The sequence below is a fragment of the Rhinolophus sinicus genome, chromosome 2 (genome assembly GCF_057876585.1).
Source record: "Rhinolophus sinicus isolate RSI-liver-muscle chromosome 2, RSI-T2T, whole genome shotgun sequence".
Taxonomy (NCBI): domain Eukaryota; kingdom Metazoa; phylum Chordata; class Mammalia; order Chiroptera; family Rhinolophidae; genus Rhinolophus; species Rhinolophus sinicus.
This window is the reverse complement of record NC_142502.1, coordinates 140,128,248-140,416,605: the sequence shown is the minus strand read 5'-3', so window position 1 is coordinate 140,416,605 and position 288,358 is coordinate 140,128,248. Positions and strand designations below refer to the sequence as shown.

The following is a 288,358-nucleotide window of genomic DNA, read 5'->3' as shown; positions in this document are numbered from 1 at the left end:
CATTTTACTGTATTTGCTTTAATAAATATCTATTTATCCTTCTCCAGCCATCAGTCCCTCTTATACTTTGATGCATATTATTAACATACAAAGTTCAATATTTTTAAAGCTTTTTAAAAAAAGTAATCTGCTTGTGATTTTGAAATAGGTTGCTGGCATTACTTTCTCCCCTTGACTCCAAGGGATGGTCTTGATAAAATATTTTCCCTCCACATCTTCTATAGTCCAGTGATTAACAAACAGAAAAGTACAAAAGAAAAGTCTAACAATACCCACCTTTTCATTGGTGCTATGAACTAATCCTCCAACTGTAATATTTGCTGAGTATCTACTGAGTAAGTAAATCTTTGTGAAATATGATCTATAGCAGGGTTTCTCTATCTTGGCACTATTGATATTTAGGGCTGCGTAAATTCATGGTTGTATTTTAGAAGAGTCTGACCATTGTTTCTAGCTTTCTTAAAAATTTATTTGGGTACAGGATAAGATTTTATTGGGAGAAAAATGTACTACTTCTAAAAATGTCTGAAAAATACATCAGTGATTTTAAACGTGAACAAGGGGAGGGGATCCAAATAATTTTAATTGATACACTAATTTACTAATTTTTAAATTATACAATGTAAAAGGAAAGTTAAGGGCAAAAATGGTCATTAAAAATATTTTATTCATCCTATCTCATTTTCTATACTCAAATAAATTCCAGGCAGATAAGTACAAAAGGTGGAACTGTTAAGAGAGTAGAATTAAAAAGGGGGGAGGGGAGCAGCCGGATGGCTCACTTGGTTAGATCACAAGCTCTTAACAAGGTTGCCAGTTCAATTCCCCCATGGGATGGTGGGCTGCGCCCCCTGCAACTAAGATTGAAAACGACAACTGGACTTGGAACAGAGCTGCGCCCTCCACAACTGGATTGAAGGACAATGACTTGGAGCGGATGGGCCCTGGAGAAACACACTTCCCCAATATTCCCCAATTTTAAAAAAAAGGGTTGGGGAATTTAAAAACATATTTTTTAAGGATATCAGAATGAGGATGGCCTAAATGACACAAAACCCAGAATCCATAAAATACTGATTAATTTTTTTCCTGACTGTACCAGTGTTCAATAAAAATATCTCTGTATTGAGGTATATTTTTACACACCATAAAACTCACCCATTTTAAGTGTACAATTCAATGATATTTATTAAATGTACAGAGTTAGACACCCATCACTACAATTCAGTTTTAGAATACTTCCATCACCCCCCAAAAGAGCTCTCTTGCTGTTTGTAGTCAATCACCATCCTACCCCCAGGCAAGCACTAATCTGCTGTTTATCTCTATAGATTTACCTTTTCTGGACATTTCATTTAGATGGAATCATACTATAGGTGGTCCTTTGTGTCTGGCTTCTTTCACTCAACATAATGTTTTCAAGGTTCAACTACACTGTAGCATGTATCTGTACTTCATTCCTTTATATTGCTGACTAGTATTCCATCCTATGGATGTATCATTTTCTTTATCCATTCACGAGCTGACAGATGTTTGGATTGTTTCCAAGTTTGGGCTGGTACAACACTGCTGCTAATATTAACATGCAGGTCTTTGTGTAGACAATTGTCTTCCTTTCTCAGGGGCAGGTACCTAGAAGTGGAATCACTGGGTCATATGGCAAGTTTCTGTTTAATTCTTTAAAAAACTGGTTGTACCATCTTACATTCACACCAGCAACATAAAAGTGTTTCTGTCTCTCCACTTCCTGGTTAACACGTTATTGTCTTCTTGATTATAGCCATTTGATTAGAGTGGGTGTGAAGTGATATCTCATTATGGTTTTAACTCGCATTTCTCTAATGAATAATAATGTTGAACAATATTTCACATGCTTACTTAGTCATGTGTTTATCTCTTTGAGGAAATAGCTATTCAAATATTTTATCCATTTAAAAATTAAAACTGATGATATTTATTATATAAAAACAAAAATTTTCTGCACGGAGGGGCCAGCCCTGTGGCTCAGGCGGTTAGAGCTCTGTGCTCCTAATGCCGAAGGCTGCCGGTTTGATTCCCACATGGGCCAGTGGGCTCTCAACCACAAGGTTGTTGGTTCGCAAGGGATGGTGGGCTCCGCCCCCTGCAACTAACAATGGCAATTGGACCTGGAGCTGAGCTGCGCCCTCCCCCACTAAGATTGAAAGAACAATAACTTGACTTGGAAAAAGTCCTGGAAGTACACACTGTTCCCCAATAAAGTCCTGTTCTCCTTCCCCAATAAAATCTTTAAAAAACATATTTTTTTCTGCATGGAAATAAGTACCATAGCTAAGTCCAAAGACGAAAACAAACTGAGCAACACAAGCACTTCAAGATTTATACGTGAAAGCTACAAAACATCATTGAAAGAAATTAAAGACCTAAAAAACAAAAGACATCTCATGTTCACAGATCAGAAGACTTAATATTGTTAAGATGGCACTACTCTCCAAATTGATCTACAGATAAAATGTAATCCCTATCAAAATCCCAGGTGCCTTTTATTTTAAAAATAGAAATTAACAAGATGATCCTAAAATTCATATGGAAATGCAAGGGACCTGGAAAAGCCAGAATAATCTTGAGAAAGATGAACAAAGTAGGACTCACACTTTCTGATTTCAAAACTTACTATAAAGCAAATTAGGACAATGTGGACAGAGAAGGATAAATACTGTATGATATCACTTCTGTGTAGAATCGAAAAAAGCTGAACTCACAGAATCAGAGAACGGCATGGTGTTTGCCAACGGCTGAGGGTGGGTGGTTGGTGGTGGGAGAAATGGGGATATATTAGTAAAAAACTTCCAGTTATAAGATGAATAAGTTCTAGGGATCTAATGTACAGCATGGTGATTATAGTTGATAATACTGTATTATATACTTGAAAGTTGCTAAGAGTAGATCTTAAATATTCTCATGGCACAAAAAGAAATGGCAATTATGTGACATGATAGAGCTGTTAGCTAAGGCCATGGGAGTAATCATTTAGCAACATATAAGTGTATCAAATCAACACAATGTACACTTTAAACTTACACAGTGTTGTACATCAATTATATCTCAATAAAGCTGAGGAAAAAAGATAATGTGGTACTGGCATAAAGATAGACATACAGATCAGTGGAACAGAACTGAGAGTTCAGAAATAACCCCTCACATTTATGATAACTTGATTTTCCATAGGGATGCCAAGATCATTTAATGGGGAAAGAATTGTCCTATTAACAAATGATGCTGGGACAGTTGGGTATACACTGCAAAAGAATGAAGTTGGACCTTCACCTCACACTGTATACAAAAATTAACTCAAATAGATCATAGACATAAATGTTAAGAGACAAAACTATAAAACTCTTAGAAGAAAACAGGAGTAAATCTCATGACCTTAGATTAGGCAATGGTCTCTTAGATATGACACCAAAAGCACATGTGAGAAAAGAAAAAAATAGAAAAATTGGACTTCATAAAAATTAAAAAAGCATCTGTGTTCAAAGCACACCATTAAGAGAGTGAAAAGACAATCCACAGAATGGGAGAAAAATATTTGCAAGTCATGTATATGAGAAGGGACTTGTATCCAGAATATATAAAGAACTCTTACAATCAAGTCAACAATAAAAAGACAAATAACCCAATTTAAAAATGGGCAAAGGAAAACAAAAACAAAAAACAAAAACAAACAAATACATAAATAAAAATGGGCAAAGGATCTGAATGGATATTTCTCCGAAGATATACAAATAACTGATAAGCACATGAAAAAATGTTCAATATTATGTTAGGGAAATGCAAATCAAACCCACAATGAGATGCCACTTCACAAGCACTAAGATGACTAAAAAAGACAGATAATAACAAGTGTTGACATGAATACAGAAAAATTAGGATGCTCATCTGTTGTTGATGGTATTGTAAAATGGCACAGGCACTTTGGAAAACTGGTGGTTCCTCAAAATGTTAAAGAGAGTTACCATACAATTTCTAAGAGAATATATGCCCAAGGGAACTGAAACATACAAAAATTTGTACATGAATGTTCATAGTATTATTCATAATAGTCAGAAAGTAGAATTAATCCAAATGTCTATGAACTGATGAATGGATAAACAAAATATGGTATATCCATACAATGGAATATTATTTGGTGATAAAAGAGAATAAAGTTCTGATACATGGTACAACATGGATAAATGAACCTTGAAATACTATGCTAAGAGAAGCCAGACAAAAAAAGCCACACATTGTATGATTCCACTTAAATGTAATATCCAGAATAGGGAAATGCATAGAGACAGAAAGTAGATTAGTGGTTGTCAGGGGCTGGAGGTAAAGGGGGAGGGAGTTGGGAGTGACTGCTAATGAGTATGAGGTTACTTTTTGGGGTGATGAAAGGTTATACTACTCTGAATATACTAAAATCACTGAATTATAACACTTTCAAAGGGTGACTTTTATGTTATGTAAATTACATTTCAATAAAGCTGTCATTAAAAATAGAAGAGGGATGGCCAGATAGCTCAGTTGGTTAAGAATGTGAGCTCTGAAAACAGGGTTGCTGGTTGGAGTCCCACATGAGCCAGTGAGGCACCCTCCACAACAAGATTGAAGACCACAAGCTGTCGCTGAGCCCCTGGAGGGGCGGCCGGATGGCTCAGTTGGTTAGAGCTTGAGCTCTCAACAAGGTTGCCATCAACTCCCACATGGGATGGTGGGCTGCGCCCCCTGCAACTAAAGATTGGAAAAACAGTGCCTGGACTTGGAGCTGAGCTGTGCCCTCCACAACTAGATTGAAGGACAACGACTTGGAGCTGATGGACCCTGGGGAAACACACTGTTCCCCGATAAAAAAATAAAAATAAAAATAAAAATAAATAAATAAATAAATAAATAAATAAATAAATAAAAGAAAAGGGCCGGCACGGTGGCTCAGGCGGTTGGAGCTCCGTGCTCCTGCTCCTAACACTGAAAGCTGCCGGTTCAATTCCCACATGGGCCAGTGGGCTGTCAACCACAAAGTTGCCGTTTGGACTCCTGGATTCTCGCGGGGGATGGTGGGCGCCGCCCCTTGCAACTAAGGTTGAACAGGGCACCTTGAGCTGACCTGCTGCTGAGCTCCCAGATGGCTCAGTTGGTTGGATTACAGGCTCTCAACCACAAGATTGCCGGTTCGACTCCCACAAGGGCTGTGCCTTCTGCAACTAACAACAGGTACTGGAGTTGAGTTGTGCCCTCCACAACTAAGATTGAAAGGACAACTTGACTTGGAAACCCAATAAAGTCCTGTTCCCCTTCCCCAATAAAAATCTTAAAAATTTTTTTTAAATGCAAATGACAAAGAGCTGGTTTCCTAAGAGTTTTTATAAATCAGTAATAATAATAATAATAATAATAATAATAAAGCCCAGTAGAAAAATGAGCAAAGGGCATGAAAAGACAGCTTATGAAAAAGAAAAAAGAAAAATTATTTTAAACATCCAAAATTCAACCTTACAATAAGAGGTAAATTAAAACATGACCATACTTATGTGGAGAAATAGGCACTGTACATTGTAGGTGGGCATGTAAAGTGCAACATCCCTCTTTAAAGGGATGTAAATAAATGTAAAATACATATTTTGATTTAGCAATTCCACTTTTAAGATTTCATGAGTTATGTTCTCACATGTACACAAATTATGTAGAGGGATACTCCACCTAGGGTTACCCATACTTGCACAGGAATAGAAGCAGTCTAAGAGCTGACTAAATTATGGTGTAACCATACAACATGCCAATACAAAACCACTAAAAAGAATCAGACAGGTTTATATGTATTGATAAGGAACAAGTATCAAGATACCCTATGGAGTGAAAAAAGATGAAGTACTTCATGTAGGATACTCTTAATTTAAAAAAAGACGGGGAGATACATGCACACACATACACACAGAATAATCTCTATTGTCTCAGAAGAAGTGACTTGGGAAATAGAAAGTGGGAGACTTACATTTTATTGTTTTGTAATATTTGAATTTTAAACATGTACTAGTCACTAGATTCTATATTGAATGCATACACAAACAAGTAACACAACTTGTACAGAACCTGTATTTGAATCCTGCCTGTAAAAGGGAGTCCTGAGCACGATGGTGTAAAGGGACGGGTGCTGGAAGAGCTAACCTATGAATGCTCCCTGGATGTAGTGGGTTTTCGTGGAGCTACTTGGCTGAAGAGCTATAACGTTTGGCGGATGCTGTTTAATGTGAACAAGTGAAGCAGTCAGCAGAGAACATAATGTACTAACGTTTACTGAGTACAAGTATTTACTCATGCATTGCTCACCGTGATCAGACAGAGGTGCTATTTTATTTTACGCATCTTTAGAGATGAAGAAATGGCCTTAGTGAGAGTAATGATTTGGTGAATGTCTCACAGCCAGCTCCCGATAATCTAACGTGAGTTTGGAATCTGCAGGATTCCTTGCCAAACCACAAGGAAGGGGGAGGCCTAGAAGCCAGAAAGCTCGAATCCTGGTCCAGGATGCGTCCATTGGCTCTACGCGGTCGCACCCCGCAGAGTCCGCAGGGCCAAACCGGAAATATGTGTGGGGACCGGGACTGCGGCACGCGCATCTCCGGCCTGGCTTCCGGGACCCAGCCCGCCCCCAGACACACCACACGGGACCTGCTTCCCGGCATCCTCCCCGCGCGACGGCTCACTTCCGGTCCTAAGTAGGCCCAAGCAGAAGCATCACCTGGCAGACAGCCTGCTCCATGGATACGCTCTCCGTCGGGATTCCCGGCTCTACACCCTTGTCCCACCACCAACCCCGCCTTCTGTCAACACGTCCTCCTTACCTGCCCTGCGCCCCCCCCACTCCGCGGCCCCAGGGCCCCACGCTGATGACCGCCCTCACCTCCTCTCTCTTCGCCTGCTGCAGTCTTTTACAAACGCGGCCAAACTATTCGCTGTAACGACAGCCGTTATTGGTCAGGGCCGCCCACGCGCGGTGAGTGCCCGCCCACCTCAGCTCGCGTTGTCTGATGGGAGTTGTAGTTTCGTACTTCCAGAGGCTGCTGAGAATTGCCGGGGAATCTGGTTGTAGAAATCTGCGGTTACCTGGTAGCTGTAACGCTCAGGTTCTTCACTGGGGCTGAAGTGCTTCTGGCCAACCCTGCTGATACGGAGGGCACTGACACAGCTCTAGGGCTGGTCATGACTGTTTCAAGCCCGAGAGCCCTATTTTTGAGTAGAGTTCCGTTGGTAATTGATGCAAAAATCGCCTTATATTTTCTACACTATTAGCAAATATTGGCTGCGACTTAGCGTTTTGTCAAAGGAGGTGTTCTCCACCAAAGTATGCGCTGTTTCTATCACTTCTGTGTTTGTATCAAGTTATCTTTTTCTCCCTTAACTACACTCTGGCATATTATTTTAATGTTTTCCCTTATGATGAATTGAAATTGGCTTCCTGTATGTGCTAGTTCCGGTCCTTGGAATTACACAGAATAAATCTAAATGCTCATTGTTCATGACTGAAGATAACGCCTGAATGCAATGTGTTAAAGGTGAAGCCTGTGTGTGTTGTAGATTTCCTGCACCTTTGGCCCTGGTCATGCTACTTACTAGTGGTGGGGCTGTAGGTAGGTTGCTTGCGAAAATGGTCCTTTCCAGGACTAAAGTTTATATTGTTTCTTAAACTGGAGGTAGGAGGAAAAGGGCACACTTCTTCCAGATTTTTCAAATTTTGTCTTTACATTTCAATTACAAGTTTTTAAAATGATCATCAGCATATCCTGGATCGTCCGGGTGATGACACAGTACACCTTTTCCTATTCTCTGAACATCATTATTTCAACCTTGAGGTAGATTTTTGTTGTGATGCCTGTGTCAAGCTATTAATTCACAGTGAGCCTCCTGGCATCAAGATGTTTTGTAATAGTATGATTATTATCTACTTCAAGGAAATGTAAATGTTAGAGGAGTAATGTTTTAAAAGTTTCAACTATGTGGCAAACCAGGATATGAAAAATAATATCAGTGACTACTTATCAAGCACGTAGCAATATTGCATGCTGTGTGCTGAATGAAGGCTTTCCATCTTTATCCATTTTAGTTTCATAACCACCAGCATTTCTATGAACCCCCCCACAAAAAGATAGTATATGTTTTCTGACTATAAAGAAATTAAGTTAAAAAAATTAAGTTAGAAATCAATAACAAAAATGTGGAAATTCCAAAACACATACAAGTAATTTATGGTATGTTAATTTTCAGTACATTAATATTTTTTACCCAGCCACTTTTCTGAATTCTCTCATTGTTTTTATAGTTTTTTTCTAATTGTCATAGGTTCAGAATATTAATATTTGTAATAGTGGAAATCTTGTCTTCCTGACGTGAAGGAGGATGTTTCTAGGATTTTCCCATTTGCACAAGGCTTGCTTTTATGATAGTTATATTTAGAAGAAAGATGTCTATATTCAAAAAGATTGTTTTCAACCACCTTTTATCACTTTCAAAGATAAATGCTACATTTTTTTCTGCAACTTGCTTTTTTCACTTAATATACTGTGAGCATATTTTTTTTCTTTCTTTTTTCCGTGCTCATATTTGTTAGTACACATTATTGTACCTCATTCTGGTCAATGACTGCAAAGTATTCCATTGCACAGTTCTATTAATATAGGCTAGACCCCATTAGTGACAACCCTCAAATCTATGTGGATTAAAATGACATGTCTCATTGTTTAGAGTCAACAACTTAAATCAGCTGGACTCTGTCCTTCATTATCTTCCTCACTCCAGCACCCAGGCTGGCAGAATACTCACTACCTGGAAACACTCTTGGCAACCAGGGCAAAGATATACCAGCTCTTAGAGCTTCTATCCAGAAATATCCCAGATCACTTTCACTCATTTTTTTAAAAAGCAAATCAAATCATGTGGTCATGCCTAAGTTTCACAGTCTGGAGAAATAAAATCTTCCCACAATGGATAGTGTAACTTAATGGATGGATAACCTGTCCCGATTGTATGAGATACTCAGATTTCTATGAATCAGACTCCCAACAGATGCCATCATGTCATCATTAGTGAAGTTAGTTGGCTTGTGATTCTTCCACTCTCTTCCTTTTTTTGTGTTTTGGTTTCAATGCTTACAGTCTTTATAAAATAACTTTAATATTATTCTCTCCTGTTCTCAGGGAAGTTTGTCTGGTTTTACTGATAGAGTGATAAAGCTCACTTCTAAAGCTATTTGTGCCCATTTTTTGGGAAGTGTTGGTGGTGTGTTTTTTTTTTGGTGTGCAGATTTTTAACTACTTCTTCAAATTCTTTGATGGTTATGAGACTGTTGAGGTCTTCTGTTTCTTCTTGAGATTGTTTTTTAGTTATCCTTCCTTCCGCCAAAATCATTTATTTTGTTTTCAAGTATAAGCATATTGTTCTTGGTATTCTTATCTTTTTTAAAATTAATGAATTTTATTTTTTAGAACAGTTGTAGGTTCACATCACAATTGAGCAGAAAGTACAGACAATGACCATATACTTCCTGTTCCACATAAAACCTTTCCCATTAATGACATCGTGCATGGCTATGGTACATTTGTTGTGATCGATGCACCTGCATTGACACACATCATCACCTAAAATCTGTAGTTTACATAAGGGTTCCTTCTTGGTGTTGTACATCCAATGGGTTTTGACAAATGTGTAATGCTTCAATGGGTTTTGACAAATGTGTAATGCCATGTATGCACCATTTCAATATCATACAGAATAGTTTTACTGCCCTAAAAGTCTTCTGTTCTCCACCTACTCATTCCTGTCTCCCTTCTAACTCCGTTGAAACCACTGATCCTTTTACTGTGTCCATACTTTTACCTTTTCCAGGTTATATTGTTGGAGTCCTTTTAGTACAGAAGGTGCCAAAAAAATGTATACACATTTTGAGAAAGGAAAAAACTGTATTAAAATTGTAATACTCTATACTGATAACAAAAGATGAATATGTCACATTTTACTTCTGCAATTACAAGAAGTGTTCAAAGTGGTTACCATCAGCGTAATTTTTATACTGTTTTTTCCTTTCTTAAAATGTGTATACATTTTTTTGGCACCCTCTGTATATAGCCTTTTCAGATTGGCTTCTTTCATTTAGTAATATGCATTTTTCTCCTTATCTTTTTAAATCTTGGCTGAATCTATAGTGGAAGCTCTCTTTTTGCTCCTAATTTTATTTGTGCTTTCTTTTTCCAGATCTGTTTCACCGATGTTTTTCATTTTATTGATCTTTTCAAGAGAACAAACTTTTTGGCTTGTTTGAGCTTATATGTTTTTAATTGTATTAATTTTTGTTCCTATTTCATTATTTCCTTTATTCTTTTTCTAACTTCTTAAGCAGGAAACACAGCTCATTAATTTTTACATTAAGGTTATATTAATACATTATTTTCTAAGTACCATCTTACCTGTATTCCACAAATTTTGATATGTAGTATTTTCATTTATTAAAAATTTTAAATATTTAAAAAATTTCACTGTTATCTTCTTTGACTCATAAGTTATTTTACACGTTTTTGAATTTCTACAAATTTTTATTTCTAATTTATTTATAGTCAGAAAACATAAGCTTTTTTTCTTGTCTCATAGAAACTCTGCTTTTATGTTAATAGACAAATAATAGCTCCTGAAGGCATTTTCAGTAAGAAGAATTTATGTGCTATTTGCATTTTAGAGCAAATATTCACATTTTGATTTTTGCCAATTGGCAATAATTATCCTTCAACTTCCCTCACCCTTCTAGCCTCTTTTTTAAACCAATATTTTCTCAAGTATTCCACATGTAGAGGTGAGTATTTTTTCTTTTTTCCTACTATTAATTTGGCTACATCAGGATTAGGGTTTCCTGTTATGTATTTTTGTTTACTTTTGACATGTTATTTAGAACACCACATCTAGATTTTTAATATCCACAATCTTTTTTTTTTGAAGTGTTTTTCCAGGACCCATCAGCTCCAAGTCAAGTAGTTGTTTCACACGATGTGTTTTAACTTACCATGTTTCCTCGAAAATAAGAGCCAGACAGTCAGCTCTGTGTCTTTTGGAGCAAAAATTAATATAAGACCCAGTCTTACAAGACCCGGTATTATATTATATACTTTATTGTATCATATTATACCCAGTCTTATAGCAAAACAAGACCGGGTCTTATATTAATTTTTGCTCCAAAAGACGCATTAGAGCTGATTGTCTGGGTAGGTCTTATTTTCAGGGAAACATGGTATTAGCTTAGTCCATTTACATTTATTATGCTTATCTGTTTGGAATTATTTCTACCATCTAATTTTGTGATTTGTTTGTCTGGCTTCCTGTTTCTTTTTTCTGCCTTCTTTTGGATTTGTTAGCTCCTCTTCTCTTTTTGGAAGTTATATGCTCAATTTCTATTTTAGTAATGATCCTTTACATTTTAACTCAAGACTGAAGCTATTCAATATCTCTGCCATTCTCCTGAGACATAGTGATCTTAGAACATTTTAATCATTCTTCCTGTCATATTACTATCTAGTGGTTTATTTCTCTCTTAGAAAAAGGCACTACTTTTTTTTATACAATCAGTATTTATTTAAATTACATATGTACAAATTTCTATGCTTGTTTCTTTTTGTTGCTCCGATGTTTGTTCTGGGATTTCTTTTTTTCTTGAAATATGTACTTTAAAAGTTCATTTAGTATCTAAATTAATTGTCGGTAAATTCTCATGTTTTCTTTTTCTATTTCATCCTCATTCTTCTCTGATTGTTTTAGGTTGGTTGTTTCAGCACATTGAAGATATTAACCCTCTGACTTCTGGCCTATCAGCTTGCTGTGACACATTTGATGTCAATCTAATTGTTATATCACTGTAGTAGTCTTTTTTTCCCTCTGCTGCTTTTAAGATGTCGTGATAATATGCAATTTGACTGTGTTATGTAAGGATGGACTTCATTTTTTTTATCCTTCTTGGAATTTATTGTGGTTCTTGAATCTGAGAATCCCTACTTTCAATAATTCTGGGAAATTCTCAAGCCATTATCTCTTGGAATATTGCCCACCCCAAATTGTTTTCTCTCTTTGTGGAACTCCAGTTTAAATGCATTTTATTCTCCATACTCTCTTCATATTTTCTACCCCTTTGTCTCTGTACTGTCTTATAGATTAAGAAAACGTACAGATTTCTCCAGCTGTGTCTAATTTGGTTTAGTCAACCCATTGAATTTTAATTTTAGCTATTATATTTTTAATTTCTAGAGGTTCTGTCAGTTTCTTTTGAGATAGTGCCTAATCATTCCTTGCTCAGATTTTTATTGCATCTTTTATTTTTAAAGACATGAAATTTAGTTATTACATAATCAATGTATGATTATTATGTCTAAAGTCCTTGGAGGTCAAATTCTGCTGTTCTTTTTTTCTGCTGACTCCCTTGAAGGGTCTTGTTTCCTCATGCGTTTGATAGTTTTTGATTGTGAGCTCCCAGTTGATGATTTCAATCTGACGTCACCCTGGGGCGCCTAGGTGAAGGATACATTCTTCTAGAGAGGATTTGTGAGTATCCAAACTACACAGGGATTCCTACTGATGGGAAAAAAAAAAAATCAAACAATTTAATCAAGAATGGACAGAGGATATGCACAAACAATTCACAGAAAAGAAATACAAACAGCCAATTATGGGAAAAAATGAATAACTTTACTTGCAATCAGGGAAATACAATTAAAGAGATAATTTTACAGGCATCAGATTGGCAAAAATAAAAGCTCAATGACAATCAGCATTGGTAAAGGTGGGGAAAATGAGTGTTCTGACATTACGGGTTGGTGTGTAAATGGTACAGCTTTTTAAGAGGGTAATTTGACAACATGTCTTACAATTTTGACAATTCATATTTCTTCAACCCATTGTTCAGTTTCTAAGTATCCTAGAGAAACAGTATACACATGCATTCTTTACTGTAGTTCCATTTTTTTTCTATATATGGTGAAATGCTTTTTGTATTTCAGAATGGTTGAATTGTGGGGTTTTTTTTGGGTGGTCATTTACTTTGGTGATTTATTCATAGTTTGTTGTGTTGAGACTTAATGAACTGGGAAGGCGGTCCTCACTAGTTAACTGTCTTCACCGCCCACTCCTTAACCTGTTGCAGTCCACATTCTGCTCCCACTTCACTGAAAATGCTCACTTTAAAGCCACCAGTTACTTCTTTATTGCTCAATCCAGTGGACTTTTTTCTCCAGAACTTCTTGTAGTTTTTCCTCTCTGCAGTATTTGACACTCTTGACTACTTGTTTTGTTGAATTATTTCCTCCTTGATTTCTGCAACAGCACAGACCCTCTGTATTTCTCCTACCTGTCAAGCAGCTCTTATTCTCCTTTGCAAGCTTGTCTCTGCCCCCTTAAACACTGGTGCTCCCACTCCTCTCACTCTACTCTCTCTCTGAGTGATTTCCACTCCATGGGTTAACTGTCACCTAAATGCTGATGAGTCCCATCTCTATATCCAGCCTGGATCTCCCTTCTAAATTCCCAATCATTACCTACTGGCTATTTCTACCTGAATGTCATACATGTCCAAGCTCCACATTTTGAATGATGGAACTTACTATCAGTTCTCATCTCCTGCCCTCTGAACAGCGTCTATCCTTACTCATCCTTATAAACTGCTCCTCTTCCTTTTCCCACCCCAGTAATTAGCCCCCCCCCCCCAATCCATCCAATTGCTCAAACCAGGAACCCGGGAGACATCTTGGCTAAACACAAATTAGATCAATGGCTCCCTAGGACCTTTAGGATAAAAAAAGTTCAAGTTGCTTGACATGGTATAAAGAATTGGCCCTGTCCTGATTTGGTCCTTTAGTTTTAGCTCTTCACCTCACACCCAGTACTCTAGCCAGTAGTACGGTATTATCAGCACATGGTAGAAATCCATTTGGTCAAAACCACGTTGTTTGAGGTAACGATTCAACAAACATGAATTGAGCACCTATTATTTGCCACGTACTGGATATATACAGCATTGAAGAAAATAGTCACCAGCCTTTAGTTTAGTGGGGAACACAGGTTTTAAAGATATCACACATTAAGACAAATGCTATAAAGGAAAAGTAAGATAGTTTGAGAGGCTACTGATTTAGATTGCCGGTAGAGAAAGGAAGGCCTTTTGGAGGAAATGACATTTAAGCAGAGCATTGAAGACAAAGAGCAGGCAAAAGCGTTTATGTGGCAAGGCCCTGCGATAGCAGTCCCCTATCCACCTTTGCCCGTTGGCTCAATGTTAGGCATTGTCAATAGAGGGCACTAGGGGGAACAATGCAAGGTGACAGTGATGGGAAGGCACTGCCCTTATGGATTCTTACGCTTTTCTTCAAGGCAGGAGCTAGTGGGTCAGTGCATGGAAGGCCCAGGGGTGCTCTCCTCAGTGGTCCTCAAGACCTGCCCTCCCTGCCCCATAGGCCACTCTCCCCACCTACATCTGCCTGCAACTCTCTCTAGGACGTGACAGATAAAATACAGGACACCCAGTTAAACTGGAGTTTAAAAACTGAGTAATTTAGTGTATTCCATGCAGTATTTGGGATTGCTTTTAGTACTCTATCTGGGAACTGTTTCCCCAGGGGTTGGCCCTTTCCTAGAGAGCAGCTCCGGCCCACGCCCTCTGGCCTGCTTCTTCACCAGGCTGCAGTCCTCTGCTAATCGAGCCCTCTTTGAAGAGGTCATAATCTCAGGCAGCCCCCCCCCAAACCCACTCTAAAAAGTAGCTGCTTTTTGTGTACCTGCAACTTCTGGATCCCTTTGAGTCCTTGTTTTATCCCTTTTAGTAGTTAACCACCCTAATTACTATTTAACAACTTACATTAAAATTTCCCTTTTCAAATTTTAGTGTTGGTCTCTATCTCCCGACTGGACCCTGACATAAAGTGTTTCCTTATTCAGGAAACTGAAAGATGAATGTGGAGTAGAAGGCTTATTGGGAGAGTGGAGAAGTGCTTGCTGTGAAGTTGGTGAAGTACAGATTACACTTTAAAAGATTTTAGATTACCTCCTAAATCCAATTTGCAGCAAACAAAAACTTTCAAGCAGGGGGTCATAATCAGATTTTTATGTTTAAAAGATTCTGTTGTGCTTCTGATTCTGGTAGAAAATTGTTAGCACCTTAGTTCTGGATCTTTCCTTCTGTAAACCAGAGACCCCCATAAACAGTATCTTACATGAAACTAGGGAGGCAGAGAAAAACTTACAAATTCCACACTGAGGGGAACTGTGGTATTGAGGCCAATAGAGGGCGGTGGGTTAAGAACGGGTAGTGAGGAGGGGCTGGTGGTGGCAGATTTCAGAAACCACCAGTAAATATTCACTCTGAGAGTCAAACTTCGAATGGGTTCTACTGTGAGGACTGAACAAGTGTGAAAGATGGGAATGGAAGGGAAGTATATGAAGTGCCTGGGGGTGTGTGTGTGTCCTCCAGATGCATACAGAAAGCAAGTTTGGGGATCCCCTTGAAAGGTAGGAATTAGATCCCTTAATGTAGCAGATGAAGGAACCAGGGGAGCTCAGAGATAGCACAGGACCCTTCTAAATAAGATCACATCCCAAGACAGGACCCATGGCTACACTTTCAGAGATAGTTTGTTGTAGCCACAGGACAGAGATGAAAAACCTAGACAGGGTCATTTCACTCTACTGCTGGTACTTGGTCTAGCAAAGTTCAACTGTTTCAAATATGAATAGAAAGGAATAGCACAGCATTTATACAAAGATATTCTAATTAAAAGTAGGAAAGAGTAACAAAACTTACCTAGTTTCTCAGGAGAAAAATCGCAAGAAAAATGTTCCCACAAAGCAGCTGAAACTAATATATCGACATTCCGATGTGAATTTAAAAAAATCTAATGAAGCATATGCAGCTAAAAAATACAAGAATTCAGGGAAGAGATGTCCATCAAGTAAAATAGAAATTGGTAGCACTTAGGAAACAAAAAGACAAAAGCATTTCAGAATGAAGACTAAATTAAAAGGAACATAAACGAGTCTGGATACCACAAGAAGCACATTCAGGAACAGAGACTAGACATGAGAAAAGCAAAAAAGATAAAAAGAATTAAGAACAAATGGTAGGCAGACAAGATCCAACATACAATTGGAGTTGCCAAAGAAAGCCAAAGCAGTGGAATAGTACAAATATTTACAATTCAGGAAAGCTTCTGAAATATTATCTTAATATATGTACTTGGCTCAGGAAGGGAAGGTTTCCTTTGTGTTTTTCCTGACAATTTTCTTTTCTTTTGCTGGATGTTGTTCCAGTATTTAAGTCTTCTCACATCCTCCATACTATACAATTTATCTGCATAGCCCAACTTGTCAGATAAGAGTCTAGACTTCTGAACATCAGTTTGGACTGGGTACCAAGTCACTTCACAGGTGTTATCCTGGGACCTCCTTTTATTTTACTCCTGTTGGATCCTGTTTCTAGACACTACATCATATTTTTTCTTGATTTACATTCTTGTTTTGATGGAGTGAATCCAGTAGATGAGAATCAGTGAACGGGAAGAATAAGAACTTGTATGTCTAAAAATGCCAGTTTTGTTGTTGCCATGACAGTATAATTGGAGAGAGAATTCATTCAAACTTTTGAAGACAGTACCCCATTGGTCCCTGGTTTCCAATGTTTTTGTTGAGTATTATCCTTAACCCTTTGGCTACCTGGTAAATTTTACAATATTCTCTTTATGGCTGGTGTCCTAAAATTGCATGGTGGTATGCCTTCATATGGGTCTTTTATAGTTATTATGCTAATAATAGCCTTTTTTCAATCATAAGAACCATTAGGGAAAATTTATTACCTAATAAGTCCCACCCACTCCCGTTTTCTCAGTTCTTTTCTTGGAACTCCTATTGGTTATATATTAAACCTCCCAAATTGACCCATATTTATTTTCCCCTCCTTTACTTCTGATTTCTGTTCTAGAACATTTGTCTTTTAATATTTTCATTGAATTTATTCCTATTTTAGGACTAAAATTTTACTAGTATCCTGTTCTAATTTCTTGAATACAGTGTTTTATCTCAGTTCTTAGAAGTTTTCTAATTCTTGGGAATTGCTTTTTGTTTAGATCTACCTTTCACAATCAAAATTTTTCTCAATTTCTGGTGATCTTTGGCTGTCTTTATTTAAAAGTGAAGCACTAAAAACCTGTTTGGAAGATTTGTGTACATGGGAAGGGTGGCCAGTTGGCTTTTTGTTGGAGACCCTCAAATGTCAGCACCTGCCTTTTCTCCAGAGTTTAGTTTTTCACAGAAGGATCCTCCATGTCCTGCCTGGTGTGTTTAACTGTGGCTATTTGTATTGTAGAGCTGAACAAGGAGCTGGGAACTTCATTTATCCAGTATGTAAACTTGTGCTTAATCTCTATTTTCTGTACAGCATCTCACCCGAGGCCTAGTAACCTGAGTCAGACATTCACTTTTTCCTTTTTTAGTTGAACTACTATCAGAATAATTTCAGCCTTCAACTTTAGAGGCCATAAGGTAAAATCCTATTCAATTGAGACATTCATGTACGCTTTATTAAGGCTCTTAAATTAACATTTGTTGTTTTGGAGATATATTCTTCAAGTTTTAAACACAGCAATAAAATGCTGTGACTGGAGAAAATGTAATAACCTCCCCCCCCCAAAAAAAAATAATGATTTTGTTCTTAGAAACCATCACTCTTTCATTGAAAGGAAGGGCTTCCTTTTGATTTCCTATAAACACATTTTATTTTTCCCATTCAACTGTGACTTCAAGAGCACCCTATGGCACTTAGTAAACCTCTTTGTATATGCAATCCAGTCCTATCAACTACCTTCTTCAATGTAACAGAACTCTGACACACATACATAAAGGAAGATGAGCAAGCACAGGGACAAAACAGAAGAATGAAAACCATGATGTGACTCTCATTTTCAATAGGAAGATAATACCAACAAGGAAAATGAGATCCTGGTCATAAAGCGTTAAATCTAGAGAATTCTAATTCTTTGTGGTATCAAACAGTAACCCAATGCAAATCATGATTTCTGGGATAAGATTTTTAAAAATCTAACAAATATCTGAATGAATGGAACAAAATGGCTAGACCAAAAAACAAAACAAAACAAAAAATCTCTCACACAATAATCACTGCAAGAAGATCCCACAGGTTATAGAAAAGATAAAGGAACTTTAATATCCAAACAGTCAGGGCAAAGAATACTGGATTAATGACCCAGTAAGTGTGAATCACTTCAGGTTCTTTACAGTACCAGATGTATTTTAAAATAAAATCTGAATGCATATCGCAGATAATGAAACCATTTAAAAAACTTTTAATTTCCTTACCTGATACCAATGCCAGTATGTTTAGACCAAAAAATCTTTAAATGATCTGTTTTAATACTAAGAGTAAAATTTAAATCAAAGTTAGCAATGCTCCTGAAATATGAATTTGTTCAGTAGTAACCTTTTCATCATGAATAATAAATACCACTTTCTTTTCAAAAAGTAGTCAATGTACATTTTCGGATTTGTGCAAGAAAATATACTGGCTAATAAAAAGTGTTATTATTTGAGATAGTCAAAATGAAAAAAAAAACTATACTTTTGTTTAAATTATTTATGCCGAAATAACTTACCCTGCAATCCACAGATGTATAGTAAATAAAATATTTCTGAATCAGACGAAAATGAGGGTCCTAAAATAGAAACATAAGCTACTAGAATCTAAACATAGCTTCCTGGTATTTTATTCTTTTTTTGAGTATTTCATTGAAGCTGCTTTTGGTTGCATGCCCTGATCTGTAGAGGTTAACAAGGAAATAAAATTTCCAAGTAGTTAAAAAATTTACTCATCTTCCATAAAACAACTTTTAATGTAGCAACATTTAAAAATACACAGTGACTTAATGAAACATCAGTACAACTGCATAGAATAGAGCTCCAGAGAATTGTTTACTTATGTGTTGTCTTTCCTGGGCTCTGGTTTACAAGAGTATTGGCTTAGAGACCAGTTTAGAGTCATTTGCTCCTACTTGGAAGATACAGGCCAGGAAACTCCAAGATTTCACAGGCCTTTTCTCTTTCTAAATAAAATGGTAGGAGCTCTCTGAAGGTCTTAAAAACAACCGACCATCCAAATGTGTATACTAGGGACCCTTCCCATTTGTGAGTCAAGGAAGAAGGGAGTTTGTGACTTTCACTGAAAACAAAACAAAATCTCTCGTAACTCTTCTAAGAGACACTGAAATGTACTAGAAATTTCAAAACTAGAACAATGCCATCAAAGGTTAAGCCTCTTAATGCTTGGAGCCATCCCAAAATAATAAAATTGGGAACTCCAGGGAAATAGGTACCAAAAAAAAAACAAAAAAAAAAAAACCCCAAAATAATGATTGCACTGAGGATTCTCCTCTTTGAAGGCTGTTTAAGGAGGTAGGATTTTAAGGATTTTTTGTGTATTTATCTTTTGGCCTCTGAATATTTAAAAAATGCTTTGCCCGGCTGGTCCTTCAGGCTAATTTTGGAGTTCACAATGAACCCCAAGCCTGACATAAGGATATTCTACAGTTTCACAGCTATCCTTTGTACATATTAAAATTTAGTTGATTTACTCTTTTTGAGTAAATAAACTAGAAAATGGCAAATTAATATATTCCTTTACATACAACTTTGTCTCAAAATTCTTGAAAAACAAGAGCAGATGACTGTATTCAAAGACTACCAAAGTGTGTATTTGATATTCACATGCAAACTTAAAACCTTCTAAATCTCCTGTCAACTCTGCATGATACCTTTAAGAAGGAAATGACATACAAAGTTTGCTAACTGTGCAAAATATTAAATTGCTAAAACACTTTACATAATGAAATAATACATGTAAATGTAGAAGTTGACACATGAAATTAGCACGGGTTCATAAGAACTTATCACATTTCTGAGATTTTCTTTAGTAACAAGTTTTTGTTTTTGTATTTCCTGGCACACCGCAAAATTTATCACAGAAGATAAAAATCCTTTTAAACAAAGTCAACAGAGAATTCTTGAGGCACCTTCTCATATAAAACACAAGATGAATGCAATTATCAATCCATCTGAGAAAAGTTTTCAATCTGAGCATCATTTTTCCCATTTAAGTATATTTTACAGAACTTTAATAAGGCAAGACAAATTTGTGAAAAAATGTAGATACAAAAATGATGTAAACTAATAATTTATATTTAAAAACCCCCAATGGGAAAACAGTGGAGATGGGATAGTTCAAACAATACCTTTAAAAAAACCCCTAAAACAATTGTGCACAAGCTGAAGATTACAAAGAACTTCTAGACTCTGCACAGTTTTGGTTTTTTGTTTTTGTTACACCTTTATATTACATGTTTGAAATCATATTAGGAATGCAAACTAGACCTGCACACTACTTTAGTGAAAAAAAGTTCGACATTGTGCAATTTTCTGCCTCTTAATTTTAAAAAAGTGGCAGCAATCCCTGCATTTGTATTTGAAACAAGGATCTGAGAAACTTTATCAAAAAAGGTAATGAAGGCAAAAATTGGCAGACATCCAGCATCTTGTTTCTTTTTAGAACAACGTGGATAAGTAATTTCATGATTAAAAAAATGAATCTTTTAAATAAATACATTGTATCTGACATTTGCACTGACTGATTTGATAAATCTTTTAAGTAAACAACGGCTTTACTATACTCCCTGTAGCCTCAAGCCACTGGCTTTAGATTCTGGAGTCCTTTTTCACTGGGTTTCATACCCTGCCACTCGATACCCTGCAGGCTGATTAGGCAACATGCTGCCATTCTGTCCTGGAGGAGGCTGCACTCCATAATTTGGTCCCATCCACGGTGCAGAAGATTGTGTCTGACTGGTAGAAAATGTGAAAGAAGCAGAGGAGAGGTGAATTCCACTGATTAAAATAAAATGTACTGCCAAGAACAAACAACATGTACAGGGGAAATATACTTTTCATTAAGCCCAAATATAAGATCAATTGTTTTGCTGAGGAAAGGCAAACTTATTTCTCTTAAAAAAACAAGCATCCTCATAGGTTTAATTTGTGCAGTTTAATTTTGTTAGTTTAATTATAGCTAAGAAAATACCCTTAACCTATAAACATTTATACTCTTTGACCTCAGGAAAAAAACTCATCTTTCATCTCAGGAAAGAATACTGTCCATCTGTGTTGGACATATGTTGAATAAGCCACTGGAAATAAACTTGTCCATTTGGCATGATGAAGACTAGCAGTTATATTATTCAATGAAGAAATTAAACAATTATTAGTATATGTAAGCTCAAATTTTTTCAACATTATAAATACAAGTCTTTTTTTAAAGATTCTTTTAAAATAAAAACTGCAAAGTATTTTAATTTCATTTGTTTTTCAAAAATTTAAGTAAAACTGCATAATTCAGAGTATATAAAAAACTTCCACGTAACAATGTATGAATAAACCTTTTTGCACAGAAAAAAGCAGAATGAATATAACACTAACAACAAAATAACTATTCAAGAACGCCAATTGACCATTAGTCATATAAAAAGCTTAACAACTATTAAGCTCTTATTTTCTTACTTAAATATTAGTTGCTTCATTACCAAAATTATTATAATGCTGGTTATATACCTCAAGGCAATATATTTCTAGGCAAATTTTTGAAGAGATACACTTAAAATTATAAATTTAAAACTAAGTCTTTTTTTTTTTTAACGAAGTCTTTCAAAGGCTACAGCTGTGCTTTAGAAACAGGGCCACATTACCTACTAATTACTTAAAATCTCTTCCTAAGTTCTTGACATTTTCAAGGGCTAATAATAAAGAAAAAGAGCAAATATGCTTACTTAAATCCCTGTTGGTTCCATGCCTGGCCATACATTCCATATGCAGGTACTTGCCAACCGTTAGGCATATACTGGCCAATTTGTTGTGCATTTCCATACCACTGGCCCCACTGGCCATAAGCTTGTGGATATCCAATTTGATTCTGCTATTAAGTAAAATTGTAACAGGTAATTACTATTTGAAGTTATATGTCTTAATATACCACAAATACATAGCCATAACACATAGGGCATCATTACAATTAAAAAGGATAAGAATTTAGAAAGTGACTGCTAAAAAAAAAATTGGGTTATATTGCTGTAACTCTATGTGATGTCCTGAATGGCATATTCTTTGTAAGGCAGTAGGTAATGCCCTAGTATAAATACTACACTCAGCATAATAAGTGTTTTGTAAACTATCCACATGACTGTTTCCTTTAGATAAGGAAGATATAAAGATTATTTATTCCTATACTCAGTTTACTTATGAAACTTATTACAGTTTAGGATTTTCTTACTCCTATCTTGGTGCTCTATTTACAGGTTCCTCATAGAAATCTTTGTGGGATCCAGTTAACCACTAAAGCTGCCTGGAAAAACAAAAGCAGCAAAATCTGGAAGAAAATCCCAAGGCCCTAAACATAAATATAGCTTTATTTTTGTTTCAACTGAGTCAACCATACTTGTGAGTTCTCCAAATAGTATGTGAATAAATCTACCAAGTATTAAGAAAAAATTTAGTAAGGTTTGTGAGAGCATTTTAAAATCCATTGTGTGTCAGTCAACTGAGGCAGTCACATTCACCATGCCACCACTAAAATCCATGACCCACCAAGCTGGAACTATAATACATGTAGGAAGAGCCCTTCTATACTATCGCTTTAGTAGGAACTAGAAAGTTATTAACAAGGATTATAAGCAATTTCATTTTAAAATAACCTTATTATTAGTATTAGCCTAGCAATTACTTCGCAAAGTCAAGAACCCTCTCACCTGTTGCACGGGATTTATCATATCAAGAGTTTCTTTGCCCCAATAGCATTTCACAACATGACCTTCAATGGTAGTTCCATTAACAGAAACAATTGCATGTGCTGCACTTTCATGGGAATTGAACCTATGGAAAACAATATTAAGAACACCAATATAAATTGTTTGAAATACTTATGAATAAAACCTATTTATAAAACAGGCAGTTCATATAAAAGAATTAATAAAACGGCATATTTTCTTTTTTTGTTAGATCTTGGAATTCTGGAGAAACTTCTTTTAATAGAAGATGTTTTATTGGTTTTGTGTTGGAAGGAGGGAGCTATTCAAAAAACAGCAGCAAATTAAAAAAACCATCCCTACCGAACAAATGAATATCCTTTATCTGGAAAGACTCGAATTTCCATTATTTGTCCAAATGGCGAAAAAGTCTGACGCATTAGCTGTTCTGTTAGAAAAGAATAAAAACAAACCCCAATAAGTCATATTAAAATTCTACAAATATTAAGCTTTTCAGTTTAAAAAAATTAATCTCCAGATGCCACAGAGGTAAAGCTGCCATACCTGTTAGCCCAGAAGTGACCCCTCCACAGTAGACAGTACAGTTGCTTGGACTAGACTGATTTACAACCTCATCATATGATAGTTGTTTGGTGTTTGCTGGGGATGGAAAGTTTTATAATTTTAATTCATTAAATAAAATGTTCAGAAAGAGAAATGCAGCATTAACTACACTACTGTAACGGTAACATTGACCAAAATGCTTATATAACACATATTACATTTGACTGAAGATTAAACCTCTCCCAAGAATGTCTAAAAAATTACTTGGTATTTTCTATTTAATAGGAGACTTGACATTAGAGACAGTACCATTTATTATTTATAATTACAAAAATGAAAACTAAGTACATTTTTGAACAGTAGTCTTGATTTGCTTCTCATCTATTTCTGCAACAAGTCTCCGGGAACAGCTCTAACATTTAAAATCTAGTGTATTTTTCTCCAAAATTCCACATTTCCTTTTCTTCTCCAATACACCTACACTCATATGTACTCTTTGGAGCTGGAGGCTTTCGGGTTGCCCAGTTAGTTCTGATTTGTCTTCCACCAAGCCACTGGCCACCCATCTGTTGAATGGCGTTTTCTGCATCCTGTTCGGTACAACAGTAGAAATGACAAAGAAGCCATTATTAGTTGATGTTTAAACAACTGTTAGCAGTAGAGAAAACTCATCATTGCTTTTCACAAATATTTTTTGAATGAACATGCTTTATGAAATACACAATATATAATAGCTCACCTAAAATTCAATGGTGCTTTTAAATGATCTTTTATTTGGGTATCAGACAATGTTAATTGTCTGAGTCCAGAGCCCAAAAGCCCTTCTGAAGCAGCCAAAGTTCATGCAACAACTCAAGACTACTATGGATGAAAATCTCACTTTATACAATCCAACAAGCTTGTTAATGACAGTCTTTTGTTTCTCATTTCATCCAACAAGTAAATATTGAATAGCTATCATGTTCTAGGCAGCAGGTTAAGCGCTAGGCATATGTTGGTGAATGAGGCAGACATGGTCTCTGTTGCCAGAACTTACATTCTTTTGGGGGGACAAATAATTACAAATTGTAGTACATGCCCTGAGAGAAATAAAAGGCTGAGATAGAAATAGAAATTATGGATGTGGGGATTCACTTTAGATAGCATGATTAGGGAATGTCTTGCTGAAATGACATTTAAACTGAAATTGAGAGGAATAGAAACTAGCCAAGTCAAAACACAGGGAAGAAAGCTGCGGGAGAGTGAAAAGCATTGTAAAGTGTGTTAAGGCAGCAAAGAGATTAGTCTGCATCTGAAAGAAGAATGTGAAAGACAACTAAGTTTCAGTGGAATCTAGTGAGCAAAAAGGAAGGGTGTAAGAAGAAGAACCTGAAAGATTTTAAGTAAGAAATCATCATGATCAGATTTATGTTTTAAGAAGGCCATTCTTAGTGCTGGGAGGAGCACGGTTTAGGGAAATGGGTAGTAAAAAGAAAAAGACACTTTATGAGACTAATAGATTAATAATATCCAGATTTAAAAACTGTTAGTGGTCAGGACTAGTACAGTAGCAGTGAATGGAATCTAAAGGAAGTCGACAGAATTAGGGGTGGGGGGTGCATAGTAAGCAAAAGGAGAGGAATCAAAGATAACTCCTAGATTCCTGCTCGGGCAGTAGGGAGGACAGTACTAGCATTGACTGAAATACGAATCCTGGGAGGGAGGGGCAGAACAAGTTTGAGGAAGAAACGAAGAGCTCCATTTAAGGTATTAAGTTTGAGATTCTATAAGACATCTATCTAAATGACGACCATTTATTTATAAGTGTGGAGCACAAAGAAGTAAACTGTACTAGAAATATAAAATTAGAGTTATGAAGAAAGATTAGAGAGTGAAAAGAAAAACATCCTGGGACAGAGCCCTGAAAAAAAGGCAAAATCTGAAAATTGGGTAAAGGAAAAGGTGCCAGGTAAGGTAACTAAGAAGGAGCAGCCAGTGACGAAGGAAGAAATCCACAAAAGTGTACTGTCACAGAGCCAAGGAAGGAAAAGTCAAGAGGTGAACTTGAAAAGAGTAGTGTTGTAGACAGTGATAGACAGTTGGTAGAGCATAAAAGCAAACTTGGAATGAACTGAAAAGTAAATGGGGTGCTGGTTTGGTTTGCCTGTGTCAAATGTGGGCTTAACCTAGCACAAAGGAACAGGCAAATTCAAGGCTAAATAAAAGCCATTCTTGAGACATATAAAAAGGAAATGCATACAGCAGTTCCCCTTTATCCATGGGGAGTATGTTCCAGGACCTCCAGTTGATGCCTGAAAACACGGCTAGTACCAAACACTATGCATACTATGTTTTTTCCTATGCATACCTGTGATCAAGTTTAATTTATAAATTAGAAACAGTAAGAGATTATCAATAACTTATGAAATAGAACAATTATAACAATATACCATAATAAAAGTCATGTGAATGTGGTCTCTCTCTCAAAATATCTCTGTACTGTACTTAACCTTTTCACTTAAAGAAAGCACTTTATGGCTTTTCTTTGGCATATCCGAGTTGCCAGCATCACTACTCTTGTGCTTTGGGGCCATTAAGTAAAATAAGGGTGACTTAAATACAAGCACTGAGGTACCACTACAGTTGATCTGACAACCGAGACAGCTACTACCCTGTTTCCCCGAAAATAAGACCTAGCCGGACAATCAGCTCTAATGCGTCTTTAGGAGCAAAAATTAATATAAGACCCGGTTTTATTTTAATATAAGACCCAGTCTTATATAATATAAGAATGGGTATAATATAATACAATACAATACGGGGTCTTATATTAATTTTTGCTCCAAATGACGCATTAGAGCTGATTGTCCGGCTAGGTCTTATTTTTGGGGAAACAGGGTAAGTGACTAATGGGCAGGTAGTGTACACAGTGTGGATACACAGGACAAAGGGATGATTCACCTCCTAGGTGGGACAGAGTGAGATTTCATCACAGTACTAAGAATGGTGTGCAGTTTAAAATTTATGAATTGTTTATTTCTGGAATTTTCCATTTAATATTTTTGGACCACTGTTGACCATGGGTAACTGAAACCAAGGAAAGTGAAGCCATAGATAAGGGAGGGCTACTGTATTGTTTAAAAGAAACAAACATTGTTTGCCACACTAACCAGTTTGAACTCCATGAGAAGTTTAAACACTGTTGTGGGTTGAACTGTATCCCTTAAATTGATACAAAGTTCCAACTAACCCCCCACCCATATAACTGTGAATGTGACCTTACTTGGAAATAGGATCTTTGCAGATGTATTACTTAAGATTAGGTCATACTGGATTAGGGTGGGCCTCTTAGAAGAAGAGGAGAGGCCGACGTGGATACACACAGAGGGAAGAGGACCATGTGAAGACAAAGGCAAGAGACTGGAGTGATGCAGCCTTTTAAAAGGCAATAATACCAAAAATTGCTGGCAACCTAAGAAGAGGGAAGGAATAAGTCTTCCATACAGCCTTCAGAGGGAGCATGGCCATGATGACACTTTGATTTTGAAGTTCTATCTTCAAGAACTTTGAAGAGAGAATAAATTTTGTTGCTTTAAGCCAGGGGTGTCCAAACTGCAGCCCACGATCCATTGTTAATTGGCCCGCAGCAAATTCCAAAAATATATTTAGTTTACTTAAATAAACCAGGTGAGGCAATACGTACTTCACCTCGAGTGAGTGGCCCGGCTGTGTATTTTACTGCATATGGCCCTTGGTGAAAACCGTTGAAAAAAGTTTGGACATCCCTGCTTTAAGCCATTCAATTTATGGTACTCTGATATAGCAGCCCTAGGAAACAAATGCAACTACTGTATTTTGCCGTGTATAATGTGCACCTTTTTTGCCCAAATTTGTGAGGAAAAGATAGGATGTGAATTATACATGGGCAGTACTAATTCTCTATCTATATGAAAGTTTTTAATTCTTTTATTTATGCTTATGAGTTGAAGGTGTGACTCTAGAAATCAATAACGATATCCGTATGCAAAATAATACCCTGGAATACAATAATCGGTTTTATTGAATTTGTGACGAAGGAACTTTGCAACCAGGAACAGTTCTTGGCCTTCTGTAATGCGTAAATATCATAAATTTGTTACCGGTACATAAAACTTCTTGTATTTTGTATCTGTTCTTGTTTTTGTAATTATTTGTTACATAAAATTTCTTCTACCATAGTATGTTAAAAAGTAAATGCTAAAATTCCTTTATAATACAAACCTCAAGTACCTAAATGTAAACAAATAAAAATTTGAATCAAAAAATTAAAACGAAAGATTTTTTCCCCCTGAAAGTTTGGGCCAAAAACGAGGGTGCACATTATACATGACAAAATACAGTATTTGCTCACAACGAAAGAAAAAACTTTTTATGCTGTGTGTGTGTATGTGTGTGTACGGTTGTGAATGGGAGATGAAGTTGAAGCATAGGCAAACAACGCTTTTGAGAAGCTTGATTCTGAATTATAGCAGAGAAATGGAGATATAGGTAGGAAAGGGATATGGGTAGGAAAGTGTGATTTTGATTAAGAGATATGAGAATATACTTTTTCAGTTGATAGAAATGAGCCAGTGGAGAGGGAAAGATTGCTAACACAAGACAAAAGAACAAGTATTGCACATATTATACAAGTCCATTCATAGAAAAATGTTTGGAACAGGGAAACCTATATAGACAAAAGTAGATTAATAGTTGCTCAGGCCTGGGAGGGGAGAAGGTGTAGAAGGAAAGGATAGTAAGTGCTAAGGAGCACATGGCTTCCTTTTGGGGTGATGAAAATGTACTAAGATTGTGGTATGTGACAGTTAAATAAGTTTGTGAATATTCTTTAAAAAACCCCAGTATATACCTAAAGTGACTGGATTTTATGGTACATGAGCTATATCTCAATAAAGTTGTAATAGGAAAAAAAACAAGCACAAGGTCAAAGTCCTTGAAAAGGCAAGCGAGGTGGGATCCCAACTATAAGTGATTTGGCCTTTTACAGGATCTTTCCTCCACTATAACAGGACGAAGGGGAGGGTGGATGAATTTTAGGTAGGTTTGGTGGTTGAAGGCTGAGGGAATTCCTGTGTAAGTTTTCTCAGTGAAGCATAAGGTTGACAGCTCAGGTGAGGATGGAAAAAAGAGTGAGACTATTTGAGGAGATAGGAGGGGGCATGAAATAGTTATCAAAGAATGGGACATCAGACTTCCTAGAGAAACATAGGTTTGCAAAGATAACCACCATGTACTCATCTAACATGTGTTAAATTAGAAGTGACCCGGCTGACTCAGTTTTTCTCTAACAACATTCAGTTACTTCGGAGTAGATAGAAAAGCTGTATTCTACCAGTGTTGGGGTTTGCCTAGCACGCACAACACAGGTAGATAGGTAAACAGAGTGGCCGTAATTGCAATCAGGGCTGTGGCACTTCACAACAACCAGAGTGCCTACCAATCACATATCGCAAATTTTATAGAAGCTGAAATGTAAACTTGGGAAGATTAAATCACTCAAAGTCAAACCTATCAGCATTTGATTGTTGTCAGGATTCAAATTTATCTCCAGCTAACTCCAGAGGCCACAGATATTCTCTGCGATCTGACGTTATTCCATACTAAATATGGATTTGATAGTGATTTTTATACAGCAGAGACCTATAGTCCATAATCTCAAATGGAAAAAATAAATTCCTAGCCCACCCAAAGCCCCCAACCTATTTCCCCAAATAGCACAAAACACTAAAATCCTACTGTGTTTCCCCCAAAATATGACCTAGCCGGACAATCAGCTCTAATGCGTCTTTTGGAGCAAAAATTAATACAAGACCCGATCTTATATTACAGTAAAATAAGACCGGGTCTTATATTATTTTTTGTTCCAAAAGATGCATTAGAGCTGATTGTCCGGCTAGGTCTTATATTCGAGGAAACACAGTATATATCAACCCTCCAAGGAACTCACAATAGTTGTGGCTACCAGCCCATTGTATAGTTTCCTACCTTTCCTAAATATTATACTGTGGATAACAGTAAAGCTTTCATAACCAACTATACTCTCACAATTTTTTTTTTCTCATCTCACAGAAAAAAATGTAATTGGTAGATGGGACTCTTATGTGGCAGAGCTTTTATCTTTTCATTTCTCAATATTCTTTATTATTTCTAACTTTTCTTTTAATATGTAGGTTTTTCCTGACATTTTAGGCTTACCCCCTTTCTTCACAGGTTTTTCTATTTTCTTGGAAGACAATTTCACTTCTTGAGAGGAAGATGATGGCTATACTGCACAACATTTAAATAACCTGATCACAAGTCACAATGTTACTGTACAAACAGCTGAGATACAATTACATTCTACATTCTTTTGTCTGAACTTGTAAACCATGTAAATACTTTTAGGACAGATTTTTTTTATTTGGAAAGTCAATTTTGGGCCAAATGGTTGCAAGCTGTTATGGCACATATCTGGATAGTAAGAGTTCATGGTGAGGAATAACCAGACATTAGTTCTAATGTAGATACAGGAACTAGAAAAAACAAGACAGTTTGACACTACTTGGCCTAACTGCAAACAGACGTATTTTTTAAAAACCCAGAAGAAACTGGCACAGTAACAGATGCTCATGCATTTGACCTGAAGCCATCAAGAAATAATATCTATTTCAAATATTTCTTTTACTAAATTATGAAAAGCCTTTCTAAAATACATTTTATACCATCAAATACTTTTAACGGCTCATTCTAAGGCACTCTTATACAAAAAGTACAGTATTTCCATACTTATCATTGGCAAACCATAGTCATAACATAGAGGCAATACAATAAAATCCAAGGTTAATGAAACCTTAGTGTATACTCCAAGATTAGTGAATGTAAATTCTCCCACCATTCACCCTTATATTTTTGGAAATGTGATATCTCTGTATTTAACTGTTTTGAACCTTGAGTTATGACACTAAAAAAGTTAATTTTTGAATTTGTAATATATTTACAAGGTTCAAACTTCAAGTAATACAGTGAGAAGCTTCCGACTCTATCTTCCATCGGCTTAACTCTCGTTACCTACCCCCAAACAGGAAACCCTGCAACAAGTTTCTTTTTTATGAGCAAAAGAAAACATACATGCACGCACATGTCACCCAAATGTATGCTCCCTTCCCTTTCACACAACTGAACTTTTTCATCTAACAATATACCATGGAAATCTTTCCATAAACCGCACTCTGCACTTACAGAACTTCCTCATTCTCTTTTTAAAAACAACGGCACAGTATTACACAGTATGGGGGACACGTCAAAGATTTTATCCACCTGTCACATGAAATATGAGCCTTTTTCTTCTTTATATACCCTACTCTCACCTCTCTTTTGACAAACTGCAGTCATTCCTTTTTTCGGCAAAACCCAGAAATCTCAAGACCATGCAAATTGGTGTTCAAAAAATATTTGTTGAATAAAGAAATGATGAGACATTTTCAAATACATTAATAGACAATTTTTTAAAAAAGTCCCCACCCATTGGAGCATTTTATTAGCTACTTTAAATTATCATGGGAGTATAAAACAGGGAGATAATGAATTAAATATATAAACGAGATTTTCAATATCCATCTTTGGCTGATAATTTAAACATCTCTACTTTCCCTAGTCTGAAAACATTTTAACAGTACTTTGCATGCAGAGGTGCTAAATAAAAGTTGAATAAATAACCAAACAGGAGAAAGAACATATCCTTTAGCCAGAGTGTTAATTACCAGTTAAATGAACAAGTGGCAGATGAAAGAAAAGATTAACAAAACAAAATGAGTATTTTTATTCTTTATTCTTGAAGCACTGCACATGCACTATGTATTGAGCTCACCCATTTGTTGAAAAAGGAGACAAAGCCATATCCCTTAGACTTTCCTGTTGCCATGTCTTTTACCACTCGGGCATCTCTGAAATCAGAAACAATCAGAAGTTTAGGTTTGCAAACTCTCCTCTGGATATCAAATGAGAATTTTATACACAACTCATTTTCATGTTTCATCTTCATTAAAATAAACCTTTAACACAAATTCACCTTTTATTCTATAAAATTTATCATGTACTAGCAAATGAGGCTTAATTTTACAAAACATGCAAATCAGTAACTTCTTAAATATGTATGTATATATTGTATAGAAATTGCCTCCCAGTCCAAAGTTTTAAGCTTTTAAATATTAAGCATGGTGAAGGCAGCTATTCACATGAATTACTTAACCACTTATAGGGTTCACAGGCACATTAGATGAATGGCTTTCTTTAACCATGCGATTCATAATTTGCTATTTGATAACTATATACTACCTATCATTAAAAAATTAAAGTAGAAAACTGGAAACTAAGAGAATAAAAAACTTGTATATTTCCTATTAAATTATTTTATTTTCTCAGATCAATTCATACCCCCCTTTTTGACTATGGGTATATTTTGAAAACTTGACATTTTCAGAAATGCTAAATCACTGAAGAAAAATACTAAACACACACTTTAGTTTTAAACTATATACGAAAGGATTTTATATTGAATTTTAAAATAGCAATCATCTAAGATTGATTGGAAACTACAAGATATAAAAGCAAAATTTTAAAAAGTCAGAAAATAAAAAAGCACGCCAACATTTATCCACTGTGAACCGTAGCTTGTAGTTAGCCAGGGCAATTCTGTCCATTCTTCAGAGATACTCTGCAAAATAACCAGAGCCCTATTATTTGAGATTGAGTAAAAAACCCAGCCATGATAGCTAAAACTCCATACCTCAAAAAATTGGACTCAAATTGTGCTTCACAGGCAATCTGCTTTTAAGTTAGCCAGGTATGTCACAATGCTTGTTCTCTCAGGACACATGAACAAAACAGGCACTTTCACAACAAAAACCCAAGTCAGAAAGCCATGCAATATAATTTTATATTAAAGTATACAAAAGCATATTTTGATCAATTTAGGGGTGATTTATTGTTTAGGGTCAAAATGACAAAGAGGTAGTGGTGAAAAGGGAAAACTAATGCAAGTCACTTAATATGTAAAAGTACTTATCAAATTATCTGTATGGTACACATGCATTTAATTTGGTAGCTGATTCACTTCTATACCAAAATTTGTTAAGACTAAACTCAAGGAACAGGAAGAGTTTACTGTATTTAATTAGGGAAAGTACTATTTTTTTAATACTAAATATTTTAATAGGTGACTATTTACTGCACATCTTCTATAAATCAAACACTGTTGTAGGCTCTCTACTGAGAATATCTGATTATCATAAGAACATTTCTATATATAATTAGGTATCATCTTATCTCCTTTAACCAAAAAATCAGGAAATGACGCTAATCTACTGAAAATGGTTCTTTTAAATTTAGAAGCACTAACTCACTGGGTAGCCTAAAGCTTAGACATTATTACCTCAAATGAAAATCATAAAACTTAAGGCCTTACCTAAGAAATACTAATATATACATCAATAATCATGATTGACCATAATAAAATCTACAGACTATAATTATGATACCAACATATTTTACGAAAAAAGAAATTGATCTATGATTAAAGTCCTGAAATTGCTAAAATCTAAATGTCATTTAACTTAAATTCACCAATTATTAAATAATTTTTATCCAATCCTAAACTAAAATTACCATGTTTTCAGAACAGTTACTTCAATCAAAATTAAAGCATTTAATAAAATAGCTACTTAATCTGCTGAAGTGCTAGAAAATTTCTTTCTAAAGTTAAGTTTCAGGAAATATAAGCCTTGAAATATATTTCTAACTTATTTCTGAAAGGATTCTCTAAGAAAGAAGCCACAAATATCTAGATCAGGGTACTTTAATCCTTTTATGGTCCTGCAACTACTCTGAAAATAGGATCAACTTATAAAGATACTCCACATCAAAAGGAAAACAAACACAAAATTTTGTTAGGGAGATTTTATAGAGGCCAAAGGTTAAGACCTTCCAGTCTAGATATCTGAAAGCAAGCTAACCATCATCAAAAACCTAAGACAAATTAAAAGGTATTATCAAGAAATTAGAACTTTACTTATTTTCTTAATCAGTTCTCACAGAGAAAAATGCCACCTCATCGTAAGACACTATTTACAAAGCCTAATCTCCCAACTGCCTTTAAAGTTGGCCCCTTACTATGCATTTTCGTCCTCCTACCAACGAATCACAACGCTTCAAATGAAAACTCTCCCAAAACTCATCACCAATATTACTATTGGCATTTACTTTCCAGTCTCCTCACCTCATTTCTGCTGCTGGTCTGTTCATCAAAGCAAATTAAAGCTAATGCTTACTTTTTACTACTCTTCTAGCTGAAATAATAAAGCAACCGAAACCCTAAAGAAATCATTTTCTAAATTCAACAATAACTTTTAAGAAAGAACTATAATCAAATTATTATTCTTACTCTATTATGGCATATTTTTCAAACTATTAAAATTCTTTTATGATGAATCCTACCTTGAGTGAGCTATTTACAAAGGGCCTAAACTGTATGATTAATAACAAATGCAAGCACAACAGAGCTCCACAGAATACTAAAAGGCATTATTATTGTTGTTAGCATAATAAAAGGCTAGATACCTTGGAATTAACATTTAATAACTGCTTTTTAGGTTAAAGTGTTAAGGTTTCTTTTTGTTAAAATATCTCAACACAAAATGCATGGTATCATAGAAGTGCCCAAAAGGTCTAAATTCCTTAGTCACAGCACAAGTTTACTAAAGATTATAACCAAGCTAGCAAGATACTTATATAAGAAACTATGTACTATAACAGTAAATTTGTTGTAAGTTAAAGCTAATGCTAATTGAAAAGGATTTTGATATAATTGAAGACCAAAGATGTATTTATTAATGGGAAAACAATCTGGTTCTTAGCTGCTTGAATAGTCCCTAAACAATGTAATACATTATATTTAAGTGTTAAAATTAATGTCCAAAATTCACAACAGCTTTCCAAAGTACTTCTAAATAAGAATGTTTCTAATTAGTAGCACTTTACATTTATCTTCTATTACTTACGATATTCTTCCAAATGGTGCAAAAGCAGCTTTTATATCTTCAGTTGTAATTTCTGGACTGAGATCACCAACAAAGACATGGAAATGATCTTATAAGGGGAAGGAAGGGGAAGTGAAAAGAAAAATAAAATTTTAGAATTTAAAAAATACTAAAATCTATTCAATAAAGTATTCTTAAAATAATTTATGGATTATAGTAACAAGCAAAACACTATCCTATATCTATACAAATCCTATCAATTTTAAACATAATGAATCAAGATGACAATACAGGAAAGATTTTCCTAAAGACTGTGATGTAGCTAACTGGAAACTGACAGTTATATTTCTACTTATAGCCAATTATTATACTGGTCTAAGAAAATAAACTAATAAAACGTTTAAGCTTTGCAAAGAAATTAATGACTTAATTACCACTCTAACAGTAATTATTTACATTTATTTAGTCTACAACTTTATTAAAGCTTTACAAATTAAAATAAAATAGTGGTACTGTGAGTTATATAGACTAAATTTGCCTTAGTTAAGACATGATATACTTGGTTTAACCATATTTTGTGAAGAACAATCAAAGAAATACCTTGCATTGCAACAGTTTGATGTTAAAGTATTTGACAGTTTTCTCAAAAGCCAACAGTTTTGGTTGCCCAGACATTACACCATTCAGTTTATGTGAATCCATGTGCAAGTGAACTAAGACTGAAGGCAACAGAATGAAAACAGTAATCCCTTCACTTTATATTAGAGCCATAAAAAAGCAATGGAGAAAAATAACGACCCCATATGTGAAGTGTTTTTTTTTTTTTTAAAAAAAAGACAATGCTCAAGAAAAGAAACACTTAAAAAATACAAAATAGTTGGATCAACACTTTAAAATAGACATATATTTCAATTCTGACAAAGTAGATTTGGAAAGAAAAGTTACCCCTACTTGGCAGGCCTTAAGCAACACATTGGGTTGCCATTTGGGAAACACAGTTTCAGGAGCAACTCAAGCAATCAGAAGATCTGGATAAGGAGCAGATCGTGACCTCAAGGAAGCAGGCTATCTTGCCCTTTAGTTGGTGAAAGTATTTCTAAGGCATCAGCTGCTACCAAGAGGGTCAGAGAGCTTGAAATAGCACCAAAGTGGTGGACAAGCCACACTTGGTCAACACTGGGAAGAAGGGGAAAAAATATTGCCAGAAACAAATAGAAATATGACCTCCTCCCTCCCCACTCCCCCCAATATCAAACAAAAAAACTTCAGGTGGTTAGTGAATACCCTTTCAAGAGATTTCATTTTATGTTTAAGAAGATACAATTACCTTGTGAACGCTGTGTGCTGACAACGGTACTACCTGATGACAAAGATTAGATTTGTTCTTAAATTTATTAACACAAACACATTAAATCATATCTTAGGATAACGATCAAAACATTACTGCAAACACGTATGATGCTTATATGCTTTACAATAAAACTACTGTGTACAATAACAACAAATGTTCAAAGAGTATAAAATATACTTACTGCTTGTATCTTTCTTTTGACTGCTGGGGGTTGTTGCCCAATTCACTTTGACTTCCTAAAAAAATTTTTCTACATTTATACTCCATAAAAATAAAGCTCAAAATCAGATATTACAAGATTTGCATCTATAAATACATAGGAAGGTACATGTTTGGGATGAAACATTCAAGGGGTATCAGTTCAGGTCAAAATTTCAGTACTTATCTTTTAATCTATACTTATGCAAACATGTTGACAGGTCCTAATCTTATATAAGTTTCTCTTAACATTCAACAACCTTTCTTATCTAAAGTACCAAGGAATTTTTCTTTTTATTCTCCCCCATTAGTATCCAATGTTCCTAGGTATTCATCCAAGCTTGAGTAAGTCAATAAATATTTTAGTATTTCTCACGTGCAAGGCATCATGTAGGATACTAACATAAACATGCCCCCTAAAAGCTTTATCCCACCTTTTTAACATTAAACGTGATTTTTTGCTGTAAAGTGAACATGCTTCTAAAAAGGAAATACAACTATGCAACTTAAAATTTTCCAGTGCAAGTCACCTTCTTTAATGATGACAGCTTACCTTACCCATTATCTTCCGCCCATTCATAGCAGCTAGTGCTGCAGCTGCATGACGATGCTCATAAAATTCCACAAAACAATATGGATCATTTCCAGCTGTCTGTTGAAGGAAAAATACAACAGTCAATTTTAAATTTTATGCTCCCATTACCTTAAAATTACTAACATCTCAGTTACCAGGCCATGGACAATAGAGGGTCCATTCTATAAGTAAATCTTTAGAAACAGAAGTAAACACTTAAAAATGAATTATTTTTTCCTAACAGCTGTATACGATGTCAGAGGGGTAGTCAATGGCGGGGGGGTGGGGGTGGTGTTTATCACTGTGTGAGGGGCATCAATGTCTAACAGTTACGTTGTTTTGTACACCTGAAACTAATAAATGAACTATTTTTACAGAAATCTATCTTCTTCAACAAGTCATGCTATACTAGTATATACCTATATAATCTAATCTTTTATTAATGACTGAGCGTTCTAATTGTGGCTAAATGGATATACAGCTATATTCTCCCCATCATCATATAATCTTTAAGTTACAGAGGTTAAGTTTGACTAGACTCCCATGATCTCAAGTCTCGGTGCTGGCTTTTAATTTTTCTGTCCCTTCTCTGTGATATGTTACTTTTTATTGCTATTATATACATATATATATATATGTATATATATATATATATACATCATTGTTGTTTCTAACTTGCTGAGTAGCAGAAAATATCAGCCTTCTTAAACCTGTTTCTAAAATATAAGTAGGCTCTGAAAACTGAAGAGGTTCTCTAGTAAGTAAAGTTTTAGAATAAGGTTTTGGAATTTGGACTTTCTGACATCAATTTTTTAGCTGTTTACCAGTTTTAAAATTTTTCTCCTCTTTTCTGGTCTTCCAAGTAGTTGAGGTTTCAGGATAAGTGAAGGATGGATATTTTATTGCAAATTAAAGCAGAAGAAACACCCAATATTTTACACCTATCAGTCAAAATACCAAATAACTTCATAGTCCATTTTTAAATTCTTTCCACAATCTCCTAAGCAGCATTATTAAAATAAAACACTAAAAGGCTAGAATGATACTAAAATAAAGAAATATACCATTTTGTTTCAAGCATAATACTTTAAAAAAGTCACTGGCAATGATTTTTTAGAATTTTATAGCAAAGAGACAACCACAAATTGACAATATTGAGACTATCCATATTTAAAAAACAGCAACTACAAAAATGTTTTAAAAATTGTATAATTCAAACTAACACTGCACTTAACAATTCTACTACAAAGATCAATGGTGACAGGCATCAGAAGGTGGTTAGAAAAAGTAGCTTATATTTAAGAGTAGTGCAATCAAATGAAAAAGAATGTTCATTTTAGTTAATTTGTACCCAGAAAAAAACTATACCCTTTAGATAAAAAGAATCTAAGCATACACATTATCAGCCTTTATATGACAGGAAGTGTAAAATTCATAAATATAGACACAGCAGTCCAACAGTATGAATAGACTGGAATTTAGACTTTAATAATATGTTCATTTAGGCGTTTGAGTGATCAATATCCAAAATTTATACAAAGTGGCAAAGGCTAACCTAGCTAGTCTTTTCTGTGGGTCAGGCAATCAATAACATTTTGCCTAATGATCTTTACCAGGCAAAAATCTCGAATGACCCAGACAGGAAGAGGAGAATGGCAGCCTACAAACCAATGGAAAGGATTTACATTCAGATAGTTCCATGTGGGTTTGCATCTTTGCTTTGCCTAATTTCTGCATATAATGAATGGGAATAACATGTGCTTTACAATGTTTCTGTTGAACATTTGTGAAAAGGCATCAGAACTAAAATAACCAGTGAGCATTCCATAAATGCTATTTCTGGGATAAGGATGGAGACCCTTATAAAGAAAAGGTTGGTTTCAAATTCTCCATCATTTTCTCATCTCTCTTCTTTTTCTCTAAGGGTACAGGATCTTTTCTTCTTTATTCAAAGGCACACAGATATTAAATGTGATAAGAAAATACTAAAGAGTATAAAGGACAAAAAATTTGTTGAATCCATTTATATTTATATGATGACGACCCTGCCACATCAGAGGAAAGGTTTGATATTTTAAAACCTAAGACAAGATAAGGCGGCCGGTTAGCTCAGTTGGTGATGCTCTTAACAATAAGGTTGCTGTCTGGATTCCCACATGGGCTATTGTGAGCTGCGCCCTCCGCAAATAGATTGAAACAACTAATTGACTTGGAACTGATGGGTCCTGGAAAAACACACTTAAAGTAAATAAAAGTTAAAAAAAAAAAATCCACAAGGAACCAGAGCCAATTGGCCAAGTAAAAAAATTAAATTGGAATACAATAGAAAACCAAGAGTTTAGAGGAGAGATCCTAGGAAAAAGGATTGATCTTTAGCACTCGTTCCCATCAAAAAAAGTTTCAAATGTCTTTTTATATTTGTACATATTATTCAGGGTTAACACCAATCAGATGAATGAATTCAATGTTTTTTTCTAAAGGTCTGATAGTTGGGAATTGCCACAATGCAAGAAAAATCTTAATCATGACCTTTAAAAATAAATTTAAAAACATTTTCAAATGTCTATTTTTTTTTTTTTAAAGATTTTATTGGGGAAGGGGAATAGGACTTTATTGGGGAACAGTGTGTACTTCCAGGACTTTTTTCCAAGTCAACCTGTTGTCCTTTCAATCTCAGTTGTGGAGGGTGCCATTCAGCTTCAAGTTGTTGTCCTTTCAGTCTTAGTTTGTGGAGGGCGCAGCTCAGCTCAGGTCCAGTTGCCCTTGCTAGTTGCAGCCCACCATCCCTTGCGGGAATCAAACTAGCAAACTTGTGGTTGAGAGGACGCGTTCCAACCACTGGAGCCATCCGGGAGCTCAGCGGCAACTCAGCTCAAGGTGCTGTGTTCAATCTTAGTTGCAGGGCCCACCATCCCTTGCGGGACTCGAGGAATTGAACTGGCAACCTTGTGGTTGAGAGCCCACTGGCCCATGTGGGAATCGAACCGGGAGTTAGGAGCATGGAGCTCTAACTGCCTGAGCCACCGGGCCGGCCGTCTATTTTTTTTATAACTTTTATTTATTTAAGTGTTTTTTTCCAGGACCAAGTCAAATAGTTGTTTCAATCTAGTTGTGGAGGGTGCAGCTCACAGTGGCCCACGTGGGGATCGAACCGGCAACCTTGTTGTTAAGAGCACTGCGCTCTAACCGAGCTAACCAGCCGTCCCCTAAATGTCTATTTTTTTTTAACCCAATCTAATTGTAATAATTGAACTTCTAGATTAGCCAATTAACTGATACCACATATAAAATAAACAATTCTGATGCCTTAGTGCACCTTAAAACAAGAGCCTATATACAGTTATCTGCTCTAGAAACGATTCATTGTATTCACTTCTTCCTTTACTTAGTAAAACAAATTAAACTCAGTGGCCAAAACTGATTTGCTACAAATTCACTAAAATCCCTACGAATTCAGACTGTATCAACTAACTTGAGAGTTCCTGGAAGTAATGGGTTTGACTATATATGAAATAGAAAGTTAACTTAAGTAAAATACCCTTACATCCATAATCATTTTGCAGTTTTTACAAGGTCCAATCTGGCTAAAGAGCTGGAGAATTAGAGCTTCTGTCACATCTCTGGAAAGGTTACCAACATACCTGAAACACAAAGAAAAACAATTTACCATTTTAAATGAGCTTTTTTTGCATACGTTTCTAAAGTTGCTTATTGAAAAATGAATTTTGGGAACAGGTAGATCTTTGCCTTAAACTACACTATTTGGGAATAGCTTATAAAAGTTTGCCAAAACTTCGAAATCTCTTTCAAAACAGATGTAAGATATGTAACTTGCAAATTATTAAACACTGCTGGTAGAGGGGAAGCGCGCGCGCGCGTGTTTAGTCAAGGTGCTGCAAATTAAACGTGTTGTTTATTCCTAAGTTCCTAGGCTTACCTTAGGAAGATACGCTTAAAAATGTCTTAAACAAATCATTAGATATATTGAACATTTTATACAATCAATCCTGGGATGCTTTGCAATTATTTCTTCTTCTACAGTATTACTGAGAACATTAAAATTTCCTCAAGTTTTAATTCACAATTCCCCTAACATTGTCCAATTAGGGTATAGTGTGTTTTACACAATAAGTATATTTTTGAAAAATCACAGGTAAATCAGTTACCAAGTGTTGCACATGCTCACAAAGGGAGCTCACAAAGGGATGGAAAACCTTTCAATGAATATTAATAATGAGACCGTGGAGAGGGAGTAGAGAAGATTCCAGGAGCGACTTTAACAGATAATATGAATTGGTGACTAACAAACTTAATCAGTGTAGTGTATTATAAAACCACATGATTGGGATCATCTTTATTTAAAGGGTTTATACATAAATTTTCAAGGCAGGATTTTAAAACAAGATTATTTTTAGACATGTTAGAGGTTTATCACTTCTGCAATCAGCGAATATAGCCTCTCAACACCTATACTCGTAGTTTCTCATTCTTCTGCCAAGAATCCTTCAAAAAAACGAGAGGTATGCCCTCTTTCCCCCCAAAATAAACACCTATACATGCGAGAAAGCGTGGATTCAATTTCTTCCTTCCATTCATCCGTTCAACAAACATACAAGGAGTGATTACTATGAAGGCACTGGGATAGGTTAAAATGGCAAAGGGAGAAGTGCTGAGTCTTACGGAACAACGAACAACATTTAAAGATCAGGTAGAATAATGACACTAAAAAAAGCAACAGCAACATCTATCCAATAGCAATTTTCCCAATATTGGAGGTTATTACACCAAGTCCTTATTCTGAAAACTGGCAATTAAAGGGAAAGAATTAAGCATTTATTTTTGCCTTTTGACTAGAAACTCCAGTACAGTATAATCTAATAGCTATTGTTGATGAGGGAAAAGCGCACCTTTGCAGAAAAATGCTAGTCAGTAAATGTAGACAGACGGTATTAAATTCACTACATGTAAGCTCTCTGAGATTATACTTGTGGGTGTGTGCCAAAGTTATCACACAGATCACTTAACAACTACAAAGGGAAAACCCTATCTTAAAAATGAGAGCTTTGGCTTTTTTACTAGTTTGACCCAGTGATCAAACTTTAAATCATATTTCTAGATGGACAATGGCATACTGTGTGTACAATATGAATTACACAACATCACCTATGTAACAGTCAAATCAAAAAGGTCGAACTTGAATCTAGTCAAGCTTAAATTTAGCTAGAAGTTTACAGAACATTGGATACATAAAACAATTACACAAGACCAGATGTGGGATACTGTACAAGGCAACCTGTCTGATATCTTCAAAATATTACTGTACTAAAAAAAAAAAAAAAAAAAAGTGAAAAAGGGAGGACTGTTCTTGATTAAAAGGGACTTAAAAGACACTAACAATCAAATACATTAAATAATAAATAATCCTTGTCTGTATCCTGGATGGGGGGATAGCTTTTTCTTGCAGAACTCTAATTAATAAATGTAGAAGGAATGAGGGAAATCACCATTAAAATACCACAGTAATAACTGCTACTGGCAACATCCACCCATGGGTATTTTATAGTTGGTGAAACGTTAAGGAGAAATAGGATATGTATAGAGACTCAAAGTATCTCCTATAAAATTTTTATTAATTATTGGTTTTAACCAACACATTGATTTTTTACCATATGTCCACCAATTCTCCCTCTATTAAGTGGAGCTTAATTTCTCTCTCCTTGAGTGTGTGTTAGTCTTAGTGACTCAATTCTAATTAATAGAGTACGCTGGGAAAAAAGTAGTCATTTTACAGTGGAGAAACAGTACCCTTCAAAAGTGCCATGGTCATGAAAGACATCTCCTCATATTAAACAGGCATGACTAAATACAGTGGTATCTTGGGATAGATCTTGGAAGAGAAAAAGGACATTAGTGGGAAAACTGGGGAAACTGGAATAAAGCTTGTAGTAATAGTATTGTACCAGACTAAATTCTTAGTTTTGATAAGTATACCATGGTTATGTAAGATGTTGACACTAAGGGAAGCTGGGTGAAGGTTATGTGAGAACTCTGTACTATTTCTATAACTCTTCTGTGTCTATTCTCACCTGACTCGTGTACCTATAAGAAATTCTCAAGATTGCAATGTCTAAATGAAAAAAGTAGCTGTTCTGAAAATTTAGTTCTAACATCTACGTACTTTGCTAAAGCTAGACAACCTAGTGACAAGTGGACAGTATTTAGGGAACCTGAATTCTATCATTTACTCTTTGCAAAATTGTCTAGGATTTTCTGAGAAATATTTTCTGACTGATACTACCTAATTTGAAGACAGGTAATTAAAAAAAAAAAATAAGCCACTTAAAAAAGTACTATGGTTTGTGTTGCCTTTACATTTGTTTACTTGATGTGGCCTGTTGTACACTGCAAGCTCCAGGGTCCTCTATTAATTAGTCACACACAGCTGTTTAGAGAAATGCTCTTCAGTGGATGTTACACAAACAACTTGCTTTCAGCCTCAGATACCAGTACAAGTAACACACATAACATTTTCGGATCAAAAGAAATCAAAGGACAAAAAATTTCTTCTTCCTTGTGCAAATAAAAATAACCTATTATACATTAGTCTTTTCTGTTTACCAATAAATCACTAAAACCTACCTCAAATTTTTAGAAACAACTTAATGTTATTACTTTCCAAATCTATTTGCTAAATAAACACTAATTTGAGATAGAAAGCCCAGATTTGAAATCTACAGACCCTTTTTAAACTCGATACTTTCAATGGAAAAACAAGTTTGTAGAAGGCTTTATATTTACAAAGTTAATTCTCATTTATATATATATATATATATATATATATATATATATATATATATATATATATCTTTAGTTGTTTCATACTTTATCACATATTATTCTGTTTCTGAAGCCAAAGGATTTCCCATTAGTATGGACTTGTTACCTATGTAGAGGATTATTTTTTTTCTTTTTGGCTGCCAAACACCTTTCCTCCTATTTTTAGAGAAATCTGCATCATAAGGCAGAGACGGACTCCTCTACGGAAGCTGAAAAGCCTAGATATGGTTTTGTAGTCTACCTTGCAGGCGATCTAGGTTAAGTCAATTAGATACCAGTTCTGAACACAGAAGATAAAATTAGGGCTAAAAGCAGCAGAGACTGAAGAGAATCCATTTTGGTGGCAAATAGCAATGGAAACTCATGCGCAGTGAAAGTGGAAGCTTGTTGTATTTGGTCCTCAGTGGATATGGTAGTAGTAGCCTTTCTGAGATCAACTGAGTCTTGATTAGGACTGTGTGTGGCTTGACAGTCTTCTCTTTGCTAAACATTTTCTAAGCCAGGTTCCACAACCTTCCTGCAAATTCTGGGAGTGTCCAGTATCTTTTAAATAAATTCCTTTTATGGTTAAATTTTTTTTGCCGTTTGCATTCAAGGAAATCTTGACTGATACATGGAGCAGTTGCAAGTCAAGGTTCCCTGTCATGATGTCTATCGGACTACTAAAAAAAAAAAAAATGTTATTTTCTTACATTTTTATAGCTTTTATTTTTCAAAATAACTTTTTTGGGAAATAACACTAAACTATCCCTTTTTAGCTGTACCGTGGACTTCTTTTAAAAGCAAGGATTGAAGTATCCCATGTTATATCACCTCCGAGGTCGTACCAATCTTGCGCAGAACAGAAAGTAAAGAGAGGAGTAGAAGACATTCAAGTGTTAAGGCAAACGGACATCAATGAACTAAAAAATGTCTTCCTTGTGCAACTGGATAAGTGAATATGAACTATATATTAGTTAAAAATATTGTATCAATGTAGTCTCCTTAATATGAAAATTGTATCATGGTAATGTAAGAGAATGCCCTTGTTCTTAGGAAATAGATGGTAAAGTAGTTAGGCCTGAAGTGTCACAATATCTCTTCAAATGATTCAGAAAACAAACAGAATATACATAAATAAGGCAAATCTGACTAATGATTAGCAACTGGTAAATCCATGTGAAAGTTACCTAACTCTTCAATGTAATATTTTTGTTACTTTTCTGTAGGTTTTTGATTTTTCAAAATAAAAAGCTACCTGAGAAGATTCATGGAAAAAGCCACCAATATCACTAATGAAAACTTGACAGTTCTGCCAGGGATAGGATTTTATGTCAATTTAATACATATTTTTGAAGCTGACAACTAAATTCAAGTAGTTATAAAAGTGGAATCCAAAACACTTAAAATATTCATTTATATTAGTACAACGCTAGAAAATTTAGCCTAAAGAAAAAACTTACAAAGCAGAATGCTGTAATGGCTTGTTTTGAGCCACAATCATTGTATAAAAAATGCAGAATTTGATGAGGCCTTGGAAATTTGAATGAAAAAATATGAATAAATATGTTTTTATCTAATGATGAATTCAGTAAGAGATTTTTGTTTTTATTCATACTATATGTCTAACGTCTAGAACTCTGCCTGGAACACTGTAAGTGCTCTATAAATTATTCGTTAAAGAGATAACTGTATTCTCACAGAATTACTTTTGAATATCAGCAATTTGCTAGGAAATTATCCTATTTTGCCCGAGTTACTCTAGTTCAGGGGGAAAAGGTACGTATCCTTTGCTAATTATGAAATTATGTAGAACAGTAAATGCATACACACACTATACACCAGCATAGTAACCTTACTATTAAAACTGTCTATTCTTCACAAAGGATAGTCTGTTGCATGATAGCTGAACCCCTCTTGTTATTAGCTAGCAGCACCTTCATTTGGAGATCAGACCATATACAGAAACCAGCCTGAACAAATCTGCCCGAAGACATCCTAGACATTCATGCTCTCAAGATTGTTGTTTTTTTACTTACATTTTGCAATAAACAAATTTTAAATGATACTACACACTGTAAATAAACCTATTTATTGTTAACTTCATTCTCACATCCCATGTCCAATCCACTGGTCATTGCCATTGCTCTATTTTCAAAACACCTCCAGAATCAAACCACTTCTCACACTGTATTTCCAAAGTACTGCTGACAAGAAATTGAATATTGGCAATCTTTAACGTAAGGCAATGCTGAACACACTCATTTGTGGCCCATGAAGCCTTTTTCTCTGAGCCATTTAGGTACACAGGTGATAAATGAGATTCAGACTATTTTTACTCTCAAGAAAAAATAAAATCTTGATTCACTACTTGGAACTGTCCCATTTTTTCAAACAAAGTTATTGATCACTTACCACAAACCGGACACTGTGTAAAAACATGTTAAAAGCCCTGACTTCCAGGGTCATTCACACAAACATTTTATATTAAAAGTAAAAACACTACTGGGAAAACTTAGGGATTAGCACCTACCTACTCGATATTTAACCAAGATTGATCTGACTGGAAGAATGGGAGTTTTGGTTGAAGGAGGCGGAGGCAAAGGAGGAGATAATAAGACATGTTAGAGCTTGGACTACTTTGGGAAAAAGATTCTTGAATGGGGTATTCTGATGAAGGTCATAAGGCAAAATTAGTTGCAAGTGTAAGAGCTAAGGACAGTAGAGTTGTAGGAAGATGAACAAAAAGGTGTATGACTTTGAGTTAATTATTTAAGCTTAGCTTTTCCTCAGCTGCAAAATGGACCCATTTATCAGAGTTCTGATGAGGATTAAACAAGCATGTAAAGCACTTAACAGAACCTGGCAAATCATAAGCACTCAGTAAGTATTTGTTGAACAAAACCTCCTTCATTATTTCTCCTGCAATGGTTGGCCTCCAGTTCTCACGCTAGTACTATTTAACTATCAACTTTTGTAGACTGGCCTGAGAAAGCTGAAGTTGTCTTCATTATTTGATATTCCCAAATGAATGTACTAAAACAGGTTAAGTTCTCAGGTATTTCTGGCAGTTTCTGAAATTAAAAGTTTTGAAATAATGAAAGAATCTTAAATTTAAAGACATTATGAAAGATGAGCAGTGTTTAACCCAATATGCTGTTGGTTATCTTCTAGGGAAGAGACAAGGGGAAAAAAAGGTTCCCACAAACTTTATGAGGCCGTTTTTTAGGGAGTATTCACCTACAGATATAATCTTCCAAAAAACAAAGGTCATGCACTAATTGCTGCTTTCTATTAAAAAGACATACTTATGGTAACTATTAGGTAAACTAGCATAAAGTTTACTAATCTATAAGAAAACAAACGTCGACTATTTCTCATATAGATTACAAAATGGAAACTTTTTGGATGGTTAAAAATGGATTACATTGTACTTTCTAAAAACTGTTAAGATCTCCAGAGTTGCAAAAAGAAACCTGAAATTGTATTCTTAACAGGTAGACTTCTCAAACTGCAAGTATTTTAAGAGTGAAACCAAAAAGATATGTCAAGAACTCGTGCTGTTTTTTTCTTTTCCAGAAAAGCAACAAAGTCAGGATCAGCTGATCCCATGATACTTTTAAAAACAAAGGGAGGATGCTGTGGGGGAAGCTATAGGACAAAGAAAACATCCCAAGCTGAGATCATTTAACACTAACTAAAAATTCTCTGAAGTGACTATGTTACGGGATGTATCAACTGTTGCTTCACAAAAGCTGCCCGCTCCTTCAGCAACATGTCAATCACAAAAGTAACAAGCGATTATAAAAATGCATTATATCCACTTCCCTTCAGTTGATATATATACCTCCGGGTGAGATTTCCATTTTTCAAAAGCCCTTTCAAAATCCTTAGGGTGTCCGGTTTTAGGCTTTTTTGGTCGGGGGTCAGGGGAAGGGGTATTACAGAAGGAAAGCCAAAGAGAGGTTAAAGAAAAATATTTGGCTCTTTTCCAGTTGGCAACTGCGAGAATAAAGTTTACCTCACTGAAAATGAGTACAAGCAGCCTTAAGAAACTCCTATTAACGACAAGAAGACGAAAGGAAGAGTTTCAGGAAGAAATCAAAGTAAAATGAAAGGGAGTCGGGTGTAAAGATCAAAAGAGGTGAATCAAGAAGGGGGGGCGGGAAAAAGAGAAGGAAAGCATGCGACAAAAAGAAGGTTCGCCGAGTTCTAAAAAGAGGTTTGAATGAAAAAGTCTTCTCCAGGCATGGGACTGCAGAGGGGCCACGGCGAGGCCAAAGGCCACATTGTGGTGTAGTTAAGGTGAAGAGGTTACTTCAGAACGTTGAGGCCCCTCTCCCCAATCTCGTCTTCTCACAGCCCGGGTGTCGGTCCCTAAGCACCCAGATGTACGCTAAGGGCAGGGACTGTGATATAACGGCGTCCAGGGAGTACAATAAGCTGGGGAGCGGCGCAGGGCCGAGGCCTCCCTCCGGGACGACCACCATACCGCCCCCCTCTCATCGTTGCCCCAGACTCACAGAGTCTTGGGCATCTCATCCTCCATGGCTGCTGCTGTCGCGGCGGCGCCTCTGGGTCCAGCTCCCTACCCTTTACTGCCTCCCAAATCGTCTGAGAGGCTATGGCTGCGGAATAGTGGGGTTTCTCGGCTGACCGGAGGTTACTTCGCCTCCTTCTTCGGCGGCAACTACACTAACCCGCCCGGCCCAGCGCGAACAATGAAGCCCCAATACAAGATGGCGGCGAGCCGGGAGCCTAGGAGCATCCAGCGAAGTGACCCGATCGCGCAGGCGCAGAATAATCCTGCACTTTCAACCTCCGGGCTGCCAGGCTACACCTCAATTCATAGGTTCACTTGTTGCGCAGCCGCTCTTCCATCCGACGCTAGGGATGTCTCTGATTGCGCAGGCGTGGGGGATAAGTGTTTAAGGACTTGCTTTGTCTTTTAAAACTTTTGTCTAATCCTCTCCAGATTCATGTTTCAACAATGAAATATGAAATAGAAATCTTTATGGAAATTAAAAATTCTAAATGTATCCTGAGGAAGAGTAATTTATGAAACTCTTTAAATTACTTCATGTTAAATGTGGCGGGAGTAAAAGTGTGTGCGCCGCCCGGGAATCGAACCCGGGTCGCAAGAATGGGAATCTTGCATGATACCACTACACCAGCGGCGCTCCTGGTGTTTAGGGATGCCGAAACATTTAGAATGAACTACAAACAAACATTCGTTTTTTTTATATAAGGATGCTTTGTTTATTCATTTAAAAATAAAAGTTTGAGTCTATATAATCTACAATTTTTCACTGATATGAGAAACTTTCTTCTCTTCATCCAAATTTAATTGAATGACTATTCCTTTTTCTGTACAGAAAAATCTCAATTTTTTTTTACTTAAAAAAGTAAGAGCTTCAAGAAACATTTGTCTTGTTAACCGAATTTTTGAGAGCCAAAAAAATATTTCCAGATCTTTGCCGAATTTTCCCTTATATTTGCAATATTTGGTATACTCAATGTACATTGAAAAATATTTTTAAAATAGTTATTTAATGCAAATCAGTCACAAGAATCCTAAAACCCAATGAGTCAGAAGATACATAAATTTCAGTCCTCTTTGTGGGGTGCAGAATCTTTAGGGCTCTGAATTGTGGTTTACTGTACTCATTATTCATTTTGTATTGCATTTTATAAATTATGTGAAATATTTTTTAAACATAGGAGAATTTACACGTTCAAAAATGTGATGTCCTCTTGGAAGTAGTTTCTTTAGAGTATGATACTTTTGGATTTCCATTTTTGGAATTGTCTTTAGGATCTGTGGCACATTCTTTGGATTTTATTTGAAGATATAAAATATTAGTGTTTTGAGGATGAATAAGACAAAGGTTAATAGTGGATAGCATTTTTTAACAGGATTTTGAGATATAATTCGCATAACTTAACAATTCACCCATTTAAATGTACAGTTCAGTGGTTTTTAGTATATTCAAAGGGATGTACAACCATCACTATAATCAATTTTAAAACATTTTCATCACTCCAAAAAGGAAACTCTTACCAATTAGCAGTCACTTCCCATTCCCCATACAACCCCATTCTCCAGCCCACTAATCTCCTGTCTCTATAGATTTGCCTGTTTTAGACGTTTCACATAAATGGAATCATACAATTATGTATGTGGTCATTTGTTACTGGCTTCTTTCACTTAGCATTATGCTTTTATGGTTCACCCATGTAGTAGCATGTAGCAATATTTCATTCCTTTTTTTAGCTGAATAAAATTACATTGATGTATGTAGTACAAGTATATTTTAGGCTTTAAAAACTTTATTAAATATTATTTTGATTTGTTACATATTATATTTATTAATAAAGTTTTGTTTAAAACTTTATTAAAGTTACGAAAGTAATACATGCTCACTGTGACAAGTGAAACAATATAGGTAAATAAGGAAAAGATTAATAATTCCTTCATTCTTCTCATCTTGAGGTAATTAATGTTAACAGATTAGTCTGTAAGCTTTCACATGTTACTTTATATGCATACAGGTGCACGTGTATATAAGTACTTGGGATTTTTTGTTATTTTGGAAAATGTGGTTATGCCACGGATATTATTTTGCAAGTTTCTTTTCTACTTAAACTTACATCATAGACATTCTCCAGTTCAACTAATACAGATCTAATTATTTTTTTAATAGCTGCAAAATAGTCCATAGAATGAATATGCCACAGTTTATTCAGGGTACATTGAATAAATGATCATAAATGTTATTGATGGATATTCAGTTTACTCCTTTTTTTCTTTCCTGCTACAAACAATATTGTGTACTTCCTTATAAGTGATTCTTTTATTTCTGTAGACTAGATTCCCAAACATAGAATTTCTGAATTAAATAGTGTATCTATATATCTTAATAGATAATTGGTTTTAAAAGGTTGTAGTCATTCACATCCCCACAAACAATATTTGAAAGTGATTTCCCAAGATCTCTAACCACTTTACCCCATTTTCTCCTGCATTAAGATGTTATGAGTCTTATTAATTTTTGCCAGTATAATAGATGAAAAATAGTATCTCCTCGTTTTAATTTGCATTTGTCTAAACTACTACTGGAAGTTGAGCACCTCTTTATGTGTATTTTTTGGACCATTGGCACTTGCTTTCTCTTTTATGAATTGCCTATTCATATGCTTAGTCTGTATTTATGTTGAGATGTTTACCTCTTCTTATCAATTTATAGAGCTTTTAGTATTTTGTGATATATACCACGATCTAGTCTGTCACATTAATGGCAAATGTTTTTCTCATGCATTCTTTTAAAAAACTTTTTAAATTCTATCTTTAGCCATCTGAAAATGTTTGTTTTATGTAATCAAATATGTTTATCTTTTCTTATATTGCTTCTGAATTTCCTGTCTTGCCTAAGAGAATTAATATCATTTAGACTATTTAGAATAAGAAAGGAATGAGATATGAGGAATTAAGAAGCTATGAAAATGAATTTCTTCAAGGTGGTTTCAAAGAAAAAAAAAAAGACATGGAGCAGTGGCAGAATTATAGATTGAATTGTTGTCAAAGACAAACAAAGCCAGACACTAAAGTTTTAATTTGAATCAATAATATACTATTACAATGGGGAAAAAGAGTCCAGCATGAACTGAACTCAACTTTGATTTGTACAGAGGTGACCAGGCATTTTAAAGGGAGAACGAAGGAATAGGGAGGCAGATGAGCAGAGGCCCAGTAAAGTCAAAGAAGCGCAAGATTCCAAAAATTGAAAAGGGGCCATGCTGATGCTTATCAGTTTGACTCCTACATTCCCAGAGAGACTGGGATACAAGGTCTCTATCTTCATCTGTTGGCTGGAACAAACAGCCTTGGGAGCCTTGAGTTTTCTCAGGCAAGCACTTTAAGGGGATCTAGGATCATCCCCAAAATGTGGCTTTGAGCTGTTAGAAATTATGTTAGGGTTTTGTTCATGTCTTTATAGGCCAGGTAGAGAAGAATAAGAGAGCCCAATGAGGGTTTGGTCAAAGAGAGAATCTTAGGCTTTTGCTTCCTAAGGAGAGTGCTGCTTTGAACATGTTTGTTATATTACCTTCTTGTTACTCTTCATATATGTGGTAACATTTTCCCCTCAAGATTTTTTTTAATGATTTTTTAAAAAAAGTCTTGAGTTTCAGTGGCAGTATTATTTTAAAAGGGCAAGAGTGCAAAATAAGACAGACTTGGATCTACTTCCCACTTTGCAAGTCTTTTACACTGTCTCTTCTCTAAGTGTCCTTTCAGTAAACTTTCCCAAGGTTTCAATAGCAGAAATGAAAGTTTCCAAATGTGATACTGGTGTCAAGGTCACTGATATGGTCAATTCTAATCAATCAACAAATATTTATTGAGGGCCTAGTAAGCTTAATACACTGAGGCATTATGGGCATAATGTAATTTGGAAAAAGGAAAGTAAAAACACGGAGTTTCATTCTTTATTTGTAATTTCTAGATGTAGTGGAAAAAGGAACTTAATCTTCATATTTTTATGCTCTTAAGTAGACATGTTTATTTCTTGTATGACTTTCATCTTGTTCCATTAACACCTCCAACTCTGGCTTTCTTACTCTGCCCCACTGGCCTCTTTATTGTTCCTCAAACATGCCAGGCATTTGCCTTGCCTAGAAAGCTCTTTCTCCATGTATTTGCCTGATCCACTCCCTCACTTCCTCAAAGCTCTTGCTCAAATGCCATCCTGACTATCATATTTAAAATTGCAACCCATTCCCATTCCTCTTTTATCCTGCTGTCTATAGTACATCATTTACTTATTTATTCTAATTCTCATATGTCTCCCTTCACTAGAATGTCAGCTTCATTAGAATATTTTGGGTTTTGTGTGTGTGTGTGTGTGTGTGTGTGTGTGTGTGTATTTGAAAACTCTTAATTAGCAAATGTCCAGGTTTCGAATACACATGAAAACTGTTCTATGCAGATTCCCAATAGAGGATCCAATTATTGCTTCTGCAACGAAGATGGGATCCCAAATGACCACACTCTGAAGAACTAAGGAAAACAGGGCAATGGAAGACTTGCTTTAAACTGTACAGCGTGTTCCTGGGTACTCAGTCTCAGGTTACTTTTATAACCTTTACTCCTGACACGAGCGACTGCTAGGCTCACAGTCCGTACTGCAGTCTCTTCCTGTAAGTCAGGGGGACTCTCAGACCCCCAGAATCTACCTGGCACTGACTGAGGCCTCCGCGGTAGCCGTGACACGAGTGGAGAACAGAGCACGCAAGATCTTAAATGCCTTTCAATATGCTCTTTACTCAAACATTAAACATCGAGGCACCAAACAGTAAAGCATCAATCATCAATACACCGCACAGTAAAGCACACAGAGCAATACAATAATTGGGTCAAATGGAATAACGAACCTGTTCCAAAGTCAACAGAGTCCTCGTGGAGTGAGGAAGGGTGGCTGGTCCAGGAGGTCGGTCCGAGCGGAGCAGAGCAGAGTGGAGGGTTCTGGGAGCAGAGTGACAGCGTGGTCACCTCAGTCGAGACCAGCTCTCTGAGCGGCAAAAGTCCTCAGTTCTTATGCAGTTCTGAGTGCCTTTCTGACCTCACTTAGGGCAGCCAGCCGGGACCCTGACATCATCATATCTTCAGTAGCAGATCTTCCGAGTGTAGCTGGTTACACCCAATTACCAGGGCAATCCGGGGGCTCCCTGGGCGTTGTCTGCTAAGTTCTTTGCATTATGTCCAAAATGAAGTTACTCTTGCTCATTCAACATGGAGTCACTCTTGCTCACACAAAACTAATGCTAACAGCTTCCAGAGGCGCTTTACACAACTCCCTAACACTTAGTTTTCTTATAACCTCAGTGAAGGTACTACAACAGATCCCTATACTCCAGGCCGTGCGCGCGGGTGGGGTGGCCCGGGGCGGGGCTCCCCCCGAGCCCACCGCTCCTAAGCCCTCTCCTCTAGAAGGGGTCTGCCCTTCCTCCCGTCTCAAGTCCCGCTATCACCGCCCGACTCGGATTTCTCCTCTCCAGAGGCCCCTCCTCCTTTTTACAACCGGGATGGGATGAGGGGATTGTGGCCTCCTGTGTGGCCTGTTTGCATCTGGGGAGAGAGAAGCGATCCGCGAGGAGCACCCCCTTAACGCCCCATACCGAACCCCACATTTAGGATCCGGCTGCCTAAAAGCCCCGGGCGAAACCCAGCATTTTCAGTCCAAGCAGAGCTAACGTGACTCCGAGTCACGTCTCTCTGCTCATGTGGTTAGAATAAATATTTTTAAAAATCCGTTTTGTTCATTGATTTTTCTCAATTACCTAGAGCATTCTCTGTCACTTAGAAGGAACTCAGTAAATATTTGTCCAACGAATGAATGCTTTTTGCATTGAATTTTCTACTCCCTTTCTTCACGTTCAATCTTTCTATCCAATTTAGTATTTTCATCCTACCCATACTGTTCTTTATGTTCATATACTGATTTTTCTTTTCTTTTGGGGGGTTGGGGTATCTTAATTACAGAAATGGGATCATATAATATCCATTACTCAGCCACCCATTTTCTCACCTAACAATACTAGGGCAATAGTTATAGATCCTAAATTCTCTTGAATGCTTGCATGGTGTCCCACCGTGTGATATGGGTACGCTACTTTTGTTCATGTCTGTCACTACTTTCCCACTCCTTTCACCTTGGACCAGCCCATCCCAGGTCTCCGTCATTTTTCCTTTCACCTAGCACCATTTACCCATTCATCTCGTACCCAACAGTCCCCAGAACATAGCGATCACTCAAATAAGTTTATGGAGCTTCACTGATCTGTTTTAGACGGCGATTAGCTTTGTGCATTCTTTGAGAGGGAGCGATTGAAGGAACAGGAGATAGCACTAGTGAATAAGGTGTTTCACCCGAATAGATGGGAAGGAAGGAGGAGAGCTGGGTAACCCTTCTCCAGTGCCTTTGGTGTCTCTGAAGCAGAGCAGGCTTCGGAGGGGCGGGGTGGGTTTGGCGGATCGAGCCCACCAGGGTTCGGAGGTCCAGGAGGGACCCTGGGACCTGGGATGCCCAAGGAGCGTGCGGGCGGGGCTCGGAGGGGCGAGGCCGGCCAGGGGGCGGAGCGGGCCGAGCGCGCAGACGCGCAGCCGCTGGCGGACCGCCGGCGCTTCAGGCAGAGTGCTGAGCTTTCGGAGCCATGGGGCACGCCGCTCGGGAGCTCGTCTTGTCTCATTTGGGGCTGTGGCTGCTGCTGTGCAGCTGGGGGTGCCTCGGGAGTGCCGAGCTGCGGGCCCCGCCGGACAAGATCGGTAGGCGAGAGGGCGCGGGCGCGTAAGGGGATGCGGGAGTGCGCCCCGTGCCGGGCGGCCGGTGCGTGTTGCACCAGGCCCCGCAGCCGCGACGTCCGCCAGGCGGCGCGGGCCGAACCGGGAATAGCGGAGGTTGCTATCTTCCCTGTTCGCGTTTCAGTGTCGCTTTCGGTGCCCCAGAGACGGTGCCTTCCCGGGTGTGGAGATATGCCCACTTGAGGAATCGGCCATGGAAGGAGGACCCAGGAGGGCGGGCAGCCGTTAAGCGTGACTGCAGCCCCTGTCTCGGGGACCTGGGTCTTGGGGGAGACCGAGCCCGCTCTCGCCGCCTTTCCTTGCTGCACGTTTGGAAGGCCAGTCTTCTGATTTGTTCTGGAGTGACGGGCCACTTCCGCTCTGCAAATGACAGGCGCACGCGGGCTCACTACATCCAGTAGTGCAAACAAGCTGACCCGGTGTGTTTCCCATGATAGGGTGGAATCCCCTTCCCACCTCCGCTTTGCTGAGGTCTGCTTGCTCTCAGGGACCTCTGTCTTGCACAATTTCTTACTAGAACTACTTACTACACAGCCCAGATAATCCACTCTTTCTAGTTGCAGTCTTCTTGATTTCTTGCTCCTTGTTTGTTTTGTTTTGCTCTGTTTCTTATTCTCCTTAAAACTGTGTACTTTTGGATCATTGACCTGTTTGCATTAATGAGGCTGAACAAATCTAGGCAAAAAATGGCGGCCACTGTATTTAAAATGCGTGCTGGAAAGACTCACCTCTTCTGTTCCCAGGCGCTGGGCACAAAGAAGGGTGTGTGCAGGCCCATTGGTGCCTCCACAAAGAACTGAGAATCTTTGGGCATCTGGCAGCAACAGCAACAACAACAACAATCTAATTATGTCAATTTGTAAGTTAATCTACTGCCACTTTTATCTGGGGGCCGTGGCTGTCCAGAATCAGAGAGTTCTGTTTTCACTGCAACTGTCATTGGCCTACCCCTACCCAGGCTTCCCTAAATTGTTGATAATAGCCTTAAGTAACATCTGTTATTGTTTAATGGCTTTTTAAAAACAACAAAACTCACATAGCTGGTAAAAGGGATAGAAACTGTTCCTTTTTTCCCCCCCATAGCGATTATTGGAGCTGGAATTGGTGGCACTTCAGCAGCCTATTATCTGCGGCAGAAATTTGGGAAAGATGTGAAGATTGACCTGTTTGAAAGAGGAGAGGTGGGGGGCCGTCTGGCCACCATGACTCTGCAGGGAAAAGAATATGAGGCAGGAGGTTCTGTCATCCATCCTTTAAATCTGCACATGAAGCGTTTTGTCAAGGACCTGGGTATGTAATTTGGTCTTAGAACTAAGCAGCTTTCTGTGTAACCATCCATGAATATTTTTATCAGATAGGGAACTGAAACTTTTCCGCCTTGTTGTCTTTTACAGAGTAGTTGGTAAAACTTTTCCTCCGTTTCCTGCTAGCAGTTGGTACTGCCTTAGTTAGGAGCCACTCTCCTGTAATGGGACACTAGTTATCAGTTATCTTCAGTTATCTGGAATTACAGCCGTGGGGGTGTGTGGGGTGGGGATGGTTGCTGTAGTCAGTTCTTAAACCTGTCCGTTCCTGTTGAAGAATCAGAATAGCTTGAGTTAGCAGAAACCTAGTGTGCTCATTTTACAGCTGGGGAAATGAAGCCTAGAAGGCTTGAAGTGTCTGGCTTAATGTCTCTCACACAGCTGTGGGTGCAGACATGTGCTTAGAAGCTGGGACATCTGACTGACTTCTTCCCTACCAGCAGAGGAGTGGGGCAGGATATGAGGGAAATCTGGCAGGCCTCTGTAAGCCCTTTTCTCAGGGAATATTGGGTAATTTTGGCTTCCTTCCGGCTACCTGAAATATCCACTTATGCAAAATAGTATTTGCACAGAGATGGGATGCCTCCTTTCCCCTAGCTGCCTTCCATATCTCCTGGGGCTCTCTTTCCTCCATGAGGGCAAATGTATGCCAGGAGCAATTTATGTTGCAAAGATTCATGTCTGACATTTCCGTTTTTAAGTTGAATTCAGTTGGTACTCTGGCTTTTTTCCTTGACTTGTTAAGTCTTTTTAGACTAAAAATAGCCAGTCTAAATTTGATATTGCTGCATGATCATCTCTGACCCATCTTATAGAGAATCTGCTTTTAGTGAGTGTATAATGTATCCCTATTCTAAAGATAGAGCTTCTTTAATATGTCTCGGGAGAACGGGGGGAGCCCAGAATCACTCATTTCAGAATGTCCCCAATAGCTTCAGATTACCTTCATTTATTTGCTCAGCATAGAAACCATTGACTTAGCTACCCTTTCTCTGTTTTTGCAGGTCTCTCTACTGTTCAGAGTTCTGGTGGCCTAATGGGGGTGTATAATGGAGAGACTCTGGTGTTTGAGGAGAGCAGCTGGTTTATAATTAACATAATTAAACTAATTTGGCAATATGGATTTCAGTCCCTTCGAATGCACATGTGGGTAGAGGATATATTAGACAAGTTTATGAGGTAATTTTTTTTCCCCTTTCATTTAACCTAAGACCTTTTAGTTAGATGATCTTTAGGAATTATAGTTTCTTGGAACAGTTTTCTACCTAACTCCAAGGCCTATTTGTAAGATTGTTAGGCAAAATGTTTTGTGTAAAATATGCAGACCATTTATCCACTTGGAAATAGAAAGGGTAGTTTATTTTTGCTTCTGAAAATGTATTTTGCAAATGCTTATTTAGTGTTGCCAGACACTCTTAAATGCTCTACAAATATTAACTTCTTGAATTCTCATGACAACTCTCTAGGTAGGTACTATTATTAGCTTTTTTTAAACAAATGTGGAAGGTGGAGGCTTGGAGAGCTTTCAGGTGTGCAAGTATACCCACCTAGGAAGTGGCCAAGCCAGAGTTAGTTCCTACCCAAGCAGGCTGGCTCCAGAGTTGTCACTTTTTTTTTTTTTTTTTTTTACCAGTATTTAAATGTTTTTCAATTACAGTTGACATTCAGTATTATTTTATATTAGTTTCATGTATACAGCAAACTATTCAGACATTTATATAATTTGGGTAGTGATTCCTGATAAGTCTCATACCCACTTGGTACCATACATAGTTACTATAATATTATTGACTACATCCCCTCTGCTGTATCTTATATCCTCGTAACTATTTTGTGAATACCAGTTGTACTTCGTATTCCCCTTACCTTTTTCACCCAGCCCACCAAAACCCCTTCTATTTTGCAGAGTACTTATTCTTAATCTCTGCACTGTGCTGGTGTTGTGTAGATAAATGAGGTCATGTGTGCAAGAGCTTGTAGAAAGGATCAAAAAAATGAGTTTTAATTGTGACATGATGTGTCAGTGAGCTAACAGCCTGAGGTAGGGTATGTGTCCTAAGAATTTAAATTAGGATATTAAATTCCAACACTGTCGTGGGGAGTGACAATACAGGGACCTCTTTTTCTTATGTTTTTCTGTATTTTCAAAATTGTCTATGTGTATGAACACGCATTGCCTTGGTAATTAAGAAAAATAATACAAAATTACCAGTCTAACTTTGAAAGATGCAACATATTTTTTGTAAGCCTGTTGGCATGTGCTAATTTTTATGCTGGTTTATTATTTTCGATGTTGAAGAAATTCAACTTGTAAATGCTATTAGTGTTTCATTACTGTGACTGTTCCAAAGTAGTACAATAATTGTTTAAAAAGGTTAAGTTCCATGTCATATGACCCAGTATTGACCAAATATAAGAATTTGAATAGGATAAATACACTCTAGTTTCTGTAACTTATGGTAGTTAGGGATTTCTTTCTAAACATCATTCTTAGGTCAATTCTTTGAACACTTTTCCAGTGGGTACATTAGGTTCAGCTACAGTGTAGATATTTTAAAGTAGTCATTTATTCATTCACCAAATATTGAGTGCCTGTTATATGCCAGGCTCTATTCTAGGTCCTGAGCATGTACAACCTAGAACATGTCCCTGCACTCCAATAATACATATTTTGTGGAGAGACAAGCGATAAACCAATAATTAAGAAAATATGTAGAATTTGTGTAGAGATAGGCAGCCACTTTTTAACGAAGGTAGATGACACGTTGCTGCAAACTCAGTAAGAAAATCCAGTTCAGACGGCATCAGATGCAACCCCACCCGTGTGTATCATTTTCTTTATCTGTGGCTTGCTTAACATATAGAGATTTGCCCTTTGAGAAATTAAGACTTTACTTTTGAAGTGAATTTGGGGTATTGCAGAACTGTGAAAAAGACCCAGTGAGAGGATACATAGATTATACTATATTTTGTTTTAAAAACAGTTGCCAAACATTATGAAATTACTGCCTCCTCCAAGCTATTTTTTAAAATTATTTACTTATATTTTTCAGCTACAGTTGACATTCAGTATTATTTTGTATTCGTTTCAGGTGTCCAGCCTAGTGGTTAGACATTTATATAATTTATACAGTGATTCCCCCCCCCCCATTAGTCTAGTATCCACTTGGCGTTATATATAGTTGTTGCAACATTGTCGACTGTATTCTCTGTGCTGTACTTTATGACCCTGTGACTGTTTTGTAACCACCAATTTCACCCAGCTCCCCAACCCCCCTCCTCTCCAGTCTATTTTTGATATTTGACTATTCACCCTGACTTGTATGTTATTTAAAGGGCCATATATCATACATTTCTGTTTCTTTCAGTAAATTAAGACCATACAAATCTTATTTTGATAATTTTGCTGTACCCTATGAGATAGTACTTGCAGAGTAGGTTGGTATTGAGCCAGTATGTGCCCGTTGTTAAAGTAGGGAAATACTACTGGCCTGGTGAAATAGCTGCTTGCTTCCTCCCCAGGAACTGAGTCTTGACTCAGTTCTACTGCAGTAGTTAGTCTCCTTCCTGTTTAATGCTTTACCAGTTGCTAAATATTTGTAATGTTAGCCCATGTTAGAGATAACTGAAATGTCCAAAAACTATGATTGGGAACATAGAGGTTGCTAAAGAGGAATCTGGAGCAACGAGTTCCCCTGCATTTCAGTAAAGCAGTAGTTCTCGACCCTGGCTACACAGTAGAATCCCATAGGGATCTTTTAAAAATAAGCATGCTGTGTTCCACCCCTAGGGATTTTTTATTTCATTGTTCTGGAGTAGGGGCTTGGCCATTGGTATTTTTAAAAGCACCTCAAGTAAATCTTACCTATAGCCAGAGTTGACAAACACTAGTTTAAAATGCTCAGTTGGAGAATATTTTTGAGATTTTTCTTTCTTTGAATGGTATAGAAACCTAAGGTTCTTGCTCAAATTTTTTTCTCCTTTTTTTGGGTTATATGTAAGAGATATAGTTAAATGTGTCTTGTGTGATCTTCTGTAGAACTTTTGGGGAGTTTGCTGAACAGCTTTGGGGAGGTACATTGTCCTGTTTGTGCTTCCATTCGGAGTGTGTACAGTGTGAGTGAAGGCCCATGTGACAGTAGTAAACCCTGACACTGAGAGAGGCTTGTGGTAGGCAATACCCCACACCCCTGGGAGTATGCATCCATTCTTCTCTGCTGTTGAAAGTCTTGGGCAGAAATCCTGCGGCCCCTGATATCCAAACTTGCCAGGTTCATTTCCTGTTCTGAGCATTTATTTATGCAGTTCTTCTGGTTAGATGACATACATATACCTCCTAACTCATCTCCCTCTTTTTGCTCTTGTGGTACCACAGTCTGTTTTCAGCACAGCAGCCAGAGTTTTGTTTTGTTTTGTTTTATTTAACTCTTTGAGAGTCATCACATTACTTCTCTGCTCAAACTTTCAGTGGCTCTCTATCTTGTGCAGAGTAACAGCTAAAATCTGTAGTATGGCTTGGAAGACCTGACAGGACATAGATAATCCACTTCCTTATATTTTTATTCCCTGTTTGTGATGGGCAGAGTTTTGTCTGCCCCAAATTCATTTGTTGAAGCCCTAACCCCCTGTACCTCAGAATGTGACTGTATTTGGAGATAGGACTTTTTAATGAGGTAATTCATTTCAATGAGGCCGTTAGGGTGGGCCCTATCCAGTCTGACTAGTGACCTTATAAGAAGAGGACATTAGAACACACAGACCAGACGCCAGGGACGCGCACACAGAGTAAAGACCATATGAGGACACAGTGAGAAGGTGGCCACCTACAAGCCAAGGAGACAGGTCTCAGAAGAAACCACACCTGCCGATGGCCATTCATTATCTTGGACTTCTGGCCTCCAGAACTGTGAGAAATAAATTTCTGTTGTTTAAGCTACTCAGTCTTTGATAACTTTGTTATGGCGGCCCTAGTGAACTAATATACTGTTGATCTTCTGCCTACTTGTTCTGCCCATTATTGAAAATGAGATGTTGGGGTCTCCAACGATTATTTTTGAATTGTCTCTTTCTCCCTTCAATTCTGTCTTTTTTGTTTTATGTATTTTGGAGCTCTGTAGTTGATGAGTGTATGTTTGTTATTGTTATGTCTTCCTTTTATTATTATAAAATGTCCTCCTTTGTCTCTAGGAGCAATTTTTGTCTTAAAATCTGTTTTCTCTGCTATTAGTATCGCTATTCCAGCACTCTTGGTTACTGTTTGCACGGTATACGATTTTCCATCTTTTTTACATTCAGTCTGTTAGTGTCTTTGAATCTAATGTGTATTTCTTATAGACAGTATATAGTTGGATCATGTTTTTTTAATCCATTCTGCTAGTCTCTCCCTTATGATTGGAGTGTTCAGTCCATTTATGTTTAATATAATTACGGTTAAGGTAGGATTTATGTTCTGTTTTGCTGTTTGCTTTCTGTGTTTTTTGTCATTTTTATTCCGCTGTTCCTCCATTACTGTCTTCTTTTGTTTTATCCATTCATCTGTTGGATGGACATGTAGGTTGCTTCCACCTCTTGCCTATTGCTGCAGTAATAGGGCTTTTTAATGAGGTAATTAAAATTACTGTGAAAAAGGCTGCATAAACATGGATGTTCAAATATCTTTTCGATCCTGTTTTCAATTCTTTTGGATATATTACCCAGAAGAGGGATTGTTGGATCATTTGGTAATTCTACTTTTAATTTTTTGAGGAACCTTTGTACTGTTTTCCATACAGCTGCACCATTTTATATTTTCACCAACAATGCACAAGGGTTCCAATTTCTCCACATCCCCGTCAACACTTATTATTTTCTATTTTTAAGATAATGGACATCCTAACAGGTGTGAGGTGATAATTTCTTTGTGGTTTTGATTTGCATTTCCCTAGTGATTAGTGATGTTGAGCATCTTTTCATATGCTTGATGACCATTTATATATCTTCTTTGGAGAAATGTCTATTCAAGTTCTTTGCCCATTTTTTTAATTGGATTTTTTTGTTGTTGAGTTGTAGGAGTAGGTTTTCTTTATATATTTTTGTTATTAAACCCTTATCAGGTATATGGTTTGCAAATATTTTCTCCCATTCCATAGGTTACCTTTTTACTCTGTTGATTGTTTCCTTTGCTGCACAGAAGTTTTAGAGTTTGATGTAGTCTCGTTTATCTGTTGTTTTTGCTTTTGGCGCCTGCACTTTTGGTATCATATCCAGGTTATCATTGCCAAATCCAGGGTCATGAAGCTTTTTCTGTATGTTTTCTTCTAGGAGTGTTATAGTTTCAGGTCTTATGTTTATGTCTTTAATGCATTTTGAGTTGGTGTTTGTATTTTGTTTAAGGTAAGGGTCCACTTTTATTCTTTTGCATGTGGATATCCAGTTCCCTAGCACTGTCCTTTATCCCATTCAATAACCTGATATATTTTTCAAAGATTATTTAACCATATACGTGTGAGTTTATTTCTGTGTTCTCTGTTTTGTTCCATTGGTCTATATGTCTGTGTTCATACTTGTATCATACTGTTTTGATTACTGTAGCTTTGTAATATGCTTAGAAATCAGGTAGTGTGAGGTTTTCAGCTTTTTTTTTTTTCCAGATTGTTTCAGTTACTCAGGTTCTTTTGAGATTTCATATGAATTTTAGGGTTTTTTTGGGTTTCTGTAGAAAATGCCATTGAGATTTTGATAGGGATTACATTGAATTTGTAAAATACTTTAGGTGATATGGTCATTTTAACAATATCAAGTCTTCCAATCCATGAACACAGGATGTCTTTAATGTTTTTCAGCAGTATTAATATTTTGTGGTTTTCAGTGTGCAAGTGTTTTTGTCTCCTTGGTTAAGTTTACTCCTAAATGTTTTATTCTTTTTTGATGCTGTTGTAATGGGATTTTCTTATTTTCCTTTTCACATTGTTCATTGTTAACATATAATGCCTTTTTTAAAATAAATTGAGATATAATTGACGTAGAACATTGTTTTGGTATACAAATTTAAAGTGTACAACATGTTGATTTGGTACATTTATACATTGCAGTGTGATTACCACCACTAGTTAACACCTCTATCATGTCACATAATTATCATTTGTTTTATGCGGTGAGAACATTTAAAATCTAGTCTCTTAGCAGCTTTGAAGTATATAATACCACATTGTTGGCTATAATCCCGTGCTGTGCATTAGGCCTCCAGAACTTAATCATCTTCCCTAGACACTGCAAGGCTTGCATCCTCACCTCCTGCAGGTCTTTGCTTCGATGTCATCTTTGCAGTGAGGCTTTCCTCTACCACTCATTTTTTGGGGGGCCATCTTATTTACAGTTGCAACCCAGCCAAGTCCAAGCATTCCTAATCTTCCTTTTTGATTTAGTTTTTTTCCTTAATGCTGTCATCCTCTAACCTGTTATAATTTACTCGCATTTATTTGTTTATTTTTTTTTATTACCTGTTTCCCCAACTAGAACACAAGCTCCGTTAGCACAGGGATTTTTGTTCTCTATTGTGTTCACGTCTGCATCCTCAGCACCGAGAAAAGTGCCTGGCTCAAATTTGATGCTCCATAATTATTTGTTGAATGAATAAATTAATGAACAAATAGATAAGTGTTGAGTTATACAAATGTAGTTTAAAAAGAAGAAAAGCTGTATACGCAATCTAATTAGCAGAAACTACTAGATACTCACGTGTCTAACTTTTTAGTAAATGTATATTCTAATGCAATTAGTATTGTGAAACAGTGACAGTATTCATTGTTTATATGATGTGTGTTGTCTCATGTTGCCCTCTAGGAGATCTTTACTTAGGAGGCTTCCTTGAGTGGGGTTGGGGCTTAGGTAGTGGAGGGTGGAGAATAATTTTTTTATAACATATATATTATTTAATTGGCTACTATTTTGTCATGCTGACCATTAGGCAATGGTCACTCTTCATCAGCCATTCTTCATTTCATGAGATATTCGGTCTATTATTTTTCTAAAGAACTATGTGTTTTTATCCTACTTTTTCTAACTTCCTAGGAAATAGAAGCCAAATAATATGGTTGGAAGGAGTTATTTTAGTTTTTCAGTTTTGGCACTGGTATCCATTTCTTCCCTAAAGTGTATTCAACATCTTGTACACTATGCTGTTAGACAGTAGGTAATATTGAAATGGCTATGACATTGTCCCCTGCTCTCTAAAAATTTAGTTTGTTTTGGAGACGAAAGTTGATGTAAAACTCTCCTCCCTTGATCACTGATAGAGATCTTTCTTTGGCATTAATTTCTTCCATTTTTTCATATACATCCTGTGCGTGTACCTTCTTACCTGTCCCTAACTGTAAGTTTGAGGGAAAGGAACCATGTCTTTCTCATTTTTGTATCACTTGCAATCTGAAAAATTATGTATTGAATTATTGCATTAACTAATTTATGTGGACATCTCTTAAGTCCATAAAGTAAAATATCAGGTGATATTTTCTAAAAATTAAATAATACAAAGTAGTATCTAAGTGCTGATTGAGCAGCATGGGTGTGAACTTTTATGGGACTTTTGGAGATGATGACATCACTGTGGCCTGAGAAGTTGGGAAAGACTTGGCCGAGGGGGTAGGATGCCCGCTCTGAAGGAAGTGTAGCTGTTCTGTGGGTAGGAATGGGAAACATTGGACGGAAGAGCTAGTGCAGTGCTGAGGGGCAATATGGAGAGAGTATTTACAGACCAGTCAGTGGGTCAGTTGTGCTCGAGGGGATGAGTGTGTGTGTGTGTGTGTGTGTGGTGGGGGGGGCCGGGGTTGTTGAGGCCAGAGAGGGCAAATTGTGCTTGAGCCTTCTACTTGCCTTGTGACTTTTAGGCAAGTTCTTGTAGCACTTCTACATTGTTCCTTTATCTGCATGTAGAGTAAAGGTGTCAGATTGGTGTTTGGCTCTAAAATCCATGACATCTGTTTTTTAAAATGTCAGGACTTTATTTAGTAAACAGCAGTAAGTGAGATGTTTTTTGAATAAGTGGATAGATGACAAAGTAAAAGAGGTATTTTAGGGCTTCGGGAGATTCATTGAAAAAAATAAAAGAAGCAGGTAGATAAGTTAATTCATTTCAGTAGTTCGAATATAAGTCCCGACTCAAGATCAGGGAAATGAGAATGAAGTAACCAGAGAGATGTTAGAAAGATTGATAAGGTTTCCTTCTTGGATGCGAGAGGCAGAAAGGAGAAGGCAAAATGTTTAAGTTTGAAAGTGAACTGAGGATGACATGTAGGATGTTAGGAGTAAGCGGTTATTTTCGGTTGGGATAGCGGGTGGGTGGAGAGAGGAGCAAGCCTGGTGCAAAGATCAAGTTTCATTTTAGACATGTCTAAGTGTTGCTGGAAGATAAAAAGATGAATGAAAACAAGACATACCCACTTCTTTAAGGGCTTTCCCAGTGACCATTTTAATATGGAAGAGTGTATGCAAACACTTCCCGTGGACTTCCAGAGGAGGTGGAGGGAGAGAGCCAAGAGCTTCTGGGATACCTGGGCAGATGGTGACTGAGGTGTGTCTCTCACGATAGGAACTCATTAGAAGGAAACATGGAAGTCAGTTTGAGTGTTATGATATTTCCCTTCGTTATGCACCCCTTTTCCCCTCTCTCTTTTGGTATTTAATGGCCATTTCTCTTCTTTTCCAAAGGATTTACCGCTACCAGTCGCATGACTATGCCTTCAGTAGTGTAGAAAATTTACTACATTCTCTAGGCGGGGACGACTTCACTGGAATGCTTAACCGAACACTTCTTGAAACCTTGCAGAAAGCAGGCTTCTCTGAGAAATTCATTGATGAAATTGTTGCTCCCGTCATGAGGGTTAATTACGGCCAAAGCACAGACATCCATGGCTTTGTGGGTAAGCCAAGGCTTGGAACTGTTATGGTCGTTCGTTCACAGAGGGGCTCACCTGATGTTATGGCGGCCCCTGACTTTAGGCCATGAGTTGGAGAAAACTACCTTTCGCTGTAAAACCTTGACATTGTTTGACAAAATTCTGTAAATATAGATGTGCATTTTTATGGGTGTGGGGGGAGTCCTTAGCTTTCATCAGTTGAATGGTTGTCAGCTCGGGGAGATTTTGCCTCAGGGGCCAGTTGGCAATGTGTGGAGACATCTGGAGCAGAACTCACATAATTGGGAAGGGAGAGTGGATGGAGGGCCTCATATAGAGTCAGAATTAAAACAATTTTTTTTTTTCCTACCGCTAACAGGGGCAGTGTCACTATCTGGTACTGATTCTGGCCTTTGGGCAGTAGAAGGTGGCAATAAACTTGTTTGCTCAGGGCTCCTTAAGGCTTCCAAAAGCAATCTTATATCTGGCTCAGTCATGTCCATAGAGGAGAAAACAAGGACCAAGGAAATTGGTAAGCTTTAACTTATATTTTATTGTTCCTAATTTCCCCTGCAGAAAATAATTGCCCAGGGAAAAAAACCTGTCTTCCACCACCTCTCACTCAGTTCCAAATGATGGAATTTTAAATTGTATGTTGTGCCATGTAGAAGTACTCCCAGATGTGCTCACGTACACTGGCATGACTCCTTGGATTTAAAAAATAATCTCGTCCTCAAAAGTAAAAATTCCACATTTTGTACTTATTGACAAGGTATTATTTCCATTCCAGGTAGGAAATTGGCCTCAATTTTGGACAGTTATCTTAATGGATAAACTCCTTTTTTTCTGTAGAATTATAAACTATTAAGGTATAGAATTATTTTTAGAAGGTATAAAATATAGTATGTTAGAGACGCTAAAGAAATGTATGTTTCCTTATTTCCTCTAGGAAACCCCACAAAAATGTATGAAGTGGTCTACCAAACTGGATCTGAGACCCGTTCAGACTTTTATGACATCGTCTTGGTGGCCACTCCATTGAATCGAAAAATGTCCAATATAACTTTTCTCAACTTTGAGCCTCCAATTGAGGAATTCCATCAATACTACGAACACATAGTGACAACTTTAGTTAAGGGGAAGTTGAATTCCACTACTTTTAGCTCTAGAACCTTAGATAATTTTGGTCTCAGTGCAATCTTAACCACTGATAATTCAGATTTATTCATTAACAGCATTGCAATTGTATCCTCTGTAAGAGAAAAAAATAATCCTCAGTCATCAACAGATGGGACAAATGTTTGGAAGATCTTTTCCAAAGAAACTCTTACTCAAGAACAAATTTTAAAGCTCTTTTTGTCCTATGATTATACTGTGAAGCAGCAGTGGCTTGCATATCCTCACTATAAGCCTCCAGAGAAATGCCCCTCCATCATACTCCACGATCGACTTTATTATGTCAATGGCATAGAGTACGCGGCAAGTGCCATGGAGATGAGTGCCATTGCAGCCCACAATGCCGCCCTCCTTGCCTATCACCGCTGGAATGGGCACACACACATGATTGACCAAGGGGACTTGTATGAGAAACTCAAAACAGAGCTATGAAATAACTCACTTTTCCCCCCTCTGGCTTCCAAATGGAAATATCACTGGCAAAAAACCGTAATCTGAGCAGAGATGATTTTGAATCACATATTTTGCCATTATCATTGTTTATCAAGAGTATTCTCAGTGAGTCATGAGAAAATACAAGGGTCTAATGCGTGAAGGTGTAATTATTGCATTTATGCCATCTCCAAAGTTTCTTAATAAACTCTTAATATCCATCAACAGTGTTTCCCAACTTGTCTGATTGTAAGAATTATCTGGAGTTTGTTAAACATACAGAATTCCCTAGCTTCTCTGGAGATTCTGATTCAAGTTTTGCAGTTGAGGCCCTGGATTTTGAACAAAACCATAGAGCGTTTTTAAGCCTAACACTTGAAGAACTTAAAAGACATACCTTTTGGTTGGGTACTAGTTCATTTGCACTAAACTGCTGGATGTGCTCTTCAATTAGTTAAAACTACTACGGGAGTTGGTGTCTTACACCTGGCTTCAGTAATTTTTACCCTTTAAAAAAATTAATGCGCCCGACTTTCAGTATATTCTTTTGATTGCTCCCATCTCATTTTTTTAGCGGTGAAACGTAGAAGTCTTAGTAGTATAACTTCAAAACGTCATACAATAATCTCCAATAAAATGAAAAGCAAATCTAGCCTATTAATTGAAGAAATTGGCATTCTTTTATCAAATCCTCACCTATGGAGCTTTTAAAAATACTGATAGACCCTATAGAGATTCTGATTTAATGGATTGAAGATAGGACCTTAACATTATAGGTTAAGTTCCTAATGTGCAACCTGGATTGAGAATCACTGATTTGGGGGTCTAAATGTCTCCAAAGGATTTTTAGTGCCTTAAAAATCCAAAGAAATCTAACCCATTATCAAAGCAGATCCATTTTAAGAATTTCTCTCAATGAGAATTCTAGTAGTAACCTTGATAGTAAGAAGCACTGACAGTCTAACAGCAGAGGCAACTTAAGATTACTCCAGAGTTGACCTGAGCAGGATATTCAGAATGACACCATGTTTGATAAAATCAATTATGTTCAAACTGTTAAATGCTTCTAAAGCTACTGTCCCATTTTGGGGGAGAAACTGGTTGCTGAATCTCATTTTAAGGCAGTTCTCAACCTCGGCTGCATGTTGGAATCCCTGTAGGACTTTAAAGCTTCCCAAATGATTCCAATATGCAGCCCAACTTGAGAACCAGTTCTGCGTCTGCTGTACAAAGATAATGAATGACTGTCCTTATAGTCACTGGTAGGACAGAACAAGTAAAAGCTTGTGAATTCAGTAGTAACTGCAGCAAAGTTAACATGCACTGTTAAAAATTTGTCAAAGGGTCATTTTCTAATTTTTTATATAAGAATGTTGAGGCATTCATATTTTTTTCCATTTGTGGTTTTAATAAAGACATGTAGAGAATGTAATACTGTTATGTATATGCTAAACTGGTAAATACTAATGAATTAATTTAATTTCTATCACCTGTAAACTTGTTTTGCAATGGGATATATTTTCACTTGTAAGAACACCAGTTTAAAGTGTTGCTGTATGTCAAACCTACTCTCATTTTCACAGGGCATCTGAAATTGCTTCCTCAAAGAGCAAAATAGTTTATCAATTTGTCAAGCTTATTAGTTTTAATGCAATTAGTGTTAAAGCATGTATTTTTTTATTGGAAGAAAAATACTATTAGAGCTTGTAACTTCAGGGGAGTTACACACTCTACTCATCTGTTTACAGAAGAGAATGATAAAAACGATGCAGGGGCAGAAATGAAAGCAAGAGCCAGCTCCACTCCAGTGTTTCTTCAACTTGAGTATGCATTGGACTTACCCGGAATGCTTGTTAAAACATTTCTAGGCTTCACCTCCAGAATGTTTCAATAGGCTTGGAGCGCATACAAAAATTTGCATTTCTATTAAGTTCCTAGGTGATGCTCCTGATCTAGAAATCACACTTAACAGAACCAGTTCTACCATTCAGTTCTATGTGGTTGAAAAATTGCAAGCCTGTCAATTTCAGTGAAGATTTAAAAACAGCTGCTGAAGAATGTTAGAATAAAAATGTGTTGGACTTCACACCATCTCTTGTTGTGATTGTTTGTTTGATCCCTCTAGCTGTTGCTTTGCCATAAATTTTCTATAAATAGGAAATACTGTTTCAGAGCTGCATATACACCATCCATTGTGCTGTTTTGCACGTACCGTACATACTTGTGTACACCCCATTCTCTAGTTTTAAAGTGATTGAAGATTTGTAGGCTTTTTATCAGATCATAAAAAGAACAGGCCTAAGCATCTGCTTGGTAGGTTTCTTAAGATTAGGTTTATGACACAACTACCTGTAATGTATCTTTCATCAGTTTGCGTGCTCTAAAATTCAGGAACTAGAGGACTGTACTATGGGCAGCATCATCACTGCTCTATACTCCATAATGAACAATACACTGGAATGTTTTTCTCTGGAATTCCATGTCTACTCTTGTATTCAAAAAATTTTCCCCCCTTATGTTCAAAATAAGCAACCACATCATTACCTCCTGTTTTACTTCTGCTGTAGTACACTTGGAATGTAGATGTACTTGGAAAGTCAGAATATATCAAAGTTACTATGAATTTTGAAAATTCTAGTTAATATTTCAAAATCAGTGTTAACCAGGAACAGTTCAGGTAAGACAAAATTAGAGCTAGTATTCTATTTTCTAAGTTTAGAACATCCGAGAAAAGCATTTTTGATTATTACAAAAGTTTATTGAACCAAAATGTTCAACATAAAAACCTACTAGATCCAATTTCTATATTGTAGTAAAACAGCAGCTATGGCGATGGGACATGGGGAAACAATTTCTCTGGTGAACAAAGCCATTCTTTATACTCGTTCCAAGGCTTCTAACATGATGATACTATTTCCTCGAATTACCTAAAAAAAGTAAATTTGAAAAGAACAAATTTATTTAACAGACATAGTAATCATGATTGAAGAATTTTCACATCATTAATAGTTTTTCATTATTAAATGTCAGTTTGTGAGGCTTTTTTTTAAAGATGTCAAGTCCTTCTTGAATCCTTTGGCAAATCTGTTGCTGTATGAACTAAAAACCTAATCTACCCTCTATTAGAACAAAGACTTCATAATTTGTAAAAAGAAATCTAAGTGTATCTGAAAACTATTTTTTATAAGAAACAGGCTGCTAATGATTTCTCTATAGTTTTATTCATTTTCCACAGAAGCTCAAGGAGAATGTACTGAAAAAGGTCCCTTTACATGAAACTTGGGGGGGGAGGGTTGGGATGGGGAGTCATATATCTAAAGACTATAAGCTGTTTTTCTGACTCTGATCATGGATTTGCTTTTCAAAATGCAGTAATGGAAATACATTTGAAATAAGCAATAATACAAATCTTGAAATGAGTGATTAAAAAAAAAAGTTACACCTATCTACTGCTCAAACTTAAAAAAAAATTGGCAAGAAAATCAAGGCTAACAATTAGGAACTCTTACTACTTCTTAGAGGTCTTTATGCTCTGTTATTTGCTAAAGCTAAATTGTCCTTTTTTTCTTTTTCCCCCCTTTTCGGCCTCCCCCCAGCTCTGGTTCAAGCCATTGTTTCTCAGTCTAGTTGGCGACCTTGGTGTTAGGAGCATGGCGCTCCAACCATCTGAGCCACCAGGCCGGCCCCCTATGTTGTCCTTTTTGAGTCACCTTTCCCAAGAAACTTGGACTTGCCACTTACTGAGTATATTGTCCTGTGCTGGGTAAAGAGAGATTCAAAGTCTGGGTCTTGTTGACAAACATCAAAAACTTCTTTAGTAGTCATACTATTATGGCCTAATGAATGCAGAAATGTCTGCTCCTATAATTAAGAACTCAGTATTTGTTTTCTTCTAATGTGAATGGCTGTTATCATGACCATCCCTCTGCAACTTTTACCTTGACTACTGTTGTGTGGGAGACCCTACTTGCTGCGCCATTTGTCATGTGGGAGACCCGGCTCGCTGAGCCATTTGTCACGCAAGGCGGCCTGCGGGGTCTCAGCTCCCGCTCCCCACATAACGTAGGATATGGCTAGGCCAAAAAGGAACACCCAAAGAACCATAGGTAGGGGAGTCATACCACTATAGGCTCACTGGCGGCTGGAGCCACATGACCTGCAACCTGCCATCCACTTCTCTGCCTGCCAACCAATCGACTAATTCTCAACTTGACTCTCCAACCAGTGCAGCCGGGGCAGTTATATCAGTGGCTAATTGGCTAACTGGTTACAGCTGATGGTCAATTAGTCACAGCTGACCGCCATCTACTACCCGAGCCAGCACCTTTCCACGTGAGACCGAGAGCCTGGAAACTGCTCTCTGGGACTCTGTCCCCACACTACTAATCAGAAATCTAGGTTAATTATGTATACAATTAAAAATAAAAAGTGTGATCTGTGGACTGACAGATCTACATCAAATGGGCACTTGATAGAAATGCAAAATCTCAGGTTCTGCCCCACACCTATAGAATTAGGATCTGCATTTTTACAAGATCATCTGAGAATTCATAAGTATGTTCTTAATTTTCACTACCCATTAAAATCCCTCAAGATCTTTTAACAAGAAAAAGCACCACTAGAGATAATTTCAATTGCTTTGGGGTAGAATCTAGGAAGTTGTTTTTGCAAAACTCTTCAGGTGATTATAAATGCTCTAGGCTAGTAGTTGATCTTTGCCTTATATTAGAATCACCCGGGGAACTTAAAAACCTCTATGCTACATCCCAGACTAATTTGAGGATGCAACTAAGATGGAGAACTAGCGCTCTAACAAAGAGTGACTATGGGCCTGTATTACATAATAAAGCTCAAAAATGATTTCCAACAGCTATTTCAAGCCAAAGGACCTGAGAGAGTTCTATGTAAGATTCAGATCTAACCTATAGGTAACTGGGATATTACCACAGTTAAATGATTGCCAAAGGTTAAACTCAAAGGGAGATAGAATTCTAATCTTGCTTATAATTTGCCTAACTTCAGTTTAATCCAAGACTTTGATAGAAGGGAAGTTAATGCTTATTCCAAATGAAAAACTAACTCTCTAATTAAGAGAAATCTTACATCTTTACTTACCACCATTCCAATATTGTTCTGTTGCCCACTAGTTGCCATCTCCACACATTCATCTATGACAAGATTCATAAAGGGATCAAATCCCCGTAATATTCCTTGGACATGTCTGCCACCATTTAATTTCACTATAAAAAGGGAAAAAGAAGTTTTAATAAAACTGGCCATTAACTATCAAGCATTCATTAAAAATCAGGTGGGTAAAATCCAGGCATATGAGACGTATAATCTACTCTCCATATTATATGCCAAGCGCAGGCTAAACATTTTACACTTACTTCCACATTTAAACTTACAAGAATCCAATAAAGTAGAATTATCCTAGCTTTTTTATGAGGGAATTGAAGTACAGAGTTTTTAAGTAACTGATTCAAGGTTATACAGCCACTGTGTGGCAGAGCTGGGATTCAAACTGAAGGGTGCTTACCACTAAAGCCACAGTCTTAACCCCTATATACATAAAAGTAATATATGGGCTAGATTTTTAGTCCTTATAAGTCCTTTGCTTAAAGGAAAAAGGTTGATAAAATTTCAAGTATCACAAAATAGGAAAATCCTGTTAATTTTGTGACAGTGAGAGAGGGTTTATATGAAATGAAAAGTCTGAAGTACTGTGAAATTTATTAAACACCAGAAATTAGGTAAATAAGACTGTCTATACAGGGTTCTGATAAACCTGCTTAATGAATGAGAATTAGGGACTCTGTGTGAATTTTTGTAAAGTTGCTCCAAACAGTATACGCTGCCAAGACACACGTAAAAAGCAACTGAGTAATTAAAAAGAAACAAGAATAAAACTTACACGATAACTTCTTGTCCATAAATCTGAAAAAGCAAAAGGGATAAAGATTTTATAACCGATTTTAAAAATTTAAGCATAAATAAGCACAAAAGTAGGTATACAATCAATTATATAATAATTTGCTAGTCAATATAATCGGCTAAAATTTACACAATAGGAATAATGAAATCTAAAATAGTAAAAATCTTGTACTGCTATAAAGGATGAGGGAATAATGGCCCACCTCACAGTTAGTACTTATACAAAGCAATGTATTTTGGGGAGGGGCAAGATAACTAATAAAAAAGAATGGGTTTATATTAATGTACATTAAACTGAGTCATCATACTGATGTGAATTATAAAAACATTCTTGTTGTTCAATACTGACCTAATTTTCAATGGTTGGATTTTATAGCCATAACAGAAAAACAAAAATTTGATTATATTTTGGTTATTTCCAAAAACAAAGTTGTGAAGAAACCAAAACGGTTACAGTCAAACCATATTCAATCCAATTGCTATTTTATTTTATATTTGAGACAATAAGTAGTATTTTAATATTAAGCATTATTCTTCAACACATTAAGTTTATTTTAGCAAAATAAATGCATATTTGAAGCTTTAAACAATTTGAATTAAACAAGAAAATCTGATCTCAGCAGGGTAGTATGAAAATACTAGGCTGTGTAGTCAAACCAGTTTTCACCTCTTCCAGTTATAGGCTAGCAAATAGGAAATTTCATTCAATTTTAATGTATTGGGTAGTATGGGAGAATGCAAAGATAAGTAAGACACAGGGCCTGACAGAACGTGTGACAAAGTACATTAACAAATAAAAATATATAGTATGATGTATAAAATGATGTATTTTAATACAATATATTATATAAAGCATAGCAAATATAACAAACATGAGCTTATTTAATCCTTATGACAACTTTGTAAGATATATGAGTATTACCATAATTTTATAGATGGCAAAGTGAGACTCAGAAAAGTTAAGTAAATTATCCCAAGTCACACAGCAGGTGAGAAAGTTTGAGCAAACACAAATGGATCCATTGGCTGGAGAACAAGACATTCAAATATTAGTGTGTGTACAATTTGGTACATGGATTTCAGATGGAGAAGTTTGAATGCTGGATTAAGAAGTCTGGACTTTATTATGCAGACAGCAACAAGTTATTAAAGCACTCAGTCATTGGCCAGACTACCATGGAAGCAATTTTTAAGTGGTGGGAGGGAGAATTTGGTTAGGCCAGGGTATATCAACCTCAACATACTGACATTTGGGGCCAAATAATTTTTTGTTGTTGAGAGATGTCCCGTGCATTGTAGAAGGCTTTAGCAGCATCCCTGGCCTCTACCCACTAGATGCTGGTAGAACCAGACTCCCTCTCCCCCCTCCCCCCCAGTTAAGAACCACTGAGTGATGCTAAACCAGGAGGAGGGTATAAAAGTAAAAGAAGATGGTATTAATTTGAAAGTCATTTTGGTGGCAGATGTAACAGAATTTCTTAAAATCCATGAAATCTAGAGATGAGAAGAGAAAGGTGTTAAAATAAAATTAGTTTCATCTGCTGAAATTCTCAAATATGTTATGAATAAAAAATGAAATCTAAGATTACAAGTAGAGAATGGTCCTTTATTAGACAATAATTATCATTCCACCAGTTCCTGAGGAATCCAGAGAATACTTACAAGATTTTACGGGCTCACCAATAAAAAAATAAGCATTTTCTTTTAGATAAGCATTTTCATGACAATAATTTCTATTTTTCTTAATGTTAAGCTGATGATTTAATAATTAAGTCTTTAACAGATCAAACTAAAATATACATGGACTTTTTGCACAAGAGATGACTTTGATACAAATGTGTACTTAAATGCAAAATTATTAAATATGAACTTTTCCTTAAAATCTGACTTCTTTATAGGGCTGGTAAGAAATTATCTGTAGGCAAGGCTGACCAGATGGTTGCCTCACAAATTGATTCCCGGACATTTTGCATCTTTTGTGCTAGCCAACTACTGCACGCAAAATTCCAGCATTACATGGTATAAACAAGATAGAGAAGTCCGTACTGAGACATGGAACATATTGGGTCCTATCTAAAGTAGAAATATCCTACTTCGAGTTGATTTTACTGGGTGCAGGGAAAAAACAACAACCTAGCCTTCTTTGATTATAAAAAAATGAATATTGTCACATATCTGTGTTAACTGAGCAAGATACCACATGACATTCAAGTTTAACTTAAGTACAAGAAAGCAAGAAAAAGGAATGGGATTTCTAAGTTAAAGTTCAAAGAAACAGCTACAAACACACTCTTAAGGTTAAGGTGGCTTTCGATTCCTCATATACTATCAAATACTTCCATTTCACCCTTAGTACCTTATAGAATTACCCTCCAGTCACCGGATCTAGAACAAGACGCTATTTAAGATGGTCAACAAAGGATGGCATTCGAGATCTAGAAATGAGAGCGTGGGGGAGACGTGGGGCTGGGAGCTCCGGCCAAGGCAAGTCGGCAGAATTGGGGCGCCTTCGAGGCCTTCAGTAACCATGCCAACCAAGTAGCAAGGCAACGTCTGCGCCGGCTTCAAGCTCGGCAGCGCGGGACCCTGGCTAGGCTCTCCCGGGCCTCCGACCGGAATACGCACGCCTGGCACTGTCGGAAAATGGAGGGGAACCTAGGGGAGCTGAGAACTCGACGCACACAAAGAAGCTGCCAATTGCGTGCAGCCCTCGCACATACTTACTTTTTCAACTCGGGAGGATGAGCTTTGCTCATGGTGCCTACTCAGCGAGCTCAAAAGAAGCCTCCAAACGGAATTCGCGGCCTTCCTCGCGCTCCCGCGGCAAACCCAGGGTTTCGCGTCTGACGCCACTGACACCGTTAACCAATGGGTTGTCGGCCCCTTTCACATTTCAACTCGCGATACTTAGGGGAAGCCTGGAAGTGTCCATCAGCCCCAAGCTTCCGGTTGCGTCGCCAGCGATTGGCCTGGACGGAGGGTGGGCGCTCGAGGCGTCCTTCTTAATTCCGTTTCCTTGTCTGTAAAGTTGAGATAAATCCCTCGAGTCTATCTTCTGGGCGACGCCGGTCCATCCTTAATGTTAGTGGAGCGCATCGTTTACCTTCATATATACCAAATGAAAATAAGCTCTGGATGAGTGGGCCCCCGATATTTCTTTGGAATGTATTCCCACAGCATGTTATGCTAAGCCTAGGGTTCATTAACATCTCAATTAGTGACCTCTGCACCGGGCCTGTTTCCACGAATTTGAATCTAGAGCCCCGAAGTGTATTCCTGACGGATGGTCTTGCAATTCCTGTAACACTGCCTCGAGAACCCCACCTAATGTACTCTGACCCCATACACAAAACGTGAAGTACAGCACAAAAACGATCTCTAATACGAGGTATGGATTTTCAAGTCAAGAGCCTAAGTGTAAAAAGTGGTCCCTGACTTGTTCTCAGTTAATTTCCCCAAAATAGAAGCATCCACATTTATGAATCCATTACAATACAGATTATAGAAGACTTGGGCCAAAATAGAAAAGCTTTGATGATTCTAAGTAAGGGGTGGTTCTCCAAAATTTAGTTCATTGCTAATGTTCAGGAATGGCTCTATTTACATACCAATGATAGTAAAGACTTAGTTGAACTCATGTATTTTGTACTCTCTTGGTACTCAAAATTCCAGATATTGTGTATTCTCTCAAGGGGTCATAACTGATCTTTTCCACCTCTTGCTGCTAGTGTTTAGTTGAAGCTAGAAACCTGACCTAGATACTGAATTCTTTGCAGCCTTATGGACAGTTCTCTATCTTTTTACATGAACGGACTTCAATAATGCCCTAGCCAGCCCTTAAAGGTTTTCCCATTTATAATACAATGAACAGATCTTGCATCCAAACCATATAAATTTCACTCTTCTGAACCTCTTACGAAACTTATTTCACACATTACAAAGAAAAGCATCCTTAGAAATTTATATATACACTACCCAGATATAAGGAAAGAAACACAGTCATAGAGGAAAAAAATTAAAACTTATTTATTTTTAAAAACCAGACCACTAGGAAAATATATCCCAGTCCTGAAACAGCAGACAGGCTATATCATCATTTCAAGTAATAAGCTGGTAAAAAGACAAGGTCCTTATCAAAACAGTAAGGTGCCAGAGCTGGAGCAGGAACACTGCATGTTGCAAAGGCCCCAGGCAAAACCGGTATTTGGTAATGGGGGGCTGCCCCTCTTTTGCTCTAAAGGAGCCACAGCTCACCCGAGTTGCTTAGTTTTTCTTCTTTGACCTTCCTGTTGCCAAGGGATTGTCTCAGTAGGGCTATATTATTTCAGGGGGCTAAGTAAGCAACACTGGATATAGGTTTCATTCCTGAAAACCAAGTTTTTCCAAATCCCGTACTTCATAACTCTATTAAGCAGCCAACAGTTCCTTTCACTGTTCATTCCTGAGTACTGATATATAGCACAATCAAAATCCTTTCTCTTCAAGGGAGTGTCACTGCAAGATGGTCCTGTCACTCTGCTGCAGACAGCCTCAGGGCCCATCATGGCAGCCAGTGAGAGGGAAGGTCTGCTTCCCATACCCAGTGTGACATCACCGCTCATGTTTTAGGAGAGCTCCAGGCTGAAAGATGTAATGTGTGAGAATTTTAAGAAATGCACATTCACATCTGATGGCCAGAAATGGATATCGAAAGGAACCTTTCAAAGTTCTTATCTAAACTACCTCTCTCAGCTCCACATCTTAAATCAACTTCATGCTGTTGTAAGACAAAACCAAGCAAAACAAAAGACCCAGAAACCTTTTTTTCCCTAGTGACCTCACTGACTTTGCTTTACAGCTTATGGAAAATGGTGTGGTGATGCTTCTGGTTAAAAGGAGGTTGGCAACAGAAACACCTCTCCTCACACTCCAGCAGATCATTGGCAGATTAGAGAAACCTGTCACCCTGTTGGTACCTGGTACCTGAGGTTTGCCACAAAAAATTTAGACTCTCAAAAACTCTCTGACTCAAATTTTAGCACCAATTTTTCCATGTCATTATCTAGGATTAAAACATAAAGGAACCAGTCAGTGTCCAGAGGCAAGTGACATATGCCTTAAACTTGCTGTCATCCTTAATTTCTTCACTCATAAACTTTGCTTAAAAGACCAATTCTCATTCTTCTTTTTAAATAGATTCCTGCCCTCAGCCCTGATGGCCAATGACAAAGATTTCTATTTCTGAATGGATGAGAGAGACTCCTTCATCTTCCTGGTCATGGTTGGAATGAGGTTCATGTGGTCATCTACACACTTGGTCACACAACTCTCCAGCTGCTGCTTCACCTGAAGCTCTTTACTCCCAGCATCTATTGAATCTTTGGCTTTGTCGTTGCAATGCATGGTGCATCTGGCCAGGCGGTCCTGTGGCAAGAAGGAAGAGGGTAGAGAAGGCTGAGAGGCTGGCCTTCATTTACCAAGTGTTTATCATATTCCAGGCCCAGGGTTACATACAGTAAGTCCTCACTTAATGTCAACAGATTCTTGGAACTGTGGCGAAACAACATGTAAGGAAACCAAATTTACCATAGGCTAATTGATATAAAAAAGAACAGTTAAGTTCCTATGATAACTCACCAATGATATAACAAAATGATGTTATTCGAGAACCTGCTGTGTGTTGGCCTGACATGTATTATCTTATTAATTAAAGGGACATTATAGTGTAATTAACCAAGATTATCCTGATTGAAACAGAGGGTAGCACCAGGCCCAGGCAAAGCATTACTAGAAAGCAGGTGAATGACAATAGATTGTATAGGAGCCGCTTCCAGGAAGTAATTTGAAACCAGTTACTCAATTACAGAAAGACTTACAAACACCTTGATTCTTTAATGTCTGTCCTTACTACAGAAAAACACTCAATACACCACCTACTTACTGAGTATCTACTATGTGCCAGGTACTCTTCTTAATGTTGGGGAATACAGCAACGAGTAAAGCATAAAATTTTTGCCCTCATTGAACTTATATTCCAGTGAGGAGAGAGAGACCAACAAAATAAATAAATGAGATGTTGAGGAAACAGTTAGAAATATGAATTTGGAGACAGGTGTGAAGTTGGTCTAGAGATATGAATGTAGGAGTTGTCAGCATATAGATGATATTTATAGCTATGAGACTAGAGAACTAGATAGAAAAGAGAAAAGGTCCAAGGACAGCCCTGGGCACTCCAATGTTCAGAGGTTAGAGTGGGGAAAAGCCAGTAAGAGAGTCCATGAAAGGATGGCAGGGAGAAAAGGTGGAAAACCAGGAGAGTGTGGTGTCCTGGTGATCAACTGAATAAAGTGTTTCAAGGAGGAAGAGAGTGACCCACTGTGTCAGTGATGCAGACAGGTTAAGTAAGATGAAGAATGAGAAATGACCACTGGATTTAGCCCCATGGAGGGGAATGGCAATAACAGTTCTGGCACAGTGGAAGAGTAAGTCTGATTGGAGAGGACTGAAAAGTGAATGGAAAAAGAAAGGTTATACAATTCAAGAATCAAAATTCCAAAGACCCTATTTATAAAATTAGGTGTCAAAATAAACAAAAGAAACCCTTGGTAGTTCCATGATCTTGGAGATGTTGTTATTTTATAGTCAGTAATTTAAAAGAATTTTATATAGCAGAATGTAAAAATATTATCACATTAATTTTTCCATTGTGAACAGAATCCTATGCTCTGAAAATTTGGTTCAGAAGTGGGCCCTACTTCCCCAAGTTCCAGACAAGTATATTTAGAGGAAGGGAGTAGAATGAAGTTGTGGCTACCCTTTACTCCAGAGGGATTGGGGGAGGGGGGAGGTGCTGTTAGTGACCTTAGAGGGGCTTAGGAGGCAGGCATAATAATGTTTCATACAAATGACTGCTCTTTAGAGATATGCCCTCTGGGTGTAGTAAATAGGGGCAGTGCTGGATGGGGTAAGTCCACAAAATAATGGTAGGATCTTGCTCTAATCTGTACCTTTTTAAGATTAGCCAATCCCACCTTTCTGATGATTCTGCTATGAGTTACTATGTTTTAGAAAGCTTTGTACTATACAGTATATATATTTGGTGTCTATGACAAAAAAAAAAAAGCATAAGCTCTTGGTCATGAACTCCAGCACTCAGAACTGTGTCCAAAATTTCAAACCCTGTATAGGTTGGTTGATCATAGCATTGTCACAATGTTAAGAACCAAGGCACTAAAGCCAAGAGTTTTGTAATAAATGTTTGTCATCTTCTGCAAAAGGGCAACATCAAGGACTAGAGTCCTCTGTCTGGGATATTCCTCACCTGGAACTTCTCCAACTCGCTGGTCACCAGGGCCTGGGCTTGAGCCAGAGGTGCGTGGCAGCGCTCAATGCACTGGTGTACCTGCTGCATGGTGGCCTGGCTGTCCTCACAGCAGCCGGCGCTGCACCGGAACATGAGGCCCTGGGGCGGGAGGGCAGGGAGAGGTTAGGTAGGAAAGCCCCCGGGGACAGAGATGACCACGGAGTGCAACAGAGGTTAGGAGGAGCGTCTATATTTGCACCTCTCCTTAGAAGAGACATCAGGACCTTAAGACCACGAATGGGAAAATTATCCTCAGTGCCTCGCAGTGTTTCATGGCCTTCTTGCTGCTAGCTCAGTGGCACCTGTTGCCTCGAAGGCCGGGTGGACGGGGAAGCTGGCGGTGGGTCAGATGAAGCCAAATTCTGAAAACCAGGAGCCTATATCACAGGGTTTCAGAGGTCAGCAACCTAGTAATCTATATTCCACCAGGGGGCAACCCATTCATTAATCAATGACTTAAGGGACACTACAAGGGTAACCCACAATCTCGTTAGGGAGGCAGGACACAAAATATTTAGGGGATCAAAGCAGAACAGCATATAAACCAGCGCTGTGTGGAGCGAATAACCGGGCAAGACCTGGCCATTGAGGAGGCGGAGCGCTTTCGCCTTTCCGGTCTTTCACCTTGGCCATGCTCTTTCTGGGCCTCGGGCTGCTCACCTGCGGAAGGGGCCGCACAAGAAGGGGAAGTGGGGGAGGCCAATGCCTCACACCAGGGACTTCCTAACAGTGGTCCGGGGATCCCCCCTACGCCCCTCGGGCTGGCCTGGGTGGAAAACGGCCTTGCGCATGGCGAGGGCGCACAGATTTCATCCGCTCAGCCGAAGCTCCAGATTTTCTGTCTCGGGGCAAGGCCTGCTTCCGAGGTGGCCGCAGCAACCCCAGGGACGTCCGGTTCGGGGATCTGCGGGAAGGGGGACAGCGGCGCGGGACATAGCACGGTGGCTGTGGGAAGGGGCAGCGAATTCCCCCCGGATGGTCCCCGCACCGCTACCTGCATCTTCCGGATGTTCTCTCTCTCTAGACTCTTCACCATGGAGTCCACCGCCTCCTGCACCCGGAGCTGTTGCAGCTCCGCCATAGCGACCCCGGACGCGCGTGGGCCAACATGGACTCCGCGCACCGGCCCGCCCCCTCGTCGCAGCTTCCCGGGGCAACGCGGCGGCTCTTTCCCCGGCCCACGCCGCCGCCTGGCGTCCGAGAGAAGCAACTGCACGCCGGCGGCCGCCTCCCGCCTCCCGCCTCCCGCCTCCGGCTCGCTCCAGCCCCCACCCTCCCCGTCCCCGCCCCTCCCTTGGCCGCTGTGTGCACCTTGCCAGCGCCGCCTCGGGCCTCGGACGGCTGCTTCACCTGATCTCCGCACGGTTTCGGTGCGCGCACTGCGACTGCCTTCCTGCCTGCCTTCCGTTCTTCCCTCCCTTCCTTCAAATTCTTAACACATAGTATTTAATACGTGTAATTAACATACAGAAAAGTGCCCAGATCTTAGGTGTACAGCTTGATGAATTTTAACAAACCCTCCCTTCCCCAGTTTCTGCCCTTTCTCCCCCTATTCCGTCACTTCTGACCCCAGGCCATCACTGATCTGCTTTCTGTCATTACAGATTACATTTTCCCTTTCTCGATTTCTATCTATCTATCTATCTATCTATCTATCTATCTATCTGTCTGTCTGTCTGTCTGTCTGTCTGTCTGTCTGTCTGTCTATCTATCATCTATCTATAATATATAATTATATATATATATATATATATATATATATATATATATATATAATCATTCAGTATGTGTACTCTTTTTGTGTCTGACTTTTTCACCTAGCATAAGACTTTTTCATATCCAGCTGTATCTTTGATTCCTGTCTGTTGCAGAATGGTAGTCCATTGCGTGGATGTACCACAATTTGTTTTTCCATTTCCCTGTTGATAGTTGGGTCTTTTCCAGTTATTAGCTATTATGAATAAAACAGTGACTATGAACGTCCTTGAGTAAGTCATAGATTTCCATTACTCTTGGGTAAATATCTCAAAGTGGAATTGTTGGATTGTTGGTAGATGTATGCTTATACATTTATTTCTAATAAAAAATTATTAGCCCCAAAGGCAATGCAAAGGCTACAGATATTTAATGGAGGATGGAACATTTATGTGCCAGCAACAGTGAGCTGTTTCTGTGTTCCAGGAATAGTTATATCTGGAATGCCCCATCTTCCACCCCAATTTCACTATCCTGTGCATTGATTTATTAAAGACTTATTGGGTGTCTACGATACACGGAGCACTATGCTAAGGGTGATAGTTTTCTTCTGAATGTTTACATGGAGTTTCTAAGTTTTGTCTAATAATTATGTCTCCCTTGGTTATGTAAAAATTCTCTCCAGTCAGAACATTCTATCACAATTGATGAGCAAGAGAGTGAGGATGGATTAGCTCATGTAATAGTGCAGCTCACTCAACAACAACACTTTAAAATCATTATTATTTATACTATCAGGTGCTTTCACCACAAAGCCTTAAGGTCATGTCGCTGCCCAGATATACTAGTTGGAGTAGCATGGGCAGCACGAGAAAAGCTCAGACACAGGTCAGGGAGCCGGCTGTGTGGATTTCGGATTTCATTCTGACAGGTTGGTCCATCTGTAATCACAGCTCTGCCAGATTGCCTTAATGACAGCCCCGCCTCACCTGGCTTCCTGAGCAGACGCATTCCTTCCCACTTGGGTCACAGAATGCTATTCTGATTCTCCAGGGTGTGGGTCCATCCTAGCTTATTGCCTGCTTGCCAAGGACTTGCCCTGAGTCACTATCTTTGGGACCGATAATCTGATTGCTACAATGGGATTTTTTCCCCCCCTCCCCCGTCTTGCCTCTTTCAACTTGAAGAAAACACCCTCCTACTCCCTTCTCCTGCTGTCTTCCCCATGTAAATCACTCTAAGATTTAACAGAATTATCTTTCCTCTGTAACTTTGGGAAAGCAGATTGGGGCACCCTGGAGCTTTGACTTCTGTTCTGATGGGATTGCCGGAGTATGCCAAGTACTTCCGGTAGAAGAGACACCTGGTAACTTGTTTACAGTAGTTAATCATGAAAATCTGCTGTTAACCTCTCCATATACTGTATATGTGTGCACAAACACACGTGTGTGCCAACATGTTAAGAACTATAAGGTGCCCTATAATTTTTAGTTATTTTATTTCAGGGATGTTTTTGGCAGACTTTTCACTTTGATTCTTCTGAGCACATCAATGAAATGCAAATGGAAAAAATCAAGGACAGACATTGGAATAGCTTTTTCTCTTAAGGAGAGATTTGTGACCTGCGCTTAAGCCTTTCAACAGGGGCAGGTCTTGCATTGCATTGTATTCTTTGTTCCTTAGAGACTATTGAGGACAGAAGTGACATTTACTGAGTACCTGGTATGTGCCAGTTACCCTATTCACCACATTGGTTCTCAGCGAGCATATTCAAAGACATTGGGTTATTTTGTTTCATTTCCCCCATAACGGTGCCTTTCTGGGTTGTTCTGAGGAGTAAATGAAGTAACCATGTGATTGGGACTGGCACATATTCAGTGGTCAACAAATAGGTCATTTATTCTCCAAAGATTATGTGTTGATCATTGACAAAAATGTTGTGACCAGAGGCTCAGAGGCTCACAGCCCTGTATTTCCGCCTAGGAACAACAGTTCGTTATTCACTAATTCAGTGGCAGTGGCAAATTTATAGAACATAACTATGTGAATAACAAATTGATTGTACTTTGCCTTATCCAAGATAGTAGACCTCTGCCTATGAATATTCATAATTACCTAAGAAGCTCTGAGTGGTGGGCTGGGCAACTAGAGAACATCTCAAGTGAGGCATCAGTTTTCCAGGAGGCTGCAGCATGGGTCTTGGGGGCAGGCTCTGCCTTGGCCTCCAGTACTCAGTTTGTGAGGCTCAGAGTGGGGCCCTCACTCCTCTGCACCTTGAAATCCAGGCACCAGGGTTAAAGTTGCTGCCTGCTCCTCCAAGCAGCCCGGAGGTGCTTCTGGAAACTTATGTCTTATGCTTGATGTCATTGGACATGCCTGATTCTAGGGGCAGGGTGAACTCTTCAGGTACTTCTGGGAACACATAGAAGTAGCTGTTTTGGGGTCAGGCTGGGTGGGAGCAGAGAGGGCAGTCCCGTAAAACTCACAAGGCCTAGGCATCCAAAGGTGAGGCCTAACTACGCCTATGCTGTTTATCAACCCAAACCTGCTCTTACTTGGGGTGGGAGGACAAATTTTTTTAAACCAGAGTCGAAGTGCTCTCTTAACCTTGCAAACCCATTTTGATTCTCGGATCACAACCGTCCAAGTACAAACTCAGTACCCCCAGTGTTCTTCCAACTGGAGTTCATGAACTACTGGGGGCCTAAGGGTGTTCTTAGAGTTTGTACATTCTATACAAATTTTTAATATTGTATTTTCCCATGTGGTTTCAGGGTCCATGTTTACATCTGTGTTCACCATCACATTGGTACTAAGTGATGCCCGAAGTGATTTTTCAAACTTATAAATGTAAGTGTTTTCTCTATGGATACGCCAGTAGACAAGTCTGCAAAAACAGTCTCAGGCCTGGAACTTTCCTTTCCTCGAGAGCAGTTTACATATTCTTCAAGTTTGAACACAACTGTTCTCCACTGTGCTGTCAGAGACCACTCCCTCTGCCAGGGGTCTCCCTGTGAGTGCCTGTGCCCACCTCCATGCCTCGCTAGCCATCTGTCACTTCCCAAGCTTCTCTACAGTGTCGTTTCTTAATCCACATAAACACCTGACTCCAATCTGTGGGTTTGCTGTGGGTGAGTGAGGGTCTTAGGCAAGACCTTTGCTTGAGTAGAGAGAGAACAGAGGGGCCAGAGTGCCTCCCAAGCTTGGCACCATGGTTTTCATGTGCGTCTACAGATCCTGACAGCACGGGTCACTGCACAAAAGATTATAACCAAGTGGCAGCTTTTCACCAGCTTCTGGGTGTGAGCTCCAGGGAAATCAGGGAAACATGGAGCCAGTTTTTTATCCCAGGAGGTCTGTATAACTATGCAAATGTGCACAGCAGAGCTGAATGGATCTGACTTTATTGTGGCTTACGCCAGCATTGTCAACTCCCTGAGTCTCCTTGGGACCAAGGACAGACAAATTAGACCCTCCCAATTATGTAAGTTATTTATAAACTCTCTAGATGGTTATTCGTGTTAAGAAAATAATGAAATCTATAAATAAGGCCCAATAAACCAGATCTCTGTTTTAAACGTTTAACATCTTGAAAATTCCAGCAATAGCTCTAGTTCTTCTGATTCTCCCCATGATACCCAGCAGTCCACTGTGGGCCCGTGTGGGCCCCAGAGTCCCCTCAGGATTGAGACCAGGAAGTACTTAGCATGCCTGAGCATCTTCTCCACATAGTTTTTCCTCCTGACAGTCTGAAATGAAGAAGAACCTACCCTCTTGGGCAGGTCTTTCCTCCTCTTGGACTCAGTTTTCCCAGTTGAAAAGGAGGTTGAATCAGTTTCTAAATTTCTCTTTTGTGAGGTAATCCTAAAAATCCTAAAACCAACCAAAACAAACTCTCAAAATAATACAGATAATTATTTTCTTAAATGTATTTAAAAAGATCTACTAAAATAGAAACAGCTATATGGTGGGTATTATGTTATCAACTATCTTTAAGGGGTGGTGACGCAGGCCCAGGCTCATGAGGTGAAGGCCCCCTGCTGGTGGATAAGCAGTGATTACCAACCATGGTGGGGTCGAGGCTCATCATCTACTTGACGATCACTACACGTTAGGCCTCTTTCTTGTACTTATTATGCACGTTTGCCCTAGTTTGTGCTTTTTGTTCTTCATACAATAAAACTGATTTAATTTATTTAATATTTTTACTCCAGTTTGAGATAAAATACCATATGAATAAACTGTAGATCCTTTTGTGTAGCATTTAACTTCCTGGTGAGGACATTTTGGTTGCTTAGTTGAATCCAAGGGACCCTACTCACATTCCGTCAATGGACGATGATTTACAAGATTTTGTATTGTCAGATTTCTTAAGAAAGCTCTGGATTGTAGGATCTCTAAGTTTTCGTTTGGATCAATGAATCTGTATTAATATAGATGGAATTTGGGGAATAAAAGAAGAAACAAAGGTAGGAGGCCCCATCCAATAGGAACTTAGGGATCTACCAATCAAAGCAAAGTGTGTGTATATGTGTATAGGTGGGTATGCAGTGTGTGTGTGTGTGTAAAAACACTCAAGTACAAGGAAGCTTAAAGTGACCTGAGTAGACAGGGACTGCTCCTGGAGCTTATCAGGAAACACCTTACCTACAGCGCTTTCCCAGGACTCCTTCCATGGCCACACACACAGATACACACAGATACCCAGACACACACAAACACAGACACACTGAGACATAGACAGGCACAGAGACACACACAGACACTGTTTTGTATTCTTTTATGAGAAGGTCAGTCAGGTGCAGCCACAAAAGTAGACAAAGGAGAAGCGCAGGAAAACAAAGTTTATTATACTCATAGGTCCTAGAGACAGGAGGCATGGCATACCACACAGGGCTACATGGGAAAGACACACGGTGGTCAGGTGGCAGGGACAAGGGGAGCACTTAGCCCATGGCCTCTCTTGGGGTTTCTGTGGGAAAGGCAAGGCAGGGCAGGGTGAACAATTTAGGATTGGCTAGTTTGAATAATTTCAGTAGGCTCTCAGCCATGGGGCTGATCCCTAGTTGCTTGATAAGCCTGGGCAGTTTGGTACAACTCACAAGGCCCAGTCAGGGTTTTTTTTTGTTTTGTTTTTTTTGTACTTGGCCCTGAGATGATTAAGGCACAGGAATATTGCTTCTGGGCCAGACAAAGCAGGTATGGTCTGGCTCTGGATTGCTTAGTTTGCATACCACGGGCAGGCTCCTGGCTGGGCCCTTTGCTAACTCTAAAAATTGGCTGGCCCAGGGAGGGGCAATCTCTCCTCAGCCAGAAAGGGTTTTTAAGATATGAAACATCATAATATATAGAAAATAATACAATATTTATTGTAATAGTATAATATAGCTGAGTGTGTTCTGTTATATATTATACTACAGTCATATAATACATACGGATAAACTATATTAGGGCAATATATTGTAGTATAGTATATATTCTAGAATATACTCAGACACACCCAGACACACGCAGAGAGAGGCGTTCCAGCCTTGGCCCTCTCCCTTTAAAGGAGTACTTGATGAGGTTTCTTGATGATCAGTGCTGTTTCCAGTGGTATCCATGGTTCAGTGAGACCACTCAGTATTCTGACCAGCTTATAGGCCTTTGTACAATAGAGTTCCCTTTCATTATTTTAGAGGAATTTAAATTTCAAACACGCCGCCAACAGTCCTCCCTGTGACTCAGCAGATCTCAAACTTTAATATGTTGATGACCAGGGAGCTGGGTCTTGGGCCTCATGACCTTGATGGTGTAAATTCAAGGAGCAGCCCAGGAATTTGCATTTTAGTGATTCTGATGTAGGAGTTTCATGGAGAAACACACCACAGAATGTTCTCAGAAATCCCATTAATGCAAGTGTGTTTACCGAAAGACTCAGGGTACTAAGTATTATAGTAAAAATATACTAGAACCACCTAGAACATCCCCTTCCTAGGAATCACCTTCTCTCTTGCTCTCCCAAGCAGAAGGCATTTCTGCTCCTCTATCGAGTCTAGATGATAAAGTCGAATGGCCCACCTGTAATGTGCTTGCAAGATAGTAGAATTCCCAGCCTCCTTGACTCACTCTGATAATATTGGCCTCAGTGGGCTTTGATTTTTATAACTTCTGGGATTGCAACAATAATACAGCCTGTCAAAACTTTAAAATTTTTATATGATTCACAGGGACAAATATATTTTACTTCTTGATTTAGTATAACATAACAACACACTCATTTATCAAAAAAGTTTCTCAACAATACCTTTATTATTATGTTTTTCCATTCTATTGTTTTGTTCAACTTAGTTTTTAAAAACATACTGGTCATGACATACTAGATTGAATTCATGACCCATTAATCTCATTATCTATTGCTGCATACAAATCACCCCCAAAATTAGTGTCTTAAAACAGCACCAATCATTTTGTATTTCCCTGGTTTTTTTGTGGTGCAGGAATTTGGGAAGGATTCAGCAGGGCCGTTCTGACTTAAGATTCTACGTGGTTATAATCAGTTGGTGTCTGGGGCTGGAATAGTGTGGGGCTGAATCAGCTGCCTCTCCAGCAGTTTCTCCATGTGGTCTCTGCATGGGCTATTTTGGTCTTCCTCGAAGCATGGCAGCCTCAGGGCAGTTGAACTGATTACAGGTGGCTCAAGGCTGCAAACCTGAGCACCAGGCAGAAGGTAGCCTAACCTCAGAAGCCACATAGCCTCACGTCCTCCATAACCAAAAGCTCACCCCAATTGAAGGAAAGGGAACATAAGCTCCACCTCTTGATGGAAGAAGTGACAAAGTCACATTGTAAGAAGAGCAGGTGGGATGGGAGATACTGTTGCTGCTATCGTTGGAAAATGCGATCTGTCACACCCTCTTATAAGTCACCATTGCAATTTGAAAAGCACTCCTCTAGAGGGCACTGTTATCATGTGACATTGGATCCATTTCACTTTGGGGATGGGGTGGAGTGATGGGTAGGGTGCTGGGAAGAGAGAAAAAGGATTTGGGTGTTGGAAAAGGTGGAGCAGCTCATCCTTTTTGAATTATCAGTCTTTCTGTTGCATAGACCATATGACGGTAGGAATGGGTGGGTGTGATCATGTGGATATATGTGAACAAAGCTAACTCTAAATCTGTCCCGGATTTTGTTTCATTTTTTAAGTTTGATTCTGTGACCTTTGACCAACCTCACTGTCCTCAGTAAGCATATCAAAGCTTTCTAGTTGATGATTGTCTATGTTCCTTTAAATGTAGCCATATATATTTTTGCTAGTAATATCCAGAATCGCAACCAAGATAAATATCAATCTGGTAATAGCATCAATTATAAACAATAATCTAAGACAAGACCACCAGGAGGTATGGCTCCTGGTGCCACGGCATTCTTTGTCCCTTTGTCTTGTCAATCATTAGTACTCGAGTTATATTATAAAAAAGTACTGTAATAGGGGTCTGTTAGTGGAGAATAATTTGCACAAAACTTCTGGACCATCCGTCTGCTCCAGCCCAATCTTCCTGTAAGTAAATTACCATATAATAAATTCTGTTATTTTCTATGGAGTTGCCTGCTTCATCTTGTGGTCTGAAGATACCGTCTCATTACAGTGGCCGGTACACCTTTGACCCACCGTCCGGCACTAGGAGGAGGAGGACTGATGACCAACTTGTAGGGCTTTACGTCTATGTGTGTCCCCACCCCTCATGCTTTCCTCCCACCCCCTCAAGCAAAAGGCCTTGCACATGGACCCACCTTGACAGCTAAGCATAAAGTGTCACCAGGCAGAAGTCCAAGCTTTGGGTAGGATAGTGCTACACCCAGTGCCCTCATGGAACACACAGTTCCCAAAAAAGCATGTCTGGCTCCATGCCTCCAGTGCTCAGGGACCAGAAATGATGATTTGGAAGACTATTGAAGATGTGTTAGTGATGAGCTTTTCCAGGGACAGTGTATAAAGTGAGAAGAGAAAGAGGCCAAGGTGAGAAAACTGGGGGCCTTCAGCATGGTGGCCTTCTTCTAAAGGAAGAAGAAAAGGTGGCAAAGGAGACTAAGAAGGCGAGAGATGGTCAGAAATGCAGGAGGAGAACCTGGTGAGAATGGCGGCACAGGGTGGGACAGAATTTCCAGGAATAGGGGGTGGTCCTGAGGGTCAAGTGTAGCAGCAATATCAAGACTAAAAAGAGACCTTTGAGTTTGGCAACATGGAGGTTGTTGGTGACTTTTATGATGACATTTGCAGGAATCCAGGTGGGTAGGGTATTATAGGAATTCAGTAGTGATGGGATGGAGAAGTAAAGGGTGGAAACCTGAGAGAGGGACAGGGTCAAGAGGTTTGCTTTTTTAAAATCTTGGGCAAGACCAAGCATGTGCATAGGTGAAGGAAAGGAGATGGGGAAGGAGACTAAAGAGGAATAATTGATACAGCCCAGCCTAGAGGGGTGTGGGGTCCAAGGTCCAATGGAAGGGTTAACCTTGTAAAGTGTACACTGCTTCTGGGAGAGAGGGGAACCCATAAAATAAGGAAGAGGTCAAGGTCTAGCGAGAAGGGGGATTAGCTGAGCTGGTTCAAGTGGCCTGTTTCCAGAGTGAGCAGCCAGGAGAGGTAGAAGGCTTGAGAAGAATTTACCCGGCAGTTAGACATGAGTGAAAGCCTGTTTAATTTCAACTCACACACCCTCAGGATCAACTCTGTGTTAAGAGTTTTCACAGAAATTACTGTATACTTTGAAAATTATGTGAAACAGAAAGCATTCCTATTTGCAGGCTCTCACGTCTTCCTTGGTGAGTTCCTTGCTTTACTTAAGCATGAAAAGAATAGAGCTATGAGAAATAGAGGGGTGTGCTCATTCCAGGTCAGTCCTGAAGTTCAGAAACTAGTTATCATCTAATCCAGAGGCCTTTGCAAAGCAAATTGCCTACTTGAGACAAAGGAGAGTAACCACGATTCTGCTGAGTCTGGGAAGAGGGGCCAGTGTGGAGGAAAGGGTTCTTCTGACTTTAGCCCATGGTCTAGACAGAAGGAGGAGGAGGAGATGGTGAGGTCTGCCTCCGGGAATAAATGTGGAGGGCGAAGTGTACTGGGGTAGGATGGTGTGGTGCAGATAGCATGGCCTATGCACAGCTTTCACTAGCGTTGCACCCATAGACAAGGCACTTAATACTGAGCCTCTGTTTCTTTATCAGCAAAAGGGGGATAATTCTACTAAACCTGTGCATTTGTGGAATGCAAATTACCTAAAAATTCTAGACATCTAATAGCTGCTCTATATTTATTATCGTCACCGTCATTTCATTTACTATCTCAGAAAAATCAGGAACTCCTGACTCAATACCAGGACCGTAAGAATGTATTAAGATTTTGGAATATTTGTGACACGTGCGTTACTAATTTTATCATATTTTATATTCCCTATTATCCTATAATGATTAACAGTACTATCCTCAAAACCAAGATTCCTGGGTTCTTTATTTCTGGGGAGTAATGCAAAAGGGAGCTAGGGAGACTGTGTCTTATTCCACTGCTTGAACTGGGATGGGGAGAGCTGGGAAGGAGAATCAGAGGCCAGAGTGGCTGCCGTTGTGAAGAGAGGGACTTGCTGCTGGGAGGAAAGGGGACTGTAAGTGTCTGGGGGCCTTGGAGCTCAGCTGAAAGGAAGGCCTTCAAAGAGACGCAGGCGATGCCTGCAACAGCCATGTCATGTCCAAAGGGGTGGGGGGGCTACCTTACCACTTCCCTCTGGTGTGCCACCTGCACTGCCTAGAGGCTGGACAACCAACCAGGTAGGCTCCTGTATGTCATTGTTCCCCAGGTGCTTACCCTGATAAAAGTGTGGAGCCCTCTGCGCTCACCTTACCTCATGACTCATAAGTCGGGAGCTCCTTGAGGGTTGGGACAGGTAGCTCATTCACTGTTCACTGCTGAATCCCCAGCACTTATTGCGCAGTGCCTTCCATGTGGCCAATCCCCCAGAAATGTGATTTATTGATTGCCTGCATGCTTAAATGAATGAATGAATAATGACAAAATAGCATCATAAAATGAACACAAGAACCTTGCCTCAGCCTGTTTTGAGTCTATTGAAGTGTTGCCCAAGTGTCAGCCAGGGTCGTCTAATTCTTTAAGAACTAGATAAGATTTCTGTGAGCCCTCTTTTTCATAGCTAGGTAATCCAGAGGTCTCCCTAAAATTTCTGTGGATTGTTAGGACTGTGGGCTACAGTGGGGATGGAAGACAGAGGAAGAGGCTTTCCAGTCTCTTCCTTAATTTCCGCACAATCTATGCTCCCACCAAATAAGGACATTTGTGTGTAGCACATTTTATTGAGTACTTGGGGCAGGGAGCAGAGGAGGAGTTTATACCATGGTAACAAAAGCAACTTCAAATTGAACATTATTCTTAAAATCCTTTTGACACTCCACCACTGGAAATTTCTTGTTGGTTTCTTTATTCATAGTGGACCCTAGTCTTACGTCATCTTACAATTTCCTCTTTCCTTGATTTCCCTCCTCTTCTTTTCTCCTTACCCTTTATACTCCCGAGTGCTTTCAGGAATTTCAATGTTGTCTCTCTGTATTTTGAATACCAATTTATCCTGCCAAGAACATCTTTGGTAATAAAATAACTAACAATTGTAGAGTATTTTATAGCTCTTAATATGTGTGTGTGTGTGTGTGTGTGTGTGTGTGTGTGTGTGTATGTGTGTGTATGTGGGGGTAGGTTTTGGGGGCCTCCCTCATCTGAGCCAGGAACACCAAGGTCAGATCCACCCCAGCTCTTCCTTGTCTTCTTCAGGATGAACAGCTGAAACCGCTCTGTGGGCCAATGAACACAAGCCTGCAGATCACTCCTGGCTGGAAAAGGTACCCAAACGACCCTAAGTCCAAGGGATGGGGACAAGAAGCAGAGGTCCACTTAACAATGTTTGCTTTGCTTACCCCAATCATTGGGCCTCTGCTAAGGAGCAGGATGCTTAATGCTTCATGGGACCGGCTGGGCCATGTGTTGGCAATGGCTGCCTCTCTTTACTGAAGGCCATGGTCTCGGTGAACAGTTCTCTCCCATAGCTATGGGTCTCTCTGGGTTCCACTAATCATTCCCTCCTGTTCCCCACCAGATCCAGAGATAGTACTACTGTGTATCTCCGAAAATAAGACCAGGTCTTATGTTAAGTTTTGCTCCAAAAGATGCATTAGGGCTTATGTTTAGGGGATGTCATCCTGAAAAATCGTGCCAGGGCTTATTTTCTGGTTAGGTCTTATTTTCAGGGAAACATGGTAACTCCCTAAGACCACTAGTCCCAGGGTGCAGCACAAGATTGCTGCTTTCCCTTCATCTCATCCACATTGTTATAGCTAGTCTCTTTATCCTAGTCTCCTCAACTATGCTTCTGGGCAGGCCCTCTCTTTTCAGTTCAGATTCTTCCACTGCGTCCTTTGAGTCCCAGTCCTAGTTTTATAAAAGTCTTGCCCCTTTGGGAGTCCCAGAGGGCCCCTTAGGTATTGCTGGGTTCTCTAAGAATTCCTTCCTTGAGGACTTTCCCTGGGAGTGCTGGAGACATGAAAGTGGAAGAATAAGTTTTATAAGCAATTATGTAGTCCCCCCATCACTATTTCCCTCAGAGGCCCTAAAACCCTGCCATTAGAGGGTTTTCCTCAAGAAGCCCAGGGATGTGCTCTAGAGTAAAAAGGTGATGATAGGTTTTTCCAGTCTGTTCTGAGGACCCAAACCCATTTAGAACAATAATCAGAACAGGACATGTTGTTAAGAAAGATACAAAGAAACACACTTGATATGATTTATATAAAGTTCCGGACCAGGTAAAACTAATTATGGTGTTAGAAGGTACTAACAGGGGTTATTCTTGGGGGGGGGGGCTTGGCTATCTCCTGGAAGAGGGCATGAAGGGGCTTCTAGGTTGCTGATAAGGTTCTGTTTGCTAGTTTGATGTATGGATTAAGTTTGTGAAAATGCATCAAGTTGTACATTTATGTGCATTTTATCATACAAATGCTATACTTCAATATGAAATCTATGCTACTTCCAATAGTAACAAAAACTAAGTCCATGAATAAGTCTAACAAGAGGATATACAAAACTTTTATGGAGAGCATTAAAGAAGACCTAAGAATATGCAAAGAGCAATGGTTAACTTTATGTGTCAATTTGGCTAGACTGTGGCACCCAGTTGTTGGACTAGCAGTCTAGATGTTGTTTTGAAGGTATTTTTTAGATGAGATTAACATTTAAATCAGTAGACTCTAAATAAAGCAGATTGCTTTCCATAATATGGGTGGGTCACATTCAATCAGTTGAAGGCCTTAAGAGAAAAGACTGAGGTCCCCAGAAGAGGAAGGAATTCTGTCCCCAGGTTGCCTTTGGGCTCAAGACTACAACATCAACTTCTGCTGGAATTTACAGCCTGTTGGCACGCTGCAGATTTCGGACTGCTCACCCCCATGACTGTGTGAACCAATAGCTTAAAATAAATCTCTTTCTTTCTCTACACACATACACACACACACACACACACACACACACACACAATTGGTTCCATTTCTCTGGAGAAACTAGACTAATACAGAGACATACACTATATTCATGAATGAGAACAATTCTCTCCCAAATAATAATTCATACATTTAATGTAACGTAAGTCACATTTTGAGTATGATTTTCATGGAATTTGACAAAATTAATACTAAAGAGTTAAAGGATCAAAAAGAACTAAGAATCTTTGAAGAAGAGCATGGTGAGGGTATTTGCCTTTAAGTTATAAAGACATCATAAAACTGTAGAAATTAAAATTATGTAATTTTGCTGAAGGATCAATTTCTGAGGTCTTTATCTGTATATGGGAACTTGAATTTAATGGTGAGGCACTATGAATTATAGGGAACAATGGACTATTTAATAAATATGCTGGGACCAATGACTCTCTATGGAGAAAAATAAAATTAAATAATTCCTACCTCATTGCACACACAAAGTAAATCCCATATGCATTAAAGAACAAATGTGGAAGAAAAGGGTAAATCTTTAAAAAGAAACACAGAAGGATATTTTTATAGAGCATAGGTTTCTCACATAAAACAAAAAATAAATCCCATGAATCATAAAGGAAAATTTGACAATATTGAAATAAAAAAGACACGCTGTAGACTGAGTGAAGATGTCTGCAATGCATGTAACTGACTGTAACTGACAAAGGATTAGTATCTAGGATGTATGTAGATTTAAAAATCAATAAGTAAAAGACAAACAACCCAGTAGAAATTTGGTAATGGATGTGAATGGGTGATTCATAGAGAAATAACCTGAATATCCACACATTTATGGACATATGCTTAACTCCACTGGTAATCAGAGAAATGCCCATTAAAACAATAATATAACATTTTATAATTATCATGCCAAAAAAAATTTCATCTGATATACCAGGGGCTTGTAGGACATAGGTAAATGGGAACACTTACATGTTGCTGGTAGGAATGTAAGGTATTTCAACCATTTTGAAGAATAATTTATCAATGTCTAGGGGAGTTGAATATAGGCTTTATGACCCAATAATTCCACTCTAGACTACCTGCTAGAGAAACTCTCACACTGGTGCACAAGTAAACGTGAATGAGAGTGGCCACTGTAATTCCGTTGTGGAGGGGAAAAGTGGAAACAACATAAATGTCCTTCAATAGGTACTTGCTCAATTATTTTTTATACTTTCTCTTTGTCTAAACAGTCTCTCTTTGTTTAAATGGCCTCTCTCTCTCTCTCTCTCTCTCTCTCTCTCTCTCTCTCTCTCTCTCTCCCTCCCCCTCCGGCTCTCCCTGGATCTGGGATGGTAGTGCTTGTGGTGGACGGGCCTTAGGACAGATCCATGTAGGCAAAAAGCCCAAGAAGCTCAGTTAAGACAAAGCAGCTCTATGAGGAATGTGTATGGACCCTCTGAAGCTGGTCCTGAGAGTGGGAGGAAATGAGTTCACTGGCAGATCAGGACAGAAGTTTTTTAAAATAACAGCTTTACTGAAACATAATTCACATACCATATAATTCATCCATTTGAGGTAAACAATTTAATGTTTTTTTTAGCATGTTCCCAGAGTTGTGCAACCATCACCATAATCAATCACTGTTGACTTTATTTTTTGGCCTAAAACAACAGAAATTTATTCTCTCGCAGAGACAGAATTCAGAAATCAAGGTGATGACGGGGTTGCTACCTTTTGGAAGCCCTGAGGAAGAATCTGTTTCCATACTTCTCTCCTGCCTTCTGGTAGCTGCGGACAGTCCTCAGCATTCCTTGGCTTGTGGCTGCATCCTGCCTCCATATTCACATGGCCTTCTCCTCTGCGCGTGTAGAGATTTCCCATATACCCTCTGCCCTCATGCATAACCTCCCCCATTATCAATATCATTCACCAGAATGGTACTTTTTTTTTTTTAAACCAAGAATGAGTCTACATTGATACATCATAATTATCCAAAGTCCGTAGATTACCTTAGGGCTCATGCTTGGTGTTGTACATTCTTTGGGTTTGGACAAATGTATAATGACATATATCCATCATTATATTACATACAGGGTATTTTCACTGTCCTAAAGATGCTCTGTGTTTTGCCTATTCATCTCCTCTACACTCCACCTCTAGCAACCACTGATATTTTTATTGTCTCCATAGTTTTGCCTTTCCTTCCAGAAATTTTGAATCAATGGATGAGGCAATCCCAGAGAAAGGACCCAAAAGCTTTCTTTCCAATTCCTGTGACTCCTGACTATTCTAAAATTATTAAAGATTAGTGGCATTAGTACCATAAAAGAGGAGATCTAGCATTATGATTACCAGTGCATAAAAGGAATAAAGGATAACTTAGAGCTAGTGTGTTCCAATGCCATGCTTTACAACAACAGCTACTGTTTATTACAAGAGACTATTGCAAAGAGACTATTGCTCTCAGGGGCGCAAACTCCAAGCCTGTAGCAAACTCAGATCCTGAATCAGTGCATAATCTTTATGGCAAGCTCACAAAAGACTGGAGAGTAGAAAGATAAATCAAATGCCTTGTAGAGAGGGGAGGACCATGGCTGCTGGCCAAGGGAGAAAGAAGAGCCTGTAGACTCTGATGCCAAAGTCTTCAAAATTCCCACTGAGAAAAGCAAACAGAAAGTCAGAGATATGCTTGACAATAAATGTAAAGCAGTAATTTAGAAAGAGAACAGGGGAAGACTGGCCTCATAGTTAAAGAATTTGGAGGAAAGCTGGCGGGCAAGCTTGTTATGGTCAGTTGAGTTTGAAAGACCAGATGGCTAAGAACACCGAGTCTTCTCCATTCTGAGAAGCCTCTGTTGGGAGAACCAGGCCACTGTTCTGTAAGACAGGGGATGACAACTCAATGGCTTCACTCTAGAGTGAATATCGCCAAGGGGTCAAACTGAATCCCACGGTACCATTTATCTAGCAGTTCGTTGGGCAACCACTATTTTGAGACAGTGAGTAATGCGTATGGGGATTTTGCCCTAGGATCACAAAGTGAACCCTTTCAGCAATGCAAAAAGAGAGGAAAAAGTGTACCCAGTTGGCAGATTGAGAAACCAGATCCTCCGAGCTGGTGACTTGCGCATGGTTATACTGCCCCTAGTGTTGAAGTTGGGAAGGGCTCCCAGAAATCGTGACTTCAGCCACAGGTCTGGAAAAAAAATGTGACTTTGGAAGGTATACAGAAATCAAAGGATTCAGGTGGATGGCCTAAAAGGTTTGTTCACTAAAAAATGTATTTCTTTGTTTAATTAGTTATTTCATTCTAGGTAGGAGGACTTCGTCTAGTTCTCCTTTTTATAGAAAGGTCAGCTGGGAGGGCCACACAGCTGGGGAATGTGTGCTTTTTCATGAGTTCAGGCTTCCTAATTCATGGATTGAAATTCAGTTTTCTTATTGCCTCTCTGAGAAGGATGAGCTCATTGGTGGTGAGAAGGGCAGCTCTCTATCCTTCCTTCTCTTCTCCAAATACTGGAAGAAGTGGGATGTAAACTCTCAAAGGTCACAAAAGCCTATGAAATGCTGACTCCCGGATGCCAGGCATAACTGGGGTTGGCTTAGAACGTGGAGAGAGGGCAATGCCATCCTCTGCTAAGAATTCATTGTTCTGCAGCTTGCCTGGGACACAATGGTAAGACTGAAACAGGAGGGATAGACGTGGGGATTGGTGGGGGCAGGCAACCTGGGTGTGACTCAGCCTTCTTGGGAGTGGGGAGAGGAGCAGTGCAGGAGTAGTCAACAGGCAGACTGTGTGTGGGTTCAGGGCACCAAAAGCGGGGACACAAAAACCTCTGACAGAATAAAGCAAAACAAAACAAATATTCAAACAAAGAAAGGGAGGGGGAGCATTGGTTTGAAAAGATTTTGATGTTCACTGCTTAAAAAAGGCACTGGTGGAGTCATGGGAAAATTCAGAACTTTGTTGAGAGTTACGTATTTTGAATCGCAAAGGGTGGGTGGGCACCATGACCTTTGCGGAGTCTAGGGTGCTATTTGGATTAGGAGGTCTACTGGAGTGAATGTAGCCGAACTCCCTTGTGGGCAGAAGGGCAGCTGATAGCCTGACGGGTGTGCTTTGAGCAGCCCCGAGCCGATCCCTGGCCCTTTTCAAAAGGGCTTCAGAGGGTTAGTTTTTGCAGTGGGATTGGGGAGCATTTGATTTACTTCTTTGTTCTGTGTGTATTTTCCAAATTTTCTTTTGTATATATGTATATGCATATATATATATATATATATATATATATATATATGCATGCATATACATATATATATATATATATTTAAAACCTGTGGATGAAAAGGGGTTCTATGGAAAGTAATCTCACAGGGTGATCTGATCATAAATTCCTCATAGGGCAGGTCATGGTGGGTAGTCACACCCCACGTATATAGCTTCTTTAGTAAAAGGTTTATCTTTGCCTTAAGAAAGCCCTGTCTATTGTTTCTGTGCATCTAGGTTAACACCTTTGAAATAAGCCCTAACCACCCTCAAGAGAGCACACAATTTTGTTGAATATCCTGTAATCCAATCCCTGCTTTGCTTTTTCCCATCTCCAAGTAATCTTCAAATGCATAAAAGAAGTTGCAAAACTTTTATTCTCCAGAGCATTTGAGATCTTGCTCCCCAGCATACGTCATCAGTTGGCTCAAATAAACTCTTATAAAAATTCTCTACAGGTTTGGATGTTTCTTATGTAGACAAACTACATTAAAATTAAGAAATTCCTTCTTGAAAAGAAAAGTCTTGAAACTGGGAGAAGATATTTGTGATATATATATCACACGTATAATCACATATATACACATACACATATGAGGTCTGACAATTAAGTTCATGAACTCATCCTAGAAAAAGTGCTACATACTTCATTGCTGAATATCACTATGGTCACCTTTGAAATACTCCCCTTGAAAAGCTATGCACTGATGCCAGCGCCTAGTCCTCCCTTCAAAGCAATTCTGAAACTCTTTTTCTGGAATGGCCATCAGAGCTGTCGTCATATTACCCTTGATGTCCTGCATGTCATCAAAATGTCTTCCTTTCAATATTTCCTTTATCTTCAGGTAAAGAAAGAAGTCATTGGGGGCCAGATCAGGTGAGTAGGAAGGGTGTTCCAATACAGTTATTTGTTTACTGGCTAAAAACTCCCTCACAGACAGTGTCCTGTGAGCTGGTGCGTTGTCGTGATGCAAGAGCCATGAACTGTTGGTGAAAAGTTCAGGTCCTTTAACTTTTGCGTGAAGCCTTTTCAGCACTTCCAAATAGTAAACTTGGTTAACTGTCCAGTTGGTACAAATTCATAATGAATAATCCCTCTGATGTCAAAAAAGGTTAGGGACCTCATTGCAACAAGTTTGCGAATACACACACACACACACACACACACACACACACACACATATCTTGTGTAAATACATGCAATCTGATAAAGGAATGGTATCCAGAATCTATGACAATTTCACACAAACCAGTAAGAAAAAGACAGACAACGAGAAATGGAAAAAATACTTGAATAGGCACTTCACAAAAGCACATATCCAAATGGCCTATAAATATACATGAAAAGGGAATCTTGGCCAAAATACTGGTTTCTATACAATTCTAAAGAAAATCTCATAAGGGTTTTTCAGAATAGAAAAAGTTATATGATTGAGATCTTAAATTGTGAGAAAAAATTTGAAAACGAAAACTAACTTATTTTGTACAATGAGCATAAAGAAAGACTACTGCATAGTTTTCTTTTCTTTTTTTTTAAGTAAGTAAAGCTTTGCTTAAGGGTAGCATACTTTACTGAATTAAATCTGAATGATCCTACCCCTTGGAGTAAAACTAGTATTTACCAATTTAAAATTATATTTAGTTTCTGGTCAGAATTGAAAAAAATGAAAACCTAAATGAAATAGGCAAAGTTCCCTGACAGTTCAGGTGAACACACACACACACACACAATTTAGCCCTGACCATGTCTTATTAAGTAGGAGGCAGGGTCATCTGCTGAGCCCTAGGGAGGAGGTGGGAGGATCAAAAGTCTGAGGAAAGTGAAGAGTAATTGCTATAGTCAAAGGAGAGAGTACGCCAGAGAAAATAGTTATTTAAGGCCATGGTAAGTGCTTGCCTGAGGTTGATGATCGTGAATTCATTGTAGAAAGTTATACTCACTGAATAATTTTTCTAGCTGCTTTTAGCTGCCTGAGCCTAGGCACAAGGAAGGTATATGAATGGGTTTATACGTCGTTGGAGTTTTGCCAAATAGGTATGACAAAAGAATAGAGGAACTAACTAGGTTAAGGTATTGGCAAGAGCATGATAGAAATGATGGAATAGGAAATCAAAGCTATAAAGAGAGGGAAATGAACACATAAGGGAGTTAATGATTAAAAAGGTCAAAGGAATGGAGGTTTTGAGGAGGTTAAGGACAGTTGTAATTAAGTGTGAATAATTGAGCGAGCGAAGTGGAAAGTGAATGTTGTGGTTAGAGTGCGATGTTTGCGTTGGCCAGGTGGAGCAAGGTGCCAGTGCCAGGGGAGCGTGTGGGGCTGAGTGGCTGAGGTGGAGACGAGGCTGTCAAGGAACTGTGAAGCCTGGTTTCGGATGGGGGAGCTTTGTGGATAGACATCTAACTCACCCAAGAAGCACAGAAAGGTTGACCCAGGTGGTGAATTTTGTCATGAATAAGGCATTCAGGAAAGGGAAGTGACATGGAACGGAAAAGGGTTGTACAGTTGGGTGGGGTGAGTCTCAAAAGAGAGGGTCAATAAAAAGAGGAGTGGTCTAGAGAGTGGTGGTAGTGGGCAAGTGTACAGCTTTGGGATTTGACCAATGGGAACAGGATTGAGGTGCATGTGGAATTTAGTCCTGATTCTGTCTTGGAGGAGAGAGGGCGTCAGCCTAATGGATGAAGGTCTTTGTGAATGAAGAGGAAAGCACTATTGGCCTGTCTTAGCTCACACAGCAGGCGACAGTGTAAGGGTTCAGTAACAGTTCACCCAAAATACCCTTCTCTGTCAAAGACTTGTACAAGTAGTGTGCTGGCTGGTACTGTGCCCCAAACGAGGTCATTTGGGTGGCAGATGCTTTCTGACTCTTCTCTAGACAAAAGCGTACATGCTTCCCTACCCCTTGCTGAGAGTCAAGGGTCCTTTCCTAGTGTGGTTTGAATCCTGGCTCTGTGATCTATTAACCGGGTACCCCAAGGCAAAGTATTTCATCTCTCTGTGCCTCAGTCTCCTTTTTTGTAAAGGGGAGATTAATGATAGTAACTATCTCATATGGATGGTCTGAGGATTAAACGAGTTAACACACAAACAGTGCTTATAAAAGTGCCTGGCATCTAGTAAACACTAATAAATATAATATTATTACTTGCATCCTTACAAGGTTACAAATTTACCAACCTCATGGAATTTTCTATTTCATTTGTTTTGTTTCTCAGAGCCTTTGATAGGGGTTAGAGGAGTGGCTGTGGGATGGATACACATCTCTTTCCAAAAAGTTGCCAGACATTTTTAGGCCCTCCTGCCAGACCCAGATGGGGAAAGCACTAGATGGCTTAGCTGGGGGTGGCAACGGGGTCTTGGAGAAGGACGGGTTGGGACAGCAGTGTGTCCGAGCTGGCTCACATTGACTTGCAAGAGCCAATGGTTAAGTTTTCAGAAATTTTGTGAGCTGGTTGCTAAACATAGCCATTATTAAAAATTAATTTCTTTAAATTTACAATTAAATAAATTATATTACATAACGGTAATAAGTCCTAAAAACAAATTCTTAATTATTTTACTATAGTTTTATAATTACCCATGTTTTTGAGGTTATTTATGTCTATTCTATCTGTATGGTGATAATACTGTATAATTGTATACTACTGAAAAATTTTCTGACTCATTGTGTACAGCGACTTTATGTTGGCAACTTGAAAACTGGCCATGCTGGTAGTATTTACATTACAGAAATTAGCAAAGACTACAGATCAAAGCTTAGGTGAATTTTTGTTGACCATCTAGACTTGAAGTGATGGAGAAAATATTAATAATGAGTATTAAACTCATAAGTGTATTGTATCTGCAGCTGTTACATTGTGAATAGCACAAAAATGGGAAGATATTCTAGTATTATAATGGGCAAGTTACTTGCTACTGTAAATAAAATATCAACCAATATTCATGTCAGAACTACTCACTTGGCAATTGCAACCTTAGGTTGGCTATTCATAAAAGAGTTTGGCAAAAATCAATGAACGCCTTCTTTGGTTTATCAATTAATTGGCTATATGGAATTTACAATAATGAGTATGGTATATTTTATTACTATTTGTAAAGTGTGTGTTACACATCCTTTATATTAGCAAACTATATATACAAATAGGCCATTCCACCCAAGCTGGTTATTAAACATTTACCACCACAACACTGGGTTGGAGGAAGATGAGGAAGAGAGCCTGACCTTGGTGGTGCCATTATGGATTCCTGGCCACAGGTAACACGAGATCTCCAGTACCCAATGAAACAAAGCTGCAGCCTTCTTTTTGGGTTCTTGAATTCCTTTAATGTTTTTCTTCCGCTTTCCACTTGGAACCTTTTGAGTTCATCGGGTTCCCACGGTATCCCCCAGCTGCCACAAACTCAGAGTCTCCCTGTCTCTGCCCAATGCTTTTGGGTCCCTGAATCTCTTAGAGGGAATGCCTGGCAGTGGAGTCTTTGAGGGGAACCAAAGCTACAATTCGGGTCAGCACCCCAGACCCTGGCTTGTCTGGGAGAAAGGATTAGACATCTTATCCTCCTCAAGAGAGTTTAACTTCCTTGTATGTAATAAACTATAAGTAGTAATAGATAATATTTATTAGTTTTTATTATAAATGGTAGCTGATGTTTTTGAACAGTTACTCTGGGCCAGGTGCTCTGCTAGGAACTTTACATGCATTATCTCTGATGCTCACTACCACCTGTGAGGTCATTTTACAGATGAAGAAATTAAAGCTCATAGAAACTAAGTAGGTGAGGGTCACACGACTAATTAAGGGGAAGCCAGGACTTGAATCTAAGGTCTGTGTGACTTCAAAGACAGTTATTTAAAACTACTATACTGCACATAGACTCTAGTCTTGCCAATGATGTAAAAGAAAAATTAATTAGCTAATGTTTTTATAGAGCGTTACAATCTGACAAAACTATTTTCACATACAATATCTTCCCCAAGAGAGACGGCAAATATAATTAGATTATTTTCTATGAAATGGTTTCTTTTGACTGAGCAGCCCATTTGATGCAACAGGCTATTTGATGAAATACAGCCCACTTCACTGATATTTTCCTGTCAGACTGACTCTTAGGAGGAAACTGACTGGTGGGAGATGACAACTTTGAGGTCTCTCTCTGAATTTCCCTATCTCAGTTCTGCACCACACCCAACCTCACCTTGGGCACCCTTGGGGAAATAATACAAATATTCTTTAGCCAAGTTACTTTGCATGTATGTCCCAAGGCATTGTGAAACCAGAATTGGATAGAAGGATGCCTAACCCCTTCATCTATTGTAACTTAAAACTATTTAGAAAAGTGGACGGAGGTGAAGATACAATAGACACCCCTTATCCATGGTTTCACTTTCCATGGTTTCAGTTACCCATGGTCAACTGCAGTCTGAAAATATTAAATGGAAAATTCCAGGTATAAACAATTCATAAGTTTTAAATTTCGCGCCATTCTGGGTAATGTGATGAAATCTCGCACTGTCCTGCTCTGTCCCTCCTCGATGTGAATCATCCCTTTGTCCAGCGTCTCCGTGCTGCAGACACTCCCAGCCCCATTAGTCACTTAGCAGCCATCTTGGTTATCAGATTGACAGTCTCGGTATCGCAGTGCTTGTGTTCAAGTAACCCTTGTTTTACTTAATAATGGCCCCAAAGCACAAGAGTAGTGATGCTGGCAATTGGGATATGCCAAAGAGAAGCCAGAAGGTGTTTTCCCTAAGTGAAAAGTTATGGGTATATAGGCAATATCATAGTATATATAGGGTTTGGTACTATCCATGGTTTCAGGCATCCACTGGGCGTCTTAGATCCGTGGATAAGGGGGGGTTACACTAATGGAGGGTCATCGTCCTACTGACTCTTTCCTTCTTCCCTTCTTTTCTTCCTCTCTTTGATCCTTCCTTCCTTCCTGCCTGCCTTCCTCCTTCCAACCTTCATATATTCATTCTCCCAGGTCTTGGAGATTCCAAGATAAATAAGACCTGGTTCCTGCCCTTGAAAAATTCACAGCTTAGGAGACAATGTATAATTACAATTATTTTATCTTCAGGCTCCAGCCAATAGCCATCTAGACAGGTAGGAATGACACTGAAAGATGTTGCGGATGTGGCTTGAGAATGACCTGCTAGGATGGGACAGACACTGGAGGCCAATCCGTAAGGCTGACATGTTAAATATAGCTAGCAGGTGAGGCTTCTTGACTGAAGTGGGTGGTGGAGTCCAAGGCAGTTCAGGCAGAAGCTGGCTAGGTTGGTTTCCCCAGGGTAGGAAGCAGGCAGAGCCTACAGCACGGAGTCTGGGATAGGTGGTCTTGCCAATCCTGGTGATTAATGAATGGTGGTGGGCTTGTCAAGGGATGGGTTAGTTGGTATAGCCTCAGGCCCTGCATAGGGGTATGCCAGACCAAGGCAGGGTAACTAGAATGGGCAGAGCAGGCCAAGCCTGGGAAGTGGGGCACACTGGGGCAAGGTAGGAATCTAGGGATGGGCATATTTGCGCCTAGCATCTTGGCTCTAGGCAACAGCAAAAGTGATCGTTTCGATTATTTATTGGGGCATAATAAACCACCCCAAGACTGATTATCCTAAGACAACAACAGTTTCTGATGATTTTGTGAGTTGCCTGGCAGTACTTCTGTGATCCTGCAGGGGCTCACTAATGCTGTGAATAGTCAGAGGGCAGCTGGCACAGCTGAAAGTGCCAAGCTGTTCTCATTCATACATCTGGCAGAGGGTTATGGCTGTCGGCTGGGGCATTTCTCCGTGAGGTCTCTCATCCAGGAGTAAACTAGGTTGACTTTAGATTATCATTCTGTGAGAGCAAAGGTGGAAGCCGCAAGGTCCCTTAAGGCCCAGACTCTGGAACTCACATAGTGTCACTTCCTCAACACTCTATTGATCAAAGCTCATCACCGGACTGCCCAGATTCAAGGAGATGGAGACATAAACTCTGCCTCTTAATGGGAGTGGAGGTAACATCACATTGCAAAGAGGGCTTAGGCCTTTAGTGTAAAGATTTAACACAGAGATCCAAGCAGGTATATATATACACAAGCCCTGTGGTCAGAAAATGAAGTCTCTGGGCTGGGGAATGAAACCCCTATTTCATCCTATGGACTTGAACCTGCTAGTGGTCTCAGAATGCCTGTTTGAAATCCAAATTCTCTGCCTCCGCTTTGCCCCTAGGGAAAAGGTGAGAAGGCGAGAAGATCAGAATGAGAGGATTGATGGTTTCTGCAAGCCCTGTGGTGCTTCCTGCCTGCCTGTCCCCAGGGTGGCAGGTTTAACCTCACAGCAATCCAGCCTCCAGGGGCCCTTCCTGTAAAGAGCTGCTCTCTGGCTGAGCTTGGAACCCAGAGCAGTTCAGGTTCCATAGATGAGCTGTGTTCCCATAGCAGTAGGCAGGGAATTCAGGTCTGGTGGAGTTAGAGGAAGAGACAGTAGGATTGGGAACATGAGGGTCAAAGACAAGCCTGGAGTTTCATCGTGTGCCCTCGGCCTGCCCTCACACCACCTGGAAGACAAACTGGGAAGAACTTTCTTTCATCAGGGCTGTAGTTTTGGCAACTGCGCCGTGACTAGGGGTCAGTGAAGAGTCCCAACCAGCTGCTGCTGATCTGGATCTATAAATTCCCAGTGTCACCAAGACAAAGGAGAGAGCTGTCCCTCTTGCCCCTCCCCCTCAAACCTTACTCTTCTCATGCCAGTAGTAGTCACAATGAGCCCATGGCCACTTATTCAGTTGGCCTTTCAGAGGACATTTAATCTACTTTAGACTAAAAAAAGTGGTAGAGACCAAGATAGTGGTATTTCCCCAGCAAACATGATCCAGTTCTGCCAGTTGTAGCTACAGAGAAGCTTTAAGTAAGGGTTACTCCCAGGTCCCCACCCCCTGCTTCCTCTGGGGACAGCCTGATCCCACACTATAGACCCCTCAGCCCAGAGGGGGCAGAGGGAGGCGCCACAGCCAATCTTGGTGGTGCTCCTCCACGGGGCTAGAAGGACCACTCCTTTAAGGCTGGGCCAAATGGCACTTCCTGTTTCAAAGAAAAGAGGCTTGTTGTGAAAAGGGCTCCAGCAGCTTGGCGCCAGCCTGTGGAAGAGGTAAATGTAAAGTAAATCACGGAATGCAACTTAACTTTCCCTTGAAATGCAAACTAGGTTTAAAAATCCTAGGGAATGGGCTTCTGGGCACTGCTAGTTTCTTTGAGATGGGCTGAATGGAAGTTGCTGGGTGGATGAGAAGGGTGTGGATTTGGTGTGGGCAGGCCTGCACATGGGCAAGGGCACAGGGAGAATGGATGTGTAAGAAGCACAAAGGTTTTCTAAATCTGTGATGGCCACTGACTGCCCTCGCCTCTGCTCATGGGCTCTGTATCTCCCAAACATGGAAATGGAGGCTCACAAGGCTGTCCTTGTTACCAGCCTGAAAAGGGGTCCGGTCACTTGGCAGGTGTCAGCCAAAAGAATATCTAAGTTGATTTTTTTAAGTAGGAAGTTTATTGTAAGCCAGCGAGCAAGGAGTGCACTGGGGATCATTCCCTGAGTAGTGCCTCCCTGAGAATAAGAGACCCCCTGGTATTATAGGGCTAGTTGCTGACATCGTAGCACGTTGAGGTATGTTTGGGGTGAGCATGCTCAGTAAGTGGACATGGCTATATGTATGTCCCATATACCTAAAATGGTGGATAAGCCCCTACTTGGGTGGAGAGTTTTGCATTATAATGAGGTTATAATGAGAAAAGCTCTGGCCAGGTCATGGAAGTGTCCTCTGGTCAGTTTCAACTGGTCTGGGGTGATTTTCTAGTAGTTTTCTTATCTTTACTTTCTGGCCCTGAAGGAAAACATCTCAGGCAAGTATTATTAGTAATCAATCAATCAATCAACAAGCTTAGCAAATATTTAGGTAATTATGTAGGTTTTCTTCTAGTTTTTAACCCTTCTGTACCAGTTAGGTACGCTGACCTTTCTAGGAGCAGAATCGTCAGGAATTGAATTCCTAAACTTTTCTAAATCAATGCTCAGTTTGCTGAGCCCTTTCTTCCCAGACTTTGGTTGGGTCAGCCCAGGACCTAGTCCAGGTGTTTTAGCCCAGTTTGAGAAGACTGGTCTTCCCAGCCCTAGTTCAAGGCCTGTCCTGGCTCCTACTGGAGTACTTGTTCATGAAATTTCCCACTTGCAGCAATACAAATTTAAATCAGCCTCTTCAGCAGGGGTAGCTATAGTACCAACAGCTTGGGTTTTCCCTTGCTGTGGGATGAAGGGTGAATGGGTGAAAAAGAGAGGCTGAAAATAATGGTGAGGGCCAGAGTGGAGAGAAAATGATGTATTGAGGTGTGCTCAGGGTCAGAAGGACTTGGCATCCAGAAGCGTCCTTGAGGGTGAAAGGAGGGAATGGCAGTAGGACATGATAAAGAGCAGACAAAGGAGCCCAGGCCTGTCAGCTTCACCTCTGTCTGACTTGGGAATGAAGTTGTGCATGGGAGAGAAAGGCATGGGAGGTGAGGCATGAACGAAATGGGGATGATTGAGAAAAACCTCTGCTGAGATGCAAGGTAGTGCCAAATTTTTATGGGCACCAGTTGAAATGATTGTGTGACTTTTCCCCCCTCAGCAGTGCTTGGGAGCTCAGTCCAGGGCCACCAGCCCCCAGAGCAGAAGAGTGGGGGCAGTTGACTGAACACTAAGAGATTGCTGACCTGTGAGAACTGCAGTCTGCAGTTCTCAGGGTTTAAAAAAGTTTATGGCGTATATAGACCAATTTGTAATGCTAACTCGATATATTAGTCAGGGTTCTCCAGACAAACAGAATATATATTTATATATTTATATAAGGCCTGAGAACCAGGGGAGCCCATAGTGTAAATCCCAGTCTGAGGGCTAGAGAAGATGAGATGAGATGTCCCAGCTCAAGTAGGGAGGCAGGAAAAATGGGGTAAATTCCTCCTTCCTCTGAAGGAGGAATTATTCTATTCAAGCCCTCAATGGGTTGGATGATGCCCACCCACACTGGGGAGGGCTGTCTGCTTTACCAAGTCCACTGATTCAATTGCTAATCTTATCCAGAAACACCCTCTCAGACACACCTAGAAATAATGTTTAATTCTGACACCCTGTGGCAATCAGTTTGACACATACAATTAACCACTACACTGGAAATGCTGATAAACTATAAAAGTTTATACGTTAATATACCAAAATGATACTTGCCATAGTGGCTGAATAGTGCCCTTAAATGACTGTTCTTGGCAAGGTATAGTTAGCAATGCGCTAAAGGGCTTTCGTGGGCCAGCTGTGCTGAGTGTCTCCTGGTCTTCACCCTGGCAGTGACCAGGTGGTCTGACTCCTGCCTACCATTCTAGCCACACCTCTGGTCATTTGACTATTCACTGCTCACACTTCAGCCACACAGAGCTGCAGGGTGAACAACGCTGGTCTTTTTTTTTTTTTCTACGGCAGTGCTCAAGCTATATTCTTGTCCTATAACATCCTTTTCCTTTTCTTGCAGTGGAAAAACCCTTCCTCTTCATTCGATTAATTGTTTGCAACTATAGAAAGGCTTTTGCCAGGCAATGTCATGTGTTTCTTCCTCTGCATTCCCTAGTCCCTCCAATCTCGGGTTGCTAGGGCTGCCATAATGAACTACCATGGACTGTGTACTTAAACAACAGAACTTTATTTTCTCACAGTTCTGGAGGCTGGGAAGTCTAAGATCAAGGTCCATCAGTGTTAGTTTCTGGAGAGAGCTCTCTTTCTGGCTTTTAGTTGGCTGCTTTGTCCTTGCAAGCCTTTTCCTCTGAGCATGCACAAGGAGAGAGAAAGCAAGTTCTCTGGTGTGTCCTCTTATAAGGGCACTAATTCATGGCTCTTGCATCACGACAATGCACCAGCTCACAAGGGCACTGTCTGTGAGAGAGTTTTTAGCCAGTAAACAAATAACTGTATTGGAACACCCTCCCTACTCACCTGGCTCCCAATGTCTTCTTTCTTTACCCAAAGATAAAGGAAACATTGAAAGGAAAACATTTTGATGACATTCAGGACATCAAGGGTAATATGATGACAGCTCTGATGGCCATTTCAGAAAAAGAGTTCCAAAATTGCTTTGCAGAGTGGACTAGGCGCTGGAGTTGGTGCATAGCTTCCCAAGGGGAGTACTTTGAAGGTGACCGTAGTGATATTCAGCAATGATGTATGTAGCATTTTTTCTAGGATGAGTTTGTGAACTTAATTGTCAGACCTCGTAGACTCAGGGCTCTACCCTTATGACCTCATTCAACTTTAATTACCCCTGACAGCGCTATCTCCAGATACAGTCATATCAGGGGTTACGGCTTCAATATATGACTGTTTGGGGGATGCAATTTAGTTCATAGCAGGTGGTGCAAATAAGAAACACGAATATAATAAGTGTGGCCTCAAATGAGAAATGGTCAGTATGAGCCCTCTCAGCAGCCTGGGATCTTGCTCACTGTTGCCAATTCCCCCAAATATCTTCCTCCTCAAGCCTCTTTACTGCACTCCCCACACTGAGTCCTCTCCATCTCTCTGTGAATTAATTTTTATTTAGGCAAAAGTGAGGAAGTAGTCACTTTAATTGCTCACAAATGGATCACAATCGATTTCATTGCTAACCCTCCTCTCCCTGCCCAGGGACAGTAGAACTTGGGGCAAATGGAGGATTTAACTCCAGAGTCACCTTTACCACTGCCTTCTCTCCTTCTCTTTTGATGTTGTGACGACAACTGTGAGAGGACCAACCTCACATCAGACCCAGGGGAAGTGGGGAAGTAGGAGGGAGTTGTGCTTTGGCCTAAGAAAAGCATCTGACAATGACGCATATATACTTTTATTATAAAGGAAGATATAAAAATGGGCATAAACTAATGCATTTTATTACCTTATTTGAGCATTAAATTTCATCTTTATGTGGCATGTGTCTTTTTGTAACTGTGACTGATATCTGTGAAGCACAACATTTTGGAATGTTTTGGTTTGTGTAATTCTGGAAGGTTCTGGAATGTGGTTCTGGTAGGTTTCCTGATTAAAAAGGGGCCATGGTACTATCTCTGACAGGGACAGGTAATAAGCATTCACTAAAACGCCTAATGAGCATCTTGGTGGAGAATAAAGGCTGGGTAAGTGTTTTTCCAGGCTATATGTATAATTTAAATTTGAATCTTTATTTATTTTACACTGATTAGTCTAGAGGTTGTTTTCTCAGGAGCAAACACTGAGCCATGCTTATTTCCTTTGTAAAAAGGAAAAATCAAATATCCATGAAATACCCGAGGCCCTTCAGTTTCCTGGCAAAGTGCCAGTTCCATCTCCCCTGCAGAGGCATTCGGTCATTTATTGTCTTCAGGTGCGGTTTGTTTCCTAATCCCTGTTCTACCCGTTTCTCAGTGTCTTAGGTCTTGCTTTGAGTAAGAATATATTGTATTCTTTCCTCTTCAAAGATTTGTGTGTGTGTGTGACTATAAAAGCAATTCACGTTCACTAGAAAAATGTGCCAAGTGGAATAACAACAAAGGAGGAATAACGACAACAAAAAACACCATTCATACTCTTAGTACCTAAGTACGAAGTATTGACAATCCCTATTCATATTTTGTCTTATTTCTTGCCATTTGATTTTCTTTATATTTTTGACATAGTTAAATCACACTGTATTTTTCAATATTGTATCTTGTTTTCTTCACCTGATATTATGTCTTAACCAGTTTTACTATCATTCAAGCAAAGAACTCTTTAAATATAATTTTTAATGGCTGACTGACAGAATCTATCTTGCAGATAGTATATGGATAATTTTTCAAAGGTAAAATTATGACTCTCATATAACTATAAAATGAGCACATGTCAAAGATTTAATTTAAGTTATTAATGAATGAGGGAATCAGTAAGATACTGCAATTGGTTCAAAGGGGAATTGAAAGAACTACACATATATAGACAATAGGAATTCTGAAATGAATTTACAAATAGATACTAAACTGGACTATCCAGAGGGCAATAATCAATTGCATTTCACTGGACACAATTTATTTGTATTTCTATGGATACAAGGAATTTTTATTTTTATCAGTTTCTACAACTTAAAGATAATGAAAGACGCTTATAATCTAGTAATCTTTTTTGGCTATTTGAAAGCCTTTCACGTTTTTCCTGGCAAGATGTAACATGATTTCCCTTAGCTGTTAGGATTGTGTATATAGTGTGCCTACATGGACGCATGTGTCACAGGAGGACTGGCTTTCTTTTCGTTTAAAAATGATGCAGCAAGCCACTGAAACTCCCAGGGCTCACAGGTCCTCATCTGTGGAATGAGGATAGCTTGGATGGTTTCTACAAGTCTTTCCTGAAATTCTGATGTCCACAACTCCCCTAATTACCTCAAAGCAAAGATCCACATGGGACATATAGCTGTTTCTTTTTCTATATCTACTTTTATCATTCCTTTTAGCAAGATCATACAGGTAGGATATTTGATTCTAAGTCCCTATAGATTTAATATCACATGTCATTGATTCTAAGATTAAAACAATATTTTATCTGCCCTGAAATTGGGGGGTTATGTTACAAAAGATGATGCTTTATAAGGGCTGTTGATCAGGTGGTTATCATGATGGAGAGGTCATGGTGCATGCACGCACATGCACGTGTACTTGTCATTCCTGGCGGCGTGACTAGACAACTTCTACCCTTTGACTTTCACTCAGCAAATCATTTAAGGACGGAATATGAATTTTGGTTATTTGAAAACCTGTTAACTTCTGGAAAGGTCTGTTTTAAGCCTTGCAGGATGGGTGACAGGCTGGAAAATAATGAAGTCCTCTAACTTCTGTTGAGGCCACAGAAGAGAATATGTATGTAACGATATGGACATCGATGACTCTGAGTCAAAAAGTGATTCAGAAAGGTTGGACTCTGAATGTGAAGTTTAGGAAAATCCTCACCAATTTATTTCACTTAATTTTCTTTTTATTATTTATTTATTTATTTATTTATTTTTAATTTATTGGGGTGACAATTGTTAGTAAAATTACATAGATTTCAGGTGTACAATTCTGTATTATATCATCTATAAATCCCATTGTGTGTTCACCACTCAAAGTCAGTTCTCCTTCCATCACCATATATTTGATCCCCCTTACCCTCATCTCCCACCCCCCACCCTCCTTACCCTCTGGTTAATTTTCTTTTTAAATGTAAGCTCAAGATGATATGATAGGAGAGATCCAAGATGGTGGAGTAGATAAACACTGTGCTTGCTTCCTCCCATGAACACAACTAAATTATAGAGCAATCAACTTGGAGAACCATCTGAAGTCTAGCTGAATAGGACAAGTTCTTAGAAATATATAAATCTCCTAGACTGAATCATGAAGAACAGAAAATCTAAATAGACTGATCAATAGTAAGGAAATTGAAACAATCATCCAAAACCTGCCCAAAAGCAAAAGTCCAGGACCAGACAGCTTCACTAGTGAATTCTAACAAACATTCAAAGAAGATGTAAAACCCATTCTCCTCAAACTCTTCCAGAAAAATAGAAGAAGAGGCAGTATTTCCTAACTCATTCTATGAGGCCGACATTACCCTGATACTAAAATCTGGTAAGGACATAACACAAAAAAGAAAACTACAGATTAATATCTTTGATGAATATAAACACAAAAATCCTAAAAAAAAATACTAGCAAATTGAATACAACAATACAGTAAAAAGATTATACATCATGATCAAGTGGAGTTCATTCCAGGGACACAAGGATAGTTCAACATATGCAAATTGATCAATGTGATACACCACATAAAATAAAGGATAAAAATCACATGATCATATCAATAAATGCAGAAAAAGCATTTGACAAGATACAACATCTATTTATGATTAAAATACGTAATAAAATGGGTATAGAAGGAAAGTAATTCAACATAATAAAGGCCTTATATGACAAACCCTCAGCTAATATCAAACTTAATGGTGAAAAACTGAAAGCTTTTGCTCTATGATCAGGAACAAGACAGGGATGCCCCCTCTCACCCCTGTTATTCAACATAGTATTAGAAGTCCTAGCCAGAGCAATCAGAAAAGAGAAAGAAATAAAAGGCATCCAAACTGGTAATGAAGAAGTTAAATGGTCACTTTTTGCAGATGACATGATTCTTTATATAAAAAACACTAAAGACTCCACCAAAAACTATTAGAAACAACAAACAAATACAGTAAAGTTGCGGGATAAAATCAATGTACAAAAATCCATTGTATTTCTATATACTAACAATGAAATTTCAGGAAAAAAATTTAAAAACAATTTCTTTTGCAATTGCAACAAAAAGAATAAAATACCTAGGAATAAACTTAAAGGATGTGAATACCTATACACTGAAATGTATAAATTGGAAAGCCACATGCAAAAGAATGAAACTAGACTACTATCTGTCATCCTATACCAAAAGTAACTCAGAATGGATCAAAGACCTCAACATAAGACCTGAAAAAATAAATTGCACAGAAAAAAGCATAGGTAGTACACTTATCGACCTTGTGTTCAGAGAGGATTTTATGAATTTGACCTCAAAGGCAAGGGAAGAAAAGCAAAAATAAATGAATGGGACTATAACAAACTAAAAAGCTTCTGCACAGAAAAAGAAACCATCAACAAAACAAAGAGGCAACCAACCAAATGGGAGAAGATATTTGCAAACAACACCTTTGATAAGGGGCTAATATCCAGAATATATAAAGAATTCATACAACTCAACAACAAAAATACAAACAATCCAATTGAAAAATGGGCAGAAAACCTGAACACTTTTCCCAAGAAGACACACAAATGGCCAACAAATACATTAAAAAATGCTCAACTTCACTAGCTATTAGGGAAATGCAAATCAAAACCACAATGAGACACTACCTCACACCTGTTAGAATGGCTATTATCAACAAGACAAGTAATAAATAGCAAGTGTTGAAGAGGTTGTGTAGAAAAAGGAACCCTCATACACTGCTGGCGGGAATGTAAATTGGTACACCCACTATGGAAAACAGTGTGGAGGTTCCTCAAAAAATTAAGAAAGCATTACCATATGACCCAGCAATCCCTCCTCTGGTTATCTACCCCAAAAATCTGAAAACATTTATCTGTAAAGATGTATGTACCCCTATGTTCATTGCAGCATTCTTCATGGTGGCCAAGACATGGGAACAACCAAAGTGTTCTTCGATAGATGATTGGATAAAGAAGATGTGGTACATATATACAATGGAATATTACTTGGCCATAAGAAAAGATGAAATATTTCCATTTGTGACAACATGGATGGATCTTATCCATCCATGGAGATTATCATGCTAAGCGAAATAAGTCAGACAGAAAAAGTCGAGAACCATGACTTCACTCAAATGTGGGATATAAAACTGAAAGCAACAAACGAACAAGACAAACAAAAAATCATAGACACAGACAATAGTTTAGTAGTTACCAAAGGGTAAGGTGGGAGGGAGGTGGGTGGTAGAAGAGGGTAAAGGGGGTCAAATATATGGTGATGGAAAGAGATTTGACTTTGGGTGATGACACAGAATGCAATATACAGACGATATATTACAGAATTGTACATTTGCAACTTTTATGATTTTACTAACCAATGTCACCCTGATAAATTTACTAATATTTTTTTTTCAAAAGAAGCCCTATAACAAAGGACATAAAGAAGAAGCCACCTTGAGACTGGTAGGAGGGGTGGAGACGTGGAAAGGGCTAGCCCCAAACCTCCATGTGGTGGTTGAGAATTGGGAGGAATATCTCAGCCATAGATCTTCCCCCTGGAGGAGCGAGGGACCCCAGCTCCACACCTGGGAGGTGTCCCCGCCTGGAATACTGGTGCTGGGGAAAAGAGCTCCCACAACATCTGACTGTTAAAAACAATGGGGGGATTCTGACCATCAGGGTGGGATGGAAGGCTGTGGGAAACCCAAACATTCTCTTAAATGCCCCCCACACAGACACATTTACTCGCAGGTAATTTCTTTATCCGAAGAAACGCAAAATGCCACTTCCAGGGGACATGGGCATCCATATGTTCATTGAAACATTGTTTACAATGGCCAAGATGTGGAGGCAGCCTGGGCATCAGCTGACAGATGAATGAAGAATTGGTGATCTATATCTATATCTATATCTATATCTATATCTATATCTATATCTATATCTATATCTATATCTATATCTATATCTATATCATCTATATCTATATCTATATCTATCTATATCTATAATGATGGAATATTGCTTGGCAATGGAAGGGAATGGATTCCTGCCATCTGTGGCAGCAAGGATGGTTCTGGAGGGTATTGTGCTGAATGGAGTATGATAGACAGAGAAAGACAGATATAATGTGGTTTCACTTATATATAGAAGCTAAAGAACAAAGCAAAGAAACAAACAAAACAAATTTATAGATACAGAGGACATTTTGATGGTTGCCAGAGGGCAGGGTGTTGGGGAGGTGGGTGAAAAAGGGGAAAGGAATAAGAAGTACAAATTGGTAGATACAAAATAGTCAAGGGGATGTAAAGTAAAGCATAGGGAATATAATCAATAATATGGTAATAAGTATGCATAATGCCAGGTGGGTACTAGACCAGTCAGGGGGATCACTTCTTAAATTATATAAATGTCTAACCACTATTCTGTACACCAGAAATTAATATAAAATAATATTGAATGTTAACTATAATTGAGAAATTAAAAAAGGAGGGAAAAGGTGAAGGGGAATCAGAGGTCCAAATTTCCATGTATAAAACCAATAAGTCATGGTGATGTAATGTACAGCATGGGGAATATAGTCAATAATATTGTGATAGTGTGGTATGGTTGCGGGACTTATAATGGTGATCACATCTTTAGGCATATAAATGTTGAATAACTATGGTGTACCCCTGAAATTAATATAATATTGTATATTAGTTATATTTTTAAATAAAAATATTTTTAAAAAGAGTGATATATATCAATCTTTTAAAAAGGAGTGATAAAAATCTGTTTGAATTAGTCTTCAAGAAAAGCTCTTGCAATAAGTTTAATTAAAAATTATAAATAGAAAAGCATTCTATCATAGTTTAATTGCCATTGTTTTTCCTTTCTTAGTGGTACATAAGCAATGGTGCATCTTACCATTGATGATGTTTTCAAATTGAAGACATATTTCATATAGCATTAATCACTTTCCAGAAAGGAAAATGGAACACCTCCATAAAAGTAAACAGATTACAAGATGCATTTACATTTCAGAAACATTAAACAATTTCTAAACCAAGAAACAAATAAAAACCATGAGTCTTCAGATTGAGAAGATATGATATTAGTCTTTGGTTGGCGGATGAAGAAAGAACTAGAACATGAACCTCCTCCTGCCTCATGGATAGAAGAGCCTTGGTAACCCAAATAAAATAAACAACAATTCAAAACTTTGTATTTTTTTCTGATTGCAAAAGTAATACTTGTTTCAAGCAACCCAAAGCAAATATCCATCAGCTGATGAATGATGAATGGATAAACAAAATGAGGTCTATACATAAAATGGAATATTATTCAGCCATAAAGAGGAAGTGCTGACATACGCTACAACATGGATGAACCTAGAAAACATGCTAAGTGAAAGGCCACATATTGTACGATTCCATTTATACAATATTTAAATCCAGAATAGGCAAATTCATAGAAACAGAACACAGATTAATGATTGCCAGGGACTGGGAAGAGGAATGAATGAGAAGTGACTGCTTCCCAAAAGTGAGTGATTCTTTTTGAGATGATAAAAATGTTTTTGAACTAGATAGTGGTGATGGTTGCACAACACTGTGATTGTACTAAATGCCATTGAGTTGTACACTTGTAAATGGTTAAAATAGATTTTATCTTACATGTATTTTACCACAATGAAAATAAATAAATAGCCTCCCCCAAACTGATGGTTGTTGAAAAAAATTTTTAAATTCTGAATTGTGAAAAAGGAAAACATGAAAGCAATATTAGTCATGGAGCATTGAGTTCCTTAGTGATGGAAGCCTGCCGCTTACTGCCTGTTGCATTTTGTGTCACTGAATCCAACGGCTTCATAGTGAGGCCCACAGTCCATCAGACACCCAGAGATCCTTCCCCCTGCCTCTACAGGGCTACTCCCATCCTCAGATCCACTGGAACCAATGGGATGGGCAGTCGATCTCTCGAGGTCTTTACAAATGTTTCTAATGCAGCCCCCAGAAGTCTCTCAGGTGACTCACTCCACCTGCCCCAGCTGGAGCAGTCACTCCAAGCCCTTTCCCCATTTCCTTACATTACATCTCCTGATATGTACATACCTCGGGGGTATTGCAGGTTTGATTCCAGACCACCACAGTGAAGTTAATATTGCAATAAAGCGAGTCACATGAGTTTTTTAGTTTCCCAGAGCATGTAAAATTATGTTTACATTATACTGCAGTCTATTAAGTGTGCAATAGCATTATGACTAAAACAAAAAAATGTATATACCTTAAAAAAATACTTCGTTGCTAAAAATGCTAACCATTATCTGAGCTTGTTAGAAAAAGGGTGCTCATAGACTTGCTCTACAAAGGATTGTCAGAAAACTTCAATTTGTGAAAAATGCAGTACCTGCGAAGTGCAATAAAGCAAAGTGCAATAAAATGAAGCATACCTGTACATTTGAGTACATAAGTATTCATAATTCAGGGAGAAAAACAAGAGCCTATATGCTTTTCGCCATGAAGCTTCAGGTGCAGTAGGATGAGCTCCTTCTTGATGAGAAGTTGCTAGAAGGTACTCTGAGAGACGAGGGAGAGAAGACAGAGAAAGCTTCTCAGTGGCTGAGACCTGAAAGGTGTGTAGAAGTTGGTCATACCAAGTTGTATTTTGTAAGAAGCATCACTTCAATCTCTACATTCTACCACAGAAGCAGCAGTTCATCTTTGCTTCTGTACTGTTTTGAACAAGTAGTAGCTGCACGTGGAGAGACAGTTCCAGGGGCAGAGAACAGCTGATGAAGGCCAGAGGCAGGAGAGAGCTCGGAATGTGGGAGGCGCTGAAAGGATTTCAGCCTGTCTGGTGTTGGAGTCTGTGAGGGTCTCAAGGATGAGAGAGGGGGTTGAAGGGTCAGATCATGGAGGGGCTTTGAGGCTTTTTGTACTTTGGAAGTTTTACAGACTTTCCTTTCTTCAGAATTATATTTCTATCAAAGAGCACGTGCCCCCCATACCTTCAATACCCCAAGTGAGACACTTGGCCAGGCAAGCAGTCCCCTGCCTGGGGTTATAAGCCAGGCCTTCGGCACTGTGGTAGTTGGTTAAAGAAAAGGGGCCGAAGTTCTCACAGTGATTCAAGGTGTGGACTTCTATTGAGCCCCCTGATTTGGGGTCTGCATTTCATCCCCTTTTTCCTGAAGGGTGCCTGGCGTTTGAAGTCCATCTGGTTCATTTTCTCTGGAGACTAAACTTCCTGGTGGTAGGGAATTCTCAGGCTCTATTTATGGACTTTTCAACCAATCTCTCTGTTTTAGCCAGTGACTCCAGGTAATTCCCCTGCAGTACCTGAGAATTTTGGAGTTCTGCTTAGAAAATATTTTGTTCTCACTGGTCTTCTTTCTTCAGGTACTACTTTTTTTCTCTGCCCAATCAGTTGTCTTCTTCCACCCACTCTAATATGGGTTACAGATGGCTCTTAATTCCATCAAAAGTGGAGTTTGTATTTTTGATTTTCATTCTTATTGTTTTAAGGTGATTTCTGAGGAGAGAAGGAGGAAGGAATGTCTTTAGTCCAGTATCTTAAACCTGGAAGTTTTCTAAGCATTACAACTTATGTAATCAAATATGTTAATCTTTTTCCTTAAAGCAGTAGTTCTCAACCTGGTTGCTTATTAGAATCACTAGGAAGTTAAACAAACAAATAAAGAAACAAACAAACAACAGTGACTTAGCATTATTCCAGACTAATTCTGTCAGACTCTTAGGAATGGGGCAGGGCCCCATGATTCTGAGGCACGGATTAGGGCAGGGGTGTCAAAACTGTTTTCAGTGTTTTCCACCAAGGGCCGTGTCATGTGGGAGACCCTGTTCGCTGCGCCATGTGTCATGCAGGGTCTCTGGTCCCGCTCCACACGTAAGAACGCAGGACATGGTGAGGCCAAAAAGGAACACCCACGGAGCCACAGATGGGGGAGTCATGCCACTATAGTCTTGCTGGAGGCTGGGTTGGAGACACAGGAAGCAGGAGCCACACTATCTGCAACCTGCCGTCCGCTTCTTTGCAGTCTGCAACCCGCACTCTGCTGTGCTAACAGCAATCCGCTCCTGCTAGCTCAGCCACCATCTTTTTGCTAGCCCCCATTTTCCTGCTAGTGTAGCCACAGCAGTTATATTAGTGGCCAATGTCTCACTGGTTACAGCTGACGGCCAACTAGCCACAGCTGATGGCCATCCAATCACAGTTGATGGCCATTTACTACCTGAGCCAGCACCTTTCTATGTGAGGTCGAGAGTCTGGAAACTGCTTTCTGGGGGTCTATCCCCACAGGTCGTATGCGGTAAAATACACAAACACCCGGGCCACTCACTCGAGGTAAAGTACGTATTGCCTCACCTGGTTTATTTAAGTAAACTAAATATATTTTTGGAATTTGCTGCGGGCCAATTGAAAATGGATTGCGGGCTGCAGTTGGCCCGCGGGCCGCAGTTTGGACACCCCTGGGTTAGGGGAAGGTTTGAGGGTTATTGCCACAAGGTTTCTCCTACCATCATTTTTAATGCTAGACAGTTATTTCTAAATCCAAGGTTTATAATTCTCTTCTACCATTTCCCCAGGTACATTAGTCAGGGTTCTCTGAGAAACAAAAGATAAATATACACATGGCCAAAAAAATGTATACACATTTTAAGAAAGGAAAAACTGTATTAAAATTGTAGTACTCAATATATACCAATAACAAAAGATGAATACAAGTCACATTTGACTTCTGCAATTACAAGAGGTGCTCAAAGTGGTTACCATCAGAGTAATTTTAATATAGTTTTTTCCTTTTTAAAAATGTGTATACATTTTTTTTGATATACAGATATATATATATATATATATATATATATATATATATATATATATATATATATACATACACTGGGGGTGCCAAAAAAATGTATACACATGACTTGTATTCATCTTTGGTTATCAGTATATATTGAATATTACAAATTTAATACATTTTTTTCCTTTCTTAAAATGTGTATACATTTTTTGGGCCATATATATATATATATACACATATAAATATAATAAAAGTTTATTATAAGGAATTGGCTCACATGGTTATGGAAGCTGGTAAGTCCAAAATTTTCAGACCTGGTGTTCCAGTTTGAGTCTGAGGGCCAGCAGGCTGCTGGAGAACCTGCAAGAGCCAGCATTATAGTTTAAAGATCCATCAGGCAGGAGAATTCCCTCTTGCTTGGGGGAGGGTCCACCTTTTATTCTATTCAGGCCTTCAACTGATTGAATGAGGCTCATCTACATTGTAGAGGACAATCTGCTTTACTCAGTCTACTATAAATGTTAATCTCATCCAAAACACAGCCTCACAGAAACACCAATAATATCATTTGGCCAAATATCTGAGCATCCCATGGCCCAGACAAGTGGACTCATAAAATTAATTATCATGTTAGGTATAATTTGATTTTTTTCCACTGAGCTCTTTAATCACTTTGGAATCAATTTTGATATATGGTATAAGGTAGGGATCTAAATTGATTTATTTTTGCAAGTAACTAACCAATCATTACCAGCACTCTATATTAATTATTCCTTTCTATTTCCATTGACTTGGGTTTCAGTTCAGTTTAGTTTTAGCTCAACAGATATTCTTCTTTATCATGTCTTAAAAATCTTATATATTTCTTTTAATTTAAAATTTTTTTTTTAATTTATTTTTTAAATTTATTGGGGTGACAATTGTTAGTAAAATTACATAGATTTCAGGTGTACAATTCTGTATTACATCATCTATAAATCCCATTGTGTGTTCACCACCCAGAGTCAGTTCTCCTTCCATCACCATATATTTGATCCCCCTTACCCTCATCTCCCACCCCCCCACCCCCCTTACCCTCTGGTTCTTTCTTTTATATACACATTTTTTAGGCTGTTTTACCTCAGGTCATGGCCAGTGCCTTGAAGAAGCAGGTAATTGTCCCTCCACAGAAAAGAAAACAAACAAACAAACAAACACCCCTTTTCCCCCCATTTATTCTCTGGCAGGGCAACACTCTGCTAGGGCACTCTACCCACTTGGAAACAACTAGAGAATATGATAGAATATAATTAGTGATATGATTTTGTGCATTCCAGAAAAGCAAGGATCAGCATGGACTGGGTTTTAGCAGTCACGTCATGGAAGAAGAGGGTTTGAGTGGAAGTGGGGTTTGGCCTGGGAAAGCAGGTAGTGCGAGTCTAGGAGGAACATTTTGAAGAAACATGGGAGATAGATTTGATGGTGAAAGCTGTAGCTTAAGAACTTGTTTGGGGATCAGGAAAGTTATCAGGTTACTTGCTGCCTTCATTTCTGGATCTGTGAAATGGGTTTTACTTCTCCAAGTCCCTCCTTGAAGAGGTGGTAGCATAGGGAGGGCTGAAAGAACATTTGCAATGTATTCAGAGTTCTTTAAAGAAAAGCCAACGTGGACTACAAGGCATTTATTCATTAAATATGAAAATCTTTCATCCCCCACCCCCTCAGACTTTGGTTATAAAGAAATAATGCAATAACTGTGTTGCAACGTGTTTTTCCTCTGGTCTGTTTCTTATGCCTCTGCAGTCAGAGGCATGGACATTTAGATCTCAACTGAAGGCATTGATTGGAAGGGTTTCTCCCAGAGTTGGCCCACTTGGAAACCAGGTAATCTGAGCTGGAGGAAAAAGGCAAAAAAATCTCAGCTTGTTAACACACATAACACAAAGCTTTTAACTCAGATCAGAGAGTCCGTTGGCCTTAGTGTGAGCTGGGGGCTGGAGGCAGTGGAGTTTGGTTGGAAAGGGAATGGTGGGAATGTTCTTGCTTTTCCTCCGAGTCAAGAGTTTGTTGGGGAGAGGGGTGAAGGGAGGGAGGGAAATTTGCCAAAAGGGGAAAGGAGGAGCTAGCGAAGGGTGGAGTGTGCTGGAATGTACTTGAGAGTGATCAGAAGCTGAGGCTTCCTTTCATGGAAACCTGGTTGTTGGGTTGGTTGATGTGTTTTTCCAAACTCCAAACTCCTGTGATACAGAACTGCGGCTTTAGTAATTATCCAAGTACTACCCTGCCCTTGCGCGTAAATAGCCAATTACCTCAAACTGTCAAAAGGGCCCAGAAGTCTCAAAAATCAGTTCCCCAAGTCAGGGAATGAGCTGACCCAATTTTTAAAAGTTCCAGGCGTAGATCTGGAGACAGCATGGCTTTGTGTAGGTATATGGAAGTGTGGGGGAAGATTGGAGTCTTTTATTTTTTTAAACGGCTTTATTAAGATATAATTCATGTACCATACAATTACCCATTTAAAGTGTACAATTCACTGGTGTTTAGTATACACACTGAGTTGTGCAACCATTACCACAGTCAATTTTAGGACATTTTATCACCTCAAAAAGAAACCCTGTGCCCCTTAGCAATCATCCTCTTTTCTCACCCCACCCCAGCCCTAAATAACCAGTAGTGTACTTCCAGCCTCTATAGATTTCCTATTCTGGACTTTCATATGAATGGAATCATGTAATATGTGGTCTTTTATGATTGGCTTCTTTCATGTAACATAATGTTTCTAAGGCTCATCTGTGTTGTAGCATGTATCAGTACTTCATTCCTCTTTATGGGGGAATAGTATTCCAGTACATGTATCTGCTGCTTTTGCTTATCCATTAATCAATTTCTGGACATTTGGGTTATTCTACATTTTGGCTATTATGAATAATGCTTCTATAAACATTCGTGTATATGTTTCTACGTGGACATATGTTTCAATTCTCTTGTGTATATATTCAGGAGTAGAGTTGCTGGGCCATATAATAATTCTATGTTAATCTTTTTAAAAAAAACACATTTACTTATTTTAAGTGTGTTTTTCCAGGACCCATCAGCTTCCAATCAAGTAGTTGTTTCAATCTAGTTGTGGAGGGCGTAGCTCACAGTGGCCCATGTGGTGATCGAACTGGCAACCTTATTAAGAGCACCGTGCTCTAACCAACTGAGCTAACCAGCTGCCCTTCTATGTTTATCTTTTTGAAGAACCACTAAATTGTTTTCCACAGCAGCTGTATCATTTTACATTCACAACCAGCAAAGCATGAGAATTCTAATTTCTCTACCTTCTCACCAATACTTGTTATTTTCCATTAAAAAGTTTTTTTTATAGCCATCCATGTAGGTATTAAGTGGTATCTCATTGTGACTGATTTGCATTTCCTTAATGACCAATCAAGTTTTGTTTTTTTTGTATCTGGTATGGGGTAAGGGTCATACTTCATTTTTTTGCATGTGGTTATCCAGCACCATTTGTTCAAAAGACTGCTCTTGGCACCATGGTGGAAAGTCAGTTGACCATCCATGTGTGGGTTTATTTCTGGATTCTTAATTTTATTCCATTGATCTATGTGTCTGTCCTTGTGCCAATATCACCCTGTCTTGATTACTGTTATTTTGCAGTAAAATTTTAAATTGGGAAGTATGAATTTTCCTACTTTCCCCCCCCCCCCCCAAGATTGTTTTGGCTACTCTGGTCCCTGGAAACTCAATATAAAATTTACAATCATCTTGTCAATTTCTATAAAGAATCCTACCTGGGATTCTGGCTTTTTGTTGAATCTGCAGATCATTTTGGGGAGTTTTGCCATTTGCCAATGTTAAATCTACCAGTACATGAACATGGGATGTTTTCCATTTATTTAGATTTTCTTTACTTTCTTTCAACAGCATTTTGTAATTTTCAGAGTAAAGTTTTGTACTTTTGTTAAATTTATTCTTAAGTATTTTATTCTTTTTGATGCTATTATGGATGGAATCGTTATTCCTAATTTAATTTTCAGGTTATTCTTTGCAAGTGTGTAGAAATACAATCTATTTTTGTATATTGATCTTGTATCCTGCAACCTTGTTGAACTTGTTTATTAGTTCTAATAGTTTTTAAAGTGGATGTCTTAAAATTTTTTATACATAAGATCGTGTTATCGATGTATAGAGATAGTTTACTTCTGCCTTTCTAATCTGGATGCCTTTTATTTTTTTTTCTTACCCAATTGTCCTGAAGAATGATGTTTTAAAAGTCTGGAAACACCAAAATGTACTGGACCAACTTCTGGAGAGAAGCTCAAGAGTGCACCCAATGTGTGCTTAGCATTCTATGGGGTGATCACGCATCCATTCATTTATCAAAATAAAATAAAACACACATGGAGCAGTCACTGTCCTAAAAAGTCTAATAGGAGTACCCTTCTCCTCTTGAACTAACACATCTTTTTTGAATGGACACTTACTGAGGTTTTCCTTTTGACATATTTTCTAGGCTCCAGGGACACAGCACTGAACAGGAGTGGTTAGCACTGAGCTCAAGGCCTAGCCAGGGAGATAAACAAGCCAAACTGATAATTGTATACTCAGGAGAACAATGTAGTCTCTGGGAGGGATGTACAGAGTGATATGGGAGCATAGGAGAGAAGGAATTGGGGGAAGGAGCGGGGAAAAAATTCCCAGAGGAAGCAGACTGGATTGGAACATATTAAAAAGTATGTTTCAGGCACATGCCAAAGCCCCAACTGGCCCTTCACTATGACAATTTCCCAGTGAGTTCTCCTTCCACGTTTGGCTAGTATGCAGACAGGAGTGTGCAGGCACTCTAGCAGGAGTCCTCAGAAGACCCTGGAGGACCGAGGGAACTTAAGAGAGGAGAAACAGGGAGAAAGAATATCTTGGGCCAACCAGGAAATATAAAAACAACTTCCTCTTGGCCTCTTGAGAGAGATTACCCATTCTTATCATCTTTTTCTTCCCAGCAATCTCCCCTCTGGGTCTATCACGTGACTTTGTTCTGTGGAGCTCTGCTCTACTCAGGGCAAGTGGCCTCCATTCAAATCCTGCCTTGGGTAGTGACAGGTGCCCACTTTACTTTGTTCAGTTGAACAGACTCCAAATGTACCATCACGGTGTTTGTTTGTAGGGTGACCAAACATCCTGGTTTGCCAGAGCATGGAAAGTCCTGCATCCTGGGAAGCCCCTTAGTCCAGGCAAACTAAATGGTTGCTCACTTTCTCAGTATGTCCTGGACAGGAGCAGTCTTCAAAGAAGTTTCATTCAACATCTGAAACCAAAGGTTTTAATGCATCTGGAAAGTACTATGATCTATTGTTGATTAATTAAGACTCCAGAGTTGAACTTTTTTAAGACCTAGCACAGACTTCCAGCACTGCCCGTTACAGTTTACAGTTTCCAGATTTTGGGCCAGTGTCTGACATTCCGAGCCTCAGCCTTCACATCTGTGGAACTGTGGGAATACTATTACTCTCTTAGGATTGTTGAAACTTAAACGAGAGGATGCCTGCAAAGTGTTTGGCACAGGCTCTAGAATGTTGTAAAGGATCAATGATCAATAGTCAATACTCTGTTCAATGGTTAGCAAACTGTGAATAGAGGGTCAAAACCTGCTGGCCTCCTGTTATTATAAATAAAGTTTTATTGGAACAGGGCCACAACCATTCATTCACAAATTGTCTATGACTCCTTTCAAGCTCTAAAGGCAGAGTTGAGTACTTATAATAGCTGAAAAACTAACACATTTATTTTCTGGTCCATTATAGAAAAGTTTGCTGACTCCTGCTCCTATTAATATTACCAGGCACAGTGGAGGGAGTACTAACTCAGAGCCCGGAAGCCTGGGCTCCAGTCTGATAGGCATTAACTCTGTGACCTTGGGCAGATCACTCAACTTCTCAGGAGTTATCTTTGTCTTCACAGGATGTGTCCTTGTCTGTGAAAAAAGCAGGTGATGTATAAGGCCCATGGCCAACCTTCTGGGACTTACATTTTGAACCTATGAGGCACTTAGGGAAAGAAGTTCTGTGGAAGGTGTGTAAAGGGTGCAGTGAATTCTGGCTTTGATGCCTCATTCTCGAATTCCCCAGATTTGACAAGTCACTCCCTTTCTGAGCTGCGCCCTTTACAGTAAGTCCCAGCAGTCTTCAGGAGAAGGCGGGCTGAGCAAGCTCATTAAACCTGCCAGAAAATCTTGGTCAACGGCTCTGGAGAAGTCAGGGGCCATGTCCTACCCTATCAGGGAGCCTGGTTTCTAGTGTGAGGAAGAATGAATCACGACCCTCCCTACCTGATTTACCTGCCCATGAGGGGTTGAGGAGAGTCACCCTTATTTGCTAACGATAATTTTTAAATGACTCTGAGCCACCTCAGTTGTCTGTCTTTCCTCTCCCGAAAGTGCTGATTACAGAGTGATGCCCTCTGCTTTCATAACTGGACAAAATGCGCATCGACGAGAGAGAGAGAGAGAGAGAGAGAGAGAGAGAGAGAGAGAGAGAGAGCGAGCGAGAGAGAGAGAGGAGAGAACCAGGCCCTCATTAGGTTTCATAATTAATAACCCATCACAGAGAAAAACTCCCACTAATTCTTTAGATGTGACTCCATTTTATAAAGAAATCTCTTCCTTCCTTTTTCACCCTTCCCCTCATTCGGATGCTTTTCCTCATCTGTCTCCTAAGTGCCTAGCCCTTCAAGGACCTAATCCGGGTCACCCTATCCCTGCCTTTTCTGCATTTCTGGCCTGTATGGTTGGAGCCTTTACCCTAGCACTTTCTCACATGTGGTCCAGATTGTTTTCTGATAGTTCCACAGGCATTAGTCTCCTCTTCCCAGAAGGACTGTCCTTTTCACAAGGGCAGGGCGTCGCATGTCCTGTGGGCTTGGGCTGGGTGCATAGGAAGTATCGCCCTGGTAGAATGTTCTCCTCACCTGCCGCTGGCCAGTTCCTGTACAGGGCTGGGACTTCCTGTCCTCATCCAGGCCGTAGAGGTTACTGTTAAACCTCTCCAACACCCTGTTCTCTTCTTTGATTTTTTCCCCCTAGCACGTTGGGTTGATTCATCCCGCCTTGCTCATTCCTGAGGGCTATTGTGTGCCAGGGTTGGATCTTTTCTCTGATTACGATAATAACACCAGGATTTGGCAGGTGGGCAGCCTTTCCTTAATGAATGAAAAAAAAAAAAGAACTGTAACATTACCAAAAACTAGTGCTTATCTACCTTGTTCTCTTTCTGTGGAGCAATTAGCATTCTGTTGCTATGAAAGCCGCCAGTGTCATGGGGAGGTCTAATTGCATTTATATACTAGAGTACTTTTAATTTTCTTTATTCTGGCATCAAGGTTCATTTTGATTATATGGTGGGGGGGAAGGTAACCTTTTTCAGTAAACCAATGTGGATATTAATTATCATTGACATTCTGGAAGAAAGAACTCATTAAATACATAGCACATTCACCTCTTGCTCCTGGGCAACCTGTGGTGTGGCCTCTGGGAACCTAGCTGCAAGGGGATGAAGGCCCCATGGACAGTTCTCCTTCTCACCGAGGATGGGGACCAGTGTGGGACAAAAGAGTCAGGATCATTCATTCACTCACTTTTTATTGTGCGTCTACTAAGTACTGACGTATAAGAACACAACATTTCTGTCTGTAAATTCTCATTAATGCTTTCTATTTATATTCCATTTGTCTTCCACACATGGACTTTGGATTTCCTAATTTTTAAATTACTATATAGCACACATTGGGTTAACCAGCCTTCTTTGGAGTGTATGTGTAGTTGGACATTGAGAAGAAAATTTCACCTTCTACCCCTGAGGTGCCAGCCACGGGGAACCAGTTGTTATTCCCTGAACATACGCTTTACATGGGGGTAGTTACGCTTGGTGCCAGGCCCATAAAAAGCCCCGGGGACTGGCTGATGCTGAATCATCAACGGGAAGCTTAGGAGCCTTCAGGCTCTGAGGTGGGAAGTCACCTTAACTAATGTGAGGGTATCATGTGGCCTGCTCCACAGACTTTGTTAAGGAAAACTCTGTAACTGTAAAGGGGGTGTGAATACGAAAGGTGTAGGAGGGTTTTGGCGTTTTGCTTTGAGTTCAGTGTTATCTAGTCCTTCTGACAAGTGTGAGCCAAGGGGCTATTTGATCTTAGCTACTGCAAGTAACCAAAGGTTTATCTTATTCATAGAGACCTGCACTTTTATAGGTAGACAAGGCTTATTTGCAAATGGTCATTGAGTCCAGGTGAGGTTAGAGAAACATTTTTGATGTTACCTTGAATTTTGCTATCCCAGTGTGTGCTAGGCAAACCTGCCTGTTTCCCAGGTCCTCGTTAAAAGGGGATACATTCTTTTTTATTTATTTTGTTTTCTTTTTACTAAATTTGCCTTTTGTATTCCTATCAGTTCTTCCCCCATGTGGGGCAGAATTCATAACACAGCTCCCACTGCCTGCGTTTTTAAAATCAACATACACTTTGCCCTGAGTGATACAATTTCTGTGCCATCTTTATGGCCAATGTATTACAGAATTGGAAAACTGACCATTTTCAAGACTTAAAGCAGCATTTCCTACCAACTGGGATACTATTTTGCTCTTTGCTTTGGTGGTTTTCCAAACATAGGCAGGCACTGACAGATTTGCCTGCAGGAAGCTGCTGCAGATGTGGGAAGAATATGAAGAAAGTGTGAAACCAGAAGAGGGAGGTGCTGCCCCACCCCTGGCTCCCCGCTCAGTGTAGGCTGGCTGGCTTGGCAGCAGCCTGACCTACCTCAGGGCCTGAGGGTTCTGCTCATTAGGGCCCAGGCCAGGGCGACAGCAGAACCTTCTTCTTGTTCGTATGTGCCTCTCACTCTTTAACCCAGGAGTTCCGTGCCACATGAATGGATTGAAGGCAGAACCCCATTCCCTTTAGAACCCCCGCTTCTTGCCTGTGATCTGTGGAGATGAGTGAGGAGCTCCCGACAAGAGCACATGGAGTGATTCAGAGCAGTGGCTCCTGAAAGGTTGGCATGTGACTCTTCAGGGAGTCCTGTGGTCCTGCTCTGGTTGCTGGACTGAGAAACCCCAGCCACATGGTAGCTTCTAGGTCAGTGTCTCACCAGACTAGCCCAGATCGCCTTTGCTGGAGGAGGAGAATTTGGATAACTCCTCACTACTGTATTCAGAGGAATATATTACTGGGTGTTATGGGCTGAATTATGTACCCCTCAAATTCCTGTATTGAAATCCTAACTCCCAATACCTTAGAATATGATTGTATTTGGAGATAGGGTCTTTAAAGAGATAATTAAGTTTAAATGAGGTCATTAGTGTGGGTCTTAATCCAATCTGACTGGTGTCCTTTTAAGAGGAGATTAGGACACAGATGACACAGAGGGAAGACCACGTGAAGATCCAGGGAGAAGACAGCCATCTGTAAGCCAAGGAGAGAGGGCTCAGAAGAAACCAACCCTGTTGACACCTCGATCTCAGACTTTTAGCCTCCAGAACTGTGAGGAAATAAATGTCTGTTGTTTAAGCCACCAAGTCTGTGGTACTTTGTTATGGCAGCCCTAGCAAACTAATACACTGGGCCTGGTGCTCCTTAGTACTCTGGCAACTATGAGCTTCTCAACCAACTCTAGGTGTTCTGTGGAACTTTCTTTTGCAGGTCTTAGTGAGCTCTCAAAGGACATTGTCCTTCTGGCCCATCAAGTTTGACCACAGACTTTGTACCTCCCTTTTTTCATTCTTTGCATTTTTTTCTTCTTGGTGTACTGGGAAAACTTGGGACTGGGAGTTAGTTAGCGCCCTCTCTCCTTGGCAAGTTCCAGGAACCCCGTTATCAAGCTGTATGACCTTGGGGAGGTCATGCAATCTCCTGGGGCCCTGGGCTGCTGGCCTGTAAAACGCTCGCTCTCCAAAGTCACTCCTAGCCCTGACAGACACTACAGAGAGTCCGCCATTAACCTCACACTGAACACTCAGGTGAACTCTACCTTTTCTCAGATTGCTGATTTCTCCTATTCCTAAAATGGCTAGAAAATTCATTCTTGCTAATATCTGCAAGGGCGGCCCTCAGGAAAAATGTCCTCTTAGAGTTCACATGTGCTAGTGCGAGGACAAGGAGAGTTCCAATTTCAGGGAGACCTGAAGTTCTAGAGCTGGAAGTTAAATTCCCAGTGTTACCTCTGATGTATTTTTTTTGATTAGGTAAGTTGACGAATTACTTTTTGTTTCAACATAGGCAGGGGTTGAGGTAAAATCACATGTTCCTTGAAGATTGTATGTTCATAGAGATGTAAAATAGGGCAAAAATGGACTAGTGAGCAGCAAATGCTACCAACCTGGCACCTATCCTAGGGAAGTTTTAGTAGTCATTTTGGTAGTCTGGCTTGACCTGTGGTTTGGTGTTGAGTCTCTGTCTAAATGAAGTATGGATCTTTCTCCTCTTTCCCTCTCCACGTGCAATCTGCTCAAGCCAGCCTTGGAGGGCTTTGTCAGCTTACCTGTTGTAACAGGTACTGGTCCATGTGTTGCTCGGCATACACTTTACGCCCATCCTAGGCATTACTCACCTGAAATTGGAGGCCACTAACCATTGTCCTGGTGAGTGCCCAGGGGCTTCATGTTTTGCTGGGTGCCTGCCTTTAAATCTGTTTAGTTCATGCAGCTTCATGAATTTAAATAATTCCTCTGCATTCAAAACCATAAGGGTACACAGTGTCACCTACAAAAGGACTCTATGACCCAGTCCTAGACTCCAGAGAGTTTACAGTTTTCCTGGGAAGATAAGATATTTTCATGAAACAATCTGAGAACAGTCAAGATGAAAGGGCTGTAGTCTTTAGTAGGCTGAATAGAGGAACAAATGCTCAAATAAATGATCGAGTCAGAAAGTTCCAAGACTGGCGAGGAAAGAGAAATCAGAGATGGCTACAATTTTCAGGAAAGACTTCAGAGAGAAAATGTGGGCCTTAATCTGTTCTTGGCATTTTAAAGTGGTACATGTGATACTAAGTTTATGTGGGCATTTCAGGATCAGGATCAGGAAGAATTAGAAGAAACTAGAGGATCAGGAAAAATTACCTAGACTCTGATAGAAGTGAGACATTGGATGGAGGGAGAGAACTCTTAGGAGAGGTAAGAATTAGTAGAAAGAGGGGGCAGAGATGGAAAGTGGACTTGAAAAAACAGCCTGTTTAATTTGGACTGTGTGAGATGGTTTCCAAACAAACACCCCTCCCCTTTCTCCATCCCATGCCTTTTTCAGTTTCCAGACCTTGACGTCATGACTCAGTGCAGCTGCAGTTATGTATCTTTTCCTTTCCGCTTGACCCACCTCAGCTAAAGTACCACTTTCTTGGCACCCAAAATGGAGTGCACTGCCAATGGAGCAGATGAGAGATTGAGTTTGGACTGTCAGCCCTGACGGAAAGCTGAGGGCTATGGCATGCCCTTCCCTGAGATGGCCACTAGAAAATGGCTTGGGGTGGCTCTTCTGAAAGGGTGGAATTGGGATGCCTAGGAAACCCCTCTCTAGAAGATGGACATTGGTGGACCTCCATCCTTCCTGAATCAGTCAGAACCATAACTCCTTTAAGATAGAGTCACAGGGTTCATTCCCCTCCAGTAGGACAGAGATGGCATTGTTTTAGGAGTTAATGTGATGATTGACCTGATAAGCTCTGAGGCCTCGAGGGACAAGAGGGATGCTGGATGAGGCAATGGCTCCTGTCAAGTTATTACAAGATACCACAAATCAAACCGGAGAGAACAGATTTTTCTCTTTAACCCTGACAGGAAAATAATTCCTTGGAGGATACGAGGAGCCCATGGTATCATTTTTGTTTAAAATATCATGAGGAAGAATTCTGGGTAGGCCCTGGTCTTTCCTAGGTGAAGGAATGGACACATGACCTAATGAGGGTTTCATTAAGATGATTGCCTCAGGGGTCTTGGAAGTGACACCTTGTTTCCAGAGTTTTGGAGTACTCCTGTAAATTAATTCACCTATGCTCATCCCTTCCCAAGATGGGTTAGAGAATGGGAGGGCAGGCCCATAGAGGAAGATCACAGGTTGTTGGAAAACACAATTTCCTTTTATTATGTTGCTTCCATCTGCATTATTATTGGCCAGTTAAGGGTTGCCATAGCTGGTTACTACTTTAGCTGTTCTAATATGACTGTGATAGTCCACCAGAAAGAGATGACCTCACTGATCAAGTCAACTCAGACAGGCAGTTTGGCTGCTGACCAGCAAACAACTGCACAACTCATGACTGATAGGAGAATTTGACCTGGATGACTTTCTTTGTAGAATTTTGACAGAAGAGAGAAAAAGGCAATTCACTTATTTTATGACTTTGTGAGAGGCAGTACAGCATGGTGGCTAAAAGCAGGGACTTTATATTCACTACATTCATATCTTACTTAACATCTGTGTATCCTAGGCCAAGTTGTCAGTTTCACCAAGCCTCAGTTTCTTTATCAGTAAGATAGGAAATAATTTAAATAGATAATTAGATAACAATACAAATCTAAGAGTTGCTTTAAGAACTCGAGATAATATATGCATGCCACATGGTCAATCAGTAAATGTTGGCCAATAGTAAAAATTATTATTTATACCTAAGCTCTGAATTGGGAAGATACTTGGTGGGTTTAATGAGATGGGTCATTTGGCAAAGAAATTCATTATAATATGTGTTATTAAAAATAAATAAATATTGGAATGAATGGGCCAGGAAGGGATTGTGCTGAGTGGAGTATGTCAGACAGGGAAAGACAGATGCAATGTGATTTCACTTATATGTGTAATCTAAAGAACAAAATAAACAAATAAACACACAAAACAGAAACACACTCATAGATACAGAGAACATTTTGATGGTGCCAGATGGGAAGGGGGATTAAGGAGGTGCATGAAAAAGGGGAAAGGATTAAGAAGTACAAGTTGGTTGTTACAAAGTAGTTGCAGGGATGTAACATACAGCATGGGGAATATAGTCAATAATATTGGGATAGTGTGGTACGGTGTCATATGGTTGCTGGACTTGCCATGGTGATCACTTCTTTAAGTATATAAATGTTTAATAACTATGGTGTACATCTGAAACTGACATAATGTTGTATGTTAGTTATATTTAAAAATAAATATCTTAAAAAATAATAAATAAATATAAAAAATACTGGGTAGAGATATGAGTAGGGTAGATGCCCTTGACCTCCCCTATGCTAACCACACCTGGCAATAACCTCTGACCACTGGGTAGCTGACTGAAGCTGGCTGCCTGGCTTTCCCCACCCCATGACCAATGAAAGCACAGCATTCTTTGTCTTGCTGGTGGCTAATACAGAAGGTAAGAATTGGAAACTATAATATATGCATTCAAAGAATATTTACTGGTTACCTGCCATATGCTGGGCACTGTTGTAGGAGCTGGGGATCCAGCAGTGAGCAGTCAATGTCCTTGACCCTATGGACCATACATGGAAGTACCTACATGTAAGTAAATGAACAAGGTTATGTCCGATGGTAATGAGGGCTATGAGGACATCTTCATTTCCTCCAGACTCACGTATTGGAGACTTTGCCATAGCAATGATTCCTGATGATGTTGAAAACAGGCTTTCAAGGCCATGAGGGCTGATTCCATTGTGCCTACCTATATACACACAGGATGCCAGGGCAAAGCATCTGATTTGTGAGACCCAAAGCACCCCCTCTGTCCCTGTGCACCACCCCCAAACTCCTAATACAGAGTGTCACTAAGTGTGGGAGAGCCTTGGAAAATCCTTTTTCCCTCCTCCTGGGATCATGTTAACAGCACTTATATCCTAAAGGGCTCTTTTGCTATAAAATTCATATGTTTCCACCCAACTCAGTACTTTCCTGTCTCTCCCACTTGTGCAGGTCTCTGCTATTTGAAGGCATAAAAAAATGTTTCGAGTCCCTGGGATTACATGCTTATTAGTCAAACAGAAATACGTTCCCTCTTTTTTCCCTCCATACAGAAAAGTATCTCTGGAAACATACACCAACCAATGCCAAATGCCTGGGAGTCAGGAAGAACGATACCTGCCAAGCCTTTAAAGTTGGGTTTTCATCCAAAGTGAAAATTAGGGAGCTGGCTCTCTTGAGCTTTGGATCTATGACACAGGAAGCTGAGTGGGCCCTGAACTAGAGGTCAGGGGAGCCCAAGTTCTCTGGAAGTTAGTCACATGATATTGGGCAAATTGCTGAATACCTTTGGGGCTCAGTTTCCTCATCTGTGAAATGGAACAAACCAAGAGTTGTGGTGGGGGTAAAACGAGGTAATGATTAGCCTCCAGTGCCTCAGCTGTGAAGCAAGCAGGCTATCAGCAGAGAAGGGGTCAGTTGGAGGAGTGGGCTAGGGCTAAAGAGATTGAGAGCTGAGTGGCATTTGGGATCTCAGCATTTTAGAGGGCACAGTGACCTTCAGTATGAACCAGCCTGTGTCAGTATTCACCAGGGTAGCTGACATGCGGCAGTGGAATTCTGAGCAGGGCCCTAGTTGTAGTGTGTGGGAGGTGAAGGAGGGCTTTCGCCAGCAGGTGGATGCGCTAAGCTCCTGAGAGTGGGCTAGGGGGCTAGGGCATGCTGGGCAAGGAGTCAGGGCCCAAGCCAGGTGGGCTGGGGCCCAACTATAGCCTCAAGGGTATACTCAGAAACCCAAGGCTGAAGGTGTGTTTTTGGCCTGAGGGCTCCTGTTCAGAGTTAGAGGGAAGATTGCAGATTGCAGTTTGGGGCTATAATAATTTAAGGCAGAGAGAACAATTTGGGAGCCCAGCCTGTGTAGTGGAGAAGTGGGTAGACAGGTGGGGATTGGGCCCCTAATATATTGCCAGGTCTGGTTAAGGTCAGGTCAGGAGCTGGGGCTGAGCTTGCAGCCCCCCAGGAGCTGTGGCCAATGTGGGACCAAAACACATTGATAGGTGTGATGTGGAGTACATAATAATAATATTATAGTAACAGTTCACATTATTGAGTTCATCCAATGTGCCGAGCACTGCGCTAAGTACTTTACATGTACTATCTAATTTAATTTAATTGTAATCTTCCTAATAATCCTATGAGACTTCCCCCATTTTACAGATGGGGAAATGGAGGCACAGAGAGGTTAAATAACTTGCTCCAGGATTATAGTGGTGGAGCTGGGATTTGAAACCAACTTTTTCTGACTCCAGAGCCTGTGCTATTATTATGACTTAACTAAATAACAATAACAAATCACAATAAAACCATAAAATAATAATAGAAATGATTGTTGGAGGGGTCCTAGCTTAACATGTTCTGGTTCTGTGTAAGCAAATGATTCCATCTACTCCTCACACATCCTGTGACATAGACACAGTCTCTATTTTACCCATGAGAAAGGTGAGACCTAGGGAGATAAGTTGCCCAAAGTCACATGTTGGTAAGAGGTACAGCCAACACTAAAACCCAGTTCTATCCTACCAAAGGCTGCTTTGGTAGGATACCACGTCACACCTCTCAATGTGCTTTGGTCCCACATTGGCCAGAGCTCCTGGGAGGCTGCAAGCTCAGCCCCAGCTCCTGAGCTGACCTTAACCAGACCTGGCAGTATATTAGGGGCCCAGTCCCCACCCTTCCATCCCCTTCTCCCACTACACAGCTAGGCTCCCAAATTGTTCTCTCTGCCTTAAATTAACTGCTGAGACTGGGTTGTGATCTTTTCCTTTGTTGAGAAATAGGTTCTTGACTTGACAAGCTTGTTCATAGCAAACTAATGGCACTTGAAGGAAATTAAAAGCCTGTGTGTCTAGTACTTAGACAAGGGCTCTTTTCCTTTACCCTTCCCTCAAGTGCCACTGCCTTTGCAAACCTTCTTGCCCTCAAATCAATGTGGGCGTTGAAGAACGTTTTGAAAACACGTACTCATATTCTCTCTCTCTCCCTTTTTTCTCTCTCTCCCTTTCTCTGTCTCTCTCTTTCTTTCTCTCAGACTGAAAATTGAAATCAAAGCAGAAGAGGCTTCTGCTGGGAACAAGGAAACCTTATCTACAAGGAGCATAAAATTCTCTGAGTGAGAACTAAAGGTGTGGAGTGGCTTTCCTTTGAGGTATTTGTGAAGAAAACAGTTGCTGGGCTTGCTGGGTCCAGGGTGACTAAAATCCATCAGCGCTGTCAACCAAGACCTGAGGTAACTTTTTTCTTCTTAAACATAAAATTCCTTGATCAGCTATATTATTGAAAAGAAATGACAAATATTTGAAATGACAGATATCTATAGGTAGGCATCGATCTATTTATTCCTTTGTACACAGAACCTATTTTGTAATTACATGTGAGTAACAATGTCTTTTACATCATGGCTTTAATGGCAAGTTGATTAGTCTCTATCTGTGTTAACGTTTGCGTGCCCAGTCCTCAGGCTACAGGCACCAGGTTGGACAACCTCACCTTCCAAGTTCCTATCTAGTCCCTAGAACCTTCTCACGTGCCCTGCCAGAGGCACCTGTAGGTGCAGGATACCTGTGCATAGAAGGATATTCTGTCTTTAAAATGAATGTTGAGCAACAAAATTCAGTAAGTGTATTTTGGATTATAACTAAAAACATAAAATAAATATCTGTGAGTCCATACGAATACAAATAAATGATTAAATCAATAAATGGGAGCAAAGAGAAAAACATGAGTAGAATTCCAAATGATTTATGTAGATACTCCATCCCCAAGGAGGTAGAACATAACGCTCTGTCTTGGTTTCTTGTGGCTGTGGTAACAAATTACCACAAACTTGATGATTTAGAACAACAGAAATCTATTCTCTTACGGTTGGGAAGGCCAGAAATCCAAAATCAGTGTCACAGAACCGACATCAAGGTGTAGGCAGGTCTATGCTTCCTCCAGAGGCTCTGAGGGATACTCCATTCCTTACCTCTTCTGGCTGCTGGTAACTGCTGGCCTTATTACTTCAATCTCTGCTTCTGTAGTCACATTACTTTTTCCTCCTCTGTGTCTATCCCCTCTGCCTCCCTCTTACAAGGACACTTGTGACTACAATTAGGGTCCATTCAGATAATTCAGGATAACCTCTGCATGTCAAGATCCTTAATTTAATCACAATTTCAGAATCACTTTTGCCAAACACAGTAACAAGTTCTGGGGATTAGGACACAAGCATATTTGAGACCATTACTCAGTCGACCACACTCCTCACTCCTTAAGTATGGGCCATGCATAGTGACTTTCATCCAAAGAGTACAGCATTGAAAGGGGGACAAAAGAGTAACTTTATAGTGGAGAAACCTGAAAAACACCACTCAGCCAGGTGATCACTCATGTAGGATGCAGCCTTCGTATGATGCGGTGAGAACGTCACTTTACCTCTGTGATCTTCCTCCCCAATCCATGCAACACAAGTCTAATCATGAGAACAACATCAGACAAATCCCGACTGGGGCACATTCTACAAAATACCTGACCCGTTACCCAAAGCAAGAAAAGTCTAAGGAACTGTCACAGTCAAGGGTAGCTTAAGGAGACAGTGCTAACGAATATAATGTGGTATCCGGGATGGAGTCCTGGAGCAGAAAAAGGACATTTGGTAAACACTAAGCACATTTAAATCAAGTGTGGACTTTAGTTATTCATAATATATCAATATTGGCTCTTTAAATGTAACAAACAACCCATACTAATGTAAGAAGTTAATTATGTGGGAACTGGGTGCAGGGCACGTGGGAACTCCGTAATATCTTTGCAATTTTTCTGCAAACCTACAATAGTCTAAAAGTAAAGTTTACTTGAAGAAAGAAAAAAGAATGTAGAAGCACAATATCTGAAGACATGAGCAGCTACTTCACAGTAGAGGAAATACATGTAAGTAATAAATACATGAAGAGCTGCTCAAGCTCAACAGCACTCCAGGAATGCAAGTCCCCGGCACTGTGGATTTGTACATGCACTAGATGAACAAAAATTGGGAAGTCTGATGGTACCCAGAATTGGAAAATAATTATTTGGCATTCTCTTGTAAAGCTGAATATTTGCATGTCCCACCGATTTTGCTCCCAGACATACATCCAAGAGAAACTCCTGTACGTGGTCACCAGGAGGTGCAATAGCAAAAACTGGAAACAACCTGGGAATCCACCAAGGGGAGAGAGGACAGATAAATTGCTGTGTGTTCACATGATGGAATGTCACACAGCAGTGAAAACGGATGGACTACGTGTATCACCATGGATATTAGTGACATAATGTTGTGTGAAAAAAGCAAGCCCTAGGGGCTGGCCCGGTGGCTCAGGCGGTTAGAGCTCCGTGCTCCTAACTCCGAAGGCTGCCAGTTCGGTTCCCACATGGGCCAGTGGGCTCTCAACCACAAGGTTGCCACTTCAATTCCTCAAGTCCCGCAAGGGATGGTGGGCTCTGCCCCCTGCAACTAAGATTGAACACGGCACCTTGAGCTGAGCTGCCGCTGAGCTCCCAGATGGCTCAGTTGGTTGGAGCACATCCTCTCAACCACAAAATTGCTGGTTCGACTCCAGCAAGGGATGGTGGGCTGCACCCCTTGCAACTAGCAATGGCAACTGGACCTGGAGCTGAGCTGCACCTTCCACAACAAAGACTGAAAGGACAACTTGAAGCTGAATGGCAGCCTCCACAACTAAGATTTGAAAGGACAACAACTCGACTTGGAAAAAAGTCCTGGAAGTACACACTGTTCCCCAATAAAGTCCTGTTCCTCTTCCCCAATAAAATCTTAAAAAAAGAAAAAGCAACTCCTAGAAGACTTTCTATGATACCTTTACTAATATGAAACCTTTTTGTAAAGTAAGCAAAACTTAGACAATATGTTGTTTTGTAAATATATATGTAAATAAAGGGGTGATAAAAAAACAAATTGAGGCTAGAGCTCACCATTGGGAATAGGGTCGGGGAGGATGAAAGCTGGGAGGAGAAATACCATGTAGGTATATGTAAGTTATTCATAATGTTTTAGATCTTGGGGTTGGATGGTATACTCAGGGTCTTCATTACATAACTTAATGGATAAAAGCGGGCCATCCATGAACCAATGGTTAAAGTGAATTATCAACCAATGCTGTGAGCAACAGACAGCCCCACTCCAAAAAAACAACAACAAAGAGCAGAGGAGAAATTATTACAATTTTTGTTTATTAAAGTGGTAAACACAACTTAAGTGACAACAATGAGGCAATGTATTGGAAAGGTGGTGGAAAACCCAGTAAATCAGCAAATGGAGAAGGCCCCAAACCTTCGAATGTACATTCCCTTTTTATCTATAGCAGCTATGGTAAGTCAAGCCAGTGGGGATCATTTTAACACTGACAACCCTGGTGTGGCTCTCGTGTCCCATGTCGTGAGAGGGAAAGGGGCCCTGTCGCTCAGGGCTGTTCTCAGCTGTGAGTGCTCAGCACCTAAGGAGAACAGGGCTCCCAGGATTTCTGCTTTTTAGTGGCACAGCACCCCCAGACCATACACACATACGCATGCGCAAAGCTGTCTTCTCAGGGTACGCCCTCAGTGCCAGATTGGCTGGGGAAGGGTGCTGACCTGTGTTATTTTCACTACTAGCCCTTGTCTAGGATCTATAGGCTCTTATCCCGAACCCAGGTACCAGTGCACACACCCTCATGGGGTAGGAGACCATTTTGACCTTTCTTAGCATCAGGCCCCTACAATCAAACTTGTAATAATTTTGGTGTTTTTTTTGACACAATTGGTGAGTTTATTTATAATGAGTGCACAGAGACACACACTTAACAAATATCATAAAACCTTAGCCTTTCTACCAAACCTTAAAACAACTTAAATTGAGAGTAATAGGCAATGTTTTCCTGTCTTTAAATGGCAGAGCTGGGATATGTCTAAGGTAATTTTCAAAGCCAAGTGGTTTAGAAAGACTCAAGGGGGTTTAAATAACACAGAATGTTTCCTTATGGCTTCTTGTCCAGCCCTTACCGATTGTGGGAGGCCAGTCCAGGCACCCCCGCACCATGGAGATTTTGCTCCTAACACCGGGGAAGTCACTGTATCTCCTCTGCTAGGTTGACCAATATCCCAGTTTGCCCAGGACTGAGGGCTCTTCTGGGATGCAGAGCTTTCAGCCAAAAACTAGGACAGACAGGGACGAGTTGGTCACCGTACCTGAATCCTCAGGCTTCTCTCCGAGAAGGACCTCTCTTATATGGCTGCTCCCAAGGCCTGCGAGGACCTCTCATGAGTGGTTTTCTCGTTCAAGGTAAGTTGCTGAGCCTTAGAGAACTGTTTCCAAGCCCCTTCCCTCCACGTTCTTAGCAATATCCATGGTCTTGGCCCCTGAAGGTCCCAGCTGTCCCTTATCAGCTCAGAAAACCCAACAGAAGGTGGGTGGAGGCGGGACAGGTAAGGGGCCATAGGCCCAGGTGGGGGTAGTTCCAGTTAACTGGGAGGGTGGGGAGAAAACAGGAGTATAAAGAGGCAGCTTGTGCCTGCCCTTCTTCCTACTCAGATAGTCCTGGCTGGCGTGAGCTGCTCTGGGGGTTCTGCGTTGGGTGACTGGTGCCCACGTTCCCCAGGGTAATTAGGCTCTGGTCGTCCTGGACTGCCTGCCGGGGGCTCTTGGTGGGACAATGGGGTTGCTGTGGGATTTTCAAGCTCGTAAAGTTGGGGTTTTCTCTGGGTTCCTTCTTCCTAAAGATGCTCCTCTCTCCTTTTCTTTCTTTTATCCTACTGAAGCCTAAGGAGACTGCATCCAACAAAAGCCTGTTTTGGCATGTCTTCCCTGGGCCCATCTGACTTCTCCTCTTTGCTAAAGAACCCTCTGCTGCTTTGAGGCTTTACTCTCCTCCTCAGAAGAGGATACTAGGAGTAGCTCAGGGAGACAAGGCGAAACTTTGGTTATTTTATCAAAAACAACAACAGGAAGGAGCTTGCTGCACCCCATAACGACCCAACTTCAGAGGGAATAATAGAGCAGGGTCTCAAAAGCTGCTGAGTCACCCCAGTCACCATGACAATGTTGGGGGTGAGCTGCGAGCAGGACCTCCATAAGGCATGTGAGACAGGAGTTAGAAAATTGAGGGACTGTAGTCTGGGGTCCAGCTGTTTCTAAGCTTTCCCTGTCTGTCTTCTATGATAATTGGGCCAGCCTAACTATTAAAGCCATTAGGTCAAAGAAAAAGCAACACAGGGCCTTAAAGAGGTGACCTTTAGAACCAAACCATGTGCTGCAGCTGTTCCTTCCATTTAGGTTGTTCTCCTCCTGAACTGGGGGGCTAGCAGTTGCCATTCGAGGGACTCAGTGGGAGGCTGTGTTGTCTAGATACCATTTTGTTCACTCCTCTTGGCACTGTGGAGGCCTGAGGGATTGAGACAGAGTGGACGATGATTGAGGACTCCAACTCAGTGCTCTCAGCCAGCTGTTTAGGTGCTGGACCCACACAGCCTCAGAACAAGAAGGGGCTCAGCAGAACTGAGGTGGGCACAGATCTCACTATAAGCTTTGCCTGAAGTTCAGCGTGCTGGTGCCTTTTCTGGGCAGTAGATGCCGAAAATGGAGGCTCTTGTCCTTAGGTTTTTAATAATTAGATCAGAACGAGTGTTCCTGGAATGAAAGAGCTGGGAGCGAGCAATAGGCCATTATTGGCTGTAGCTGGCCACTAGAGAACCCTTAGGACCTAATTTATGAAGCCTGGGGAATGCTGCCTTCTGTCACTGAAGTGTTACCTGGGTATACAGACTGTTTGCAAATACGAGTGAAAAACTTGAATGTTCTTGTAGGCTTCACGATTATTCTACCAATATTCAGCATATCATGAACTAAATTTAATTGAACCAAAGCAATGTTTTTCTTTAACCTGGGAGGGATTCAGCAGGCCTCGTTAATGCCAGTGCTTCTCTGATCAGCATTCATGTCACCAAAAGGAAGTGACCCTGATCCCAGCTCCAGCGTTTCATGGTGACATGTTTCCACACTTGTATTCTCCCCTACAAAACACATCTCTACTTTAGAATGGAGGAAATGTTTTGTCAGCTGGGACTTTCTCAAAGCAACATAACTAATTGGTAGAAGAGGAATTTAGGCCTTTAGCTCAGTCAGCTGGCTTTTATTCCCAGAGGCTGGGAAACACGTGAATTCCGTTTTAGCCCAACTCCTTCCCACTTGTAAACCTGGACTTTCTTTGAAACTGCTGCCTGAACTTGCAAAACAAGGGCATAGGTAATAGCTTCTGAGGGTTTCACAGACCCCACTTTTGCTTTTGGGCAGGCCTGAAGTTGGGGGACACCAGCTAAACCAGTCCTGTGGGTCCAGGAGTGGACATCCAGCTGGAAGTGAGACGCTAACTGGATTGCTTGAGGCAGCCCCAAACAGTGCCACAAACAGCCAGCAGGTGCAGATGGTCTTGAATGCAGGCGATGCCAGGGTTCCTTGTGGAGAACTTAAAAATGCGGAAGACTAGGAAATGCCTCTAAGCACACATCCTGCGGAGCATAGGAACAAGGTGGAATGTTCCCTAGCTCTTGGGGTGCTGCTATAAATATTGATACATCTTTAAGTCTCCTTGTGGTGCAGAAAAGAGCAACTCTTTTGTGTTAGGGAAGCCACTAAAAATCACCCTGTATTTTTAGAAGCCTAGCTCTCTGTTCTAGCTTCTGCAAGCTGCCATTCCCTCGTTATTGCTACCAGTCACAATAGTCGCTCCCAAACAACAGTATAAGGGCCTATGTTCCTGGCTGACAGTTTCTAATTCTTAGTGAAGTAACAATATAGAGATTGTTACAAAGACGAGTCTTTGAATTGGCGTTTATTTTATTTGGGCATTAATATTGCCTTGTGAAATGTTGACTAGATGGTGGTTGATTGTCTTCACCTGTCAAAGTCTAGAACCTTAGGTTCTTCTCAGCCATGGCACACCTCCACCCTTGACACAATCAATGTTGTATGTGAAATGTAAGTGTTCAGAGGCTGCTCATCAAATGTGGTGCAGCTGGGAGGTTTACGTCACTGGTGTCCTGGCATTGTTTCATGACATCTGGGCTGGGGCCACTTAGATGTCATCCTGTAGGGGACTGGTAGGCCCAGGTGGCCCCTGTGGTTGACAGTAGGAGGCTCTAGGTGACCAGAGGACAGACTCATTACTCTCCAGGAGACGTGAAACTTGTAACTCCTAGATTAAAAGCCTGAGTATAAGGCACAAATGGAAAGAAACCTCTGTGGCTAGCCTCTTGAATCTCCCATGAGGGTTTCATTTCTCCATTCCCTATTGAGGGACTCTTCAGGATGTAAGAGTTACAGGCAAAAAAGAAAAAGCGTCTTCCCAAAACATCACCTGATGAGCATTAAGTCTAAGCATGAGGTCAGAATACTCAGAACATCTCAACTGAAGGCTTTCCAGAATCTTGAGTGATAAAGATCTCATAGGTACATGGCTTTGAAGATGGCATGGCAGCTGCTTCTACCCTGAACTGTGCTCATAGGTTTAAGGAACAGTGGTTGCTTCTAAGATAACAATCCATTCCAATGTTAGGCTCCAGTGGGACAAAACATAGCTAGTCTGTACTCCTAGTAAGGTTCTGATGGCCCCAAATTGGAATTCAAACAGGATCTTCCCTTTGAGACTAACTTTCACGGAAGCACAATTGAATACCTGCCCAGTAGATCTCTGGTGACATCCCAGGACAGCTCTGAAAACAAGGCTCTCTCATGAGCATGTCTTCCTACATGTTATTGGATTGCACCTTTGGGATGGGTAGTGGAGAAGGAGAATGCTTAAAAAAAAAAAAAAAAAATCCTTGTTAAACTCTCTCCTCTCTGATATTTGACTTCCAGTCATTTAGTCTCTTCAAATGAGAGCTGTTAGTTGAGATTAAAGCACCTGGTTCTGAAGACTGAAAACCAAACTCCTGGTGGCCAGATGGTCAGGGAGAAGAAACAATTTTACAGGATTAGCATGTTCTTACTTCTTAGAATTCTGAGTTAAAGGAAAGTAGATGCTTTAACTCAGGTGCTCACAATGTGAGAGGGACCTCCAAGGGAAGTGGTCATACTAATAAGGCCGAAAGTATTGTTTCTAAAGTTCTGGGCCACTGGCAGTGATATTTTCTAAAGATGGGGGAAAATACATCATGAAAGAACGTTTTTCAACAAGTAGATCCTGCTAGTTTTGGCTAATTCCTTCATCCCGAGCATACATGGTTGTCGCGTCCTGCGCAACAAAAGCTGTAGGGAGGCGAGAAGAGGTGGCTTTGGGTTAAGCTATAATAAAGAGACAGACTCAATACAATTAAATTACAGAGGACCCGGGGACTCGCAGTCTCAAGAGACTGGAGCCCTGAATTGGGTCAACTGTTGGTATTTATTGATTACAGACCAAGAAGTCACATGATTTAAGGATTTAAGGCACGGTCTGTAAAACTCTTACACCACATAGAAAAAATGATTTCAAAATCCAATTACTTGTCTCAAAACAGCCGAGGCACCCAGTCCCATGATGACTAAGGTGTGCTATGTACCTGGGGGGCGTGGGAAGTCTCGAGGTAAAACAATGCCCTGAGCTGAGCAGAAAGAGCTTGATCTTATCGCTCTAAAGACCCTCTCTCACAATTAGGTGAGAGGGAGAGGCAAGAGTCAGCATCAGCTTTTCTCAAGCAGGGGAAGGAATGACAAAGCCTCTTCCCATCAATCTTCATACAGCTCATCGGGGGTCTCAACACAGTCCTGTCTGGCTTAGGTTGTTTCTCCCGTGAGAAATCTTACCCGTCTTTGACTGCAAACCCTTCATCTGAAGACCAGGTGAAGAGACACAAGGTGTAACAAACTCAATCCCAGAGAGGCACGGTTCCCCAAATCCTTTCTTTCTTAGGGAAAGGCATGGGGGGGACAGACGTAGGCTGTTGTGTGACCACAGTTGGTGAAAGTAGAACTCTTGATTTCTACCAGGAGCCACAGATGGCTTTAATTTGTTTATTTTTTAGAGAGGAGGGATTAATATTGCTAAGAGGTGATGTTGGACAACCCGAAGAAGCCAAAAGCAGAGTCTGTATGTGTATATCAGTCACTCAAGAGTTTGAAAATTCTATGGTAATGAACGGGGAGCAGAAAGGTCTAAAATATTCCTGATATGACCGAGTAGTTTAATCTTTACAAATAGTGTTGATGTAGCTCCTCCCCACCCCACCATTTTTATTTACTTAGTTTTTTGAGTTGAGGGTTAGGTCCTAATCTGAAATAACCAGAAAGATCAGGAGCATGGAGAAATTATCTTCACCAAACAGTTAGTTGCAATAACTTTGAATGTTAAAGGAAAGGTCAAGGTATTGATCCCCTTCCTTCCAGGAGGAAGCTCCTTGGCCCTTTGTGAAATTTGCCCAGTTATTTTCCAATAACTTTGAAGTTCCTATTACCAAGGAGTGTGGGGTAAGGGCGGTCTAATTATTTCTGCTTATAGAACTGAGCCTAGGACTTTGCCAAGCGAAAAAGAAAAGTAATCACACACAAAGATAATATTTTGGCTCTCCAGAACCATGTGTGCTTTCTTGTTTTCTAACTACATAACTGACAGGGGCTACTCGAGTGTTTCTTCCCAAAATGGAAGTTTGTTCAAAGATTCCTTATTTCCATTGCTATAAACAGGAAAGACTTTAACAGCTTTTAAATCAGACTTTGGGTTAAAAACATATTAGATAAATTAAAGTTTTAATTTACTGGGCACCATCCTACCAAAAAGTAAAAAGAAATAAAATGAGTCAATATGACATTGTATTTTCCAAAGGCCTTACCAATACATTCCACCTCATATTATAAGCTCTTATTACACTGTGAATGTGGCACTCCTCCTTTGAAAGGTGAAGTCTGCTCCATCACCTTGAGCCTGGGTGGGCCTGTGACTACAGTGGAAGTAAGACATGTGATTACCAAGGCTAAGTCTTAAAAGTTGATATTGCTTTTGCCTGGTTTTCTTGGGACGCTCACCCTTGGGAACCCAGCCATCATGTTGGGAGGAAGCCAAGCTGCCCCAGGAAGAGGCCAAGTTTAGGTTCTGTAGTTACAGCCCCAGCTAAAATCCCAGGTGACACAACTGCTAAACATGTGAATGAACGAGCCTTCAGATTATTCTAGCTTCCAGCCTTAAAACATCCCAGCTGATAATGGAGTAGAGCAGAGCAGAGTTGTCCCTGATGAACTCTGCCCAAGTTGTCAGCAAAATAAGTGACGTTCTAAGCTACTAACTTTTGGGGTAGTCCGTTATGTATCACCAGATACCGGAGCATGTACTCTTACACAGCCATAGTCACATTTTGGGCCATCTCTTAGCAGTTTGGGGAAAACTTTTCAAAGAAAATGGGTCACATTTTGATAAACAAGGAGCCTAGAGTAGGTGTCTTGCTTATACTATATTTCCAGCTTCCAAACCACTTCACCTTGTTCCTCAAACAAAAATCAACCAATAAACAACCAAAAAAACCTGCCTTCTCTATAGTTGGTACCATCTTGCCATCCACATGTTGTCCCTTCTCGTGGCTGAGATTCCCTTCCCTTATTGATTTTAGCACCATCTCACCCTCCACACTACTTCTGTCATCGTTGGTGACTTCATCTATGATCCATCCAACACTCGGGCTTTTTTGTCCTTAACGTCACCTCCAGAAATCTCTTCCTGCAACCCAGCTCAGCATTCACTGTCTTGGTTGGACTCTAGATTTCATTGTTGGCCAGCAACTGCTCTCACCTCTAAAACTTTGGTTTCAAGGATCCCCTCCTGAGAATGATTTACTCTTCGGCTCCCTGGCTTTGGCACCCACCCTTCAGAATTCCCTGATCTCCTCAGGACCGCCCATCCTTTGACCCTATGATTCTGTCATTCCCATTTCTCCCTTTGGCCTCACTTCCTTCCTTGTTTGGTCTAGAATTAGTAGTTGATTATCACTCCCTCTTTCCCCTGTTACATTTTCTTGGCACAATCTCAGCTGTAACTGAACCCAACTATTCATATTGTTGCAGCTGAATGTGGTCAGGGAGAAATCACTCCCATTTAAATATTATGACCCTTCCCTTAAATGGGCATTCATCGCAGCCTAACCACCCCACAGTGTTTCCTGAGTAAGTCTGCTTTTCAACTCACCAAGGTGGCTATTTTATACTCTGAAACCTCCTGTATGCCTTCCCCTGACCTCTTCAGCTGATAAACTTCACCTCATAATTCAAAGAGAATGGATGGATTTGGATGGAAATGCCTATTTCTTCCTGACATGTGATCTATAAGCCTCTTCACACCCATAACTACATTTTCCTTTCTCCCCATTAGTACGGAGTGAAATCTGCCCATCTTTGCCCAGATATTGTGGGTAACTCCTCTTCTTTCATGCACTCAACATCTCTCCTGGAGCCATTTCCCCACAAACATCCTGTAGTATCTCTTTGGGGACAGAGCCCCAGAAAGCAGTTTCCAGGCTCTCGGCCTCGGCCTCACATAGAAAGGTGTTGGCTCAGGTAGTAAATGGCCATCAACTGTGATTGGATGGCCATTAGCTGTGGCTAGTTGGCCGTCAGCTGTAACCGTGAGCCATTGGCCACTAGTATAACTGCCGTGGCTACGCTAGCAGAAAATAGGGGCTAGCAAGAAGATGGTGGCTGAGCTAGCAAGAGCGGATTGCAGTTAGGACAGCGGGTTGCAGACAGTGTGGCTCCTGCTTCCTGTATCTTCAACCCAGCCACCAGCGAGAATATAGTGGTATGACTCCGCTACCTATGGCTCTGTGGGTGTTCCTTTTTGGCCTCACCATGTCCTGCGTTCTTATGTGGGGAGCGGGACCAGAGACCCTGCAGGCTGCCCCACATGACACCCGGTGTCATCAATATGCTGGTGACTCCCTAATTTTTATCTTCAGCTTTGACCTCATCACGGAACGCCAGACTCCAATATAAAAACACTCACGATGCCCTCACCAGGATGTCTATAAGCCATCAGAAACGTTAACTTGCCAAAACTGAACTAAGGACTCCTTTGCAGACTTGTTCTTCATTGTTTCCTATTTTGGGTAAATGGTAAATCATCCCACATAGTTGCTCAAGCCAAAAATCTACAAGTCATTTTTTAAAAGCATACATAAAAAGTAATACATTATTTGGGACTTCTCGAATTGCTCATCATAGAGTTATTCTTGATTCCTCCCTTTCCCCCCATCCCCTATCTCTAAACTATCAGTTAATTCAGTCAGTAATTATCTTCATGGCATATTTGAGATGACACCGAATTTCATCTCCATTACGGCATCCTTGTCTAGCCATAATCTCTCACATGTATGTCTACTATGGATTTCTAACAGGATTTCGCTATCCCACTCTTATTTTCCTTTAATCTTTTTACAACTGTCAGATTTTTTTCCCCCAGTAAATTCTGTTATTCCACAACCTGAAATCTTTTAATGGCTTCCCACTGGGTTAGAATAAAATCGAATTCAGTAGGATGGTGTTTGCTTAACCAGTAAAGTCTGTAAGGTCTGATACGATCTGGCCCCTACCTATTAAGCTGCCCCACCTTGTACCATCGCTCGCACTGCTGCTATATCAATCTTTTCTTAGTTTCTTGAACATTTAATTTCACCAGTTATCATATCAGTTTCCGTCTTTATCTCATCACATGGCTGATGTCTTTCTGTTTACTATTCACCTTTCTCAATCATAATTATCTTATTTATTTACTTATTTATAGCTTATTTCTCTCCCCTAACTATAGATGCTGCAAGTGGGCAGGGATCTTTGTTTTCTTGCTCACTTTATTTCTAATGTTCAGAACTATGACTGGAACATGGAAGCCCTTCAACAAATACTGAGGTTCGTTCGAATGAGTGAATAAATGAACATTGGCCTCAAATGTAGGTAATGACAATAACTCAAATCCATCAATCTGTTTTAGGCTCTGTGCTGAATGTTTCAGCTTACTGTCTCATTTAATCCTCACTATACCCTCCTGAGGTGGGTACTGTTATGTGCATTTCACAGTTGAGATTAACTTAGAGAAGTTTTATGATTTGATCAGGTTTTGTAGCTGGTTAGTGGTAGGGCCAGGGTTCAAATTCAGACCTGTCAGAATTTGTGTGCTGCCAGAGCTCACAGGCACTGCCATTGGGCTACACAGCCTCTCAGTGGTACCACTGACCTTCAGCACGTGATTATGGCCTGTGGTGGAAGCACGGGAAGCCATTATCAGGAAATCCAATTTGAAGGGTAGCTAGGGGAAATTTTGGGGCACTTAACAATAGGTATTAAAAGAACACAAACAAAAACGAAAAACCCTCTGACAGCATCCATTACTTCTCTTCCTGGTGTTCTCTCCTGGCCCTGGCTGGGGATGGGAGCAGAGCTGCAGCAGAGGAGGGAACCTTGGAAAGATGGGGAGGGTGTTGGTTGGATGTGGCAGGGACGCACTGGCCCCACCCATTGCTTTGATCTAAGCCCTACTGGCTGCATTTCTGAATTCTTGAATCCCACTCTTCCTCTCTGTACCCACCCCCACAGCAGTGGTTTAGCAGTTGATCACATCTCATCCTGAGAAATGGGAGTGTTCATTGTTCTGCTGCCTTCCAGAATCCAGCATCGCACCCAGCCAGGACTTCCTTCTGAAACTCATGTCCATCCTGAAAAACTCCAACAGTTTTCCCTGGTCCTGTCAGCCCACCATTCCCAAGTGGCTCCAGCTTCCTTCTCAAGCTTCTACTCCTGCCAACCCTTGGCAGCCCTCTACCCTTTTTCCAGCCACACCATCTTTCTTTCCAACCATCATGTTTTTGTAAAAGCTCTATCCTCAGCATGATATGCGTGCCTTTAGCTGAAAAGCAATTTTCCAAGACCTGTCCAAGCATATCCTCCGTTGGAGAGATGGTCATTTCCGCTTCTCCACTCAGAGTCCTGGAGGTCTCCTGCAGAGCTCCCTTAAGGCCACCCATCAGCATTTAGAGAGTAGGTTCATTTGGCTGTTTCCTCCTCTAGTCTATGAGCAACTTTGGGGCTTTTACTCATGATTGTATTCTTAAAACCCAGTGTGTTGGTAAGTCGGGGTTCAGCAAGCTTATCGAGTGAGTGAATAAAAGGAAGAAGGCCTGTGGCTCATCTTCAACTACATGCCAAAGAGAAGGGCGGTGTCTGGTGACAGACGTGCATCTACACCATCCCTGGGTGAGGCAGAGGCCAAGCTCTTGTTTGTACCCAGCTTAGGTGAAGGAAAATAAACCAGTGAGTGGCAATTAGGGTGAGACATTGTAGTTTCTCTGCCAAGAGTTGGCATGAGATATGGGGAGAACTTTGGTGGCAAGGACTCCCCAGCCTGGGAAACCTCAGGAACTCACCTGTACACAGTGAGGTCATTTAGTTGTACACCTATAAAAATGAAAGGTAGGGGTTAACCACGGCGTGTTTCTCCACGTCTTCTTGCCCGGCTCCACCCTAGCCTGGTGCTCATGTGCTGTTCCCAAAACACCTGCCCAAGGGTGACAGATGGTGTTTGTTTAGAAAAAGCTCCAGAACCCAGGCCTGACTTTGGCAAATAAGTTTGAACACTACTGCTAGAAGCTTCACTGCACTTTGCAATCTCCTGAAAACTTGAAAGACCTGGATATCTGGACCCCTTCCCAGAGATTTTGCTTTAATTGGTCTGTGGGGACCAACATTGGTATTTTCTTTTTTTTTTTCTTTTAAAAGCTCCCCAGGTAATTCTAATGTGTAGCCAACCGGAGAACCGTGTTCTAAGCAGATTAGACAGAATGCTCCTTTCTTGCTCAGATGGGAAGGAAGAACCTTGTCTGCAAAGGGGCTGAGATGTTAACTACTCTGAAGGCTCCAGGCACTGCCCTACCCAATGCCTGAGGGCTCCATGAGGACTTTTACTCCAAGGCAGAGGTCAGACACTTGTACTGCAGAGAGCCAGATAGTAAATATATTATTAGGTTTCACAGGCCAGGTTTTCTTGTGTAATAGCTACTTAATTCTGCTGTTATAGAGAGGCAGCGACAGACAATATGTAAATAAATGACTATCTGTGTTCCAAAAAACTTTATTTATGGACATTGAAATTTGAACTTAATGCAATCGTCACTCTTTTTTGGCCATTTACAAGTGTAAAAACCATTCTTAGTTTGTGCACCATACACAAAAAGGTGGTGGGCTGAATTTGTGTGCCAGCTCCCTGCTCTAAGAGATGAATGGCAGCCACTCCTCACAGCTTGACAAATGGTAAATACTTCCCTCTCTTCTCTCTTTAGGCCTTCCCATTTCTCCATTGGCAATAGCCTGCAAAGCAGCGCTCAGTACAAGGTGTGTCAATCAAGATAGGAATGCTTCTTTATCTTGGCACTTCACCCTGAAGAAAAGGTGCTCAGTGTATATGGGCACTTTGTACCCATGACTGTTAGACAAGATAAGCCTTAGTTTTTTCCACTGAATCACTGGTTTCCTCCAAGGAGCTGGGGACACTAGAGCAAGAACTGTGAATAGACACTCTTCCTTATGGCATCCTCAGAATGAGGAAGCAGGAAGCAGCCAGAGAAACTTTAAATACTGTGAGAAAAGAGTATTTAGAATCTAGTTGTCTCGTTCAGTTTGTCCTATCTTCCCTATGCAGATTTGGAGTTTGGAGCAGACACTGTGGGATAATACCTATGTCTTACACCCTGCTGTCCACTTCCTATCTTCAGAGGGGCCCCATGACCAGCTCCACAGGGTAAAATGAATCGTCTAAGTCCAGAAGTAGATGTGGAAGAATAGTCCCTTTTCTCCTTCTGGTCATTGTCCTGTATGCCTATTGATGTCTGGAACGGGGGTAGCTATGTTGGGACCATAGGGGAGTTAGTCTGGGCAGGACACACTGAGGATGATAGAGCAGAAAGGTGGAAGCCATCTGGATCCTTGGTGACATTGTTTAGCCACTGAATGAAGCAATTCTGCAGCTTCTCTACTTAGGACTTCTGGTCATGTAAGCTAAATTTCCCTATTTAAAAAAAAAATTAGTTTCAGGTGTACAAAACAAGTGATTAGACATTTGCACACCTTGCAAAGTGATAACCGCAAGTCTACTACCCATCTGACACTGTACATAGCTATTAAAATACCATTGACTATATTCCCTATGCTGTACCTTACATTCCATAACTATATATATTTCAATTATAGTTGACATTCAATATTTTATATTAGTTTCAGGTATATCATAGTGGTTAGGCATTTATATAATTTACGAAGTGATCCTCCCCGTAAGGCTAGTACCCATCTGACACTATGCGTAGGTTTTACAATATTATTGCCCTAGTGTTTCAAGTCATTTTAAATTGTTTTTTCTGTTTCTTACAGCTGAAAACATTAAAACTCATACAGAGGTCTGGAAAGATACATCTTCCACAACATCCAATTCTGGGCACATGATGGGTTTCTAGTTGATTAAGGGAACAACTTAAAATGAGTGTATGCAGTTATCTAGCAAAGAGACTTTTCCCAGAGAAGTCCCTTTGTAAAAGGATTGCCTTCTTCCAGCATCTCTGGCAGAGGAGCAATCTCCAGTTTATTTTACTTGATGTCTCAGTGACAGAACAATAATGGGACCCCCAAGTCCCTTTCAACTGAAGAGCATGTAGTCCGTAAACTGACCCTGTCCCACGCAGGCTGGTAACCAAGATTTTTACAGGTGAACCCAGCATCTTCTGAGAATCCCGTATCTCAGAGAAAGACTAATAATCAACACGTAATGAATCAATCAGATATTTTTAAAGTCGCCTTTATAACAGTGTGTTCTGCTTTATAATTTGCGATGCAAATAACATCCTCCTCTCTCCTTCCAGTTACTTCGGCTGCTTAACAAATGAGTCAAAAACTCAATGATGTAAAATAACTGTTTATTATGCTCTCAGATTCTGTGGGTCAGGAATTCAGACAGGGCACAGCAGGGAGGGCTCACTCCTGTGGGGACAGCTTCAAGCCTGGCACTAGAATCGTTTGAAATAACACTCACAGGTCTGGCGGTTGATGCTGGGAAGAAGCAAAGATCTGGGGGCCCCGCTGACCTCTCCTATTTCTGTGGTCTCTCCAGTGTGGCTGCTTCAGGGTAGCTGGAATTCCTGCAGGGTCCACTTAGGACTCCCAGGGTGCATGTCTCCCAGGGTGCATGTGTGGAAAAGGAGAGCTAGACAGTAGCCATGTTGACTTTTATAACCAAGCCTCAAAAGTTGTGCAGTATCACATCACCCAATTCTATGTCCCAGGGTTTTACAAAGTTCTGCCCACGTTTAAGGGGAGGGAACATAGATTCCTTCATGACGGAGGAGTGTCAACATTGCATTACATTGTAAGCATATGTGGGATGGGACACAAACTGGTTCATACTCCAGCCTGAACTTCCACTATCTCTCTAGGGACTGTAGGGATTCCAGCATGTTAAGGCAAAAGGAGACGAAGTAGGAAGACCCTGCAGCTGAAACATCTGCCAGGCTGGCCTGGTGGTATGTACAATAATATGCCTGATCTTAGGTTGGTTTTTTTCTGAGGAAACTTGGGTGGCTTCTTCATAAGTTACTTGAGAATGTTCCTTGGGGTTCCTGCTTCAGAGAAACGGATGCAGAATTGTGTGGCTCAAGGGAACTCAGCCTGGAGTCAAATCCAGAGAAAGCCCTGGTGCTTGGTAACTAGAACCATCTCCCTTTGACCTGTTGCCACAGATCTAAGTGATTAAGAGGCCAAACAATTAATAGGTTGATGCTACCTGTGCAAGAATTTTTAAGGTTTATGAAGCACTTCAAACTACGTGTTTTATTGACAGATCACTTGAATATTATTGGAAATTAAAAGTCTTTTGAAAGTCATCTGGGAGGTTTTGACAGGTGTTCAGCACCTCATGGAATAAAATGTGTGTTATGCTGAAAAATTCTGACCACTAATAATGGCTTTTGGTTTAATCCTATTAACATTTAGATACAACAGTTTCCTAAATAGATGAATTATTTTATATAGACATTTAAACATGTATCTATGATTCAGTAGCCTTGAACATTTTTAATCAGTAAAAATATGTTCCACTTGTAACAAAACAGTTACAAATGGAAATAATGACAAAGTGCCCTGTATTTTTATCCCAGAGACACATCATAGAAATCGCAGGTTAAGAAAACTTTGAAAAATGTTGTGTTGTATATTAAGAATGTGTTTTAGGGAGTGGAGAAGAACAGCATTCCCTTTGTCTTAAAACAGTCAAGAATTTGAAGTCATTGAACTTAGAAGGCAGCTGCCCCTGAGTCAGAATTCTGAGGCGGGAATCGAGCATGGGTGCACCGTCGTTTTTCTTCACTTGACCCCTTCTCAATGCTCAAGTTCCACTTTAAGAGCTGCTGAGATCACTTCTATTTCAGAAGTGACTGTCATTTGATAGTATTGACTTCTTTCTCTTATTAATTGCAATAAAAATTTGTGAAATGCTTTTCTACTTTATAACATAAGACTGTATCCCAACAGATGAAGCAGCAGGCACTGCTGGGGTCTGGGGGTGACATCTGTCCCCCACCAGTCTGTGCGTCCTCTCTAAGCAGAAAGCATGGAGGGTGTGGAGCAGCCTGGAGTTGGTAGGGGTCTCTTTTCTACGATTAATTATAATCATAGCTGTTTCCTTTTTCCTGGCATTGTAATCTCATTGAAGGCTTTTCATCAACACCTAATTCTTATGAACACATTTGGGGCACAAAATATTGTCCTCCAGGTAGGTGGGGGGTGGAAATTTGTAAGCAGGTAGCAAGAGTGCACACACTCTCCCTTGTTTTTCAGGAACCCAGGTTTGCCCAGCATAAAACTAGCTGGACCCAACCCTCTGTATGTGCAGGGAGACTTCGTCCATGGGCCACACACCACCTGACACTAGAAGCCTCTTGTGGTGATTCCCCTGCCTCCATCTTTCCAGCTCTGGCTGCAGTTCTGTTCCAGGAAGCAAAACACAGCATCCGGGGCGAAAGTTGTCATGATAACCTTGTCCATTTCTTCAAGAGTAGGTGCCACTTCCTCACGGGGAGCAGTCACTTTAGAAGGATCAGAACTTTCCAGAGTCATTTCCCACTTCTCCATCTTTAATTTTCTTTGTGATGTGGTCAACATCTTGGCTTCTGCTGTTGTGACAGGAATATCCTTTTAATGAGGGTACGCATGTTCTCAGAGTCGCCTCCATGCTTCCAATTTCAAGCCTTTGGTACCCAGCTTTAATTGTGGGCACCAGGCCCTCACGATGTCTTGGTGAAACAGGTTTACTGGTGGCAGGTTTAGAGGGCAATGGAGGAATTGGTATCTTCTTCCGAAGCCTTACTCTTTTATTGTCTTTGGCCATCTTGTGTGGACAGGATGCTTCCTCATCTTTCATAGACCTTTCATTTGGTCGTTTTTCCTGAGGTTCTTCGTATACTTGGTTCGCCAGCAGCCCGCTGTTTCTCTTCAGCTTCTACTGAGACAGGTTGGAATTTGCAAGTCATATTTTTCTCCTTTGACATCTTTGTGGAGTTCTGTTTCTTGCCTTTTGCATTCTCCTTACTCAGAAAAGAAGTCGAGGTTGATAAAAAGAAAAGCCTCTTCTAAAGTGGCTCCTGGCCCAAGATTGTCATGAATTATCTATGGGGGGAAAAAAAGCAGTCCTGCCTTGATCACGCCAAACTTTCCTAGCTTTGAAAACTCTCGAGTCTATTCTGAGGCACTATTTAACTGAGCTGCTTTGTATGTAACAGGAAAAGTCCTATATAACACAGCTTTCTGCTTCAGTGCCTCATGAAATGTAATTTCTTCAAAGGTATTTTAATTGGTACTTGGAGATACAGATTTAAGTTAAAAGAGTGAATGGCTTCCATAACGGCTGTACCAGTCTGCATTCCCACCAACAGTGTATGAGGGTTCCTTTTTCTCCACAGCCTCTCCAACATTTGTTATTATTTGTCTTGTTGATAATAGCCATTCTGACTGGGGTGAGGTGATATCTCATTGTGGTTTTGATTTGCATTTCTCTGATGATTAGTGATGAGCATTTTTTCATATGTCTATTTGCCATTTGTATGTCCTCTTTGGAGAAATGTCTCTTCAAGTCCTCTGCCCATTTTTCAATTGGGTTGTTTGTTTTTTTGTTGTTGAGTTGCATGAGTTCCTTGTATACACAATGGAATACTATTCGGCGGTAAAAAAAGATGATATAGGAACATTTGTGACAACATGGATGGATCTTGAGAGAGTAATGCTGAGCGAAACAAGTCAGACAGAAAAAGCAGAGAACCATGTGATTTCACTGATATGTGGTATATAAACCAAAAACAACAAAAGAACAAGACAAACAAATGAGAAACAGAAACTCATAGACACAGACAATAGTTTAGTGGTTGCCAGAGGGTAACGGGGGCGGGGGGTGGGGGGTGGGAGATGAGGGTAAGGGGGATCGAATATATGGTGATGGAAGAACTGATTCTGGGTGATGAACACACAATGGGATTTATAGATGATGTAATACAGAATTGTACACCTGAAATCTATGTAATTTTACTAACAATTGTCACCCCAATAAATTTAATAAAATAAAATTAAAAAAAAAAAAAGAGTGAATGGCACTAAAAATGAAAATATTCAACTGAAATAAGAGTTAGATGAACAAATACTTCTGTGCACAGATAACTTCCCTTGTGCATGGCTAATAAAAGCATTTTAATTTATTTCTCTGCCTGGTGGCTGGTGAAATGTCTTTTGATGTTGATAGTAAGATATAGCTTGATTTCCACAACATTAAACTATAAAAAGATACTGTATCTTAGAGACAGGAGAAGACAATGGTTTATATACTATGTTTGGATGGCAGAATCATGCTTAAAGCCCATCCTGATAGTAATAAACTAACAGGATGTAATTTAATAGAGTAAAATGTTATCATGCACTTCATTAAAAATAAAATCAGTATGATATGGAGGACAACTATTAATAACAGCACACCTGAAAACGATCCGAGGGATTTTGAAGACATCAAGTTCAATGTAAGCTACGTAATGTAGTGGATAGTAGCTGGATCATATTTTCAGATATTAATTTCTTTCACCCTCTATATTCCCCTTTCCCCTTCCTACATTTAGGCAAGGACTTTTCAGAAAGCCTAATCCTTTAGGGGAACTCAGTTTGAGGAGCTCAAAGGGAGGAAAGGGAATTCTGGGAGATTGGCATCCTCCCCCAGGCTGCAGATTTTTCCAAACTGACATGGGGCAGAGGAGGAAGAGAGCAGTTGGAGCTGGGGTCCTCACTTCATGGCAGTTAACCAGGAAATGTCCAGACCCCAGAGAATGGTTGTGTGGGGACTCCACGCCCATGGGCCTTTAGATGGCCTCAAAGAAAGGATCAATTGCGCTGTGTGTGGCATCGTCCCAGTGGGGAATCCCTGGATCCAAAGGTGCCTGGAAGCGGGAGCAGGAGCAGGCAGTGGCCTTTCAGGGGGAACCTGTGGGGACAGATGGCTGATGACCAGTGGGTCCCTCTACTCCCACCCTAGTGATAAACTGGCATTGACTACATAAAATCCTAAAACTCTGACATAACCCTGGGGAAGAAGGCACCAAGGATAACCAAGTTAAATTTTCGGCCATTCTGTTGGGAAGGGGCATAGACTCAGAAACTTGAGTTATAAAAAAAATATTTCGTGCATACTGTAATTTGGCAACTGAGAGAAACCTACAGCTCATAATCTTAGGCTGAACTGACAGAGCCGCTATGGTGTGTTCTACTGTCCTCTGCACTGGGACTCGATATTTCATTCCAGGACCTGGGTTTTACAAGTAAGTGAGAATGTTTTCATCTTCTAGGGCATACTCAAGGTTCCTTCTCCCCCCTCAGGTGAGCCCCTGGGATGTGGATCACGGGCAAGGACATGCATAGGGCCTTCCTGCTGGGCCTTGGTCTTTCCTGGACGAAGCTGACTCTTTTCCTGTGGGGTCTGTGTGAGAAGGTAGGAAAGCCTGAGGTGGATCAGTTCTACTCTAACCTTAAGAGACAGCCCCCTCTTTCCTTCTCTTTCCCTCTGGACAGGACTGAGTTTAAGATGTGGGTCTTGGGGAAAAGGGCCCAGGAGACAGTTCCATTTGGTTTTAAAACTGTGCCTTAGGCTCATAGCTGCACGCAGGCCAGCCCAGGTCACCAATTGGAGTGGAGACCAATTGGAACTTGGGGCAAAAGTGTTATTGAAGAGGTGATTTGAGGGAGGCTGACACAGTGGTACACTCCTGGTAAGTGGGAAGACCACCGTTCCCCACGGCCTAACAAGCCTGCTTCTCTACTACAAAGGCTGTAAGAGACCAGGCCCAACATGGAGGCTCACCTTTCCTAAACATGTCAGGACCAATCCCAGCAGCCTGCATACCTGTTTATGGCAGGCCCATACATTTCAAGAAGGAAAGAAGGGTTAACTATTCAAAGATGCCAAGAAGCTAATCCAATGTGTTTTTTTGTGTGTGGACGTATGTAAGGCCCTACCTGAAACCTTATCACCAATAATTGTACTATCTCCTGAAATCTAGGCTTCAGCACCTACTCTCTGGCTACTGCTGCCACCTATCCTTCCAGATCTTTCTGCTTGATTACCACAACTTCAGTGATATAACTTTTTATAAACCTCTAACCCATTGACCTGACTTTTTACACTGCCAGCCTCCCTCCTCATCTACTTCTTTATCCAACATATATGTTCTAAGATTCATCATCATGGTCATTCTCCTGCAAACACAACTCTTGTCCTTCACTCATTCCCTAGTATTCTCTAGGCCAAAACCCAACCCTGGATAAAGTAATCTCTCCATCTCCCAAGCAGCCGGTGTGGCTGAAGCAAAATCCACAGCCATGCTTAGTGTTTTTGCTTTACATATCTGACCACAAATCTCAAGAGATCTCTTAGTGCTTGCTGCCCAGACATCCTGCCACAGTGTTCTTTTTCATTTCATTTGCTTGATCTCCAAGGCGACTTTTGCACACCTCGCTGTTCTCCATAAATTACAACATTTCCTCCCTTTTTCTTCTCAGCTGGTAACCTCCTCTCTTCACTGAGGAAGAAGAATAATATCTCATATTCCTGTCATCAAATCAATCAGTCCATACGCATCTGTCTCCATATACCCTGCCTTTGCTTCTGGTACAGTAGAGGAATTATCATTTATTCTATCTAAGGCCAACTTCATTCACACGCTGGATCCTATCCCTCCTGGCCTACCATAACTGTCCCTTCTCTCTTCCTCCATTAAAATGTTACCCTATCTACAGAATTATTCTTACCAGGAAATAAACAAAGTATCTCCCAACTTAAACAAAATCTTCCATCGTCTTCAAATCCTCTTTTGCTATCGCCCCTCTCCATTGACTTTTTTGATGCAGCATCTCAGAGTTGCTTTATATTGTCTTGATCTCACTTCCCATTTCCATTCTAGCTCATTCTAATTAGACTTTTATTCCCACAACTCTGCTTCTTAAGGTCACCAGTGAGTTCTGTCTTGCCAAATCCTGTTTAATTCTTCACATGCCTGTAGGATCCAAGCAGGTTGAAGTAAATCGTGAAGCCGCCTGGACCAAAGAGGTGTGGTAGGAAGCAAGAAAGCATAACACAAATCAAATTAAAAAACTGCTTTGCAATCTCTACGTCAATCTCTGTGAAGCCATAACTGTTGCATAAATTAGTGGATACAATACTTTTAACAGTAGGCACTCGAAACAGATCAGACCCAGCAATTCCATTTCTAGGTGTATAACCGAGAGAACTGAAAATGTACGTCCACACAAAAACCATATTTGATTAGCTTCTTGGCGTCTTCGGATCGTTAACCATTCTTTCCTTCTTGAAATTGTTTTGTGCTTGGCACTGCCCTCTCCTGGGCTTCCTCCTTCCTTGCTGGAAGCTTCTTCTCAGTCTCCTTTGCTGGTTCACCTCTTTCAGGCTTCTAAGTGTTGGTGACCTTGGGATTCAGTTCTTGGCCTGTTTATCTGTTTACTCCCGGGGTGATCTCACTATTCCCATGGTGTTAAACACCACCTTTGTGTTGATGACTCCCAAATTTACATTTCTAGCCCGATCTCTCCTGAACAACAGACTCATTATATACAAAGATCTATGATAATCATTGAGTCAATGGCTAAAGACATCTGAAACTTAACGTGTTTAAAACTGCAGCCCCAATCCGTTTCTCAGTAATCTCCAGCTCAGAAAATGGCTCTACCATTCATCATTCTGCTATTCACTAGCTCAGGCCAATTAACCACCCTCGATTCCTCTCTCGTCCTCATCTCACATCCAAACGGTGGGCAAGTTCTGCCGAATGTCACTTTAAAATATTTATCCCCATGCTCACCACTTCTTACCACTTCCGCCATCTTGGTCCAGGACACCGCAATTCTTGGTTAGACAACTGTAATAGCCTCGTCTCTCTTTTCTATTCTTATTCCTCGGTGGCCAATTTTTCACATATGAACTAAACATTACATTTTAAAATGTAGATGCTACTTTAAAATATACAACAGTCTCCTGCTCAAAACTTTCTAGTGGCTTCCTATACACATGGAATAAAATCATACCTCATTTCCCTGGCCCTACCTGATTTGACCCCACCAGTCTCTCTGATTTCATCTGCTTCTTCTCTCGCTGTCCTCTAACCAACTGGCTTATTCTCTTCAAACCCAAGTTAGTTCCTTCCTCAGGGTCTATCTGGAATATACTTACCCCACATGGTCTCATCTCTCACTCCCTTACTTCATTCAGAATTTAGGAATTAACAGTGATTCTTTCCCTGACCATCCTAAGATAGCCACCCATAGCATGGCTTTTTATTCCCTGATACTACTTTATTTTTTTCATAGCATTTACATTGTATATAATATTACATATTTATCGCCTGTTTCCTCTTCTGGAATATAAGCTCCTGAGAGCAGGGACCTTTTCTGCCTTCATCATTATAACTCCAGTGCTAAATCAGTGACTGTACATAGTAGGTACACAATAGACATATTTTGAATGAGTATTTGAATTAATAGGAATGGTTGTTCCTGGCATGTTTCTCTGCATAGTTTCTTTAAAAATTTGTGATGGAGATGAGTAACCCTGGGTTTTAGCCAAATACCATCTCATGGCAACTACTAACAAACATATTCATAGCTAGGTCTGACTGAAATACCTGAGGCTGCTTTCTGGAAGGAAAGATGATTTGGGAGGGACAGACTACTGTCTTTAAATGTTAAGAAGTATCCTGTGAAAGAGGGTTTGGTTTCATTCATTATTATTCTCAAGCTCCACTTTCTAAACTTTAAAAGTGGTTCATCCGTATCAGTAAAATGCTTTCAGCACCCTTCTAGTAAATGCATACTTATTTACAAATTATATGCATATATTAATCATGGATGATGACAAAGTGACCCAAATTCTCTCTTGGGAAGAACAAATGCCAGCTTCTGAGAATAGACAACCTGCTGGGTCCCTGGGAATGCTTACTGGACCTGAATGACAATTGGCCCTTGTTTCAGTTTCCCATGAGGGACTCCTGCAATCCAGGCTCAGAGTCCTACCCTAGAATCCTGCCTCATACCTTCTGCACATGGCCTTACATTACACCCTCAACACCTAGGCTCACCTGAGCACATGTCTTCCCAGGACCAGGAAGCACCTCCCTAAAATACTGTGATGTAACGAAGAACTTTCTAATGGTAAGAGCCACCCGGCAGTGGAATATGCTGGCCTCTCAGGGAGTGTGTATTAATCTTACACACTTGCTTTAGTTCAGGTGGTATGGCTTCCTGGAAATTGGTCATTTACTGGAAATTTGGACTAGATTAACCTTTCTCAAAGAGTGCCACCGGCAGCAGAATCAGCTGTGTGTGTGTGTGGGGCGATTGGGGACTAATTAATAATGCAGATCTCTGGGCCTTACCCAGACCTCCTGCATTAGTATCTTGGGGGAAGGACCCAGGAATCAGCAAACTTAAGTTGAAGTCCTGCGGGACTAAACACACTATGAGATCCCTCCCCACTCTGAGTCTGATTCAACTTCTATTGCTGTTTCTTAACTGGGACTAGCAGGGAGCCCTTGAGCACATTAGTTAACCTTTTGGGCCTCTGTTTTTGTCCCTTTTTTAAAAAGTTAAGCTACCATCTCTTCTAGCTCTGGAGTCCCATGCCTCTATTTTTCTACCTTGTCTCGTTATGTGAAGCTTTTGCTTGTAGCTGGGTACAAGTGAGCATGTTAAAGTTTGTTGCAATGAAATGAAATATAGTAAGTGCTCAATAAATTTTTGATTGATAGCTTGGTTAAGGGTTAGTCAAAGGAGACCATTCAAAACAGGAGGAAAGCCACATCTTAAAAGCCAGGAGTTTCCCCAACCTTGGCTCACTTCAGAGCCTAACATGAAAGCCGTTATTTAAGTTGTGCTTCTGAAGTGGGTTGGAGGGAGGAGGCAGTGACTTACCATCACAGGACTGTTACAGGCCAATAAATGCTCTGCTAGTGATGCTTGTTGTCTGAAAGAGGTTTTCCCCATGTGGCTTTATCAAAGACCACAGGCCGGCAGCCAGACGCACAGAGCTGTTCCTGTGTGGGCACAGAGACTCCTTGTGAGGCTGCCCCTCCAAGGAGCCACAGGGGTTTCCATCCCCTCTGTAGGGAGGAGGGTGAAGGAGGAGGAAAGGGAGACCTACAGGGTTGGTAGCGATCCCAAAAGCAGCAGGCAAGACACGCAATATTCATGGTCACATCTAGGGATGTAGAGGCTCCAGGCTGGTGGCTGTGGCTGCAGTGTCTTCATCGACCTTATTTTTAAGGGAACATTTAGAACAGAGGAGAGCTGCTGCATTTTTGATGTAGAGCCATTGTATGTTACTGAGAATCTGTTGGAGGCTTTTGTCCATGGAACCTATACGGCTCTTGGCAGTTAAAGGTGCGATCAGCTGGTCAGACTGCCTGGGTGGGACCTCAGCTCTCTCATCAGTCTTAATTCCTTTTCTGGAGAGTCTGCCTTCACAGACATCTGAGTGCGCTGTTTCTGCTGACAGCCCTCCCCGTGCGTAGGGCCTTGTTGAGGACCCCAATGCGGTGACTCAGTGACTCTCTTTTGCCCTCAGACTCGGGTCTCATGCAAGCTTTGTCCAGGCCCAAGATTCTTCCAGTGCTCGCCTCATTCAAGCCCCTTCCTTATTCTTCCTGAGCCCCTTGCCTATAGACATAAACCTCCAAGATTGGACGGAGAGCTGAGGACTGGATGGACGTCTAAGTGTCTTTTTTGTTGTTGTTTAACATGCTCCCCCAGGGAAGAGAATTTACATTAATCACCCACTATGTATGAGGCACCCACTATGTATTTTACACTAATGCTTTCCAAAGTGGGGTGCAAGATACTCAAGCATCTTGGGGAGCAAGAAAACATACTAGAACTTCTTTTTGTATTTTTCTAATCCAAGAAATAAAGAGGGGCAGCCAGATGGCTCAGTCGGTTAGAGCGTGAGCTCTTAACAAGGTTGCTGGTTCAATTCCCGCATGGGATTATGGGCTGCGCCCTCCACAACTAGATTGAAGGACAATGACTTGGAGCTGATGGGCCCTGGAGAAATACACTCTTCCCCGATATTCTACAATACAATTTATATATATAAAGATATGGTTTTAAAAAAAGAAACTAAGTATTTGATGGAAGCTAGCACCTTCATTCTTGGCACTTGAGGGATCCTGAGAGTAGAACGGGGGTTATAACCACACAGGAGACTTCCAGTGGCATCCCCGGGCTTTTGTTTGTTCATCTTTGGCACATTGAGACAAACTGTAATGAACACGAATGGATTTGTAGATGTTAAAACTATCTTCACAAAGTGGTCAGTGGCTTAAAAAGAATCCACGGATTGAAAATAATACTGAAATTTAAATGTAAGCAAACAGACAGCAGGGGAATATTTCTCCTCCTAGAATGGTACCAGCCAGCCATGTTACAAAGCAAAACAGTGGCAATCCAAGCAGATCTGACAAGAAGTTGGTGAAACAGGAGAAAGTTGGTAAAGAAGACTATTTGAAAAATGAGTATATACGCACAATCTATAAGGTGACCCTCCAAGTTTATAGCATGCTTTGTGTGAGACAATAGCTAATGGATATATAAAACCATCACATTTAGCAACATATTTAAAAACCAAGCACACAAAACATGAAGGCAGGTCTCTAGAGTTTTTTGGAAATGTTTAAAGTCATGAAAAAGCTGTTCTGTTTGTTGAGAAATTTTATTAAACTTAATACATGTTTAAAATTTCCTTTGAGGTTTCCTACATAACAGCAAAAGACAAAACGCCACACAATATTGGAGAACCACTTCCTGACTTTGTGGCTGAAATGCAGAGAAAACAATGAGGCAAAAAGTGAAGATGGATTCATCTGTCAGAAAAATGATATTGAAAATTATTGAAGGATGCTTAGAAAACATTACTTACGATTTGAAGCATGGAGTATTAGAACAAAGTGTTAGATTGCTCAGTATGAGAGGTGTTCTACACATTTGAATGGAAGTGTCTAACACATTCCAGCTTATGGTAATTCCTAAATTCTATTTCAGAGAAGAAATCATAAAAATGTCACCTCTTTAAGACTATCAAAAGCTACAAGAGCTTGTTGCGCACACACACTAGTAGTGAGAAAGTTGGACAAAGATTAAAAAGTCATTAAATGATTTTGAACCCATTAGAGAGCTGAGTTCTCCAATAATAAACCAGGTTTACTAAATTCCAAGGATGAGAAGTTCTTAGAAGAAACAGGACAGATAAACCATTTTCATCTTTAGTACAGTATGAGGGAAAGAGTTGCCAAAACAACAGATATGAAGAAAACAGCCGAAATATTAACGACTCCTTAAGAGCCAGGTGTGGTTCTAGAATGACAATTTAGAATCCCTGGAAAGCCCAGACCCAAGGGGAGCCCACACTTACTTGCCAGCTCTTTTTATGTGAGTTTCTACCAAGTGCTCGTGGAGAAGACTGGGGTCTTGGTAGGAGACCTGAGAGAATGCTCCTGTCGGTGTTGCATGGGCATGGAACACCCCTTGCTTCTGTACAGATTCTTCTTCCACATGAAGTAAAAGCCATACCCTTGTGGGGCAAGGTGTGCGGGAAGGAAGGAAATGCTCCCATCCTCTCATCCTAGGCAAAGAGCTACTACCACTGGGCTAGAGGTAGAAATAAGTCACCTGCTGCTAGGGGAGGAAATCAACCTGTATTTGTCCCAACAGCGTCCCTGTAGCCAGATGGAGACCCTTGCAGGGCTTGTGGGACAGCGCTGGAAGCTGAGTCCAGTCCCAGGGGCCTCCAATCCCATGCAGCTGCAGGTAGCTCTCTGCACCCCCCTCTTCCACAGGGGTGGGTTTGGGGTCTTCTGAATAGAAGGCCAGAGTCCTGCCTGCTACTTGGGGTACCTAGTTGGGTCCAGAGCCCAGGGTCCCATCACAGAGCAGGGGCCCCCATGACCTGTACCACATGGACTCATTTATTGCCATCTGCCCACGCACTGTGTGTACAGAAATGATTTCTTTGTCAAAACACACGACAGGGAGCTTGCTTTGGCCCCAGGCTTCTGTTTCATAACTCTTTTTTATTGGAGCAGAAAGAAGCAGCACTTTATTGTTCTTCTCCATGTTTTCTCATGGATCAAGAAAGCAACAAGCACTTTGTGCCCATAGAAAAGGCTGCTTTGTTGTCTGAGGACGGGAGGTCAGAGAGACAAAAAGAAGGCCTTTCACAGACCATAAAAGAGACACCACACAAAGCAGGCTTGAGGCAGATGGGCAGGAGGCTTGGGGATGGGGAGAAAGAAATCATTTGCACTTATTCACTGGCTCAATCAAATTTCACCATTTCAGTGGTAAAAACGATCTGGGCAGACATATGTCCAGGCTCTCTGGCAGAATCGTTTCTAGGAGGATTGTTCTGGGACAATTTTATGCAATGGGGATTCTGTAAAATGGAGCAGGTTGATCAAGTTGTTGAGGGCACATCCTCAATGTTTTAAAAAATCATCATAGTAATATGAAAACAAGTAGTGTGCTTTCGTGCGTCAGTGGCTCCTTCCATGACCTGTGACGAAACAAGGTGGCTACTGTCATTCTCGGTGAGAGACAGGCAACCAAGGCTCACAGTCTGAGTTCTCCTTCCTTAGCTCACACAGCAGAGCCAAGTTCAATTCTTGATGCGTGCGTACATTTCACTTTATTCCGGTGACGTCAGAAACTGTTCAGTAATATAAGTGTCTCCCTCCATTATTGGCTTCACAGACCTGAATTTTTCCACGTTGCATTTTCCTCAAGCAGAGCACAGTAGGCGATTCAACTCTAAATTAGCACAACCCAATAACAGGTGTACATGACTTTGAGACGCAGTCCTCATTAATATAATTTTTTTTCCAACCAGACAGAAGTGACTAAACGAGTAGAAAATTCCTTCACACCTCCAGACAAATGCTCTTTCTGGAGCAGTGATTCTCAGATTTTAGTTGGCATCAGAATCAGTTGGAGGGTTTGTAAATCTGAGTGTGGGGCCTCACCCCTGCAGATTCTGATTCAGTGGGTCTGGGGTGTGCCCTGAGAATGTGCATTTCTAATAATTTCCTAATGCTGCTGCTGCTGCTGGTATGGGGACCTCACTTTAAGGACCACTGTTTTACAGTGTTTTTTTCTATGTGTGCATTAAAACGAATCCATGCTTTACTTATAATTTTGAAATTTGTTGTCATTTAACAAAATATCAGACATCTTTCCAACTCTGTAGATTAGGACCTACATCATTCTTAATGGCCGCAGAGAATTCCATTATATGTCTGTACCATTATTTAACCTATCTCTATTATTGGATGTTTTAGATTGTTTCCATGTTTTCCTACTACAAACAATAAATGCTACAGCTTTTTTCACATATCTTTACACATTTGGGCTAACGTTTTTGAAGGATAAATTCACAAAAGTGGAATAAATGGGTGACAGCGATTACATGTCTTAACTTGACAGCTACACTTAAATTTATTCCCTCCCTGTCATAAAGTTTTGTTCCAAATTATATTTCTACCAATAAAATTTGAAAAATCCCTCATCAACACTGAATGTTAAGAATCGTTTTTATCTTTGCTTATCTGATAGATTAAAAAATGCTATCTTCTAATTTGTATGTCCTTGTTAGTGAAGTTGGGCATATATTATTGGCCCGTTATATTTCTTCTGTGAGATGTCTGTTTATATCCTTTGCCTATTTTTCAGGGAAAAGGAATCCAAATGGCAGAAAAATATATGGCAATTTCTTCATTGTGATGGTCATGACTTGGACCCCTGACACCTTGCTGAAGCAATTTGAAAGCATCACAGGAGAGAAACAGGAAATAAGCCACAGAAATGAGAAAAATGATTAAAAGAGTGAGTTTAGAAAAGCAAAATAAATAAAGGTTGTTTAGGCCAGAGAACAGAAGACTTGAAGGGGCAATGGGAGGAGGAAAGCCTTAAATTTCTCAATGGCCAATCTTTTGAGAAGAGTGAGGCTGATGTGTATTCATTTTGCCGGGAACATGGACCAATTTGAATTCCCATAGGTGGGATTTATTCCACATAAGGAAGGTCTTCCTGATTGTAAGCACCTGTTCTAGTTGACGTTTTCATTCTTAGAGACATTTCAACTCAGTTGGAGATAATTTCGTTGCAGTTTCTCCCACACTTCAAATCATGGAGCACCATCTTCCAAATAACTCTGTTCCTTTTTCCTTGTTTTAAAGCTAAAAAAACTTAAAATACAGTGGTCAGGTCAATCAGGTTGATTAAAAGTTTGGGGCTCTTCCCAACCCACTTTCTGCTGCAGTGTTTGGAACTGTCCCTTCCCAGCAGCATGTGACCTCAGTGCTTCGCAGGGCTCACTTTTGGAGCTATGTCCTCTGCCTGGATATTGAGTCTGGCACCAGAATTCATATGACAGAAGCCCAGCCCAGCAGCTGAGAGGACCCCTCTCCATGGGACTTGAGCAATTGTTTGCATTCAGGGAGTTGCCAGGGATAGATATCACCCAAATATCAGCCCTCGTTGGCATGTGCTCTGTCTCTGCCCCATTGCCACAATCTTGACTTTAATCTCATTACTGGGCTCTTTATCCTGTCCTCCAGAAAGTATCATCTTGTACCCAAAGCCTTAATGAGCCATGGCAGAAAGAGGAAGGTACTGTCAAGACCCTAGGAGCCCCTGACTTCCCACTCCCATGAATAGAATTAGAGTCTAAGCTAGAAAACCGAGGCATTGCCAACTCGTCCCAACCCCTCCTCTCCCCCACCTGCCACCAGGGACTAGACCTTACAAAATATTTCAAATACGATCCATTTTTAAAATCCTTATTATCCTTGGTTATAGTCTTAAGTCCTTTCTCCCTTTCCGGAATGAATGCATTGACCTCCTGGCTTCCTCCAGTCACATCCCCCTCTGGTTAGTTTAATCCTATAACCATTCATTCATTCATCTATCCACCCATTCATCTGTTATGTGAGGATTGACTTGTCTCTGTGCCAAACATACTCAAGAAATGCCACAAGACTGTGTTATTAATTACAAAGAAGATATCCAGGCAATCTGCCCTGTTGGTTCAAAGGATCTGGGATTTTCGGGCTGGGTAACCAGAGGCAGGTGAACTTGAGGTGGGCCTTGAAGTGTGTGTAGGTAATGTGGAAAATGCCATGACTCATCCATCCATCAGTCATTCCTCATTTGTTCTTGCTACAATGGTGCTGTTTGTTCACCTTCTCACACGCTCAGGACAGATGCTTCACTTCATTTAGGTCACTTCTAGTTGGGTCATCAGTTACTTGCAGCCCAATGCAGGTAGGATGACTTTCCTGGCTTGCAGTCCTGGGGTCACAGTAGGCACTATTCATTTGTCTGATTTCCCCAAGGTTAAGCCTGCATACTGTGGGGTGTATTATTAACACCAAATCTGTAGCCTGCTCTAATGAAGTGGGGGGCCAGGAGCTAGAACATGAGCCCGAGAGCCTCTCTTCCACTCTCATTTTATGCTAGAGAGTACCCAGCACATCCAGAAGTCATGAGCATCCAACTTGGAAACGCATCTTGGCCACCATCTAGTTAGAGGTCAGACATCTGATGTAAATGAATGAAATAGGCCTGTGTTAGCTGATTAAATATGTAGGACTAGTCTTTATTTCATTGGAGAAAGGTGCTCTTTGATTTTTTTGATGCAGATTGACCTCTTGGTTTACCTTTCATTTTTATAATGGAAATGGGAAAAGAAAAAGTTCTCTATTGATAAACAACCTAATACTCAATTTCCAGCTTGGAGAAACAATAAGTGATACTGGGGGATGTGGAACTACAAAGAGTAGTCCGTCGAAAGGGGGTGACCATAGAAGGCACCAAGTGACTGTTGCCATATGAGAATCCTGGAACAGTATGACAGGTCTTCTGATTTCGCAAGATAAGCCTGAAATATGATAAAACATTTTTTTTTTTTTTGGATCTATCCCTTTGCTTTGTTGAGCATGTGCATTGTAGGGACACATATCTAAAGTAGAACATGGGTACGGAGGCCTTTGGGGTTAGGAATGCAGAACAAGTGGGTGAAGATGCAGGGAGACGGGGGGCAGGAGCTTGAGCTTTTGAAAGACAGATGCTGAATTCTGGTCTGGGTGAGAAACATGATAATTGGATTAAAAATCACACTACAGAAAATGCAGAAAAACATAAAGAAGAAAAATCACATCCTGCTATACAGAAAAGCACTATATTTTTTTAATTGGGGAATATTGGGGAACAGTGTGTTTTTCCAGGACCCATCAGCTCCATGTCAAGTTGTTGTTTTCAATCTAGTTGTGGAGGGCGCAGCTCACTGGCCCATGTGGGAATCGAACCGGCAACCTTGGTGTTATGAGCACGGCACTCTAACCACTAAGACAACCAGTTGCCCCGAAAAGCACTAATTTTTAATCTTTTTCCTTAATCATTTTTCCCTCTTACAGTCTTCTTTCCCACTTATAGCCTTCGTTCTTAATGTTAGATTGTGAGCATTTCCCTTCATCGTTAAAAGCTCTCTGCAAACTTACTTTTGAATGGTGATGTTTAAGTCCAGTGCCAGGGCCATGTCTCATGTAGCCTTAAAAATTCTGTCAGAATAGAAGTCCTTCGTGAATCTTGGCAGGTTGCTCTGTTCGCTCACTGTATGTTAGGCTGAAATGTCACCTGTCATGCTACAGCTGTAGAATGCCTGCATTCCACACTTGGGAGCAGGGTGGTGGTGGGTGGTGACGGGAAAGGATAAAAACCAGTGGAGAGAAATCTAGGCAGAGGACCAAGCCTAAGCCTGTCACGGCAGATCTTTAAGTGGAACTAAAATGAAACCTAAGTTATGCCTCGAGTGTGATTCTTTTGAGGAAAGTTTAAGTATTGGGCCCTTCCGAGGTGTAAGCTACACATGCTCCTGGGCTCCTTAGGGGCTCTGGGAGTTAGTAGGAAGCTTCTATACTTGTAATGTTCCTCTCAGGTGGCTGGACGAGTTGCAGAAGAAAGGATCTAGGCAAATCCATGTCCAGTCCTGGAAGGGCGACTCGAAGTGTTCACTGAGCAGCAATTTCCACCAGTTAGTCAGCACTCTGAGGCCCTCTAGATGTCTCCTCCAGGGCAGGTGCTTCGGGGCCACCTAGGAGTGTGTGTGCATAGGGCCTGTTGAGTTCCTCAGGAATGAGGTTGTCACATGGTCTCTGAGTCTCATCTTTGTGTCTGTCACCTCTCACTGCCCTCTGGTTTAGGGGTGGGGGGCCCTGGCAGACACACTATACCTGCTTTGTGACTACGTGCATCTCCCTGAGGGTGTGTTCCCTGTGCCTTGTGCAATGACTGCAGAGTTGCTGGGCACAGGTCTCGATGCATTTCCCAGGCAGCTGGCATGATGAAACCTGGCTGGCCCAGCTCCCCTGTGAACACTTGGCTCCCCTCGTCTCTACTGTGTTCTCTTAACTGACACTTGACATGGTAGTGGGAACCCGCTGCAAAGATCCTTCCCAACACCCCTGCGAGTGAGCTCCTGCTTTGTATGTATGTAACATGATTCTCAGGGATCAATCAGGGTGAAACCAGCAAGACGAACAGAAGTGTAAGGCCTGTTATTTGTATTGCTGATAATTAATACAGTCTCTATTTATTGAGCATTTGCTATGCGCCAATCTTTGGGCTAAAAGCTTTTGTGCATTAACTCATTTAAGCCTTACAAAACATCCCTGAGTTAAGTACAATTAATATTCTTATTTTAATGAGGAAACTGAGGCCCAGAAGAATTAAGTACCCTGCCCAAAGTCTACAGTGGTGAGTCAGGACTTAATCACAAACCCATGTACTTGACCATGGAAACATGTTCATAGGAATTAACTGTAAAATAAAATATTGGACCAATTTTTAAGCACAGCCATTCAAATATCAGTTATCTTTTTAAATGTTTATTTTTATAATTGATAAAATATAGAAAATGATAGCAAAAATTATAACATCATCTAAGCTGGAGTCTAGTCACTATTACGTGTTTTTTTTTTAAATTACAGAATTTACTTTTAACATAATTGTCATACTGTACATGCAATTCTGCAACTTTCCCCTTATATTAAACCATAAATATTTACCATAGCATTAGTCTTCATAAATATTATTTTAAATATTTGCATTATAATCCATTGAGTGATAAGGCATAATAATTTACTTATTGGACATTGAGTCTATTTTTGATTTTTGCTCAAGTGATAATATGGTGAATAACTTTCGAAAGACAAGGTCTTTTAAGTCTTTGGGAATTAGCTTTTGACAGTGTGGAATTATGAAATAAAAAATCATATTTAATGGTCTTGATATAGTTTCTTTCCAAAAGAATTTTACCCATTTATAATCCAACTGTGGATATATGAGAGGCCATTTTCATCACACTCTCACCAGCACTGGACCTTATTTTTAATCTTCACTAATTTTGTAGAAGGAAAATGGGATTCAGTTTAAATTTGTATTTAGCAGTTAAGATTGAATTTTTCTCAGGTTTGTTCATTAATAGTAATTTTTTGTTAATTGAGTATTCATAGTCTTTCCCATTTGTCTTTTCCAGTTTTCATACATTTCAATTTATACAAGGAATTCCTTGTATAAGAGAGATTGTCCTTTTGTTAAATCGGTAGCAATTATGTTTCTATTCTTTGCCTTTTTGTTTTTACATATAGAAGATTAAATTTTTGTATCTAGGAAGTCATGTTTTCCTCTGTGATATTTTCGGTCACTTCCAAGTTGGGAAAGTCCCCCCTTCCCACAGGTTTGGTAAATGCTCACTTCTATTTTTTAACTTCTTTCCCATGTTTTGAATTTTTATATCTCACTCTACTCCCTCTAATTTATTGTGGGTTTGGCATAAAGGTGAGGATTTAAAATGATTTTCTAAACAGTTTTTAAGCTCCATTTGTTGAAAAATCCTTTCTCACTTAATTTCTGTACTTTACCATTTTATACTACTTTCCCATTATTAAGTTGTTAAATTAATATATGTATGCATCATAGACCCATATAATATTGCATTCTTTTCTCATGCTTACATTGTTTTATTACAATTTTATAAGTTTTAGTCTTTCAGAATTTTACTTCTATCATTTTCATTTTTAAAATTTTTCTTTGCCATTTTTACTATATAAAATTTAGTAAATTTCTCTTATCAAAAATTCCCATTGGGATTTTGATTAGAATTGTATCAAATCTATTGTACATTGGGGAGAAATGAAAACTTAACAATATTTTTAAAAATCAGGAACATGATCTCTCTATTTAAAAATATATATTTGATTAAAGTTTAATAGTTTCTTCATACACATTCTGCATATTTCTCATTAAGGTAATTTCCAGATATTTTATTTATCTATTTCTGTTGTTAATGAGATCCCCCTAGGATCTCATGCAGCAAATCTTTGTTGAATAACTGTCATGTGCTAGGTTCTATACTCTGGGATTTTAATGGTGTGCAAAGACAGATACATCATGCATTCATGGATTGTATAATGTTGTGGGGGAGACCAACATTAACCAGACAGTCACACTAACGGATGTTTAGTCACAGTCTGGGATAAGAACACAAGAAATGGAGTAAGATATCACGAGATCATTTTATAAACAAAACAAAACACCTCTAGGTTGGTCAGGATGGTGAAGGAGAGGAAATGACAGAGAACTGGAATGTTATCAATTACTGAAAAGTTTATATTTAATCAATATACTGAACTCTTTCAATTATTTCAAGAATTCCAGTTGCTTTGCTAGGGTTTTCTAAGTATACAATTAAATCATGGTAATGTTTCCTCTTTGTCCTATATTTCTGCTTTCTGTTGCATGCTTATTGTACTAGACAGAGCTTTCCAAATAATGCTGAATAACCATGACGATAGTGAAAAGTTCATGATGTTTAAAATGAATAATTTAGTGTTTCACTATTAAGAGTGATAGTGGCTATTGGTTTGAAAAGATAATCCTGTTAAGGTAGTGGCCTCTTCCTACTATACTTCATATCTTTCATTGGAAATGGGGATTGGGTTTTGACTTATCATAATGTATTATTAGCTGCCCCTCATCCTTGTAGATCTGGGATATGCCCTATTGGTTATGATACTTTTTCTTACAATATGCTTCAAATTAAAAATCTAAAATTGTATTTGGGATTTTAAAATATCCATTTACAAATGAGACTAAGCTATAACTCTTTTTTTTCTCTGTTGTTTGGATACCGGTCATATTTGCTTCAAATTTGAAATGAGTAGCTTTCTGAGCTTTGGAAAGATTCTTAATTCATGGAAGGAGAAAAGGAAGACTTTTCTAAGCAAGACAGGAAACCCAGAACCAATTAAGAAAAAATAAATAAAATTGGCTACACACAACATTTTTTAGCATGGCAAAAGACACTATAAATAAAGTCAAAAGATGACAAATGCTTCGGAAAAGTATTTGTACTACAAATGACAGAAAAGTTGTCAAATCTTTTGTGTGATATTAACAAATAATAAGGAAAAGAAAAAGTCAAATTGAATAAAGAACATAAATAATTCAGAGAAGAGGAAATCCAAATGGTCAATTATCATATGACAAAATGCTCAATCACATTAATTGTCAGGAAAGTGCAAATAAAAACATCATTATACTTTTTCAGATATCAGACCAGCAAAAATGAAAAGTTTATTACATCTAGGTGTCGTGCAGGGTGTCACGCGGGGTCTCCTGTCCGGCTCCCCACATAAGAACGCAGAATATGGTGATGCCAAAAAGGAACACCCATGGAACTATAGATAGGGGAGTCATACCACTATAGTCTCGCTGGTGGCTGGGTTGAAGACACAGGAAGCAGGAGCCACACAATCCGCAACCCGCCATCCATTTGTCTCTGCCAACCAACCTCACTTGCTAGCTGCAATCCGCCCTGCTAACTGCAATCTGCTGCTCTTGCTAGCTCAGCCACCATCTTCTTGCTAGGCCCCATTTTTTCTGCTAGCGTAGCCACAGCAGTTATATTAGTGGCCAACGTCTCACTGGTTACAGCTGACAGCCAACTAACCATAGCTGATGGCTATTTACTACCTGAGTCAGCTCCTTTCCACGTGAGGCCAAGAGCCTGGAAACTGCACTCGTGGCTCTGTCCCACACTAGGGTTGACAATGATGCAGAAAATGGGCAGTCTTCCTATGATAGAAGCGTGAATGATTGCAATTCATTTGGAAATAGTCCTGACAATATATATTTAAATAATATATGTACCCCTATGTTCATTGCTGCACTATTCACAATAGCCAAGACATGGAAACAACCTAAGTGTCCTTTGACCAATGACTAGATAAAGATGTGGTACATATATGAGTATACAATGGAATACTACTTAGCCATAAAAAGATGAAATATTACCATTTGCGACAACATGGATTGATTTTGAGAGTATCTTGCTAAATGAAATCAATCAGATGTAGAAGGTCAAGAACCACATGATTTCACTCATATGTGGGATATAAAACAAAAAGCAACAAACAAAACAAAGTCATAGACACAGACAATAACATGGTGGTTACTAGAAGGGAAGGAGGATTGGGGGAGGATGAAAAGGGTAAAGTGAGTCAATTATATGATGACAGAAGGAGATTAGACTTTAGGTGGTGAGCACACAATGGAATATACAGATGATGTATTATAAAGTTGTACACCTGAAATGTATATAATGTTATTAACGAGTTACCCAACAAATTTATTTAAAAAAAATATATAGTGTGGTAGGCACTGTTAGTTGTCTATTCAATATCCACAGTATTTTCCTTCCTTGACAATAGAATCCTAATTTTGTTTCTGGAAGCAAGGTAATAAATTGTAATTGATGCAAGCCATCATAACAATCCTGTTTTCCAGTTACTCAATTTCCCCGTCTCCCTTGCAACTTGTGGTGGTCATATAAACCCAGTTCTGGTCAATATAAGAGGCAAAGACTGCCTTATGGATCTCTGGGAAGGCCTTTGCTTTGCTGATGCAAGCTCCAAATGTGGGTGTTGTTACCTCTTTCCCTTTACTTTGAATATAAATAGGATTGATGTCTGGACTTGTGGCAGCTCTTATAACCAGGAGGAGACAAACATGAAAACAATGTCAACATACTAAGGAGAGCAGAGCAGAAAAACGTAAGAGCTTGGGATCCTCAACCAATACCCACTCCTACTTACTTCCAGACCCTTTTGTAAGATAAACAAGTTATTTGTTTAAGCCTCTATTAGTACTGGTATTAATATAGGAACAGTATTGTTACTGGTAGCCAAATATACCTCTAATCAGGTATATATCTTTTGACCCAGCCATTCTTATGCACTCGTACGACTCCATCCAAGAAATGAAAGTAACTGTATGTACAGATTGATGCAGAATTTATGTGTGACATTGTTATGGAAGTAAAGAACTAGGACAAATGGAATGTCTATCAATAGCCATATGGCTAAATAAAATGTAGTATATCCATTTGTGTTTGTTTTTGTCTTCTCAGTTTCTTATTCCTTCTTCGTAGAACATGAATTCCAATTTTATTACCTTCTGTATCAAGAGTTCAAAGATAGGTCTCATTTTCCTTTTAATAATGTGAAGGCAGAATTCAGTCTTGAAGCCTTTCCCTGGTAGTGAAACTTAGTTTTCATAATGAAAATTATATGTTTAAAAGTATGATATTCCTAAACAGAGTTGGTGTCTGCACATGTATTTTTTAAATAATTAGGGTAATCATGACAGGAACACTTAATAGAATTCTGGTACACCAATGTCTTCTTATTTAGTTTTCAGTGCCAGATTTTAAAAACTTTGTAGTTCTTCATCCACACCATCAATATTAATTGGGAAAGACAACTGAGCAATGTTAATTCATTTTCATAACTTTAATAATGGGCTCATTTGTGGAATTCAATCTTTACTTTCTCAATTTAAGAATGAACTTCAGATTATCACTTTCATTATGAGAAAACTGATTTTTGTGTAGGAAATGAGCCAGGTTATTGTGAGATAAGTTTGCTAAAGACGTAATTTCTTTAGAATGGACAAATCAAACCATATGTTTGAGGAATTAACTTGTGAATTCCCTTCAAAGTCATTTTGGAAGTACTGCCTTGACAAAGAAAACTATAAAGAATTGATCCCATTTGTAACTAGTGAGCTGAGGTGGAGACTTTTCCTCAGATGACATGAACAATATAATTTTTGCCCCCATAATTAACAAAAATTGTATTTGCATCAAGACACTAGTGAGCCACAAAACCTCTGTGCAGTGCAGCAGCCCGCCATGTTGTGCAGACAGTTCCATTGTGAATTGAACTGTCTGGGTCAAGCTAGAGTGGGAATCTAGAATACAGAGTTAATTACTACACTCATCATGCGTTCTCTTTTTAGCATTTTAGTGACAGACATTCCTGGGGAATGACAGAGTATTTAAATTCTGTTTCCTTGCTGAATGACGCCACCATGGAAGTTTCATAAGAAGTCCTATGCTAACATCAACGTAGAGCAGCTCTGTTTGTAGTTATGCTGACTGACTGATGTGTTGTCACATCCCACCGATGAGGGTTGTGGGGAGCGAGGGCAGCGTAGGGTTAAGAAAGACAGCCGAGAATAGTGTGCAAGAGGGGCCAAGGGACTCTAGCCTCAGCAAATCGGGCCTACACATAGCTTTTATTAGTTAGGTGAGGAAGTAAAGGAGATAGAGTTGTCAATCTCAAGATCTGTGAATCCCACACATCATAATAGGAAACTGATTCAAGCCAATCACCCTTGCCTACAGGCAGCAGAACCATAAGTCTCAGGATGTATGTACTTCTCCAAGGGACAAAACCTATATGCATATGAATAGATGGAGAGCACATCATTGAATCACTTCCCCTGCAGGTTGTGGGAAGGAATGCAGCCACAGAGGCAGAGGCTCTCCTTAGCCGGCGGACGGTGGGGGGCTGGGCCCACCTCTGAACCCCGTGGGTTCTCCTGTTGGTCCCCACTTGACTGCACCTGGCTTGAGTTGTGTCCCTCCCCACCCCCCCGTGGGGGGTCTTACTTGTCATTGGCTGACCAGCCATCTTTCTGGGGCCAAACAGGGAGACATAAGGTGCAAGCACAAAGGTAAAGCAAAGTCCCTGAAAGGATCATCTCACAGACTCTCCTTTCTTTAGGGGCAGGTACGAGGAGACAGACGGGTAGGCTGCTGCATGACAACAATGTATGACCTGTTTACAGTAAACTTTTCAAGAATCTTCTCAATGCAAAATAATCCCCAATGTCTAATATGAGCATATGTCCAAAAATTCTTTCCTCATGTTAAAAACCAAAAATCCCAAACCAACAACACCTACTGGATTCCATGAATAAGTAGTTAGCCATATATTATTTAGATCTATGTTCTCATCAGTTATAAGAAAAATATTACAAATTATTTGTTTCTACCCAATTTGTCCTGAATGTTGAGCCCTATCTTCATTATGCTGAGCAACAGTATTTTCAGCAAAAGTATATTTGTATTGAGACAAAAAACGATCAAAATCCCAATCCATTTCTTTAGTTCAATGATATTTTTCATCTGATTGTTTTTCCTTTTATATGTAATGGGATCTTTTGTTTTTTTAATATTAGTCTTATTGAGATGTATCTGATGTACCATAAAATTCATCATTTTTAAGTACACAATTCAGCCATTTTTAGTATACTTACAAATGTGCAACCATCACCACTGCTTAATTTTAGAACACTTTCAACATCCCAAAAAGAAACTTGGCACCCATTAGTAGACATTTTCTTCTCCTCTCTCCCAATCCTTGAATGGATTTGCCTATTTTAGATATTAAATTTATATATTTCATGTAAGTAGAATCATGCAATACGTGGTATATTGTGACTGGCTTCTTTCACTTAGTGTGTTTTCAAGATTCATTCATGTCATAACACCTCCTACCGTGTTTCCCCGAAAATAAGACCTATCCAGAAAATAAGCCCTAGCATGATTTTTCAGGATGACATCCCCTGAACACAAGCCCTAATGCGTCTTGTGGAGCAAACCTTAATATGAGACCCTGTCTTATTTTTGGGGAAACACAGTAGTACTTCATCCCCCCCCTTTTTTTTTTTGCCAAATAATGTTCCATGGTATGGATATGCCACATTAAAAAAAAATCCATTATCAGTTGATGGACATTTGCTTTTTTTCTCTAATTAGCTATTAAGAGTAATGCTGCTGTGAACATTCATGGGCAAGTTTGTGTGGGCATATTTATTTCTCTTGTGTTTATGCCTAGGAGCAGAATTTCTGAGTCTTGTAGTAACTATATGATCAATCATTTTAGGAACTGCTAAACTGTTTCCAAAGTGGTTACATCACTTTGCAACATACCTGCAATGTACGATAGTTTCAATTCCTCCGCTCCTCACCAACGCTTGTTACTACCTGACTTTTTGATGCTAACCACCTTAGTGGATGTGAAATGGTATTTCACTGTGGTTTTTATTTGCATTTCTCTGATGATTGATAATGTTGAGCATCTCTTTATGTGCGTGTTGGCCATTTGTATATCTTTGGAGAGATGTTTATTCAAATCCTTTGCCCATTTTTAAATTGGGTTGTCTTTTTATTGTGATGAGTTCTTTATATAGTCTAGATACTTGACTCATTGGATATGATTTGAAAATATTTTCTCCCATTTTGTGGATTGTCTTCATTTTCTCGATGGTCTTTTATGCACGAAAGATTTTAATTACGATGAAATCCAATTTATCCATTTTTTTCTGTTGTTACTTATGTTTTTGGTGTGCTATCTAAGAATGATTGCCTAACCTAAGGTCACAAGATTTACTCCTATGTTTTCTTCTAAGAATCTTATAGTTTGTTTTTAAATTTAGGTTTGTGACCTATTTTCAGTCAATTGTTACATATGGTATGAGCTAGGGGTCAAACGTCTTTCTTTTGCAGGTGGATATCCAATTGTCCCAGCATCATTTGTTGAAAAGACAACTCTTCCTCCATTGCATTGTCTTGGCACCCTTGTCACAAATCAATTAGTCATAGATGTATGGCTTTATTTCTGGACTTTCTATTCCACTGATCTAGTCTTTAGATCAGTTTTGTCCACCTTTGTGCTAGAGCCATGCTGCCTTGATTACTATAGCTTTGTAGTAAGTTTTGAAATTAGGAACTGAGGCCTCCTACTTTGTTCTCCCTTATTTTGGTTACTTTGGATCCCTTGCAATTCCATGAGTTTTAGAATCAGCTCATTCGTTTCTAGAAAGACGTCAGCCGATATTCAGATAGAGATTGCTTTGAATCTGTACATCAACTTGGGGAGCATTGCCATCTTACTAATGTTAAGTCTTCCCAGTGCATAGACGTGGGATGTGCTTTGGGTGTGTTGGGAAGACTGCATAGGGGCCTCAGGAAGGCTTCAGAGAGAGTGAGGGCTGAGCCTGATCTTGAAGGAACCGAAGTCTGCTCAGGCAAAGAAGCAGGAAAAACCATTCCCAGCAAAGAGAACTTGGAAGGCTGAGAGGTGTGAAAGGGCCTGGTAGAGTCAGAGACAAGCAAACGGCTTGAGAGTGGAGGCTGCAAATGGATGGTAACCTGCAAACAGATTTTACTGAGGCCACAGACTAGTTTATAAATTGGAGCCACATTTAGAAGTGGAGATATTTTATGAAAAAGTCAAGATTTCCTGCTTCTATTGAACAAAAGGAAAACCTGGCCACCCTGCTAGATATCCACCACAGGCTGGAAGTGAGAAGTGACCACCCCCTTCAGAAGGGGTCTGTACACGCCAGTTCACCCCACTATCCACCTCCCAGTCCAGATTCAGACATTCTCATGGGCATCCACACTTTCATTAAGCAGTTACACTAATTCAGATTACCAGCTTCTCTCCTGAGGCATTTTCATTTTTAGGTTCTGGTTAAGCATTCCTGGATTCCTGGGAATTAAAGAGCTAGGGGTGGGTGGGGAAGATTGGCAGAGTTAAATGAGCAAATGTAGGAAGGCATAACCCCCCCATCCCTGACTCTCCCACCCCATCCCAAGGGACGAGGGGAGTAAGTGGTAGCAATGAAGTGAGCTGAGAGCTGGAGCTGGGGAGGAAGGCCCTGGGAGCCTAGTGCTGGGGGTGTAATTTTTCAGGCAGCACTGGAGCAAGGCGGGAGTGGGGCTGAAATACCTCTCCTCTCTTCTGGGACCTTCCACTGGCGGAACCTGAAGTCAGATAGCAAGAGAGCCCTAGAGAAGACATCCACAGGGGTCAGCCTCCAGGCACAGGGCATAGAAGGGTGGAGAGTGGATTTGGGAGGGCAAGTCATGGACATTCCTAGGTCTTTGGGGACAGAGAAAGGCAGGTGAGGCCCTCTCTGTAGTCATCTGGGCTGTGGTCCCTACATAGGTGCCCTTCAAAGGGGGCTCCAATGCCAGCAAGTGGGATGGAAGGAGGCTCGGCGAGGACTGAGAAGCCATAGGATCCACAGCAGGACACGGGGAGGACAGAGGCTCAAGTCTGGGCTCATAAAGACCACTCCAGGATGGCACTGTGGGAGGTGGAGGCTTGGAGCGCTGGGGTAACCCGTGGACTCATGTGCAGGAGATGGTGGTCAGAATGCTGGAGGTGGATGGGCCCCCAGAGATTTTCTGGCTCATGCTCCAGTTCACCAGGAATTTTCTGGCTCATGCTCCAGTTCACCAGGACCCCCCTGTGTCCCCTGTTATCATATCAGTGTTAGGAAGCACACTGGTCCAGGAGACTGCCAGGGCCAGGAGGTAGCTCTGATGATGAAAAAAACCCTTTATGGAGCCAAAATCAACCATTTTGCCTCCTGGCCCTGCTCCTTAAGGCCAGACTGAACACCTTCCTTTGTCCGAGAACAAGTTTCCTCATTCCTCTGGCCCCTTACCCACTACTAACCACCATGGGACCATGACCCTCTGGATGTGGCCCCATTTGCCATTGGCTCTCTGAAAATATTTCTCATGAATGTCACTGAAGGATGGGGGTCGGGCCTCCCTTGGACAATACAGGTGTATTAATGGCATTTAGGATCACACTAGATTTTTTCATCCCAAGAATCAGGCTGTGTAAGTGGGTGGTTTATAAGCTTTTATCTCAACTCCTTGGGCTAAACGGGCGGGAGTTAAACAGGCACGGAGGCTTTGAGAGAAGCAGGTAATAATACTCTGGTCAGTGAGAAGCTGGGTTGCAGCTAAGCTCAGGTCTTCACGTCCAGGCCTCCCCCCACCACTGGGGCCCAGAACTCTGTGTTCTGGTTGAGGGAGGCTTCTTTACAAAGTGGGAGAGTCATGCTGCAGGGGAGGGTGCGGTACTTGCTCTGTTCTGGTGGGACCAGGTTTAAGTGATGCCAGTTCCTCCGCACATCTTTCTGGGATGTCCCATTTCCAGACTTGAGGAATCCTTCTCTGGCATGTATAGGGCAGACAAGCCCCAGGTTAGTGGAGCTGTTCTGTCATGCAGGGTGTCATGTGGGGCCTCTGGTCCCACTCCTCATATAAGAACGCAGGACATGGTGAGGCCAAAAATGAACACTCACAGAACTATAGATAGGGGAGTCACACTATTATAATCTCGCTGGTGACTGGGTGGGAGACACAGGAAGCAGGAGCTACACGATCCACAACCCACCATCCATTTGTCTCTGCCAACCAACCTCACTTGCTAGCTGCACTCCGCCGTGCTAATTGCAATCTGCTCTTGCTAGTTCAGCCACCATCTTCTTGCTAGCTCCCCTTTTTCTGCTAGCGTAGCCACAGAAGTTATATTAGTGGCCAATGGCTCACTGGTTACAGCTGACAGCCAACTAGCCACAGCTGATGGCCATCCGATCACAGGTGATGGCCATTTACTACCTGAGCCAGCACCTTTCCACGTGAGGCTGAGAGCCTAGAAACTGCACTCCTGGCTCTGTCCCCACATGTTCCCTTTCCCAGCTCTCAACTCCATCCCCACCCCTGCCCTCCTGAGAGGGGCTCCACCACAGGACGTGGACTTGCCCTGGAGGACTGCTGGCAGCAGGGCCTCCGTTTCATCCCGCGGCACCTGGGCGGCTGCACATCAGGACTCCAAGCTTCCATTGGGGCAAATGGCCCTGGAAAGAGACCTTCTTTCCTCTCTGTTCCCTTTCGTCCTAAATGTCACCATGTTTTTCTGCCCATTTGCAAAGTTTGGCTCCCAAAAAGCCACCGTCCACTTGTGTATGACCTCAGGCATCAGCAATGTGGTCCTCTGTATGGGCCCCTGTTCCCACCGGTGTTTTCTCACTTCTCTGCCTTAGAGGATCCCACTTGAAAGGAAGCCCGAGCCTCTTTGAGTTTCCCCAGGGGCTAAATATCTGCTGGATATTAAGGATACTTAAGTATGGACCAGAGTGGGATGCCCTGGGTGGGTGCTAAGCACTCTTAGTAGTGCCAGGCTTCAAACCTCTCTCTTGGGGCCTTTCAGAGGGCAGGAGGGACTGGCTTAGAATCACCGGGAGAGATTTTTAAAAATGCTCAGAGTTATAAAAAAAATAGTCATAGGGATGTAAAGTACAGCCTAGAGAATATAATCAATAATATTGTAATAACTATATATGGCACCAGATGAGTAGACTTACTGTGGTGTTCACTTCATAAGGCATATAAACGTCTAATCACTGTTATACACATGAAACCAATAATATTGTTTATCAGCTGTAATTGAAAATTAAATTTAAAAAAATGCCCAGGGTCCCCCCCTTACAGATTCCAGCATTCAGTTGATCGGGGGTGAGAGATACCAGGCTACCCACCAGCATTTTTAGAAGCAGCGTGGGTGACAATGGGCACGTCCCTATTTCTGGAGGTGAAGGGCCACAGCAGACACCTCAGGGTCTGCCGGAAGTAGCAAATCTTGCAGAGAGCAATATGGGAGAGGGAATTTGAAGAGACAGAGTGCTGGTGCTAGAATCCCAGGGGGCTACAAGACAAGGAGCTCTGAGCTGGAGAGGAGGCAAGGCCAGGTCACACTTAAACACCCCCAAACTGGCTCAGCAGAAGTCAGGGCATAAAACCAGGCATAACGGGGCTCTGAAGTTTGGGCCAACAGCATTCTAACAGACTAAGCTCAAATAGTTCAGAACGTGGATTCCAGTTGGCAACTGCAGGTTCCCTGGAAGGTCTGGCGTGACTCAAAGTTCATAGGTGCTTCTTCCTGGATGTGTCCCCTAACACCCCAGACAGTCCAGTGCACGGAACTAGGACCAGGCACAGCCTCTGGACACTGGTTCTGGCAGGCAGGCAGTCTTGGCAGGAAGAGGGCTTGGAAATGGGGGAGAAAGAGAAGAAATAGGACAGACGAGTAGAAAATCCTATAGTTAGAAATAAGGCCTTGAGATATCCCTGAAGACTGAATAGGGTCATGAGGGGGAAGACCAAGTGTGGGTAGCAGGTCTCCCCCTTTCTCTCCTAAAGGGTTAGTAAAGGCTTTGTTGAGGGACAGAACCCAGGCCTGGGAATTTGGGATGAAAAAGCTGCCAGGGTGTCCATCTTCCTGCAAATCAGGCTGATCTCAAGCCATCTGAGGCCTGGACAATAGTCTTCACACGCTAATTCCTGCCTATACAGAGCTGAAGCTTCCTTGGGGACCAGGATCTCATGCTACTCAGCAACTATTTCACTCTCCGCTGCTTCTCCATGAGCTGTTCATATGTTGCCCATGGTGAGGTCCACACAGGCTAGAAGACCAGAGGCTTAACCATTCAAGTGCAGCGAGGCTTGTAAGAACTGGGTTGACAGTTTTAGAGCAATTCCTCACAGACACTGGGAAGTGGGGAACGGGGGTGTGTGAATGGGGGTGTGGCAGGAGCCGGACAAGCCTGTTTTTTTCCCTTCAACTAAGCTGAACAGAGACGATCCAAATAAATGCAGGTCTTTACTCAAGACAATACTTTCTGACGTCTATTACCTTTGAATGCTAAGGGGTAAAGTGTGTTAAGTTTCGCTTCCTCTGCAAAGCCTCTGCAAAGCCTCTACAAAGCTTCTCCTAAAAACTGTTACCCCACGCTAATTTGCTCTTCGCTGAATCGTATAGCACAGGGGTTCTCAAACTTCAGCATGTATCAGAATCACCTAGAAGGTAGAGGGCGCATGCGGTACCTCTAGAGTTTAACAGGTCTGGAGTGGGACCTGAAAATGTGCTTTCCTAAGAAGTTCCTAGGTGATGGCTGCTTCTAGTCTGAGCACCACATGGAGAAGCATGGCTATTAGCATATACTCTCTACCTTACAATTTCAGTTTATTTGTATTTTGCCTAGAATTAGTCCAGAATCATTTTCTGCATGTCAGTCTGTCTTCCCAGTCAGATCTCAATTACTTTGGGGCAGAGACTGTGTGTTTTATATTTTCCTTTACATTAGTTAGTGTATCATTGGACACCTAGTAGATGAAACATGATGTATAGAGAAGAACGTCAGAGAATTTGGTTTCTTCAAGAACCCAGGGATCAACAGTGGTTCGTTTTAGGATTCCCACATTTTGAAAAAGAGCCTCTAATTTTTTCTAATCATTCCACATTGGCAGAGAAAAATCTTAATTTGCTTCAGCAATATCCCAATCTCATGAAAGAAAAACTCCAGTCTTAATTTAGGAAAAACAGAGTTCATTCCTTCATCCTTCCAAACAAGGTACAGTACAACTGGACAACAATGCACATTGCTGAAAAACACAAATGCATTTTGTATTGCTCACTACTCTTTAAATATGTATAATTCAGGTATTAAGGAAAAGAACTGCTAATCATCACATTAACGCATTATAGAAATCAAAATTAACTTACCACACAAAATAAATTAAAACATTAAATATTAACCTTTTCAGTGCAACATATACAGAAGTCAGAGTAACAAGTTCTAAATAAAAAAAGAAAGCATCAGGTTTGTTATAATAAAGATAATAAAAAGTCGAATGCTTGAGTTATCACACTAGAAAGAGGGGTCGCTTTTCAGTACTGTGTGTGTGCGTACCACTTGATCGGTCAGAAAGCCTGGTAAAACCAGTGGCTACAGAGAACAGGTCTTAGGTTAAGCATTAAGAACAAACATAGGTGTCCATCTGTTTCTGTGATGTGCCCCTGGGTCCTGGGCCTTTGAATCAATCCTCCTCCTCTCTGAGCAGGTTGGGAGAAATCAAAGCCCAGATCCTACTAAGGGGTCAGGGTCCCCTGAGCAGTGTTGGAGGCTTGTTGACCCACTTCTGCCAAAATTGCTTGAAAAAGCAACCAGCGGCCCATGTGCATTGAGACAACCTAACCTGGTCCTGGAAGGCCTGGTTGAACACACCAGACACTTTTCTCCATCTGCAGAAAACAGTCTCCCAAGAAGCTCTAGAACCACACCTTTCCCTCCCTCACTAGTGTGGGTGGGGGAGTGTCAATCCTACTTCTTTCATCTTCTTAGTAAAACAGACCCTGGGGACATTCTGTCCACCTCTCCTGCTGGAACACAATGCAAGCTCATATCTTGCTTTTTTCCACCTGTGTCCAACTGTTTTCCAGATCAGGATTGGCTGCTATATATCTTTACATTTAGAAGAAAATTTCCTGCCAGTATGCTTAAAGAAGTCATGGCCTATAGAGCAGGGAGAATCCAGGCTCCATAAAAGATGTGGAAGCACCTCCTGCCCACCCACCCCTTTTTAAAAAATGGAGTCTTTCTAGGTATGTCTCCTGAGACAAACATTGGGAAACAACTGTTTCCCCCTCCCAGGTGTGTGGCTGCTTGTCAGGTCTTGGGAATGATGCCCTACTCATCATGAACATTTGGCTTTCTTAGAAGCAAGTAAACCTAGGGAATCTGCAGAGATGGATTAGACACATTTTTAGTCTAAAAAGGGTGCATTTTTACAACTAACCAAAGAAGTACCAATGCTATGAAATGGCATAGGAATCCAAAGCTTGTGAGCCATCTGATTTCTAGAAGAGAAACTACCCAAGAAGCAAGGCTGTCATATCCTGGGGCCATGGACAAAGGTCCCACCAGGCCTGCCTTCACCCCAGCCTCTATTTCCAACTCTTTTCAGACCTGCTGATTTCGAGAGGACTGACGTGAGGCGTGCTTCTAGGGAAGCACACATTCAAGCCTGTTCAGTGCATGGTTGTGCAGGCACATGGAAGGGGGCCCTGGCAGCTGTGGCTTGCTGGGTCTGAGGACCAGAGTATTTAGACTCTAAATCTGAAGTCCCCGTAGGGAACCAAGAGGGTTCCCTCTGTTCCATCCACACCTCCCTCACACCTGGGCAAAGGTCCTTGGGTACCTGAAGACTGGATGCCGATCCTTCATCCACTAGATGAAGAAAGCCCCACAGCATTTTTACATCAGTTCATACCTGTTTAAGGCAGTCAGACCTCAAAGAATCTCCAAAAGACTGAGGCAAGATTGTCCTAAAGTAAAAACGTGACCTGAAGTTAAAAACAAGCGATACTACTACTCCACTTTCATTAGCCTTTCTTAAGATAGAATCTCAGACTTTCACAAGAGTCTGATGGGAAAAGTGAGTGCAAACTGAGAACTATAAATCGGTGTCAATTGGATTGTTCTCTGAGTGAGATGCTACAGTCAGCCTCAGCCCACAGTATCTGTAGGACTGGCCCAAGAAATGCAAACTGAAACCTATTTTCGTATATAACGAAAACCTGGGAGCTCTGTCAATTCCATGGTTAGGGAGCCAGCTGGTGAACAGAACCCATTTCTGCTCTTAGTGCTTCGGGTGCAGCATGATTCAACAAAAGTGCTGAAGTTAAGACATGGGACATATAATCGTCTCATAAGAAACGAAGAGAAAATTCATTGAAATAGAGATTGGAGAAGAAAAATTATGGGAGGACAAAAATCACCTGATAGAAATTTCAAGCCAACTTGACATATTTTAAAGGTCACTTGCATGATAAAGCTCTATGCACTGAAGGGTTAATAGGTAGAAATCTTTCATTTTCCCAAATCTTAGTGAAAAAAGAGTTCCCTCAAGTAAGGAGTTTATATATTTCGTTGTCATTCTGTTTCCAAATTTTAATGAAAATTCCTAGGGATGAGCTCCCCGCTGTTTGGTTGGACGAAACTAGTGTTTCCCACAGGCAAGCCAGTGGGTCAGAATGTACGCCGAGCCCAGGAGAACAATTCCTCCCTTCTCTGAGGGGAAAGTGAGACCCATATGGTGGAAGTGGCTTGTTAGAGTTTTTGTTAAGAAAACCAGCATCCCGAAGGAAAAACAAAGAAAAAAAAAAATCACTGGAATATTTCTCCTCACGCTTGAAAGTAAATAGGAAAGTTAAATTTCTCTTTCAAAAAACAACAAATCAACCAAGTGACAAAATGGAAAATAAATGACCAGTCTCCCTTTCATGGATGTGGCCCCAAATGTCCATGGCTCGGCTAATGCTCTGTTTCTAACGAGACACTCGCAGGGCTCACTAGCATGTTAATGTTTACCCATGGAGCAGTGTAGTAAGCATCATGCTTAACCCATGTACACGCACACGCAGGCACTCGCTTCCTTTCTCTCCTGGCAGAAGTGACCATCTACGCTGCTGGATTGGTTAACTTTTCCACCGGAATGTATCTGGGGCATTGACCTGCTTTGTGTCTTAAATGGCACAACCTCTGAAACCCAATACTTGCTCCCATCAGCAACTCCTCCTCTGCTTCCATCTCTGTACCTCCTGGGTCGCTTTTCCTGAGCTTTACCTGTCCCAAAGAGGCCAGACCTTTGTAATCAGAATAACTTTTGCAGCCAGCAATACATCTATCATTAATGTAGAAGTCTGGAAGAGTTTTATGCTTTTTACATAACCTTAAGTGATTAAAAATAAAACCATCATCCATCTAATAAATAAATTATGTCCAGGGGTGGTGATGATTGGGAGGTCCTCAATTTCATTTGTCTATGGAAGATGACAGGCTGGTTGAAGGTCTCGTGGAAAGAGGAAAGACACAGCTCCTCTTAAACTTGGCGTCTTCACATAACAATAAGCAGTTACCCTTTCTCCACCTTCTTCCCCAATAAGTGGATGAGAAAAAACTGTAACAACTATAGGAATCTCCGGTGTTGGGAAAGATGCATACTGTTGTGGAGAAACAGGCCCATTAAAAAGAAACACAGCCTGGCATCCATGAATGGCAGAAGACAACTACACACACCTGCGTTCAGACGCCAACTAACGCACACACCTTATCTAGGTAAACAGGAAGTCCACCCTTTGCAGTTCTTTTTTGACCAGTTTTTAAATTGTGTCCACCGATTTCTTTTCTAGGTCACACCGAATAACCCCAAGCAGACAGAATTCTTGACAGAGCTTTGAAGGAAGGCCCACAAAAGATAAAAAGGCTGCACAGGTGATTGCAGGCAGAGTAGGAAGGTCTGCCGGCATGTCCCGGGCACCCCTCGCGGGGCCATCCTGAAGAAGTCCTTTCTTCCTCAGGGCTGCCACAGTCCGCCTGGCCGAACTCCTCTGGGCTCTTCAGACTACTGGAAGGAAGGAAAAACAGTTTAAGCAGTGTGGGTTAGATGCCAGCCGTGCTGGCAAAACAGGCTTGGAGACGCATCAGCCAATGTCACCAGGTTCTCTCAGGCAATCAGGCCCTCGTCCAAATTCTGTTGGTTCAACTTCAGGGGCAGCAGCTTCTGAAACTGTGCTTTCAGCGCCAGGGGAAAGGCTAACTAACCAAAGTAAAATGAGTTGTGGCGGAAAAGATTGGGGGATGCACTCTGTTGTGTGGGCCTCAATTCAACTGGCGGCGATTCAACCCAGCCTGTGGCCAGTTCCCCCATAAGGTACAGTTTAGTGTGCAGCTTGAGAGCTGGTCTAGGGCTCTGGTGGCAGAATGGCTTCCCCAGTGGCCATATAATAATGGACCCATTTGTTTCTCAATGGGGGGGGGCCCTGAGGGGATCCTCTGAGCGTGCTATGGTGAGGCAGCACGGACCCTGTTCTCAGCAGTTCCTGGGTCCAGTCAGCCTGGACATCTTCCTACCCTGGCCCCTCCCATGATCCCTCTGCAGGGGGGAGGTATGCGCCATCTCAGGGAGAAGGGCTTCAGCCTCAGTGGCCATCTCTGGGAGGCCAGACCCATCCCCAGGCTCAAACTGAAGTCCTCCCAAATGTGGGTAGAGAAGTAACATTAAGACGAAACTTACTCCACCTGTAGGACTCTGATGACGTGCAGACAAATGGGACAAAAACCTACTATAACTTTTCTTAAAAGGCTTAAACAATTTTTTTATTGGTGCTAAAAGACAAAATAAAAATATTTTCCTTTGTTAGTTCAATGCATGGCCCCCAGAGGTAGTAGAAGAGAGATGTGAGTGGGGCTTTCAAAGACCTTGGTTCTCATTCTAGCTCCCCCATAGACTCATGGTAGGTTCCACACAGGTCTTTGGCAGACTCAGTTTACCCACATCACCCACAAACTCTCCTCCTCCTTAAGGCTGTTATGAGGATTAATGGATCAGCATCAAAAATAACTGACCATGTGCAATTACTATGGTTCTTGAAATGCGTAACAAATGGTGCTCCTGGGCCTTCAGTTCTCCTCAGGTCAGACACAGTGAGGTTTAAGGAATACGTCAGGGTTCTAACTTCCCAGATGCTTTTCTCCCCACCCTCTCCATGCAACCTTGAGCTTCTGGAATGCCAACTCCTTACTAGAGAAGGACACCTCGGGGCGGATCAGCCTGTGGTGTCTCCGGACCCCCTACTTCCTGCAAAAGGACTTTTATGATGGGGTCTATTGGTCAGAACAGCATTGACGTGACACTTTTCACAGCTTGTCTGGATAAAGGAGCATTTTGGCTCCATGAGCCCCGAGCTTCTGATGCTCAGATGAGGGCTCCAGAGTTGTGGGTTTGGCCCCACATCTGCATGTCCAACCTTCTCTGTGGATTGAAAAATGTTCATGAAACAATGGTACACCTAATGGCGATCACAGGACTTAAGAGTTTAAAGAGTCCTTAGAGACTTTCGATAGGCCAAATCCCTCATTTCACCGATGGTAAAAAGGAGGTGATTTCTCAAGGGAAAGGAAACGAATATCCGTTGCATGTCTATGGTTGGTGATACACTATACTAGGTATTTTATGTCAGTACTTACACAATTTGCACAACATCTTTTTAATAAGAAAACTGAGGCTCAGAGAGGTTAAGGAACTTGTTGAAAGTCACACAGTCATGAGGAAAGATAAAAGAGCTCCCTTTTGAGTAAAACACCCCTTAAAATAAACTAACTCTGACTTGGTAGGATAACTATCCTCTTCTTTTTCTCCCTTCTTCCTGCTTTAACCTCCTAGAACTGCCCTGACCTGGAGAAGGTGGTCATTTTTTCCACCCAATAGTGTCTCCCAAGGGAAAAAGGCTTTACCTGTTTCTGAGTGGCAGCAAGCAGTCCTTCCTTTCAGGAGGGTACTGGGCTTCTCATGCCGGCAGATGAGGGCCCAGCACCACTCACAGTGTTTTCGGACCTGGCAGCAGCTGCAAAGACACAGAGAACATCGTGTAGGCAGGAGCCTGGCAAGAGCACCCAGTTGGTGCAGCGTCTGCCTGAGGGGCCTACTGGGTAGTTCCGGGCTCTCAACCAGCATTCCTGTGGGGGCCTCCAGAGGTACAGACACAGCATGGGACTGAGGGCCTTAAGGGCAGATGCTGGCCAACAACAAAAGTACCTGTTAGGTACCCCAAAGTGCGAGCTCCATTTGTGCAGCTCTGCTCAGGGCAGGGCAACCTGGCTCCAGCTTTCCCAGCTGTCAGAGGGGCCTGGCCACCCACCCACCTGGCTGCTTGCTCCATAAAACAGCAGCTGGGTAAGTCCAGAAGTGTAATAATAGCCTCAGAACTGCTGTCAGGACTGGGACAAAGCAGCCACTTCAGGCTGGCAAGGCTTTGAGGGCTTGGGAGGGTGTTCTCCAGGTATTGCCAGCAGCAAAGCAGGGAATGTAGAGGGGCTGAACTGACCCATGGAAAGAATGAGAGAATGAGTCATGGATCTCAGTGGCTTTAAATTCTTCTCTGAGGACCAACATTCTCTAGTTGTTGCAAACTCAACCTCCCGGTGAAGCTATGTTACCCAGAATCCTGAAGCATTGGGATGAACGCTCCTGCCTCCCTCTGTGGGCAGGAAAGAACAGTTTGCAGAGTGAGCATGAAAAAAGAACCAGAGAACTCAAAAGAAGGCGGAGAAGAAAGCACTGAGTAAGCCACTCATTACCAAGAGGCACTGATGGCTGTTTCCCTTGGGGTGCCATGGAAGACTTCATTTCCACTCTTTCTAACCTTGATGTATATATAATCTATGCATCCACTGACATGAGCCCGAGAACAGATAAGGAAACAAGCCTGTTGCTGCACTTCCTTCCCTCTTGGTGCCTGGGGGCAATTCACGATCCCCATCCCAGCCCTGGAAAGGTTATTAGACCCCTGAATCTTTGGGCAGCAAAGCTGAGAAGGAGGCTTACAACATTTCTGCCCAACCTGCTTCTGGCATGGGTGGCCAGTGCAGTCTGCCTGGCAAGGGTCCCTCCTGAGTTGCACAGTTCAGGCTGAGACCAGCTCATCCCATGCTGGAGGGCTCTAGAGGCCTCAATTCCAGATCCCTCAGTGACAGCTGTCTGTAATCGGTTAGCCAGGTGGGCTGGCCCCAGTCATGTCCCAGCCTGGAGCATCCCAAGGGCAGTGGGATCAAGGCCTCTGGATCTCGGGCATAAGTGAACTGGTCCTAACCAACTTTGCATCTCAGTGGGGCCCTTTGCCCAGGTAACTTGCAGCCTGGTGGGGATGAGGGCTTAGTCTCTGGCTCAGATTCTGAACTTGGTGTCTGGCAAGGATGGACTGGGAAAGGACAGAGGAGAGGTGGCACTGGCTGCCTCCCTGGCAATGAGAGAGGTACCCTGGATTGTTCTTCTCTCCAGAGAATCGGGTGAAATTAGCTTTTAAGTCCCTCTGGGGAGGCCCATGTAGGCACCCACTTTCATTCCTAAGGCTCTAAGATGTTATGGTCATAGAAACAGGACTATGGAAGTGATGGGGGAGCACAGATAGCTAGCCAGCATGAGAACGGAGGCCAGCGGCCCATTAGGTTGCTACTGCTCTCCCTGGGAGGGACTTCATAAGTGCAGAACCTGAGCTCTGCTCTGGCCTGAACCAGGGCTGCCTTTCCACTACCCGCCACCATGTTTTCCCAAGACACATGGGAGTGGAACAGATACTGCTTGGAGAGGAAGGAAAGGCTGGGCCAGTTCAGACCTCCTCTCTCCCCACTTAATGCTGGCAGTTCTAGGAGAAGGACGTGAGCAGGTCATACTGTCAACAAGCTGGCACTTGAAGGGGCACTCCATTCATTGCCAGAATCAGGAGTGTGTGCTTTGGAAGCCCCAATAAAAACAAAGCAATAAACAGGACAGAGATTCTTATCTGTCCAAAATCCCAGGCAACCTCGGGGTGGGGCTCAAGTCTGGCTTCCTACCTTCACACACAGCTGTTTAGCCCTTGCCAGAATGACCCATCCGTCCACTTACTGTTTCCACCATGAGTTAATCTACTCTAAGCTACCAGCAGCCTTTAGCTGTTCTGTGAATTCCTTGTGCATATATCCACTTAGACATAAATTCTCTGAGGGCTTAGACGTCTCCTGATATTTCCAGGGAATAAATCTGGCCATAGATGGAATAAATCTGGAATAGATGCTGGGAATGCATCTCTGGGGTTTCCCCCTTTGCTGAGCAGTCCAGTTAGAAGATATAGGGCAGCAAATGGGGCTAAGAAACATCCGAAAATGGTCTCTACTGGTCTGGGCCCAGGAAGGCTTCCTGGAAGATGCAAGGTACAAATTGAGTTTTGGGAGAGGAGGAAGGCAGAGAAGTGCAGAAAAGAGGAAGGGCTGTCATTAGCCTGCCATAATAGCAACAGTGGCCTTCGACATGGCTTTAAGATCTGCGAAATGCTTCTACAGGGAGGAAGTGCTTCTGCTCCTGCCCCAAGGAGGCTGGGAGCTGTTTCTAGTTCACTCTGGAGCATCTGCCCATCCCCATCAAGCAATAGTGAAGGCTCCAAACCAAGAACGGAGAGGGATAGAGCACCTTTGTTCTACACTGGCTTCCTGCCGTGCACAGACCCCTGCTGGGACCCTCCCAGCATGTGTGCCCTTTCACAGCTTGGCTGTCACCAAAGTTCCTCTGGGCTTAGCTGATACCCATCGGACATCACAGCAATAAACAGTGCTGAGGTTGCCCTGTTATCTGGGCAAGCTGCAGATGTCCCTGGGCGGGCAGGCGGCCAACAGACATGACTTAGGGGCAGCGAGTACTCACTGTATCAGCACACACGTGATGATGAGGCCAGCCACAGCCACGACAGAGACCACCACCAAGGCGGTGATGGCCTGCTTCTTCTGGGTGGAGGCCACCACAGCCAGGAGGTCCGCGTGTTCACAGCGCGCTCCAACATACCCAGAATGGCAGCTGGGAAAGAAAGGGACATCAGCACACTCTCCAGGCAAATAGCCTTGTTCCCCCAACTCCCCAAGGAAGAGCTGGAGGGACCCACAGCCCTAGGAAAAGCCCAAAGGGGCTGCTCCAGGTGTCAGTAAAATCACTCCCATGTCCCTGGACAGGCACCTCTTGCTTGGAGAATGAGGGGTAACTAATCAGCTTTACCATGTGAGGATGAAGGGTGCTGCTTAGGCACTTTGCTGCTATTGTTACCACGCCAGCTCTTGGGGGAATGAAGAAGGTGGCAAATGTGCTTATGACATGGAGTTCACTTTGGCAGTTCATAAACATCCAGGTTATTTTGAAACCAAACGTGTGTATTCAGAATTTCTGATGATGCACTTAAGAAAACACACTAGGGAGACATCGGCTGTGGTTTGCTTTTTTATCTTCATTAAGTTTAATTAGTTCTGCAAGCGTTTACCTGGTGGCCCAGCACATGGGGCACATGATGAAGTTGGGGGCCAGCACCACTAGTAACTGGAGGACATGAGAAGCCACTGATCTCATATCCAACAACACCTGGCCTCTCTCCACGAGACGATTGAGGGCATGAAAGGTCACGTTCATGAGCTGCGTGTAGCCTTTGAAGGGCAATAACCAATACAAGCTGCTTTATTGCTACTATTCAGAGGCTCTTTGGCATCGATCATTTCAGTAACAGCCTTCTACGTGCCAAATGCTGCTGCTGCTGCTTCCGTCTCACTCTCACCTGTGCTACCCACTCCCCTATCCCACCCCGACGCTGGGGCAGCCATAAGTGGTCCTCACAGGATGATTCCTTACGACATGTTCTAGCCAGAAGGAAGTGATGGCCATTTTCTGATGCAGGTATTTTTTTCTCCTGCCAACCTATGATTCTTATCAATAGAAGATACTTGGCTTATACACTGGTTCCTTTGTCTGGGGTGACTTTCAAATTGTGACGAAAATGTTTAATCACCACAGCTTTCTTAGGTGGGGAACTTCCGTTCCCACAGGGACTTCCTCAAGGAGCAGCCTTGCATCAAACATCACGCAGGGGATTTAAAGTTTTGTTTTGTTTCCCCCAGACATGGCAATCAGAGCTAAACTTTTTTTTTAAGAGTCTACCTTTTGATGAAGTAGCCAACCTGTCACCTTCACTTTTAGATTAAAAGGCCTTTGAGGAACAAGGAAAAATGAAAGGGGATTAAGGGTCCTGGTGTGTTTGCTATTGTACCAGCACTAGCCCCAGGGGCATTACATTTGTGACTCCCTGAAACCTGTGCTCCTGGCTGCCAGACCCCAGAGCCCAGAAGCGTACTTGGAGCCACAGGAGAAATACAGCAGGTCCTTGAAAATTGAATACTATCATTCGTTATAACGGTGTTCAGTTATAATCTAGTTTTGTTATAACACAGTTTCATTATTACGTTTCAATATAATGTTGATAGGATGCCATGGGAATGTAACTCTTATTTATACCAGTTAGCCTATGGTAAAATCGGTTTCGTTATACATCGATAGGTGCATCGATAGGTGCCAGGACCTATCGATGACATTAAGTGATGACTTACTGTACGGTATATTTTCCTGGAGCATAGGTTTTGTTCAATGTTAACAAAAATTGAGTCATTTTAATGTTAAAGGAACAGGTACTACATGGGTTGAAGATTTGTGGAAAACAGTAGATGATGCAAAAATTTCTGCTTAAGGCTATAACCTGAGATACCAGAGTGTACAAGCTTGTCTCTAACACTGCTTAACGGGAAAATCTTTCACTGGTGCTCTTTATCCCCAAGCCCAATTATTATGTACCTTATATAAAGGTATTTCTTTAGTTTGAATTCAGGCACTTGCTTTTCTGTTGAGGACTATTTTACATTTAGCATACATTTTCTCAATCCTTGCACAGAAAAGTCAAGTCATTTGACCGTGCCCACCCTGCTAGGGAAGAGAGAAGACAGTCATACCCAGGTCTGCTGACCCCAGAGTCTGGGTTCTCTCTCACTCACCAGGCAGCTTCCCCCTCATATTAAACAGTGGCTGGGATGAGAATGCCACAGACCACTTGATCAAATCCGACTTTTGCTTTAGCCTCCAATCTTGATGGGGGTAAAAGAGATTTGAGATTTTAGGTTCCACAAGGGTGCCAAGGGTTTGCAGTGTTTGGTAAGTAAGGAAGCTGAGGACGGTCACCTAGGATGGAAAATGCCACGTAGGGTTCTCTATAGACCCGAGGAGAAGAGAGCATGTCTCAGATGGAGGGGAAACAAAGCGGAAGAGGGGGGATCTGAAGCAAGAAGAGTTTTTTGAAAAAGGAGCTGGACCACAGAACTCTGAGGAAGAATCCTGGCTCTCACAGACTTGGGCTGGGAGGGAGAAGACTGAGGGGCTAGGGGATGGGGGCAGATTTTGTTTTTGTTTGTTTTAATAGCAAAATTATGTCAAGAAAAGTCACCCTGTAGGTTGTGGAGAAAACAAAAGTCACCCTGTAGGTTGTGGAGAAAACAAAAGCACTAGCCCCTTTCCACTAGGGGAAGCTGACATCGGATGGGACTAGAGGCTGAGAGGTGATAAGCTGCAGGCATATGTGAGGCATAAATCTAAGCGGTCAGTGTCTGAAGAGAACCCTGCAAAGGGTCCCTTCTCTGGCCCATCCTTGAGTTTGCATCCCCACACCCAGATGGCTCCCACCTGAGTTTTGGGCTTCCTCTGTTTGGTATCTAAAGACCCCTCTCTGCAGGGCCCTAATGCCCCCCCTCCACTTTATCACCCATCACCGGGGTTCCAGCTAACCCAAGCAGTCCCATCATCCCTACCAGCCCAGTATGAACCTCATTCCCAGCACATAGGCACTCAGGACACACCTGCCTAATGAATACTTTCCATTTGTTCATCTCAGCTCCTTCTCTGCCTGGAATATTATTCCTCACTCTCCTCCTCAGACTCCATCTCAAAGATCACATTCTCCAAAAAGATGTAATTTACAGACCCACTCATTCACCCAGTCACCCATCTACCGATTTTTCCATAGCTCTTTCCATGGATCTCCCTAACCTTTCCACCTCCTCTGACTGCCCTCAGGACGATGCACATCTTTCTGAATGCCCTTCCACCAGCCTCACTGTAGGCCAGCCTCTGTGTTCCCGTGGGCAAGACCAAGCTTTACAAAAGCGGGTGAACCACTGAGCAGAATGGGCTGGGGAGCCTGGGCTTTGTGGTGGATTGTTAGATTTCTAACCAGGAATCATAGCCAAGCCAGTGGGACTTCTCAGTAGACAATGTTAGTACCGCTTCCTCCTAGAGAAGGGCAGTGCGATGAAGATTTGCATAACTATTTGTGAAAGGTTCAGGTTATAGAAGGTTAAGCACCCCCCAAGGCAATTTCATGTGGCTTGAAATGTTCCTACTTTAATTTGCAGGCCCAGGGAGAGACTGATTCTAACACCTCCCCCCAACCACTGGGTTCTGAAAGACCTATGAATTAACAAGTCAATACTGGGACTCTAAGAAATCCCATTTAAATAAAAGAGTGGCAGCCAGGCGCTAATTACAGCACATAACCATTTATTGCAGGCACTGTGCTAAACTCCTGCATGACTTACCTTTTTAAAATTTTTGTTTTTCAATTATAATGAACATTCAATATTTTATATTAGTTTCAGGTATACACTACAGTGGTTAAACATTTATATAATTTATGAAGTGATCTGGTCCCCTCGATAAGTCTAGTACCCACCTGGCACTATACATACTCGTAGTTATAATATTATTGACAATATTCCCTATGCTGTACTTTACATCCCTGTGACTATTTTGTAACTAACAATTTGTACTTCTTAGTCCCTTCACGTTTTTCATCCAGCCATCCAACCCCCCAACCCCCCCGCCATCTGGTAACCATCAGTAGTTTGTTCTGTGTTATCTATTAGTCTGTGTCTGTTTGTGTTTATTTATTTTGATCTTGAGATTCCACATATAAGTGAGGTCATATGGCATTTGTCTCTCTCTGTCTGACTTATTTCTCTTAGCATAATACCCTCTAGGTCCATCCATGTTGTTGCAAGGGTAAGATTTCATTTTTTTTATGGCTGAGTAATATTTCATTGTATATGGTGTAACATCTTTATCCAATTGTCCATTGATGGGCACCTTGCTTCCATATCTTGGCTCTTGCAGATAGTGCTGCAATGAACACAGGGGTGTATATATCTTTTCAAATTAGTGTTTTGGATTTCTTTGGATAAATAACCCAGAAGTGGAATTGCTGGGTCATAAGGTAGTTCTATTTTTAATTTTTTGAGGAACCTCCAAACTGTTTTCCATGGTGGCTGCACCAATTTGCAGTCCCACCAACAGTGCACAAGCGTTCTGTTTTCTCTACATCCTCACCAGCACTTGTTTTTTGATTTATGAATGACAGCCATTCTGATAGGTGTGAAGTGATATCTCATTCTCACTTCAGATGGAAAGACATATGTAGACTGAAAGTAAAGAGATGGAAAAAGATATTTCATGCAAATGAAAATAAAGAAAAACCTGGGATAGCAATACTTATATCAAACTTTAAAACAAAGACTGTAATAAGAGACAAAGAAGGACATTATATAATGATAAAGGGATCAATCCAACAACAGGACAAACCCTAGTAAACATGTATGCACCCAACACAGGAGCACCTAAATATATAAAACAATTACTGACCGACATAAAGGGAGAGCTCAACAGTAACACAATCATATTAGGGGACTTAAACACCCCATTGATACCAATAGACAGATCTTCCAGACAGAAAATCAACAAGGAAACAGCGGCCTTAAACGACACACTAGACCAGATGGATTTAATTGATATTTTTAGAGCATTCCACCCCAAAGCAAGAGAATATACATTCTTTTCAAGTTCCAATGGAACATTTTCCAAGATAGACCACGTTAGGCAGCAAAACAAGTCTCAGTAAATTCAAGAAGATTGCAATCACATCAAGCGTCTTCTCTGACCACAATGGTATGAAACTAGAAATCAATTACAAGAAAAAAACTGAAAAACACACAAACACATGGAGGCTCAATAACATGCGACTAAATAATGAATGGATTAACAATGAATTACCTGTTTTAATCCCAACAATCACAGTGCATGTGAGGTTAGGGCTGTATTGACCTTGTTTTACAGATTAGGAAATAGTTTTTAAACCTCTAGAAGCTTCTAACGCTCTCAACCATGAAGGTTACCTTTCTGGAGTAATCCAAATTGGTTTGGATGATACTCTGGGATAGTGATTTAATGACAAACTCGCAAATCTCACAGCAAAAAGAAAGACAGGCTGCTGACTGCCACCTCAAGAGGTCTCCCTGCTATGGCTGTGGCAAGTTCCAAAGATGTCGCAGTGCTGTCTTAACTCACTGAGAAAGATAACCTCCTGGGCTGGGTCACATTTTGCTGACTTTCTGTGTTCTTCCTACCAAAGGAACATTCCCCACTTGTGTGCACTGGGTCCTTCACAACCAGCTCTACCTCAAGAACGACTCGAGACTGTTAGGCAAGACTTCATGCCGACAAGGATACTTCTGTCACCTTCGTGTCACAGATGCAAACACAGCTGACCCTTGAACAACACGGGTTTTGAACTACATGAGTCTACTTATCGGAGGACTTTTTTCAAGAAATACCTGTATTTTTTATCCCTGGCTTGGGAGTCTGTGGATTTGGAGAGCTGACTGGATGCATTGATCTATGGTATTTTATATAGGGCACTTGAGCATTCGCAGAATTTGATATCCACAAGGGGTCCTGGAACCAATCCCTCACAGGTACTAAGGGACAATTAAGTGTTTGGGGAGTCAAAAGTTATACTCAGATTTTGGACTGCTTGAAGGGTGCGTTACGGGTTGCTGCCTAATAGATGAGATGCTAGGTCATGGCCTTAGTGAGCTCCGAGAAGAGGGAATCTTAGTCCCAAGCAGCCCATCTGTATCTGGGAGCAGAATAGCCTATGGTCCACATGCTTGGGCTTCCTCCAAGACCTCTCAGATCAAAATCACTCTGAAAAATGGGGTCTGGGTGTTTAAAAGAAAAGGCCAAAGGTAATTCAGATGAAAGCAGAGTTGATAGCTACCATGAAGGTTTTACTAGTGACATCAACCCTGACTGCCCATTGGAATTGCCTGGAAAGGTTGAAAAAAACAATCCTGATGTCCAGGCCACACCCCAGACCAACTAAATCAGAATCTCTGGGAGTAAGGCCTGAGTGTTAGTATTTTTAAAGCCCCCAGATAATTCTGGGCAGTCAAAGTTAAGAACTGCCATTTAGACTTTCTGGCCTTGGGGTAGAGGGAGTTCCTTTCTCCTCCCCAAGCGTTTCTAATAATGGGGATGCTTCCTAGTTGCTTCTTCTGATGGGGGAAAAAGAAAAGGTTTGGTGACTATTTTTTTGATGTATCTTTTTTTTTTTTTTAACATCCTAAGCTTCTACTAATATTAGACTTAGTTATGCTGATTATTTCAGGTACAAGTTATGCAAAGAAGGGAAGAATCACCCCACCTAGTCATAAATGAATCACACTTGACTCAGCTGCTGTCCTCTCCTTTACCTCAGGTAGGCACTGGTTCCTACCTGGCTGCATGGTAGAATCGCCTGGGAAGATTTGGAAATTGCCAGGGTCAAGGTCACACCCCGGGAGATGATCGTCCCATTGCACTTGGCACCTAGGTGATTTTAATGTGCAGTGAGGCCTTAGAACCACTGAGGGAGGACTATCGTTTAAGTACACAGAATCAAGGGCCAACAACTCAAAATCCATCACTTCTCCTTTCTCTCCACCCCTCCACCCCCGGGCATTTTCCCAGGGTGGTGGCTGTAAAATGGGCCCCCTCATATCAAGTGCAGGAGAAACAGAAGATGTTGTACCCTTGTTTAAGAAAGGAATCTGAACAAAATAGGAATCTGAGCAAAATAGGAGTTATTTTATCTGTCATAAAGGGGAATGGGAAATACGTAAGACTGAATTCTTTTTTAAATATCATTTGACCATACAATTTCATCTGTCTAGAATGGGTTTTGCCAAACACAAGGTTCTGGAATGCTGTTTTGTCTTCCTAATGCTGAAAATGAGGCTCTGGAATCACATTCAGGCTGTTTTCCCAAAATAAGAACAAAAAGACACGCATAAGAAAGAAAGGAAATAGTGTGTCACAGGAGGGAAGGTTGTCTGAGCTGCAAAAGGAACCATCGTGGCTGGAGATAAAAGGCGATATGCTCCAGTCAGGTGGGTCCCTGAGGCCTTTTCATTTTGTTACTGATTAAGTCTGGCGGTTGCTTTCGTTCTTTTCTTAGGAGCAGACTTTGTGGCTGTAGGTTTAAGAAGAATGAAATTATCTATGATATGACTTCTGTTATCTCCTGTCGAGGGCTTTAGGGTCTTCCAGTCCTGTCAATTTTTCCCTTAAGTCCCTTTTGCACCTGGCTCACAACACCCCTTTCAAATTTTAAAGAAATACAGTCATGCATGTAGAGCTGTGCTAGTAAAACATTTTTGTTCTTCAGGAAAATTTACCCCAACTAGAAAAGGAATGTTTCAGGGAGGGGGGGTGGGGATAAGGGTAGGTGAGAGGTTTAGAAAATAGTTGGTAACCACAAGATGGCCACCGGGTTTTGAAAATTAATTTGGGGAACGTAATCAATAATGTAAAGATGTTGTAGGGTATCCGATGGACATGTGTCCCATTGGGAGACCACCTCAGGGATGATGAAGATGCCTGATCTCTGCACTGTACACCTGAAGCTGAAGCTGAACAATAATGAATGTCAACTACAATTTTATATAAATATATATATATGTATGTATATTTATATATTTGTATGTATATTGTTACAGGAAGCAGAGTACAGCGTTAGGAATAGAGACAGTGGAAATGTAATGGCTGTGTGCGATGTCAGAGGGTTAGTGGATGGGGGGGGGTTCACACAGTGTGAGGGATATAAATGATAAACGTCTAAGTTTTACTTTGTCTTGTGCACCTGAAACTAATAAAATTAAAAAAAAAAAACGTGACAAGTACACTGTGTTATTAAGTGACTAAATTATGCTAAAATATATTTTTAAATCACACAAAAAAAGAAAAGGAATGTTTCTAAGCAAATTGTAAAGTACATATATTCTAATAAAGCAGAAAGAAAAAGAAATAAGAAAAGAGAGCCCACATCGTTGCACACCCCACCTCCTCACATGGCTGTCCAATTGCCATGTTTCCTTCCACCTGCTGGTTATTGACATGACAGTGGATCTACATAAAGCAGCTCAAACACCAACAAGAAAACCTCTCAATCCTGATCTCTTGGGAGGTGTGTTCTGGTCACACAGGCAGCCGGTTGGTGCACCGACAGCAGTCACTTCTCTTGGGGTGTTTGACTTTGTTCAGATCCCGCTGGAATGTACTGCGGCCAGGGCCATGTGGAATGTTTTTCTTGGCTGATAGCAATTTGTTTTCACACTTTGCTGTGGGAAAGTTAAGTCAGGGAGTTCAGTCCCCGAGGAGCATTTTGGACAGGTGAGAAACTTCAAACCAGTTGCCACTGGCTGCCAACACGGGAACCCTTAAAACTTGTTGCCTGGGTGGCTTCCTTCAACTGTTTTCCTTTGTTTGAAGGCTTCTGCAGGCAACAGACCAACAGTGTGGAATCTGCCTCAGGGAAAAACTGGTGTGCAGAGTCCTAAGCTTGCATTTATTTCTATGGCTTTACTGTCTTTGGAAATTCTTTTCCCATTTGTTTCCTGGTGTATTTCTGTACTAGCGGGGCTTTATTAAAGGGAGACAGAATACAACCTAGGGTTCATCTGAGGCATAAATGCTTAAGGATAGCATTTGCTACCTTTGGCTATCTCTGACTAGTTATTTGTTTTAACAGTTATTTATTTTAACTTCCTTGACCTCATATTTTAGTGTGAGATGTCATTTTAGGTTCTCAGGAAGCCTAACGACTATTGTTCTTATGGAAAAAAGGGCTTAAGGATGACAGTATTTTAGAAAGCGCTCCCTCTTTTGAGACTATAATCTTGGGTCACTGTGGGGTTTCTTTATGAGGTCATGACAGACAAGACAAGGCCTTACCTCAAGGTCTGCCAGTTTTATTGACCAGAATGTATGTGTCAGCTCCCCAGAGCTGGGGCGGGTCTTACGAGCAGGGACAGAATGTTCTGCTTCCTCTGCAGGAAGGTTCTGGTCTAGTGGGAATTAATTAATTAGAACATTCTTTTAGGTACTGTAAATTCAACAGGTATAAGGCGTGGTCCTGTCCTCACCGAGCTTTTATAAGCTCATGTAGCGGCAGAAGTGAGCACAGTGGGCTCATGTGAGCAGAACAGAGGGGCAGCGGGATGACCAGGGACCAATATGGGTTCTAGGGAGCAGCGGGGGAAAGATGGAGATGAGACCTGGAGAGGGCAAGCCCTGTGTTCAAGAGAAGCTGCGTCTCTTCATGGAGATGTGAAACATGACTGCCAAAATCCTGGCAACTAATTAAAGCCACCAAAGAACAACGGGGACTGTCGTTTACCTACGCAAAACATCTCTATGGGCTGAATGCCAAGACCCAGCGGGGAAACTGAGGTAGAGCGGTGGTAATTACTTGCATGGCCGTGCCTCCCCACCGATGGTCAGCTTTTCCGAACTGCAAAACTGTCCTGTTTCTGTAGATCCTGCACTGGGCCCACAGGAAGGACTCCTTAAGAGTCTTTGGTCAGGGTGAGGAGCTTGGCAGTGACCCTGACCTTTCTCTGGAGGAAGGTTTACCTGCAGGGGGAAGGTGCCAACATCTTTCCTAGAAACCCAAAAGCTTATTGATTTGAGGTGAACTTTGTGAGGCTGAAGCAGCATGCCCTCTGGGGCAAGAGCTGGAACTGATTGGACTGAATCCCAACTCTGCCGCTGACTAGCTGTGGGACTCTGGAGAAGTTGCTTAACTTCTCTGAGCTGGCTCGGTTTCCTCATTTATACAATAAGGGCAAGAATCCCTACTTTAGACGGGAGCTGTGAGGACTCCATGAGCCATGTATGTAGAGTGCTAGCTAGGGGCTGTGCCTGACTCATAGCTATAGCTTTTATTGAGAGATTATTATTATTATTAACAGTAATATTTATAATGTGAATGGAAGAGAGATCATCAGTCATCCTGATTATCAAAGTGGATTGGTGTGTAAATGTGATGGACAAGTATCTCTCTGAGTCAAGAGCAGGCCTTGGGACCAGACTGAGGAGAACAAGAGGCGGTTTCCACAAGCGATGGGGGTCTCGAGCACAGATAAGGTCATTGCTTTGGCTCATCTGCTGACCCAGGCCAGGGGCTGCCAACTCTCAGAAAGTTTACACCAACCCCTGATCTGGTGGGGAAGGCACCTGAGGAGAAAAAACTGAGCTTTGGACATAATTTATCAGAACTCAGCAAAGCCTTGCCCTCTCTCTCCCAAGAGGATCCTTCCTACCCACAGCCAGGGGCAGCTGCCGGAGGCCCCGGCACTGTGTACTGCTGGAGGGGAGAATGCCTTCTGCCTGCTGTACCAGGAGCTTTCCTGATCTCGGGACTGGGAGGCAACACTTCCTTCAGGGCCAGTGTTTTTCCACAATGACTGGACTACTAACAGAAATAACCCAACAGTCCCCCAGGGGCCCCTGTGTATATTTTAATAAGAATGATAATCATGACTAATGACTGCCACTATTATCATTGTGCTTTGTAGTTTCAGGGTGGGGAGGGCCCTTAGCTCTGCAGACAGGACCTGGGAGCTTCACACAGTCCTCCTCCCAGGAGGAAGCTGACCCGTGAGCCTCTCCAGGTGAGGCTCAGAGGCACCCCAAGGGGTCTCTCAGGCTCACCCAGCCACACCTCAGGAAGAAGAAAGCTCTACCGACCACTGCTTGGTGCTGCAGTCTCTCTTGGTCCCCAGTCTCTCCCGAGCTAATGCATTTGCTATTCTTAAGACTCATGGTTAGCGACTCAGATTCAGGAGCCAGTCTGGGTTTGCATGTAAATGCTGCGATGTAACCTGGGCACAGCTTCTCTGTGCCTACCTCATGGGGTCCTTATGAGCAGTAGATGAGTTAACACATGGATCGTGCTTGGAACAGTGACTAGCATGAAGCAAAAGCTCCATAAATGCTAGCTTTTATTAACATTCAGTATCATTTACTGGTACTATTAGGTTGGACCACATGAAATTGCTGACTTTCAACCCTTTTTGACTGATAAAATGGCAACCTCATGTAAATGGGTCGTTCTCAACGGAGGCAGGGTTGGCAATGTCTGGAGAAATTTCTAATCGTCACAATTGTGGGGTGGTGGTGCCACTGGCACCTGGTGGGTAGAGCCCAAGGATGATGGTAACACCCTTCGATGCACAGGACGGGCCAAACAGCAACAGATTATCTAGCCCCAAGTGTCAATAGTGCCGATGTTGAGTATAAGCCACCTCATAGTTTTCTACTGTGGACAGACTAATTTTCTTAAAACATCCCTTTCCAAAACTGACATGGGTCCCACCGCCTACAAAATAAAGGCTCCCTTCCAAAAGGCTCTGGCCTCCCCTTTGTTTCCCAGCTCATCTCCTCCCTACTATTGTTGCATTGGAGTAACCTATCTGCTCTCCCCACCAGCCAAACCCCAACACCTGCTCCCGGAAGCTCTCCTCAAGGGCCTTTCTTTCCCAGTCTGGCTGACCATGGCTCGTGGCTCTTAACTAGTATGACTTCCGGGTCCTATTTCTGCAGATTCTGATTCAGGGGTCGGGGTGGGGCTCAGCTATACTTTAAGAAGAAACCACAGGGGTCTCATGCTCATGCTCACTGTGCCCTGCCATACATGTTTATTTCTAGTCTGTTCCTTATTGTCACTTATGTACACTAACTCTTTGCATATACTTACAGCTTATTTTATTTGCTGCACATAAGATGCTACAGGGTAGAGACCTCGTCTCAGAGACTCTGGCAACTCTAACGCTCCAACCCAATGGCTTGTCCTCCAGAATTTCTAAGTAGTGGATGAAACTTGAATCCAGGAATTTTCATACTTTGCTGAACCCAGGAGTCACCTTGTTAAAAATTCAGATCCCCAGGCTCCAGCCCCCAAGGGTTCTGCCTTAGTGGCTCTGGGTGGGGGCCCTGGAACCTGGATTTTTCACCAGCTAGATTTGAAGCAGGTGTCCTTCAGCCTGCTGTTCTGATCCTCTAACATGTCAGACTCCAGGGGTTTGAGGCTTCTGGCATGCCTTGTGGAGGTAAATGCTCTTTTAATTGGTTTCTGGGCCACCCCAAACCCCAGGACACAAGGGGACACTTACACACATGCTGGCTTGTCCTCCTGCACCAAAAACCTGCAGGTTCCATGGAAGCAAAACTGCCTGTGGGAATCCGGGCAGTCATTAAAATAGGACACCACAGCGGCAGCCACGGGCGGGTCTGCTGGGGAGAGAAAAGACATTGGGCTCAGGTCTATAGCACAGGAAGACATGCCTGCCAGCGCCCCCACAGGTCAGGAGGAGCAGAGCCCTGATGGCTGCGATTTCTGGTCCCCACCGGCAAGCCCTCCATAGGCCTTACTCACTTTCTACCAGAGACTCCTGCATTGGGTGCCCTCCAGCAGGGCTTTGTTTATTTATTTACCTCTGCAGAAAACAAAACAACCTCTCCAAAAGAGTCTGCGTGAGTCAGCGATACCAGAGCAATTTTACTATTTAAATCGTACTACCCCAAAGCAACCTAATTTTGCTTTGGCAAACTGACAGTGACCATTTTTAAAGATAGCCTTCACAAAAATCTGTTTTAAACCAGAAGAGAGGTGCAGGCGAGTACTAGATAACCATGAACTCGATGCTGACGAGAAACAGTTAATGCTACGAGTAGATGTTCATGATACATTATTGTACATGAAATAGATGCATTTCCAAGATGGTCTGGATAGTATGATTCTGCTTGAATGAACAAACAGAAATTTAGACATGAAGAAGTCTGGGAAAGATATACATGAAAATGGTAGCAGGGCTTCTCTGGGGTGGCAGAGTGTGAAGATGACTGAGGCATAGAAGTCCATCTGGGAGCAGCACAGGCAGCCCTGGGAAAGCTTTGAGGGGAGGGAAAGAGAACAGAGTGTGTGTGTGTGTGTGTGTGTGTGCGCGCGCGCGCGCGCAGTGACGGGTCCTACTTACAGCCCCAACACCCAACACTCGCAACCCCAAAACTCTCAAGAGCTGAGGGCGTCACCAAATCTGAGTTTTTCCTCCTTGGCTTTCAGACAGAAATAAAAACAGCCAGCTGGAATTGTAAGGAACAACACACGAACAGACCTGCTAACCAGCTCAAAGGGCATCACTTGGATTTATTTAATTAGACTCCAATAGCCTTTTTTTGTCCAAATCACACTTGAAACCCAGCTCTTTAAACTCCCGTACGATACGAAAGCCTGAAATTTCTTTTGTGGTGGCTGAGGTTCTTTTGTGGTAAAGTATCAGGTCAACTGAAAGAAAAACTTTGATTCTGTCTTTTGGGAACACAACATTGTGTAGACTCAATGTCATCATCTCATGTATTTATGGATATTTTGCCTCATAAATGATTTGTGAAGGCTTTATAAAAATGTGAACCATAAAAAGAGGACACAAATGGGAAAGATGTGTGTTTATTTGTGAGAGGGGGAGAAGAAAATGGGTAGGGAGGGAAGGAGAGGAGACACAAAGGAAGGAAAAAAGGGAAGGAAGGAGGGAGAGACAGAGACACACACAGAAGGAGAGAGATGGAGAGAGAGAGGCAGAGAAGGGGGAGAAGGGGAAGAGACAGAGACAGGCAGTAAGAAAGGGATGGAGAGATCTGGGCAAAGGAAAATAAAGGTGGGGTTGAAAAGAACAAAGAAGTCAGGTATCAGGTTATAACGAAGACACATCAGAAATTCATGTACATGCGATGAAGCTGAGAAGTGAATCTAGCTCTATGCCCCCTGGCAGTCTAAGCAAAGATGCACACAGTTCATTACATAGAAATGTACCCATTTTGCACAAGCAGGACAGGCTCAGCTTTACGAGTCTATGCTCAGAGTCTGACTTCTGTCCTGTGGCTGCTTCTGAAGGTGATTTCATGTGCTATGGCGGCTGACATCCTTCACAGTCTCCCAAAGACAATGCAGAAGCATCTGCTAGTGGAAACTGTTTCTGTCCTTCACACAGCTCAGTAAGAAGCCAAAGAGCCCAGGTGAGGAGGAAAGTCCATGCCACAGCCACAGCGATGGCAGCTAACACATGCTGGGTTTGCTCTCTGCAGTCAGAGACGGGGCTAGGATGGTTCTCCACAATCACACCTGTCTGACTTCACCCAAGGTGCTAACGGGACCAAGGGAGCTTGGATGCTAGGCGATTATGATCACTAAAAGATTGTTTATTTTTTAAATCTATTTCCTGATTACAAAAGTGACACATCACTGTAGAGATCTTTTGTAAATGCCGTGGTAGAATAAAAAACATCTTAGAGAATAAAATCCATCTTTAATCTACCACTTAGAGAGAACTGTGTAAGTATTCTCTCTCTTTCTCTCTCTCTCTCTTCCATGTAAACTTAACTGTTCCTATTCTGTTACATGTGCTTTTCCTCCCCGATATAATCACAAACATTTTAAAAATGAACATTTATCTCAAGACCCTGCAAAGGGCACAGTCCTGGCCTCTAACGCTTAGAAGTTCAATATATGTAATGTGAGGGGCGGGTCCTGTTTCCAATAGTACATTCGGCAGTTTTGGGGGATGTGATTTGCATGTGAGAAGTGGACAGGGAGGAGGGGACCAACAACAGTGCCAAATGTGAGCCCTGTCCTCTGACTGTGCCACCTCAGGGTGAGCCAGCCACAGGCAAGGGGTGGCATCGGCTGATCCACCGTTAGAGGACTTGGGAAGTGTGGGGGCCAATGCACCTAAAAGCTCTATGCAAGGTCTGAAGCATACCACAGTGTAAATGGGAGCGAGCATTCTAATTTTGGGGACTTTTAAAGGTGATTGTCTCAGATACCACCAGGATCAGCAGAGAAAACCCACAGCGCAGCATGGTCAGGCCTGACAGCCAAGACCATTCCTACTGATGTTCCCAGAAGCTTCACCAAGGTCCAGGAGGAAAAGGAGTCTGGGGAAAGTTGGAGAGGGGAAAAGGGGGTTACTACTTTCTGAGTGTGCGCTATGTGCCAGGAGCGACTCTTACAGCACCTCACGAATCCAGGCGGGGGGGGGGTGGTCACAACAGGTGGAGGATTTGCCCAGTAACTTACAAGGTGAAACTGACCTTTACAAGGAAACCCCATTCCTAGCATTTTCCCAGAGAATGGTCTCTTTCCTTTTCTCCGTCTTACTTTTTCTTTCTCTTCTTTCTGAATACTCAAGGAAATACCAAGTGAAGTCAGGAAAGGCCTGGACTTAAAATGGGAAAAGAAAACTCAGAAAAGGAAGGCAGTGAAGGTAACTGGGAAACTCCAAGGAGGCCCCCAGGAAGTCCAGGCAGAGGGAAGAGGGCAGGCCCCACTTGCCAGGGCTCTGGACCCTGAACTCATCTCCTCCAGACACTGAGTCTGATTAGCACTCAGGGCTGAATGGAAAATCAAATGTTCCGCTTTTCAGAACAGACCTCATATCAAGCCCATTGGCAGCTGGAGTTTCAAAGCTGCTCAATTCCTGTTGCTCTGAAATTTACGAGAGGCCTCTCCAACATGTTAACCAAATCCACCTCTTGCAGACACCACTGTTCTCTGGGGAAGCTGTGAAAGCTTTGCTCAGAGACCCATAGACTCACCAATAGGGCTTGGAGTCCAGCTTCACTCATGGGGAAGAGGGTCTGGAATAGCAATTGAGGGGCACAGAAACCATAGATTCAATTCACAGGAGAGGTCTCACCTGTTCAGAAGGGCCAGGGAGGCAGCCATCTGGACAGCTCCTTCCCACAGCCCTGCCCTGCGGGGAGTAACGTCCACACCACCAAGTACAGTCACCCCCTTTTAAAAGCAGCCCTCACTGTACTTTGCGCTGGGCTGGTAGACGGGAACTGGCTGAAGCCACGGCTTCTCACTTTCTTCTCCAGATGTCAGAAGTTGCAAACACATTCTCCCGTTATGAAGCTTACATCATTTATAGCCATTTCATGACTTCCTCGAGTATTATGGCTAACTTTCTGACAATTTAATAACGATGCCTGCCTTTTAAATAGGAACTTCAGCAAAGGTTTTTGACCTGGAACTAAATATTTTCTCTTCAGACATTACAATGACCAAGCCAACGAATGCTTCTGGAACGTCTGGGAGAAAAGGCAGTAGATTAATTTAACGAAGATGGGAGTCAGCAAGCAGCCCGGTGACACTAGGGGAGTGCCTACATCTGACAACCGTACTCGGATGCTCCCAGATGCCAAGGCCTCCATTTTTGCCACAGGGCCAGACTAGAATCATATATGGTTCTGGGCTCAGTTCTGGGGCGGGGAAGGCTGGCTGCAGGCCACCAGGGGCCCATGTGCCAGGGATGGAACTCCAAACTCACATGAGACAATGCTCAAACCTCCACAATTAGCCAGCATGTGAAGGAAAGGCTTACACCTGGGGTGGCGGAAGTGCTAAGCCAGGACTTAGAGAAATCCATGGCATAGACAGATTGGTGAACAGGGGCCCCTGGTTCCCGGGCATTTGAGGGGTGACAGTAAGAGCTCTGAAAAGTGTTTTAAGTGATCCCGAAGAGGAAGAGCACTGTCAGTATCACATGTGGCAACACTTCTGACCTTTCCCACAGAGAGGGATGCCCATCAGGGAAGCTAATCAATAAGGGCCTTTCCCGACACTGTGTGAGTGGGCAGAGAGCAAGGAAGCAGTTTTCAATGAGCAGTGGGAGTCAGCAGAGTACAGAAAAGTCATCCCAGTTGCATTTATAGCAGCAGTAGGCAATGCATCTTATTCTCAAGGGCTGCTGACCAGCGAGGAAACTCAGTTGTGCTGTTTTGGGGGTGTGTGTGGTGGTATGCTGAGATGAATATAATCACTCGACTCATTCACTGTTAAAACTAAGAACAGTGAAGACGTTAAAAATGATGGCTAAGAAGCAATTTGAAAACAGTTTGGCTTCACAATACCATCATTTAAGAGAGAAGGGACACTCAGTTAAGCAAGGAAAGAGAGAAAAGTAACTTTATATAGTGCTGCAATTCCTCCTGCCATCCCACTTGATTGGGGCGGGGGTGGGGAGGGGAGTGTCATTTTTGTTACGACCATCCTCTACCCCAAGACTCTCAATTTCCTGAGAGTAACTCCTATACTTCAAACACACTTTTTTTTTTTTCCTATAACTTGATCCCTGAACACAGAGTTACTAATTCTTCAGCAATCTTTTCCAACCTTGGCTAGTTTTGACCCTATTTGACCTTCACCTTTCTCTGATCTTAAACTGGCTTTTGACCTGACCCACGCCTCCACCCCACTTAAGGGCACAGATACCACATTATCGCATTAAAGCTCTAGCCACCCTATAGGGTAAGCATTACAAGTCTCTATTTCTCAGATGAGGAAACAAAATAAAAGCTTAGATAACCTTGCCCACAAACATGTAGCTAGAAAGTACGAGAATTGGAATTTAATCTCAGTTCTTTCTGATTTTAAGAGAATAAAGAGCTGTAGAAAATTAGGACACTATTCAGGGTCCCGGGAGACAAGTGATGGGAAGGCCCATAATCAAAACTACAGATCATGTGGCGGTGCAGAAGGGGAACACTCGTTGGGCAGATTCTAGTAATCAGAAAGGGGCACTTTCAGGAGAAACAAGAGGAAGTATTATTTCGGGGAGGAGTAGGGAACTATACATATGGAAGTTGTTATTCCCACAAGGGAGCAGTGTCTGCAAAATATAAATAGATGACAAGGAGATTTCTAAACATCCACCGGTGATGGTTAATGAGGAGGAGCTGGAAATAAGGTGGGGGCTGGTTCATAGGATGGTACTTGGACCCTCCACAAAGTACATCCCAGCAGAATCCCAGCCTCTGGGCTAGAGCGTGCTCAAGCCCAAGAGACTGGGAGCTTCTGGCTCACAGCAGGGCTAACTCGGACTCTTGAATTGCTTTTGCAGCGTTAAACAAGATGCTGGGGGGAACCTCGGGGGACATCAGAGTTAATTTAATTCCCTCTGGTCATTTCTCTTTGGATAAAACTCAAGGGACATGAGATGTTAGGGAACCCAATTGAAAGGAAGGTATTGGTAAAGAAGCAGACAACATATTTTCCACTTTCCTACAAAGGTATTGGTTATTAGTGACACAGCACGTGTGTGTGTGTGTGTGTGTGTGTGTGTGTGTGTGTGTGTGAGGGAGGGAGGGAGAGAGAGAGAGAGAGAGAGATGGGAAAACATACACATTCAGAGAAAAAGTCACCGATGGTATTTGACCCCAATGGGGTTCACCCTGCTTGTGCTTATTTAGCACAAAGGCAGAATTTGCATCACTTTTGATACCTTTTTGTAGTTCAACAGGGAGAAGAGAATCAGATAACATGAACACAGAACTGCTTTGCTAGGATCACATTCCACTTGAAGTACCTGGGCTTAGAGTTTTTAACCCAATGTGGATTTTCTGAGGTTGGATTATGCTGCTGCTGCTGCTTATGCTCTTAATAAGAATTGTCTACTAACTGTAAGCACTATGCCCAGCATTTTATACAGAGAATTCAACTTAATCCTCACAAAAATCCTCTGAGGTATTCATTAGGACCCCCATTCTTATAGATGAGGAAAGTGAAGCTGAGGGAAGTTAAGGCTGGTCAATGTTGCTAAGTTAGTAAATGGCAGAGCCAAAACCAGAACTCGTGGTTGGCTGTCTCTAAAGCTCTTGCTCTTTCTAATACACTGCATTGTCACTTCCGAGTGTGTGTGTGTGTGTGTGTGTGTGAGAGAGAGAGAGAGAGAGAGAGAGAGAGAGAGAGAGAGAGAGAGAGAGAGAGAGAGATGGGGGTGGGGGGAGTAGGGAGAGAGGATGTGAAAGAATGAGTTGAGGGTCAAGAAATCCTTATGGGTATCTTCCACAGTTAAGACAACTCTTTCATTTGAAGAGCAAACAAATCAGAAATTACCATGAAATTCTCAGGGGGTATGTTAGAATTAAAATTGCTAAGAGTACCAAGGCAAATGGCTTTAATTAGCAAAGAGATTTTAGGAATCTAAAAACAGTGAAATCATTTGAAGTATGGGCTAAAACCAGAGTCTGGGCGTATTCATCTAAAGATGCACAGCACACATATTTCAACTTGGCCTCTTACCTGCACCCAGCTCCCACCAGTAATACTACCTCCTCCGCCAATGGTCACGAGGAAGGGAGGGGCCTGTGTGAGATGCCCCAAATAGCCCCCAAACTGCATTCTACATCCATTATGGGTTAAAATGAGATTGAAACAGAAGGGAAATGCACCAGACATAGATGATTACCTCCTCCCCACTGGGTTCCTCTTCCTCCTCACAAACCCGAGCTCCAGCCCCCAGGTTCCTCCTTCTATCCATCCCTGCCTTTGCCTTAGTAATTTTAAGCAAAAAACTAATTAAGAAAATTGCAGGTTATGATTTTGCTTTGAAGACTGAAAGCCAAATCTCCCCTCTCTCTCTTTTATTGTTCAATAATTTGATTTCAAAGAGACCATTTCTTTCTTTCCTACCTTCAAACCAGAAAGCCCCTTATTCTAATTACATCCTCTTGGGTGTCAACCAGCATTTTGAAAATAATTCACTTCAAATTTCCATTTACAAAGTAAACAAGGATATCTGTGTTTGGCTCTCATTAGCGAGCTTTGAACCAGAATGTGAACGGCTGTGGGAACTAGAGCCAAGTCCTGCTGGATGGGGAATTCTGTTTTGGCTTTGTTGGAGGAACAGTCCCGTTGGAGCCCAGGGCTACCTGGCTCTGCAGATTCTGTGTGTCTCTGTTCTCTTCTTTATTAATATCAAAATTGTTAGATAAAGTAGTTGGCAGGAAACCCTCAATTTACCCTTAGGAAGAAATGCTTCCTCTTGTTGAGTCTTTGAACCATAATCCCTTTAAACCCTCTACACTAAGTACATGTAAGCACTATTGGGACGACTGTTTTTCTAGAACATGCTATGCCTTCAGAACTTTTGACAGGAGCCTTTTTCATTTACAATCTGCCTATGCAGTCTGGGTGGATGAAGGATACTCTTCATTTTAAGTGAGGTAATCCAGAGATAAATTTTAAGTGAGGTAATCCAGAGGTAAATTTATGGCAAAGCTCCAGAGCCTTAAAAACATTAGTGTGAATTTGTGGCTGGGACGCTTCCTTTTTCATCTGAGTTTCATACTGATGATTTTCGGTTGCCCTTAGATAAAAGCCCTTCAATCAAGATTATCTTCAAGAGGAAGGTGCTCAGAGTGTAGTGGGGCATCATTTTCTCTTTTATAATTTTCCAAATTTTTAAAAATGAATATTTTAATAATTTGAAAATAAACATTTAAAATTAAAAACCCCACAACATTATAAGCATAACTAAAGTTTAAACAATTTTTACTTTTTATTGTTTTACTCATAGAACTGTAGAAGACTGGCCTTTTAGGGATCTAGATTTAAATGTGCATAAGATACGTCATATCACTGTCTTGCCTTTGTCTGTAACTATGAAGATGTAAGAAATTACTGGCCATATGAAAATATTCATTATACAGGGACATTCTTGAGGAATTTCAATGACTGCCTCTGCTCCTAAGAAATGCGAGATGTTGGATAATCTCCAATTTGTTTCTTCAGGACGGAAGCTGACATCATATCTATGAAATGACAGCAAGGAGCTATAAGTAAGAAGCAGCTGCAAGGAGATGAAAAAATATGGCAACCGATTTTGAATTCACAACGGATCAATGAGCAACAGATTGGATATTACAGTAAATCAAATCAGTGAAATGAAAAAAGAAAAAATAACAACCTGGGAAATTTCCCCCAGAACTGAAAAGGACACAAAGACAAAAAAAAATGAGGAGAAAAAAGAAATCTGACAAACAGAACAAATAATAATAACTTCAAGAGAAGAAAAGAAAGCAAACTAAGGTTGACATTGTTATCAAAGAAATGAACTTTCTTAAGCTGAAGAGGACTTGTCTTTAAGATTGAAAACATGAACTTTCAATGTAACTTGACGAGTTTTCATTACAAAGCAAAGGTCTCATAAGCATCCAGGTGAAAGTAAAAACAAGTTACTTAAAAGAATTTTGGTTTTTCATCAACTGCAAGGTGGAAGTCCGTGATGGGAAGCTTAGGAGAATGCTACTTTGTGGAGTATGACGGGAGTTAAGGCAGGTTCCATCAGAGACTGTGTGGCCCTGTTCAATGTTTTGGGCCCAGATAAAGAAAAGTTTTTAAACATACTGGCTTTAAATAGCTGAGGAATCTGTTTGGTAGAAGCAGGGGACAGAGCAGTATAGCAGAGGGTTTTATCTTTGGGCCAGAAGGTTTTTCTTTTTCTTTTTCTTTTTTTACCTTCCCTTGTTTGCCAGCCCTCCATGCCATGTCAGGAATAAGAGCTGACTGAGTTCATCACTCAATGTGGCCCTGACTGGTGTCTTTTCCTGGGCTGTTGATAGGATCCAGAGAGACCTCCCACAATCCCACTGTCACGTGGCCTGCCCTCACCCCCATAACCTGGCCTTCTCATGTTGGGCTGTTGGTGTGTTTCTGCTCACGACAATCCCCTCACTTCCTGGAGGAGTGTTTGCTGCACTGGGGCAGTATGGATCCCCTCTGCACATTCAGTGGCAGAAATTCTTTAGAGCTTCTAGTACTGATATAAGATTAGAGATAGTTTCATATTCCACTGATCACTAATTTCAATGAGCATCCAAGGGCAGATGGGAGAACGGAGGAGTAAAAGTGGTATGCTCAAGTGTCCCTTCATGTTCCTGGAAGGACTTCATTGTCCTATAGCTATTTACTACGTTATGTGTACACACGGTGAGCAATGTAAGAGTATCTCACCACCTCCACTGACCATTTAAAAGGTTTCTCCTGGAGGCTTTTTCAAACATGAGTGCATTCTCAGTTCTCCCTATGGGAATCCCCAGCAAAGTGTCAGCAGTCTTTTTGCATGCTCACAGAGTGGACTGGTTTCCCCTGCTGGATGTCTGAGCCTTACCTGGTCAATGCCCCCTAGACACATCCTCATCCCTCTCTCCAAGGTATGCTGGGATTCCTAAAAAGGAAACTCAGTACCCACATTCCTGCCCCTTCCATGATCTAAAAGCTTTGCCTTGTAAAAAGTTGGGAATTCCTGGTTGAAACCCCACAGACTAAGTGTAAGCCAACCACATCAGAACTTTGTTCTTAAAAGGAGAAATATGAGAGTATTCCAAAAATACCAAGGTCATTTTACCTCTTAATAGTCTCTCCAAGCCATACTGGTTCAGGAACAAAGATCTTATATTTTGATGAAACATTTCTTTTCCATCAAAAGTAAAAAACATATAAATGCAGCCCTAAAGAAATCTCTGCTTAGTGGTTTGAATTCAGTCCTTGGCAGCCACGCAGAATAAGTCTCCCTCTTCTGTATAACAGTCCTTTCATGTAGCTGCAGTCATCCACCAACTCTGAAACTTGGTGGTGATAACCTCTCTTTAACAGCCAGCCCCCAAGATGGCTCCCATGGTATCCATGGCCTTGTCCGTCTGTGTGACTGATAGAATAATGGATGTTATGTGACCTCAGAGGCTAGGTCACAAAAGGCACTATAACTTCTGCCCTGCTTGCTCGCTCTCTTTCTTGGATTACTCACTCTGGGGGAACCTAGTTGCCAGGAAATCAGGACACTCAATGGAGAGGTCCATGTGGCAAGAAACTCAGGCCTCTAGTCAAAAATATGAGTGAGCCATTCTCTGGCCCCCAGCTAAGTTTTCTGATGCTACTCTAGCCCCAGCTGATATCTTGACAGCAACTTCTATGAGAGACCTTGAACTAGAACCTCCCAGCTAAGCTGCTTCTAGAAGAATTCCTGACTCTCATAACCTATGTGTGATAAATGGTTAATTTAAGCTGTGAAATTTTGGAGTAATTTGTTACACAGCAATAAATAACAAATACACACTCCCAAGTTCTTATGCTAAGTGAGAAAGCCTGTAAACTTTTTACCTCAGGACAGATTCTGACTTTTTTTAGTGACCTTCTTAGAATAGTCCACTAGAAAGTTAACAGTGACAACAAAAACATTTACTAAATGCTTTAGGTGTTGGCCTCTGTGCTAAGAATTTTACACGTACCATCTAAATTAATTTTTATAAAAGCCCTATGACATACTTCTTTCAGTCTTCCACTTGACAGACGAGGAATACTGATTTAGAGAGGTTTAGGGCCTTGCTCACAGACATAACACTAGAAAGGCAGAGGGGAAATCCCCAAACAAGCAGGGTGACCCCAGAGTCCACATTCTAAAGTTCTGGGCTGTGGGACCAGAGTACAGTAGGACAACCATCTCCCATGATCGGATTTCTACACTAACGCAACTCAATTCTCCATCAATTTTGCTAGCAGTCCTGGAATGCTGTTGGATTATAAAAGCTTGTGGTCAACTAAGGCTTCTAGCTTTTCTCCACATAAACTGCTGTCAACCTTGGCCTCATATCCTTCCTAATTAAGTCAATATTCTTAAATAATAAATACTGTTAAATGTGTCGTATTCAATTTAATCTGGTTGATTGGCTTTCTTCCATTGTTCTAGTTCAATACACCGCTCCCTTCTTTTGAGTCTTTATTCAGCTATCATTCTGGGCTTTGTGTTCACCTTCAAATTTGATCAATTTGCCTTATGTCTTTTTTCTATTTGCTTATAAAATTCTCAACAGGAAAGGAGGACAAATCTTGCTGGCACACCTTACAGCCCCCCTCCTAGGTGAACATTTTCTGGGTATGCTCTGGTTAAAAACTTCCTGTCTTTCCCAAAAGCTCACAGGTGAGCCCATGTAGGGTATGTCTGGGATCCATTCATTTAAGGAGGTCAGTTATTGTTCTATTTCACTGACCAACACCCTTTTAATTCACATTTCTCCATTTTGTTTTACTGACAATTTTGATTTTTGTCATGTGCCTTGCTGAAATCAAATTGTATTATTGATAGCATTATCCTGGCAATATTTCCTATAATGCTAACAAAAGAAATAAAGTTAGTCTGCTGTGACTCATTTTAGTGGATTCTTTCAGGGACCCAAGTATTCATTTTCTATCTGCTGTAATAATTTGGTCTAGAGTTTTCCTGGGAGTATCATTGAATTTTATCATCTGTAGTCTAAAGAATCTTCAGGTGTTTTTGCTTATTTAAAGTCAGAGACATATTTGTCTTTTTCCAGTCTGAGCATTTTTTTCTTCTTTGAGCACTTTTTACATTTGCCTATTTCTTAAGAATTACTAACAAGGATGGAAAGACTTTTGCTGTGAGTTTCCTTAGTATACTGAGTTGTAATTCATCTGTACCCTTGAAAATAAATTCATATAGCATTAGGTGGTCTTTTATTATAATAGGATATTGGCTTGCCCTTCTATTTCTTATTTACTGTTTGTTTTATTTCTTCTAGTTTGTAGAGCCTTCTTGACAGAACATATAAAAACAAAATTATAGTAGGAGTCTTTTCCTGGCTCTTCCCTGACGTTATTCCATCTGCCCCAAAGAAGGACATATTTCTCCCTTTTTTTACTTATTCCTAACTAGAGCTTTAAAAACCCCGTTTTGTGTGTGGCCAATATCCATGTGGGAAACCCTTAGTTTCTTCTGTCCTTGGGTTCTCCTGACATTCTCTAAACACCGACCAGTCCCCAGAGTGACACCTGCCACCCAGGAGGCACCAACATGCTTGCTCACTCAACACAGTGCCATTCAGTACTGTTGTCGTGCCTCTTGGGACATGTTTTTTTTCTGATCTTCTCTGCACAACTTATTAAATGGCACCCCAGAGAACTCCCTCTGCAGATGGACTTTGGTCTTCTTAAATGTTTATTCCTTGTCTTTCTCATGCACCCTCTGACTATAAACTCAGAACCATTACGAGCCTTCCAACCTCTCCGGGTCATATTCCGTTTTAGAATCCTACACATGGGATCACATCTGGTTTTCCTCTGCATTTTTGTAGACTGTTTTTCTGAAGTTGAACAATGCCTAGTGTTTCCTTCTTTCACTGTTACAAACTTTAAAATTACACGTACAGATACCAACCTGTTACCCTTTATGATCAAGACTGCATTTAAAGAAGCAGGTTTCCCTGTTGTCCTCTCTACCCTCTGAGTAACACACCACAGCCAATTAGGTATGTAAAGAATTTTTCAGGTGTTTAATTTGTGGCATGCTAAGATTTCCAGAAAATGTACCAATCTGACTTTTGCTGTCAAATCATATTCTATCCATATGACTACTTAGTAATCAGAATCCAACAGTATTAATTACTTGGATAAACCATCTACCCATAGAATTGATCCATGTTAATATTACTTTTGATATTTCCTCTTTTTCATCTTGAATCAAATGTTTGTGTCTCTGTTTAGCTTGTACTCAACAATTTAGGGCTGCCCACATTTTGCAACTGCCTCACAAACATTTCTCCCCTCCTAACAGAACCCAGAAATTTTTTTTGGCGGGGGGGTGGAATTACCTTTTCCACCATAGGTTTACACTCACAATCAGATGTCCTACCCTCCCTTATATCCTCTCTCCCTGAATCTTGAGAAGACAAAGAGATAATGCTGGTGGAGCTCACGCATGACAACTCTGGCATGTTGAGCACAGTTCCTGTTCTGAGATGGATTCTGTAACTCGCATTTCCTGGGAATGATTCTCCAGTTTTCTTGCTGATTCTGTGCGCTTCGAACTACCTTCCAACAAGGTTGCTTTGGTTTATGTTAGCCAGAATTGATTGCTGCAACCAAAGAACCCTAGTTGATAGACTCCAGAACAGGGAACACTGTTCCAATGACATCCCAACCATCTTCCTTCCCACCAAGTCTCCACTGCCCACAGCACCTTGGAATCACCCATTCAACTCCTGGGACTAATCCATGTATTTCAGTTTTTCAAAATCATTTCCCTAACGATCCCACAAGGCATAAACTGGGTTAAAATGTCAAGTTTAATCTATTCACTGCCCTCAAAGCAGCCTCAAAGTGTTGTTACCCGAGATCTTAAGTATTGTTTATAGTAATGCTGTGTTCTACATCATTACTCTTCTTTCTTAGCTGAAGCTCTCCCTTCCTAAATTGATAAACATAACTTCATGGCCTCCTTTAATAGTTTGTGAAATTTAAAAATAAATTCAATATTGTAACTGAGAACTGAGAATCAATCCAAAGGGGCTGAAAGCTGCTTAGTTTTCAAACTACAATTGCCAGTTTTATTTGAGTCTTTATCTTTCTCTCCCCCACATTTCTGTTTAAGGTCATACGATCAGTTGGGTGGCTCTTTTGCCAAACGTGTACTTACTTCGCTGTCTTTACATGGTATAGTGCATCTCTTGCTAGAATCTTTGTAGGCCATGGTCATAGTTATAACTCGTATATAATGTTTACATAGGCAACAACTCCATTTTGGTGGCTCTGTCTTGGCCATTTCCATCATGTTTCAGAAGGATGGTCAAGAAAAACCAGACGCCTACTAACTACCTACATCAGGGTCAGCGCCATACCCTTCAATAGGAAGGCACAATTGACAACCGTATTGCCTCCTCCTGGAACTGAAGATTCTTAGGATCTTCTATTCTCTCAGGTGTCCAAGTGATGCTATTCGAAAGGCCAAAAGCTCACATGGCAAAGTCTCTTAATTAACATATCCTGAGTATATTTTTCCTAGCCTGCCAAGTCAGGAAGTCATTGCTTTCTGCTGCTCACTGAAGTAGATCTTTTCTGCACATACTAATTTTTGAGATATTTCCTGCAAAAGGAGAAAGTCTATGTTTTGCCTCCAGACAGCATAACAAAAATGCCCTTTGTAGACCTAGATGGAGAAACAATGAACATTCAGATCTATTCCACTGAGACCGTTATGGGAGGGAAGACCCAGGGAGTAAGGGCGGGACATGTCACCTCCTTTGATCCTTGTTTGGGCACCTCTAGGGTGCACTCCTGATGGCACCAGACCCCAACCACAAGCAACTAAGCAGTCTCCCAAAAACATCTGAGCAAATTCCACCCAGATGCTTACAACTGCACCCTCTGCCTGTTTTTCCATTTTAACTTCTGAATTGCAAAAGGAGAAGTTCAAGGTAGAAAACTTGAGAGAACAGAAAAGCACAAAGAAAGAAAAAAAAAAACCTAAGTCACCTGTGCACCCATCACTCATTGACAACCACTGTTAGCACTTCGAGTATAGCCCCATTCTGTTCTCACCAGGAATAAAATGATACTATCAGGAACATTTCCCCAACTCAGTAAATACTATACTACAAGGTAATCTTCAATGGCTGTTCTACTGATACATTTTCTTTCACCAATTTCCTCTTGTTGGACATTGTGATAGTTTCCCACCATCTCATTCTTGTAAATAATACAGAACTGAATATCCTACTATATACTGGGGGTGCCAAAAAAATGTATATACATGACTTGTATTCATCTTTTGTTATCGGTATATATTGAGTATTACAATTTTAATAGTTTTTTCCTTTCTTAAAATGTGTGTACTTTTTTTTTTTTGGCACCTCTGTAGATCTTTGTTCAAACACATTTATGATTATTTTCTTGGGAGCAGAATTAGTATGACAAAGGAATGCTCATTTCTAAGTCTTCTGAGACATATTGTCAAGCTGCATGTTAGGCCATTCGTAAGAATTTACACTCCTGTAAGGAGGTGAATGTTTCTTTGTATCCTTCCCAACACTGAATATTATCTTTCCTTTCCCTCTTTGCCAATTTCATGACAGTATGTAGGAATCTTTTATATTAATTTGCATTTTCATGATTATGATGTCGAATAGTTTTTCATTACTAGCATACGTATTTGTATTTCAACTTTAGTTAATACAACTCTTAAACAGTTAATTAGCTGTTTAGTTAAACAGTTAATTAGCTGTTTATATCTTTTGCCCATTTTTCCACTGATCTTTCCTGTTTATTTGTAAGAGCTCTTTAAAATAATAAATGCTAAGTAATAATAAATAATAACTAGATGTCTATCAAATAATCTGATTTGTGTCTTCATTGTGTTTATGCAGAAGTCACACCTCAGCATTATGGTTAGAGGCCTTCCCTTCTTTAGGGTATATAAATATTTACGTATTTTCCCTTCTACTATCTTATTGTTTACATTTAATTCTAAACATCTATAATTTTATTTTAGTGTATAGTGTGCACTTTATTATTTTCTAAACAGCCAACCAATTATCCCAACACCATGTATTGAATAGTTCATCATTTCCCTATTGATTTGAAACAGGATCTCTATCATACGCTAAACACTTATTTTGTGGTCTTTCTATTTAGTTCCATTGAGATTCTACCTACTGTGTTTCCCTGAAAATAAGGCCTACCCTGAAAATCAGCTCCAGTTAAGATCGTCAGTGAGACGGATGCATTTAGTACATGATGACGATGTTTGAGAAGAAGATGACATGACTGTATTTGAATAAATGTAGATTGTTGTATATGAAAAAATAAGAAATCCCCTGAAAATAAGCCCCAATGGAGCAAAAATTAATATAAGACCCGGTCTTATTTTCAGGGAAACACGGTATTTCTATATCAATACTAAACCATTTTCTTTATTGCAACTTTGCAATATGGCTTAATATCTGGCAGTACAAATTTGTCATTCTCCCTTGCCTCATCCCTCTTTTTTAAAAAACAGCATATCCTCATCTGTTTATTTTTTTCCAGATGAACTTTAGAATAATTTGCAAGTTCTGTCCCTCTCTAGTATCCAATTTTTTTTGGAGACTGACATTATAAATTAACTTAGAGATAACTGGCCCATTTAAATATGAAGTTTTTCTAGTCACAAATTTGCTATGCTTTTCCATTTATACAGATCTCCTTTGTGCATCCTGTAGTAAAGTGTCATGGAACTCCTGCACACAGCCACCATTGCTGGACTTATTATTTCTTGTAATGCCCTTGGCTTAGTGTTAACTCTCCCTGATAGGATCTGCAAAGGCCTCCAGCCACACAGGCCTGGTGCAATACCATGTACTGGAGGCTGCAAGGTTGAGTCGGCAGCCTGGGTCCTCATGGTGGCTGGGACATCCACTCTTGAAGACTTTGGCCAAATTACTCCCTTCCCTGGGTCTTAGTTTACTCCTTTGTAAAACGGGTTCCCCCTCTCTAGCCAAGGTTCCTTTCATATTAAAATTCTCATTCTTTCAAGAGTGAGATGGAGGATGGGAGAGCCCTTGGAGGAGGATGGAATCCCATTGAAATTCATATGTAACGTCTGTTATTAATGGTATGCTTAGGTGCTGAAGAAGTAAAGAATAAAGGGGTGACAGTTCAAATGGGGCCAGTTTAATGTGAGAAAACTTGTTGGAGAAGGTGAACTTGAATGTGAGATCCTAAAAGGCACAGCAAATGTGTAGAACCTGTGCTCCCAATGTGGGACGTATGTGCAAAGGTCCAGAGGCAAGGGCGGTGAGGGTGGGAGGAGGCCGATTAGATATGATGCGGCTGGAGAGCCTGAACCGCAGTAGACTGTTGACTAGAGAGCAGCCATGCAGGAAAAGGGAGTTTGAGCCAGTTCTTTTTTTTTTTTTTTTTTAAGGAGGGTGCAGCTCACAGTGGCCCATGTGGGAATCGAACCAGCAACATTGGTATCATTAGCACCACACTCGAACCAACTGAGCTAACCGGCCACCCCCTTGAGCCAGTTCTTAAGGATCTGTTTCTTTTAGCTCAATCTTGGGCAGCAGTTCTATAGAATCCATCCACTCTACAGACAGGAACTAGTGTAGAAAGTACAGCCCAGTGCTAAGATTTCCTTGGTTAAAAGGATGGTCAAAGAATCCAGGTAAATTAACTCAGGAGTCTTGGCCTTCAATCAGACCTTTCCAGGAGCTGAAAGGGCATGGGGCGTACAGGGCAAGATGACCTTTCCTGGCCCAGGAGACAGGATGGGGCATGGAGACCTTTGGGGAAGTGCCCAGCATGAAGGCAGGGGCAGGAACTGCCCCTTCATTTCACACCCAGGCCCCAGTGTGAGGCCCAGACAGGCACCCAGAGCTACGCCAGGGTGGCCAGGGCCCTGTCTGCCCTCACAGGCACGTGTGTCCTGATGCTCTGCATGGCCTGCCTCCCTTGGCAGGTGAACGCCTTCTCCCACCAGCTGTTAGAGAGGTGGGTGTTGGAATGCTGCTGCTAGGCACCCTGGCCTCACTCAACCTGGTGTTTCACACACCCATTCCTTAACCTCATTCTCTGCCCATTTTACTCCTCTGCCCACGCAGTGTTTACTAAAATCTCTCTTCCCCGTCAAGACGAAGCACGAGACCAGGGTTCCTTGGGCTGCCTGGGGAATGTTCCCACAACTGGGTGAGCAGCCCGAACAGAGGACACCGGTTGCCACCCTGTAGACTGTGGCACCCGGCCACCCACTCAAGGGGGAAGGACCCCAATCTCCACCTTGGGGGTGACTGATGTTCTGAAGGACAAGAAAACCGTCAGGCAATGTGTGAAAAAGAAGGGCTTTTCCTTTGGGGTTTGCAAATAATAATACTAATTAGAAAAACACCTTACAGGAAAAGGAAGATAAAGAACTCTAGCAGCCTTGCTGTTTGTTTACAAAGCAGGGGACAGCAGTCAGGGGACAAGTGAGAACCTGTGCAGCATTTTGTAATTGCTGTGTCTACAATCTAGTGTCTCGCTGGAAGTTTTCTTCTGTGGCCTAGGATCTTGCTGCTCAGAGTGTGGTCCACAGGCAAGGCCAACTGTCAGACTACCCTAGAGCTGCGGAATCAGAATCTGCATGTCATATGCCCCCCGCCCCCAGGGTTGTGTGCACACTGCAGTTTGAGAAGTGCTGTGCTAGCACCGTGCTCTCAGCCTTGGCCGTCGGCATCACTTTGGAAAGGCATCCGTGCCTGGGTCCACCTCCAGAGGTTACGATTTAATTGTCCTGGGATGCAGCTGGGACAATGGGATTTTTTAAAGACTCCCCAGGTGACTCTCCTATGCAGCAAAGTTTGAGAACCACTGGTCTAGTGTGCAGATAAATAGGTTAAAATAAAAAAAGATTAAATTCCTTCCTAGACTGGAAACAGAATCATAGAAAGTTTTGCAAACTAAGCCAGATTCATTGCGAAGACACTGAACATACAACCACTGATTTGATATGCCTTTACCATATAGCTGCAATCAATGATGTACTTAGAAAAAGAAAAAGATTGAATCATACTCTTCAGTGAAGTTAAAAGAACACTTCCTCTCTCCCATCTTCTTCCCATCTTGCAACTGATTTAAAAAAGGAAAACAACAAAAAAGCCCTCCTCATACAACAATTTTCAAACCATGGCAAATGGGAATGTTTCTGTGTTTCAGTCTTATTAGAACAATTTTATTTTTGCATTGCAAATTTCGGGTTTGATAATGCACTTCACACTACGGTTACATAAGAACAGTGGAAGTTCTTGTGTTCATTTGCGAATACAGAGTTTCTTTTTACTCACATAGTCCTTTAATGTAGTTGGACATCAATCTTTCTAGCGTAGAAAGGAGGTTTTATTTCCCTGCCAGGGGATAGAACTTCCAAAAAACACAAATGTCTTTCAGCATCATGTTGAGTAAATAATCAAGGGGGTATGAATGGGTCTCTCTCTGACTTCCTGCTTTACTTTGCTTTAAACTCATAGGTGAGCTATGAAAAGACATCTGACCTAGCGTTGCAGCCACCTAGGCAGCACGTCAGCACCGAAGCCACGTCTAGGTCTACGGTGCTTCCCGTGCGGTGAGCATTTATCTGGTCCTGGAGCTCGCCAACACAATGCATAGACATGTCTGGGTAGCAGTTAGTGCTTTTCCTTTCAATTCAAGCCATTCATAAAAATGACTCCTGGCTCAGGTTTCTCCAATCATACCAGGTTTTACATATGACATAACCATATTCAGTGAGAATTGAGAGAGGACAAAACGGTCAGTATTCAGTATTGCAGCCCCGATGCAGCACACCGTTCACACGCTGCCCACCCACTTTTCATTCGTAAGAAGGCACTGTTAGCTCCCACAGTCCCACCAGAACCCCAGCAAGTTCTCTGACAGTGACCATTGAGGACAAGGATCTGAACTGCTGGATGATGCTCTCTCAGGCTCTTCAGCCCCCAGGGACGCAGTGTCAAGAATGGGGTTGGAATGGAGCCCCCCCAGGACAAACCCACACTGAGGCAGGCAACAATGCGGTGTCAGGAGGTTGGCCAGGACCGGTGGCTTTCAGTTCTGTAGTGTATGGGGGACCAACTACCCTCCAGACCCAAATCAAACTTTCCAGCTTGGCACGATCTAGAAGTCACCCCACCACGTGTGTGCAAAGAGACCTGCTCTACTCAAGATGGTGCCACCAAAGCCCACCTGTGCTTCCATGAGTCTCCTTAGATTGTGAAGTGGCCTATAGGAAACTTGGCTTAAAAAAAAAAAAAAAGACAATCATTCCCTTTATCTTCTTGAAAATTCAAAAGGAACACAAGTGTACCCTGTGAAAAGTCTCCTTCTCACCCTGTCCTAGCCAGCCAGCCCCTATTTCTGGAGACAGTGGCATAACAGGGTCCCATGCATATGGTGTTGGCACAGCCTTCCTTCTTGGGAGGGCTCTACGAGTTACGGAGCCCAGGAAACGAGTTGCACAAAGGTGCACCTCCAATGACGTGTAGGCAAGACCTTCAGGCCTATGACATCTTTCACGAAATATTAACTGAGTTCTTTACCTGTGCAGAGAAGCTTACTGGAGAAGAGAAAATTTGCTGTAGAAGAGAAAAACCATGAGCACGTTATGCCCCACCTTCACAGGATTGTATACCTGGGTGAAGTTAATACCCACACTCCAATTTATGGTGACACAAAGGAGAGAAAAACCAAGGTATCAAGAAGGACGAGAGGAAAGGAGGCAAGTCAAAATCCTGAGCCTCAACACAATAAGGGGTTGAAAAGGGGAAGAAAAGTGACAGAGTTTGTCCCATACTGATGGGAGCATTCCACAGCCTCCCATGGGCCTGGGCAGGGACTCCCATGTGGCACTTCCTTCTCCACACCTGGCCAAGGTGGGGCTGAGGGGAGAGGATTTTAGAGCAGGAATTAATGAGCTCCGTCTTAGATCATGGTCAATTGAGCATGTCCCTGGCACCTTCTCAGCTGGAAGCATCCTTTGAGGTCAGGTGTGGACAAGATGAGTGGCTGAATATATCAGCCATCACTCCAATTTCTCACCACCACCAGACAAGCAAGTATTATTTTCCCCATTTAATAGACAGGGAAACAGACTCAAGAGGTTAAGTGGCTTGCCTAAGGTCGCTCTGGTGGTTGGCACCAGAGCTACAACTGGGACCCAAGACTGACTGGTGGATCAAGCCTGGGATTTTCTTTTCCTTTTTCACTGCGTTAGGCTGTTCTGTTCACCTTGATGTTCCTTGATAACCCTTTTGATGATTGAACTGAATCTGTATAAAGTAGGGGTTTTCCATATTCCCACATTTAAGTTCCAAACTTCAGTTCCATTTCACAACCTTTCTACACGTTGGGATGACAAGTTATAACTGAGACTTCCTTACACGTGCCTCAATCACCACTTGTATTTCAAATGTACTTTGAAAAACAAAGGTGTCTTTCATGTCATTCCCTGATTAAAAACAGTTTTACTTTGGATGTGAATGGTAAATTCTACAGTAGTTTGTTGCTGATGGTAAGAAGATTAATTCATTCTCATTTTTAAATGTAGCTCCAATCCCTTATAGGCACAAACATCAATTTGAAAACTACACATGTACATATTAACTCAAACAGTAATGGATATTGATTATGGTTCTTGTGCTTATATGTAGAGGAAAGACTGTACATGCTAAAACCCCAAAATGCCACGTATACCAAGTTGTTAAACGTGAATACAATGGTATCAAGTGATACCTCTCACTGTTAATTTTCTTCAGCAGCAGCATTTATTGTGCCCCTTCTGTGGCCCGACAGCAGACAGCATATGAGGAGAGAATACCGAGTAAGGCCCACTCTCCCTCTGGGAAGGTCCTGTGGGTCTACTGGGCAAGGTGACTATGGACACCTGGGTTCCAATGCAGGGCTTTGATGTGACATTATAACCTCAAACTTCTCATTTCTCATGTGCAAAACTTTGCATCAATTTGCAATAGCGATCTGAGTAGGAGGGGTCTTTTAGAACATCCTTCTACAAAAATCTCAGATCACCCTGGGAGACTCTGTAAGGTTTACATGCCCAATCTCAAGTGCACATTGCCATCCATTTGTCGCAGTTCTAATGGCTTCTAATCGCTGTGTATATCTTCCCTTGCCTCCACAGCACTCACTGCAATACTCCAGGATCCTCCAAAGGAGAACACATCACCCAGGCACACGCCCCAAAAAGGAAAATGCTAACAATAGTGTAGACAGCTTCCAAAACAAACTCTACTCACCAGCCTCACCCATACTTATCAGTGTCATAACAATGACGTATCTAATGATAGTAAACAAACGTTTAAGGAGGAAGGGAACTTGACAGCCAGAAGGGAACCTTAGGGATGAAGAAAATGAGATCTAGATAGGTGACTGCCCAAGGCTGTGACCAGGATCTGGGTCTCTGAACTTCTCACTCAGGACCAACTAATGTATAACTGCGGCTCAAGTATTAATGTTTTTGATTTTTCCACATTTTCCAAATGCATTAACTTTGTATTGCTGCTATAACAAATTACCACAAACTTAGTGACTTAAAACAATACAAGTTTGTTATTTTATAGTTCTGGAGGTTAGAAGTCCGAAATGAGTCTTATGGGGCTAAAATTAAAGTGTTATCAGGGCTGGTTCCTTTGACATACTCTAGGGGAGAATCCTGGCCCTTTTCATCTTCTAGAGTTGGAAAGAACTATTTGACTCATGGCAGCATCCCTCCAAACTCTGCTTCCCTCATCTCTCCTACTCTGACACTCCTGCGTCCCTCTTCTAAAGGACTTTGTGATTACATTGTGTCTATCCAGACAATCCAGGATAATCTCCCCATTTCAATGTCCTTAATTGAATCAGTCTTGCAAAGTCCCTTTTTGCTGTGTAAGGTAACACAGTCACAAGTTGTGGGGCTCAGGATGTAGACATCTTTGGGGGACTATTCAGTCTATCACACCAAACGAAAAGAATTGTTTGTTTAGTTATGTTTGTTGTTTGCAGAAAAAAATTGCAAGTTTGATGGCCCTTCTAAAATGCAAAACTGGGTTGAGCAGTAGGAAGAGGAACTCTCCATTTTATTTGTACAATTATAATCTGAGGGCCAACACAAATCAGAAAGTCAAACAAATGACTAGGTCTAGTGGTAGTATCCAAATCTAAGCAGGTATTCAATAGCAAAAATGTAAATGAGAAATTTGGCCCCAAATTCACAGTAACTTGAAAGATACAAAACTGAAAAACTTGCATCAAAATGGGAAAAAAGTCCCCAAATAACAGACCATCAAATGCATCACTGCCACTTACAATGATGGCATTAAATATTCTGTGTGGTCCTGTAATATGGACACAGGTCCTGCCCATCCATTTCAAAGCAATTCTAAAGCTCCCCCAGCACCTCTTACTGTATCAACACTTGGAGTTTTCCTGATCAGTATCTTGCTGCAATGAACATCACTGTAGCTAAGTCTTGACACAAATTTGTCCATGTTTATCTCCTTAAGATAAATTCTTAGAAGTGGTATTTCTGGGTCAATGGGTAAGCAGGGCATTTCAAAGCCTTATGATAAGTATTACCAAATGGCTCTCATAAACTTATCACACCTCAAAATACGAGTCTCCCTCCTTGCTTTATACTCCAACACTTATTTTTATCTTTGCTAATTTGATCAATGAAAATGATATCTCACATTCATTTGCATTTCTTTGATGACTTGTAAGGCTGGCATCTTTTCTATGTTGATTGGCCACAGGTACTTGTTTTGTGACTTATCTATTCAAACAATTTGCTTAGTCTCTTACTGGTATGTTCAGTTTTTCATTATTGGTTTGTAAGAGTATTTTACATGTTAAAGATATGAATCTTTTTAGGATTCAAATATTGGCAAATACTACTTATGGATTTTCTGATAGTGGTTTTTCTGTAATGTTTAGAAAATTATGATTTTAATATACGTACTTTCCTTAATGGTTTCTGTCCTCAAGGGTCTGATTAGTTGTCCTTTTATGTAAATTATGTAAATATTCACCTATAGTTTCTTAGAGAAATTTTATGCTTTCATTTAAAAAATATTCCAATCAGGTAGAACTTATTTTAGAATGTCATTAGGTTTTCACATCTAACTTTCTATTTCAGTGTTTAGCTTATGACCCCAGAATCATTTACGACATCTCCTTTTCTCCTTCAGGATGCAAAATGCCACTTTTTATCACGTTAATCTGTTATATGTAACTGGCTCTCTTCTGGGGCTTCATGAATGTATCTATTCTTGTGCCAGTGTCACAGTGTTTTAATTAGTGTAGCTTTATATTATTAATATTTGATAGTTTAAATCCTTCCACCTTTTAAGTCAACATTTTCTTGTACCTTATTCTTAAAAGGAAACCTTAGAATCATTTAGTCAAATTCCCACTTACCCATTCTGATCCTGTGGAAAGACTAACTAGAACTGCCTTAAGTCTCTCAAGGAAGAGTGGGAAGAACTAACAATTTTATAACATTGTGCTTTCCTATTGAGGCACAGGTCCTTTTATTTAGTGAAATATATTACCTCAAAAGGAAAGCTTTATGGTAGTTTTCATGTAGATTGTAAACACATTTTTTAAAGTTTATTCCTACGTAGTTTATAGTATGTTTTATAGCTAATTTAAAGGTGATTATCCCTAGTATATTTTTAATTGGTTATTGATTGTTTATAGGAAAAACCACTGATTATTTATTTTCTTACTTGTACCCTCCTAGATACACTTAATATGTGTAACAGGTGTTCCGGTGGTTTGTGTGTGTTTTCCAGGTATATAATTACATACTTTGTAAGAAAGCAGTGATTTAATCTCCTTTCCAACCAGAGTTTACTGAGCACCCTTTGTCAGTCTTCTAGGCTAAGCAGTCTGGCTGCTGCACGGATCTCAGCAACACGGCAAAGGTGCCACTACACCCACTCGTGCGAACCTCTGACACTTTTGCCAGAGGGTGAAGGGTGTTGGTACCAAAGCCTCATCAATGTGGTCTGGAATTTGGCTCTGCTTTCCACTTGCTGCCATAATTATTTTTAGTGTTTTGTTTTCTAAAAGCTAGACTTTAAGGTGTGCATTCCTTCTCAAATGAGAATCATCTATGATCCTCACGCTCACGCACACACTCACAACTCCCTCCAAAATATGCTTCTACCAGAACACTTCCTTGTTACCCCCAAGTTCTTTTGCACAAAACTGTGGGTAATGACCTATGTCAAAGGCCAGGGACAAAAAGTTTTGAGCTGCAGGCATAAACAAAATACTTCCTACTAATAAATCTATGGTCAGAATAAGGCAAAAATGTAAGATTGAACCTTAACCTCAGACCTGACTGGCACACTCTTGCGCAGGCAGGTAGTCTCGATTAAATCTCATCTCTTTGTTACTGATTCTGACCTTGGTCAAGTCATGGAAACACCCTGGGCCTCCGTTTCCCTATGTATCGATGGTGGATGTTGTAAAGCTAAGATAGTGAATGTGGTACGTAAAGCGCTGGGATGATGCTTAGTATTCATTCATCCCTTCACTCACTCACTCACCAAAGTATCAAGTGCCTTTCATGTGCCAAGAGCTGTGCTGGGCACTGGGGGTACATGAATGAACTAGACAAACAAGATCCCTCCTCTCAAGGAACTTAGGTCAACTGGGGGAGGCAGGCCCATGTTATGTAAATAATCAAATGAAATCATTACAGACAGCAGTGAATGCTACGAAGGAAATGAACAGAGGTGTGATGGAGAGAGGCTGGAGGAGGTCCCCATTCAGAGAAGGTCTCTCTGAGAAGGGGAAGCAGATCCGAGACCCAAAGGAGTGAGTCATGGGGAAAACTGGGGAAAGAGAATCCCAGGCAGAAGGAACAGCAAGTGCAAAAGCCTAGAGACAGAGAAGGGTCTGACACGTATGAGAAAAAGGAGGCCAGAGAGTTGGAGCAGAGAGAGTAAGGAGGAGAGAAGTGTGAGCTGTACTGGAGAGGGAGTCAGGGCATACTCAGGGCTTCACAAGGCATGAGGGTACTTGGGTCTTACTCTGAGAGCGAGTTGCTGTTGCTGCTGTTCTTGCACCTGATGGTGATGTGGGAGATATTGCATTGGGTGCAATTTAAAACAGAAGCTCAAATACATGTTCAACTACCTCATTTGCAGGAAAGTAGACCACAGAGATCTTACCCAAGAAGGCTCATTTTAAGATTGTTAAGTCTTTCCGCTTAATTCGATGAACCTCCAATGTCCAGGCTAAGCACCATGCACAAATCAATGAAACACGCTAACTGGACCTACTATTCATATCAGATGCACAGATCTGGATTTTCACAAGTGGGATTGCATTTTTCTTATGAGGTACTCTTGCATTGCACTTCCTTGAAAATTGTTAGACATGAGAGGAAAAACAATTGAAAACAGCTTATTCCAGCATTAACTCTTGGTTCTTTCCATGGAAGAAAGCCAATGCAGTATTTTTATAGTTGAGGAAAAACTGACTTCTAAGGCAATTTCCAGGTTACAGAACAGAAGCATTTCCAGAGGTTGTTTGCAAATCAGTTGGTTAGATCTCAGGATCTAACCTGAAACAAAATATTAAACCACAGGAAACAAGATATTATAAAAAGTGGGCGAGAGTGCTAGAGCAGCTCACAAAAGCTGGTCTTACCTATTGCTTACTTTACCTCTCAGCATGTTGCTGAAATTGCCAGTCCTGACCATATGGCTATGGAACAATGCCTTGGGTCCGAATTTTCTGAGAACACGGATTTCCTATGCTGCTCAACCCATCAGAAAGCAGGAAGGGGCCTCACCGAGGGCCAGGGTGCTCGCTGTCTGTCCTGACTTGGGACTGGGGTGTCAGTGGGAAATGGAGTATAGGTAGAGGTTGGAGAAAGGGTTGTAGGGGATGAGAGGTGGAAAGCACAGGTCTCAGGTGAAGGGAGAGTGATGAAAACAATGGCAGAATAAAGGCTAAGGGTTTTAGAAGAGGGAGAGGAAAATAGAGGCAGGGAAGGAGTTTTTTCTCCCCTTTATCACCAAAATAAAAGGCCAGCGGGGAGGGAGAAGGGACTGCCAATTTACTGATTGTAAAAAGAGGCAGATGCAAAGGTGCGGAGAATGATTTCCTTCCTTGCCTGGCTTTGTGGCGGAGGGAGATAAACATCATCTGTAAATAAGAGTGAACACAAATCCAGTTTATATAAAAGTCTACACCTGCCAGTGTACAAGAATAGCCAATATTTGTTCAATATTGTAGTTGACAACTATTTGCACATTTGTTTGATCTTCACTGCCATTGACCGATATGCAAACTGAGACTCAGGCAGTATCAGAGTCAGCATTCCACGGCCCTTGCTCTTTTCCCTACACCTGTGGTTTTCTACCCGGCCCCATCCTAGAATCCCTGAAGAGAATGGAAAAAAAAATACTGATGCCTGGACTTCATCGCCAGTGCCTGTGAATTAGGATCTCTGGGGGAAGGGCCAGAACCCTGTATTTTCAAAACTCCCAGGTAGTTCTAATGTGCAGCCAAAGTTGAGAACTCCTGTCCTACCCAGTGGTCCTCAAACTTTAGTGTGACTATGGATCAGGGAGTTAAAAATGTAGATTTCGGGACCCCAGCTCAGAGATTCGCATTTGGCTTGTGTACCAACATACGCATGCCTCTACATCTAGGTCTTCCGCACCCACCCCCCTGGAAGTTAGGTATGGCCATGTGAGCTGCTTCCAGCAATGAAATGTGAGCCCTGGAAAGTGACATGTATCTGGGGACAGCGTTCAACTGCTGGCATTAGACCTTACATCTCACTCACTGATATGGAGGTTTAACCTGCACCATCCATTTCCCTGGAGAGTCACCTCAGGCCCACAGTGGATTTGAGAATTAAACTTTTGCCACTGAGGCCATAAAATTTTGGCTCATCTCTCCTCACTCTTTTCCCAATATTTTGCTCCAGCCCAACGGTCTAGTGCTTTCTTGCGTTACCTGCTCCTGTGAACGTGTTCTGGCTAGGGAATGCTGACTTGTCCTTTGAGATTTAGGTCACATATCTCCTCCTTCAAAAAGCTTCTGTTGTCTTTCCTTGGTTCACGGAGGAGAGATTCTGGATTCTGAACCAGTCAGGATCCTCCAAACACACATTTTCAAGCCTCCTGTCATGGCTGGGGCTGATTGACAAACAAGGAAGGCCTCCATGGTGGGGGAACACAGATAAACATGCACTTTTCTGGGGCGCCTCCTTCCGTCCCCTCAGGCAGAGGGCAACGCAACCTGGCCCTTCCCGACACTGATTTATTTATAACTCTGGTGAGCAGTCATTTAATTCAAAGATTTGAATGGTTTGCATTCTAGTCTAAAGTTTGCAGTTCTATTCCTCACCCCCATCACTTAAAGGGTCCTGAGGGCGGGGACTGTCCCTTGTCCATCTCTGCTGCCCAGCACAGCCCTCTGAAATAAGCCCTCACATTCAATTGTAAGAATAGAAAAATGAGGAAAGTAAGTCAACTCAAATTGGGTTAAAGATCCCTTCAGCATAATATCCTCTTTCTCAAGGGTCCCAAAGAGCTTTCTTAGGAAAGGTATGATTTTCTTTCATGTGTCACCTGGCTGGTTAATCCCAAAAGCCATTTAGTCCCAATAGCTTTAGTTTTTCAATTAGGAATGCTCTCAGTTTAACTATGTGATTATTACCCCACCTTTATACATTTCTAACCCATGCTCCCACTGAGTTTCTTAACTCATTAGAATCAGAAGGGGAATTCGGAGGGAACACCTCTCCTATAAATCGCTATAAATAGTCCCCACATGTGATCATCCACCTCTCCCTGAACCCTTCACATGAAGGAAGAACAACCCATTTGTACTTGAAACAACAGTGTCAAAGGGCTTCCATGTAGCAAGTGGGAATGTGAATTCCTCAGCAAGTGGCTGGGCATTTTCACTCTGCTCCTGTGACCTGTGCCGGGCTGCCTCTGCAGAGAGCCAAGAGATTCCTCTTCCTTTTCCACCCTCTGGTGCCTCAACTGGCCTTCAGCCTTTCCCCACGGTGGTTCTCTCCACTTGCTCTTGGTAACTCCTAAATCTCATTGCTCAGAATAGAGCACAGTGTCCCACATCTTCCCTAAGTGTCACCGAAGGGGCAGACTGTGTTTCTCTGCTTTGGGTACCATAATTCTAAAAGGAAAGCTTAATTCTTTGGCATCTAAAACCTGGAGAAGTCGCAGGTTCCATATCACCACTACCCAACAGACAGAGAGGGGCTTCCTCTGACCCATTCTTTACGTTTCAAAGGCATGCCCCTGAGCTTTGAGCTATGTGGCTTGCCCTGCTCAGCCCTTTACGTCTTTCAACTCTAATCATATCCTTGCCACCAACTGGCTCATGCCATCTTGGAAGTTCAGATACCATATCTTACATATGTAGGGTACTGCTTTCTCACTCTCTGTAAATCTAAATGAAAGGATTTATATAACAACTAGAACTTGTTATGCACCTGACACTGTTTAAGCACTTTACATATGTCATCTCGTTTAATCCTCACAATGACCCTATGAGGTAGGCTCTATTGTTATCTCCACTTTATATATGGGGAAACTGAGGCACGGAGTGGTTAAGTAACCCACCCAAGGTCACAGTCCCCAAAGGGCACAGTTAAGACTTGAACCCAGGACATATGGCTCTAGACTCTATCGTAACCACTGTGCTATCAGATTCTCATGATTTTTGTTTGTAAGCATGTAAATAGGTGAAAAAGGTGTAATTCCCTCACTGGCTAATGAGAAGCTGAAATCAAGTAAAGCATACGCTCTAGGAATAACGTGAGACTTTCTAACCTAGAAACCATCCCGACTGGATATACGCCCGAGGCAGCTGGCAAACGGGAACACTACACATAACACAGCGAAAGAGTGGGAGGGCTGTGCTTTTATCCACATGGATTTTGTGACCTTGGAGCCCTATTGGTTTAATCTGTATTTCATAAACCTAGTAACAGCCGTTTTAGATAAATCTATGAAAAGATTCTTTTAGGAAGCACCTATCTGTGACTCGATTTAGGCAAAACATTTATAATAATAATAATCTATACACCTCAGAGCCAAGACCATGCCTTAGCTAGCTACTGCTTTCTTCCAGCTGCATCTCACACCCCTGTGAGTACGTCCTCTCCTCCAAAGTTGGCCTAACTCCACCTCAGACTGCAACACTCAGTTCAAAAGTCACTTCCTGTGAGAAGCCTTCCCGGATGCCTCCCCAGGAACAAATTTGGGTTCCCTCTCCCCTTCCCGTGACACCTTGTGCAGCCACCTGACAGCACGCGTGCCCACACAAAAGTGATGAGTGGTTAGCCAGACAGCTCTGCCCTGAAACTGTGAGAGTCTCAAAGGCAGGAATGACATCTTAGCTGTTCCCTTGGTACTCGGCACATCGGAGGAATGGAGTCTATCTTGGTTGAATGGAAGAAAAAATATAGAAAGGAACATTCCATAGTTTTGTGTTCAGAACCTAAAATCAAACAAAGCTTATATACACATGTACACACAGGAATGCTTATACATGCATATACACACGTACATGCCCATACTTTGCTTTAAGACATATATCTAATTTTTAGTGGCATGGAGGATTAAAAACCCAAGAAAGTAGTTCCCAATGTGTCTCGGGGAAGGGGAAAAAAAAAGAATCACAGAATTATTTAATGCAAGGTGTTTGTAAATCCCCCCAGTATCTGTGGTCAGAAGGAGATATATGTGTCTCTGTGTAGCCATTTTTAAAAACATAGTGGTAAAGTGCTTAGATCTCTGCAGTTACCTGGGCTCAAACCTGAGCTCTGCCACTTTCGGACTATCACAACAAAGAAAGGGCCTATCTGTCCTCAAGAACCTTCTGCTCCCCTAGGAAAGACAGACATAATAGTGTATTTTAATCTATCAAATCGGCATATTTTTTGAGACTGTCAGTACTGAGTGCTAGTGAGTGTGAGGTGAGACGGCTACACGTATTGTTAATGACTAGAACTGTTTTCTGGGAAAACGGGTAAGTGCGGCCCAGAAATGTACACTTTCAGTCTTCAGCTATACTTTGCTAAGGCCTGATGGGAAGAAGCTGAGAGGCTTCTCGGGAAGGCCCAGCACCGCCCATCCCGGGAGCCCTTGCTCCTCCTCAGCCTGACAGTGCTGGTTTCTGGGGGTCTGTGAAACGTGTGTGTTCCAGGACCGACATTCTAGCATTCCCCCAGGAACTTGGGCCATCACCTTGATGCATCCTCTTTCTTGTTAGCCTTGCTATGAGGAACACGGTGGCTTTGGGGCAAGGCATCAGCTTTGTTTTCTGAGAGCCCGATCTGAGTTTGGGAACAGCCTGGAGTGTCTGGTTGTTTACTAAGAAGGGGCCTTTAGCTATTTAATCCAGCCAGGCTCAGGTATCCTCCTTAGCAGGCTCAGCCACCGTTTGATTTACTGACTCATTCTGAATCTCTCAGCTTCCTGTCTTGAAAGTTATGCCCCAACTTCCTTATCAGAATATGTAATGGAAGGTGAATTCCCATATCTGACCATTTTATTACCAGGTTGCATTGACAAAAATGTTTCTTAAAAATCAAAACACACTAGGACTAAACAAGGGTGGGGGGGAATGGATTAGATGAAATACACTGGGGGGCTCGGTTCCACTCACTCCGGTGCCATGCAACCTGGGGTTCAGAAGAAGAATGCTTTTCCCCTCAGTTGTCACTTAGCAGGCTGGCTAGGAATCTTCTTTTTTGTGTGTGGGCTTTTTCTTCATCTTGAGTTTTGGGGGCTTGGAATATAATGAATATCTCTCTGCCTTACCCAGTAGTTCTAGAAAGGCAGTTTTGGAATCTTGAAAGTGGAAGAGGTTAGGTCTTGCTATGAAATCTGCCACAAATGAGTCTTCCTGGTACTGAGGCATGACAAAGGGAAACACAGTCATGAATCACATCACAGTCCGTAGGAGTCGCTATAAAATTCTGGGTCTCACAGGCTTTCCGCTTGATATCCTATTAAATAAATTCAGCCAGCACAGTGAAAAGCTCTAGAAACCTAGGTGCGTGTCTAACCAAATGATCGCCAGATTGTAGTTGTCATTAGAGGCAACTTGCCAAGGATTTAACCTTAAGCCAGTGCTTCCCAACCTTTTTCAGATTAATGACCAAATCTGAGTATCAACAGTGTTTGAGGTCTCATAGGTAGTCATTGTGCCTTAGTGTTAAATTAAGTTAAATTAATATATAAAAGCTGCTATGAGAACTCAATAACACTGTAAAATAAATATTTTTTATTAATCACAATAGAATTCACAGTAATATATGAGCTAACATCTATAAAACTCACTACATGCTGGATCCTATTCTATATAGTCTCATTTCATTCCTACAATGCTAAGAAGAGATACTATTGTTAGCCTCATTTAACAGTTGACAAAACTGAGGCACAGAGTAGTTAAGTAACTTGCCCAAGATCACATAGTGTACAGTTAAGTGCTCAATAAATATTTGATGATTGAACGAATGATTCAATGAATCAGTCTGGACTAGGGAGGTGATCTTTGTCTCCTCCAGGTCTAATAAGGGACTCTGCCCTACCCAAGGCCTACACTGCACTTTGGCACTTTGTTACCCTGTAGTCTATCCCTCCCAACCCTGCCACAATTGCCGGGTGGCCACTTGACCAAGGAAGACAATCCAATTTGATTCTTTCTTAAGACTCTGAGCGAAGAGGCACAGAAGTAAAATGAGGTGGTATTATCGTCATGGTTGGTTACAGGGTAGGTGGCCGCAAAGTGCTGTAGCCAAGATCTCTGCAGTCACGCTGGCTCCTGCAGACCTCGGGGCCAGGCTGCTCAGGAGTGTCATGGATTCTCTGAGGGCTGACTCCTTAAAATCAACCCCCTTTTAAGCTGATGTGTGGTCGGGTTCTGCTCTCCAACATAAGATTGCTGGCAGAGATGGCCTCCTTGCCAACTTCACAGATGACAACCGCAGCCTTGAAGAGTGATGAATCAGATGGTAAACCAGCCCAGCACCATGGGCCAAACTGGGCAAGATGCAATTTAACAAAGAGAATTAAAAGTATATAGTTTGGCACTTTGATGAAAAATGGGAAGTCTGAATATAGTAGAAGTATGTTTTCTTCAAAGAAATCCATCTTGGTAGATCACAGCTTTGTCTATAATTTACTCTGATACGTAAAAATCATCAGCACTATTATCTGCCAGGCCCTATGCCCAGTGATCGCAGGGCTCATGTATAATTCTCATGTGTCTGCCTAGCACGATGCTTTGTGTGAAGTAGTACTTAATTAATGTGAGCTAAATAAATGCCCAAAACTGCAAAGTGGGAGAACAGTAAGGCCTCCATAGGCCTAGAGTTTTAAAAATCCATGACTTGTGTTACTTGCCTTACTTCTTTCAAAGATGGTAGTTGTTTTCTCTCCTGAACTTAAACCAAGCCGCTGCTTTTAACCTAATCCATCCACTCTTTTCCTTTGCTAAAACATGTAGACCAATGCCCTTAGCATGCAAAAGCTCAGATAAGTTGGCTACTTTAGTTGACTATTCTAGTTTACCAGCCCATTTCTGTTTTTACCAGTTAAGCTATATATTTACCAAGAGGACATTTGTGTTCTCAAGCCTGTTTATGTCAGTTGCACTCATTAGTGTATTTACGTAATTTAATTACTTATTACATAATGAAATGTCTATAAGGAAAGAGCTGTTGTTTCTATTATAAGTTGAGTGTTTGGAAAGACTTGTTTGATAAAGGTGAGTAGATTCAAAGAATTGCTGTCAAATCAGGGATGAACAAGGCAACTATAAAAGACTAGGAGTCTGGGTAGGGAAATGTACAGGTCTAGAAAGATTTATGGCACTTACTCTGCAAGTGTCTAAGTTCTCACACTTAAAGAAATCAAATCTGGAAATGATAAAGGATGCAATATGGGTACAGCTTATACAAGTACAATGATGCAGAATGCTGATATATGAAATCCATTAATAACTAAAACAAGAGTATCATGAAACAATCAATACCTGTCCTTCCATGTAATGCACTTTGAAATTTTCTAAGCTATTCAACCTCATTTAAAAAAATGTTGGTCAAGACCCACTAAAGTGGTTTTATGACTCAGTTTGAAAAAACACTGCCTTAATTCTACTTCATAATTTTCATGATGAGGGAACTGAGGTTCAGGGAGATTTAAGAGCGCTACACTAAGGTCTCACAGCTAGTGGGTCAGAATTATGATCCCTGGTTCCATATCCTGTCTGCTACCCTGACCAACCTTCCTTCTGACCCAGCATAGCTTCCTTTGCAAAAAGTAGGTGAAATGAGGAATTGGATGACAAGGATAAATCCTAGAGAGGAAAGGAGAATCCCTCCTTCTCTCATGAGGCTCCACTTTCCTCTAAGCATGAAGCAAGTCCCAGCACACACAGATAGATGTGTTTTTACCCCAAAACTAAGATATACCAAGTCTCTTGTGCTATAGACACATACTGGGAACAGTGAACCAGGTACCTGGGTAGAACACGTGAGCCTTCTAATTTTGGAATGACTGCAGCTCCACGTGGGCAAACTCCAGACTATGGAATGGGGAAGCATTTTGTAGTTCTGAAAAGCTTTTGTTTGGCAAGATGAGCAATAAACAGATCCTTGGCTGGCTTGCTAGCTGACCCACGTTCTGCCTGTTTTCCAAACAAGTCATGCCTTCCAAGACTCTTTCCCTGTAATCTACTTTGCCCTCCCTCGGTGCACCTCCAGCCCAAACCTGCCCTCTCAACAGAGTGAAGTCCAGTGTCCCCAGCAAAATCTGATCCCCATCTCCCCAAGTAAGCCGATAATGGTGAGCTTCCTCATGAGTGCCACCACTGTGAGTTTTCCATGTTCTTTCACCACTACCTCTGAAACTAAATTCAGCAAGCCTTCACACCCTCCCCAATTCCATGTGGTTATCGTTAGACACAGACTAGAGGAAGGAGCAGTAGTTTAGATGACCACACAAGGCAGATAGCAGAGGGAAGCCCAGAGCCAGGCTCCCAGGTGCCTGAACAAGGCCCTCACCACACCCCTCAGTCATTAGAGCGAGGCTCATGAAAACAGGAGAACCAGATGGGCAGCCTGGGAACTGGGCAACATTTCAGAGGGTTAAGCAAGGAGCCACCCAACAACTGAACAGGGTGCATTCTGTCCCTTTCAAGGGGCATTAAGAGGTGCCTTTTGAAGATAGGTCATAACTCCTTCCTCGGGAGGGTGTGACAGATTTTCTAAGCTGTAGGTGCTGTCACCCTTACCTCCAGCTAATGTTTCTCTGCGTGCTTTACAAATTGACAACAAATCAGATAAAATTTTCTTATTCTAACCCCCAAACTATTGATTTCACTCCAGTAGCAGTTGTTTTCTAAAGCACACACTGAGGCTCTCATTATGGGTTCCTATGCTGTCTTTTCACCTGTATGGAGGCCACGGACAGATAGGGACTGCTTCTTCGCATAATCCCAGCAACTAGAACATTGGAACCTGAATGTGAAGTGGCATCCAGTTCCAGGAGAATGAAATGCATGGCGATCACACTACCACTTCCCTACGTTGAGTCCATGGCAGGCATCACCAGGTGATCACCACTGTATTTCCTAACGGCCTGAAACCAGCCTTATAATCCTTTTCAACAAAGTTTTCCAATCAGTCTCCATCAATCCATCAGAGTGGTCATGTGAAAAAATCTTACAGGCCATTCCTACGTCACGTCCAACAGATGAGGAAACTAAGATCCAAACAGGAACAAGATGAATAACTTGCCCAGGGACCTGTTAAAACAGACCAGCTGGGCCCAACACCCAGGATCCCTGACCTCCAGCCTAAGGCATGTATCCTTCTGAGTCCCACTCAAAGTAGATGTCTAAGGAGCATTTACTGATGTCAGCAATGCTAGTTTCCTATGCCCCTGGCATCATTGACTCTCCACATTTGGGGATCTAAGAGAGAAGAAGACGGGAAGAAACCAATGAAACCACAATAAAAAGGCCAAGGTTAACTGTCAAGTAATAAGTACATGGAACTTTCTTTTTGAAAAGCACAAGAAAGCCACGTGGGATCAGCCCCTATTCTTTTGAGCTCAGCTATCACCCTTGATTGGCTCGTGAAATTTGCAATTTTCTTTCTGTGCTGCTCCCTCAAAATGTTTGAGCCTAATTCTGCATCTGCCTGCAGTTCTCCTGCTCCAGCATTGTCATTCAGGTATCAAACCTTCTTATGCCCATGATTCTCACTCCTGTTAACCCTTTGAAGAGACCTGCATATTTACGTCATGGGTAACACACTTGTAACTTCAGTCCTAAAGACCCATCTTTGCATAGAGATGGATAGTTCTGGGGTTTAGTAAATGAGCCCACCGACACCCAGAGCATAAGAAGTGAAAGTCAGTCACCCAGTACATAAATGGGCACATTTTACAAAACAGTGTTCATCTGAATAATATAAAGTACGATAACTAGAAAACAAAATATTAAAGGAAATGGAAATTAAATGAAGTGTCGCAAAATTGAGTGCAGCATTATTTACCTTCTATACTTAAGGGTCCAATAGCAAAAATATCATTGTTGCTTTTGTTGGTATAATAGAACTATGGTTTTGTTTTCAAAGTCCTTATCTGTTGGATGTAAGTAATATACACAAGTGAAATGGGATTGGCTTTAAAACATCCCAGCAAAGGGAAAAATCAAAAAGAGAAGACATGAAAGAAAAATAGCAGGATGATGCTAATTGTTGAAGCTGGATGATGGGTATATGGGAACTCATTTCACTATTATTTCTCTTCTATGTATGAAGTTTCCATAATAAACATGAACAAATAGTTCTACTTCTTGAATTAGCCAAGAGTTAAACACACACACACACACACACACACACACACACACACACTCCAGTGCTAGGGTAGTGAGTATGGTTGGTGGGGGTGGTCCCCAGTTTGAGCTGTTCCCACCACAGGATTTCAGCCATGTCTGGTGAGGACAGAGTAGGGCTGGTGGTTGTCAAGGCCTATCAGGGCCTAAGGAGTCTTCTAGGGGACAGGAAAGTCCCCTTAAAGGTGGAGAAAGTTAAGCAAACAAGCCTGATTCAGTCTCAAGGCCCTATCCCTTGGAGAGGTGGCTATGACACAATCATCACACTTTGGACTTGTTTCCTAGCCCAGCCCTCTCTGGATTCATGTCTGGGTCCAATGAGGCAGGGAAAAGAATAAGTAAAAATGGAAAGAGCTAGTCCATTGACCTCTCTGGGCACAAGTCCCATTGCTCAGGAGCCCATCAGAGATCATGGCAGCGGCCAGACAGGCAGCCCACTTCCCTTCTCCACAGACCACCAACCAACTCCAAGGCCCCAAAGCCCCGTGGACAATAGAAGTTGTGGCACTGCTCCCACTCTCACCCACCACGCTGGGCCACAGGGTGGCACTCAGCCTATTACTGGGTAATGTGCAACATAGCAGGGCACAACTACTGTTTCCTGAACATACATCATGAGGAAAGTAGACCTCAGGGACTTGTTCATATCAGAGACATTCTCACAGAAGTAAGTCCAGAAAGGAAAGATGGAACAGAGGTTTTCACCACTGTAGCAAGTCATTTCTGGATAAATGTAGCAGGTCTTCCCATGTCTGCCCCGGGGACTGTGAAACCCCAAAGTGCCTTGGCAGGAGCCATACCTAAAGGAATAGGGTCAAGTACAACACCCCTAGGACTTTCTTGTCTGCATGGTGACCGGAAGGAGGGGTAAAATAACCAGAAGTACCCTTTCCCCATGGATGGGAGCGTCAGCATGTGCCATGCTTGAAACCTGTCACCTGCAAGCGATACCTTTACCTACCAGGCCCTACAGTGCAGACCAGGAGGGGGTGAGGATACATCTGGAGGGGGAATCATAGGACAATTCTGAGCACAGCATGGGGGAGCCACTAAGCAATCCCCCTCCCCATATATTCATATCCGAGCCCTTTATGATGTGGGAGGTAATTCAAAGGTGAAAGAACTGCTTTATGGAAACTCTGGTAGGCCCTGGGCCCCTGGAGCCCTGCTCTGGGAGGGATACACCTTTATACCCCAAGCCCCAACAAAGCGTAACACAGAAGGGAGGCATTTTCTTCTGTGGCATCCTGCACCATAAAGTGGCTCAGACACCTTAAGGGTTAAATGCATAACAGCTCCAAGGGGAGACGGTGAGGCTACAGCAGCAGTGGTCACCCGTGGAAGTGGCAACATCACCTCTGGTGTGTTTGAAGGGAAAGGTCTAGCAGAGCAGAAGAGCGAAGTACCAGGACAGTATGTGGTTGATTAGAGAGCTTATGAATACATAAGAAGCACCCACCCCCTGTGGTGACACTGCCATGAGATAACTAGGGGACAGAGACAGATCGGGGGCCTCTGTAGTAACAGAAGGAGCATAACCTGTGTCAGCGAGGGAACAGTAAAACTGGCAGACATCCCTGCCTGGTGTAATAATCCGCTCAAATTCACTTGCAAGGCTATTTGGCAATTTGTACCAAGGGTCCTAAGTATATTTATTCTTGCTCCTGGAGATGCATCCTAAGGAAATAATCCAAAAGAAGGAAAAAGCTTCTAGGCATGAAGATACAGCATCGTAACTTAAACTGGAGGCAACATCAACATCCAATGGGGAATGCTTACGACAACAACTCATGTCCATTTTAATGGAGCATCATGGCATTTTAAAAGGATACATTTTAACACGGACAAAGCACAACTCCAAACCTTGAATTTAAAAAGCAAGAATCACAATATTTTCCTCACCGTGACTAACTGTATAAAAATATCCGTTCACGTAGACAAAGGCTAAAAGCGCCGTGCAAATGTAACAGTGATGCTTTTGTAGTACTCTAACCATGAGTGGTTTGTCTCCTACATTTCCCAAATTCTCCAATCTGTTATCTACGATCTTTAAAATGAAATAAGGAAAATATCACTACAAATGACAAAAGGTAAACCAGGAAATAACGAAACAAAGATCACCAGGCAGAAGCAGATAAAAGGGTTTAGAAATCTGGGCTCTTCTTTAGATGGATTATGACATGAGCTAGGAAAATGGGACGGTTCCGAGCTCTTGGGTCCTGCAGACTCTGTTTTCCAGCACCCTTGCCTACGCTGATTGTCTGAAGAGAGACATGGGAGCAAACGGCACAGTTCCCATGGGCCTGCAGTTAAGATCTCCCCAGAGCATGACCTTGGCCACTGGGACAGAGGGCAGAGAGGACTCGGGATAGCCCTGCATGAGCTCAGCAGGCAGGAGCCCTAGAAGGAAGCTTAGAGTGCAGGCTCCATAAAGGAGCGAGTCTACTCCCTTCCCGCCCCCTCCCCCCACCATCCCACACAGAGGGGATGAGGGGACAGAACTTACCACTCAGGGCAGAGGTGGTGTTCTCCAGAGCCTGGCACACAGCCAACAAAAGACCTGTCAGGGGGGAAAAAAGGAAACGTAAGAGTCAACTCAGCACAAGACTTCTAGGATTCGAGGGCAGGCCTCTGGAAAGGTAAAGACTGGGTAGTTTTACAAGATGGCCAGCAGGCAGGCCTGGCTACATAATTGGGGGGCTCAGTGCAACATGAAAATGCGGGATCCCTTGTGCAAAAAGCAGGAAGACAGTGCCATTAAAGGTACTAACTATAAAGCTGTTTCCTGTCTTCCATGGTCTCTCTCCACCTGTCATGGTGTTTTCTTGTTTTTGTTTTTAAAAACCTTATATTTATTGTGGTGAAATATACATAAAATTTACTATTTTAACATTTTAAGTGTACAGTTCAGTGACATTAAGTACATTCACATTGTGGTGCACGTCAGGATGCTTTTTATGTGCGGCTTCTATCATTTTTCTCTTTGAAGTATGAGGATTATTGCAAGGTGAGCACAGCCTCTCAAGGCACAGGGGGCCCCGGCGACAAAGTGTGCAAATGCATGTGCGACCACGGACTGCTGGCTTTCCTCTCCGACCAGCAGCTGGACAGATGTGTCATGACCCAGCTGGGGACAGGGAAGTCTAGCCAGGCGTTTTTGTCCAGGGATCAGGCACCCCAACAAGAGGCAGACAGGTCACTCCCAAGGGTATTACAAGCTCAGTGCCAGGATGTACTAGGTACCTGGCTCAGGGCTGGAGGAGAGGCTCATGCCTATCTGTTACCCACTAAACAGGCCGTGGAGCTGTCATCCCAGGATGGGGACAGCTGCCACCAAGCCCTGCCCCGAGATGCCGTGGGGTGCATGCACCTAACCCCAACTTTTCTTGTGTTCAGGCCCTGCCAGGATTGGAGTGTGGCAGGGGTGAGAACCCACCTAGGGGAGGGGGAAGGTGGCAGGAGGTGGGATCATGTGCCCCTGGCACACACTCCACGGACCCACTGGACTTCACTTAAAGATACAAAGTCAAAGATAAAACTATGAAAAATTTCAAGACTGCAATGACACAGCATTAACCCCTAGCTCGGGACCCAGCTCAGCGTGAGACTCTGCAACCATACAGGTCGCACGCCCATGAAGCCACCGCCCCTGCCAGTGGGTGACCGCATGTGCCCTCACGTTACAGTATCAGAGGTTTCTGGAAACACCACAGCAAATTTCCAGTGAAGAAGGAACCTCTTTTCAGTTATGCAATCGGCATGAACGAAATCAGAATGACTTCCTAAAACTGAAATGCAAAAAGATGCCACAGTGGCCACGCCGAGGCTGGGCCACCTACAGGTTAGCCTGAAAGGCAGATGAATCCGGTCACCCAGAAAGCAAGTCACATTCTTGGCTGTGACCCTACACTGCACATGACCAGATAAATGCTGCCATGTCGGTGGTGACAGCTCCTTTCCCCTTTCACTCAGGGCGGAGACATAGAAGCCCTCGACTCTTAGGAGAGAAGCACAGTTAGAGCAGATAAAGCAATCAAGCTCATGACTTTCTTCTAGGCCTTTGAAAGGAGAAACATCACAAACTTCAGGCTGCTTTTCCTGGAGGCCTGGCATGGATTTCCCCAAGGCTCCCCCAGCGTCCTGAACCCGATATTTGGGCTGGAGCAGGGGGCAAGGAGAGAAAAATTAGTAAAATCCCCATGTCTTCCTTGTGCAATTCTTTCTTGCTGCTCAGTAGACACTCATTTTGGGAGCATGGCTCTTAGGGTTCCCCTGGTCATAGGTAAAAGGCTGGGTTTGTAGTGCACACACCAAGCGTTACTGTGAGACCTTCCTGCCAAAGCCAGGAAGAGTCTTAGTGGTTCCACTAAGTGGAACACTAAGTCTTAGTGGTTCCACTGTTGGCTGGGAACCTGTCACTCTCTGACTTTGCTGGCATGGCCACAAACCACTCTGGGCCAAAGTCAGCCTGTGACTTGTAGTAACATAAAGGATGACGTGAGGCTGTCATACCTCTCGATAGGAAGTGCCACTGCCCTGTCACAAACTGTCCCTGAATGAATGAATGATCTTGCCACCTCCCTCCCCAACCCCATATTCTGTAAGCTAGCAGAAGTACAGTCATTACAGTTCCCGGGACCCATGTTGACCTCTGCTTAAAGAAAACGAAGGCAAGAAAGCAAATACTGTCCCACAGCAGCCAGGACGGAGCACAGACTTGATAGTCTCTCTAAGGCATGTGGAGGGGCCACTTCCCCAACCTTGTTACTTCGCCCCCTCTGTTCCTTACCAGTGAACTATCACAAAGATATTTTGGGAACTAATCAGAGTTTGCAAAACCAACACGTTCCACAGATGAAAGGCACTGGGTTTTTATTCATAATTTGAGCAATATGAGAAGAATAGTTCCTTTCTGTACCCTGTCATTCCCATGGTAAAAGATTTCCTAGTGCCTGGGCTTGATTTAGACACAACCTCACTCGAGGCTCTGTGGTGAGAAGTGAGGCCTCCACCTTCCCTTTACTACGTGGTGAGCTCTCTGAGAGGGTCTCAGAACAAAAACCAGGGGCCAGGCTTCTTTCACTTCTCAGGTGGGTGGGTACCACTTAGTGAGCACGTACCAGTTCCTGGCCCAGCACTTTTACATGCGTTATCTTACGTGGTCCTCATAATACCTATGATATAGGCATCTCCCAACCTCTGGCCTTCTGGTCCAGCCTGTGGAAACATGTGATTTCACAGGTGAGAAAACTGAGACTCAGAGAGGTTAAGAAATGTGCCCAAGCTCCTGCAGCCAAATTCAAACTCCAGTCCATCCAACTCCTACGCCCAAGGCAGTGTTTAATTCCCACACCACACAACAGTCCTTCTGACCACCACCTGTCCTGACACCCTGGTAGGTGTGTACTCATCAGTTACAACCCCCCCAAATGAGTTCAAAAAATAGATTCAGCATGCCTGGCAGTGAGGCGCGATCCCTCTCTTCCAGAAGCCACATCCATTGCCTCTTGGGATTTCCCACTGCTTACAATTCCCCTACTATGAGCAAAGTCTCCTGAGGGGCAAAGGTGTGAATATCCAGACCCCCAACTGCCCCATCTGCGTAAGCCCAGGTGCCCAGAATGCCAGTCCCACACCTGTGCTTGGAAAGCTGGGCTCTGTGAAGGCTTTCCAGAAACATGTGGCCTTGGCAGGCTCTGAGCCTCATTAGAAACACAGGAAACCCTTCCCTGGAGCACCTGTGTGGGGACAGCACAGCCCCAGGATAGCAGTGGCTCCAGAGAGACAACACACAGTTCAGATGGAGGCTTGCGGCTGCAGCCACATGCTCCTCTCACCTGAGTTTCAAAGCTGGAGCTCGCCTGCCACAGGCCACCCAGCCAGCCCTTTGGGGCAGGAATCCCTGTAGGCTGCTCCTGCCAGCATCCCATTTCTGTTTAACTAGTTCCAAAGATGGGAATCCTGGATTGCGGACTTCAGAAAAAAGTGTGTGCGTGGGGGCCGGGGAGGGGGGTGTTGGTGAGGGGAAAACCACACACGATGGAAGCAAAACCTTATGAATGGCTGACTACCCCCCCTGCCCCACCACAAGTAGAGTGGGAGCCCAGGCCTGCCCTCAAGGAAAGACCAGGGTTGCAGTGCTTATAATTCAGCTGTTTGGAAGGCAATAAGAATTTCAAGCAGGAAGAATGTCAAAAGAGAGGCTAGCTTATTTCGTGAGTTCACAGAATGGAGCCATTGTGAAACCCATTCACTGGTGTGTGAATGGAAAATGCTGTTGCGAGGCGCTGGGCAAGCATCTCCCCTGGACCACAGAGCAGGGAGCCCACCCCCAACCTCTCCGTGTATGCCCTTGCTCAAGCACGGGACTGGGACCCAGGCTGTGTCTTCAACCGTCTCCTCTGTGGACACTCTGCAAGGCATCCCCTGGTCACGCCAGCAGAGTTGACCATGCTCAGCTCTGGCCTCTGCAACACTCAGTGTTTGCTCCCAGGCTCCTGCTACTCCACTGTGTGAATTAGCTATCCCCTGAGAAAAATCAAGAGTTCCATATCTCATCCATTTTGGATCCCCTAAACCGGGCTTCCTGAGTAAAGGGGTGAAGGAGGTTTTGGTGTCAGGGCGATGTGGGGAGGATGGAGAGAGGGTTACAGCAGGTCCTTTTGGATGAAGGACGCCCTGTATTTAGAGGAGGTAGTCAGGAAAGGCATATGGGTAATGAACTAATGCAGGCAGCAGGGGCAGGAGTCAGGCAAGAGAGAGGCAGAAAGTAGTGTGGGTGTTTGGGGGCGGCCAGGATCCCCCCTTCCTCTCCTACCATGTTTAAGGGACAGAGCCAGGAACTCAGGAAGTGGTGGGTGGTACCTAGAAGGTGAGAATCCTATAACTCAGCATGAGGTCCGTAGGGGACAACCATGGGACAGCCATGTGAGACAAACACATGGGTAAATGGGTCACACGGAACCCAGGGCCTGCTGGTACAAGTTCTAAGGCCTCTTCCCTTATCTATCATATCCCAACATTAAACTTCATCTGCAAACATGGCAGGATTTTAACTGCACAGCAGAAATTGCAATATTGTATGACTTTATCAGTATTTTTAAATGCAAGAGGTTTTGATAGCCAGGTGAAAATGTTGGTTGCAGGGTAAGAACTGATTAGGAAGAAAGAAAAAGGGAATACACTGCAGGCAGAGGCAAGTGGGGAAGCTGGGAGGACCAGGGGACAATATCCATAAATGCTATGACCGAAAGCACAGGGGAGGCCCGCCCTCAGAGAGGACGTGGTTTCCTTACAAGGAGGAGGTGACAGTTCACATTTGCCCCTGCTTATAGTCTCCAGTGACACTTGCTTCAGTGGATGTCAGGCAAAGCTGCAGAGGAATTTGTGGAGGAACTGGCCAGACGGGATTAGGAAAACTCTGGGGCCAGCAAGGAGAGTTTAGAAATATGTGACATGGGAATGAGCCACCTTGGGCAAACGGGCGCATGGGACAGAGGGTTCTTTCTCTCACCATCCCAGCATCTGGATCACTGCTTTCAAAACACAGGCTGGATCCTGTTATCCAAGGACAAAGTCTTGACGAGAACAGTAGGTGAAACGGTTAGTGTTGTGTTTCAAGTGGCAGGTCCTGACACACAAAGCAAAGAAACCAACTACGCAGGGAGGGGGCAGCTTTTAGTTCCAAACCCACAAAAGTGAGGTCCTGACCTCACCCAAACACAGCTGTGACATGGGACAAGTTAACCAGGATGATTTCTCTGCCAGTGGCAGACAGTGCTGGAAAGACCACTGGAACCCAATTGGGGTCCCAAGCTCCCTCCCCGCAGTGTTCAGCCATAGGACTGTCATTGTGGCTGATGGCGTCATCAATGATTAGCAGCAACATTTACTTGAGCCCTTGTTACGTGCCCTGTGTTGTCTCATTCAATACCCAAACCAGTCCTAGGACGTAGGTACCATTACACTCCCATTTTAGAGGTAAAAAAGTAAAAGTGCAGGATTTGAAGTTACCGGCCCAGGGTCATCCAGCTTGTAAGTGACAAATATTGCAGGTTCATGTTACAGGGCCCAGTGTGCCCCACTTTGCTTCCTCTGACTCTGTGAGGTACAGCCAAAGAACACAGACATGCTAGAAAAGACCTCCTCCTCCTCCTCTCTCCTGGATAGAAGGCAAGTATGTACTGGGAACACAGCTAATGGGAAGCCTAGAGACTAGGGTCATCCCAGAGTGGTGTCACCTCTAGCAAGTCCCTTCACCTCTCTCCATCTTGGGTTATCTTTAAATGACAGAGTCGGGCAAGATCTGCCCAGCCCCTAAATTCCAAGCATCTGTGAAGACACAGGGCTGTGCATCGTCCTCAACCATCTCGCACAGGGTGCCACTGAGGAACACTGACTGGCCTCCTTCCTGTGCTCTGGACCCTTTGCCTTAAACAAGGATCAGGCAACATGAGCCTGCGTGTGTCTTCATAAGTGTGCTCAGGTTATGGTAATTTTGTCTTCCAGTTTAGTGTGGTATTTACATCAAATATCAGACAATGGGAGATATCCTAAACCTAAACCTAAATGAGCACTATGTTTCAGCTCTACATTTCCTGTGTCGTCTGTTTTAAAAAACTTTTATTTATTTTAAGTGTGTTTTTCTAGGACCCATCAGCTCCAAGTCAAGTACGGTTCCAATCTAGTTGTGGAGGGCGCAGCTCACAGGGGCCCAGGTGGGGATCGGACCGGCAATCCCGCTGCTAAGAGCACCGTGCTCTAACCAACTGAGCTAACCCGCTGCCCCTCCCACATAGTCTTGATGTTGGCTTGATAATATATTGCAAGCTCATCATCCGAGAGGGAATGCACTTGGGTCAGTGAGCTTGGGGCCCTCAGCTGCCCTTCCTAATGGGGTGGCCATAAGCAGCAAAGTCCAACTTGATGAGACTAAGGCAATATCTCATGATTGTGACATCATGGAAAATAAGCCAGTACGACCTGAATGCTCGTAGGTATTTTCCATAACTACTTCTATATATATATATGTGGATGGGGAAAATTAAAGTATTCAGAATGAACCTTTAGGATCAAGTAGGTGGAAGAGATGGGCAGATGGGAGCCTACCCTGCAGCCCTCTGCCATGTTCTAATTCTGACTCAGGGTCTGTTATGGCAGAACAGAAAGGAGCCTTGAGGTCAGACCTGGCTTCACATCCTGACTCTGCCACTCCTTACCTGTGAGACCTTGGCTACCTTATCTAACCTCGGTGAGCCTGGGTGTCCTCATTTGTAAATAAGGATGACACTTCTTCACAAAGCTACTGCAAGGAGTAAATGAAATGAAATGGAGTACACAAAGTCAGGGAAAAAGGGACTCATCCGTACTACAGCCAATGCAGATGAGTATGGGCTACCAAAGGCACCACACAGATCCCACATTCCCACAGACACTTCCCCCACTCCGTGCCCCAAGCACCAGCTCCAACCCTCACCACTCTTCAGAGGCCTGCACCTCAAACCATGTGTTCACGAATAACTTCATCTAGTCTCATCCCCTGACCTGTTTCACCTCCTCCTCCTCCTCGCTTCTGGGCGGGGCTGAAGACCTGACAGCCATCATCCACCCCTCCCTCTCCTTTACTTGGTGTCTAAGCCAAGGCCTCCTACACATCCTGCCTCCGCGTTGTCCATCCCATCCATCCTCCTGTATCCCTGCTGCTACTGCTCCAATTCAGGCCTCATCTCTCCTGGGCTATCACAATAGTGGCCTAACTGGTTTCCTGCCAACAGCTTTTTCACCGTTGCTCCTGCTGCCACAGGGACCTTCCCGGAACGTGTGCTGGACCATAGCACTCCTTTCCTCTAAACTCCCTGTGGGGTGCCCAACTCACAGAACCCAGTCCAATGTCCTGAGCAGAGATTTAAGGTGCAGGACCCGGTCCCACCCACTCCCGTCAGGCACTCTGACTCTAGCTGCCTGGCACTGTCCCCCTTTCCCCGCACACGACCTGTCCTCACTCACAGCTTGCTGCCTTGGGCTCACACCACTAGCATCTTGACTCAAGTCTTTGCAGGTGTGTGATATTTGCTTGGCTGGCTGAGCCTTGGTATCCTTCACTGTAAAAAGAGGTAAAGATATCCACCTCCTGCACGGCGTTATTACAAAGATGAAATGAGAGGACACACGAGAAACGCGTAGTAGTAATATACTGAGTGGCACATAAATGGTAGCTATTTTGATCTCTCAAGTGGGCATGACTTGTCCTCTACCCATGGGAATCAAATTTGTCTCTCAAAGCCTCACTCAAATGTCAGAAATAATCATTTCCTTGGAGTACTCCTTAGCTGATTCTGCCTTGTAGTTAGAAAGTTTTCACATCTTATCTGTCTTCCCCTCTAGTGTGGTTAGGAACCGTGTCTTACTCATCTCTACCCTCACACTGGGCATAATGCCACACACCTAATTATTCAACTGAATTTCTCTAAGAGGTCACTAGCTTGGAAACAGCTGCAGGGGGAATGGGAAAACCAGCCGATCCTCAGGGATTCCTTCCTCATGTCTATCCTAGAACCCCCCCCCCCCCCAACTACAGTTCTAAGTCTTGGTTCTTGTTCTGACTTCAGTGGAGATGAACACTTGAAACCCGGCATTCATTCATTCAACAGGTGATTACCGAGTGCCCACGACATGGCAGACACCGTTCTCGGTGCTGCTGAGACAGCAAAGGACGAAAAGCTCCTCTCACAACTTCTGCAACGTACTCTTCCTGAGGAACAATCCTTCCAATTCTTGGAAACCACTTATACTGAACTCCATTATAAACGTCTGGCTGCACCATATTTTGGTGGGTGGTGAGTTAATGTCAATGTGGAAACAGAAGATGCATTTTAACGAGTCTCCCTGCAATAGAGAGAGGACCATGGAGGCGTGCGTCCTCGTGAGCCTGGAGTCCATCTGCTGAACTGGCATATGCCACGATGACCCTGAGTTATTCGGTCGCTGATAAGACGGCCCCTGAAATGTTTTATTTTCAGATCCTTCATTCATTCTGTAGGCTTTTCTGAAAGCTTTATGACAAAACAGGGAGTCCTGCACCTACGGTCCTCAAAGGAGGAGAAATCAGAGGGTGTGACAAGGGCTGTAGGGCTCACTGAACGGCTCGGAGCAGCAGGTTGGCCAGTCAGCCAGTGTTTGCTGAGCACTACATCTCCGGGGGCTCTTCAAGCAAAGGCAGGACTGGCCACAAGTTTACAATCTAGATGAGGAGACACAACTGAAGCAAAGACACTTAACCTTTTTCCCCACAAATATCTCCCATGCTCCCTCATCAAGCCCTTTGTTCCATCCAATTGTGTCTACCTGGTCCAGGTCTCCGAAACACTCCTTCTCTCCTGCCTGGAAAGCCCTCCTGCTGCTCTGACCTCACTCCTACTGAGCTTTCTCACCCCCCTTCCCCCATGAGGCCCTCCTGACCACTCCAGCAGGCAGCATGCTCTTTCATCTCCTGATACCTGTCAGCACCAAGGCAGGTACAGAGCCCAACCTACTCACTCTCCTGGGTCTCCCCTGTCCTGCCCTCTCTCAGCCCAGACCTCATTTCCCACCATCTCTGATTCAGGAGAACCGATTACTATCTTTCTTTCCCTACTTCAAGGGGCAATGAGAATATTTGCAAAATGCTTTGAGCTCTTTAGCCTCGAGGGCCTAATTAATGCTGACACCATATACACAGGCAGCAGAGAAGCAACGCAGCTGTAAAAGAAGGTGACATGTGTTCTTCTTGACTTCTAGGAAATCATGCAAAAAATAAATGGACTGAATAAAAAAGCCTCCGAGATCCTTGCAGGAGGAAGTGGGTGCTGCCCTGTTGAAATACCTTTGTTTCGAAGGACAGGAAGGTGATGCAACACACTGTCCCTCTCCACCTCTCCACACTCCGCAACACCCCACACACTTCAAAGCCTTAACGAACAATGCTGCCTACTGACAGTGGTCTGAGAGGACCCCTGCCAATGAAGCAAAAAGCATATGGGGCAAAATATCTTTATCAAAGAATCAGTTAATCAGGATACGCCGGGTATCTCCTCTGGGTGAAGGCCCAGTGACCACTCCCATCTACCTAGATCTATGCTACACCCTTTTTGTTGTTGTTGTTAGGAGACAGTAGTCATATCTTCTGCAGAATTAAAGCCTTATCAAAGACCTGGACCAAGGGCTTGGTACTGAGTCAAACTTCCTCTTCCTTAGGACCTGCTTCTGGGCTGGCTGGCTGAGGGCCCCCGTCCAGGGATTGCAGGGCAGCCGGACAAGTATCTCGGGCTAGCTGGAGTTCCCCGGCCACTGAATCACTAACAGGCTCTACCAGGGCTGAGTTCTGAGGTTGCAAGGAGCTGTGCCAAGCTGAGGCACTCCGAAACCCTGTTCCAACTGACTGACATTGAGTGGAGGCACCAAGGTATCTGTGGAAAGGGCTACGCTTGACATTCCCAGAATCCCAGAGGAAAGAAACAAGGGGAGGGGGAGTACACTAAAAACAAGGCCAGGCTAAACTGGCAGACACAATAGCTCTATCTGCAGGCCCCAGGCCCCTTAGCACTCTGAACCAGCTGAGCAGAGACCAGGAAATTCAGGAATCAAATGCCAGCTCTGGAAGAGTCCAGTGCATGTTACCAGCCCCCTTCCCCTTCACGGAGCCCCATTGGCCCCACCTCAGCTTTCCCTGCCCTTGTGGTGGAATTGCCATCCTCTGGGCCTAGGGTCAGCAGTGGCTTTGCTGTATGGATCTCAAACCAGCAGAGTTAGTCTCTCAGGAGAACCAACAAAGCCGTGTCCACTCCTCAGCTCTGACAAGACCACATGTATATATCACTTACCGCGAGCGGCTTGGAAGTAGGGTATGAGTGGGGAGGAGGTGAAATATAAGCAATCCTTGAACTCTGCCCTATTTCCTGCATGTGAATAGCTTGGTGATGACAAACTCACCCCTTCCTACCACTCTACCCAGGACAGCCCCAGAACCACCCTGCAGAAGGTGCTGTGAGGTTTGGAGTTTGGGCCAAGATAAATACCAGTGTGACTTGGCAGAATTTCAGATCAATGCAGCATCAGCCTGGAGCTGGGTGTGAGGGTGGGCAGAGGGGACGGAGTTACAACAATGCAAATCACCACTGTCAGGCTTCTACTGTGTTCTGTGTTTTGGGGGATGGCCACAGAATACCCCTGTGGAGAACTCATTTGACTAGATAAGGGCCACTGATTGAGAACAATGATTCTAACAGAAGAGACACATTTCCAGAACCATAGATTCTCAAGAGTTAAGGGGGAAACACCTGGAAGTTCTTGTAACCCCACATTTCTCAACCACATCACACTACAGACTAGGATAATATCTATGTTCTTTTCTTTGGGCCCTGGAAGTGAGGGGTAGGAGGAGGAGGAAGAGGAGGGAGTAGGTAAGAAAGAGCCTGGGTGACCAGTGCAGGTACCAGCTGCTGAAAAGGGCTTTGATTGACCTCCTTTCACTGGGAGACCCTGACCAGACCACTCCCAGCCCAGGGATTCTCACTACTGGTAGTGTCTCCTAGGGGGCATCTAGAAACCAGTGGGGTTAGTTTCTGATTGTCACAATGACTCAGGGGCACTTCTGGTATTTAGTGCGTGAGAGCTGGGATGCTGAATTACTATAATGCACAGGAATTTGTCCTGCGTAGGATGCTCATTGCGCACCCTGTCGAGAAATTCTGGACCCCAACAGGGGAAGTCCCTTCAATCACACATCATTCTGACTCCACACGAATGCGCAGAAGCACCCGAAACCCAGGGGAAATGGAACAAGCTGGCAGTCACAGGAACAGGCAGGGCCACTCGTTAGAGCCTCGCAGAGGGTCTTAGGGGAAGCTCACAGGGTAACTAGGATGATCAGCCTGCCCTCAGTTAACTAGGATGATCCCTTCCCCATTCAGTAATTCTTTCTTTTCTTATGCTCATCTGTCTGTCTGTCTCTATATATTAACCCAAAGTATTTGGGTTGCACAACATGAAGCCTACCTATAAAGCAACAAGACCAACAAGCCACAGACAAACCCACTCCCAGTGTTTTACAGTCATGGGGTTCCAAAGAGACTCCCAGGAGCCCCAAGACAGAGGGAACTGACAGGAGAGGTGATATATTCCACTCTCTCAGGACACTGCCTGATTTTAGGGTCTCTGACATATTTCCCTTGGTCCAACATGAGTGCTTTCGGTCACATGTAGCAAAGCTGTTCATAAATGTCCCCAAAGCACTTAGTTATATGGGAAGAGTCTTGTTTCATGACCGAGAGAAACTGGTGAGAAACAAGGCATGCCATCCCTACAGTGTTGGGGCGGAGAGCATCAGGGACCGTTTAGTGGTATCAACTTAAAGCACTTTAAAGGAACACAAAAACCTGGGGAAGAGACAGTAGCCCTTCCCGGGGAAAATGGGAGTGGGATCTCCCTGACCAACCATGCTCCTCTCCCTGTCCCGATTTACCTCTTTGACTTTTGGGGTGGGGGACAGCGTAGAGATGAGAAGCACAAGAGCAGAGGGAGCAGGGAAAAGAGGATATTTTCTGCAGGATGGTTTAGCTCTAGCAAGAACAGGAGGATGACAGAAAGAAAAAATGAGTTTAAGTTCCAGGTAGGAGTGCCACAAGAAAAAAGTCTTGGATTATTAATATTCAGTGTATCTATGAAGCATCGCCTAGAAAAACGAGGCTCATCTAAGTAAAAGTGGTATAGAAACCAAAACCAGCTGATGAAATGGTATAGCCATTTTAGAGGCCAGTTTGGTGGTTTCTTGCTAAAAAGTCTTACCACATGGTCCAGCAATCGAGCTCTTAGGATGTACCCAAATGATCGAAAAATTACGTCTGCAGAAAAACCTGCACACAAGTGTTTATAGTAGCTTTATTCATAATTGCCCAAACTTGGAAGTAATCGAGACATCTTTCAGTAGGTGAGTGGATAAACTGTTGTATACCCAGACAATGGAGTATGATGCAGCAATTAAGGGGGGTGGGGGGTGGGAGATGAGGGTAAGGGGGATCAAATATATGGTGATGGAAGGAGAACTGACTCTGGGTGGTGAACACACAACGAGATTTATAGATGAGGTAATACAGAATTGTACACCTGAAATCTATGTAATTTTACTAACAATTGTCACCCCAATAAATTAAAAAAATAAATTAAAAAAAAAAAAGAAATGAGCTATCAAGCCACAAAAATACATGGAGGAAACTTAGATGCATATTACTAAGTGAAAGAAGACAATCAGAAAAATCTATGGACCATGACTACATGTGATTCCAACCATATGACATTCTGGAAAAGGCAAAACCATGGAGACAGTAAAAAGATCAGCGGTTGCCAGGAGTTTGGAAAAAGGAGGGAAACAGGGATGGACACGTGGAGCACAGGGGTTTTTAGGGCAGCGAAAGAAACTACTCTGTATGATCCACTTAATGGTCATTATACATCATACATGTCATTATACATTTGTCAAAACTCATAGCATGCGTAACACAAAGACTAAATCCTAATGTAAACTAGGGGCTTTAGTTTACATTTAACTTTAGTTAAAAAACATTAACTTTAGTTAATAATAATAATGTACCAATATTGGTTCACCAATTGTTCCAAATGTACCACATTAAAGCAAGATGTTAATAATACGGGAAATCGTGTGGGGTGGGGTAAGGAAGCATGTGGAAATTCAGCACTTTCTGCCCAATTTTTCTACAAACCTGAAACTGCTCTTTAAAAAGTCTATTAAAAAACAACAACCCAACTGATGACAATTATGACACTAGGAAGCCAAATTATTTTATCCATATTCTGAATTCTCCAGTCTTACTATTTCCCTAAGTTCAAGTACAATGTCCTTCTCCTAGGAAGGCCAAGCTGGCATAAGCAGCTTGGTTGGGTTAGACTTTTCTGGAAATTCAGAGGAGACACTTGCAGCCTTCCACCGAGTCCCACAGCTCTCGGCATCATTGCTGCCTCATCAGCTTGGCAAAGTGTAAAGACAGGCAACAAAGCTTGCTTCCGGCCAGCCTTCACAGCCCTTACTGTGAATTCCAGCCAGCTGAAAACGTAGAGAGGGCAAGAAGCACACTTAGTTCTCATATGTCGTGAAATGTGTTGCAGGGCTGGGCTCACCCAACGTTTATTGACAGTGGCTCCCAGGAGAAGCAATGACCAGCTTTGGTCAGCGGCTGATGTCACTGGGCTGGGCCGCTATGTACCCTGAGCCTCCCTGTCAAACTGGGAGCACGTCAGATGAGAGGAAGCAGAGGAGAAGGATATTCCCTGTGGAAACAGGCCAGGGGGAAGGCAGGGGAGGGGGCTGGAGGGGAGGAAAGGAGCGAATAATAGGTGAGGGGTCTTGCAGAGAAGTCTTGCAACGGAGAGGCTGAGAGGCATAGTCAGGAATCTGCGCAGTCTTTGAAACAACCAAGGAGATCCAGTATCTCGGTGTCAGGGCAACAGGCCTTGCTTCTGTGGCCTCGAACGTAAAACAGATGACGTTTCCTAGATGTGCTGTCTCTCAGCTGAGGACACATTATAAATACAATTTTCAATCTGTTGTCAGCTGCCGTCAGCTCTGAGACAGAGGGAGCAGAATACAAGACTTGCTAGAAGGATGGTTTCATCCAATTTCTTGACCTTCCAGCTGCATCTAAGAGTGGGCTCCCAAATGGGCGTCAAACACCGACTTTGTCATAACAACATTAAGCTACAGTTACAGAGAACTTTTCCATTCTTACACGTCAGGCAGGAAAGGAACAAGACAGCACTGGGGGCCTTTTAAATGTCCAACATCATCTGTCTGTGAAAATCTATGCGTCAGGTAATGAAGCAAGCGGCTCTCTCCCCAGCCCCAGCTCCACCACAACCTGGCATTTCACTGTATGCTTATTTGTTTGTTTATTTTCTGTCTTTTTGAGAGCAAGTGGGGGCAGGGGAGAGATGGTATTTTTTGGTTCACTGTCTTCTTGGTGCTCAGAACAGCGCCTGACACATAGACAGCTCTCAACAATACTTGCTAAATGAATTCAGTTCCTTTCAAGGCAAACCTACCAGACAGTTCCACAGAGATGTCTAGGGAGTATGAACCAAAGACGACAACACTTAAACTCCTATTTGAGCAGGGGTGTTTTATAAAGACTTTGTGGAATCTATGTTCTTTCATCCTGGAGTAAGATGCCATTAGAACGTTCCTGTGATGATAGTTCTCTAGGAAATAATGCAGACAATGGAGGGGTGTGTGTATGGGTGTGTGTGTGTAGATACATAGATAGAGTCATTGTGGACGTCCTTTCTGAACTGGTGACATCTAACAGAGACCTGAATGAAATAATGGAATCAGTCCTGCAAATATCTGGGGGAAAGGCATCCAAAGCTAAAGAAACAGCAAGTGCAAAGGTCCTGTGGTGGGAGTGAACTTAGCCTGTTCGAGAAAGAACAAGAAGGCTGGTGTGGCTGGAGCAGGACAATGGTGGGAAATGAGGCTGGAGAGATGCCAGGGCAGGCATCTCTCATGGAGAGTGCTAGGAGGCTGAATGTTATTCCAAGCTGGGCAGCTATTAGAAGGTTTTGAGGAAAGGATCAACAGCACCAGATGTATGTGTTAGTAGGATTGTTTGGGATACTGAGAACAGAAGAGACCTCAACAGAGGCAAGACTGGAAACTGGAGGAGTGGGATGAGAACACGGCAGCAGTCCAAGTAAAAGATGAGAGGGGCAGCAGGAGAGGAAGTGAGAAGTGAGGTGTAGAATATAGTATCATCAGAGCTGATAGGACTCACTGAACTTGTGAGGACGGAACATGGGAGGTATGCTTTGGCCTCATTCCTTCAAGGATCTCCTCTTTTTACCCCGTCTCTGCCTCTACTATTCCCCTGCCTTCTCTTCACCTTCCTAGGCCATGTTCAACTCTCAAGGCCAGTTAAAACATCAATGTCTTAAAAAACCTTTCCTGACCACCTCAGATGGAGGACTCCATCTCTCTCAAAAAATTAAAAAGTAAACAAATGAATAAACACAAGCCTAGAGAAACCCCTTAGTAAGCTTAATGCCCACAAGGGTCAAAGTCACAACAGTCAATCTTATCTTGGTCCTAATGTTCTCAAACTTCTCTAAAGAGCTTTCACTAACAGTTCCCCTCCAGGATCTGCCCACTATGCCTGAGATCCTCTAGGATGCTACAAGCTGGAATGAAGGTCCTGCCCCTGGTTATCCCCTGGCAGGTCCTAGGAATCTCTGTCCAAGGTAACCCCAGGCTTACCTGTGAGACACACGTGCAACATCCAGGATAAGTTAGCCTCCAGATGATGACAGTTGTCCCCAAGGCTTTCTCGAAGCTCACACAGTATCGAATCCCACTCACCATGTACCCCTCTGCTAATGCCTGCAGGCTAGACTAATGTATCCAGGCTCAGAGGTGAAGGGCCTGCCAGGGCAAAGCAAACGGGCTCTGTGCTGATCTGTGACCAGAATTCGTCCAAGTTGCAAATGTGCAGACCCAGAGGCTATTCTCTGCTCTGGGTTTCTCTGCCCTAAATGTCCTGCCTCTGCAGCAACCTCTTATGCCCTCTGCAGGTACAGCCCAGCTCTCTACTTTCCTTCACATCCCCCCACGGTGCCTGTGGGAGAGAACTGCACAGAGACAGTCCCCCCCCCCCCCCCCCCATGCAGGTATAATGATGCCGAGGTAGCTGCTGGGCTGGAGCACTACGACATGTTACATATCCTCCTGGGAAAGGAGTCTTTCCCTCTAAGACAGGTAGAAGTCAGTGTTCCTTCTCACCAGCAGGCAGCTGGAACACTCCTGCCAATAACTCAACAAGGGCCCAAGATGGGCTGACTTGAATGTAAACACAGCTTCGTCATCCAGCATTTGCTGTGGTTTTCTGCTTCTTACTTTGAAGGGAGGCAAATACCCGAGTCCTGAATGATGACAGGATATACCAGTCCACACCCTCACAGGTTCCTTGCCTTGCTGGATGCTAATCCTGCTTAACAGGACTCCCGGCACTTCTATGGCTATGGTATTAGGTTTATGGAATACCTTTTGAAAATCAGAGTACTGTATTTTTTTTTTTTAAAGGCATGAGATGTACGTAACATGAGTAGGAACATCTTCAACTAATTCCTTGAAAACACATGTCTTTTTCTCATTCTTAAGAAAATCCCACCATCTCAAGCCGGAATCAAATACACTGCACATGTACCCACACTGAGCCCACAGCAGACATTACTAATTGATCACAGAGCTATTTTCCACTGACTCAGATGCAGTCTTTTAATTGTTCTAAACAGCCACTTCCAAGTGATCATAGTTGGCCTAGAAAGTGGAACTATTCCCATTTCTGCTCATAAAATATCTGTTGCTCTGTCAATGATGATTTGGAAGTGAGGGGTGGGGAAGGAAAGGAAGAGAAGAGAGAAGGGAAGAGAGACTCTGAGGGTAAATTATTTGTCATCAATAAAAATATATTCATCAAGGTATTGTGCAAGGCACTGCAGAAGTTCAGAACAGGGGCAAGAGGAATGGTGAAAGAAGCATGAAAGAAATAAAACCTCTAGATGAAACACACACACAGTCGCACACACAATTACTATCAACGGAGCAAGAGATCGTCCAGAGATACCCGTTGATGTGACTATACACTCAAAGTGGATTCTTTGTCCCCCTAGCATAAGGGAGGTAGGACCTAAGAATATCAATCGCTATTTCTACCAATTTCTCTGCCTCCTCAAATCAAAAGGTTTTTATATAAAACGAAGCCCTAGATTTTCAGAAAATTTCTGCCTCTGAAAATAGCTCATCAGGGGATAAACAGCTCAGGGGAAAACAATGATTGAACCATTTATGGAAGAGGCTAAAGTGGAAGAAAACCAAGAACAGCGCATAGATGGGTAGTTTAAAACAATCCAGATTTCATTAATGCTTTCTAGTTACCTTCCTGGGAGCCTGAACATGCTTTTTCACAAAAGTCAATGGCTTTATCTTCAAGGCCAAACAGTGAGGCCATTCACCCACTTTTGCTCTGCTCGCAGTGGAGTCAGATGACATCATGGCCCCCAGAGGGCATTCTTGGCTAAGCCAGGACCAGACTCTGGGGCCCTGGGATCCTCAAGGATGAAGACCACATGCATAGGAGGGGGTTGCACCTTGCAGCCTGACCCTCTCCTCCATTCACAAGGGCAGCCGGTACCTGCCTTGCTTAATGGTATATTCAAGGGAAGACACATATCATGTCCCATTTTTGAGGATAAAAAACATCCCCACAACCCCCACCCTCCCCCCCGCCCTGCAGTTCACTCCTCAAAGCCAGGAGCTCAGATAACCTGTCCATCCACAGGGCGGACTTGAGGGAGCTCTGCAGAGGGAGCTGCCTCTCAGACAGACTGTCTCCATCCCTGGCCTGTGAACAGTCGTCCACTGGAGCAGAACCCTCTCCCTGCTTCAGGCAGTTCCTCCCAAAGGAGAAGAGAAACAGCTGGAAAGTGTTGTTCCCTGATTAGTAGGTAAAGCCCATCTACGAATGATGAAGCACATTTATTTTCTTTACTGCTGGAAAACAGCGACGCTGGAAAACACCAAAGTCTTTTCCTTGTTATCACTCACCAGCTCCATGCAATTTTGGCTCCTTGGGTTCTGAGGCGCAAACTGAAAAGATGAAGAAATTTTGACCCAGAGGGACTTCTCTGTTTCAAAAGGTTAAATCTTTCTCTCTTTTTTTTCCCCACCCTCCAGCTGAATGTTACAACTAAAGAGCATCATCAGAGGAAGAAATGTTAGTCGGTCACTAGAGATTAGGCAAACAAGTGAAGATCAAGGAAGCCTAAAGGGCAGTGTGGAAAAGCCCCATGGAAAATATAAGCAGGCCCTCTGCTCTGAGAACAGAATTTTTATAAGGAGATTCTATCTGTGCTTAAAACTCAGAAGACAGTTTGGTTTCCTGGCTCCCTAAAACATCAACATTTCCTCCTAATGGTCCAATAGGATGGGCTTTTACATAATTACTAAGTAGTCAACTTTTTTCTGGGGTGGGGGAGAAGGTTAGGGCCTACTGCAGTAGAGGCAGTCTATATTAAGCAAACCAGAGAGGTGAATGATTTGGATTCACAAATTAAGGAGAGATTGTTCTAGAAAAGGATAATCAAATAAGGTCTTTTAATTAAGACACCGATTTTTAAAACCCACATTTTGTTTCAGCTGCTCATTCATTGCAAAAGAGGTCCATCCCACTGGTTGTTCCGTGTGTTAGTCATAGTTTGCCAATGCGTACAACTCCTTTACCTTTACCTAAGGGGAAAAAATAACCTTTAATAAACATTTGTAGAATATACACTGTGGCACTGCTCCAACTCCTGAGGATCCAGACATTAAACTATCTATTCAAAGATGCTGCCAGCTGAATGATGGACATTCCCACATACAGGTGAAACAGTAAATGCTATTTTTGTTCTGATCAGCTATTCTGTCAAGTCAATGGAAACGCCTGTGTTTTTTTGTGGGTACATGTCATTGCTAAAGTTGGGGCTGAAGAGTCTGAAAGTAAGCCAGCTATTAGCAGACGTGCTAACACAGATTCTATCTTTAGTTGGACTGTTAAGAACAAAATGTGTCAAAGTAAAGTGTTAAAGACTCTGCCATCATCTGCTATTATTTGGGGGAAACATCAACTGGGAAGGTGTAGAAATGGGGTGAAGGGGAGGAGAAGCCAGCACCCTAGCAGAGAGCCTAAGAGACTGCAGTTCACATGTACTGTGATTTTCAGGCATAAATGTGAGAGATCGCTCTTTAAAACAAACACCTTTTTAAACCTGTATGGTAGAAATGCAAAAAGGCCTCCATTAACACATTTATTATTAGAGGTTCCTTGGTCACAACAAAATATATCAGGTAGCACAACCCATGTGATTATCTGTCTTCTGAACATCTGAACTCTTGACTGAAGGAGGGGAAAAAGAACTCTAGCACACTTATTACTTTATATTTCACAGCATTGAGAAGTAGAATTTCTTTTTAGCCAGCATGACAATTACCTGCATGGCAATTACTCTCAATATGATAAATATTTATAGGAGTGGCTATCTGAAAGTCTGATTACATTTAGCCTGTCTGCTACAAAATGGCACTCACACATGAGCAACTCCAGACATTTCAGCATCCACAGCCTTCCATGACTGACACGGGATGGCTAGGTCAGCCCGCAAGGACCCCAGGTTCAAATTCTTGTTCTGCCACTTGCTGGCTGTCAGATCTTGGGTGAGTTACTTAACATTGTTGTGCCTCAGTTTACTCATCTGAAAAATGGGGGTAATCGCCATATCTCATAGGATTGCAAGATGGGTTAAAGGAGTTTGTGTAACATATAAAGCACTTAAAGAGTTTACCATGTACCAGGCATTATTCTAAGTGGTGGCCATTATCTCCTCAAAGAGGGCCTTGCCCTGTCATACCGAGTCCTCCTCTTGAGCCCAAGGTGCCCACTGTGTATCTCATCATATTGTGAAAAACTATGTGTCTGCTTCTGCTACAAACTACAAAGAATTCAGGCCTGGTGGCAAGAGCTAGGTCACAGAGCTCTGCATTAATATCACCAAATTCAGCAGAGAATCTGAACTGAACGATCCACGTATAAAATAAATAACCTAAACAAACAAATAAATAGCATTGCCCACTCTGAGCTTATTTCTGTTATTCATCCCTTTGGCTCTCCAATACGGCATTAAGTGAGTAAAGTAGCTACCTTAGGTGAATTAAGAACCACAGTATATTAAGCCCAGTTCACAAAAATCACAACTACTGTTTAATCACTTGGATATAGTCTACATGGGATGACAGCTGAGATAGTCCAAATGCCTCTGTTATTACTGTTAAAAGAAAAATGTCCTGCCTTTTTATATGAAATTAAAAAAAATCCAATTTAATTGAAAGGACTGTTTTGTGTATTTTTCCCTCTCTTCCACAGTAGGGGAAACAGGCACTTCACAAGAAAATAAGCTCACATTACATTACAATGAGTTGATGTTATTTTCCTAAGCATAAATCTCTAACTTTCAAGTGGTTCACTGGGGCATAACCAGTCTGTTCACCAAAACCTTCTACAACCCACAGAAGGTTCAAAATAAGAACTTACTTCAAATGATGGCCTTAATCAAAGAAGGTCCTACTCTCTTCATTCTATAGAGCACTAGTTACTTGGAGTAACACCGTTTATATTTTTTTTCTCTCCACAAGGAAAGTTAAAGTAGAGCAGAGTTTTGCTTAACTAAGTCAGGAAGAAAACTACTCAGTGCAACTTCTCATTCACTAGTAGTAATGGAAGTTTCGCAATTACAGGTACCACGTGAGCACGAGAATTTACTAATGATGGCCCCCATGAACTGAGAGACCCCGAAATAGCTTCTGAATCATTAAAGAATGTTGACGTTACATGATAATCCTTAACATGTCTATGTCTAACAACAGAACTTCAAAATATATGAGGCAAAAATTAATAGAATATATTAAAATTAATGAAAGTAATTATATTAAAATTTTATTAACAGAATTAATAAAAATTAATAGAATAGAAAAATTGGAGAAATAGATAAATCCACTATCATAGTTGGAGACGTCAATACATCTCCTCTATCTGAAACGGATAGATGAAGCATGACAGAAAATCAGTAAGGACATAATTGAACTCAACAACACCATCAACCAACTGTACATAATTGACACCTATGGACTACTTCATCCAACAACAGCAGAATACACGTACTTCTCAAGCTCACACAAACAGTTATCAAGCTCGACCAGATTCTGGGCTATAAAACCTACCTTAACAAATTTAAAAATCTAGAAATCATTCAATGTCTGCTCTCAGACCACAAAGGAGTAAAATACTGGAGATTAGACAACACATTTCTAAGTAACAGATGGGTCAAAAAAGAAATCTCAAAACAGTGAAAAGAATAGTTTGAAATAAATAAAAATGAAAATAAAACTCATCAAAATGTGTAGGATGCAACGAAAGAAGTGCTTAGAGGAAAATTTATAGCATTGAATGAAAGTATTAGAAAAAAAGAAAGATCAATAATCTAAGTTTTTGCACCTTAGAAAAAGTTAGAAAAAGAAAATAAATTAAATCTAAAGTAAGCAGAATATGATAAAGTTTTTCATGTTAGTTACTGTCTTGTTCTACTTTAAATATCTGAAAATTAGTCATCCACGTGGGACAGCACTTCTCACACTTTTCCATTAAAAGCCCCGAAATGGCAAAGAAAAGGAACTCATACCCATTCCTTTAGAATCTGGGGGCGTAATCTGAAACAATTGAAGACAAAAAAAATTATCTGAGGTGTTACATCCTAACAATTAATTTTGATATGTCAATCTTCCATTCTATTTGCTAATATATCGAGTTTATTTTAATATAGAAAACAATGTTCTGACTTGCCCGCTAAATTCCTTTTTGATTCCTTAATTATTCCGTGTTTCAGTGAAATATGCCAGGTTTGGTCTGTGGTTCCAAGGATGCCAGGGCATACTCCACAGTACTCCCATTTGAGAAGGGGACATGAAAATATACAGTCTCTGTTAACCAGAATGTTACATGGTGGATTTCAGAGCTGCCTCATGACCCCCAATTCCTGCAAAGCACAAGGTTCCAGAAAGAATAGGAGAACATAGGCAGGTTCACCATGCCTTTTAGTACAGTGAGACCCAAGGCCCATCAGTCTTGACCAAGCTGAGGAATGAGATGAAACATCCTTTCTCCAGAGGGGTTGAAACATGGCAAGTCATCCTTCTCTCCAGCACCACAGTAAATGTTCCTTTCCTGCCTCCCAAATGTTTCTTCCTACAACACGCTCTAGGTGTGAGGAAGTAGAAGTCTTGTCATGAGAGGGAGAAGTGAAATGACACCCCCCGTAATACATTGCCTACTTTCTTGTTCTCAATATTTCCTGCCCCAATTTCCTGGGGCCCAACCCAAAAGAATGGTTCATTATAGGGTGAGCCTCATATTAATGGAATAGAACAGAAACTCCACAAAAAGACCCAATACTCCTAAGAATGTATCAAGTGACAAAAGTGGGATTTGAAATCAGTGAATAGAGAATAAATTATTCAACAAGTTATGTTAGAGTAACTGAATCATTATTTGACAAAAAGGCAAGTTAGATTCTTATCTCATATCTTACACTAAAATACATTCCCTAGGAATTGAAATTTAAACCTGAAAAGTAACAATGTAAAAGTACAAGGGAAAATGAGAGATCAAACAATCATTTCAAATGCCTTCCTACCCCAACACTGGGTATTATGTAAAAGTAGAAATCATAAAGGAATAATCAACATATTTTAAGTCCTTAAAAGTAAAAACAAAACAAAACAAAAAAAAACACACTTCTGTAAAGTATGGACACATATAAATTTAAAACAGGACACGTAAATTTAGAAGGCAAAATGAAGAAAATATTTTCAATATATCTTTTTAAAAACTGCTTATTAATCAATGAGAAAATAACAAACCTACCCAAAACATGGCCTAAGGACAGAAACAGGTAATTCACCAGAAAATAAATTCAAATACTCAAACATGAAAAATCACTCAATTGTACCAAACTTTGGTCTTACTCAAAGAAGTACAAATTAAAACAATGAGATACCTTTCGACAACATAATTAGCAAAGTCTAGAAAATGGTAATATTCACCATAGGCAAGTTTGCCGATATATAGGTATTCACACATTGGTGGTAGAAGTATAAATTTGAACAGCTTTTCTGGAGGGCAGATTGTCACAACATGTTAAAAGGTGAAAAAGTGTGTACCTTTGACCTGGTAATCCTCGGGATTTGTCCACAGAAGATAATTAAAAGACTCTGGTAATGATTTCTTTAGCTGTAAGAATTTTCATTTCAGGTTTCACAACATACCTCTCAATAAAGGATGGACAAATAAACGATAAAGTTGTACAATGGGATGTGTTATAATCATTAAAAAATCATAGGTCGTTACATATATTTATATTTTTGCCATATAAATACTTCCCTATAAAGTGTAAGGGAAAAGCAAATGTTAATCTACCACATGCCATTTTTAAAGGAAAAAAAGTGAATACACAAATATCTATATCCATACGCAGAGTAGGATCTGGTAGGCTACCTGCTAGTTAAACGTAGCAAGAAGATTTCTCTGGTGAGTTGATTTTGGGGGCGTTTTTCAGATTTTGTTTGTTTGTAGATTCTGATTTCCATTTCATTTGGGAAAAAGAATAAGTAGGATATACCTGAGGCTGGCAGAGAAGGAGCATATTCTGAATGGCCCACATGGGGAGATGGTGATCCGAGGGTGTACAGGTTCTGTGAACACTAAGTGGGCCTGCACAGCGGCAAGCACAAGAAGTGTGTTTGTTCTGGGGGTTTTCTTTGAGGGGCAAGGGAGTGGTTGATGAGGTTTAGAGCGAGTCCAGATCCAGAAGGATTCTTCATCTGGGTGATCTCTGAGTTTACCTCACCTCCCTAAAAAATGCTCAGGCCCCAGGCTTGCTTTCATTCCAGTTCAGGGACCTATGATTCATCCCCTGAAACCCTAATTATAACACCCAAGGTCTGCTATGTGCAAAAAAACATCTGTCATTGTTTAAATTTGCTGGCAGGGGGTGTGTACAGTATGCAAACCGGCCTGATGGTGTGCTCCTCCAATGCAAAAATAAAAACCCAGAAGCTGTCTCAAGGTGAGAAGTGCTCAAGCCCAGAACTTCCAACAGAGCTCAGTGCCAAATAAGGTGAACAGGTTATGTCCCTCCACAGTTCATATGCTAATTCTTCAGAGCCACAGCCACAGTAAAAGTTACAGGTCTTGAGCTGTTTCTTTTAACCAAGGAAAGTATCCTAAGTTTGTCTTTTCCCAGTTGGTTGCCAAGGCCTGCAGAGGGAGGGAGCAGAGTGTGTAATTGCAAACCTCTCATTTATCAGCTTCAGCTGCTTTTGTGCCACCACATTACGTGTACCATTTAGCCAGTTAATCTCCTGTACCTCTTGGAAGGAGAGTAATTACACAGAGAATGCCTCAGACCTGGCAAGAGATGACGAAAGAGCAGTCAAGGTACATCTATCCTCTAAGCACCCAGGAGAATTGTTTACTGACCTCATTCACTCTTAGATCAAAGGCCCTAAAGAACTCAAGTTGAAGATATGATCTCTTTGTAAGAATCCAATATTTTGACGTAAAAGTATTGATCTTAAAAACAAAACAAAATAAATAAACAAAAAGTAAATGAACAAACATTAACAAAAATCTCCCACTTAAGCTGGGTCGTCTTATTCCAAACACTATAGTAGCCTCTAATGGACACAAATAGCGTATTTGGAGGTTTTTTAAATTTTTAAAGCTTAAGGAACCAACAGGAAGCTACTTAGCAGCCTCTGTTAGAAGTTACAATGCTATGCATTATCCAAATCAGAAATGGCATTACTATAACAACTTTGACACATGCAGTTATACAAGTAAACGAGTTATGTACCTGGGCTTCTGGGAACACTATTTAAATACAAAGCTTTCACTTAAATTTGGCTTAATGATTAAAAAGAAGTTTGGTTTTGTTTTTCCCCAAAAATATCATTATCAAGAAAAAAACCTTAAAATACATTTTATTTTGGAGGCTTAAGTGTTTATTTCATATTTGGTGAAGTCGCATTAACCCAGGCCATAAATGCAAAGGAAAAACTTCAAATTAAAAGGATATTATATGTAAATCTGTGCTCAAAATTTAGAAATCTGAATTGAATAGATTGTAAGGAAAATAATTACCAAAAATTACTCAAAAGGTAGAAAACTCGAATTGGTCACTAAAAAGGGTGAGCTCAGAAGCTTCATAAGCAATATCTTTCAAGTCTTCACAGAACTAACCACTGATTTCCATATGTCAGCTATTCTAGAGCATAAAACAGATGAAAGGTTTTAAAATTTATTTTATAAAGCTGACAGAATGCTGACATAAAAACCTAAAAAAGAAAACAAGGACAGAGATGAAGAAGGGTCTCTGCCTGCCCTCAAGAAGCCCTCAACCAAGTAGAGAAGAGAAAGCAAGCACAACCGATGTTAATCCAAGGCAAGACATGCAAGAGGCCAGCGCTCCGCTGCTGAGGTTCCCAACCACAAAAGTTCACATACTCAAAGATTAAAATTAAAAAAGGCAAGGCAATAGCAGGCTGGATTCCACCAAGTTATATGTACAAGCTTGTTACCCAAAGGAGTTATGTGTACATCCCTTTTTACGGAAGCCCTAACCATCTACAGGTACTTGAGCAATACAAGAAAGAAGAAGCAAAAGACGGTGAGGAAAATTAAAAGCTTTTCAAGGTGAGGGGACAATGAAAAATTAAAGGCAAAAAGACTGAGCGTAGAATTCACTTGACAAGGGGAGAGATTCTGTATGAAAGAAAATTGTTTTCTCTGACAAAAAAAAAAGCACCAGCAAATACATAAAATTCCATTTCAATAAACTTCCAACTTTTTCTAAGCCCAGGTAACAACAATTTATTTAAGTCATATTCAATACTACCAATTCAGGATGCTTCAAATGAATTTACCCAGATATTTAGAGTGGGTCCAAAGGGAATATACCTTGTACTTGAAATGAAAAGTTCCTAAGAGATGGTTCTGGTCATCTCGATTTCAGGCTTTCCTATGAAACATTTTTATACTTGACATTTCACAGGTAAGCAAAAAAGTAAAACAAAACCAAAATTCACCACAGAAGCACCCCAATTTTCTATCTAGATGTACTATTAAACACACTAGCCTTGAGCATAAATTAAGTTCATACTTTAAAATGAGGTGATTAAAAATATTTGAAATGATAGCAAAACAATGGTCAGCTTTTAGCAATCCAGAAAAAGAGAAAAGAAAGAGTGACATGGTTGGCATTGGTCAGCTTAAGTCTAACAATATCGCATCATCACATTTTCCCTGGGTAAAATGTAAGAATACTTATGACAATGAAGAGATCTCAACAAGAATTCTAACTCTGCCCTGTTCGGCAAGACAGGCCATGAAAGCACCTTTAATAATGGCTCATAAATGCACAGTGGCATTTATAAACGTCAGAATGTACTTTTAGATAAAACGCAATTGGTTAAGCCAGAAGCTTCCCTAACAGCAACTGACAAGAGGGGTGGTTCTCCAAGTGTCCCTCCCCTCTCCTCCCCACCAGCAGCAGAAGCCACACCTGGGAACTTGTTAGACATGCAAACTGTCCCATCTCCGGCCTGGCAATCTGGTTTACCAAACCCTCCAGGTATGTGTGATGTGAGGGCAGTGCTATGACAGATACCACAGAGGATTGCATGTAAAACCAAGCACAAAATGCTCAATTCAGCGTGTCGGGCTATTCCCATTTTAGTCGACCAAACTCCACTTCCACTGCCCATCCCTTTTAGGGGGTAGCCCAAAGAGTAGACCCTGTTCAAACACACTTTCAAAAGGCCCTTAGACATACGGCTAATGGAAAAAGTAATTTCTTTTTCATGCATTACCATAGTAACATGAAGCATTGTTTACTCCTATAAGACCCCCTTTGCAGGGGACATTGAGTATTTACAGAAATAATACTTTTTCCTAAGGAAACCAAATTTTGGAAAAGCAAATACGGGAAACTTAGTCTCGAAGGCTTCCATATACACCTTTACAGCCCCTACATGAGCTTTCCCTAATTATGGCTGCCCAATAAGAAAAACGTGTCCCGGACCAACTTCCACCGTCTGCACTGAAAGACATAATTTCCATGTAATGGAGAACCATGTTACCTCATGCCCCCTACTGGTCCCTCAGGCCCAGGTCCACAGGGGAGCTGACCTTTTTCATTTCTACACATCCTTCATGACACTTCACGTCCTAGGATGTCCTTCGTTGGGTCTACATCTAGTGCACTTCTGGGAGTGACAATTAACATAATGTTTCCTTCTGGATTATACAACCCATTTCTGTATTATAAATCATTTCATTTTGCATGTAACCCTTTATTTTTATAGTTTATAAATAGCCTCCATATTTACCATGCCATTTGATTCTCATAACAACCTGTAATGTGGGTACAGTTTTATTTATCTATTCTTACTCTACAGATGAGAAAACTGGAACTCAGTGGTGAGTGTGGTAAACAACTATTAACTGTTATGGAGGAAACAAATATTTTGCATCAAAAATTAAAGAATTCATGATGTGCAAAAGAGCTCGCTTGAACCTGTCATCGGCCAAATAATATTTACCAAAATCATCAGGCAGGTTTTGGGCTGGGTGGTAGTTTTCTGGCTTAAGAAGGATGGGAATTAGGAAGATGAGATAAAACAGACAAATCTCCCAGTTACAGAACTGACATTACTTGCAATGAAATTCTATGGGATTCATATAACCACGACAATAACGTTGATGGCACTGAGATTAATTAAGCTCTTACTATGTGCCAGGCACCATTCTATGCTCATTAAACATATCCAACAACCCTATTAATATCACCATTTTAGAGATGAGAAAGGCAAGGCAGAGAGAAGCCAAATAACTTGCCCAAGAGTATACATCTTGCTTCCTGGACACAAAGGAGGATGTGGGACTGGAGGTGCCAAGCCCTGTGAGGTTTGCTCTGCCAGCAATGGAAACCTGACAGGGGAGGGCAGCCACCACAGGATCCTGGATTGCTGTTCCAATGTTGCCATTTTAGCAACAGTCTCCACATTCTTTCCACCAAAACATCAATCAATGTTCAGGTTTCAAGTAAACAGGAGCATCAACAGCTGGTTCCCTCTCAGATTGTTCCCTTGAAAATGGGGGAAGGAAGGGAGAGATCCTGGTTCTCTAGATCTTGGTTAGCGATGGAATACTGACTGGCTGATTTGCCTGAAACTGACTTCAACTAATTTAGGAAAATTAGAGAGGAAAGCAGCTCTGGGGGAAATGTGCAAATTAAAGATGCATGTGGCATTGATGAGGATTTAGTAAGCTAGCAGAAAGTGAGGTGGGAGGCAAAAGTTCTAGTAAGTGCTTAGTTTTTAAGAAATATAAATAAAAAGGAATCCTCACTGGTGTAAATTACTCTTGCCTTCTTTTTCCTCAACTTTTTTCAACTGCTCACATTTTGGAATTGTATGAGCCAGCTTTTATATATTGATCAATCTTTTAAGTTGATACATCTTTTTCTTAAGAAATGAAACAAAGATCAAGTTGAACATTTAGGCAAAAGAGAAAAATCAGATGATGAATGAATGCAGTCTTCATGGGCAGGTATATTATGATGGGTGTGTGTGTGTGTGTGACAACATTCAAAAGCTTCCTCAAATGTGTTTACCTTCATCATTTCCTGCCTCTAATTTTCACCGAATAACCTAAGACCACCTTGAGAGCCTAGGAATTCAACCAAACACCCAATTTGACATCAAGTTTTAGAGTATTCCACATAATCTCTCCTCAAGGCAAAAACCCAAACCTGGGAGATGGGACTAGATCGCCACAGTTAGGTAACTTCATGGCCACATTCCTTCCACACTCTTTACTAATCCCGGCCCAATGTGTGCTTCACTTTCCTCCTCTATAAAATTGGGATGATAATTCCTTGCTCATCAGAGCGATGTGAAAAGCAAATGAGTTAATACACGTCAAAGAGCACAGTGCCTGGCACAGAGTAAATGCTCAAGCTATTACTAGAATTTGCAAGAAAACAAAAAACAAACAAAAAGCCCCCTAAAAAACAAACAAAAAAACCCCATTACAACAGGGAACTGCATACAGGAGGCTTCTATCGTGTTGGTAATATTTTATTGCTTTAAAAAATCTAAAATCAAAGCAACCATCAATACAAAAAAATAAAAAGGTCGAAGAAAAGGGGAGCGGGGGAAGCTGTCCTTAATCATGGCACCTGTTGGCGAGTTTCAGGTGAGGGTACAGCAGTGAGCATACGGTTCCACCGCTGCTCCCCACCTCCCTTGGACGATGCCTCCTCTGCTGCTGCAGTTCTTAACCAGCGTTTCATGCGCAGGACTACAGGCGGGTCCGCGAACCCCCTGAAACTGCACACGGAACTGGGTAAGGCAGCAGCTCTGGGCATTCTGGGGCCGGGGGTGGGGATTCCACCGCTTTTCTCAGACTCTTTAATAGTGACCCTGTGGCGAGCAACTTGCTTTACAGGGTTAAACTCAGTGGATACGGACGGAACAAATCATTTCACGGAAGCTGCAGCGATAACCAGGATACCTGGGCTGTTGATCTGAACGCGGGAAAGACCCAACACCACAAGGACCCAGAGCCGGCCAGGTGTTGCGCCGCGCAACGCCCCGCACCGCTTACAGACCGACTTACGAACTTCACCGCTGAAAGCTCACCGGCTCCGCAACCCGGACTCGGGTTTGCGGAGTTTAACTTCCCCTCCCTTCCCCCATCGCTTGCTCCCGTCCAAGAACAAACTCAAAGGAAATTGGCAACTCTCTGTCCTAGGGTTTCACTGCTGTCCTCCGCTGACACTTCTCCCAGAGAAGTTAATTGAAAGAACAATTAATCCACACAAAAATCCAACGTCTACCCCAAAGCTCAAGAGCGCTGAAAGTCAGAGTGAGGGCGCCTCTGCTGACCGTAAACATCTGCCCGTCGTCGCTGGGGCTCCTATAGGCAGGGAGTACGAAAGGGAAGCAGGCAAGGTCCGGCTGGAGAGTTGGACGCCCGTCACCCTCTGCTAGTCTACAGCTACCGACAACGCGGGTGAAAACGGGCTTGGAGGCAGCCAGGTAAGCAGGTAGGTGTGGGCAAGTGTACGAGCACACAAACGCGGCGGATTAAAGTTCAAGCCAGTGCACACACCGCTTCCCCTTCCAGGGAGGGCGTTCTCACGCACAGCCCAGGCGATCACTTCGTGGGGAAAGCCTGGGCGCTCGATGGTCCGCCTCTTTGGAATGGGCTCCCCAAATCCCTTGTAAGACCTATTGACTCCCCTTGCCTCCCAGCCTCCAACCCTTGAAAAGCATTAGCCTACCTCCACTCTCATAGGTGGGTGCAGAAAACCCCCGAGAAAGAGAAATGGAGGGGACAGGGGAAAGCGGGGTGTCGCCAAGAGCAGGAGACACGCAGCAGGCAGCGTACGTACCCAGCGCGAACAGGGTGAGCTGTCCAGCCGAGGTGACCATTTTACGGGCGGCGGGCAGCAGGCGCTCCAGCCTCCTGCCCTACCTGCGGTGCCCGAGTGGTGAAGCGCAGCCTCGGTGCAGGGGGGAAAAAGGCGCGGGTGAGGCAAGGCCAGCCCCTGCGCGGGCGGGGCGGAGGGAGGACCTCCGCTGGCACCCACTCTACGGTGCTGACGGCCAGGCGGAAATGGAAAGGCGGTTACCGTCACCTCTCCGCCACTCCACGACTGGGGCACTGTGGGCCACCCTCCCGCCCCAAAGGGGGTGCCCCCCTAAGGGCAAAGGGGGTGGGTGTTTGGGGTTGGGGGCGGAGACACTGAATACCAAGCAGGGCGAGGGCGGTGGGGCGGGGCAATCGGAGACTATCTGAGCCCAGCCACAGGAGCCCAGCACCTACGCCAAGGAAAAGGCAGGAAGCTCCCGACTTCAGACACCACCCTCGGAATTGTAGGGCAGTGTGGCCCCAGGACCCTGCACCAGGGGTCGGTGCCCGCTGAGGAGCCAGAATGTCCGGTGCAGTGGCAGCTTCTAGTCTCTAGGCGGCGGAGCGGAGCCGCCCTTGCAAGGGGTCACCTGTGCCCAGGGCCAATGCAGGGGGGCTCACCCGAGCGAGGGTCTGGGGACACTGCCCAGAACGCGACGTGTGAGTTTCTCCGCCATCTGCCAAGACTTGGCCCAAGGCAAGTGCCCCTCAGAATCAAGCGAAGAATTTGTTAAACCAGGTTTCCCTCCATCGCCCCCTTCCCAGCCAAGAACACTTGATTCTAGGGATGCTTGCTGCTGGAGCACAGCCACCCCATGTTCCCGGGCAGGCACATTAACATCAGCGGGTCTTCGTCCATCTGGTCTGGGGCTGACGATGACGATGAGTCTCTGTTTACGGGGCGCCTGATTATCTACCACTACCCACAGCCCAGCCTGCTTCACCTTGCCACAGAGCAGGGTAGTATGCTGACAAGTGTGCCCTGACAGAGGGATGTAGCTGGAACCATCTGGGTGTCCCTTTCAGGATTTGGGGCCTTGAGCTGGCCCCTGGTGCATTTGGAGAAGAGAAGGGGACAGGGGAAAGACACTCTGGGCAGAGAATGGAAGAACCATAGGTTCCGTGGGGAACATCCGGAGGGGACAGTATGCCCCTTGGAGGCAGTCGTATTCTCCGGATTCTCTGAACTCAGGGACTAATTCTCTTCTCCTAACCCCTCCAGCCTCCTGCCCAAGGTAGACCCTCTCTCCTTGGTGGTGGTGGGGGGAGGGCACAGGCGGAATCTCTTGCTGTTTCCTTGGCCCAACACTCAGACTCTCATGGTTGACTCTCGCTCTTTGTTTGGTGTGAGCTGAGAAGCCTACTTTCAAAAAGGCAGCACCAGGTCATTTGCCTCAACGTTTGAGCAGGAAACACCAGTGTGGAAAGGGGTTTTGAAAACAGTGTAACTTTATTTTGAGAAACCATTCCAATACATTTGTCAGAGGATACTTGGCTGTTCTTTCAACCCTTAATGATCCATGGTGAGGGTTTTATCATAAGCCCTGGGGTACCTGTGCCCACACCCATGTGCATGTACAGGGCACACACACACTTTCTCTAATAAGTGGTCCCCGATTCCGAACTTCAAGCATCTGTGCCTACCTCCTTCGGACTGGTCTTGCCTCAACTGGTCTTGCCTTCTTGTGGCTCATCTGTCTCCTTCCTGGACTAGCCTGCCTTGGCTATAGGAAGGAAGAAATGAGTTCTCCAGGCTCTTCTGTTCCCCAAGACCTCCAGCTAGGACTGGAGAGTGGACCTATTGCTGCTGAGACACACACATCAAGTTCACTGTGGCTGAGGGCTAGCTTTCCAAACTGGTAAGAGTCAGGGTCAGCAGTTTCCCCTTCTCTGTCCTCTGCCTACACACTAAGTTGGCACTGAAGGGAAATAGCAGCAGAATCAAGCCAATGAACGTGTCCCTCTCAGGACTAGGAAATCTTTTTAATGAAGAGATAATTTCCATCTTGAGAACTAAAGAGTACCCAAATCAAAGTACATTCTAGTGCTTGGAAATTGTTGATTCTCCCCCAACATTTTTAAGAGGCAGTCCCTATCTATAGTTTTATAAACCTTCCAATTTATTCAAGTCAAATAGATAATCAAAAGTTGGGTTGTTTTCTTTTTAAATATCTACAGCATTTTTCATAAACTAAACTGAAATAATTTTTGAACATTTATTTATAGAGCTACGAGGACAGCTAATATCCTAAAATGTTAACACTCTGCCTTTGGCATCTTCTATATCTCATTTAATCTTTACAACAAACTTATGAGATAGATTCCATCCCCCTTTTATACTAAAACAATTGAGACTTAGAGAATTTAGTAACTTACCCAGAGTTACAAAGCCAGCAACCGGCAGAGCCCATTTTTGAAAGCAAAATGAGCTGGTTCCAAGGCTTATGTGTTGGCTTCTATGCTATGTTGCCTCAGTTTCCACATTTTAAGTAGAATAATACTGAACTCATTGGGTTGATATGAGGACTAAATGTAAGAATTTATTTGAATGCTTAGCACAGTATTTGATATCAACAAATCTAGCTATGGTTTAAAGAAAAACTCCCTCAGAGGCCATACCTTTCCCTTTTCTCAATTTCTTGCCATTATCTTTATTTTATCATTTCCATATCAGAACTTTGCTGATGTGTATGCATGTACGTCTGTGTACATACGCAAACACACCTTCCTCCAGGGGATAGTTTCATAGGTAAATTGGGAACTATGAATGTGTTTCTCAGCCTGTGGTGTAAGAGTGTGGGGGAAAAATTACAGAAAGTGATTTAGAGCAAGAAATCACATTTTCCCTAAAGGGTGGTGTGATGCTTTTGTCAGTATGGATTTTATCGGTATAGAATACGTTGCTCTCTGAGCTGAGTGAAAATCCAGCTGTAGCCTTGGAAGCTATGTGAAGACATGGGTGCATTCCTTCAGCTACAGCTACAGGAACTAGGGCTGTCTCGTTTGGCTACTGAAGGTCCTGTTTCTGCGTGGACGTGGAGCCTGATGAATAGATGGCCTTCCCTCTAGGAATCCACCTGGGCTGCCTTTGCTTCAGCTGGCCCTGTGCTCAAGGTCACCCCTGCTGTAACAAGTCAATCACAGCCTCACCTCCCTGTTCCAGCAACAGAACTGTGTTATGTTCTACTGAGAGGCCAGTACAATCCCTCTGTCAGTTTTCCCTTTCCTTTCTTCTACATACTTATTACAGAGTGTATGTTTAAAGAGCCCCCTTCTTCACTGTAATCAGCCTCCCCCTCCTTCCTGATTCATATGTGGAAGTGATTGTGCGGCCACCAGTGCCGGAATCTTTCCTGAATGAATCAGGCTGGCTGAGCTCGCTGTTAGGTCAGCAATTACCCAAGGTTAGTGAGTAAACAGCCCAGACATTCTTAGGGAGGAAGCACAGCCATAGGCCACAGCACTGAAGGAATTACAGTTCCTGCAGACCAGCCTCAGAGAGCAATGACCAGAGTCTGTTTCAGGGGCTGGAGGACCTTCCTTGGTGGCAGCGTAGATAGGGGGACTCAGGGGGGAAAACAAGAAAGGGTGGCTTGCACAGTGGGAGGGCAAAGGTCAGATGCATCTGTGAATGAGAGAGAGATTTTATAAAGGACTCTGGAGAACTGTGCTTAGGAAGAGTGAGATTTTAACGAGTTAGGGATTTAGGAAAAGAAATCCAATCCAAAGTAAGGTATTGTCCAAGTATCAGCCACTGTGAAGACTTAGCCATCAATGTGTTCCTTACCTCTAGTCAAAGGAAAAATAGGAAACCTTGTGCTTGGTCCATTTTTACAGTTTTCATCGCCAGCATAATTGGTGGGGCAAGAAGTCATAAGAGGCATTTGCTTTGTCCTCAGCTACAGGGGTGATATTTATGGCCACTGTTGTCCAAAGACGGGTGTGACCTTCTGCTTAACATCTTGCATCCCCCAGCTCTCAGGTCTGCCTTAGGAATTCACTTTAAAGTTGTGTGTTAAGCTTGAATCCTTCCTTTTCAAGGGATATCATCGGATGGCTCTAAAGCCCAATATTGGGATCTGGAAGTTGATGGTTCCAGCGGTGCTCCAAGCACTTCCAAGACATCAAGGCACTAGGTTGAGTCTTTAAGATTTGGAGTTACCAGATGGCTGCTGCAACTAAAGACATTGTCTTCTCATATAGCTCGTGAGCTGCCTAGGTAACTGGATGCCGTAGACATATTCAGAGGATTCCGCACAACTCATATCAGACCATTCTTTTAAGCACACTTGAAGGGGGAAGAACTGTGCATTCAATTCTGTCCTTGCTGTGTTTGCTGCTGTCCTCCCGGCAGCCTCAATCATCCAGCAACACCATTCTGAAGACAGAGGATTGCCCCCAGAATTCTCAGGAGTGCCAAGGACAAAGTCCTAAATCAAATGCCTAGAAATCCTTAGGCAAGTAAAATAATGATGTTGATGGAAACAGGGTAGTAACGATCAAGAGAAGCAAAGGAGAGACGGGGGAAAATAATAATAAAGAATTGAGGAAGGAGAAACCAAAGAAAGAGAGTTGCAAAGGGGGCTTAATAATTTTTTTCAGTGATAGTTTAATCTGCCTGATAAGCTCACAAAATTCTCCCAAAACTCAGAGGAAAAGGAAAAAAAATTGACAGATAAGATATGAGACAGAGAAAGACAAAACCAGGCTATCCAAGATATTTTTAATAAGGAGCCCAGGAAGGAGCACAGAGCTGGCAGAGGAGAAAATGTTTTTGTTCCCCAAACGGTGGTGAGGAGAGGGGGATTAGTGATGAGAGGAGGGGGTTTTACATCCCATAGATGTACAAGGGGGAGGGGATTTTGCCTAAAGAGACTATGAAAAGTGCAAGGAAAACTTCCATTCTGTGATAGACATTCAGACCATCACATTAATCTTCCCATTTTGCCTTTCTCGCAGTCTTATTGAAACTGCCAAAGGGAAATAATGACAGGGGGAAATCTCTTCTTGTTCAAAACTGAAAAAAGGATTCCACCCACATACCAGACATTTCAAGGAATATCTGTACGACTTAATGCAGATGAGACCAGTTTGAGAGAAGGGTTTGACAACCTTCAATTCCCCTTACAGAAAAAAGTTCTCTTGAGGGAGGAACCCTCACCAGAAACGGTAAAGATCCCAAGGTTGGTTGTGGCAAAGGCTGCAGGCAAAGATTTATCACAGGAAAGTTGAGAGGGGCAAATGTCCATCTCCTTGAAGCATCTGGGAATTGTCTAGATACTGGTGTGCACAAATGGCAGGGACTCCGTAATGAGGCTCACATTTGGTGACTGGCACCGACTGAACATTGCCAAGGGGCGATGAATGGTAAGGGAAGTCACACCAGCTCCCAGCTAGCTTTTTGTGGTTATGGCATTCAGGGGAAAGAAACTCTTCAATATGAAGGTGAAACTCTGCTCTTTTAGGAGTCTCCACAGACAACTGGCTCTTAATTGTTTCTTTGCATCCATTCATTCTACACATGTCCACAAGAAACGTTATGTTTCAGGCACTAGGTTAGGTGCTAGGGATTTGACAAAGGACAAGTAAAATGTTCTCTGCTTCATGGAGTCACTCAGGCTGAAAAATCAGGTTACCTCTGAAGAAAAACATCATATTGCCATTTGCCACATGAGTGCCAAAGATAACAAAGCAATATTCCTGGAATTTTGAAGGGAAATGATGGTGACACAAAATTCTGTTTCTTACCAAGATATTTTAGACAAGCAGCTATTAAAAAGTAAACCATTCATATACAACCCAAGCTAGGAGGGGAAAAAAAGACTCCACAGAAAATATTCCAGTCAAGCAAATAAACTCAATAATGTAAAATAAATAGTGTAAAAAAATGGCAGTGAATGATGAAAGCAGTAAAACTCAATGTTGAACCTAACTTCTGATTTTTAATATCTTGTGGCACTCACTATTGGATGCCAATAGGACAAATATTTTCCTTTCCTTCTTACTAACAGAATTCCAATTTTGTGTGATTGACAATATGCCCTGACCCAAAGGATGAAGCAAGAAAACTTCTTGCCCGTTGTTGATGATTGGCCTAGGGGTGGGCATGTAACTAAGTTCTGGCCAATGAACTGTCAGAGAAAGTCTCCTGTTAGACTTCTTGGGGAGGAGTTTGCTTCTTGATAAAGATGGGAAGGGAGGTAGCCTGACCTTTCTTCCTGCCTTGAAGATGATTGTCTAAGGATGATATATCTGGAATGTGGCTTCCATTTTGTGGCTGTGAGGAAAAGGCCAAAAGAATCTGAGAGATGCCCATCCAGCACCGTAAAGCATGTCAAAGAACTGCTGAACCAATCCTGGACCTGCCTCTCTTCATCTGCCTTTCTATATGGTATAATTAAATGTCCTTAATGGCTGAGCCACTGTCATTCAGGTAGTCTGATATGTGAAACTGAAGGCATGGTTGTGTATTTAATAAAACTATTGAAGATAATTCTTGAAAGAAAACATATATACAGGGATGAGGAGTTGGGATTAAATCATAACAATCATCTAAATCTAAAGGCCCAAATTATTGTTATAGAAACTGGGAGGGGAGGGTGGCATAGAAGAAGGGAAAGTAAAAATGTAGTTGTTTTGCCATCTTTCATTAAAGAAAATGAATAGCTACTGTAAAATTCTTTTCTCTGGTAGAAATATAAATTCATTTAAAAATTTAATGATAACTAGTCATAGAATAAAAATAGAACATATAACATCCAAATTTCTGGAGGAAAAAAGGGAGGAGATAGAGATAGATGATAGATTAGATAGATAGATAAATGATAGCAAAAAGAGAGAAAGAGGAAAAATCCAAGAAATGCAAAAGCCAGAACACATATATATGATCATAAGGTAGAAGTAAACACAAAGGTAACCATGTTCCCATTAAACATGAATAGTTTTGACTCCCCTTGAAAAATACAAACTCCAACTAGAAGATTTTAAGAAACACCTCTGACAATGATATAAAAAGCAAACACAATTGCCCTGTAAATGCAAACCAAAAGAAATCTGATGAGGTAATATAATTATGAGAAAACTGAAATTTGCAGCAAAAAAGGAATTAACATATAAACAGGATAATTTGGTCAAAATTGATAGAAATATAAGGAAAACTACAAGGAAAAATTATAATCACTTTGTTTGGTAGATTGTCACATTAATGGTCCCCAATGAAGCATACTTCCTGTTACCAGGCGCTTGTGTAGTTCTTTCCCACATTGACTAGGTTTGGCTATGTGTCTTGCTTAGGTCAGTGGGAGTTCAGCAAACAGAATGATAGAAGCAGAGACTTAAAAATTCTTGTGCATTCAGGCTTGCCCTTTTGGAATGTTTCTGCCATCTTGAATAGAAGCCCAATCTACTTTTCTAGAGGCTATATGGAGGAGGGACAAGCCACCATTCCTGCACCCAGCCCCCATCCAATCCACCACGTGAATTCAGCTGTAAGAATGAATCCATCCGACTCATAGAATCATGGGAAATAATAAAATGTTACTATTTTAAAACACTAAATTTTGAGGTGTTTTGTTATGCTGCAATAATAGATAACGGATACACTTTGTGAAACCTGAGCATTTCTCTCTGAGGCACCGCAAAAGGATAAATATTCAGTAAAGTTATGATGAATTTGAACAATTTAGCTAATTAATTTAATATACCTAAATCAAAATTTTCTATTCTACAAATATACAGTCCTTTCAAGTCAAAACATTTGGGATCCAGCTAAAGCTATGCAAAGAAAAATTTGTAGCTATAATTTTTTTTATTAAGAAATAATAGAATTAAATGAAGTAACAATTTAATTGAAATAGAAAGAAAAAGAAGTCTAAGGAAAGCAGAAGTGTGAGTCACAATTAAAGCAAAAAATAAATGAATTAGAAAAGGCAATGATTAGTGAATAAGTGAAAGCATGTCTTTGAAAAGAATAATAAAAATGGTAAGACTAATCATGAAGAATGAAGAGAAAATTTTAATGTATTGGGAATGAGAAGTGGGATAGAACATGTTGAAAATATTTCTTTATAAGAAAGTGGTATGTATAAGTCAATGTTGATGAATTTGGAAAAAATTTCATTTAAACGAATATATTTTCTAGGAAAATACAGTTGCCAAATCAACTCAAGAAGATACAGAAACTTGAAAAGACAAAGAAGATAAAAAAGTTGTCAAATAATTACTCTGTAAAAGATGCCTGTTCCACAGAGTTATAAAGTATATTTCTTTTAGCCCTCAAGGAATTTAATGTTCTTACTGTTTAAAATGTTCCAGAACATAAAAGAGGATAAAAAGTGTCCCAATTCAGTTTTTCAAACTAAAATAATCCTGATATCCCAAACTAATAAAAGTAGCAAAAAAAAAAGACCAATCTGATTTAAGAAAATAGATGATAAAAGGTAAATAAAATGCTAGCAAATCAAATCCAAAATGATATTAAAAACAATATGCTATGACCAAGTCGAGTTTTTTCTGCTAAGTCAGGTAATATTTTAGTAACATAAATAATTATATTATTTAAGTTGAGATATAATTGACATACAACATATTACTGTCAGCTGTATGTGTACAACATAATGACTCGTTATTTGTATATATTGCCAAATGATTATCACAATAAGTCTAGGTAACATCCATCCCACACAAATTTTGTTTACATTCGAAAATCAAAGGTAATACATAATTATCTCTATAGCTGTGGGGAAAGTTCTTAGTTTACTAGAAAGAGGCTACTTCATTAACATAGGGAATACCTGTGTCAAATGAGCATTGACAAAATTCTTCATATGAAATCATTGGAAGCGTCCCCATTAGAGGCAGGAACCAAACAAGAATGCTAACCTAACCACTGTTCTATAAACTTCTCCATACAATTTAATGGTGAAGAATCTTAAGGTTTTTTATACCCATTACTTTTATCTATTCTTTCCCCACTGATTTGAAATAATACCTTTATCATATTGCAAATCTTTTATATTCTTGGTCCTGTTCATCCCCAGGCTTTTTGTATTTTAAATCACACACACACGCACACACACACAGAAGTTTAACCAATTGACATTCCTACCAGCTGTGGTAGGCGGTTTCCTATATTACGTAGTTTTCCCTCAGCCAAATTAATATAAATCGTCTTTTTGGGTTAAAGGTGCCTTGGAGAATCTGATGAAAACTATGATTATCTTCTTGTCTCTCCCCATATAGCTCTGCCTATGTCTACATCTATGTATCTATATACCAAATTATTCATATTATTATATGCATTACAGACTCTCTGAAGCTTATGCCCGGACCCCCAGTTAACATCATCTGATGTAAATATTCATCTATATGTATTCTACCACCTTTTACATTTGATTCTTTAATCTAATTGACATTTTTTTGGTGATTATTTATAATACATCCCTACAGTATGATCCAAACATTGTCCCTCCCCTATAAATATGTTAATATACGTACACAGAAAAACAGATAAACGCTATCGACATCCCAAAAACGTCTAACACTTATGTCTGGGTGGTTTAATTGAGTGATTCTTTGTCTATTCTTTGCTTTACTTCTTCTTACTTAAATATTCCATAATGAATTTATTTCCCTTTTGTAACAAGAAACAATCAGATTTCTTTCAGAAGGAAAGGCAGTGAGTATAGTTTGGTGGGTTTCAGAGTTGCTGAGAATGAGATGAGAGGGTCTCTCTTCTTTCCTCAAAGTAAAGATGATCATGGTGCTTGAGGAGGGATGAAGTTTGAACATCAGCTGTTTGTGCTGCTGCACCAGTGTGGGCAGGAATCAGAGGCTGTCTGGGCCCATCTCACTGCCTGGACAGAGGGGCCTCAGTGTGCACTGGGGCCTGAGATAGGCCGATACCATGCTCTCCAACAAGGGCTCTGTGTCTGCCACTGTCCAACACAAAGGACAGAGGCCCCCTGTTTACTTTGGACTCTAAATGTTCAAATGAAGGATAGCAAAAACATTTGAGTTTTCCCTCTTTTCAGTTTCTTACAAAAAAACAAATTGTAGTGAGTCGGGATTTTTTGGCATCTTCCCTGAATAAAAATCAATCAGATTAGTTAGATTGCTGAGGGAATCCTCAAGAGCTTTCCTTGTTTATTTTTTATTTTTATTATTATTTTTTTTAGGTTTATGGCTTAAAGGCTAAGAAGTAGCAGTGACTGACTAGGCCCCTGAATTGTCCATTCATTTCCCAGGAAATGGGGCCTTCCCTGTACCTCGGTCAGCTGGAACAAGTGACCTTTGACCTTTGGCAGTAAGCTCCTGATAGGCTGAAAGCACCCACATATTCACGGCCATGCCACCTTCTCTCTCCCTTCTGTTCACCCTCCTACACAGTGGAATACTCTTTTCTTTTCAGATGCTCATTTAAGCTCCCGCCTCTTAGGAAATTAGACCTACAAAGGGAAGGACGTTTTATCAGACACAGGAGTCTTTAAATCACA

At 41.5% G+C, this 288,358-nt stretch overlaps 6 protein-coding genes, 1 non-coding gene and 1 pseudogene across 36 annotated transcripts in view; 1 reads left to right on the top strand and 7 right to left on the bottom strand.

The window, feature by feature from the left end:
* The window catches only part of C2H2orf42 (chromosome 2 C2orf42 homolog), a 28,213-nt gene extending 21,183 nt beyond the window's left edge, over positions 1-7,030 (bottom strand). For 2 of the 4 annotated variants that reach the window (XM_019718590.3, XM_019718603.3), the window contains exon 1: positions 6,920-7,030. The gene's annotated coding sequence lies outside the window, so the exon portion shown is untranslated. Of the gene's footprint in view, positions 1-1,337; positions 1,633-6,860 lie in introns of all 4 variants that reach the window. The other 2 variants (XM_074332119.2, XM_088796109.1) reach the window with 2 other exon arrangements.
* Positions 7,031-12,710: 5,680 nt separating this feature from the next.
* On the bottom strand, positions 12,711-52,867 carry TIA1 (TIA1 cytotoxic granule associated RNA binding protein). Of its 21 annotated transcripts, XM_088796108.1 has the most exons (14): positions 47,940-48,198; positions 40,139-40,241; positions 36,580-36,678; positions 36,010-36,064; positions 35,805-35,837; positions 34,499-34,586; positions 31,312-31,387; positions 25,937-26,008; positions 23,929-24,037; positions 23,448-23,543; positions 23,247-23,331; positions 22,887-23,010; positions 21,912-22,057; positions 12,711-20,934 (listed from the first exon to the last, which is right to left on the bottom strand). In XM_088796108.1, exons 1-14 carry the CDS (start codon positions 47,963-47,965, stop codon positions 20,808-20,810), a joined length of 1,239 nt encoding a protein of 412 aa, XP_088652234.1. In that variant the 5' UTR covers positions 47,966-48,198; the 3' UTR covers positions 12,711-20,807. The 21 variants fall into 21 exon arrangements, 17 of the variants coding, with proteins under 17 accessions (XP_088652234.1, XP_074188227.1, XP_019574172.1 ...); XM_074332126.2 differs by lacking the exons at positions 25,937-26,008; positions 47,940-48,198 and adding an exon at positions 52,849-52,867 and having other exon boundaries at positions 40,145-40,241; XM_019718613.3 differs by lacking the exon at positions 25,937-26,008 and having other exon boundaries at positions 40,145-40,241; positions 47,940-48,208.
* TRNAG-CCC (transfer RNA glycine (anticodon CCC)) lies at positions 48,526-48,596 on the bottom strand. Its single transcript has one exon. It is a non-coding gene; the product is annotated as a tRNA-Gly (tRNA).
* A 1,696-nt stretch (positions 52,868-54,563) lies between the features above and the next one.
* On the top strand, positions 54,564-69,645 carry PCYOX1 (prenylcysteine oxidase 1). The gene is made up of 6 exons (XM_019718640.3): positions 54,564-54,739; positions 55,859-56,065; positions 57,084-57,258; positions 65,764-65,975; positions 66,331-66,483; positions 66,901-69,645. The coding sequence occupies exons 1-6, from the start codon at positions 54,628-54,630 to the stop codon at positions 67,557-67,559; spliced, it is 1,518 nt and encodes a 505-aa protein (XP_019574199.2). The 5' UTR covers positions 54,564-54,627; the 3' UTR covers positions 67,560-69,645.
* A 650-nt stretch (positions 69,646-70,295) lies between these two features.
* SNRPG (small nuclear ribonucleoprotein polypeptide G) lies at positions 70,296-76,377 on the bottom strand. The gene is made up of 4 exons (XM_019718668.3): positions 76,218-76,377; positions 73,474-73,496; positions 72,675-72,799; positions 70,296-70,486 (listed from the first exon to the last, which is right to left on the bottom strand). Exons 1-4 carry the CDS (start codon positions 76,247-76,249, stop codon positions 70,436-70,438), a joined length of 231 nt encoding a protein of 76 aa, XP_019574227.1. The 5' UTR covers positions 76,250-76,377; the 3' UTR covers positions 70,296-70,435.
* A 1,118-nt stretch (positions 76,378-77,495) lies between these two features.
* TIMCC (TIM double twin CX3C motif chaperone) lies at positions 77,496-82,022 on the bottom strand. Of its 5 annotated transcripts, none has more exons than XM_088796104.1 (5): positions 81,830-81,975; positions 81,496-81,739; positions 81,035-81,212; positions 80,794-80,934; positions 77,496-78,896 (listed from the first exon to the last, which is right to left on the bottom strand). In XM_088796104.1, the coding sequence occupies exons 4-5, from the start codon at positions 80,926-80,928 to the stop codon at positions 78,708-78,710; spliced, it is 324 nt and encodes a 107-aa protein (XP_088652230.1). In that variant the 5' UTR covers positions 80,929-80,934; positions 81,035-81,212; positions 81,496-81,739; positions 81,830-81,975; the 3' UTR covers positions 77,496-78,707. The 5 variants fall into 5 exon arrangements, with proteins under 5 accessions (XP_088652230.1, XP_088652231.1, XP_088652229.1 ...); XM_088796105.1 differs by having other exon boundaries at positions 81,414-81,739; positions 81,830-81,964; XM_088796103.1 differs by having other exon boundaries at positions 81,035-81,739; positions 81,830-81,967.
* A 74,043-nt stretch (positions 82,023-156,065) lies between these two features.
* On the bottom strand, positions 156,066-156,939 carry LOC109437744 (developmental pluripotency-associated protein 4 pseudogene; annotated as a pseudogene).
* Positions 156,940-186,582: 29,643 nt separating this feature from the next.
* TGFA (transforming growth factor alpha) lies at positions 186,583-278,138 on the bottom strand. Of its 3 annotated transcripts, none has more exons than XM_019718692.3 (6): positions 277,846-278,138; positions 247,211-247,264; positions 207,770-207,887; positions 195,294-195,443; positions 192,353-192,462; positions 186,583-190,463 (listed from the first exon to the last, which is right to left on the bottom strand). In XM_019718692.3, exons 1-6 carry the CDS (start codon positions 277,883-277,885, stop codon positions 190,456-190,458), a joined length of 480 nt encoding a protein of 159 aa, XP_019574251.1. In that variant the 5' UTR covers positions 277,886-278,138; the 3' UTR covers positions 186,583-190,455. The 3 variants fall into 3 exon arrangements, with proteins under 3 accessions (XP_019574251.1, XP_019574244.1, XP_019574237.1); XM_019718685.3 differs by having other exon boundaries at positions 186,583-190,460; positions 207,770-207,890; positions 277,846-278,137; XM_019718678.3 differs by having other exon boundaries at positions 207,770-207,890; positions 277,846-278,134.
* Positions 278,139-288,358: the final 10,220 nt, after the last annotated feature.

Coding starts and splice junctions, on each gene's coding strand:
- TIA1 (XM_088796108.1), bottom strand. CDS start 47,965: ATGGAGGATGAGATGCCCAAGACTCT. Junction 31,388..34,498: donor GCACCATTTGGAAGAATATC/GTAAGTAATAGA, acceptor TTCTGATTTCAG/AGATGCCCGAGTGGTAAAAG. Junction 24,038..25,936: donor TGCTTTCTTTAAGTGAAAAG/GTTAAGTACAGT, acceptor TGTACCGAACAG/GATGCAGAAAACGCCATTCA.
- TIMCC (XM_088796102.1), bottom strand. CDS start 81,916: ATGGCGGAGCTGCAACAGCTCCGGGTGCAGGAGGCGGTGGACTCCATG. Junction 80,935..81,829: donor AGAACATCCGGAAGATGCAG/GTAGCGGTGCGG, acceptor CTCCCGCCCCAG/GGCCTCATGTTCCGGTGCAG. Junction 78,897..80,793: donor GCGAGTTGGAGAAGTTCCAG/GTGAGGAATATC, acceptor TTCTTGCCACAG/GACCGCCTGGCCAGATGCAC.
- TGFA (XM_019718678.3), bottom strand. CDS start 277,885: ATGGTCACCTCGGCTGGACAGCTCACCCTGTTCGCGCTGG. Junction 207,891..247,210: donor CACCACCTCTGCCCTGAGTG/GTAAGTTCTGTC, acceptor TTCTCTCCCCAG/CAGACCCGCCCGTGGCTGCC. Junction 195,444..207,769: donor GAGGACAAGCCAGCATGTGT/GTAAGTGTCCCC, acceptor TTTCTTTCCCAG/CTGCCATTCTGGGTATGTTG.
- SNRPG (XM_019718668.3), bottom strand. CDS start 76,249: ATGAGCAAAGCTCATCCTCCCGAGTTGAAAAA. Junction 73,497..76,217: donor CATCCTCCCGAGTTGAAAAA/GTAAGTATGTGC, acceptor TTGCTTTTTCAG/ATTTATGGACAAGAAGTTAT. Junction 72,800..73,473: donor TATGGACAAGAAGTTATCGT/GTAAGTTTTATT, acceptor CCCTTTTTATAG/TGAAATTAAATGGTGGCAGA.
- PCYOX1 (XM_019718640.3), top strand. CDS start 54,628: ATGGGGCACGCCGCTCGGGAGCTCGTCTTGTCTCATTTGGGGCTGTGG. Junction 54,740..55,858: donor GGCCCCGCCGGACAAGATCG/GTAGGCGAGAGG, acceptor TCCCCCCCATAG/CGATTATTGGAGCTGGAATT. Junction 66,484..66,900: donor AACAAGGACCAAGGAAATTG/GTAAGCTTTAAC, acceptor TATTTCCTCTAG/GAAACCCCACAAAAATGTAT.